Source organism: Phocoena phocoena, chromosome 5 (assembly GCF_963924675.1).
Source record: "Phocoena phocoena chromosome 5, mPhoPho1.1, whole genome shotgun sequence".
NCBI classification, from domain to species: domain Eukaryota; kingdom Metazoa; phylum Chordata; class Mammalia; order Artiodactyla; family Phocoenidae; genus Phocoena; species Phocoena phocoena.
This window is the reverse complement of record NC_089223.1, coordinates 89713458-90001815: the sequence shown is the minus strand read 5'-3', so window position 1 is coordinate 90001815 and position 288358 is coordinate 89713458. Positions and strand designations below refer to the sequence as shown.

General features: G+C 39.3%; 2 pseudogenes; both read left to right on the top strand.

The window, feature by feature from the left end:
* Positions 1 to 47147: 47147 nt before the first annotated feature.
* LOC136123216 (cytosolic beta-glucosidase-like) lies at positions 47148 to 194045 on the top strand (annotated as a pseudogene).
* Positions 85987 to 86103, top strand: LOC136123984 (U4 spliceosomal RNA; annotated as a pseudogene).
* Positions 194046 to 288358: the final 94313 nt, after the last annotated feature.

Here is a 288358-nt window from a genome sequence, read left to right as displayed (position 1 = left end):
TCTGGTTCTTTGATCCCTAATCCCTTTCTGGGGTTTTCTTAGGCAAAGATTCAGAAATTAACAAGCAGGAAGGATTGCGGACACCCATCTTTCTTTTTCTCTTCTTTTCCTTTCGTTTCTTTTTTTTTGGCTGTGTCGTGCAGCTTGTGGGATCTTAGTTCCCTGACCAGAGATTGAACCTGGGCCCTCTGCAGTGAGAGCACGGAGTCCTAACCACTGGGCCGCCAGGGAATTCCCCGACACATCTTTCTGCTCCGCTTTCCTGAGAACTTCCAACACGCTGTCGCCCGGCCAGTCTGCACACACCTCCCCTACCCTCACTCTGACTTGGGTGCCGAGAATTCGAATATCTTGGATTGGGCCTCGGAAACCCTGCTGAAACAGCTCCCTAATTCTGCCAGGATACTGTGGTCTCTGGGTGGACAAGAAGTAGCCTTCTTGCTTTTTGCTTCTCTTTACTGCATCTTAGCCCGGATCACAGGTAGGCGTGTACTTCCTCTGTATCCCCAACTTACAGTCATCAGAGCAGGAGTGGTTGTGTGGGTAGTTTGCAACACAGAGCAGAATTACAACCCTTTGACAGGAGAATAAGGGGGGGAACATGCCTCATATCACAAACCAGAAGAGGCAAAGGGAAAACTTGCTGGGCAAAGCTAATGGCATGTTGTTGCTCATCTAAGCATCTCAGATATTTGGGAGAAAAGAACACATGAATGCAAGCTCCAACGTGCATAAAAGGAGATTCCATTCCTCATTAGTGACGTTTTCTAGCTTTAATCTCTCATTTCACCCTAGATTCCTTTATTCTTATAGTTCTTTCTAGCAACCAATTAATACTTTTTTCTGATAAATGTTCCTTTTTAAGAATAATCTGTCTTTGATGTTTAAGCCCAACATTCTTCTAACTTCTAAAAGAATAGAAACTGTAAGACTAAAGAGCTGGGGAGAAATATACAACGTGTTTCCTACCTGGATCTTGAAATATCAGCTCCAACTAGTTGGATTTAAACACTTCTAATTTTTTCTTTTATTCATGACAGTCCCTCACAAAGTTAATCAGAATTTTAATGTATGTCCATACAGGGTAAAACGGAAAGGACAAAATTTGGAATCCACTTTCATGCATGGTTTTGCCTAGAGAATGATGAACGTTTAGCTATGCTCAGTGTTCTCCAGGAAAATTTAAATAGAAATATAAAAAGAGATCTGAGAGGACACAGAATACATTTTTGTGTTGTGCTGATTAAAATTAGAGCATGTTGCCGGGCAAACAGTGGGCTATAATACGTCTAGAATTTAAACGAACTTATGGTTTTGTTACTTTTTGGAGACAGAGCTTGGTCTCACCATATTTCAGCCTAGAATTCAGAAAAGAATTGTTAAAATCGTTCCCACATTAATTGTGAGATTTTCTGTCCTTTTCATTTTGAAGGAGTATGCATTGCTTTGTTTGGTTTTCTCTGCAGAGCATACACTGGCAGTCACTGAACTAGCCTGTATATTGGAGATGTTGGGTAAGACGCATAACTTCATTCTGTTCTCATTATGAGAATTTTAGTGGGTTTCATCATTAGAGATAATGATGACTCTGCCTAATTCACTATGGTATAGATTACAGAACAAGGTGGCATTCATTGTTTCATTTAATGATATGCTGCAGGAGTTATATCATAACTACTTTGTAAAAACCTGTGCTCCTACTTGCTTTTCATTAATATGCTTCTGGAATTAAATTTTGCAGTTTATACACACAGTCTAGACTTAGAAAACTGGAGTGAGACACGTTTGCTAGGCTGTGAGACAATCAGGATATGTCCCAGTGATCTTGGTACCGATGTGTTTAGTTTTTCCAGGACACTTGATCATTTGCATTTCATCAGAGACTTCGGATACGTACTTACAGGCGTTCTCTATGGACTCAAGAATAAAATCCTCCAATATTGGCTTGTTTAAGGTGAGTCCCCTCTATGATCTGGCAGCTGTGAAGCTATTCACACATTTTAAAAACTTGATGCACATTTTAAAAAATTCACACATTTTAAAAACTTTATATATTTCAGAGCTAAAAAGGAAAAAAAACTAGACCTTACCTTCTCTTTCATTCCTTTGACTTTCCATTCTGTGGGCACAAATTGAATTCTGTTTTTACATCTTTAATGATACAAGCATTCAGGGCACAATGAAAAATAAAGGCCTTATTACTTCATAATATGTTTGGAATTGTGCGTAACTACTTTGAGTTGATTAGATGGCTATAATAATTGCAGGACCATAGAGTAACTGAAATTAGAAATGGAAACTACCCATTGGGTATCACTATCCTTCTTCCTGTTGAGGCAAGACTGTTTTCTGACATGCTGTGTGTGTGTGTGTGTGTGTGCGTGCTTGAAAATTCTCTCTTAGCTACATAAATACACAATTTGATACACTTGTTTAGCAAAATTGTGACAGGAACTGAGCATCAAACCAAATAAGATAGAACTAATAGAGTGTTGAATAAAAGGATAGAAAATAACCACAAAAGTAGCAGTAGCAGCAGGAGGGGTAGTAGTAAATATTTATAGAACACCAACTATAAGCCATCTCTAATATAAATATCAATCATTCCAATCAGATATTATCATTCCCATTTTATACATGAGGAGGTGGTATAGATAATACATGGGAGGGGTGGTGGTGGTGGTGTGATGAACTGGGCGATTGGGATTGACATGTATACACTGATGTGTATAAAATGGATGACTAATAAGAACCTGCTGTATAAAAAAAATAAATAAAATAAAAAGAATTTACTGTATAACACGGGGAACAATATTCGATATTTTGTAATAACATATAGTGGAAAATAACCTGAAAAAAATAATAGATATATATACCTGAATCACTTTACTGTACACCTAAAACTAACACAATATTGCAAATCATCTATACGTCAATAAAAATGTTCTTAAATTTAAAAAAAAAAGAATACATGATTTAAACAAGGTGAGATGATTTGCAAAAGATCCTACAGCTATAGGTAGTGGAGCCCAGATTCAAACTCTGGTCACCCAGCTGCAAGCTCTGTTCCTTGCCCCAACTATGGAAGTGAGGGGACAAGGGATGACTTTGGCAGCAATAGGGCTCCTGGGTAGGTCCACAACCTAACGCAGAACAGAGGGTGAGAAAAGAGTGTTGTCAGATGATGTCACCAAGATGGTGGAGTACGAGACCCCAGCCTCTGCCTTCCCATAAAGAAGAATAATTAGACAGCTACCCATGAATGAAAGAGCTCTAGGAGAACTCTGGAGTCCACTTAAGAAACTTCAGTGTCACAATGGAGCAAAAAACCTGGGAATAGCCACACAAAAAGGGTAGGAAGAACAGTTTCATTGTGCCTGCATCATCCCATCCCCCAGATGGCACTGTCCAGTGCCAAGAGGGAACTTCCTGGACCAGGAGACTTCCCCTCATCAGGGTGAGATCCCCCCTTCCCCAGTGTTTTGGGCACTGCCTGAAGGACCCACTTTTGTTTCACCTTCCTCAAAGACTGGCAGAGTGAGACATCTAGAGATGGATAGGATCAAGGAAGAAGGTCAGAGGTTACCAGTATCAGTCACAGGGTTTGAGAAACTGCAGCTCCCAGTGGACTGCTCTGCAGAGGACTCCAGCAACCTTCACCACTGAGGACCTCAACAGCCCTTGTGGATCCTCTGTATATTTCATCCCTGAGGACTCCATCATGGACTCCAGGGAACTGCTTCACAGAGGACTCCAGCAGCTTTACGCCACCGAGGAGAGCAATGGCCAGCAAAGCCACTGTGGATCCCCTGCAGATTTCATCCCCAAGGGCTCCATGGGTTTTTGCATTTGTGGACTTCAGCTACCTGAGTCCCTCCCTTTCCCCACCTCCTGCCAGAGCCCCCCCGCAGCCAGCGCTGCCAGAGATGCCCTGGGCTCTGGGTCCTTGTATTCGCTCTGCTGCAGACAGCCAGCCTCCGCTCTGTAGCTGTGTGTGTGCACGATGCCAATCCAGGTCCCCACAGCCAACCCTCACTGCCACTCGTGTGCCCGTGGCTAACCCTACAGCCACACAAGTGCACATCAGCAGCTCAGATCCCCACAACTGCTCATGAATCAGACTTGACTCCTGACACAAGCCTTCACTGCCACATGCCTGCAGCCAGAGACTGGCATGCTATTGGCCCTGACTCCTGTCAAGGGTACTCACCACTGTGCATGAGCTCAGATCTTGCCCCAAATCTGCTTCTGAGCCCAGATCTGGCCCTGATTCTAGCCACTGACCTGCACTACCAGTAAAACTGTCTGTTTGCAGATGACATGACAAATGGCCATTAGGTATATGAAAAGATGCTCAACATCACTAATCATCAGGGAGTAAAATACTAATAAACAGAAACTTCAGTTAAATAGAGTTAGAAGACCTGCAATAGGAAGAAGTAGAGCCCAGTAGGAAAAAGAAATTCTCTTCTTTCCTGGCAAGAACTCAGACACTAAAAAGCCATGAACTCTACTTACTATAGAGTAATAGTAAATAGAGTATAGTATGCTATAGACTCCCAACTTCCTTTTCCTTTCTATAAAAGTGTTCTCCTTCCCTTGCCATGTGGGAACTTGCATATGGCTTGCCATTGTTGCAGAACTTGAATTGCCATTCTCTGCTGACCTTGAATAAACTCATCTTTGCTGGAGAAATACCTGGTGGTCTATTTCTTTTAGGTCAACAAGGGACATGCAAATCAGAAGCATACTGAGACATCACCTCATACTTGTTAGGATGGCTATTAACAAAAAGTCAAAAGATAACAAGTGTTGGTGTGGATGTGAAGGAAAGGGACTCCTTGCACATTGCTAGTGGGGGTGTAAATTGGTACAGCCAATGGAAATTAGTATGGAGGTCCTGTAGAAAATTAAAAATAAGACTACCATATGATCCAGCAATCCCATTTCTGGGTGTATATCCAAAGGAAATAAAATCACAAAAAGATACTTGTCCTCCCATGTTCGTTGCGGCATTATTCATGGTAGACAAGAAACAGAAACAACCTAAGTGTCCATCCACAGCTGAATGGATAAAGAAAATATCATGTGTATTATAATATTATTATTAAGACATTATGCTAACTAAAGCAAGTCAGGCACAGAAAGAAAAATATTGCACGATTTCACTTATATGTGGAATCAAAAACATGTTGAACTCACAGTAACAGAGAGTAGAATAGTGGTTATCAGAGGCTGGGTGGGAGGTGAAGGAAATGGGGGGCGGGGATGTTGGTCAAAGGCTACAAACTTTCAGTTATAAGTTAAATAAGTTCTGGAGACCTAATGTACAGCATGGTGATTATAGAGTTAATAATAATGCATAGTATACTTGAATTTGCTAAAAGTAGGTTTCAGGTCTTCACCCCTCACCCCCTGCACACACACACAATGGTAACTATGGGAGGTGATGGATCTATTAATTAGTTTGACTGTGGTCATTATTTCACAATGTATACCTATACCAAACATCACATCGTATACCGTAAATATATATAGATACTTTTTATATGTCAAAAATAAATAAATAGAAATTAAAAAAATAAAGTGTATAGAGTGTAGTCTACTTAACAAAGACTTGTTCCTTGACCAAAGTTGAGTCAGGTTCCTCTGAGTCCTCTTTTGACTTGACTCTGACCTGGGGAATCTGTCCTGGGCCTGCTTAGTCCAGTTTTAGCAAGAATTCTCCTGGGTCAGTTTAGCAAAAGTCCTCCACCTTTGATAACTGATCAAATTTCTTATCCCCCATCCTCAATATCTTATTACCGTGGCTTGCCTTCCCTAAGGATCCTGTCAAGTTGGACTAGCCTTGATGTATCCATCCACTGCCCTCCACCCTGCATATTGGACTCTTTCTGCCTGGTCCTAGGTTGGAAGCAGGGGAAAAAGTAGGGAAGCTGTCAGTTATTATTCGAATCCTGACCACTTGGGGCTGACCATTACAGATTTTTATTTTAGCTTCCTGGATTGTCACTGGAGATAACAATCTGACTTTCTGCAAGTCTGACTTACAGCAGGCTGGCTTCCTGGGCTGTTTATTGTAGATAAGGGGCTTGATCTCCTGGGCAGGTTACTGAAGGGTGTGGGTCAGAGTTCTATTTTTATGCCTGGTCTGGCCATTATCTGTTGGTATATTCAGTCTCTCAGTGTTTAGGATTAAGGGAAAGGGAAGCAAAGGGTGGCTGTGAGGTGTAGACAGAGCTTGAATGTGTGGGCTGTGGAGTCTACACACACTAGCATGAAACCCTCTGGGTCTGGGATGAAGCTAGGGGTGGAAAGAAAATGGGATCACATCACAGCTGGGAACTGGGAGCCAGGGTCGACAATCCCTACGGAACAGAATTCTAAGTCTTAGACTCGCCTTCCAGTAGTTACAAAGGAATATTTTTTTCAAGGTGAGAGGGCAGAACATGTTTTATTTTCTTTAAGACATTGTTAACATTTCTTACAACTTCTAATATTCAGCCATGTCATATGTGGCCCTCCAATTTTACTCTTGTCCTTCACTCTGCAAATATAAGGAGTGGAACTGTGCACAAGTCCCAGGGTCTTTGGTAAAAATCCTGATATTGGGGCAGCCTCCCAGGTTACCAGTATCTGATCTCTCTTGTCATACCAGAGCACCACCGTCTGAATCAAAATGGTACCTTCAGGTCAGGGCCAGGTCTATAATTTGTGGGGGTCAAGTGCAAATGAAAATACAAGGTCTGTTTGAAAAAGCTGGAAAAAAATGTTAAAGGTGATAAAATAGGGAGTTTTTTTCCTTTCTTCCACAGGCTTTCTCTTAAACCTTCATGGTGTTTTTTATTTTCCATATTTCATGTCTTCCTAAGTGAAGAAAAATCGAAAATTTAAATGATTAGCATAGATTTTGCCATTCATCTTTATAGTGTACAATATCAGTTTTAAATGTGACTTTAAGAGCAATTATCTAAGGTGTAGAATCATTAAAATGACATAACTTAAAAATTGAAGTATAGTTGATTTATAATTTTGTGTTGGTTTCAGGTGAACAGCAAAGTGATTCAGTTTTATATATATATATATATATATATATATATATATATATATATATATATACAGATTCTTTTCCGTTGTAGGTTATTACTAGGTTTTGAATACAGTTCCCTGTGCCATACAGTAAATCCTTGTTGTTCATCTATTTCATATGTAATAGTGTGTATTTGTTAATCTCATACTCCTAATTTATCCCTTTCCCTGCCCTTTCCCCTTTGGTAATCATAAGTTTGTTTTCTATGTCTGTGAGTCTGTTTATGTTTTATAAATAAGTTCATTTGTATTATTTTTTTTAGATTTTTTAGTGATAGTATATAATATTTGTCTTTCTTTGTCTGATTTGCTTCACTTAGTATGATAATCTCTAGGTCCATCCATGTTGCTGCAAATGGCAAGATTTCATTCTTTTTTATGGCTGAGTAATATTCCATTGTTTATATATATCACATCTCTTTTTATCCATTCATCTGTTGATGAACACTTAGGTTGCTTCCATGTCTCATAATTTATTTTATAGCTCATACATGGATATTAACAAGGGAGTTGGACAATGAGAGGAAGAATATTGTTGATACCATGAGGTATTGGGTTGGCCAAAAAATTCATTTGGGTTTTTCCATAACAGCTTATGGAAAACCTGAACAAACTTTTTGGCCAACCCAATAATTCAGTTTGAGAGTTCAGTTTATGAGTTCAGTGAGATACTTACATGGACTTTGAGTTAATTATGGAAGACTTTGCAGAAATCAGGGAATCCAGTAGGAACAGATAGTTCTAAGTTTAGAAAATTTGGGCCATCTGTTAGTATGATGTCTTTTTTACCCAGTGGGATATGAACACTAAGGGAATTTTAGTGAAATTAAATGTAAAATGAAAAAGTGGAATAATAATCACTTCTTTATATTTCTTCCTAGATTCATCTCTAAAAACTTCATGCTAGGTATCACAGTTCGTTCTTGCTCACTTATTTAATATGCTTTTTTTTTTTTTTTTTTTTTTTTTTTGTGGTACGTGGGCCTTTCACAGTTGTGGCCTCTCCCGTTGCAGAGCACAGGCTCCGGGCGCGCAGGCTCAGCGGCCATGGCTCACAGGCCCAGCCACTCTGCGCATGTGGGATCTTCCCGGACTGGGGCACGAACCCGTGTCTCCTGCATCAGAAGGCAGATTCTCAACCACTGCGCCACCCGGGAAGCCCTAATATGCTTTTTTTATCTCTCTCTTTATGTTTTAACAGCTTTATCAAAGTATAATTTACATACCATAAAATTCACCCATTATAACTACAATTCACTAATTTTTAATAAATTTACAGAGTTGTGCAACCATCAACACAATCTCACTTTTGAACATTTTCAGCAACACAAAGAGTTCCCCTGTATCTATTTGCACTGTCCAATTCAGTCCCAGGGAGCCATTGGTCTGCTTTCTGTCTCTATGAATTTGCTTTTCTGGAAGTTCGATTGACATCATACAATATTCTAAGTCATTTGTGTCTGACATTTCACTAAGCATAATGTTTTTGAAGATCATTCATGTAGTAGTATGTAAAAGTAATCCATTCCTTTTTGTTAGTGACTAGTGTTCCATTGTATGGCTATACCACATCTTGTTTGTTTATTTACCAGTTGATAGATATTTGGACTCTTTCCAGTTCTGGGCTATTATGAGTAATGCTACTATGGTCATTTACATCTTTGGGTGGACGTAAGCTTTCATTTCTCTCAAGTACGTACCTAGGGATGGAATTACTGGGTTGTATGGTAAGTCTATGTTTAACTTTTTAAAAAACAGCCACGTTGGTTCCCGGAGTTTCCAGACTATTTTTCCACCAGCAAAGCACAGGAGATCCAGTTTTTTTCATATTCTGGCTAATATTTGGTACAGTCTTTTTGATTATAGCCATTCTAGTTGCTATGTAGTAGTAGTTCGTGTAGTTATAATTTCTCTTTCCCTAATGACTGCTGATGTTGAACATCTTTTCATGTGTTTATCAATCATGTGTATATTTTTCTTTGTGTCTATTCAAATCTTTTGTCTATTTTTTTTTAGTTGGGTTACTTGGCACCTTATTGAGTTTCAAGAATCCATTTTACATCCCGAATAAAAGCCCTTTGTCAGTTATGTGTTATGGATATTCTATCCCAGTCTGTGTGCTCCCTTTTCATTATCTAGCTGCATATTTTGAAGACCAAAATGTTTTAATTTTGGTGAAATTTGTGAAAAATATCCAGTTTATCAATTCTTTATTTTATAGATTCTACTTTTGGTGTCATATCTAAGAAATATATGTCTAGTCCAAAATCTCAAAGATTACCTTCTATGATTTCTCTAGAAGTTTTGTAGTTTTAACTCTGACATTTATGTCCATGATCGATTTTGAATTAATTTTTATATATGGTGTGAATATGAACTGAAGTTTATATTCTTGGCATATGAGTATCCAGTTGTCTTGGCACTTTCCTTTCTCCATTGATTTGCCCTGAAATCTTTGCCCCCCAGATCTCTTGACCATTAATGCGAGGGTTCAACTTCTTCTATATTACATTTAATCTCCTTTCTCCTACATTAGGAATGTTAGTTCTCAAGGACACAGAGGATGGCTGAATATCCCACAGTACACTTGTGTGTTACCCCCTATTACACCCAGTAGTTTCATAATAGCAATATTTTTCATTGAAATATAGTTGATGTACAATATTATATGTTACAGGTGTACCATATAGTGATTCACAATTTTTAAATGTTATACTCCATTTATAGTTATTACAAAATTTTGGCTATATTCCCTGTGTTGTACAATATATCCTTGTAGCTTATTTTATACATAATAGATTTTACTTATTACATCCTTACCCCTCTATCGCCCCTACACTCTTCACTCTCCCAACTGGTGACCACTAGTTTGTTCTTTATATCTGTGAGTCTGTTTCCTTCTTGTTATATTCACAAATAAGTTTGTTGTATTTTAGCTTCCACATATAAGCAATATCATACCACATTTATCTTCTCTGTCAGACTTATTTCACTTACCATAATAATATTAATAATAGCAATATTAATACTACCAACACCAGTATGATTTTCCATTCATTTTTTTTCAGATTTTTAAGTTATGTTTTTTTATTTTATTAGCATCTTTATTGGAGTATAATTGCTTTACAATGGTGTGTTAGTTTCTGCTTTATAACAAAGTGAATCAGTTATACATATACATATGTTCCCATATCTCTTCCCTCTTGCGTCTCCCTCCCTCCCACCCTCCCTATCCCACCCCTCCAGGTGGTCACAAAGCACCGAGCTGATCTCCCTGTGCTATGCGGCTGCTTCCCACTAGCTATCTATTTTACATTTGGTAGTGTATATATGTCCATGCCCCTCTCTCACTTCGTCCCAGCTTACCCTTCCCCCTCCCTGTGTCCTCTAGTCCATTCTCTAATAGGTCTGCGTCTTTATTCCCGTCTTGCCCCTAGGTTCTTCATGACCATTTTTTTTAGATTCCACATATATGTGTTAGCATACAGTATTTGTTTTTCTCTTTCAGACTTACTTCACTCTGTATGACCATCTCTGAGTCCATCCACCTCACTACAAATAACTCAATTTCGTTTCTTTTTATGGCTGAGTAATATTCCAGTGAGTATATGTGCCACATCTTCTTTATCCACTCATCTGTTGATGGACACTTAGGTTGCTTCCATTCATTTTCAAAAGTGATGCACTGCAACACTGACTGGAAGCTCTGGAGCAAGGGTGGAGCACTCCAGTTATGGGCTTCACTTTGGTGTGATGTGGCTGCTCTGTTTCATTGAGAAACTCCCCAAATGCCCTGTCTATTGATCTTTCTTCTTGGGTTTCAGTTTGCTCACAAAGGATTCTCCAATCTCCAGCCAAGAGGAAAAAGGGGCTGTACCATAAATACATTTCCACGTAGTCCTTCTTTTCAGTGCTGTGCCTCCTCCCTAATTAAGCCTCAGTTCTCCAAGTCCTATGTCTCTCTGGAATGTTTTCATAGAATAGCTGCAGAAAAAGAAGGATAAATCCTCTACTGCTTAATTGGGTCTAACCGGAGGTGTGCTGGAGCCAGCGTGAATCAGCTCTCTAGAGGTGGTGTGTTCATCCCTTCCCAAGTCTGAGTTCGGTAACATTATATTAGTAGCTTGAAATTACCCATGCTGGGAGTATTTACACCATGAAAATTGGTAAACAGGGCTTTGTGTGTATGTGTGTGGTGGGGGTAGTGAACAGGGGCAAGTAGAGAGCTGGGTACTGCACACTGTTTGTTCTTGCTTCTTATTAGAAAACCTTTCAATACACTCTCCAGTTTTCAGCCCTATCAGTAATGTCATTTTTATATTTTGGAATTCCAAGGACTAAATCAGCTTGCTTCTGGGCTGGCTTCCATGTCTCTTGTTTTGCTAAGTCTGTTACAACTTGTCCATTTGCTTTCTATCTTCTTAAACTTTGTTGCTACTATCTCTTTTTCCATTCTTTTTGACCTTGTGAGTTTATCCCTACATTGTTATTTCATAGGATATTGAAAAGAAGCATGCACTGAGCACAAAGTAAATAAGTATTCACTTCACCATATTTAATTTTAAGTCCCCTTTAGTTTTAAATGTTCTCTTTGACTCTCTACACACATGCAAATACAAACGGGTATTGGGTCCCATCTTTTTTGCTCCCTCGGATCTACTCTGTAGATATTAGAAGTGGGTTTTAAAAAAGTCATTTTGTGTTTTACAGAAGGATACTGTGAAGAAAGATGTAACGAAATGGGCTTCTTATGTTTAAATGAACGAAACATAACACACTAAGGGACAAGATGTATTCCAAGATGTTAAATGTTAACTACCTCCGGGAGTGGGATTTTCTCTTCTTATTTTTGTTTCTCTATTCTTTCTCATGAATCTACAATAATTCTTCATTTATTTTAGAAATAAGAAAAAAACGTTATTTTAAGTTGACTAAAACACACACACACATGCACGTAGACACGCATTCAAAAGAAACTGACAAGTGTTAAGGTAGAATTATTGGGGGGTTTACTGAGCTCAGAAAGGCAGATGTAACATTAGAACATAATGTTATTCTAAGGTCTAATTCCAAGACATGTTGTGTATTTCTGGCCTGACCCCCATTCCTCACGCATACATACTTTTCGAGGTTTCTAAAAGTACAATGTTATTACCTGAGTTGTGGTGGTAAGTGACAAGTTGCAAACTGTTGTCACTTTGAGTTTCACTTTTCTCAGAGTAAATGGAGGAAACCATTATTTCTCTTCCTCATCAGGTGAAAATTCCATAAACATTGAGCACACATGTACTGTAACACAAAACCTTTCCATGTGTCAGTATAAACTCCTAGGGTGGCAATATCATTATCCCTTTTTCTGTAAAAGGGTGGGATTTTGAAACTCAGGACTTTGCTTTTTACTCTGAGGAAAATCTGGAAGAAAAAACCTGAAAGGAACCCTCTAGTTTCCTGCCAATTCCAATTTTCTAGTCTCTGTCCCTCCCAGGGATGCCCAGTGTTTTAATTGTAGTAGAATTTTCTAGGCATTTCCTACTGGCTGCAGCTCTGCTAATGACCAACCTGACAGCTTTATTCTTACTTGTTAATGTTAAAAGCACATTTAGATTACATTTGGACTGACCAAGAATGAATAGCCACAGTCCATTTTGAGTGACAGTTTTCAAATGCTGCCAAAGATATAAAACCCAGACAAGAAAACAGGTAGAATTTGCAGAGGTCTAGGAGTTTGGACCGATATGTCAGCTTTCCACAGAGGACCTGTCTCTGAGATCTCCCCAGGGGATCAGTCATTGACATCCTTTCTTGGCTATACTCCTGAGGCCAGAAACCAGACCATCAGCTACTGGGCAGCACTGGCAGGAGGAAAAGTGTGTTTAGAGGAATCAGGACAGTTGGCCAAGGACTCCACCATCCAGGAGTTTGACATATGGTAGGTTAAGAGTAATAAATCTCTTGTTTAAGTGAGAGATAGTTAGAGTGTCTACTTTGTTCTCAGCAAATCTCTAAGGAGAGAAAAAATTATTTCACAGGATCAAAGGAATGGGACTAGATGCTACAGTTAGGCTCCAAGTCCTGAGTGGGCCATCAAGAGACGAGGTAAGTGGGGAGCCTGTGATTCAAATGAGGACCTCCAGGCTCTGAAGAGGCTCCAAATTTATTAGAATCGGAGCTGATATGGACGTGGTTGGCCTTGGGCAGGCTGACTTGTGTTGTGCTTGCTATGATTAAAGGTGATGTTAGTGTAAAGGCTCTGTGCTCTGTGTCAATGGGCAGCAGCCCTCTGCCATTCTGGTTTCTGAGGGCTCCCTTTAACGGCTCCCAACCTTAATCTTCTCTTTTTCCTCTGAGCTTTTAATTTTTCTCAAAAGTCACTATATATAGTTATTTTATTTTATTTTTTTAATTTATTTTTTGTGGTACATGGACCTCTCACTGCCGTGGCCTCTCCCGTTGCAGAGCACAGGCTCCGGACGCGCAGGCTCAGCGGCCATGGCTTGCAGGCCCAGCCACTCCGCGGCATGTGGGATCTTCCTGGACTGGGGCATGAACCCGTGTCCCCTGCATCGGCAGGCGGACTCTCAACCACTGCGCCACCAGGGAAGCTCCCTATATATATTTTTTAACATCTTTATTGGAGTATAATTGCTTTACAATGCTGTGTTAGTTTCTTCTTTATAACAAAGTGAATCAGCTATACATATACATATATCCTCATATCTCCTCCCTCTTGCGTCTCCCTCCCTCCCACCCTCCCTATCCCACCCCTCTAGGTGGGCACAAAGCACCCAGCTGATCTCCCTGTGCTATGCGGCTGCTTCCTGCTAGCTATCTATTTTACATTTGGTAGTGTATGTATGTCCATGCCACTCTCTCACTTTGTCCCAGCTTACACTTCCCCCTCCCCGTGTACTTAAGTCCATTCTCTACATCTGTGTCTTTATTCCTGTCCTGCCCCCACATTCACCAGAAGCATTTTTTTTTTTAGATTGCATATATATGTGTTAACATATGGCATTTGTTTTTCTCTTTCTGACTTATTTCATGCTGTATGACAGACTCTAGGTCCATTCACCTCACTACAAATAACTCAATTTTGTTTCTTTTTATGGCTGAGTAATATTCCATTGTATATATGTGCTACATCTTCTTTATCCATTCATCTGTCGATGGACACTTAGGTTGCTTCCGTGTCCTGGCTATTGTAAATAGAGCTACAATGAACATTGTGGTACATGACTCTTTTTGAATTATGGTTTTCTCAGGGTATATGCCCAGTAGTGGGATTGCTGGGTCATATGGTAGTTCTATTTTTAGTTTTTTAAGGAAACTTCATACTGTTCTCCATAGTGGCTGTATCAATTTACATTCCCACCAACAGTGCAAGAGGGTTCCCTTTTCTCCACATTCTCTCCAGCATTTACTGTTTGTAGATTTTTTGATGCTGGCCATTCTGACCCATGGCCAGAGTGTGAGTGTGAGGTGATACCTCACAGTAGTATTTGATTTGCATTTATCTAATGATTAGTGATGTTGAGCATCCTTTCATGTGTTTCTTGGCATTCTGTATCTCTTCTTTGGAGAAAAGTATATTTAGGACTTCTGCCCATTTTTGGACTGGGTTGTTTGTTTTTTTGCTATTGAGCTGCATGAGATGCTTATAAATTTGGGAGATTAATCCTTTGTCAGTTGCTTCATTTGCAAATATTTTCTCCCATTCTGAGGGTTGTCTTTTGGTCTTGTTTATGGTTTCCTTTGCTGTGCAAAAGCTTTTAAGTTTCATTAGGTCCCATTTGTTTATTATTGTTTTTATTTCCATTTCTCTAGGAGGTGGGTCAAAAAGGATCTTGCTGTGATTTATGTCATAGAGTGTTCTGCCTATGTTTTCCTCTAAGAGTTTTGTAGTGTCTGGCCTTATATTTAGGTCTTTAATCATTTTGAGTTTATTTCAAAAGTCAATCTTAATCGAACTTCTTAATCAGGCTAGCTTCTCTTCTTTGAAATTACTTCCCTTTGACAATCTCTTAATAGTAACTAAGGCATCTATGCAGAAAATTAGAAATGTATTGCCCATCCACCTCCCATGCTCATCTCCCATTCAGTGAGTGGGCACTGTTGGCTGGACCCCAAGGTTTTGAGAGAAGCAGAGGGATGCCTTCAAGAAAGAAGAAACCATATTATGTCACTATACCATTCTTGGAATCCATGTCTCCCTCCCCCTCCCTCCCACAACCTTTTCTTCTTCTTCTTCTTCTTCTTCTTCTTCTTCTTCTTCTTCTTCTTCTTCTTCTTCTTCTTCTCCTTCTCCTTCTCCTTCTCCTCCTCCTCCTCCCCCTCCCCCTCCCCCTCCTCCTCCTCCTCCTCCTCCTCCTCCTCCTCCTCCTTCTTCTTCTTCTTCTTCTTCTTCCTCCACCTCCTCCTCTTTCTCTTCCCCTCCTTCACCTTCTTCTTCTGAATTTATTAGCTGTTAGGCAAGGGGTTCTGTACTAGGCATTAGAAAGAGATAAAGAAATCAGAGCAATTTATTGTTTCTGTTCTAAAGAAATATTCAACCTGGTAGGAAAGCTGCTAAGATATAGTAATGAAAGATTAAGGATTTGGAGTCAGAGGAGCCGAGTTCCAATCTTGCTCTTCTACTTCCTGGCTATAGGTCCTAGGGCAAATTATGTACCCTTAATAAACCTATGTTTCCTCAGCTGTGGGATGGAGTTAATAATAATAACACCTTTCTTATATGGTTGTTGTGTGAGGATTAAATCATAGAGAGTGGTGTCTGATACATATTAAGCACTTAAAAATGTTGGCTGTTTTTAGGGGAGGTAGGATGAATATACACATCATTTAAATAGTATAAAATTAACATTATATAAGTGAAAAATAATGAAAATGAAATAGCTACAAAGAATCAGTTATTTAAGAACATTTTCAGGAAGGCACCCAGTAGCATACATTTTATGAAATAGGTAATTTACAGTTCAAAAATTCAAGACTAAATTGTGTCCTGAAAGCTCTTCTAGTGAGAGTCAAAAATAATAATATGGTGCTTCATTTGCTTGTTAACACTAAAACTCACTGTTACGTTTAATGCAGCCATATTTGAAGTGAGTGAAGAGACAAGTGTCCAAGATAATGTGGACTGGGAAAGACATTAGAATCTACAGAAAGTGAAACATGTCAGAAGGTGACACCCTCTGTTAGCTGTCAGGACCATAAGCAAGATGCAGTCAGGAGATGACCCCATTGAAAATGTCTTTCCTATAAAACTTGGTGTTGAAATTGACTGTGTGATATTGTAATACATAGAATACTGGGGAATAATGCAAAACAGTGGCTCAGAGTAAGAATACGCCATGTTTTCAGGCTTAAACTGAGAACCAATGGACTCTAATTCTAAAGAGCAGCTCCTCTTTCTTTCCTATTTAATTTAAAAATATAGTTCTGAATATTATGTACTCTTTGAAGGAAAGGAACATGCCTCATACTTTGTCATCTCTCCGTGGAACCCAGCAAGGTGCTGAACACTTTGAAGTCCCAGAGGGACTCCTAGAAAAGAGTTAGGTAAAAAGGTCTTGCTTTACAAATGCCAAACTTGAGACCCTCAACAAATATCTTGGTTGACTGTAGAGACTGAGAAGGGTTTTTAGGGGGAAAAATATCCACAAGAATATATGAGGCAATATTTTTTGTTTTGACTCGTAGGGAGATTGCTGATAGAGAATTTGATAGATTATTTCATTGCATACAAAGAAATTTTGACTATTAGTCCAGATACATTTTTCAGCACATTTCGAAAAAAGATGGAATCTCTTTTATCTGCATCCTGGAGCTCACTTCACAGGGACTGGAGTGAATGATGGAATCAAATTTCCTGCCCAAGCAAGGCTGAGAATAGGCTCTTGCAGCTGAAGTGATCTCATCAGGTCAATAGAATAATTATTAATATCTGTAGAGTATTTTACAGACTACTCCTTTCTTCATTTAAGAAATGTTTATTTAGCATCTTCTATGTTCTATATTTAGCTACTATATACTATATTTATTTGTAACAAAGAAATAATAACTGCATATGTTGAGAAGTCTCTATGTCCTATACTTTTTTTCCCAAGCTTCTTATTTATACTCACTGGATCCTTACAACAACCTTCCCACATAGGTAGTATTACCTGCATATTACAGGTAGTGAAATTGAGGCATAAAGAGATGAGGCATCTTGCTCTGTGACGCACAGCTCATAAGTAACAGAGCTGATATTTAAACCCAGGTGTGTGTTTGTCAGGCTCTAAGACACTTATACTCCGTGATAGCTACCTTCCGGGGCTCATGATACAGAAGGAACACCAATAAAAAAGCAATTGTGATGTATGATAGGAACTAACACAGAGTTATGTGAAAATATGTATGATTTATTTATTCTTTAAATGTGCATGTGCTTTATTCACAATACTGCAAATTCTCATGACTTTGTAAGTTATTGTAGTAGTCGCTTCTGAACATTAATATTCTCTGTTTCAATCTCTTGCTCTATTTTTGGTGGAGGAAATGACTTTAGCGTAGGTTTAACTGACAATTAAAATTATCAGAGTAATAAGTGAGTGAGCTAGGATTCAAACACAGGGTTGTCAAGTGTCAAAAACTACCTTCTAGGGCTTCCCTGGTGGCGCAGTGGTTGAGAGTCCACCTGCCGATGTAGGGGACGCGGGTTCGTGCCCCGGTCCGGGAAGATCCCACATGCCGTGGAGCGGCTGGGCCCGTAAGCCATGGCCGCTGAGCCTGCGTGTCCGGAGCCTGTGCTCCGCAACGGGAGAGGCCACAACAGTGAGAGGCCCATGTACTGCAAAAAAAACAAGCAAAAAAACTACCTTCTACTGCTTTTTGAAGGTCTCGGAGTCTTTGGTGCTATGAGATGATAGGAAGGGTTTACTCAACCCTTCCTGGGGGAGTCCTGGCTGACAAAGTAGCTCTTGGACTAAGGTTTGCAGGATTAGAAGCCCAGTAAGTGAATGAGAGGATGGAGGGCATCTCAGATTGTAGAGTCAGCATGTGCAAACTCTCCCAGGAGAGAAAACTAGAGCTGATTTGGGGAAGAGCCTGTCATTTGCTACAGCTGTTGACATGCAGTAGCTTTGGTTTCCCACAACATCATAAATAAAGCACTGGCACAGTTCAGAGAAGCTAAGAAAGTAATGTTGACTCTAGGAGAATTAGATAAGATCTCATAGGAGTGACATTTGAGCCTTGGAGGATGAGTAAGAATTGGACAGATGGAGATGGAGAGGAAAAAAGCATTCCACATGTCAGGAATAATATTAGAAAGGGAATAAATAAATATTCAGTCTGTGAGCAGAAATCATGACTAATCACTCAGTTTGACCAGACTTGGGGAAATAAGACTGAGAAGGATACTTTGCCAGATCCGGGAAAGCCTTGACTATGGGCACAGGAATTTTATTTTACTTGTAGAAATCACCAGAGGAGAGACATGAACACAACTGCGCTTTACGATGTTGGAAGTTGATATAGAATTAATTTATAACACCCTTTAATAAAAACCATTGTTGGAATAACTTGGTAAAAATTAACACTAAGACAAATAACCGAACTGAATTTTGTATCACCTGTTTTAGTTTATGACTTGTTTCAGCTAAGGATTCATTTGATCCTTAAGCAATTTTGGATGCAGGCAGATGAGGAACCTTGAAAAACAGAGATTTTAGGAGATGTTCCAAAACTCACCCTGTTCTTACAGAGTGCATTCAGATCTTCTGACTCCAAGTTCCCTATCTGCTGAGTATTGTCATGGTAGGCATTGGCATTTTACATTTCTTTCTTTTCTTCTTTAGATCATCTTGTTCTTCCCACAAAGAAATTGATAAAAGTCTGCAATGTCTATTTCAGCATAAATGATAAAAGCTAATATTAATGATTATTTTATATATCAGGCACAATGATAAATGTTCTCTGTGAATGAGATAAATTAATCGTAACAACTATCCAAAGTAGGTAACTTTTCCATTCTATAGTTTGCCCCAAGTACTTGAAGCTATTAAGTGACAGAGTCTGGGTTTGAACCCATGGAGTAGGGCTTCTGTGTGTATTGTATCACTGTGCCTTACTATTTTTCCAAGGGCAAGAGTTTTTTGAGGGTTTGGTTAATATAAATGCAAAATAAGCAACATTTTAAAGACAACAGAATTATTTCCGGGCTTGACAGGATATATATAACAATACTTTGCAATAATGATCATAATATAAATCTATGCAGTGATTTATTTGAAAGTAACAGTTCAGATTTATAGGTTTTCCAGGGGCTGTTGAGATGATCTTTGTAACATTTTGATCCCTTTATGAGTACTTTCTAGCCAACCTAGAGCTGTGCACTGGTGAGAGTGAGAAGAAGGCAATGCTTTATAGGATCTATCCCGATTGGTCTTAGTGGCTGGTAGCAAGTGTCTTAAATTCATTCTTTATAAAATAAAGAAAGCAGAAATAATCTCTAAGAAACTTTCTGATTGTAGATAAAAGCATCCAGTATTCTCTCTTTATCTGCTTTCTCTTTACATCATTATATCAATAGGTACATCCACCCACTGATGTAATACCTGCCACGGGCATCAGACAGCTTGTTGAACTATTTTCCCAGAGTGACTTATATAATCATGAACAGGTCACAAATCATGAGATCTTAGGGTCTGGGCTTGTCTACTAATAGAAAATTAAATTTTGCTGATGGAATAATTTGAGCCACATCTGAGTAATCGTCTATCTAATTTACGGTTTTAAAAAGATAAAAGGAGGCATCAAGATGAGAAAGAGAATAACCAAGATGATTCATGGAAAATGAATTTGAAAATGTGTGGCAGAGCTTAGAAAGCTTGGAAAAGCAGTAGCTTTTTTTCCCCCTTTTCTTTTCTTTTTTTCTTCTTTTTTCCTGCGGTACGCGGGCCTCTCATTGTTGTGGCCTCTCCCGTTGCGGAGCACAGGCTCCGGATGCGCAGGCTCAGCGCCCATGGCTCACGGGCCCAACCGCTCCACGGCACGTGGGATCTTCCCGGACCGGGGCACGAACCCGTGTCCCCTGCATCGGCAGGCGGACTCTCAACCACTGTACCACCAGGGAAGCCCTCTTTTCTTTTTTGTTAGCCAAAACTTGTCTCTTTCCTTCTAATCCTCCCTCCCCTACTTGCCTGCCTTATTCAAGAGAACTATCAACGTGCAAGTTCAGGTCCTTTGTAGATGTCAAGTCAGTGTGGACAGGGCCCAAGTACTCAATGAGCTTAAAATTTACCTTTGGAAAGAGACTGCAAGCCTCTGTTATACATAGGAAGCAGTCTCTGGGAGGTAGAGTTTTTTATTTATTTATTATTTTTTTAGGAGATTTTATTTATATTTATTTATTTATTTTAAGCAGAGGTCTTCTTAGAAGCCCATATGATTTAAATTTATTTATTTATTTATTTATGGCTGTGTTGGGTCTTCGTTTCTGTGCGAGGGTGTTCTCTAGTTGCTGCAAGCAGGGGCCACTCTTCATCGCGGTGCGCGGGCCTCTCACTACCGTGGAGCACAGGCTCAAGAAACGCAGGCTCAGTAGTTGTGGCTCACCCGCCCAGTTGCTCTGCGGCATCTTCCCAGACCAGGGCTCGAACCCATGTCCCCTGCACTGGCAGGCAGATTCTCAACCACTGTGTCACCAGGGAAGCCCTATTTATTTATTTTTATTGGCGTATAGTTGTTTTACAATGTTGTGTTAGTTTCTACTGTTCGTCGAAGTGAAGCAGAGTTCCCTGTGCTATACAGCAGGTTCTCATTATTTATCTATTTTATACATATTAGTGTATACATGTTAGTCCCAATCTCGCAATTCATCCCACCCTGCCTTTCCCCCTTGGTGTCCATATGTTTGTTCTTTACATCTGTGTCTCTATTTCTGCCTTGCAGACCAGTTCATCTGTACCATTTTTCTAGATTCCACAAATATTTGTTAATACGCAGTATTTGTTTTTCCCTTTCTGGCTTACTTCACTTTGTATGACAGTCTGTAGGTCCATCCACATCTCTACAAATGACCTAATTTTGTTCCTTTTTATGGCTGAGTAATAAAAATAATAATTTTTTTGGCTGCGTTGGGTCTTCGTTGCTGTGCGTGGGCTTTCTCTAGTTGCAGCGAGCGGGGGCTACTCTTTGTTGTGGTGCTTGGGCTTCTCATTGTGGTGGCTTCTCTTGTTGCGGAACACGGGCTCTAGGTGCGCAGGCTTCAGTAGTTGCAGCATGCAGGCTCAGTAGTTGTGGTGCACAGGTTTAGTTGCTCTGTGGCATGTGGGACCTTCCTGGACCAGGGATTGAACCCGTGTTCCTTGCATTGGCAGGTGGATTCTTCTTTTTTGGCAAATGATTGGTGTCTATTTCATTTTATTTAACATCTTTATTGGAGTGCAATTGCTTTACAATGATGTGTTAGTTTCTGCTTTATAACAAAGTGAATCAGTTATACATATACATATGTTCCCACATCTCTTCCCTCTTGCGTCTCTCTCCCTCGCACCTTCCCTATCCCACCCCTCTAGGTGGTCACAAAGCACCGAGCTGATCTCCCTGTGCTATGTGGCTGCTTCCTACTAGCTATCTATTTTATGTTTGGTAGTGTATATATGTCCATGCCACTCTCTCACTTTGTCACAGCTTGCCCTTTCCCCTCCCCATATCCTCAAGTCCATTCTCTAGTAGGTCTGCATCTTTATTCCCATCTTGCCCCTATGTTCTTCATGACCTTTTTTTTTCTTAGATTCCATATATATGTGTTAGCATGTGGTATTTGTTTTTCTCTTTCTAACTTACTTCACTCTGTATGACAGACTCTAGGTCTGTCCACCTCACTACAAATAACTCAATTTCATTTATTTTTATGGCTGAGTAATATTCCATTGTATATATGTGCCACATCTTCTTTAACCATTCATCTATTGATGGACACTTAGCTTGCTTCCATGTCCTGGCTATTGTAAATAGAGCTGCAATGAACATTTTGGTACATGACTCTTTTTGAATTATGGTTTCCTCAGGGTATATGCCCAGTAGTGGGATTTCTGGGTCGTATGGTAGTTCTATTTTTAGTTTTTTAAGGAACCTCCATACTGTTCTCCATAGCGACTGTATCAGTTTACATTCCCACCAACAGTGCAAGAGTGTTCCTTTTTCTCCACACCCTCTCCAGGATTTATCTAGATATTTTGATGATAGCCATTCTGACCGGTGTGAGATGATATCTCATTGTAGTTTTGATTTGCATTTCTCTAATGATTAATGATGTTGAGCATTCTTTCACGTGTTTGTTGGCAGTCTGTATATCTTCTTTGGAGAAATGTCTATTTAGGTCTTCTGCCAAGTTTTGGATTGGGTTGTTTGTTTTTTTGATATTGAGCTGCATGTGCTGCTTGTAAATTTTGGAGATTAATCCTTTGTCAGTTGCTTCATTTGCAAATATTTTCTCCCATTCTGAGGGTTGTCTTTTGGTCTTGTTTATGGTTTCCTTTGCTGTGCAAAAGCTTTGAAGTTTCATTAGGTCCCATTTGTTTATTTTTGTTTTTATTTCCATTTCTCTAGGAGGTGGGTCAAAAAGGAACTTGCTGTGATGTATGTCATAGAGTGTTCTGCCTATGTTTTCCTCTAAGAGTTTGATAGGGTCTGGCCTTACATTTAGGTCTTTAATCCATTTTGAGTTTATTTTTGTGTATGGTATTAGGGAGTATTCTAATTTCATACTTTCACATGTAGGCAGGTAGATTCTTAACCACTGCGCCACCAAGGAAGTCCCTGGGAGGTAGAGTTTTTTAAAATGAAGGTGTTAATAGTCCAGGAAGTCCGAAGCTCTAAAGGAAATGACCTCTGCAACAGCTGATATCTAATAAAAAGGGAGGATGGAAAATGTCACTGGAATTTTGATAAGAATTACACTGAATCTGTAGATTGCTTTGGGTAATATGGACATTTTAATGATGTTAATTTTCCCAATCCATGAGCATCAAATATCATCTATTTGTGTCTTCTTCAGTTTCTTTTATTACTGTTGGTGGGCATGTAAATTGGTGCAGCCACTATGGAAAACAGTACGGAGGTTCCTCACAAAGTAAAAAATAGGTCTACCATACGATCCAGCGATTCCTCTCCTGGGTATCAATCTGAAGAAGATAAAAACACTAATTTGAAAAGATATTTGCACTCCTATGTTTATTGCAGCATTATTTACAGTAGTCAAAATATGGAAACAACCTAAGTGTCCATTGATGAGTAAATGGATAAAGAAGATGTGATATTTATAAACAGTAGAATACTACTAGGTTATAAAAAAGACTAAAATCTTGCCAGTTACTTCAACATGGATGGAGCTTGAGGGTATTATGCTCAGTGAAATAAGTCAGACGGAGAAAGACAAATACCACATGATTTTACTTATATGTGGAATCTAAAAATCAAAACAAACAAACAAACAAACAAAACCCAGACTCATAGATACAGAAAACAAATTGGTAGCTGCCAGAAGGAAGGGAATGGGGGTGGGGTGAAATGGGTAAAGGGGGTAGGTACAAGCTTCCAATTATAAAATAAATGTTGTGGGGATGTAAAGTATGGCATGAGGAATATAGTCAATAATATTGTAATCACTTTGTATTGATGACCAGATGGTAGGTAGACTTATTTGGTAATCATTTCACAATATCTACAAGTATTGGATCACTGTGTTGTACACCTGAAACTAATATAATATCGAATGTCAAATATATAAATATATACATACATATATAAGTGTATGTGTGTGTGTATATATATACACATATAGATGTATATATGTATATAGATGGCTTTCTTGGGCTTTTGTCTCAGTGACTACTACACTGGAAATCAGGTAGAGTCCCCCCACTCCACATGGCTCTTTTTTTTCACACATCAATATGAATTCACAATCCCACCCCAGGGGCTAAGCCTACTCCTTCCCAGCCACCATTTGCTTAGAAGAGCCTAGATTTTCCCAAAATGAAAAATACTGATATTTTAAGAATTCAGGTTCACAGAAAGAACAGGTATGGGCCTGAGGCTTGTCCTCTTGCCTAGGGGTGAAGAGCTAAAATCTTCACACATTCTTCACACATTGAAGATTAGCTTTGAGTGTCATGATTTGGGGCAAAGCCAATAGGTCTTACTGTCAAGGAGATCCCCATGCCACTCTTCTTCAACTTCGAACTGAGCAAGTTGGGCAAGTTGCTAAACCTTGATAACCCTCCATTTCTTAATCTTTAGAAAGAGAATAAGACTTCTTGGTCTTCAGGATTGTTGTGAAGAGGAACTAAGTTTGCTTGGCAAAGTAGGTATAAGATGATGCCTGGTCTACACCTGTTGGTTTTCTTTACCCTTCCTCATAAATACCTCATTTCACTGTGAAGAATGGGAAGAGCTTTAAGACAGAGTGAAGTGGTTAACGTTGCCATAGGTCTGGGCATTGTGAACCCAAGTCCCATACATATTGCCAATAGTCATTGAAAGAATATCTCTGTTTTTCCAACCTCTCCTCCTTCCTCCAAACATCCGTAGTTTATTTGTGAACTTCTTGCACTTGTGTTAGGTGTTTGTGGAGAGAGAAACGAGGAGAAAGGTAAATGGCCAGTTCTTGGCTTGGAAAACCTACTGTACTCTTATATCCAAAACTGACCTTGTAGTACAGCTTCTAGAATCAGGCTGTGTTTTGGAACATGAGTCCAAGCTGAAGGGGGAAACTCAAGTGCTAGAACCAATCAGATCTGACTGAGGGAACCATGACTTTTTCCCTCTCTGTCGAAGGCAAGCTATCTGGCTATCTTCAAAAAAGTATTATTCTAGGGACTTCCCTGGTGGCGCAGTGGTTGAGAGTCAGCCTACCGATGCAGGGGACAGGGGTTCGTGCCCCGGTCCGGGAAGATCCCACATGCCGCGGAGCGGCTGGGCCCGTGAGCCATGGCGGCTGAGCCTGGCGTCCAGAGCCTGTTCTCCGCAACGGGAGAGGACATAACAGTGAGAAGCCCGCGTACTGCAAAAAAAAAAAAAAGAAAAAAAAAAGTATTATTCTAATCTGCATAAATTTACCCAAGTATAGATTATTTTTTTTCTCTTTATAGAATCATTTAAATCATGGAAAAAATTTTTTATGCATTATTTTTTTTTAAGCATAATGTTGGTCCAACAAAATGGAGTGCCAGAATTCTGGTTGCATGTTGACCCTGGCAAGAGTTATTTGTCCAAAATGTGCTGATCACTTGAAATCTCCCTCCTGGTTTGGAGACCCAGTTACCCGTTTTCCAGTCAGGGTGCTACCACTTCATTTTGGATGTGCTGAGATCTCATGAGTTTCCTTTATTCAGTGTGTGAAACCCAGTGCCAGGTATATATCAACACATATTTTCAGATTTGTTTCTCCCTTTGCCATTTTTACTTTTATACAAGGGAGAGAGAGGGAAAGAGTAGAGGAGATGATTTATAAAAAAATGCATGGAGTGAAGAAACTTTGGCCAGGAGTGGAGTTTTCATGATCTTTTGGGTTATGGTTAGCTCTATGCCTGTTAGAAAGTGGAAAGACCAAGTAAAAACAAATGCTTGTAAAAAGCTAAAAAAAAAAAAAAATTAAAGAAATTTTGAGAGAAGCTCTTCTAGTACAAGGGCTTTATGGTAGAAATGTGTTGTGCTTTCTAGAATAGTAATAAAACTGTATTTCCAAATGGAATGGAACTGCTGGAATGAGACAGGACTTGGAATGGAAACACCTGGACCCGAGTTCCTGCTTTGCTGATTTATAACAGTGCTTTTCCAGGCAAGTCTCTGGCCATCTTCTTCATTTATAAATGATTGCATCTACCTAAATGACCTTTAATATGATTTCCAACTCAGAAGACTCCATGATCCTAACTGAGGTTTCCTGTCCAAACTCCATGTATAGGGCCTTTTCAGTTCTGTGCTTTATGATTCTGAATGAAGGTCTCACTTCCACTTCACCACTGTGTGGAAAGGGAGGAGAAAGGTCTGGAAAGGGACTCTGGGTTGTTAACTGCCATCTGGCACAAAGAACAGCTGTACTACCAGAATTTCTTATTCCTAAAAAAATACGATGTGTGGAAGCGGACAGAGAAAGACCACGGAGTAGAAGGGCTGGAGCCTCTGGAATGTTTGCTTTATTTAACCCCCAACGATTGACAGCCAGCTGTGACATTATTACTCAGCGCATCTATGTTGCCATTCAAAACATTTGTTGCAAGTGCTCTAAAGAGAACAGTGGGCCTGTGTAGCTCTGTTTTCTCTCTCTCCTAAGGGGTGGGGAGGGATGCTTACACAACTTGCTTTGAAGAATATTAGTGGTTTGAGTCAGGGTCTGGTGATGGTTGGTAGAATTTCTCTAACTCCTCATGTTGTCTCATTTTAAGAAAAATGTTTTCCTCCTTCTGATATATTTATAGCGTATACCTATTGTCCATCAGAATCATAACTTCAACACCAAGACATAACTACATTTTGGAAAAAGATTTCATAAGAAATAGATCAGTAAGAAGCCAAAGGGGGCTGGGAGGTAGGAGACACATACATCCACATAGGAAAACAGACCTGGAAAAGTTAAGCAACCTTTGCGACATGTACAGATTCTTTATACTACACTACACTTCCTCCGGGGCTCAGTTAAATCTTTCAGAAGAGTGAAAGCACTGTTGACACTCAAAAGCTAAAGTCAGGACTTGGGATAAGGCAGTGTTTTTCTCTAGTTCTGAGAGAAGAAAAGATTCACAGTGCACACCAGGAAAATAATTTTGGAAACTTAGTTAATTGTGAAGGTGATGCTGAGCCAGCTTGTGGCTGGAGACAAAGGAAATATTGTTCACTTCCATAAATGATTTCCCATAAGTAAAGTGAGGCTGGTCCTAGCAGGTGACTTCAGAGATGTGGAAACATTTAATCACATATGAATAAATCTTGCAAACACTTAAAAAAATGCAAAATGTAACCTTTAAAATAAAATCATGGCTGTCACATTTTGAGACTGAAAGCTCTAAAAGTAGAGCTTGTTTATAGCAACCAAAAAGGCCAGGGACCTGTGGTTTTATTGGATTTCTCATCCCAAGAAAATATTTACACTTGGAGGAGATGATGTGTTTTTAACTATAAAAGCCATACGTAGAATATTTGTGGAAAATGTTGAAAATAAAAATGTCTTTTCCCTTCAGGCTGGCAAAATTGACAGTTCTGCTTAAGACATTAAAAAGTAGGTAAAATAAAGAATTGTGTTCCTTTTAAATGGGTGAAGTTTTAAAAGTCTTAGTGGGGAGGTGTTTGGTTGATTGCCATGAAGGAAAAAAAGATCTTTTGGGAGCCTCCTGCTTTCTATTGCCACAAAGTTCCAGTCACTAGAGTTATTGGAAGCTCAGATACATGAGAGGGAGAGAAAAGAAAACCACAAGACAGAATGAGAAAAAAATAGCGTAGATATAGCTCAACAGACCATAGGCGAAATGGAATAAATGAAGATTGGAGGGAAATAAAGGCAATTTGGGGGAATTTAACAATGTTTGCCATTCAATCATTGACAATCCAATTAAAAAAAAAATTACGGATTTAGGGATCAATTGGTTTGTGGAAAGAAAAACACCCCAGACAAAATATTTGTCTTTTGTATTAGCCATTATGCCATAAAATAAAGTTTTTATTTTAAGCCGAAGCCTCCAGGCTTCTAAATAACAGAGGCAGAAATAAAACAAAAGCTGCAAGCTGGAAAAAGTGACCCAGAAAAGGATGTGGCAACACATGCTGGTATTTTGTCCTAACAAAAGTAATATCCAAATGCACTAAAATGGAGGGAGCCACACCTCTGCCTTAATACTCCCTATTGCTTCTCTCACTTTTATAGTTTCTGAATGCCTCTCTAAAGAATATAAGGCTAACCCATGACAAAACTATATAAAGAACTTCTCAAACTGTATTGCTGGACTGACATTTAATTGTAGCAAATGTAGCAAATATTGCTTGGAATATAGAAATGAATGATCCCAAGAATTCAGTGTTTTTTTGATTATACTGTTGTGAATTTTAAAAAACCACTGATGTGATTATATATTGCTTCTTTCTCTCCAGTTCCTGACACAGAGCTCCTAAAATCCTTGTAGTTTCCTATTCTAACGGGATGACTCTTGGCGGGCTCCTGGGTGGGGTCTGGTCATAAGAAAGACCAAGCCATGATTAAAAGTTTGGAATTTTCACACACACACATCCCCCAACCCCTGGAGAGGGGAGAGGGCCTGGAAGTGGAGATAATAATCGACCATGCCGGTGTGATGAAGCCTCCATAAAAATCTCTACAGTATGGTGTTTGGAGAGCTTCCAGGTTAGTGAACATGTCCAAGCTGGGATGGTGACACACCCAATTCCTTGGGGACAAAAGGCCCTGCAATCGGAACCCTTCTGGACCTCACTCTATATATCTCTTCGTCTGGCTGTTCATCTCTATCCTTGATCATAGCCTTTATTATAGAGTACATTGATAAACATAAGTATTGTCTCTCTGAGTCTGTGAGCTGTTCTAACAAGCTATAGAACCCAAGAAGGCAGGTGTGGGAACCCCAATTTATAGCTGGTTGGTCAGAAGTACAGGTGACTATCTGGGATTTTTGACTGGCCTCTGAAATGTGGACTGCCTGTGGGACTGAGCATGTAACTCGTGGGGTCTGATGCCAACTCTGGGTAGATTGTGTCAGGACTGGGTCAAATTGCCCTTTACCCAGCTGGCATTAGATAATTGGTGGGTGTGGGAAAACCCTCACATCGATATCAGAAGTCTTGTGAGTGTGAGAGTAAAGGAAAACAGTGAGTTTTTCCTAGACAAATGAGACATTTATTTTCACAGTGTTTGTTGGACCACACTGGGACTTGATTGGAATAACAAATGGCAAAAGGCCACAAGTCCAGCAAAAGAGGCGGCACCTAAAGCTTCACGCTAATTGGAATGAGTTAGCAGGGGACATTTTTCCATATGCCCATGTGACTTCTGTTCTGGCTCAATTCCTTGGCCAGATGTGTGTAAACTAGAGCAGGCACTTGTAAAAGTGGAAGAATCCACTTCAGAGAGGTTGTGCTAATGAGAGAAGACATTCATTTACCTGTGTGAGCTGTGGAAAAATATTGCTCCTCTATACCTCATAATTGTAAATTTTAACACTTTCTTTAAGTCTGGAGATGGGCCCCTCCCACCAGCCCCCCTCCTACTGCCAAGTTAAATGGACTGAGGGAATTAGCTTCCTTTAGCTGTTATATCTAAAAGAATCCCTGCCCAACCCAGTTTATGGCTGTCTTTCTAGCTCTCTGAATGGCAAACTGCTACCTTTTTTTTTTCACATTTTATTTTGAAATAGTTGTAGATCCATAGGCAGTTGCACAGAAATGTACAAGGAGGTCTTGTGCGCCCTTCACCAAGCATCCTGCAATGTTAATGTCTTACATAAGACATTATAGTACAATATTAAAACTAGGAAATTGATATTGTACAATTCCATTATCATCAGTTATACATATCTCATTGTGTGTATGTGTGCGTGTGACTCTATGCAGTAACCACCACCATTATTTGCTACTTTACCATCACCATAAGGGTCCCATCTATCTGCTGTCCCTTTATAGCCAGCATCTATCCCTAATCCCAGGCAGCCCCTAATCGGTTCTTCATTTTATAATTATGTTATTTCACAGAAGTGAACTAAGAGTGGAATTATATGCTATTCAAACTTCTACCTTGAATACATAACAATGTCTTACCCATGACAGTTTTTGATGGAGTGTCAGCTGTGGGCCTAGCACTTTTCTTATTGCTTCGCATATATTGTCTCATTTAATGCTCACAACAGGGTTAAACTAAGAATGCTCACTAGTTTACAGATGGGAAAACTGTGTTCAGAGAGGTAAGTGCATCCAAGCTTACACACCTAGCAAACACTGTGCCATACTCACATGGGGCCCATGGGTTGACACCCAAGCCCACATACCTCTGCTACTCACTGTTTTAGAAAAGAGAGATTACCTGTAGTTTTAAATACTCAATATTCCAATTTCCTTCCCAATAAAAATCATCAAAGGGAAAGATAATCAACATCTTCTTTATTGTCAAAGTACATGTCAGATAGAGGGAAAATTATTGTTTGGGCATGGGTTGAAAATGGATGAAAACAATGGCCTAAGAGCTACACAAATTTCAGACCTTTGGATACCACCTTTAACATTTTTTCTGTAGCTTTGTAATACCTGCATTACTACTTACTTTACATGGACTTTTCTTTTTTTTTAAGTTAAAAATGTAGTTATAAAGAAAAACTTATATCATGGTGCTGTATGGAAAACTAGCATCATGTATTGTAAGTAAAACGTAACAAAAATTATATATAATGAAAACATGGCAACTTTAAGTTTTAGCTCCCTCCATTTTTGGATTTCCTCCCTCAGTTTCTAGCCCCTCTTCTCCCTCAAGCTCCTTTCTCTCTGTCCCACTACACAGGAAGGACAGAGGTTTTCTGTTTGAATTCTCTTAGGAGTATCCTCAGGGTAAACATCTTGAAAAATGAATGGCACTCTGGTTCACTTCCCTTCTTTCATGTTTTGACTCTTTCCCAGTTGCTACCCACTCTTGCATTATCTTCAGTGCCTTTAAAAAGTTGTCTTTGGTGTTAAGAGTTTGCGACTGAAATTTGCAGAAGGATAATTCTGACGCAAGCTACTCTGTCACGATCAGAAGCTAGAACTGTTTTATCATAGTTAGAAATAGATTTCTGTGTTTTTGTTTGTTTGCTGGTTTGTGTGCATAGTATCTATCTCTTCCATGGAACTCTAAGCACAGGAAATGAATGTTATAAAAAGAGGTCCTTAGGAAAAATTCTCATTCGTCACAAGCTCCTTCTTACTGACCTTAACTGTCTTGGCCTATTTTAATGGCTTCACCTTGATTTCAGGAGTAATATTAATAAATTGCTCATTCTTTATATCCATTTTGATTATTATATACGAAGGTTATAATGCAAGAAATCTTTAATCAGAATGCAACAACAGGGACTTCCCTGGTGGTCCAGTGGTAAAGAATCCACCTTCCAATGCACGGGACATGGGTTCTATCCCTCGTCAGGGAACTAAGATCCTACATGCCACAGGGCAACTAAGCTCTCGCACCACAACTACTGAGTTTGCGTGCCTCAAACTAGAGCCCACGCGCCCTAGAGCTCGTGCACCGAAACTAGAGAGGGAAAGCCCACACGCCATGATTCGAGAGAAGCCTGAGCGCCGCAACGAAAAATCCTGCATGCCTCAACAAAGATCCCACATGCTGCAACTAAGACCCGATGCAGCCAAAAATAAATAAATAAATCTTTAAAAAAAAAAGAATGCAACAACATAAAACACCCATGAAATGAGGCTAGAATAATAATCTTTTATAATCACTTAAAGTGAGCAAAGTATATTTTAGCTCTAAATGTTATGAACAGAAACATGAGTTGAAGGCTGGTGTTGTCCAAGGAAAGGGGATCCCAAATAGAAGGACTGTGGTCCAGTATGGTGTTACCTTCTGGAAGACGGGGAGAAGGGCTTCCTGGTCAGAGGCTGAGATGCCCCACACCGTTAGTATTTCACAATGGCCGGGTGGATCTTTGCGCAAGCTACTCTAAGATGCAGAAGTTTCACAGACAACTTTTCAGGTGGAGTTCTCTGAGGAACAGCCTTACTGTCTGCTCCCTGAGCCTAAATCCTAAATCCACTTCAGCCAGTGGTCTCAGAGGGTTCCTTTCTCCCTTGGTGAGCTCACAGGCAAACAGAGCAGAAGTAGTATTGGTTATATTCTTTCTCCCTTCCTAACCATCTCCTTTCTCTACTCTGAATCTATAAGGAATTGAGGGGTGGGAAGGGGTGGCAATAATACGTTTAGGAAAACTACAGGTAACTCTCTACTTACTCTTTGATTCTTCCCTGAGTAACTCAGAGTAAAAATGGGATGCTTTTAAAACAAAGTTGGGGCACTTTAATTAGTAGATTGGAAAATGATTCAAACCCTGACAGTATGTTCAGGGACTGACTTATTGGGTTGGTTCACTTGTTTCCTCATAGGGTTTAGCATGGTGGCTGACTCATTGTAAATGCTGACTATTATTCATTTGGTAAATGAATCAATGAATTTAGGGACAAAATATACCAAATGAGCTTTGGTATATTATCTTAGCTTGCGTGGTTAAGGCAACCCGTGTTCTCAGAAAAGTTATAAATCGATGGGAAAGTCAGACAGCTAATAAAATACCATGAGTGTTATGATAAGAGGTACACAAGGTACAAGGGAACATGGGGCAGGGGGACCTAGCTTGTTTGGGGGAACGTGTCCTTTAAAAAGTAACTTTCAGCTGGCCAATCAAAGAGGAGTAAGAGTTAGCCCAGATAAAATGAGAAAAAGTTCCCAGCAGAGAAGGCACCATTTGCCAAGAATCAGCGTGGAGAAAGAGCTCGAAGCATGGTAGACTTGGAAAGCTGAAAAAGGCTAAAAGAGCTTATGTGAGGAACACTGGTGTGGATGTGCAGGGAAGGGAGGCGGCAACCAGGTCACACAGGCTTTGTATAGATCAACAAGTTTGAACTTCCGGGCAGAGGACAATCTCCGAACAATGTGTATTTTATTTATTTATTTTGCGGTACGCGGGCCTCTCACTGTTGTGACCTCTCCCGTTGCAGAGCACAGGCTCCAGAGGCGCAGGCTCAGCGGCCATGGCTCACGGGCCCAGCCGCTCCGCGGCATGTGGGATCTTCCCGGACCGGGGCACGAACCCGTGTCCCCTGCATCGGCAGGCGGACTCTCAACCACTGCGACACCAGGGAAGCCCCAATGTGTATTTTAGAAAGATGGCTCAGGCTGCAGTAGAATCTGTTGGTTGGGAGTCCATTTGGACGTTTCCAGACTTAAGAGGATTTCCACTGACTTTGCACAGAGAAGAGGCCGCAGGGATGAATGGAAATTGACATATGTAAGACATATCAATGAGTTAGAGTCAACAGTGTTTGGACGTGGGCTGCACATGGCAGGAAGGAGAGGAAGACAAGAGAAAGGCTCAGGATGGTATCTAGGCCGTGCATTGGTCTTGGATTGAGGATCTAAGAGAGAGGTCTGTGCAGGTTCTTCTAGACCGTCCATCCCATGCCACACAGAAGGCTGTGCTTGCTCTCCAATGTAGCTCATCTAAAATAATTTGATGATCACCGAAATTGTTCTCTTTCAATCTGATTTTCCATTTTATTTGGCTCAATTCCACTCTTTGATGCTTCCTTTCCAGATTGTGGGTCTCCAATGCATTGCTTTTTTCACTGTGGGAAGAAAATGCTTCCGAAGTCCCAAACCAATCCCTGAAGCAAGATGAACAATCAAAGACACTCTCAAACGCACAAACCCTCACGGGATTGAGATGGATTAGCTACAGTTTAGTCCTGAGACATATGACACACCTGTGCATTGCCACAAACAGTTTAGAAATAAAACCCATTCGTGACCTGCAGCAAGGCCTTCGAACCTGAATGTTCTCTTTCTGGTATTTAACACCTGGGCCAAAGCTGAGAGCACACACCTCCTTGAATTTTGCATCCTGGGCCCCTCACTTGCTTCATCCTAATTCCAGTTTTGTTTAACACGTCTCCAAATAGTTCATAGGAATGTAAGTGGAGTTTAGATCGTTTTGATGGAGGGGTGTTTTTAGGAGGATGATCTGAGTGGCTAAATCAGTGTTGGTGGGATAACAATTCTGGTGAATTTAAATCATGTCAATGAGGTAGACAGAATCCCTGGCAGCTGCGCTATGACTATTGTCCTGAGAAGCGCTGCTATTAGAATCTGATACCACAGCTGTGAGCGTGAGCTGGAAGGCTCCCAAAAGGCTTTCTAAGGGCTCTGCCTCTACTGAGTGCTTTTTGTTCTTAGTGCTTCTAAACTCAACGGTTGAGCTTTGAGTAGTATTGAGTGGTTCTTGTGATTACTTGTATGCCATTGTTAGTACTGGCCTGTCAGCACCTTGAAGGGCAGAGCATTTTCTGTTTGTTCTGAAAATTACTCAATAATAAATCCTTAATTATATAGCAGTATGGCTTTTTGAAATGTTGAGTGATGCACTGCTGTTGTTTTATGTTGCTTTCATGCTAAATCTTATGGTGTGTATGGCCTTCAATCAATAAATGCAAATGATGTAATGGAATCCCACTTGAGTCTGCCATTAATTATCTCACAGATATCTTCATTGCAGGGCTGGTGATATGGGCCAACATTCAAGACAGCTAGAAAAAAATATCCACTAATGTTTCTTTATTTGGAGGGGATTTATGATCTGTAGAGACACATGAATCATGTATGTATACACACATCCACTTTCATGTACCTAGGTCTATACTCACTCATACATATTTACATAAAACGACATGTGTGGATAAATAGACATAAACATGCAAATATATATTATAGATATGGACACATATGCATATATATGTATCTATGTATATATAGATACAGGTACACACACCTCAAATATATATGTGTACTGTATACGAATCTTTTGGTTGCAAGTAGCAGGAAATTCGACCCAAATAGACCTAAATCATAAAAGGAATTTATTTGTTCTCAAAGTTTTGGTTTCTTCCATCTTTCCTCCAGATCCAAAAGCTAGTCCTCTTCATATTTATGAAATGGTTGCCAAAACCTTCCACATTCGCAGGAAGAGCATGACTTTTTAGACAGTTTCTATGAAAGAGTGAGAAGCTTCTTTCTCAGAAACCCTAACATACATTTTCTCATGTCTCATTGGGTTTCAAGCCCAGCTCTGATCTAATCCCAGTAACTAATGAGATGAGATGTGAAAATGGCCTTAAATTAATCCCTGGAGCTTGTGGGTTATTGGGTGGGGTGCAGTGTCAGCATGTCCAGAAGCACAGAGTCTGTAGAGGGGAGAGGCAGATACCCAAAGGAAAATCAGATTCGGTTACTAAGAGAATCCTGAGAGTTGACTGCATTCTAGATGGCCCAGATTAAGAAATGCCTCAGCCGCTGGCTTCCACACATACATCACAGTTGTCAGAATCTTCACAGTCGAAGATTTGTTTTATAACTGATTTACTTTCTGGACTTCATGTTTTGACAGATTCTATCTGCTAAGAAACTGAGAGCATTGTTATAACTAACTCATTGTTGCATTTTCATGCATGAGAAACTGGTATTATTACCACAATGAGTTTACATAATTCAGCCTAAAGCAATAAAATGGGTGTTTTAGATAGCCTGGGAGACCTGATAGGAAGTAAATATACAATTGCAATTAGGAATACTGAAATATTAAAAATAGCTTGATGAGTCTCAGGAGTCCAGGGCCTTGTTTGGGGTCACTTTTGTAAAACATACATCCTTAGGTCAGGGTTTGAGCAGATCTTTCTTGGCAAAGGTAGAAAATCAAGATGAATACTTCTCTGCACACACAACTGAGGGTAGAATTGCCCTTTGGTGTGCCTCACCCCACCTGGCCCTCCTTCACTTCCTGTTTCACTTCCTTTTTCCTCTAGTGATAGGATATCACCAAGAGGCTCCCCTGCTGGAAAAGAGTATTTGGAAGTCACCAAACTTTTTCCTCTGGCTTTTTTGGTTTAAAACATAGTCATTATTCGGTATTCAGAGAGTGTATTTATCAGCCAGTCCCCGATCTCAGTGATTTAGCAAAGTAAACATTTATTTCTCATTCACACCACAGTGCAAAGTGGGCTGCTTGTGGGGTAGGTACTGGGGTCTGCTCTACACGTTGATATAGGGAACCAGGCCTCTTCTATCTAAGGAGTTCCTAGGACATCGGAGTTCTCCAGTGGCACCTTTAAATCCGATCTGTGGATGAAGGGCAATGATGACATATGGACAAAACACGGATGATTGTGTGGGCAGATTTCAGTGATCTAGCTTGGAAATGGTGCATATTCTTTCTGCCCACATTCCACTAACTGCAAGGGAGGTGACACATGTGGTCTAATTGTGTGCCCAGATGGAAAAGGAACCAGGATTTGGCTAACCCATGGCAATCTTTGCTGCAGATAGAAAAATGCTTATTTAGAACCGTACTTTTCTCCTGATACAGGTACACAGGAACATTGTGAATGCCAGGAGTTTTGAATCTTGGCATTTCAAATTGGGAGGGTCAAAGTCTTGACTGATGGAGCTGAATCCCTATTGAGTAACAGCTTGTATTGCAGTCAACAAAGAGTTTCTGCGAGATATATTTTTACCCCAGAGGGCACTGCATTTATAGTCTCTGTGCACTCCAGGACTTCTAGAGAGAGCACACTAGTAGCCAAACCCATAATGCAAGTAACATATTCATTTCCCTCCAGCTTGGAATGTGGACAGAGTTTGGTGGCTGTCCTGAATAGCAGGATTTGGTGTGCTGTTCTGAGGCAGTACCCTGGGAAGGTGGCAGGATCTCAAAGGGATTACTGTGTGGTTTTGAAAGGGAGTTGAACCTAAGGGCTCAGATTTATACACTTAAAGTATTCCCATGCCTCAAAAGCAGAGAGTCAGTGGACTGGAAGGGACAATGGCACGTGTGGAGACTGGATAGTAGACATGTTGGCATTAACCAGTAGGGACCAAAATTGGGAGGTGAGAGAATGGGGCCACTAGGCATTAAAAAAAAAAATTTGCTCTTCACAAGACCTTAATTATCTTGTATGGCCCTAAAATGGAGTGGAGGGGACTCAGTGACAAATTAAATTACCAGCCAGTTTTGCTAGATGAGGCCATGAAATCAGACTTTTTTTTTTTTTTTTGCGGTACGCGGACCTCTCACTGTTGTGGCCTCTCCCGTTGCGGAGCACAGGCTCCGGACGCACAGGCTCAGTGGCCATGGCTCACGGGCCCAGCCGCTCCGTGGCACGTGGGATCTTCCTGGACCGGGGCACGAACCCGTGTCCCCTGCATCGGCAGGCGGACTCTCAACCACTGTGCCACCAGGGAAGCCCCAGACTTCTTTCTGTATAAAGAAAACAAAGAAATAATTTTTTTTCTTACTCAAGATGGAGGCTGCGAATTCATAGGTCTTACAGTCAGAAGGGCTTTAATGCAGGAGTGTTAGTGGAATGAGCTCTCTGTAAGGTGAGAATACAGAGAGATTGTGGGCAGCAATGGAAGCTACTAGAGAGAGTGTTGGGAGAGCTAAGGTTCCTTAGGGCCCCTCAAGACCCTTTTGGGGGCCCACACTTATACTAAGACAAGATTTGCCTTTTTCACTCTCATCTTTCTTTCCTCTATGTGTATACAGTAGAGTTCTCCAGAGGCAACGAGTCGAATGAGAAGTAGATATAAACATCCAGCTGTCTTCTCTTAAGCCAGGCATAAAAGAGATTTGCAAATATGCAAAACACTCTACTCACTAAATATTCTTTGTTTATGATTATATGATTACTTTTCATAAAATATTTATGCTCACATGCTTTTTATTGCTGTTTTAAATGAAGTCATAAGTAAATATTCTTAAAATTTCAGTTTTAGCTTCAAATAGAGTAAATAGTGATAAATACAACCGACTTTTTAAAAAGCTCTTTAGGGGTTTCAATTCTTTTTAAGAATGTAAAGAGGTCCTGACACCAAAATTCTTGAGAGTGCTAGACTGGAGAATCCCATCAGAGCTGAGAAAAATTAAATTCGGCCATTTGTGGTCTAATAATTTCAGAGAATGTGGAGAACTGAGAAAGTATAGTTTTTCTTTCTAGAGAAAAATCATTAGAAGAGCAGTTAGCTAGGGGTTATGGTGTAGATGGCCATTGGTGGGATAACTAAATTTTAATAACACTTCATCCAGCAATTTGTAAACCTAAAAAATTACAATACTGCCATCTAGTGTATCATAATGAAAATATTTTAATATTTATTTATGTTTCATTCAACATATGATTGCTTCACAACTGAAAGAATATAAGGACTTTAATTTAATACCATGCCCTGTACTTTTTAAAACAGCTTTATTGGAGTATAATTGCTTTACAATGGTGTGTTAGTTTCTGCTTTACAACAAAGTGAATCAGTTATACCTATACATTAGTCTCCATATCTCTTCCCCCTTGCGTCTCTCTCCCTCCCACCCTCCCTATTCCACCCATCTAGGCAGTCACAAAGCATCGAGCTGATCTCCCCGTGCTATGCGGCTGCTTCCCACTAGCTATCTATTTTACATTTGGTAGTGTATATATGTCCATGCCGCTCTCTCACTTTGTCCCAGCTTACCCTTCCCCCTCCCCATGTTCTCTAGTCCATTCTCTAGTAGGTCTGCGTCTTTGTTCCCGTCTTGCCCCTAGGTTCTCCATGACCATTTATTTTTTTTAGATTCCATATATATGTGTTAGCATACGGTATTTGTCTTTCTCTTTCTGACTTACTTCACTCTGGATGACAGTCTCCAGGTCCATCCACCTCACTACAAACAACTCAGTTTTGTGCCTTTTTATGGCTGAGTAATATTCCATTGTATATATGTGCCACATCTTCTTTATCCATTCATCTGTTGAGGGACACTTAGGTTGCTTCCATGTCCTGGCTATTGTAAATAGAGCTGCAATGAAGATTTTGGTACATGACTCTTTTTGAATTATGGTTTTCTCAGGGTATATGTCCAGTAGTGGGATTGCTGGGTCGTATGGTAGTTCTATTTTTAGTTTTTTAAGGAACGTCCATACTGTTCTCCTAGTGGCTGTATCAATTTATATTCCCACCAACAGTGCAAGAGGGTTCCCTTTTCTCCAAACCCTCTCCAGCATTTATTGTTTGTAGATTTTTTGATGATTGCCATTCTGAGCAGTGTGAGATGATATTTCATTGTAGTTTTGATTTGCATTTCTCTAATGATTAATGATGGTGAGCATTCTTTCATGTGTGTGTTGGAAATCTGTATACCTTCCTTGGAGAAATTTCTATTTAGGTCTTCTGCCCATTTTTGGATTGGGTTGTTTGTTTTTTTGATATTGAGCTACATGAGCTGCTTGTATATTTTGTAGATTAATCCTTTGTCAGTTGCTTCATTTGCAAATATTTTTTCCCATTCTGAGGGTTGTCTTTTAGTCTTGTTTATGGTTTCCTTTGCTGTGCAAAAGCTTTTAAATTTCATTAGGTCCCATTTGTTTATTTTTGTTTTTATTTCCATTTCTCTAGGAGGTGGGTCAAAAAGGATCTTGTTGTGACTTATGTCATAGAGTGTTCTGCCTATGTTTTCCTCTAAGAGTTTGCTGGTGTCTGGCCTTACATTTAGGTCTTTAATCCATTTTGAGTTTATTTTTGTGTATGGTGTTAGGGAGTGTTCTAATTTCATTCTTTTACACGTAGCTGTCCTGTTTTCCCAGCACCACTTATTGAAGAGGCTGTCTTTTCTCCACTGTATATTCTTACCACCTTTATCAAAAATAAGGTGACCATATGTGCATGGGTTTACCTCTGGGCTTTCTATCCTGTTCCATTGATCTATATGTCTGTTTCTGTGCCAGTACCATACTGTCTTGATTACTGTAGCACTGTAGTATAGTCTGAAGTCAGGGAGCCTGACTCTTCCTGCTCCGTTTTTCTTTCTCAAGATTGCTTTGGCTATTCGGGGTCTTTTGTGTTTCCATACAGATTATGAAATTTTTTGTTCTAGTTCTGTGAAAAATGCCAGTGGTAGTTTGACAGGGATTGCACTGAATCTGTAGATTGTTTTGGGTTGTAGAGTCACTTTCACAATGTTGATTCTTCCAATCCAAGAACATGGTATATCTCTCCATCTATTTGAATAATTTTTTTTTTTTTTTTTTTTTTTTTGTGTGTGTTACGTGGGCCTCTCACTGCTGTGGCTTCTCATGTTGCGGAGCACAAGCTCCAGACAGGCAGGATCAGTGGCCATGGCTCACGGGTCCAGCCGCTCCGTGGCATGTGGGATCTTCCCGGACCAGGGCACGAACCCGTGTCACCTGCATCAGCAGGCTGACTCTCAACCACTGCGCCATCAGGGAAGCCCTATTTGTATCATCTTTAATTTCTTTAATCAGTGTCATAATTTTCTGCACACAGGTCTTCTGTCTCGTTAGGTAGGTTTATTCCTAGATATTTTATTCTTTTTGTTGCAATGGTAAGTGGGAGTGTTTTCTTAACTTCACTTTCAGATTTTTCTTCATTAGTGTATAGGAATGCAAGAGATTTCTGTGCATTAATTTTGTGTCCTGCTACTTTACCAAATTCATTGATTAGCTCTAGTAAGTTTCTGGTAGCATCTTTAGGATTCTCTGTGTATAGTATCATGTCATCTGCAAACAGTGACAGCTTTACTTTTTTTTTTCCAATTTGGATTCCTGTTATTTCTATTCCTTCTCTGATTGCTCTGGCCAAAACTTCCAAAACTATGTTGAATAATAGTGGTGAGAGTGTGCAACCTTGTCTTATTCCTGATCTTAGAGGAAATGGTTTCAGTTTTTCACCATTGAGCATGATGTTGGCTGTGGGTTTGTCATATATGGCCTTTATTATGATTAGGAAAGTTCCCTCTATGCCTACTTTCTGGAGGGATTTTATCATAAATCGGTGTTGAATTTTGTTGAAAGCTTTTTCTGCATCTATTGAGATGATCATATAGTTTTTCTCCTTCAATTTGTTAATATGGTGTATCACGTCGATTGATTTGCGTATATTGAAGAATCCTTGCATTCCTGGGATAAACCCCACTTGATCATAGTGTATGATCCTTTTAATGTGCTGTTGGATTCTGTTTGCTAGTATTTTGTGGAGGATTTTTGCATCTATGTTCATCAGTGAAATTGGCCTGTAGTTTTCTTTCTTTGGGACATCTTTGTCTGGTTTTGGTATCAGAGTGATGGTGGCCTCATAGAATGTGTTTGGGAGTGTTCCTCCCTCTGTTATATTTTGGAAGAGTTTGAGAAGGATAGGTGTTAGTTCTTCTCTAGATGTTTGATAGAATTCGCCTCTGAAGCCATCTGGTCCTGGGATTTTGTTTGTTGGAAGATTTTTTATCACAGTTTTAATTTCAATGCTTGTGATTGGTCTGTTCATATTTTCTATTTCTTCCTGGTTCAGTCTCAGAAGGTTGTGCATTTCTAAGAATTTGTCCATTTCTTCTAGGTTGTCCATTTTATTGGCATAGAGTTGCTTGTAGTAATCTCTCATGATCCTTTCTATTTCTGGAGTGTCAGTTGTTACTTCTCCTTTTTCATTTCTAATTCTATTGATTTGAGTCTTCTCCCTTTTTTTCTTGATAAGTATGGCTAATGGTTTATCAATTTTGCTTATCTTCTCAAAGAACCAGCTTTTAGTTTTATTGATCTTTGCTATCATTTCCTTCATTTCTTTTTCATTTATTTCTGATCTGATCTTTATGATTTCTTTCCTTCTGCTAACTTTGTGGGTTTTTGGTTCTTCTTTCTCTAATTGCTTTAGGTATAAGGTTAGGTTGTTTATTTGATATGTCTCTTGTTTCTTAAGGTAGGATTGTATTGCTATAAACTTCCTTCTTAGAACTGCTTTTGCTGCATCCCATACGTTTTGGGTGGTCGTGTTTTCATTGTCATTTGTTTCTAGGTGTTTTTTGATTTCCTCTTTGATTTCTTCCGTGATCGCTTGGTTATTAAGCAGTGTGTTGTTTAGCCTCCATGTGTTTGTATTTCTTACAGATTTTTTCCTGTAATTGATATCTAGTCTCATAGCGTTGTGGTCGGAAAAGATACTTGATATGATTTCAGTTTTCTTAAATTTACCAAGGCTTGATTTGTGACCCAAGATATGATCTATCCTGGAGAATGTTCCATGAGCACTTGTGAAGAATGTGTATTCTGTTGCTTTTGGATGGAATGTCCTATAAATATCAATTAAGTCCATCTTGTCTAATGTATCATTTAAAGCTTGTGTTTCCTTATTTATTTTCAGTTTGGATGATCTGTCCATTGGTGACATTGGGGTGTCAAAGTCCCCTACTATGATTGTGTTACTGTCGATTTCCCCTTTTATGGCTGTTAGCATTTGCCTTATGTATTGAGGTACTCCTATGTTGGGTGCATAAACATTTACAATTGTTATATCTTCTTCCTGGATTGATTCCTTGATCATTATGTAGTGTCCTTCTTTGTCTCTTCTAATAGTCTTTATTTTAAAGTCTATTTTGTCTGATATGAGAATTGCTACTCCAGCTTTCTTTTGATTTCCATTTACATGGAATATCTTTTTCCATCCCCTCACTTTCAGTCTGTATGTGTCCCTAGGTCTGAAGTGGGTCTCTTGTAGACAGCATATATGTTGGTCTTGTTTTTGTATCCATTCAGCCAATCTATGTCTTGTTTGGAGCATTTATTCCATTTACATTTAAGGTAATTATTGATCTATGTGTTCCTATTACCATTTTCTTAATTGTTTTGGGTTTGCTATTGGAGGTCTTTTCCTTCTCTTGTGTTTCCTGCCTAGAGAAGTTCCTTTAGCATTTGTTGTAAAGCTGGTTTGGTGGTGCTGAATTCTCTCAGCTTTTGCTTGTCTGTAAAGGTTTTAATCTTTCTGTCAAATCTGAATGAGATCCTTGCTGGGTAGAGTAATCTTGGTTGTAGGTTTTTCTCCTTCATCACTTTAAATATGTCCTGCCAGTCCCTTCTGGCTTGCAGAGTTTCTGCTGAAAGATCAGCTGTTAATCTTATGCGGATTCCCTGATGTGTTATTTGTTGTTTTTCCCTTGCTGCTTTTAGTATTTGTTCTTTGTATTTAATTTTTGATACTTTGATTAATATGTGTCTTGGCATGTTTCTCCTTGGATTTATCCTGTAAGGGATTCTCTGTGCTTCCTGGACTTGATTAACTATTTCCTTTCCCATATTAGGGAAATGTTCAGTTATAACCTCTTCAAGTATTTTCTCAGTCCCTTTCTTTTTCTCTTCTTCTTCTGGGACCCCTATAATTTGAATGTTGGTGCATTTAATGTTGTCCCAGAGGTCTCTGAGACTGTCCTCAATTATTTTGATTCTTTTTTCTTTATTTTGCTCTGCAGTAGTTATTTCCACTATTTTATCTTTCACGTTACCCGTTCTTCTGCCTCAGTTATTCTGCTATTGATCCCTTCTAGAGAATTTTTAATTTCACTTATTGTGTTGTTCATCACTGTTTGTTTGCTCTTTAGTTCTTCTAGGTCTTTGTTAAATGTTTCTTGTATTTTCTCCATTCTTTTTCCAAGATTTTGGATCATTCTTACTATCATTATTCTGAATTCTTTTTCAGGTGGACTGCGTATTTCCTCTTCATTTGTTAGGTCTGGTGGGTTTTTATATTGCTCCTTCATCTGCTGTGTGTTTCTCTGTCTTCTCATTTTGCTTAACTTACTGTGTTTGGGTTCTCCTTTTCATAGGCTGCATGTTCGTAGTTCCTGTTGTTTTTGGTGTTTGTCACCCGTGGCTAAGCTTGGTTCAGTGGGTTGTGTAGGCTTCCTGGTGGAGGGGACTAGTGCCTGTGTTCTGGTGTATGAGGCTGGATCTTGTCTTTCTGGTGGGCCGGTCCACGTCTGGTGGTGTGTTTTGGGGTGTCTGTGGCCTTATTATGATTTTAGGCAGCCTCTGTGCTCATGGATGGGGTTGTGTTCCTGTCTTGCTAGTTGTTTGGCATGGGGTGTCCAGCACTGTAGCTTGCAGGTCATTGAGTGGAGCTGGATCTTGGCTTTGAGATGGAGATCTCTGGGAGATTTTTGCCGTTTGGTATTACTTGGAGCTGGGAGGTCTCTCGTGGACCAGTGTCCTGAACTTTGCTCTCCCACCTCAGTGGTACAGCCTGGATGCCTGGCTGGAGCACCAACAGCCCGTCCTCCATACGGCTCAGAATAAAAGGAAGGAAAAAAAGAAAGAAAGAAAGAGGAAGATAAAGTAAAAAAGTAAAATCAAATAAAGTTATTAAAATAAAAAATAATTATTAAGAAAAAATTGTTTTTAAGTAATAAAAAACAAACAAAAAAACCAGACAGAACCTTAGGACAAATGGTAAAAACAAAGCTATACAGACAAAATCACACACAGATACATACACATACACACTCACAAAAAGAGAAAAAGGGGGAAAAAAATATATATATCATTGCTCCCAAAGTCCACCTCCTCAATTCGGGATGATTCGTTGCCTATTCAGGATTCCGCAGACGCAGGGTACATCAAGTTGATTGCGGAGATTTAATCTGCTGCTTCTGAGGCTGCTGGGACAGATTTCCCTTTCTCTTCTTTGTTCGCACAGCTCCCGGGGTTCAGTTTGGGATTTGGCCCCGCCTCTGCGTGTAGGTTGCCTGAGGGCGTCTGTTCTTCGCTCAGGCAGGACGGGGTTAAAGGAGCCGCTGATTGAGGGCCTCCGGCTCACTCAGGCCTGGGGGAGAGGGCGGGGCACGGAGTGCGGGGCGGGCCTGCGGCTGCAGACGCCGCCGTGACGTTGCACCAGCGTGAGGCGCGCCGTGCGTTCTGCCGGGGAAGTTGTCCCTGGATCCCGGGACCCTGGCAGTGGCGGGCTGCACAGGTTCCCCTGAAGGGCGGTGTGGAGAGTGACCTGTGCTCGCACACAGACTTCTTGGTGGCAGCGGCAGCAGCAGCCTTAGCGTCTCATGCCCGTCTCTGGGGTCCGTGCTTTTAGCCGCGGCTCTCGCCCGTCTCTGGAGCTCCTTTAAGCAGCGTTCTTAATCCCCTCTCCTCGCGCACCAGGAAACAAAGAGGGAAGAAAAAGTCTCTTGCCTCTTCAGCAGCTCCAGACTTTTTCCCTGACTCCCTCCCGGCTAGCCGTGGTGCACTAACCCCTTCAGGCTGTGTTCACGCGCCAACCCCAGTCCGCTCCCTGGGATCCAACTGAAGCCCAAGCCTCAGCTCCCAGCCCCGGCCCACCCCGGCGGATGAGCAGAGAGGCCTCTCCGGCTGGTGAGTGCTGGTCGGCCCTGATCCTCTGTGCGGGAATCTCTCCGCTTTGCCCTCTGCACCCCTGTTGCTGTGCTCTCTTCCATGACTCTGAAGCTTCTCCCCTCTGCCACCTGCAGTCTCCGCCAGTGAAGGGGCTTCCTAGTGTGTGGAAACTTTTCCTCCTTCACAGCTCCCTCCCACTGGTGCAGGTCCTGTCCCTATTCTTTTGTCTCTGTTTTTTCTTTTGCCCTACCCAGGTACGTGGGGAGTTTCTTGCCATTTGGGAGGTCTGAGGTCTTCTGCCAGCGTTCAGTAGGTGTTCTGTAGGAGTTGTTCCACATGTAGATGTATTTCTGATGTATTTGTGGGGAGGAAGGTGATCTCCACGTCTTACTCTTCCGCCATCTTGAAGCTCCTCCGCCCTGTATTTTTAATGTTTATTTCACCAAACACATACCCTTTAAATATCTTCCCTCATTTCCTTTGAGAGTTAACCTCTTCTTTCTTCTTAGGATTAGGATAACTGGAGAGGGTAGGATTTCAACCTAGTTATACCTCATTCCAGTCTTGTGTTTCTGTCATTACACAGTGTAGGATGAATTACTGCTGTCTTAGGGGAACTGAATCAGTAACTCTCCTCACTTTGATTTTTCCTGACTCCTCTTTTCACAGGCATTAAAAAAACAACTTAATTTTGGATCAATTTTAGATGTACAGAAACGTTGCCAAGATAGTACAGAGTATTCCCGTGTATCCCTCTCCCAGCTTCCCCTGTTGTCAACATCCTGCATGACTGCGGTCCACAGGCTGTGTGTCTGGCACAGTGGATGAGAAATTCCACATCAAGCGTGTGACTGTGAAATTTCAGAAACAGAAGCTTGGGGAGCAGGGAGGGTGGGCTGGGGCACAAAACAGGTGACATATGAAAGAATAGGACTTGGATTGTCATCAGACTTCTCAGTTGCCACACTGGAAGCTAGAAAACCGTAAACCGATGCTTTCAAAATTCTGAATGAAAATTATTTCTACCATAAAATCCCATAGTAGCCAAACTACATATCAAGTGTGACATTAGAATAAAGATAATTGCAGAACTACAGGGTTTCAAAAAACGTGCCTCCCATGCCCATTTTATCAGAAAGTTATTCAAGGATTTGTTTCTCTAAAAAGGGAAAGGAAAAAAAGAGGGAGAAAGCCCAGGAGACTGGTGAGGGAAGTTAAAGACTACGTAGCTCTGTGGCTGCCTAAGAAACAAACAGTGCAGAGTGGAGCAAGCAAACAGAGGTGTTTAAACATAGATTCATAGTCCTGTCAGACTGTTTGGGGATAAATTAGTGATAAGAATAGAGGAATTTAAATATAAAATCCAGACAGTTGAACCCTGGAGAAAATGAAAAGTTGCCTGTAAGCATGGTATACTACACAGCTCAGCTTTGAGCCATACGCAGTCAAATTCATGTAAATATCGAATATTTATTTAAACAGAAGAGGTAATCCAACCACATCGGGTCGATGGAGGAAGGGGAGAGAGAGAGAGCACACATGCTCTCTCTTCTTATATCCACCCTTATATCCAGAAGTCAATAGTTATTATCTAAAATTGAAAAACAAATTAAGAGGCACCAATCTCAGCCTATTATTTGACAACAGGGGAATAAATATCAGAAGAAACACTTGAAAATGGTGGCCTGTAGGGAGTGGGGATAAGGAATTGGGAGGAATTGGCCAAGGGAAAGTTCTAGTAGGATTATGTGACTTTTAAAAACAATGTCCATGTGTTTCATTAAAAGGGAAAAGATTAGATGAATGGGTGCCCTGCCAAAGCAGAGACCTGGTCTGTCCCCAGGCTGGCCCAACTCTGTTAAAAATCGGGGAGTGTCTGGAGAAGAACAGTATAAATGGTCCCCCTGAACCAAGTGTCTTGGCTTCAAATCGAGGCTGTCGCCAGTCAAGTGGGATGCTTTAATCAGGTTCCCTTCTTGTTTGCATACTCGTTTGCATTCTGAGACTTCTGTCAGGGTGAGAGTTCACTTACTGTTTGCACAGCTGCTGGGCTCCCCTGCCTGAAGGGTGCAGCTCTGTTGCCTGAGTGTTCCGGTCGGCAGTCTTCTGAAAGCATGGATTTTCCTGCAGGATTTGGTTGGGGGGCAGTCACTTCAGCTTATCAAGTGGAAGGTAGGAGAAGCTTCTTCCCCTTCTCCAGAGCTGGAATGGCTTACTTCTCATGGATTCTGTATGTCTGGGGAAGAAGGTCGGGTGAGGGGGCAAAAAGAAGAGAAGCAAAAGGACTGAAGAGCCCATAACTGCATAAATGAAACTATCCCTTTTCACACAGAAGACACTTGCTTCCCATGTCCCTTTCCTTAGGCACAAGGGTGGTGGTGACGAGGGGCTGAAGACCCCTCTGCGGCTGTAATTTTGGTCCATTCCAGCTCATCTGAGACATCAGTGTACACTGCATTATATTTATATTTAGGTGGGGGAGGGTCACAAACGGGCTACTGAGAATGAATCACTTTAGAACTCCACAGTGAACTTGGCTGAAAGTTTCTTGAACACATTTCCCATAACCTCCCTAAAAATGATAACAATTTCTCCTATTGGTTAGAAAAATATTGACTAAATACCTTCAAGGAGTCCAAGAGACATCACTGAAGGATGTTCTTCAGTTGGGAGAGGTTCCCTGTTCTATTTCAAGGCACCCCCATTTCCTGGGTGGCTGAGAATTAACTGTGAGATGGCAAAGCACACCCAGAGTGGAGTTGGAGGTCTGAGTTCTGGTCTCCATCCTGCCAGGCATGAGCTTGTGAATCTGGTCTCCTCCTCTAGTCTCAGTTTCTTCCTATGAAAAATAGGAAGATTAGATTAGCTTTTTCCTATATATATTTTCCACCTAAGGAATTAGGGATTGTTAATAGCTATCATGGGAAAATATTTATTTGGTCAAATAAATGTGGAAACCCAGGGATAAATAAAGCTAAGAGAATTTCTGGCAGCATTCTCCTAGAACTGCTGTAGCAAATGACCATAAACTGGGAGGCTTAAACACAGAAATGTGTTCTCTCACACTTCGGGGGGCCAGAGCTAGCCATCTGAAGATGTCATTAGCTAAGATAAGGTAAGCTCATACTGGAGTAGAGTGGGGCTTTAATCCAATATGACTGGTGTCCGTATAAGAAGAGGGAAATTTGGACACAGCAACACATGTGGAGAATGTCATGTGACAATAGAGGCAGAGACTCAAGTGATGCAGCTGTAAACCAAAGAACACCAAGGGCCGATGGCCACTCCCGCAAGCTAGAAGAGGCAAGGAAGGGTTCTAGCAAGAGTCTCAGAGGGAATATGACCCCGCTGAAACCTTGATTTTGGACTTCTAGGCTCTAGAAATGAGAGGGAATAAGTTTCTGTTGTTTAGGCCACCTCTTTTGTGGTACATTATTATGGCAGCCCTAGAACACAAATACATCAGCAAAAACAAGTAAATTAATAAAAGATATAATTACTGCTTATGGTAAGTGCTAGGGTGATACCAGGTTTTGATTTAGGAGGATCTCTGTGAATTACTGTCATTTAATCTGAAACTTTAAGGACGAGAAGGAGGGAGCCATTTGAAGCTGGTGAAGGTTTTTCTAGACAGAGTGCAGGTTGATCTTGGCATAATCCATGCCGCTTATGATTCCCAGCTTCAGTTGCCATTTCCCAGACCTCCAGAAATGCGAATGAGGAATCTCTGCTATGATAATTGCAACAACTGCCATGTGGAAGACATCTTCCATGGGGACTATGTATGTTATGACACATATGCTCTGTGATACAAAGCACTTTCAAAAGAATGTCTGAGAATGTACAGGTTAATAGGAATTCCACGTCACTTTTTTCTCTCTCTATGGTATCTTCTACATTTGTTCCCGGGTAATTTTCACTTGGTCAGGGTGGGTGACTTGATGAAGCTGGCCTTCTTGTAGTGAAAACAAGAAACAGGACGTTGGCTAGTTTCTTTCTCAGAAGACAGGTCAGACAGAACTGAGAGGGGGTTGCAGTGCACAGAATCAGGTTCTAGAAGGTGCACAGCATGGAAACTAGGAAGCTGGGTTCTGGAGCCAGACTCGCTAGACTGGGGGTCCATCTCTACCTTTTTCTAACTCTGTATGACTTTGAGCAATTTACTCAACTTCTCTGTGCCTCCTTGTCGGTAAGATGGGGGTGATTATGGTATCTACTTTATAGTGCTGCTGTGAGGTTTAGATAAGATGATGTGTGTTAAATGCTTGATGCTCAGTAAGTGCTGAATGCATTGTATTTATATTTAGGTGGGGGAGGGTCACAAACGGGCTACTGAGAATGAATCACTTTAGAACTCCACAGTGAACTTGGCTGAAGCACACAGTCACTTATACAAGACAACACAGTGGGTTTCAGTTCCCAGCTCCCAGATCCTGCGCACTCAGCCCTGGGGATAAGATTACTAGTCCTTTCTGAGCTCCTCTCATCACAGGGTCTCCGCATTGCTGTACCTCTTCTGTCTGCACTGGGCTTGCTGCTGCCTTATCGTAAGGTCTTTATTTGTTGTCCCTAACCTGCTATTGTGCTGTTAGCTCTCCAACAGCTTTCAGAAGGGAAATTGATCTTCCCTTCTCTTTTTGTCAATGCACAGATGCCTTTTATATGTTTCCTTGGTTTTCTTACCTATCCTTTTGTGCTGGGTTTGAATCCTAGCTCAAGCACTTACTAGCTGAGTGACTTTGGGCGAATAACTTATTTAAGTCTCAGGTTCTTTATCTGTAAAACTAGGAAAACGGTCATGCCCACTCTGTAGGTTTGTTCTGGGGATTAAAGAGGTCAACATATATGACTGGAGCACAAGAGTGCCTGGGTCATAATATCCACGAAATAACAATAACAACAACACTCCTGCTACTACTACTAGTAATAATAATAAGGATGATGATGTTATTCTTTCTCCTGGCTGGATTCTCTCTCACTGTCTGTACTGATAGGAGAGCTACATCATCTGCTCCATTTACTGGGAATGGTCCTTTCTTCTTTGGACCACAAGTAAGAATATACTCCCTTCTTGCTCATTCTTGTCCTGATCTTCCAGCAGCGCCTGGGAGAGTTACTGTTTAGCTACCCCTTCCACCACTGCAAGGATCACATATGCAGGACGTCAGCACGTGGCTTTGTCAAATCAATGTGGCCCGGAATTTAAAAGCTGAAGTCACCTTGTCGCTTTTCGATTTTGAGAATCTTTGCACTTTTGAGCTTCCCTGGCGTTTGAACGTCTACAGAGCCTTTGGAAGTCACGGACACTCAGCAGAACTGAGGATTGAGCGTGAACTGTATTTATACAGAAAAAAATCTATCTCAGTGATTTGTTATAAAACATCACTATGTATCTTTCTCCAGAGATTTTCAAAACACATTGTCTGTGTAGGTATCTTTGTTTTCAGACATCCTCTCCGGAGCCTGGAGATATAGCTATAATACTCCACCCCCTCCCCACTCCCCTACAGACCCATGCCCACTCCCACACAGAAATAGAGATACTTGGGCTCTGTCACTTTTAATCAAAGGCACTCTCAGGGTCTTTTGCAGGTAGAGTGACCAGAAAATACAGGACAGGCCTTCCGGTCACTGGGCCTCCTAATATACTGACTACTTGCTTGCATATTTCACCAGACCCATGGCTCTTCGTTCTTCCTGTGCATGTCTCTTGGGCCTTCATGCTGGCCACTTCCCTGACTATGGTTTATGAAGAGTTTAATGTAATGTTTATTTCATCAGAGTTGGCTGTGTAGTGCCTTTTGGAGGAAAGCGCCATATAAATCTAATAAATAAATAATAAACAAGTGATATAAACAGGAGGAAAATTATGTGTTTTACGTGAGCTGTAAAGAATATTGTAAAACCTGTAAAAATGTATTTGTTAGATGAAGAGGCAGGGAAGAAAATGCAGATGATCATTATTTGTACAGAAGTGAGTTTCATGCAATATTTTAAAGTACAGAAAAATTCCCATGATTTTTAACCCTTTATGAAACTGACTCTGCCTATGCTTTTGGCTGCAGGGAATGTGAGGCCCAAAACAGCAGGTAGCTCAGTGGCGTTTTGTTTACTTCCTCAGTAGGCCACGGAGGGGCTATGAAAATAACATTTAGGACCTGATTCTATAGCTCTTATGAGCTTGTACCTCCCAGTGATTTCACGGAGGATCTCTTAAGGGGTGAATGTGCTCTACAAAATCCCGCGAATCATCAACAAAGTCCAGACTACTCCGTTAAGGCCTCCTGGTGTGATCTGAGTTTGTGGGTTTCTTTTTTTTCTTTGTCTTTTACTTTTTAAATTAAATTAAATTAATTTATTTTTTATACAGCAGGTTCTTATTAGTTATCTATTTTATACATATTAGTGTATATATGTCAATCCGAATGTCCCAATTCATTCCTCCCCGCCTTTGGTGTCCATACATTTGTTCTCTACATCTGTGTCTCTATTCCTGCCTTGCAAACTGGTTCATCTGTACCATTTTTCTAGATTCCACATATATGCGATAATATACTTTGTTTTTCTCTTTCTGACTTACTTCATTCTGTATGACAGTCTCTAGGTCCATCCACATCTCTACAAATTACCCAATTTCGTTCCTTTTTATGGCTGAGTAATACTCCATTGTATATATGTACCACTTCTTCTTTATCCATTCGTCTGTTGATGGGCACTTAGATTGCTATGACCTGGCTATTGTAAATAGAGCTGCAATGAATATTGGGATGTATGTGCCTTTTTTTTTTTTTTTTTTTTTGCAGTACACAGGCTTCTCACTGTTGTGACCTCTCCCGTTGCGGAGCACAGGCTCTGGACACGCAGGCTCAGCGGCCATGGCTCACGGGCCCAGCCTCTCCGCGGCATGTGGGATCTTCCCGGACCGGGGCACAAACCCGTGTCCCCTGCATTGGCAGGCAGACTCTCAACCACTGCGCCACCAGGGAAGCCCCGTATGTGCCTTTTTGAATTATGGTTTTCTCAGGGTATATGCCCAGTAGTGAGATTGCTGGGTCATATGGTAATTCTATTTTTAGTTTTTTTAAGGAACCTTCAGACTGTTCTCCATAGTGGCTGTATCAATTTACATTCCCATCCAGTGCGAGAGGGTTCCTTTTGCTCCACACTCTCTCGGCACTTATTGTTTGTAGATTTTCTGATGATGCCCATTCTAACCTGTGTGAGGTGATTCCTCATTGTAGTTTTGATTTGTGTTTCTCTAATAAGTAGTGATGTTGAGCAGTAGTGATGTTGGCCTCTTGGCCATCTGTATGTCTTCTTTGGAGAAATGTCTGTTTAGATCTTCTGCCCATTTTTTGATTGGGTTGTTTGTTCTTTTAATATTGAGCTGCATGAACTGTTTATATATTTGGGGGATTAATCTTTTGTCTGTTGATTCATTTGCAAATATTTTCTCCCATTCTGGGGGTTGTCTTTTCATCTCGGTTATAGTTTCCTTTGCTATGCAAAAGCTTTTAAGTTTCATTAGATCCCATCTGTTTATTTTTGTTGATATTTCCATTACTCTAGGAGGTGGGTCAAAAAAGATCTTGCTGTGATTTATGTCAGAGTGTTCTTCCTATGTTTTCCTCTAAGAGTTTTATAGTGTCTGGCCTTACATTTAGGTCTTTAATCCATTTTGAGTTTATTTTTGTGTATGGTGTTAGGGAGTGTTGTAATTTCATTCTTTTACATGTAACTGTCCAGTTTTCCCAGCACCACTTATTGAAGAGACTGTCTTTTCTCCATTGTATATCCTTGCCTCCTTTGTCATAGGTTAGTTGACCATAGGTGTGTGAGTTTATCTCTGGGCTTTCTAACCCGTTCCATTGATCAGTATGTTTGTTTTTGTGCCAGTACCATACTGTCTTAATTACTGTACCTTTGTAGTATATTCTGAAGTCAGGGAGTCTGATTCCTCCACCTCCATTTTTTTCCATCAAGGTTGCTTTGGCTATTTGGGGTCTTTTGTGTCTCCATACATATTTTAAGATATTTTGTTCTAGTTCTATAAAAAATGCCATTAGTAATTTGATAGGACTTGCATTGAATCTGTAGATTGCTTTGCGTATAGTCATTTTCAGAATATTGATTCTTCCAATCCTAGAACATGGTATATCTCTGCATCTGTTTGTGTCATCTTTGATTTCTTTCATCAGTGTCTTATAATTTTCTGAGTACAGGTCTTTTACCTCCTTAGGTAGGTTTATTCCTAGGTATTTTATTCTTTTTTTTGCAATGGTGAATGGGATTGTTTCCTTAATTTCTCTTTCTGATCTTTCATTGTTAGTGTATAGGAATGCAAGAGATTTGGGGGCATTAATTTTGTATCCTGTAACTTTACCAACTTCATTGATTAGGTCTAGCTAGTTTTCTGGTGGCGTCTTTAGGATTCTCTATTTATAGTATCATGTCATCTGCAAACAGTGACAGTTTTACTTCTTTTTCAGTTTGGCTTCCTTTTATTTCTTTTTCTTCTCTGATCGCCATGGCTAGGACTTCCAAAACTAGTTTGAATAATAGTGGTGAGAGTGGGCACCCTTGTCTTGTTCCTGATCTTAGAGGAAATGATTTCAGTTTTTCACCATTGAGAATGATGTTTGCTGTGGGTTTGTCATATATGGCCTTTATTATGTTGAGGTAGGTTCCCTGTATGCCCACTTTCTGGAGAGTTTTTATCATAAATGGGTGTTGAATTTTGTCAAAAGCTTTTTCTGCATCTATTGAGATGATCATGTGGTGTTTTGTCTTTTTTTTTTTTTTTTTGCGGTATGCGGGCCTCTCACTGTTGTGGCCTCTCCCTTTGCGGAGCACAGGCTCCAGACGCACAGGCTCATTGGCCATGGCTCACAGCATGTGGGGCCTTCCCAGACCGGGGCACGAACCCGTGTCCCCTGCATCGGCAGGCGGACTCTCAACCACTGTGCCACCAGGGAAGCCCCGATCATGTGGTTTTTATTCTTCAATTTGTTAATATGGTGTATCACATTGATTGATCGGCAGATATTTAAAAATCCTTGCATCCCTGGGATAAATTCAACTTGATCATGGTTTATGATCCTTTTAATGTGTTGTTGGATTCTGTTTGCTGGTATTCTATTGAGGATTTTTGCATCTGTATTCATCAATGACATTCGTTGGTAATTTTCTTTATTTGTAGTATCTCTGTCTGATTTTGGTATCAGGGTGATGGTGGCTTCATAGAATGAGTTTGGGAATGTTCCTCCCTCTGCAATTTTTTGGAGGAGTTTGAGAAGGATGAGTGTTATCTCTTCTCTAAATGTTTGATAGAATTCGCCTGTGAAGCCATCTGGTCCTGGACTTTTGTTTGTTGGAAGATTTTTAATCACAGTTTCAATTTCATTACCTGTAATTTATCTGTTCATATTTTCTGTTCCTTCCTGGTTGAGCCTTGGAAGGTTATACCTTTCTAAAAATTTGTCCATTTCTTCCAGGTTGTCCATTTTATTGGCTTAGAGTTGCTTGTAGTAGTCTCTTAGGATGCTTTTTATTTCTGCAGTGTCCATTGTAACTTCTCCTTTTTCATTTCTCATTTTATTGATTTGAGTCCTCTCCCTCTTTTTCTTGATGAGTCTGGCTAAAGGTTTATCAATTTTGTTTATCTTCTCAAAGAACCAGCTTTTAGTTTTATTGATCTTTGCTACTGTTTTCTTTCTTTCTATTTCATTTATTTCTGCTCTGATCTCTATGATTTCTTTCCTTCTACTAAATTTGGGTTTTGTATGTTCTTCTTTCTCTAGTTCCTTTAGGTGTAAGGTTGGATAGTTTTTTTTTTTAATATCTTTATAGGAGTATAATTGCTTTACATTGTTGTGTTAGTTTCTGCTGTATAACAAAGTGAATCAGCTATACGTATACATATATCCGCATATCCCCTCCCTTTTGTATCTCCCTCTCATCCTCCCTATCCCACCCTTCTAGGTGGTTACAAAGCACTGAGCTGAGCTCCCTGTACTATATGGCTGCTTCCCACTAGCTATTTTACATTTGGTAGTGTATATGTGTCCATGCCACTCTCTCACTTCATCCCAGCTTACCCTGCCCCCTCCTTGTGTCCTCAAATCCATTCTCTACGTCTGTGTCTTTATTCCTGTCCTGCCCCTAGGTTCATAAGAACCTTTTTTTTCCCCTTAGATTCTCTATATATGTCTTAGCATATTGTATTTGTATTTCTCTTTCTGACTTACTTCACTCTGTATGACAGATTCTACGTTCATCTACCTCACTACAAACAACTCAATTTTGTTTCTTTTTATGGCTAATATTCCATTGTATATATGGGCCACATCTTCTTTATCCATTCATCTGTTGATGGACACTTAGGTTGCTTCCGTGTCCTGGTTATTGTAAATAGTGCTGCAATGTGTACATGACTATTTTTGAACTATGGTTTTCTCAGGGTATATGCCCAGTAGTGGGATTGCTGGGTCGTATGGTAGTTCTATTTTTAGGTTTTTAAGGAACCTCCATACTGTTCTCCATAGTGACTCTATCAATTTACATTCCCACCAACAGTGCAAGAGGGCTGCCTTTTCTCCATACTCTCTCCAGCATTTATTGTTTGTAGATTTTTTGATGATGGCCATTCTGACCAGTGTGAGGTGATACCTCATTGTAGTTTTGATTTGCGTTCTCTAATGATTAGTGATGTTGAGCATCCTTTCACGTGTTTGTTGGCAATCTGTATATCTTCTTTGTGTCTGTCTTTCATTCCACAGGCTGCAGGATTATAGTTCTTCTTACTTCTGCTGTCTGTGCTCTGGTGGATGAGGCTATCTAAGAGGCTTGTGCAAGCTTCCTGATGGGAGGGAATTGTGGTGGGTAGAACTGGGTGGTGCTCTCCTGGGCAGAGCTCAGTAAAACTTTAATCTGCTTGTCTGCTGATGAGTGGGGCTGGGTTCCCTCCCTGTTGGTTGTTTGGCCTGAGGCGACCCAGCACTGGAGCCTACCCGGCTCTTTGGTGGGGCTAATGACAGACTGGGAGGGCTCACACCAAGGAGTACTTCCCAGAACTTCTGCCAGTGTCCTTGTCCCCACCATGAGCCACAGCTGCCCCCCGCCTCTGCAGGAGACCCTTCAACACTAGCAGGTAGGTCTGGTTCAGTCTCTCTTGGGTTCACTGCTCCCTCCCCTGCGTCCTGATGTGCACACTACTTTGTGCGTGCCCTCCAAGAGTGGAGTCTCCGCTTCCCCCTGTCCTGTTGAAGTCCCGCAGTCAAACCCCACTGGCCTTCAAAGTCTGATTCTCTAGGAATTCCTCCTCACTTTGCCGGACCCCCAGGTCGGGCAGCCTGACGTGGGGCTCAGAACTTTCACTCCAGTTGGTGGACCTCTGTGGTGTAATTGTTCTGCAGTTTGTGAGTCACACATCCATCGGCCGTGGGATTTGATTTTATTGTGATTGTGTCCCTCCTACTGTCTCACTGCAGCTTCTCCCTCGTCACTGGATGTGGAGCATCTTTTTTGGTGAGTTCCAGTGTCTTCCTGTCAATGATTGTTCAGCAGTTAGTTGTGTTTCCGGTGCTCTCACAAGAGGGAGTGAACACATGTCCTTCTACTCTGCCATTTTGAACCCTGAGTTTGTGGTTTTTAAGGAGACAAAGGCCTCAGTTTTATGAATGCTATTATCACCCCTGCATGCTGAACTTTGATTTAACTTGGACTTTGACTTTATGTTGGCAGATATTGAGGCTGGCCTCAAACTTTAGCCATTTGTTTGTCTTGGTGTGTCAAAGATGGAATGCTATAGTTGAGAAGCTTGGGGTTACTTTTGCACTTACAAAAGTGGGAGAATAAACAAAGCAGCTGAATTCCTTCGTTTTAGGTACGGTTTGTAGTGATTCTATCCAGGCTGTTTCTTCCTGTACCTTTTAAAAACTGAACTGGTCCATTCAAACCTGAGCTAGAGACACTTTTTATCTACCTGCTATAGATGTCAGCACAAGCCCCATATTTCTTTAGATCGCTTCCTGTTTGCTTTCTCTGCTCAACCAATTTTGGCAGTGTGTCTTGGTTCCTAGTTCCTACTAAACTCTTTGGAGGAAACATTCCAGTCTGGGACTTAATCTCTTGGCTGCCCTTGGTAGTTTTCTAGAACGGAGCTCACCAGATTGGTCTGCCCTTTGTGTGGACCACCTAAGAAAGGAGTGGGAGCAGGCTTAAAAGCATGGTCATTTATTTCTTGATGTGTAAGGAAAAAGGAAGAAGAGAGGTGAGACTTTATTCATGAAATTTCTCACAGATTAAAGTTGAGATGACAGAAAGGACCCTTATTTCTTTCCCCCAGTTTCAAATTTGAGATTCACAAAAACTCAAAGTTGCCCCTTTTTTTGAATGTACCATGAAATTATGTAGTCATCATTGAACAAGTATGGGCTTTGGCAGGGATGATATTCAGATATTCATCAGCTGGCACACTGGCCAATCCAATGTTAACTGTAAACAATAGGTGTAGACTGGACTGGCACCTGCCTTAACTGAGAGTAGATGCCAGCCTTAAACAACTGGTATAGAACAGACCAGCATCAGCGTCTTCACTGACCATTAAGAGTAGTGGCCAGCTGTCAACAACTGATTTGACTAGCCTGGCACCCACATTAACTAATCAGAGTGGGTGCCAACTGTAATCAACCACTGGGGACACACTTCCATGAACTGACTGAATTTTAGCTTTAGACTTATGAGTGGGACACAGCTGGAATATATCAGACTCTATTTGTGAACTACTAGAGAGTCAAATCACTTAATTTCTTCTAGCCTCAGTTTTCTCACCTGCAAAATTCCTAATGCTCACCTCTTTTTTTGAAATTTCATTGGATAAGTGTTGGAGAGCTTTTTCTTATGTTTTGTACTTCTTTGGATCTGAGGTGATTTCCTCAACTTTTTCTTCCAGATTATTAATTTGGATGTTAGCTTTGTTCATCTATTTTTCAGTCCCTCTATGGAATATTTAATTATGGTGATCATATTTTTAAGTTTTAGGAACACATTCTTATTCTTTGATGGCCTAATTTCCAGGAAGTCAATTTGTTTTTTCAGATGAAGTCACCCTCAAATCTTTTTAAGAATGCTAGTTAAAAAAAATTAAGTCTTTGTTTTCTTTTTCTTTCTTTCTTTTTATATCAATTTGAACTCTTTGGATTATTTGTTTATTTGGGCCCATATCTTTTATGCTATTTGTTTTTGTCAAATGGCTGGTGATCCTTGAATACCCGTTTATGTTTTTGAATGAAAGAATATGTTGATAGTAGTAACTGAGTTAGACTTCCTTTGAAGTTAAGTAACTCTGTTGAACTGAAACAGTGCTGACCCTATAAGAAGCAGGGTTCTGTGTAAGTGGGTGGGGCCTGTTGACAGGCTTCTCATAATGGACTATGTGTATGAAGGAAGGGAGCCAAGATTTAGATCTCAATAATTGCCAGATAATGGGGTCTTTAAGAAAGAATGTTTTGTTTGCTTTTTATTTATTAATTTTTTAAAAACCTTTGAGAGACTACCACTTGTGTAGTTTAAAAAAAATTTTATTTATTTATTTATACTTATTTTTTTCCATCATTTTACTTAGCATTTCTTTCTTTCTTATTTTTTAAAATTTTTATTGGAGTTTAGTTGCTTTACAATATTGTGTTAGTTTCTACTGCACAGTAAAGTGAATCAGCAGTATGTATATACATATCTCCTCTCTTTTGGATTTCCTTCCCATTTAGGTCACCACAGAGCACTGAGTAGAGTTCCCTGTGCTATACAATAGGTTCTCATTAGTTATCTATTTTATACCTAGTATCAATAGTGAGTGTATATATGTTAATCCCAATCTCCCAATTCGTGCCTGGTCTTAGTTGCAGCATGAGGGATCTTAGTTGTGGCATGTGGACTCTTAGTTGCAGCATGTGGGCTTCTCAGTTGTGGCATGCTGACTCTTTAGTTGTGGCATGTGAACTCTTAGTTGTGGCATGCATGTGGGATCTAGTTCCCTGACCAGGGATCGAACTCAGGCCCCCTGCATTGGGAACATGGAGTCTTATCCACTGGACCACCAGGGAAGTCCCTTGCTGTTTAAAAGTGTTTTTGTTAAGTCTGTTTCTTCAGTTTAATTGAGATATAATTGACATATAGCACCTTATAAGTTTAAAGTGTACAGCATAATGACTTGACACATATATTGTCAGTTGATTACCACAATAAGCTTAGTTAACATCCATTATCTCCTTTAGATACAAAAAGAAAACACTTTTTTACTTTTGATGCAAAATGTTAGGATCTACTCTGTCAGCAACTTTCAAATATAGCATGCAACAGCTTTCGCTGTAGTCATCATGTTTTATATTACATCCTCAGTACTTATTTATCTTATAAACTAAAAGTTTAAACCTTCTGACCACCTTCATTCAATTCCCTCTCCCCCCACCTCCCATCTCTGAAAGGCACAAATCTGATGTCTTTTTCTATGAATTTGGTTTTTCTGTTTTCTTAGATTCCATATGTAAGTGAGATCATACAATATTTGTCTTTCTCTGTCTGTTTGCTTTTGACTTTTGTTTCCCGTCTACACTACCCTTCAAGTTCACGTTTAGTTCTAGAGTTTATTCTACTTTTCTTTACTGTCTCAGTGCCCTTGATAGCAAGGGCTATCTTGTCCCGTCACATCTCTCACTTTTATTAATCATTTCTTGGAACTTCCACCTGGGGTGAAGGCAGCACTAACTGCTCTGTTTATGGGGGAGAGGAACCAGTCAGGCCAATAGTACATTAGATAATCCTTTAATTAATTACCGTGATGACTGCTCTGAGCCTGCTGTGCTCTCTGCAGTGGCTGACCTGCAGATTCTCTAGGGCAACCCCTCTGAATCCTTACCAGCCGTCTTCAGTGTGTGAGTATATGTTGCAATCCTTTGCTTTAGTTTCTCAGGCAATTCAGCCCTAGTTTCTTTCCATTTGCCAGAAATACTTTAGTCAATGTGATATTCTTTGGGGGCTTTTTTGTTTTCAGCTCTGTTGTGGAACTTTTTTTAAAAAAAATTTTTACTGTCATTTCAATGGGGTTGTGAGAGGGAGAGGAATTAAGTATGTCCACTGTACTCCCCATCTTGAACTGGAAGTGCTTATTAATATGTGTTTATAAGTACCTTACAAACCATGCAGTTTTATTCAAAGTTAACAAGTGAATTTCCCTGTCCTCTTCTTACCCTTATCCTCCTCTATCACTAACACATCCAACCTCTGGAAATTTTCTAGTCCTATGCTTTTTAGAAAGACGATGAGATAACATGGAATTGATGGCATTTTAGACAATGTAACAAGAGAAAGTGAAATATTGAGACAGGGTGAGGAAAGCCATAGAGGAGGAGGGGTACTATGACCAAGAAAGGCCATATGTCTAGGTGCCTGCCTCTGGGGTCAGCTGCTCTAAGCCATTTGCACTTTTCATCGTTTCTTACCTCCCTTTATCCTGGACACACAGATTCTCCACGCACCAAGTTTCCGGGTACCTCCACTGGCTTTGTGGGCAGTGCTGAAATGTATCTGCTGCCATCACTGTTGGTACATGTGGATTATTTATTGATAACAGTCTGCCTGCTTGTGTATTCTTTTCTATAGGCGAAGTTCTAGGTACAGAATGGATGCTTATCACATATGTTTAGGAAAAATATTTTTATTTGTACTATGGATGTATTAAAAAATAATTGTAGAATATTTAAAATATACAAACAAGAAAAAAAAAGCAAAATAAAATATCAGCCAGAGAGGTATTTTCAGATTTTGAGTATGTACTTTTTCTATACATTCACAGACTTTCATGCACTTCTGTTCACCCTAATAGGTACGTTCTGTAAATGGTTTTGGTTTCTGTTATACCCTTACAAATATCCTGATAGGCTATAACACATCTGCCTCTTTTCTCCTCTTCTGGTGCCCTTTCTTCCTTCTCTATCTTTCTGTACACATGGATGTTACATAGAAAGCTAAATGTGAGTAAATATATGTATCTTTGAAAAATAAGAGATAATTTGCTGCATTTCAAACATTTGTTTGGAGTAGGGTTCTATATATTGTCCTACAAATCTGTACATAAATTATTTTGTCACCACTAAATTCATCAGTTAGGATGGAACATTTGTTTATTTGGATGAATGTGTGCCAACATTGTACTAAAAAAAGGCATTATTTATGCTGTTCCTTCCTGGGCCTGCCCATCTGGTAGGGGTTGCTTTCCAGGTAAGTTCACTGGTGCAAAGCTTAAGCGATTCTTCAATAATTATTAGGTCATCACACAGTGTCCCAGACAGTATGGGACTCTTGCTAGACCCTTCTTCTTAATCTCTCCTTTATTTAATTAATTATTTTTTGTTCTATCTCCTCTATACCTCTTGGTTACACCCCTCTTCCCCATTACTACTTCCTTTCTTTTAGTTCCAAAACTCACCACCTCTTAAATTCTCCTTCCCTCCCCTCCCCTCTCCTCCAATCTCTTTGGCATACTGCTCCAGCATGGTCTTTTAAAATTCCGACCACACCATTCCATTTCTTGAGAGATAGCATGAGCTCTGAAATCAAACAGACTAGGTTTGAACCCCGACTCCACTGCTTACCAGTTCTGTGACCTTGGGAGATAGCTAAGCTTTGCATACCTTTTTTCATCATTTGTAAAATGGGAACAGTAAGGGTGTCTATCTCAGGGTTGTTGTAAATATTAAATGTGTTTATGAACATCGAATGCTTAGAACGTTTGTACTGGGCACACTGTATGTGTTCAATAAATTTTAACAATTATTTAAATTTTTTAATTTTCCTCTTACCTTCTACAGAAGTATTTCTGAACATCCTGCATGACATAAAAAAAACCTTTTGTAATTTTACCTCTGACTACTTCCCCAGTTTTATCACTTGTTTCTTCTTCATTTGTATCTTATTCTTTGACCAAAATGAAGCACAAATAATTCTTTAAATGTGCCATGACCTTCATGTACCGTTGCACGCACTGTTCCTTCTGCTTGAGTGCATACCTGACTGCTGGCATGAGCAGAGACCAACAGAGGACGCCGATCCAGGCTTCCTAACTTCCAGGCTGGATTTCTTCCTACTGCAGCATACTGCCTCTTTCATTGTCATCCTTTATGCTACTCTTCTAAGTGTGTTATGTGAGCACAGTAGAGATAGTAAGGGGCTGAGAGTGGGGTGTGGCAAAGGAAACCCCCCAAAGAAGTTTTTAGTACCTATGAACAATCTATTCTCTTATTAACTATTTGGAACAACATGGATAATATGTCTTTTACCTGGGGGCATTTGGACATAGCTCCATGCTTTTAAGGATGACTAATATCATGAGAGGTATTGATATGGATTGATATGGTATTAAGATGGATATTATAGCTAAGTGTTTGTATTTCAGATGGCAAGGGAGCAGCTGGGCCCCTGTTATTTTCCTTCGATTCTGCTATGTGGGCCTCTGCCTTGAGGTGCCCTAAACCAGCTGAGCAGATCTGTATTGGCTTTGGGTCTTTCTCAAGGTGCCTGCTCTTCCTTTCATTAGTGTGGATAAGCAGAGTTTGATTGTAAAGTATGCCCGGGCCAAATACAAGGGCTTTTAAAATTGTCTGCTGTTTTAGATTATACAGGCCACTGATCCCCCTTTCTTACCATGGATAATTGAGAATGGACCAAGCTGAAGAGTGCCAAGCAGAACCAATTGACAAAATAAATGAGATTTTAAAAGTCCTTTATGTTTTGATAATAGAAAAAAAAACAAGCTAGATATTCTTCTTTTTTAATCTAAAAGAGCCTATTTTATATTTTGTAACAGTAAATATATTTGGTTTTAAATTGATTCAAAATAGGAAACTATTTCCTAGGATGCACTAGTTTAAAATGTATACTGACCACAGCATGTACTTAATGGAGGTAGGGGAAAAATTGAAAATATAGGCAAGAGGTTGGACAGTTCCAGATTCAATGTCAAATTCTCTTATAATCATGCTTATGTTTCAACTAGGTAGCAAGGAGTGGGTGGGAGTTACTTCAAATTCTGAAAATCTCTCTCTTGAAAGTGGAGGCTATAATTCTTTGTCCCTAGTGAGCAATAACCATGTGGAGAAGGGCATTTCTTGAATGTTTGTGTAAGATTAACAGGATTCTGATTTCTGGGAATATATAATCTCACCTCCTTCTCATTTTCATCCTTTCCTTTTTCCCAGTGCATCCCTGCATACAGGGAGAAATGCATCTACATGTTACTTGACTGGGAATTTAGAGGACATGTTCTCAAAGGAACAATGTTGTAAATAGGGATTGGTGTCACTGAATGACTTTCAGGTGTACAATGAGATAAATAGGTTTTGGGAGTTGGCCTGGGAATTTGGAACATAATGTAAGAGGCAATGGTGAGTTTCTGGGCAGGTGACTCATAAACAAGGTTTTTGAAACATTATCCATTTTTATGTTGGGAATTGCCTAGCTAAGGCTTAAAGTCTCCCACAGCTCCCGTGAATAATCATTTAAATACAGGCTTTGAGACTTGGGGAAAAGAGTGCATTATTTAAAGACAATAATCTTCCTTTGGAGTCATTGTAGTCCTTCATACAGACGCATACTTGGGGATCTTTGAAAGAGCAACATTTTCTCTTGATGGTCCATTCCTTCATATATCTTATAAATTATCATCCAGGTCTAGGTGGCAGGCGCAGGTTAAGGATGCACGACAGCCACTCTGCACCAGAGTGGACTAAGGCTAAGAGACTAAGGCTCTTTCGAAAGGTGAAATATTACAAAGTGGCTTTGGCCATTGCTTATTGTGCTTGTGTGAAGAACAAGACACGGGGATGGAGATGGTAAGGGCTCTAGTGTATCCTCTGGTTCTTTGTAGTGCCAAGAACTTGGCAAACGTAGGCACGTAATACTTTCTTGTTGCCCAGTTGATTTGATGAAGGGAAAATGGAAGAGTTCTCAGCATAGAAACTATATAGCTGGGCCAAACATCCTCCAGGGTCATCTCAATACACTCTCTGTGGCTCAAAGAAAGACCAGGTACAACTATACTAAACCTATGATACAGTTGACTTGTTGTTAGATGATGACTTTTCTCTTGTTAGAGATTTCTTTTTTCCAAGAAATAATTGGAGAGAAATTATGCAAGAACATTCAGAAAAGTTCTGTCTCCATGTTGTACCTGGAGACCTGGGTCCCCTGGCATGAATTAGTAATTAAAGTTAAATTGAATAGACATTTATTTGAATTATTACTATGTAGTTCTTCCCAATTAGATATTTGTTTCCTGTGGGTACTAGAGTCTGGAGGTATAAAAGGTAAATAGAATGATCATTTGAATCTAACATTCTAGTGAGGTCGAGCGTCATATAAATGACTATGATATCATGTGACAACTCTAGCAGTAGAAGAAACAAAATGATGTTGGAGCATAGGTGGGAAGAGTGGGGATACAAGAATAAAACTGGGGAAGATGGTATGCCATCTAAATTGAGCTTTTAAGGGAAAGTTTGTTTTGTTTTGTTTTTCAGGGAAAGACATAAGGAAGGACATATTAGCAGAGAAAACATTTTGAGTCAAGGATCAGAAGTATGAATGCTTATGTTATATTTGGGGAATAATATAGTCACATTTAGCAAAGTAGGTAAGGGGTTTAGAATTCTAATACTTTAGAATGTATTAGAATCACCTGGAGTTCTTGTTTCAGTGTAGCTTTGGGGGCCTAGTAGCAGGTTATATAATAGTGGTATTTACAGATGGGGGCCCAGGAATTTACATTTTTTAGTGAGTTCTCTGTGTGATAATGTTGTGGATGGCTCATGACTTGAGAAATTCTGCCACAGGCTCTGTTTTCTGATAACAGGGTGAATGGTAGGACCTGAAGCCAGAGAGGTAGATAGGTCTATGTCTTGATGCACATAAGGTACCAGGCTAAGGAGTTGGTGTTAGGATCATGTGCTCTAGGTTCTTGGGACCTACAAAATATTCTTAAGCACAGGGAGTATTATGATCAAGTCTGTATATTAGAAGAGTTTTGACTGCAGTGTGGAGGATGAACTGAAGGAAGGAGGCGTGGAAGCAAAGGAACAATTGTTAGGCTATTGCAGTAGATGAGGTAGATGATGATGAAGTCCTGAATTTGGATGGAGGGGACAGAATGGAGAAAAAGCAGAAAGAGACATCACTGAGGGAGAACCAAAAGCATACATTTGTAAGTACGATGTAGGGCATGAAGGAAGTAGGAGGAAGACTAAGGTGACTCTTGTGATAACAGTTTAGGTAACTTTCTGGCTGATGATGCTGTGAATAGAAATAAAATACACTGGAGAAGGAGCAGGTTTGGAATTTGTCTGGAAGATATATAGTAGGTTCAATTTGGATTTGAGAGTCCCTTAGTGTATTTAAAGGGAAATGCCTGGGAAGTCACTGGAGATTCATACTTCCATTTCGGATTCGATTTGCTCTTAGTTATCAGTGTGTAGCTGATAGTTCAAGTCATAAAGGAAGAGAATTCTTGAAATAGGGTTATAGAGGGAAACAGAAAAGGAGCAGGTTGCAAAGTCTGGATTACGTGCTGTAGAAGAATTTAAAAGACTCAGAAGAGCCCAGAAGAATGTGACATTCTTCCAGAATATGAGGATGACTAGAAAGGACTTGAGGAAACTTCCAGTCCAGTGGTGTTAAAACATTTTTTTAATGCAGCAGAACTCGGTTTTCAAGGAAACTCTAGCTCAGGACTTTAATAAAGCAGATACGGATGGAGCATCTCTGGCTGAAGAGAAGAGTGGGAGAACATGTGCCTATCCACCCAGTGTTCGCTTCTTTACTGCTTCTTCCCCTCTTGTCAATTCCTGACTCCTCTCCAGGGAACATGGCTTTTAAAACATAGATGTGCATCCTTTATTTTATAGAGGCTGGATGATGGATTACATGATCAATGTCATGAAACTCATTAGTGACTGAGGGGGAACACAATGTGATAAAACCCACAAGAAACACAGCAACAAAAGGGAACCAGCCCAGTGGTGAAGACAGTGCATTGTTTCAAGGAATGAGGGGTTAGCATTCTGAGTTATAATATTATGGGAAGGAGTTGTAGAGGTGGTAGATTTTAAGAGGCTAAGAAAACATTCAGGGGACCTCCCTGGTGGCACAGTGGTTAAGAATACGCCTGTCAATGCAGGGGACACGGGTTCAAGCCCTGGTCCGGGAAGATCCCACATGCCTTGGAGCAGCTAAGCCCATGTGCCACAACTACTGAGCCTGCGCTCTAGAGCCCACGAGCCACAACCACTGAGCCCGCATACCACAACTACTGAAGCCGGCATGCCTAGAGCCCGTGCTCCACAACAAGAGAAGCCCCTGTTAGCCTCAACTAGAGAAAGCCTGTGTGCAGCAATGAAGACCCAATGCAGCCACAAATAAATAAATAAGTAAATATATTTTTTTAAAAAAGAAAGCATTCAGGGATTCAGTTTCTTTAGCTCTGCCCATTTAAGAGTCAGAGCTAAAGGTTTGTGCTGGGTTGGAGAAAGTTAGAAAATGGGTCTTTCCAACTTCTACAAAACTGAGGAAGTTATCATAGACATTGCACTGCACTTATAGCCCAGACCCCATCCAAATTCCAGTAGAAGTGAAACTTTAATGATGGGATGAGAAGTGAAGGTCAGTAGTAGCTTTCCTTTCATGGAGGAGGGTCTTTGGGAGGACAACCTAGTTGGGAGGCGAAATCTTGATAACTTGCCTTGAAGTTCTATTTGCAAGGCAAGTATGCTTTTCTTATTAGAATGCATGTTTATTTAAGAAGACTTTTTTGGAAGGTTGCTGATGGAACACACCTTTATACTGCCAACTGGCATGTAGTAGAAACTATTTGTAGCAACTACAACCATTCTCTCACATGAAAACTCTAGAATACTCTGTATTCAGGGAGTTGTTTTTCTGTATTCAGGGAGTTGTTTTGCAGTATCAGCTGAAATCTGCCAAGACTGAAGACTGACCCAGTGTTTCCTGGGGGACCTTGAGGAAAGTCAATTTGTTTATGAGTCAAAGGAAGCTCAGATTATTCTAAATGACACTTGCTGCTATCGGAAATTTCTGTTCTGGAATTAGCAAGCTGCTACAAGTTCCAAGCTGCTGTCTTTTCTTAGAAAGACACTTATGGGATATAAATCTTTGTAAGTGCATTTTATTGTACCAGTTGTTTTGTTTAGAAAAAGCCTATTAGTTTGTTATTTAAAGTGATCTATTTAATACTGTTAATAAATTCTAAAATTGGAGACTGAGTATTGTTATTTTGGATGTTTTTATAGTTCTGATTGTGTAAGTTACTTGGCCTTGGCTCATTTGCTTGACCTTTGTTTGTTTTAATGGCTTGGGAAAAATTCCCCACTACACAGAGTTGATATAGTGGCTCTACATATATGTGATACAAATATGGAAAATATTTGAATATGTTAACTAACAGTATTTGAATGACTGGATCAGGTCTATGTAACCAAAGTGAAGCAGACTCACTGAAAATTTTAGAGGAATCAGAAAGTTCAAGTAAAAATACAATTTCTTACAAAAAAAGTTTAACTTATTACATTTATTATTTTGAGTATAATTATAACTGTGTAATAACTATCCAGAAAAAGGACTAGAAGATTGTACTGCAAAATAGTAATACAGAGAAGTGATATAATGTGCTAGTTACTGGCACCAGTGCTTCTACACTTCACTGGCTTAGGAAAAACAAGCATTCAAATTAGACTTTCATGAGCAATGTAGTCTTGTTTTTGTTACTTAACCTTTTAAGGCTTACTTCCCTCAGGTGAGTAATATCTGCCTTTTGGAGGTTATTGGGAAGAGTACATGAAATAATTTAAGCAATCTCTTAGGACAGGGCCTGACTTTTTTTTTTTTTTGCGGTACGCGGGCCTCTAGGTGTTGTGACCTCTCCTGTTGCAGAGCACAGGCTCCGGACACGCAGGCTCAGTGACTTTGGCTCACGGGTCCAGCCGCTCCGCGGCATGTGGGATTTTCCTGGACCGGGGCACGAACCCGTGTCCCCTGCATCGGCAGGCGGACTCTCAACCACTGCGCCACCAGGGAAGCCCAGGGCCTGACATTTTTTAAAGAACTCATTAAATGTTAGTCCTTATCATCGTTAGTCCTTATCATCATTCATCACCATCACCATTACCATCAGATGATGTGTTAGTCTGGGTCCTCCAAGAAGCAGATGCCAGGATGGTATCGAACATGCAAGAAATTTATTAGGGGAAACACCCATGAGAGAAACTGGAGTGGGAGCCAGGAGAGGCTGGGATGCAGGTCTGATGAGTGAAGAAGTAAGGGAAAGAAGATTGAGTGAAGCATTTAGACATAAGTGAAGTTCAAAGAAATTTCACCAGGTCTTTGGGGAGTCCTTGATGCAAAGTCTCCTGTCAGAAGAGTCCCACATCTTCCAGGTCCAGGATTGTCATAACCTTGCCATGCTCATCATTGGCAGGGACCAGCCCTGGGAAGTGGGCCTCAGTGCCAACTCCAGCACACGTGATGGATTTCAGGGCTCAGTAGCTGGGGCCCTCAGTCAATTACACTCCTTGGAGTTGCGGGTTTTCAAAATGTGCTATTATGGCAGTCACAGTTTTGAGTGATTTAAACAGTCTTCCCATTTTGGGCGTATTTTATTAATATTTTATATTTAACCTGCATTACTGTAACATTTGGTAGAAGAGGTAAAATAAAGAATTTAAAATATTTCCTTTTGCTTGGGTAACCTGAACTCTTAGACTTGCCCAAATCTCACAGTAATTCCAAGCTTTGACTTTGCTTGAGTATTTCAGTACAGTTATGTTATTACTTCACCTGGATCTTTCCATGAAAAGTTTTATTTTTCTGCTTCAACTTTAATTTCTATTTAGAAAACTGATTTGATTAAAGAGTGAAAGTTTAAGTGTTTGTAACAGGATTCAATTAAAATAGGTCATTCTTGGGGCTCTGAAAATGGTAACTGGCCTTGAGCAAATTGGAAGAAAAGTTGTAAAATTCAGTTGGATGCGTCACAACATTTAACATCTTTAAGGAGGACGTTTTGCCTAATAGATTCAATTTAGAAATATTTAGTGTAGGTCATCAGCTTAAGCACCTAAAAAAAATGTGTTTGTGTTTTTCTCCCTTTAGTTATAGCTAGACTCAGGACACCTGGACTCTATTAAATAAACAATTTGTGATGGGACCTTGAAGAAAGTCAATTAGTTTCTGTGACTTTACCGGTAGGTTAAAAAGGAGATTGTAATATTGGTGAATAATGTGCTTAGAGATGTTTGCGTAAAAGATGCTTTGTCATTGTAAAGTATTATTGAATATTTATGGTCTACCAGACTGAGCCAAATGGCCCAGAGGAGAAAGCAGTCAGATTTATGTAAACCTTGTTCAGTGTCCCAGATACTCCAGGATGGGTGCTCTATATATGAATGAATAAATAAATGGTATAAACATTATTTTAAATTTTGAAAGTACATCAGTAGTATCTGGGGTGTTAGTCAGTGTGCCTGACCTTTGACATTGAATGAAATGTCTTCCTCCAGGTAACTATTTCAATTTCATAAATATTTTTAAAGCCAGAGGAATTGATGCAAGTAACGTTTTCTCAGAATTTTGTGTCTGCAAATAAAGGTAAATTAAATCTTTACCTAAAACCTACAAGCAATGATTGTCTCTCACCCACAGGGTTGCCCTGAGAATTCACAGACTGAAATTGCATATCTTATACTTCTTTTCTTTCCTTTCTTTTAAAAAGGGTTTGACTCACTGTCTGCACAGTATTGTCACTTTATTGTGATAAATCTGAGCCTTAAAGAAAAAAAAAAATTAGCCATAAACCCTGCCCAAGGACTTAATGGATCTTACTGAGCCACGCAATGCAGATGTATTGGGACATAAATAGGTAATAGGAGATAAGAGGCACAGAAGCAATTTATTTGGATTGGGTCACTGCTTAATCCAAATGGGTTCAGCACAAGAATTCATGAAACGTGGCAGTGGGCCAAGAGGAACTTGCTGTGACATTTCAGACTCCCCTACCTCTTTTAATTAACCATTTCCAGTATAACAAAACTTAGATTACGTAAAGATTCAGTAAGACCCGTCAGTACCAAGCGTTGACCTGTCTGTGGGGGATGGATGGTTCTGCTCGCCTAAGGCAACGGACTATGACTCAATTTTACCTCAAGTGGGCTTTTAATTTCTATGATACATTGATTCTGAACCGCAGTTTTCTAAAAGACAAAAACCACACAGAGTTACCTTATGACACAGCCTGTCATTAAATGCACTTGGAAATATTACATGGATCTAAATATACGTTTGCAAGTTTAATGAGATATTTGAAGACATAAAAATCACATAGAAAGAGCTTGCTATCATGGGAATGACGGGAATAATAGCAATAGCAATAATAACGTGCCTTTTTAAAACAAATACTGTTTTGCCACCATGCCAGACGTTTAACACGTTTCCTATATAATCTTTCCCTTTTAAAAAATAAGGATGGAGTACAGCCCCAGCGGGCTTGGCCCCGGGCCGGGAGACCAGAGACCCGAGACCCGGCTTGAGCCAGGAACAAGCCATGCTGGTAGGAAAGAAGTCCGCAACTCCTCAGGCAGCTGGACCCCATCTTGAGAGGATACACCTGTGACCTGAGGCTTCCTGCCAAAACTACTAGCCAAGACCGGGGTCTGGAGGAGGAAGTGGTTCTGGAGCTGCTGGGGCTGTGGACGTTCCTCAGCAAGGCTCGGCTTTGCCCCCTTAACTCCTTGACCTTGCTGAGGAAGAAGAGATGACCAGTTCCCAGGAACCTGTTACGTTCAAGGATGTGGCCGTGGACTTCACCAAGGAGGAGTGGGGGTGGCTGGACCCCGCACAAAGGGCCCTGTACAAAGAGGTGATGCTGGAGATCTATGGCAACCTGGTCTTAGTGGGAAAGAAACTTTATGACTGTGCCGAGTGTGGCAAGAGCTTCAGTCAGAGCACAGACCTTCACATCCACCAGAGTCCACACGAGAAAGAAACCTTTTGTGTACGATACATGCGGCAAAGGCTTCAGTTATAACACGAATCTTTGCGTGCATCAGAGGGTCCACAGAGGAGAGAAACCTTTTAAGTGCGAGGAGTGTGGCAAGGGCTTCCATCAGAGCCCCAACCTTCGCCTCCACTGGAGAGTCCACACTGGAGCAAAACCGTACAAATGTGAGGAGTGTTGTGAGAGCTTCAGACAGAACGTAGACCTCCAAGAGCATCAGAGAGTCCACACAAGAGAAACCATTTCAATGTGAAACCCTTAAAGTACAAGCTTCCATGCTCATCAGAAAGTCCACACAGGAGAGAAACCTGTAGGTGTGAGGAGTGTGGGAAGGATTTCGATCACAGTGAATCTTCACGTTCTCCAGAGAATGAAACTGCAAACGTGATGGGTGTGTGATAAGGGTTTCTTCAGTTAGAGCTTAGATCTTCGAGTTTATCTAAGAATTAATACAGGAGAAAACCCATTTATATGTGCTAAGTGTAGTAAGGGCTTTGGAAAGAGCACTAACCTTGAGTTCCATAAGTCCCCACAGGAGAGCAATGTTACAAATGTGCAAGTGTGGTAAAGGGTTTCTTTAGAACACAGAGCTTCTCTGCAGAGCGTCTGTGCAGGGGAGAAACCATTGCTTTCAGTGTCTGTGGTTGGGGCTTCCGTCACAGCACAAACCTTCATGCACATCACAGTCCATGCGCGGTAGAGACCCTGTGCGTGTGAGAAGCGAGTCAGGCCTTCACATCCATCTGACTCCACGTGGGAGAAAACCATGCAGGTGTAGGTGTGTGCATATCTCCCCCTTCCCCGGAGAGCCTGTTTCTACCATGATTCTGGCAGCTCCAAGAGAGGGCAGCTGCGTGTGCTTTGCTCGCCATTGTGTCCCCAGCTCCTGGCACAGTGCCTGGCAGGAGTAGCCACCTAGTAAATATTTGTTGAATGAGAATCCATGTGGGAGAGAACCCCTGTTTGTGTGATAGTGGGGTAAGGACTTCAAGGTCAACATGTTGAAGCCTTTTTAGAAAGTGTGTTCGCAGTCAGATCATGGGTTTTGTCATGAGTTAATCCCCGCAGGAGAGAAATCCTGTGAGCCTGATGATTATACTAATGGACTTAGAGATAAATGATGAAATTATTAAATCGGTGTAGTAAATTTAAAAATACATGTCTTCAGCATAAGAATCCACACCCCCAAAACTGTATCAGCTGTGAAAATACTTTAGTCAAAACTCATACATTAAAATGTGTATCTATTTGGGGAAAAAAAATCCTGTGTATACCCTAATGAAGTTTTGTGTCAGGCTCTGGACTGACCACCTCTGCATAAGGTGGACTCCACCAGAATCTGGTAGCAGTAGCTCTTCTTTTGTTTTATATTTCATCTCAGAGAGGTTTATGTTAGACATAACCAATGAGTTATCCAGGGCCAAGGATTAACAAGGTCTTCCTTTTGGGAGAGACGCCCCTTACCTGGCAAAGTGCCCTTCTAGGCTGGAAGCCTCCTGACTGAGTATCTCCCTGCCCATCATATCATCAGGCTGCTGGGAGCTTTGCACCATGGATTGTAGAAATTCCCAGGTGAGGCATCTTCAGGGTAAGTGTCTGTAGAAGAGATAGCTTAATAAAAAGGGGGCTGGGTCAGGGTTTACAGAGGGGAGTTAGAGGAGAGGAAAGCAAGTCTGAAACGGTAGGGAATGGTTAGAAGAAAAAGGAAAAGAACAGTGCCTGGGAGGTAGTTGGGGGGGTTCATGGGGGTAGGAAGCCCCAAGGCTTCTCCTAAGTCTCCAGCAAGTGTCTCGACCTCCAGTACAGGGCTCTCCTTGGAGATCTATGCTAACCAGAGTGTGGTCTGTAGTGGGTAGAGATGGACCCCAGTGGCATCAGGGCCAGTTGGGGCCAGAGGTGGAAGAGCTGCTGTGAGGGGCCTTGGAAGGCAACTCTATGCCCCATCATTTCCCCACGTGGCCCAAGTCAGGCAGGACCATTATCCCTCCAATAGAAGGAAGGATCATATATGCAGGCAATAATAAGCTTGACCCCCTTCAGGAGGCATAAATTAACTAGAGAACAGCCTGGGGGTCTGGCAATGAAAAGGGAAGACCTGGACCAGTGGAGGTTATGAAAAGGTCAGTGACCCAGTGTCATCTCTAAATCTGGGTAGGGAACAGAGAAAGTTGGTCAACATTTCCACTGAGTCCTTCACCTAAGAGCAATGTGTTTTTCTGCATCCCCGCTAAACAGCCAAATATTTGGGGGTTAGAAAGGCTTTGGGGCTCTTTAGGAGGACTGCCAGTTGAGCTGTCCAGGGACCACTGGCCTAAGCTGTGAAAGGGGATTGGTATCCCTGAGGACTGTGATGGCACCCAAATACCACTGAATGAAGGTATTAATAAAATTCTCATAACACTGAGGTTTTATATTAGTTTCTTTTCCTCCTTCCTCTTTCTTTTTCCTCTCTGTCTCTTCCCTTTTATTTTCTTTCTCTGTGTTTTTAGATTTAAAAAATATTTTAAGTACAAAATATTTCAGACATACAGAAAAGTTCAGAAAATGTAACAGCTATTTTCTCAACTGAGATTAAGTAGATGTTAAATTTTTTGCCATAAGAGCTTCAGGGTTTTTTTTTTTGGTATGGAAAAAAAAATGCAACAGATACAACTAAAGCCTCATGCTCTATTCTCTCAACTCTGCTCAGAGGTAACCATTATGCTTTAGTTACTATGTGTTGTTTCTCTGTATGTTTTTGGTTTTTTTATTACCTGTATGTCCATGGTATCTTAAATTTTTACATAGGTAACATCATCTTGTATATTATCTTTTTGCAATTTGCTTGATTCGCCAAACATTACAGTTTTGATATTTTTTTATGCTGATGTTTTAGAACAAAGTCATGGATTTTAACTTCTATCATGTTCTAAGCTATCAGACAGGTATTCTTTTCAATAGATTATTTGTGCCAGTAACACATTTTTGAGTAATATAGCTTTATAGTAACTGTCTTAGCTATTTAAAACCCTTTGTTCTTTCATATAAATTGTAGGATCAGCTTGCTAAAAGTTTTGAAAAAATCTGTTGGATTGGGATTTGGGGAGTTTTGTTTCTTTTTCTCTCATTTCGTTCTTTCCATTGGATTATGTTTTCTTTATTCTCCCTTTATTTTCCTCTACAAGACTAGTATTTGTGTTTTATCTCCTTTTGTTTTATGTTAACTTGCATAACTGTTAAATTAAGCCCCTCCTTAACAAGATAGAACAGAACACTAACTCTACTCCTCCTCTCATGTTACATGTTATTGTTGTATCAATACATGGTTTTAATTTCATCATGTTTTTAACACACCCCAGATTTATCACTATTATTATATGTTGTAAATAGCCAACACAAGTTTGGATTAACTGAGACATTTACCAGTTTCTTACCACTGGTTCTTGCGTTTCCTCCTTCCTTCTGAGTTCCATTTCCTCAGCCTCCCAGAGCAGTTGCAGCTTGTATCATGGTTAAAAGCACCAGCTCTGCAGTCAGCCTCCTGGGTTTGATATCTGGCTCTGTAGATCTCTAGCTATGTGACCCTGGGCAGAGTACTTAATTTCTCTGTGCTTCAATTTCTCCATCTGTAAAAGAGAGATGATAGTATTATTTACTTCATGGGGTTGTTATTAGGATCAAATGAATTAATATTTGTAGAATGATTAAAATAGTGCCAGGCACATATTCAGCCTTATAAAAGTATTTCTTATGTAAATAAAATAAATGAATCCTTCAGTAGTTTTTCAGCCAAAAAAAAAATAAATAAATAAGGACAGAGATTCAAAGAAGTTAAGTTGTCCAGGGTGAACTAGTATGTAGGAGTTCTAGAATTTTTTTTTAATTAGAGACAAAAAAATAAACCCACATTCCTGCTTAGGCAGATTGTAAGGAATTCTTGCCCATTAACTTGTGGGTTTGACATTCTATAGGTGCTAATATCTGGATATGACCCACCTCTCTTCAGGTCTAGCTCTCTAAGTCTACCTACCCCCAGCTCTTCTCTCTTCTCCTGGGAAATGGGAACTAAGAAAGAAAGCCCAGAGTCATGCCTCATTATCTGAAGCATTGTATGATTCATAAATATTCGCTGATATGGTCAAAAAAAGATCCAGCTGACTCTGAAGTTTGTGATTTTTTTACTCATTACAAAATGATGCCAAGAGAGACCTTCAAGATGGTGGAGGAGTAAGACATGGAGATCACCTTCCTCCCCACAAATACATCAGAAATACATCTACATGTGGAACAGGAATGCAAGGATTCTTCAATATCCGCAAATCAATCAATGTGATACACCATTTTAACATATTGAAGGAGTAAAACCATATGATCATCTCAATAGATGCAGAAAAAGCTTTCGACAAAATTCAACACCCATTTATGATAAAAACCCTCCATGGGAGCACATGTATATGTATAGCTGATTCACTTTGTTATAAATCAGAAACTAACACACCATTGTAAAGCAATTATACCCCAATAAAGATGTTTAAAAAAAAAAAAAAAAAAAAAAACCCTCCAGAAAGTAGGCATAGAGGGAGTTTACCTCAACATAATAAAGGCCATATATGACAAACCCACAGCCAACATTGTTCTCAATGGTGAAAAACAGAAACCATTTCCTCTAAGATCAGAAACAAGACAAGGTTGCCACTCTCACCACTATTATTCAACATAGTTTTGGAAGTTTTAGCCATAGCAATCAAAGAACAAGAAATAAAAGGAATCCAAATTGGAAAAGAAGAAGTCAGGCTGTCATTGTTTGTAGATGACGTGATACTATACATAGGATATCCTAAAGATGCTACCAGAAAAGTACTCGAGCTAATCAATGAATTTGGTAAAGTAGTGAGATACAAAATTAATGCACAGAAATCTCTTGCATTCCTATACACTAATGATGAAAAATCTGAAACAGAAATTAAGGAAACAATCCCATTTACCATTGCAACAAAAAGAATAAAATACCAAGAAATAAACCTACCTAAGGAGACAAAAGTCGTGTATGCAGAAAATTATAAGACACTGGTGAAAGAAATTAAAGATGATACAAACAGATGGAGAGATATACCATGTTCTTCGATTGGAAGAATCAACATTGTGAAAATGATTATACTACCCAAAGCAATCTACAGATTCATTGCAATCCCGATCAAACTACCAATGGCGTTTTTCACAGAACTAGAACAAAAAAATTTCATAATTTGTATGGAAGCACAAAAGACCCCAAATAGCCAAAGCAATCTTGAGAATGAAAAACGGAGCTGGAGGAATCAGGCTCCCTGACTTCAGACTATACTAAAAAGCTACAGTAATCAAGACAGTATGTTACTGGCACAAAAACAGAGGTATAGGTCAATGGAGCAGGATAGAAAACCCAGAGATAAACCCACACACATATGGTGCCCTTATTTTTGATAAAGGAGGCAAGAATATACAGTGGAGAAAAGGCAGCCTCTTCAATAAGTGGTGCTGGGAAAACTAGACAGCTACATGTAAAAGGATGAAATTAGAACACTCCCTAACACCATACACAAATATAAACTCAAAATGGATTAAGGACCTAAATGTAAGACCAGACACTATAAAACTCTTAGAGGTAAACATAGGCAGAACACTCTGTGACATAAATCACAGCAAGATCCTTTTTGACCCACGTCCTAGAGAAATGGAAGTAAAAACAAAAGTAAACAAATGGGACCTAATGAGTCTTAAAAGCTTTTGTGCAGCAAAGGAAACCATAAACAAGACGAAAAGCCAACCATCAGATTGGGAGAAAATATTTGCAAATGAAGCAACTGACAAAGAATTAATCTCCAAAATTTACAAGCAGCTCATGCAGCTCAATATCAAAAAAACAAACAGCCCAATCCAAAAATGGGCAGAAGACCTAAATAGACATTTCTCCATAGAAGATATACAGATTGCCAACAAACACAAGAAAGGATGCTCAACATCACTAATCATTAGAGAAATGCAAATCAAAACTACAGTGGGGTATCACCTCACACTGGTCAGAATGGCCATCATCAAAAAATCTACAAACAATAAATGCTGGAGAGGGTGTGGAGAAAAGGGAACCCTCTTGCATTGTTGGTGGGAATGTAAATTATATAGCCACTATGGAGAATAGTATGGAGGTTCTTTAAAAACCTAAATATAGAACTACCATATGATCCAGCCATCCCTCTATTGGGCATATACCCTGAGGAAACTATAATTCAAAAAGAGTCATGTACCACAATGTTCATTGCAGCACTATTTACAATCGCCAGGATGTGGAAGCAACCTAAGTGTTCATCGACAGATGAATGGCTAAAGAAGATGTGGCACATATATAGAATAGAATATTACTCCACCATAAAAAGAAGCGAAACTGAGTTATTTCCAGTGAGGTGGATGGACCTAGAGTCTGTCATACAGAGTGAAGTAAGTCAGAAAGAGAAAAACAAATACCATATGCTAACATATATATATGGAATCTAAAAAAAAAAAAAGCTTCTGAAGAAGCTAGGGCAGGACAGGAATAAAGACGCAGACATAGAGAATGCACTTGAGGACATGTGGAGTGGGAAGGGTGAGCTGGGACAAAGTGAGAGAGTGGCATTGACGTATATACACTACCAAATGTAAAATAGATAGCTAGTGGGAAGCAGCCGCATAGCACAGGGAGATCAGCTCGGTGCTTTGTGACCACCTAGAGGGGTGGGATAGGGAGGGTGGGAGGGAGGGAGATGCAAGAGGGAAGAGATATGGGGATATGTGTATATGTATAGCTGATTCACTTTGTTGTAAAGTAGATACTAACACACCATTGTAAAGGAATTATACTCCAATAAAATTTAAAAAAGAAATATATATTTATATATATGTATAACCGAATCATTTTGCTGTATACCTGAAACTTACACAACGTCATAAATCAACTATATTTCATGAAAAATTAAAAAAAAAAAGATGCCATTAGCCCATTTTCATGAGTGCCAGGTTTAAATAGGTATTTAAAAGCATATATCAAAATGGAATTAATTAAAATAAGACATTTGAATTTAACTGACAGAATTGATTTACTAGGTCTAATTCTCGGAATATATTTAGGGAGCCCATTATTTTGCTTAGTTATGTTGGGCAATGAAAATCTGTAATTTGTGTTTGATAAGAAAATAATGAAAATCAAATGAGTGTTTATAAAATTCTTGGGTTGATTTGTTTTTAGAATTAGGCCAGAATTCCAGGAGTTGGGGTATTTTGCTTATCACATGATGTCGCTGGGAAATAACAGATAAAGGCATGGTGCTCTTTGTAATTTTCATGCATCAGAGGCAGGTAAGAGTTAAAGGGTTTATTTAAGTCTTGCAAAGGGTGTTTCTTCTGGGCAACAGCAGTTGGAATGTAGGGCACTTTTTGCATTTTAAGCACTGTTTGATCCCTTGTCCCATAGTTATGTAATAAGAGAACTTTATTATTATTATTTTTAAAAGGGAAACAGAAAAAAGGCTGCTGGAAAAAAATGCTTGCCTCTAGGGGAAGAGCTTTCATAGTGCATTTTGTCCAGGAGCCATTGCCCCCTGCCCCAAAGTTCTGGAACAGGATGAATGTCCTTGTTACGGTACTGAGAGGCTAGATGATGCTGAAATGCATCTCCAGAAAAGAGAACCAGCCCTGTAGTCATCAAGGAGGGCAGGGAGTCAAGGTGGTTTCCTAAAAGGACTATTTACTTTGAGATCTCTTCTTAGGAGAGAGTGTAGCCTGGAGTCGTAGGTACAAATACTGTTTATCAACAACAACAATGAAACACTGCCTCCCAGCAAGTCAGTTTTAAATGCCTCAACTCCCATAAACATCCAAGAAATTTTCTCAACAACACTGCCAAAGAGGAAGACCCAGGTTTATTATCATCTTCATTTTGCAGATAAGGAAACTGAGGCACAGAAAGGTTGAGTGAATTCTCTAAGGTCACAAAGGTAGCGAGGTGTAGAGATAAATTAACATAAAGAAAATATGAATTGAGAGACCATTGAGCGTAGTCAGAGCACAGTCTTGGATCAGTTACACCAGCTTACAATTTTAGGTTCACTACTTACCAGCTCTGTGATCTTCTTAAACTCAAGGAAACCTCAGATTCTTCATGGCTAAAAGGGGGAGAATCAGAAGGCAGAAAGCATGTGATGGGGTTCAGGACAAGTTCTCGCTCTCCCAAAACATGGCACTTTGGAAACTGAAGGAGTTTGAGAAAGTGGCAGAAACAGGAAGGTCTCTCTGATCCTCAGCCCCTGAAACAGGTCATAAAACATTCATGTGAGAGGTGTTCTCCCTATACCTGGAGGAGAGGCGCATTCTTATCTCAGAAGACAGAGGGACATTGAGAAGAATCTGAATAAGCAGGCCTTGCTAAGTTTCCCCCAAGTTAGCACATACTCCTTGACCTATCATATTCCTCCACAACTGTCTACTCTTCATCAAACCCAGCATAAAAGTACTCAGGTTTAACTATTTTGTCTGGTCTTCATTTCCTTACGAAGTCTCCCATGTCATGTAAAACTTATATCACATAAATTTGCATGCTTTTCTCTTGTTAATCTGTCTTTGTCAGTTTAATTTTCAGGCCCAGCCAGGGACCCTTAGAGGGTCAAGGAAAATGTTTTACCCTACACATGTACAGTGCTTAGCGAAGTGCCTACCCCCTGCTGAGGGCTTAATACATAATAGCTGTTATCATCATCATGATGCTTTTCCCAGTATACCATTCCGTCCTCCCAAATGGGGCTCAGATTAGCATAGTGACAATCAGAGGCTGAAGCCAGCCTAGATGAATGCAATGCTCTGATGGACGAAAAGAAGAGGAGAGGTTTACTTTCAAAGGCGAGAAAAGTGTCTTTCAGTAGATGGAGGAATTCTGTGCATAAATGCCTGAATGCAAAGAGACTTAACTGAAAGGTAAAAGAATAATTGCAGTAGAATAGCAGAAGCAAAAGCAGTTAAGACAAAAAGGACAAGTGTTAAACAGGACTACAGTAAATGAAGAGGGAGTCAGGAGTCTTTGTAGCTGAAGACTTTATGATTATCAGAAAACAAACAACACAAGTACAGCGTTGGATCCCAGAAAGTCAAGTCCCAGAACCAGGATTAAATTTCCTTTCACTACTTATTCCTAGAAGAATTTATCACTTCCCTGAATTATTAAGTCAGTAATTAACTTATAATCATGTTCTGTTATACATTATATTTGTACAGTCCACGACTACAATACTCAGGGCACGCTCATAAAAGTAACTTCTTAATTTTCCCCACTGTACCTTTACATTTACCTAGTGGGGGTAGTTTTTCCCTTCTCTTTAGAAGAAAACACAGGTGGGCTCTGTTTGTCTGGTGGCCTTAAGTCTTATTGTGTACTGGATATATTCTTTTTTAAATTGAAGTACAGTTAATTTACAATGTTGTGTTAGTTTCTGGTGTACAGTGAAGTGATTCAGTTCTACATATATATATATATACATACATTCTTTTTCATATTCTTTTCCATTACAGTTTACTACAAGATATTGAATATAGTTCCCTGTGCTCTACAGCAGGACCTTGTTGCTTATCTATTGTACTGGATATTTTCTATGTGTCCATTGGGATCCACTCTCCACCTTTCCCTGCTCTTGGCCCTGGGAGAAGACCTATATGGATATGGCATTGTCCTTTGGCTTCAGTTTGGACTTGATCATCAGGAAGCATTAGCAGGAGATGGTAGAGTCTGGGTAGGAGGAGGGAGAAGACAAAGTATTTATTCTTCCTGTTCCCCCATCTACTGGGTTGCAGTGGGCTGGCTCTGCTAAAGAACTCCTCTCCTGCCAGGCAGCCCTCAGCAAGCCACTTCTCTCTGCAGGCTTTGGAAGCCCCTTCTGCCCCAGCACCTTCTGTGGTGCTGTTGACTTCCTGCTGCTGCAGGCCCGGAGGTTCTGTGCCACCCTTGTTGCTTTCCTCAGACCCTGCTCACACCATAGTAAAATGTCCCTGTATAAAACTCCTCAATTACCCAGTTTGAGTGCCATCTGTTTCCTGCTGGGACCCCAGCTGATACATATGGCCACTTCAGTTGCAACACATAGTCTCATTTTGGTATTTAGAATAATTAATCTATGAAATAGTTAAAACTCCAAATCGGATTTAAGGTTAAGTTCCTTTCTTAGCTCTGTTGGAGGAGAGGGTGTGTTCATCATCTTTTTTTCCCTGCTTCTCTGATTTCCGATTGTTCATCACAGCTTCTGACCTAGTTAAACCTGGTTGACCTGGTTGAAGGCAAGGTAATGAAAAGGAAAGTTCTTAGGTTGACTTCACAACATCCGATTTTGACAGATATTTCGATGATTCTTTTTCTCATGGACACATCTGTGGCCTCCAGAGACCTCCCCAGTATCTGTGAGTACCGGGCAGTATCTGAGTACCACAAATGCATGTCTCCCCCAGCCCATCACTTTCTCTATTCAGCCTCAGCTCCCATCTGTTGAGGAAAAGTCTGTTCTATAGAAGCATTTAGCTGCATTAAAGATGTTTGTTTTCAGGTTTTTTCCATTTCTTAAGATAATTTTAATAACACATTTTTCCTCAAAAACCATTCTGCTTTATTTTCTGTTTACTCCAAGATTTAGTTAGAATTTTAAGTAAAATCCAAGTGGATAGATTGGCTTATTCTTTGGTTGTTAAAAATCTTCCTCCCTTCCTCCCTTTCTCCTTCCTTCCCTCCCTCCCTTCCTTCCTTCTTTTCTTCTTCAGTTTAATTGTTAGAGAATGTAGCCTGCATGTGTTCTAATATTTGTGAATACTTCAAGCGTGTTTGAAAATAATTTTCTATTGCTGATTACCAATCTCTGTTTCTCTCGTTCACGTGTATGTTTCATATGTATATATACACACACATACATACTTACCTATATGTGTAAAGTCATACATAGACTTCTATCTATAAGAGAATAAGCTTATAAACTATATTAACCAAATTCTTTCTTTCTTTTTCAATTTCTGAGAGAGTTTCTCACTGTCTTAATTAAGTTCTCAGTATATCCCAGCATTTGTAGCAGATTTTTTTCTTGTATATTTCAAAACTCTGTTGTTAGATGCACAAAAGTTCATGATTACTCTATAGTTTTGGTGGGCTATAAGCTTTATTAATATGAGCTTACTATTCTTTGTCTTATTTGATGCTTTTTCCTTGTATTCATTTTTATATCATATTAATATTACTAAAAAATCTACTTTATTTTTTATCAGTACTTACATGTAAATATTTTTTTCCTCTTAATCTTTACCTTTGGTGAAACAGGACTGTTTAATGGATTTATAATTTTTATGGTTACCAATATGGTTCAACTTTTTTCTGCCATTTTATTATTTTATATCTTCTAATGTGATAGTTTCCTTTTGCTTTGTCCTCCCTCTCTTCTGTCCATTTCCCCTTCTCATTGTATGTTTCTTTACTCTTTTTCCCATCTCCTGCAGTGTTTTCCAGTGGAGGTGCCACTGGCAGTTGTTCTGGCCATTCCTTGGTGTGTGTGGCTGCTCTGTACTTAGCAGGACCTCTTATTGGCCCTGTCACTAAATAGCAGCATCCCAGTCACTGGCACAGTCAAAAGCACACGTGCATGTTTCCACATGCCTCCTTCCGTGGCATGCCCTCCTACCTGCAAACAGGAGCTGACTAGTTTGGGACCTAGGTCTACCATTTTCCTTCTCTTTATTATCTTTATTTTTCTAACTTAACTTTTAGTTTTATCTTAGTAACATATGTGCATAGTTTAAAAACTCAGATAGTACTGTGAGAGTTATAATACCCAACAACAATATGTCACTCCTCTCTGCTTCTTATTTATTTTCCTCAAAGCCGATGCTTTTGAGTCTTTTCACTTTTTCTAGGATTTACTTTATGTTTCTAAAGAGCATGCATGTACAGCTATTATTTGATGTTCTAGTTGAAAATATAACATATTGACTTCCTATTATGTCAGATTAGATTTTTTTTTTAGGCCTGCTTACCGTATCTGCTCACAAAGCAAACTTTCTCTTCTCCATTTTCTAATGTATTTGGGAATTAAACAAATTTTGTTTAAATTATCATTAGTTTTTGCATCACAGTTTTATGTAAATATTGTGTGCAAGTGAGCCTAACATCCTATGACTTTCTTTTCTTGTACGGTTTTTATTTTGGCCTGAGAGTTAATACTTTGTTGTTGTTGGCTTCCTATTCTGTGATTCTTTCACTAATTCACCCCCACACTGTCTGCCAGAAATGTAAATTACTTCTTGACATGTTCAAACACATCACATACTTCATCCGTTTCTTTTGTTTTTATTTTCTTGGAGACATCCTTCTGGAACCCTCCATCCTCCTGTGTTGTGATAGTGAAATGCGTTTCTACTTGGTATGGTGGTTTTTCTTATCACTTTTGGGGCCCTCATCCCTTCTGAATTAGCTTCAGGTACAGGGCACTGTTTCTAGATCAGGGAATCTTTGCTTTCCACAACCTCAAAGTTTCACATAGAATAGTTACGTCTAATATTCTTAATGAATGTTAGTTGCAAAAATATATATATGTTTTCATTTGAAAGTACATCAGGTCACAATTTTTGAATGGCAATTACTTGAATTTTTAACTGTCTCCTGTTTTTAAAAAAAATTAATTTATTTTCAGCTGCGTTGGGTCTTTGCTGCTGTGCGCAGACGTTCTGTAGTTGCGGCGAGCGGGGGCTACTCTTCGTTGCCGTGCGTGGGCTTCTCATTGCGGTGGCTTCTCTTGTTGTGGAACACGGGCTCTATGAGCGCGGACTTCAGTAGTTGTGGCACGTGGGCTCAGTAGTTGTGGCTTGCAGGCTCTGGAGCACAGGCCCAGTAGTTGTGGCTCCCGGGCTTAGTTGCTCTGCGGCATGTGGGATCTTCCCGGACCAGGGCTAGAACCCATGTCCCCTGCACTGACAGGTGGATTCTTAACCACTGTGCCAGCAGGGAAGTCCTATATTTCCTCTTTCAAGTAAAGAATTTGCAATCACTTACAAACACGGAGACAGCTTTTCCACATTTCTGTGAAGCAATGACATAGCAAACATCCATATTCCTATTTTATGTTAAGCATGCCACACAAAAAGCATTTTCCTAAACACACACTGTTCCCATATGCCATTCTTGCTACTGGAGAAACAAAAATAAGTGAGTGACACCTGGACCCTGCCTTGACAGAGCTCAAAGTGCAAAGGAGGCAAAAGATGTTTTTAATGTTGACTCGACACCATGTGTTATTTGTCCAGTGTGTACCCTGAGGAAGGTGTGATCGTGAAGAGTTATAGAATGCTCTTGAGAAGAGGTTGTAAAGTAATGTCATTTTGGGGTTTTGAAGGAAAATATATATACACACATACACACGTCAGACACGTATTTAGTTTTTGCTTGACGTGATTTCCTTTGTGCAGAGGACTGAGGTCTGTATAGATCTATGTCCTCACAAACGGCATTGTCATGGAAAAAGTGAAAGTGACATGGCACCATTTGTAATGACGGCTTCTAAACCAGGTAGCCGAGGACCCCGCAGACCCAATCATGCAGGTCCAGACACTGAATCTTCATCACAAGCAAGTTTGCAAATATGAGTTACAGTGCTTCCTACATGTGTACTCTGGCATCAAGAGCTGTGGCCACAGAAAGAAGAAAAAAGAGCAAATGGTCACTTTCTGTGTAAATTTTTAGTTAGTATTTATTGCATTGAGTCTAGAAGACTAGAAAACTAACACTTGCTGGACACATACTATCTGCCACACGCCCTGTAGACACTTTGGCTTTGGCTCAGTTGATCTTTATGAGAACCCAACAAAGTGGATATTATCCTCTCACTTCATATACAGAGAAGACAAGTAGAGATGGAGCTGAAACTCCTCTATGCCAGCTTTAGAGCCTGTGCTCTTTCCATAATCCTTTGCAGCCTTGGAAGTTTTTGATATCTAGGTAATGTCAATAGTTTACATTTTTTTGTGGGAATCCTTTCTATGTCCTCATACGGTAAGAATTTCAGAGACAATTTTATTTTCTTCCAAATTACTAAAAAAGCAAAATACAGGAATTTGTCATTTTTTGCCAAAAATATTGCAACAACCCGCTAACTGGTCTTTGGGCTTCTAGTGCCTTCTTTCTGCAATTCACCCCCACCGTTGCCACCGAATTACACGTTTGCTTTTCCCTTATCAGAGCCACTGTTATAACTCCTACTCATCTTTCAGCACCTGCCCTAAAATATTTTCTCGTGGGCAAGTCTACCTGCCTCCCAATGACGGAAGTAACTCGTGAGTGCTTGCTTCTTGGTTCTCCCGTAGTGCTTTTACATGATTTTAATATAGCTCTTATCTTAATGTAGTCTAAGACTTTATTTGGCTGATATCAACTAGACTGTGAGATCCTCAAAGGAAGGTAGATATTGCAGTTATTATTTGGGAAATGTGTAGAGGTAGAACGAAACATTAATTCACAAAGAAAGATTTCATTTTGTCTAAGACTCACCTAAGTTGTAAGTAATGCAGGAGTTTAAACTGTTGATGTCAGTAAGGGTAGGACTGGGGTATCATGTTTTGATAGTCACAGTTATTAGCTATATGATATTGGAAAGTTACTCAATCTTTATACTTTTGTTCTTATTAGTAATAGTAGTACATCTTCTAAGGGTTGTCATGGGGGAAGAATGAGATGGCCGATGTAAGTTTTTGATATAGGAGTGATAGAAAGCTAAGGCTCAGTAAATGGCCCTTATTATGAACAATGAAATGTATTATAAGATTTGTTTGTTCAAAAAACAATAGCAGGCTTTGTGCAGTGGCAGTATCGTAGCCAATGATGTTTATCCGAGGCACGATTATTGCTAATTGAAAACTTTTCCCAAAAAACAATGGCAAAAAACATTTATAATTTCTGTGTAGAGAATCAAAAATAAAACTGATATCCACATACTTACCATATTTCTAGGACTCCCTCTTCAGTACTTTCTCCTACCTCTTTTCCCAGAGGTACCCACTAAGATGAGTTTTGCATTTATTCATTCCTTGCTTTTCTTTATGATTTTATCATGGGAGACTATATAGCTGAACAATTTCTTGTTTCGCTTTACATGTTTTGGACATTGTATAAATGGAAATACCTTGTGTGTATTTTTTGCTTCTTCCCTCTCAATATTATATTTGGGAAATTTATGCATGGTGATACAGATGTGGTTCATTCATTCTTACCCCTGTATAGTCTTTCATTGTATGACTATTCCATAGTTTATTCATTCATTCATTGATTTGTTGTCCTGACAAAGGAAATTTGGGCTGTTTCCAGTGATGGTTTTTGTTGCTGCTTTGCAGTCATGGTTATATATGTCTCCTGGTCTACATTTGTAGAAACAGGATATATGGTGGTATGTGAATTATGGGGTTTTGATATATGTGCTTCTTCAACTCTACTAGGTATTTCTGTATTGTTCTCCTACCAGCATTGTATAAACATTCTTGCTTTGCAACAATCTCTCTAATGCTTGATATTGCCCAACTTTTAAATTTGTGCCAACTGTGTGGTTGTAGAATAGTATCTCATTGTGGTTTTCATTTGCATTTCCCTGTTTTTTAATGATCTCCTATGTGTTTTTAAATGTTTACTAGCCATGTGTTTCTCATTCTGTGAAGGAACTATTCACATCTCTTGTCCATTTTTTTAATAATCTTATTGGTCTTTTTAATTGAACTATCCAAATACAAATGTGGATCTGTCTTTGCAGTTCAGTCAGTATTTGCTTCATGTATTCTGAATCTCTGTTATTAGGTGAATAAACATTTAGGATTGTAAATCCCCTGAATATATTGACCCCTTTTAATATTATTAAATGGCTTTCCTTATACCTGGTAATATTCTTGCTCTGAAATCTACCCTGGTATTAATATAGCTACTCCAGTTTTCTTTGATTAGTGTTAGCGTGGTATATCTTTTTAATCCTGTCACTTTTAACCTTCTTTTGTCTTTATGTTTAAAGTGGGTTTCTTATAGGCAGTATATAGCTGAGTCTGGTGTTTTAACCGATCTGATAATCTCTGCCTTTCAATTGGGTTGTTTAGATTCATTCATCTTCAGTGATATTATTTATATGGTTAGGTTTAAATCTACCATCTTGCTATTTGCTATCTATTTGTTTCATCTGTCTTTATTCTCTTTCCCCTCTTTTTATCTCTTTTTCAGATTATTTTTTATAATTCCATTATATATTCTTTTGGCTTTTAGCTATAACTCTTTTAATAATTTTTTAGCTATAAGTCTTGTTTGTTTTCTAATGCATGCATTAACTAGATATCACAATGTCTTACTATTGTTTGTGATTTAGTTTTTTCTGTTGACCACTATTATGCCTTCTTTACTTTTTAATTAATTTTTTATTATTTTAGCCCTAGCATTTTTTTACATTTTATTTATTTATTTTAACATCTTTATTGGAGTATAATTGCTTTACAATGTTGTGTTAGCTTCTGCTGTATAACAAAGTGAATCAGCTATAAGTATACATATATCCCCATGTCCCCTCCCTCTTGCGTCTCCCTCCCACCCTCCCTATCCCACCCCTCTAGGTGGTCACAAAGCACCGAGCTGATCTCCCTGTGCTATGCAGCTGCTTCCCACTAGCTATCTATTTCACATTTGGTAGTGTATATATGTCAGTGCTACTCTCTCACTTCGTCCCAGCTTACCTTTCCCCCTCCCCGTGTCCTCAAGTCCATTCTCTATGTCTGCGTCTTTATTCCTGTCCTGCCCCTAGGTTCATCAGAACCATTTCTTTTTGTTTTTAGATTTCATATACGTGTGTTAGCATGCCCTAGCATTTAAGAAAAAAATTTTTTTGGCTTTGCCACACAGCACGCGGGATCTTAGTTCCTGGACCAGGGATTGAATACATGCCCCTTGCAGTGGAAGTGTGAAGTCTTAACCACTGGACCACCAGGGAAGTCCCTATTATGCCATCTTTGCTTTTAAGCTATTCTGATGTTCCTTTTCAGATTTTTGAAAGAAAAAGCTAATGTTCTTTAGTTATTGAATTCTAACATTATTGGTCAGAGATTGCCATCTGTATTTCTCCAGCTTTTTGAAATTTATGGCGACTTTATTTATGGACCAATTTGTGCTCAGCTTTCATGATGTTTTTGTTTGAATGAAAACAACGTATATTTTTCAATTGTAGCATTCATTATTGTGCAATGTCATATATATCAATTAGGTCAAGTTTGTTAATAAATGCTATACTTATTCTCTCTTGTTTCAGCTGCTGAGAGAGGTTTTAGTATCAAGGTTATTCTAACCATGTGAAATGAGTTGAGGAATTCTTTCTTTCTTATTTTTTGGAATAATTCATGAAAGAGTAGAGTTTATTGGTTTTGTTCTTTAAATGTTTGCTAGAACGTTGGTTGATTAAAACCCAAGGTGGAGTTTTGGGTTATGGAGGTGGATTTGTCAACTTTACATTTCAGTTGTGTCAATTTTGCTTCACATGTTTTGAAACCAGATTCTTAGATGCATACATATTTAAAACAGCATTGTTACTATGTGGTGACCCACCTTATCTCTAGTGCTTTTTTTGCCCTCCTTGAAGTCCTTTGCTTTTTTGGGGGGTGGATATCTTTCTCTATATTTTGACTTTCAATGTTTTTGTATTCTTATGTCTTAGGTGTGTTGGTTAACAGTATATCACTGAATTTAAAAAATACATATAGTCTGACAATCTCTGTCTTCTATCTGGGGAGTATAGCCCATTGACATATTGTTATAAGTGATTATATATCTTGTCATACCATCTTATTTTATGCTTTTATTTTTCTTATTTCTTTGTTTACTTTTTATTATTTTCCTGCACTCTTTTAAATGTATTTAGTTTTCCTCATTTAGCATAATGGTTAAGAGCATGGGCTCTGGAATTCAACTGTCTGAGTTAGAATCTCAGCTTTAGTACAAACTGATCTAGGCAAATTAATTTAACCTCTTCATTTCTCAGTTTCCTTACCCAAAAATGGGGATCATAATTGCAGTTACTCATAATATTGTTGCAAAGCATCAATATAAAATGCTTAGAACAGAGCCTGGCACAGACTTGCTATATATGTGTTGGACTTGTCTTTAAAAAGAAATTACATTTTTTTCTTTAAGTGCTTACCCTAGAAATTTTAACCTGAGTATAAAATATAACAAAGTAAAATGTTAATCAATATCGTTAGTCCCCTTCTAGACAGTATATGAATCTGAGAACACTTTAACTCTGATTTCTTACCTTGGTGCTTATATATATATATATATATATATATTTATTTATTTTGGGGGGGCAGCATTTTAGTTCTATCTAGTTATTCTTTTTAATTCTCACAAAACACATTTTATTATTGTTTTATACTTTAACAGCTTGTTTAGATTATCCACATATTTAATGTCTGTTTTCTATGCCATCTTTTCTATGGTTTAATATAATTTCTTAAGTTCATCTTCATGCTAACTAAAGTTAATATAGCAAACTAGTTTAAAGAGTCAAAACAAGACTTTCAGAAACCATCAATCCCTTTTTCTCTTCCATGTTCCTCTCTCTAGAGGAAATCCCTTTTAATTCTTTTGGTTAATCCTTTTGGCATTGACTTCTATATCTTAAATATCATGCTTATATTACTAGTTTTTGAGTTTTTTTTCCTGTTGTAGGCATAATCTATTGACTTCTGCCTGTGAAAGATGAAGATTTACCCATTTGTCCATTTTTTTCTCCCTCTCCCTTCCCACTTTCACCACCCCCGTGCACAATTAGAATGGGAATAATTGCTAAGTTGTTACAAAGTTTCAGTTTTGCACAATGAAAAGAGTTCTGGAGATAGATGGTGATGATCGCCCAACAATGTGAATGCACTTAATGCCACATAACTGTGCCCTTAAACATGGTTGAGGTGGTAAGCTTTGTGTGACGTGTATTTTACCCCAATTAGAAATATTCTTGTCAGCTAGAGGGTCTACTGAAATGTGTGTAGCTTAAATGAAGAAGCGTGGGTGGGATAAAGATGAAACAAGGTTGGCAAAAGTTGGAAACTGCTGAAGCTGAACCAGGGGTACATGGGGCTTCACTGTAGTATTGTGCATGTTGACAATTCTCTAGTAAATTTTTAAAATTTGAAAAAAAATCAAACTAAATATTCTAGTAGTATAATATTCTTGAAGAAATATTTCCCATAGCTATGGGAAATAGGCTGGTTTCCCAGGGACTGGTTACTCCTTGGGTTTGCTGCACAGCTACATCATTCCACAGACTTCTTCTGCTAGATTCCTCATTTCCTGGATCCTGGATCTTTCTCTTTCTTGTTGTACATCATTGTTTTGGAGAAATTTATCCTCCAGTAATATCCAATGAGAGGAAAAAGTTTTCCCAGTATCCTGTGAGAGCTCGTATGTCTGCTAAAATCTTTTTCCATTCTCACACTTAATTAATGGTTTGAGAGCTGAGTTGTGGTTACAAATATCGAGGAGTAATTTCTCACCCACAGGCTAGCTGCTTTGTTGTCTCTTTCTTAGGCAGAGCTTGTTGTTTATTCTGGCACTGTATGTGAAGTCCTTGCATCATCAGACTTATGTGAGCATCTTACCACAGGCTTCCCATTTTGGTGAGCTTTAGACTTTGTCTCTTTTCTCCTTTGTCCCACAGGCCATTAAAATGCAAGCTCACATCATCTGGGCTTCTCAGATGCTCTCAGGACAAAAGCCTATATCGCTACTCACTTATGCTTCTGAATTACCTCTCACTTTGATTTTGGGTTCCCTAACATCCTGCCAGATCGATGGCACATTTAACAATACATTTCCCATATTCCATCCGGCAATCGTAGTTGTTTGAAGGATAGCTCAGGGTATGTAGTCTGCCTGGAAACGGTAGTCTTGTTCCTCATAAAGAACAATGAACTTTTAATATGTGGACATAATTACATCTTGAGAAGATCCCTAATGAGCAAATGAGTCATTAATATCATTCATTCAGGAAAATTTACATTCAAGTACTAATGAGTACTGGCCACTATATACAATTTTTATTTTTTTAAAGGCCACTGTATATTTTTAAATCAAAATTTCACTTATAATGGTTACTTTGCAATTCATATTCTAGTTCTCATAGAAACAATGTTGTTTACGTATGCTTCATCTAGTATACATCTAGAATGTATACTACTACTACTCTATATAAGTACGTTTTCCTGCTAAATGACATTTACCTCTTGAAATTGTCAAAACTTGTTTTAAGCACTTCAGATGGACTGTTTTCCAAAATGTGTAGGTCATGTTATGCATTTCTTAGGCTTCATAAATTGAGTAGCACGGGCATCAGTTGACTCTTCCTTCATTAGTCAGTCATTATTACTAAAAGCAGTGTGGTCCAGTGGAAGGATTTGGACTTCAACATCAGACAGATCTGGAGACACATCTTGGTTCTACGTCTTACTAAGAGTGTGATCTTAGGCAAGTCACAGTCAGTGATGTGGCGAAGCCAGCTTGTACTGGCTCACCAGTGCCTACTGTTAAGCTTTCAGCAATTTTATGAGCTGATTCTTAAACACAGCCAGCATTAAAAATTCAATTACATAAACTTATAAGTAAATAATTTATATTAAAAAGGGGTAATAAATACTCAAAATCCTTACTTCCTCAATATTTTACTACGTTTATTATTAGCTATGCCCTTGAAGCTGTTTAGATTTCTTGTATCTGTGTAGAAGAAATACTATATAATGATGTGCCACTGCTCATCTCTTTGCAACTCTGCCTTCAGTGCTGTCACATTGGTTGCTTGAAATTGGGCATGTGTAAGTATTTATACCGCAGATATTGGCAAGTGCTACAAGTCAATATTTGATGTTTTGTTGGTTGTCTGGACCTAAGAAAGTTACAGAAAAAATATTAATAATACAGAGTAAATGTGTGTCATGTCTGTGACTGTTACATTGTGAGTAGGACAAAAAATTCAAGGAAATAGTCTTCTGCTGTTTGAAAACTATTACCCAGTTCAGCAAAGAAGCTGCTCATGTCACTAATGAACAAGTGAAATTCTGGTACATCTTTGTTATTTTCCTTTCATTGTGCTTGTTAATTTAAGCAAAGATATCAGTCAACAGTCTGATACAGGACTACTCACACTTGTCAGATTGTACGTTGCAGTTTGGCTCCCGATATAAGAGGTTGGCAAAAATCTAAACAAGCATAGTATGAGAATCAATTGGCTATAAGGAATTTACAGTAAAAAGCATTGCATATTATTGCTTGGAGATGGTGTATTACACATCCTTTATGTCAGTAAAATTTATAATAAACATATATACATATAGGTACATACATTTTTAACATATAGCCACTTGTTAATATTTACCAATACACTATGCCTAAACTCTCTGAGATTAAGCTTCTTCATTTATTGTAAATCTATTAACCCAAACTATAAGCACCATGCTTGGCCAAAATTGCATTTTAATATTCATACCTATTTCATTCTAAGATTGAATACTAGTATTCTTTTTCTTCCTCCCTCTAAACCTTATATACAGACATAACTTGAGAGCCATTGGGATGTATAAAACTTTTTGCCTCTATTTGACATGGCTCCAGAGTACAATTTATTTATTTATTTATTTATTTATTTATTTATTTATTTATTTATTTGAGGTACACGGGCCTCTCACTGCTGTGGTCGCTCCCGTTGCAGAGCACAGGCTCCAGACGCGCAGCCTCAGGGGCCATGGCTCACGGGCCCAGCCGCTCCGTGGCATGTGGGATCCTCCCTGACCAGGGCACGAACCTGCGTCCTCTGCATCGGCAGGCGGACTCTCAACCACTGCGCCACCAGGGAAGCCCCCAGAGTACAATTTTTTTTTTTTTTTTTTTTTTTTGCGGTACGCGGGCCTCTCATTGTTGTGGCCTCTCCCGTTGTGGAGCACAGGCTCCGGACGCGCAGGCTCAGCGGCCATGGCTCACGGGCCCAGCCGCTCCACGGCATGTGGGATCTTCCTGGACCGGGGCACGAACCCGTGTCCCCTGCATCGGCAGGCGGACTCTCAACCACTGCGCCACCAGGGAAGCCCCAGAGTACAATTTTTAATATTCATGATTTCTGTGTATAGATCTTTAGTACCCTACCTTGATGTCAACTGTCATTTTTGCTTTTGTCAGAGCTCCTTCTTTTAGCAGCCTCTCCTGTCTCCTCATGGTTCTCTCCCATAAATTATAGCCCAGGTTGTCTTTTTGTTGGTCTGGAGACTACATCTAATCCTATTAGAATCGTGCAAAAAATATGAGTAAGTAAATGCTAAATGAGGATCTAAAAAACTTTTCTATAATTGCTTTAGTCTATTTACTCTAGCTGTGACTTCCTTTCTTACATGAAAGTCATTACGAAATATTTTAGGTATATAAAAAGGATTGTGGATAATGTAATCAACAGCCTCTCATATACCTGTTAGCCAGCTTAAGGAGTGAAACATAAGAGACGCAAAGGGCCCTCAGGCTCCTCCTTGTTTCCGTTTCCCTCCATTTTCTACCCAAAGGCAGCCACCAGCCTGAACTGATCATCCCCAGGCATGCTGTTGTATGTTCACCTCATATGTATATGTTCAGAAAATCCATGATTTGTTTTACATATTTTGCATAAAACATGATAAAAGTACTGCATATATTCTTTTTAAAATTAATAACCTTTATATTTTAGAGCAATTTTAGATTTATAGAAAAATTGAGCAGAAAGTACAGAGTTCTCATATATCCCATTCCTCCAATTTCCCCTACCGTTAACATCTAGCATCAGTGTGGGATGTTGGTTACAAATGATGGGCGAATATTGATACATTAGTATTAAATAAAGTTCATAGTTTATGGGTTTTGACAAATGTATAATGTCATGTATCCACTATTACAGTATCATACAGAATACAGTCCACCCATGAACAAGTCAGGGTTAGGGGAGCAGACCCACAGCACAGTGGAAAATCCATATACAGTTTTAGTAGTTTCACTTCCTTAAAAATCTCCTGTGCTCCCTGTATTCATTCCTGTATACATTCTTTTGAATCTTGATTTGTTGTTGTTGTTGTTTAATATTATAGTTTTGAGGATGTCTTAGTCCATTTGGACTGATCTAACAAAATACCATAAACTAGGGGCTTTATAAGAAACAAACATTTATTCTTCACAGTTCTGGATGTTGGGGATTAGGGTGCCAGCATGGCCAGGTGAGGGCCCTCTTCCACATTACAGACTTCTTGTATCCTCACGGGGCAGAAGGAGCTAGGGAACATGGTGGGGTCTCCTTTTAGGAGCACTAATCTCATTGAGGAGGGCTCCACTCTCATGACTTAAGCACCTCCCAGAGGCCGCACTTCCTAATACCATCACATTGGGTGTTAGGATTTCAGCCTCTGGATTTGAGGGGACACAGACATTCAGACCAGAGAAGAGGGGTATCTATCCTCTGATTCATTCACTTTAATAGCTGATTAGTGTTTCCTCTCTATGGATATACCAAAAATTAATGATCTGTTCTACTGTTGGTAGGAAATAGGTTGTTTCCAGGATTTTGTTATTACAGAAAACTCTGCCTCCATAATCTCATATAATCTCTTTGTGAAAATACATGAGCGTTCCTCTAAGGTATGTCCTTAGAAGTAGAATTAGGGAGTCATGAGATTTTTAACATTACCCCTTTATACCATAAAATGGATTCTAACTACCATTTTAAACAAAATTTCTATGTGAATAGGGATTTCAAATCTAATGTAATTTTTTACCTTCTGTCCCTTTAATGTGTGACACTCTTTCTTACCTCTGGGCTTATTCTGACCCTGGCTCCTCCTTTTTTAAATTTTCCCCCCACTCCCACCTCTGAGAAATTCACCTTGATGAGTCAACATTTCCTTTAGATTTCAGCCTAGAAGCCATTTCTCTAAGAGACTTCGGACTCCTGCCCACATCTGGATAAACGCCCCTCCCTGGCTTTCATGCAATGGTCCTTACGTTAGCTGTTTTATAATTGCGTGTAAGTTCTCCAAGGATGCGGAGCACAGCAGAGTTCACCATGATAGCCACTGTGCTTAGCGTAGAGCCTGACACATTGCATTTGCTGAATTAAGGGAGGTATGAAGGAATGAATGTAGTATACCAATATCATCCCAACAATGGCAAAAACTAACCTCCTCTCCACAATAGTTGACTAGACCATCTCAGGCTCCATGGTCAGATGACAGGAGGATAGGGTTCAGGTGTCAGGGGTCAAAGATAAGGTCCCGAGACTGCTTTGTGCACAACAAGGACAAGGCATGTCAGTCATGGCCAGGAGAAATGTTCACAAGGAGGAGATGTTTTCAATTCAGACACTCATAAGCTGAGCCTTGCCTCTGTCTACCAGCTGGGAGATCTTCAGATAATGAACCGTGAAAGCCTGCTATGCCACAGCATTATGCAACAATTTTTCATTTGCCACCAGTCAGCTTCAGGGATCAAGGACAGCTGAACACATAACCCACTCATGCATGTTATTTTAAAGGCATGTTTTAAAGTTACCAATATGATACATTGAGTTAATGAGGGATGTTCTTTGGGTGACAAATATTTACATTCCACATATGCCTCTTGATGTCAAGAGTGTAACTGTTTCATTTTCTTCTTTTTCTCAGGAGGCTGGGATACAGATGGAAAAGGCCCTTGTGTCTGGGACACATTCACCCATCAGGGAAGAGACAGAGTTTTCAAGAACCAGACTGGCGATGTAGCTTGTGGCAGCTACACTCTGTGGGAGGAAGATTTGAAATGTATCAAACAGCTTGGATTGACTCATTACTGCTTCTCTCTTTCCTGGTCACGTCTGTTACCTGATGGGACGACAGGTTTCATCAACCAGAAAGGCAAGTGTTTCTTAAAAATAGAAGGTTGCAGCTTTAATTCAAGGTTATTGCTACAGCCTGGCATAATTAATCCAGGATTCTGTTCTGCAGTGTTGCTTTGAAATTGCAAGTTTTTAGAGTGATTATAGGATAAATTTTTTGAAATGGGTTTGCATTAGCTTTCTCAGGACTATTATGGCTTCCCTCAACTGGAGATCTTTGTTAGGAGGGGTGGAAATAGATGGGCAGGAAGGGGGTTGGAATAAGTGTTTTATTTATGCAAGAGGTTATTTGACTGTTGACCTGAAGGTGAATTTCCAGAAGTTGTGTATAAACGATTTTCAGTTGTGTTATGCTGGGATGAGTCATGAAGAGCCCTGCGGAACTTGAGAAGATTCTGAGCATTTCAATTGAAGCTGAATTAGTGGAGCTAATTAACTAACACAGAGGTTAGCACCAGAGCCCCTGGAATCTGTTTACTTGGGATTAAGTGCCAGCAACGTCACACTATCTATGTAAGCATCTCCTGGGCATGGCTTGGTGCCTCAGTTTCCCCATGAGTAGAAAGGGATACTGTAATAGCTCCTACTTCAGAGTGTTGTTGGAAGATTAAATGAAATAATCTTTTAACGTGCTTTACACAGTTGTAGCTGGTATAGCGTAAAAGCATTCAGTGTTAGTTATTATTCGTATTATGCCTTGTAATGAAAAAGACTACTGTCCTTATTTATAAGGCATTTTACATACATTTTCTCTAAACCCCACAAATCAATGAGGAAGATATAAGTATCACATTTTACAGAGGTGCATGTTCAAATCCAGATATTTTGTAAATTTGTATTTTTTGGTGGATCTGGAATTTAAGCCTAAGGTCTGGCTAGCTCCTTCCACACAACAGGGTTGGCAGACTATGACCTGAGGCCAAACTTGGCCTGATTCCTATTTTGTTTAAATAAAGTTTTATTGCAATACAACCGTGCCCGTTCATTACGTATAGTTGGTTGCTTTCCCAATGTAATGGTAGAATTGAATAGTTGGGGCAAAGACCGTACAGCATGCAAAGCCTGAAATGTTTACTCTGTGGTCCTTTATAGGAAAAGCTTTGTAACCCCTGCATCACAATTTAAAGACTTCTTAGTAAAGAACCGTTATGGCTTCTTTGTTCTGGAAAAGATTTCACATTACTCCCAGGGTTGGGACTAGGTGAGGCAAGGAGGGACCTAACGTGGAAAATTTGAGAGGCATGTACTTTCAGCATCTCACAACTGCAAGGTTGTGCATGAAGTCACCTGCTTGCCTTGGTACACCTCCGGCCCAAAGGGCCGGCATAGATATTGAGGGGTTCTTTTTGAGTAAGTTATCTGATTTCCTACGTAGTAAGAACAACCTGTGGTAACAGTTCCTAGGTGGACTTGTGCACTTGCACAGTAAGGTGGGGAAATCTCTGCATTGTGAAATGGAACCACAATTTATACACTCACCCGTAGCACATGGCCTTAAAGTAGCCTCCCCCAGATAAGGACGATGCAAGATTAGCAGGTTCATGACTTGATTCTAAAGACATTAGCCTCTTTTTTTAACCACTCTTCGTTGAAGGTCTACTTTCTTGGCATCACCTGCCAGTTTTATTTTTTGACTTTGAACAGTAGGTAATTTGTTATTCAGTTTAAAAGTTAACTCTTAATTTCCCACCATTCTAATCCATCATCTGTACCCTCTCTTTTCTCTGGCACCATCATAACCCTCAAGGATTAAAAACTAAGAGTAATCTCTGAATCTTCTCGTTTCTTTGCTTCTTACATCTGATTGGTTGCCAAATATGATCCATTCTTCTTATGCCTTTTTAACTTCTCCCCTTCTAGCCTTCTTCTCTGTCCCTGCCCTGGTTTAGATGTTTTTGATATACCCTTGATGGTTATACCTACTTTCGCTCTCTTTCTTTGTCCTTTAATCCTTCATACAAAATGCCACCACAGCAATTTTCTGAAAGTTTGGCCCAAGTTATGGTGGCTTGCATCATCTCCTGCTAAAGCAAAGCAAGATAAAAAATTCTTTTTTGTCATTTAAACTCCTTCATATATCATTCCAGTTTTTGACTTAGTCTTAATTCACCCCTGAAGCATTCTAGGCTGAATCAGCCATGCATGTGGTCCATGCAATTCCTCCACGCAAGGCCCTAAGCACATAACCCATTACTTACTAAACATGCTATGCGATTTTCCACCTTTGTAGAAATTTTCCCAAGCTCTTCCTCCTGCCTGGATTGGCCTTTTACAAAAACTCCCAACTATACCCGCTGAATGTTTATTCTACTGTTAAGGGCTAGCACAAATGTTTCCTCTTCTTTAGAGCCTTTCCCTATTCCAAGACAAAAGAAATCTTAAAAAAAAAATTCCCATAGCACATTGAAAAACTCTTAGGGTCTTTCTTATACTCTTTGCTCTTGGCATTATTAATTCCCCTGCTAGACTGTGAGCACTTTGAGTTTAATTCAACCCAACAAACATATATTAAGTGTCTACTGTGTGTCAGGGACTCTGTCTACATACTCATAATGAAGATAAGAGAATCCCTGGAATTTTTTACAGGATAAAAAGGAGATGATTCTGCCTTGTTCACCCCTGTGGCCTAGAACAGTGTCTTGCAGGGATGAATTCAGTAAACACTTAACTGAATTTAATTGAATTAGGTCAATAATAACCATACAGATCACTCTAAGGGCAGTAATGGTTGCCTTTTATTGAGCATGTAGTATGTGCAACTTACTATGCCAAGCACTGCACCTGCTTTTGCAAATTTAATGCTCCGAACAGCTCTGTGAAAGAGGGCCCTCCCTAAACAGAGGGAATCATGGTAATCTGGGGTGTAAGGCTGGGCATAAATTTGCCAAGATGACAAATTTAGTTAGAGCTGAGTTCAACCTAGGTCTGTCTGATGTCAAAAAGTAGGATCCAGACATTTACAACCTTAGCAAACCACCAGTATTCTTTGTGCTACAATTTCCCCGTTGGTAACATGAGGTGGAAGCACCGAATTACTAAAACTCTTTCCACTGTTCTAGCGTATGATTCTAGCAGTTTGGAGTTTTTAACTGAGCTTCCATTGGATGGTAAACAACATAAAAATTAAAAACGAAAACCCTACCAACTTGTAATATAGGTCCATAATCCCTTATGTGAAGTTCTAAAATCCAAAAGGTTCTGAATATTGAATCCTTTTTAGTAAGTTTAGGTTTAGTAAGTTAGTAAGCTTTCTAAAACAGATTTAGCAGCAAAAGCTGACCTGAGTTGATGGGAAAGTTTTTTATCATCTCAGTTCATTTTGCTTGGTGAGATTATTTATCTATTTTACTGCAGAAATATTAAGGGATACTGACCCACACCCACTGGGGGTGTTAAACTTAATACATAATATGTACTCTTGTTTCTTTTCTAAAAATCCTCAAATTCTGAACACATGGCTGCCAAGATTTTCATATAAAGGATTGTGGACCCGTACCAATACGCCAACATATCCAGTTATTTAACACCAACTTAAGATACACGGGAGTTCATGGAGCTCACTGTAGATCAGGAATGCAAGAGCAGGGCAGCAGAAAAGCTAGAGGGTAGTGGTGGTGGTGGCTGGAGTCACTGGGGCCACCTGGACAACGTGAAGGATTCACTTGTGCAATTCTCACGTGGGGATCACGTGCTCCCAGCACTAAGCTTTTCATGTTTGGCACCAGCTTTTGTGAAGCCCATAGCTGATTAACATTACAGACTTTTCTATGAACAAAAGGGCAGTGGAAGTGCTTCCAGGAGGCAGAATTTCAATAAGTAGTTGCTCATTCTTGTGCAGTGATCTGTTGAAGCAATTGGAACTGTTTTAGATCAGAAAGGCCATCATTTGTTTTCTCTGTTTAAACATTTTCTCAAAGAGCATGTAAAGAATTAGAGAACCCTTGTCACTATCTTTTCCAAGAAACTCCTGTTTTTGTATTTGACTCCCTATTTTAAAGCTTGATGAGAGGACATTTAGAAACTTGTAAGTAAAATCCTGTGTTCCCAAGCTGGAAGAATATTTTACAAAATGTCACTGTTACACAGTCTTTCTCTTTCAAATGTCAAGTTTTTGAGGTTTAACAAGAAGAGATTGAGCTGGCAACTGAAATCACATTTTTCTGTATTTCTCAACTGTTCAAGTGCATTTTCATATCTGCCGCAAATGTAAGTTTCCGGTGATTAGCAAAAGACCCAAGTATTGGAAATAAAAAGGAAAAGGAATGGTTATGCAGAATTCCTTTTGCACTTTAAGATTTAAAACATGAGCACAGTTAGCAGGAATGGTAGTTAAGTAAATAACTAAAGAAACATTTATTAATCTCCTACTCTAAGTTGGGCAGTGAGGTAGGCTGAATAATAGCCCCTCAAAGTGTCCATGTCTTAATTCTTAGAAACTGTGAATATATTATCTTACATGGTAAAAGGGACTTTACAGATGTGATTAAGTTAAGGATCTTTAGATGGGAAGATTATCCTGGATTATCTGGATGGTACCACTGTAATCACACAGATCCTTAAAAAAGGGAGGAAAGAGGATCAGAGCCAGAGAGAGAAGATATAAGGACTGAAGCAGAGGTCAGACAGGAGACAAGGTGTTTCAGTGCTGGCTTTGATGATGGAAGAAGGGGCCACGAGCCTCTAGAAGCTGGAAAAGGCAAGGAAATGGATTCTTCTTGAGAGCCTTCAGGAGGAATACAGCTCTGCTGACATCTTGATTTTAGCTCAGTGAGAACCATTTTGGACATCTGATGCCCAGAACTGTAAGATAATAACTCGGTGTTGGTTTAGGCCATTACATTTGTGGTAATTTATTACCACAGCAATAGGAAACTAACACAGTCAGTTTGTCAAGAGAAGATAGGTCAGTGAGAGAAATGGGTGGTGTGGGTCTAGCAAGGAGTGAACCTAGAGAGTTATGTGTTTGACACATGGTGGGCACTTGGTCCAAATTAATTCTATGTTAAGACATTTACAGTTTGACTAGGAGAGTTCCAGTGTAGTTATTTTATGGACTGAGACACCATCTTTGCAAGTTTCAGCCACATCCCCTTCTAAGCAAATGTCCCCATTTCTTTGTTCTACAGAATCCTGCTCTGCTCTTGGCCGCAGCTGACTGGATGAGGGAAAGACTTATTTTCCTGTGACATATAATTTGTTTAACTTCATTAAAAAAGATAATCCTGCTCAACTGCCTTCCTCTCTCAGGGATGTTTGGAATTGAGGAGCTGAGAGGCTGAGTTGGTGGGTGGTAGGCACTAGGGTTATGAGGTGGCATTGGCAGATGGGATGGCCATTTTGAGACCATAGCAAATTGGATGCACAAAGGAAGCTGGTTCTTTGAGCAGGAGAGGAATGGAGTAGATGTGTTGAGAGAAGTTGGGATGGGAGACATCAGTCTTTCCTGAGAGGCAAGATTTTCTCAGCTCCCAGCTTTAATTCCTTGAAGTTCCAGTGTGATTTTTTTCCTGTCATTGGGTATCTGACATCACTCATTTCAAATAATGTCCACTGCATCACATACTAACCAACCTTCTACCTCTAATGTCACCTTTACATTTGAGTTAATGTGAGTGGGCTTCTTTTCCCTATTTCCAAAAGACCTTTAACTTAAATATGCTTCATATTTTCAAAGATCAAATAAGAAGTGGGTTTAATTAAAACAGAGATGATGTAGTAACTATGAAAGAAGGCTGTGGAGATTTTAATACTGAAAATAACCCGGCCCTAAATATCCAGATGCAGAACAGGGTCCAAATGACCTCTCAGGGTTTCATGCTCCCTAGATTAGTAACAGATGATCATTTAAAAATACATGTTCATGCATAGAATTAGTTACCCTGAATTGTATGAGTCTGATAAAGCTAAAGCACTCTCTGTTCTCATTCAAAGCTTAAACACTCCTGAGGTGGCACTATTAATATTCCTCTTTTACAGATGAGGAAACGTGGGTGTAGGGAGGCCACGTGATTTGTCCACAGTCCCTTGACTGAATTGTCTGACTCCAGAGCTCTGCTCTTAAAAGCCTCACTCCACTGCCTCATGGGAAAGTTTCATTACAACACGGAATAAACTGTACAAACCAGAAGTAAAGTGCTCAGTTCTGGGATGATAAATATTAAGTATGCAATGCTTTGTTGCTCTGCCATGTTGACGAGTAAAACAAAGTTTTACTTAAAAACTTTTGACTTCAATTCAATTGCAGATCATCATGTTGTTTGAATTACATTGATTGCCGTCATTAATGATAGTGCCGTATCTAATGATGCTTATAAATCATTGATTATTCCAGAAATTAAAAATAAAAAACCCTGATATTATGAATCAGCTCCAAAGTGGTGATTATTAAGGCTAGGGAAGCAGTATCACCATGTTTCTGGATCTGAAACATTTGCGTGAGAAGGGGAATGTTGTAGTGGGAACAGCTCAGTCTTTGTAGTGAGACAGACTGGCTTCAAATGTTGGCTGTGCCATCTGACAACATTGTCGCTTTATGTCCGGTACTCACTCTCTGAATCTCAGTTTTTTCACATGTTTATTGAGACTAAAAATGCCCACCTCTTGTGCTTAGTGCGGGGATTAAACAAAATGTGTGATGTTATGTACATATAGTATGAATGCAAAACATTAAAGCTGATATTATTTTTATATTCAAAGCCAATGGAAGGCGTTGGCTATAAAAACCTTAACACAGTCTAGTATCAAGATGATCCCATCATACAAATCTTTGGATATTCCATTTTACAAGTGAGGAAATGTGGGCTTGCAGAGGCCCAGAGATGGGATGGCAGAGTGCTCTTTTAGTGAGAGAGGAAAGAAAAGCTTTATAAACTTTGGTGGGTATACTAGTTTTCCTTGGCTGCTGCAACAAATTATTACAAGCTTACTTGCTTAAAACAATACAAATTTATCACCTTAGAGTTATGTAGGTCAGAAGTCTGACACAGGTCTCTCCTGGATGAAACCACAGTGCTTACCAGGGCTGCAATTCTTTTTCAAAGATCTAAAGGAGAGTCTGCTTCTTGGCTCATTTAGTTTGTTGGTAGAATTCAGTTTCTTGTGGTTGTAGGACTGAAGTCTCCATTTCCTTGATGACTGTGAGCTGAGGATCATTTTCAGCTTCTAGAGGCTACCTGCATTCTTGGCTGGTAGCTCCCTTCTTCCATCTTCAAAGCCAGCAATAGTAGGTTGAGTCCCTCTCATGCTGCCATCTCTTGTGCCTCTTCTTCTGTTGCTGCATCTCTTCGATCCACTCTTCTGCCATCCTCTTTCACTTCTAAGGACTCATGCAGCTAGATTGGGCCCACTTGAACAATCTAGAGAAATCTTCCCATCTCAAGATCCTTAACCTGAATTACATCTGCAAAGTCCCTTTGCAGTAACATAAAAAGTAAAGTAACATATTCACATATTCTATGGATTACTGCACGGACATCTTGTGGGGCTGGGGTGGGGGTGGTAGCTTATTATGTCCACCCAGAGAGTAATGGCATACAAAAGGGCCTTCCAAGTATGGAGTTGTAATGCACGATTCACATTATGTTCATGCTTGCAAAATAAGTGAGCTGTTGTTAAAAATTACCCGCTCTTACAGACAGATAGGCAGACAACACGTGCCCTTGCATAATTTGGCTTCTGCTTACCCTGCTTACCTCTCACTATTCTTATTGCTCTTCTGCTGAGCTGTACACCCTCCTTCTGGTGAACTTGCAGTTCCCAGGAGAGAATGAATACACAAACAAACAAAAGCCAGGCCATACATGACAACAGAACTCTGATCCACAAGAGAAGCTCAGGAAGCCAGACGACACCCACTGCAGCAGTTGGCCTAGAATAGTCAGAATGTGGTCAACAACTGCCAGCTTCTCTAGTTTTTGCTCCTTTGTCCCCTACTTTGAACTTAGAACCAACCGGAAAAAGCCAAATATGCTTCCCAAACCGATTGCCTGGGATGCCCTTGTTCTAGTTAGCCTACCTCCAGCCTCCCTGTGCCAACAACCTTCAATCAAAAGTACCTGAATCCTCCCCCATTTTTTTTTTAATAATAAAGCTTTCCTGCTTCCCTGATAGCCTTTAATTATCTGCCAAATGCAAGTGATAATGGCTGACTCCTTGCTACAACAAACTTGGAATAAGTAAGCTGCTCACATTTGGGTGGGCTTTGTTTATTTCCATTCCTCCTTTAGACTTTTGCACATTTGTTTCCCTTTCTTCTCTTCCTGGATCACTCCTCCTTGCCTTATGTGGGTCATTTATTTTCATCTTTTGAAAATCAGCTCAGATGTCACTCATGACAATAATAATCATTATTAGGATGATAGCTAACTATGCCAAGAACTGTTCTAAGCATATTCAGTTTATCAGCTCATTAAATTCTCACAACAATTATTGAAATACATTTCTATTATTGTCCACATTTTACAGGCAAGGAAAGATAATTCAGAGAGATAAAGTAACTTGCCCGAGGTCACCAAACTAGTGGGTGAAGGCTTTGGGATAGAACTTAGGTAGCCTGTCACCATAGTTCACTTTTTAAACCATTATGCTACATTGCTTTCCGAATGTATTTCCAGATGCCCTCAGTTTGGGATAAGGACTCCTTATCATATGTTTAAATAGCATTCTGTACTTTATTTTTAATAATAACATTGTATGATAATTGCTTATGAATTTGTCTGTAGTCCCAACTAAAATTTAAGTTTTCTTTGGACAAGGACAATGTTTATCTTACGTTTGTAAGTCCAGCATATAGTAGTTTCTCTATAAATATGTATTTGAGGAATGAATAAATTAATGATTGAATGAATGAAACACATGCAAAAATCTAAATTATTATATTTAAAATTGGTAGATAATAAGTTAAAAAAAAGAGAGATAAAGGGACCCTGCTTCTATGCAAACTTTGAATGCAATACAATTCTACATATGAATTTAGTTATATTCACAACCTCTCAAAACAGGACAGCTTCTCTTCTTTGCTTAGTTTCCCTCCATACTCTTAGACATACAATCAAATGAAGAACTAATATCAGCCTTTCCTCAGAAAGTCTCTTGCAAGTTGACAGTCATTGTTAGGTTAGACCCAGCATCTTCTTGGCGTTGGTTTCTAAGGCAGAACATGTCCGACTTGATAACATTCTTCTGAACTCTGCCACATCCAAAAACTCTCTCTCTCACACAGGCAGTGCTGGGAGAATCAGCTGAGAGCCAAGGGTAGCTGTGTATTCCCATGGACTATGTCAGAAATTTAGAGCAAACTCCCCAACTGAGCATTCCTTAATGTGCCACGCCCCTGGCTCACTGCCCTTGTAACCCACACTCTGGGACCGATGCTGAGCCCTTGTGCATGATCAGTGGGTCTCTCTTCCTAGACTTGTGAGACTGATGGGTCTGGAGAAGCACTAAGGCAGCCATTGGGTCCAATTTCTTTACTTATATTGAATACTTTTGAAATCTGTTCATTCATTCAACAGCTATTTATTGAGTCTCTACTAAATTTCTGGGATTGTCCCAGGATTTGGGGGATCCAGAGATAAATTAGATAGATAAGGCCCTTATTATCAGGGGGCTTGTATTCAAGTGGAGTTGATCTACATACAAGCAAATAAAATAAATTCTTTTTTTTAATATGAACATATAAATTTATAATTTTTAATTGAAGTAGATTTACAGTGTTGTGTTAGTTACACAGCAAAGTGATTCAGTTATACATATGTATCTATTTTTTCAGAATAATTTCCCTTATAGGTTAGGATAAAATATTGAGTATAGTTCTCTGTGCTTCACAGTAGGTCTTTGTTGGTTATCTGTTTTATATATAGTAGTGTGTATATGTTAATCCCAAACTCCTAATTTATCCTTCCCCCCTACAAATAAAATAATATCAATAAGCATGCCAATAACACAAAGTTAAGTGCTACCGACTTGCCCAAGTGAATCCCTTTCAGAACATACATCTTCCACAATCGTGTTGCCCCATCACATTTCCCTCTCTGATCAGCCAGTCTTCCTTGGACTTCTTCATGTTTCCTCCCAGCCTTTAATTGATTATAGGTAGAAAGTAATGAACCTTATTTTGGTTTAAAGTTATTTAGGATATTATTATTCCTGATCCTCTCCCAATCCTTATTTACTGTCAATGTACTAAAAATAACTTTTCTTATGCTTTCTTTTATTTTTCTCCTAGGAATTGACTATTACAACAAGATCATTGATGATTTGTTAACAAATGGGGTCACGCCCATAGTGACCCTCTATTACTTTGATTTGCCTCAGGCCTTGGAAGACCAAGGAGGTTGGTTGTCAGAGGCAATCGTTGAACCCTTCGACAAATATGCTGAGTTTTGCTTCAGTACATGTGGGGATCGAGTCAAGCAGTGGATCACTGTAAATGAGCCTAATATTTTTGCCCTGCTGGCATGTGAGTTTGGTGCATTTCCTCTTAGTGTGCCTTACGTTGGAACTAAAGTTTTATCAGGCAGCTCATAATTTGATTAAAGCTCATGCCAGATCCTGGCACAGCTATGAATCCTTATTCTGATAAGAGCAGAAAGGTATGGTGTCTCTCTCAATTTTTGCTGGCTGGGTGGAACCAGCAGATCCCAACTCAGTGTCTGACCAGGAAGCAGCTAAAAGAGCCGTGGCTTTCCAATTGGATTTCTTTGCTAAGCCCATATTTATTGACGGCGATTATCCTGAAATTGTCAAGTCACAGGTTGCCCTCACGAGTAAAAAGCAAGTTTATCCATCGTCCAGGCTTCCAGAATTTACAGAAGAGAATAAAGTGATCAAAGGCACTGCTGATTTCTTTGCTGTGCAGAATTATACGACTTGCTGAGTCAAGTACCAGGAGAATAAGAAAGGAGAACTGGGTTTACTCCAGGATGCGGAAGTTGAAGTTTTTCCAGACCCATCTTGTATAAGTTTGGATTGGGTCTATGTGTGCCACGGGGAATACGTCAACTACTGAAATACATTAAGGTAAATGCACCTTTTGTTTGCGTCCATGTGTATTCAAACATGGGAAGATGGGAAGACGGGCATGTTTCTGTGTGTATAAGAACCCGAACAAAGAATGATTTAGGCAATAGCATATACATTTGTTGGCCTGGGAAGAGATGATTAGGATTTAAGTCGATGGAGGTTAACTAGCTGATAAAGGGCTTCAAAGCTATTATTAAACTTAGGATTAAATTAAATCCTAAATTAAATTAAATTCAGTTGTGGCTACAGTAGCTTGGACATATTTTTCAGGCTGGGGTCACAACTGGAATTACTAAAAGGGATAATAATGGTTGAAGTAGCTGGATCCTTTTTGGGTCTCTGTTACACTGGATGGCATCCAGGTAGCTGAAATTAAAAAATTTAAGTTATCAGTTTTTAGGATCCCTGCTGTGTGGGGGGATAGAGGCTGTAGCTGCTGGGAGGGACCAAGGGGTTAAGGAGATATGACAATCAGCAGATGCTGATGGAAGAAAGATACTTCTGTCTTCTCATTATAACAAAAGTCATTTGACTGTCTTCATGGATATTTGCACAGTTTTTCTTTTCCATTGTTAGTTATAAAAGGTCAGCACGCAGAACATTAAGTTAATAGGGTCAGTGCAATTTGATGAAAACTAGTTTTGGGGTTGTAGAGAAGGTAGAGGGGAATGCACCTGATATAATGAGCTTTTTTTTTTTTAAACATCTGTTTGGAATAAAACTTCTGCTTTCTTGTTCCAGGATATGTATAATAACCCTGTAATTTACATCACAGAGAATGGGTTTCCCCAGGGTGACCCGACATCTTTTGATGATGCTCAACGCTAGGAGTGTTTCAGACAGACGTTTCAGGAACTGTTCAAAGGTACCATTTGAAATGATGAAAGATCAATTGTGCAAGCTTAATATAATTTTCCCATGTGCCTATTTGCATTCAGGAAAGACCAATGATTTTGAAAGCTGAAATTCATGTAAATCAGTGTAAAACCATGTAATTAAGAGAGAGGGGAGGAAAAAAAAAGTATTTAGGAAAGAGGAAGGTGAGGATTTTGGTCTAGCTTCAACCTGCTGAAATTTAAGCAAGTAAAAAGCGACTGTCTTCAGCATTTTGTGACTCCTGGGTGAAGGTGACATGAATAGAAGGAGTGGTGGCTGTTGGGAGAGAACCTTAGTTATTACAAAAAGATCAGCTGTGACCAACTAGAGCATGTTTATTTGCATATTTTAGTATCCTAACTACCAAGAAATGAATTGACAGAATTCTTAAAGGACCAAAATTAAGTATTTGTTCAATAAACTTTAAAGTGGTATGCATCTTCTATCAATGCATGTTTCATTTAAACTGTTACCAAGCAGCAGAAACAGTTTTTTTTTGTCATATAGAATCTGTGAATTTTGTTTCAAGACAATATTATTATTCTGGTATCTCCTTTTCCCTGATGGGATTCCTTTCATATTTGAAAACAAATGTGAAGGAATAATCTTTAACTGGTAGCACACATTTCTACCCCAGTTAATTTCTCCCTTTTAGCTACCACTTGGAACACTGTTGCTTCGTAAATTTAATTTCTCCTCCCTATAAAGGAATAATATCATAGCAACAAAATTCAATGCAAAATTAGATTTTCAATTTCCTTTTTTTAACTATGATAGGCACAGTTATTTCTCATCATTCTGTTTGAGAGGTCCTGGAATGATTCTTTCCAAAATAAATCAGTAACATACTGGATCAGCCAGAAGGAATTCTGGAAAGTGACATAAAGTGGTTTCTTTCCCAAACCTAAAATATATTGACTCAGTTCCTCACCTGGGCCTGGAGTTTATTGACAGAGGGCAGTTGGGCTCCTACAGATTGATCCAAGCAAAATCATTCTTTTGTGTTACAGACAAAACAGATTCATCCTCTGTGTGGGAATTCCCCATCTGATAAGAAAAGGAAATCTCTAGGTTTCTGAGATTCTCCCCACTTCTCCCTATAAATGACCCTATTCATAGTTGATTCACTGATGTTCCCAGTTTCACCCCAAGAGACAAGTAGGCTAGTTACCATCATCAGATTTATGGATGCCATAGGGAACACAAACGACTTGTCCAAGATTGTTCTGTGCATGTTAGGGAAAAGAGAGAAAATATTGAAATTGGCTTTCTTCATTCCCAGCTCTGTTTAGTGCTAACATAAGGACATTTCATTGCTCTCTGAAATTGTTTCAAGTACTTTATACAGTCCCTTAGATCTTTAAGACCCTCAAACTAAGATAACTTAAAGATAGAAAAGTTACTGAAGGCAAGAGTAGAAAATGTGAGAAGATTTGGTTTGTGAGCGACAGGAGAGAATAATAGGTTTAGGAACAAAATCCTGTTTTTGAACTTGTTGAATTTCTATTGTACTTTTGAATTGATGTAAAAAGTATCACGTACTTAAACCATTAATTTTTCACAGCATCTACGATCTCTTCAGATTCTTAACATTAGATAATTTATATTCATTGTAATTAACACAAAATATTGTATTTATTTTGATTTTTAAAAAATATGTAGCCTTTCAAAATGTGCAGAAATGTACACATTGACCAAAAACCCTATATTAAGTGTATATTCTGGACTGGGTATAGTGATAGCTATTTTTCATATGTTGTTGTAGTGGACAACAATTTTTTCATCTGCAGTGAAACTCTCTTTTCTAGTAACGAATCCGTTTTTTTCTATGAAATACCCACCTCCCCCCATCCTTAGACTCACCATTACCGAGGGCCATGTAAGTAGAATAAAATACTGCTGTTTGTGAATAGATAACTGATTGGTCTAGATATAGGCACATGACATGAGCTGGGCCAATCCCAGTTCTGCCCTAGGATTTAAAACTTGGACCAATCAGTTTGTCTGTTTCATAGCTTGGATTGACCTTGGCAGGCCATTGGTGGCTATGCCTTGCCATGTAAAGCTTAGGGGTAGTGAGAAGGTGAGCTGCAGGTGCCCCAAGGGAAACAGAGACAAGAAACGGGGAGAGATTCAGGAGGGCACTTGCACCTCTAATTCCACTTTTTCTTCAGAGCCAGTTGCATGCGTGTTCTTGAGAAACATTACTTTTACTTACAACTAAGTGCTCTTTCTGCTTCATCTGCTTCTGACTGGATTTCTATCACTTGGAACAAAGAAAGTCTTAATTGATGCCATCATCTCATTTTATTTTCAAAACAGTGAGATGAGGTCATTGCTCCTAATTTACAGATGAGCAAACTGAGTTTCAAAGAAGCTAAGTCATTTGCTCAAGATCACAAAGTTACTAAGTAGTATTTACTAGAACAAGGCAGAATGTGTATATTATTATTACTACTACTGTTGGTATTGGGCTTTCTGACTCAGAGTGCTTGCTTGTCCCACCACACTTCTCCAAACTTTTCCTCACCTTTGGTGCCCTGGGCTTGCACATATTCTTTGAAAGTGCTTCACGCTGCTTCTGCAACAGCCGACAGGTCCTACGACCTTGGACAAAACTCAGACACCCTGTATCCTGCCTGTTGTCAGAGGCACAGAGCTGAAGTTACTGATCGATTTCCTGAGACTCTTCCAAGGTAGCGCTGATGATCTTGGTTGGTGAGAACCTTACTAGTAATAAGCACCTTGTGTGCAATTAAAAATAATAACAGACCGAGGAAGACATTTGTGGGAAGCGCTGCAGGTGGGAGCCCTCCAGAACCCAGGGAGCCCATAGATGGACTATGGCTTTGTGATTCCCATGAAAAAAGCCCTCCCTCCAACATCACGCACCCGGACAGGCACATAATGACACCATAGTTGGATCAATGGTGGCGTCTGCCTGGAGGTCTTACTAATCTCTTCAGGTAAAATCCCACAATTAATTGAGCAGTAAAAAGAAAGCTAATGTTTCTGTTTCCTTTTGGGAAAGAAAAAAAAAAAAAAAGAGGAAAAATGTCATTTCAAGAAAAAAAATCAGCTAACACCTTTTTAACCATTGCATTATTTAAATGCCTTTAAATAGATTGTGTTTTAATTAATGCAGATATAGATGAGAGAAAAGCAACACAGTGGAGACAAAAACACTGTAAATAACATAGAACTAGGCTTGCATTCCAGTTCCAGTTATTCAAGGATGGGCAAAAGGTTCAAACTCCCAAACTCTCAGTTTGTTCAGCAATAAAAATGGGATAACACTTTCCCTGGCAGAGTTGTTGAAAAGATTTTGCTTAATAAGCTATTGTGTTAAACACCCCAAGCAATTGTCTGGCACATGGTAGGCCCTCAACAGATGGTATAATTATTATTATTACAAAATGTGCATTTTTAAGAACATATTTATCACCCCAAGTTATTTTCCTTATTATTTAAAAAATAGAATACCAAGACATTAAAAAAAAATTCCATCCTCCCTCAAGTCTCTAAGTTATGGCAGAACATTCCCCCATGTCTGCAATTTTCTCCATCATTCTTTTTGGGAAACCTCTGAATGAGTGTTGTAACATTGGCCCTCTGGCTACCTATGATTGAACCCTGTGGAGGACAAAGCAGCCAGGACCTCCCTCCATTCGTTATTCCTTTGGAGAGGTTGCCAGATTAGGTGAAAAATCAAACCATTGCAGCAGAAACAACTGTCAATCAACTGGGTACCTGGAATTGTTCTGCCACAGGAAGTTTTGGAAAAGCTCAGGGAGCAGTGATCTTCAAAGAGTTAGGCTTTTCTCACATGATATGAATCTTTATTATATACATAAAATTTACACCAGTCCTTGCTGCTCTGGAGCCAGCAGGCAAGTTTAAGTTCATATGTAATCACACACAAAGGGATACCTCAATAATCTGAATGTTGGTGAGCAGGTGAGAAAGTGTGAGAAATCAGGGGAAGTTATTCTCAGTGGGTGATACTTGACCCATGACCTAAACTCTCCTAAAAGGGGATTCCAGTTAGGTTCAACCTGCTCCTCACACCTACTGAATATATGCCCGTCCTTGGCTTGGTTCCCAATCTTTCCTCAACTGGAATGTCATGGTCTTTGCCTTCTTCCTGGCCCAGTCCTGTTTGGGGTAGATCGACTAGCTTGAAGTCAGGCAAGACATGGGTTTGAAATTTAGTTCTTCCACTTAACAAGTTCAATAATTTGGGGAAAAGTCTTAAGCAAACAACACTTCAGCCATCTAATTTTTAAAACGGGGATAATAAGAACATCTATCTTCTAAAACATGGTGAAAAATGAAAAAGATAATGCATATCAAGCCTACATACAGAGTCTGGTACATTAAGAAAGATTCCATAATGATGGTTAATTTTGGGGGGCATCTCTGAGCCCTCTGAGAGTTGGAGCTGTGTCTTTTTTATAGTTATATCTTCAGCCCAGAGCACCATTTCTGTCATGTAGTAGCTTTCTACACGTGTTTGTTGAATTTGGTTGTGTCTATCAGAGAAGAGTTAGTCAATGGATAATGAGAAATAAATGATGAAATGATTGGGAACTGTATTTTCTTTCCCTAAAGAAATATACCCCACACAGGAAAAAAAATGCAGCCTTCTGGAAAGTTCCTGAGCCAGACCAACTTTCCAGTGAGATCCATGCCTGAGTTAGCACAGTAGTAGATGATTGCAGAGAAGATTTGTTAATGACCAGCTTTAGGCTTTTAATGACAAAACCCCTCAGCAAGATGTCATCAAATTTATTGAAGACTTCACTGAAAGTGTTGAAGCTGATGCATTGTAACAAGAAGGTTATAAATCTTGCAGCTTGGGTATACCACCAAGACAGGATGCTGAGCGCAGAATCACCCTGCTGTTGTCTGTCAGCATTCTCCCTCCCTCACTTCCCATGGAGAACCAGGAAAGGATAAATACATCCATTTACAAAAGTGGTGCAGACCTGGCAGCCACCTGCCTATGTCAGTTTCAGACCACAGAGACCCATTTAACTGGACAAAACATGTTAAGCACCTGTGTTTTTCTAAATGTGCATTAAAAAAATCCTAAGAATTAGGGGAAGATCTCAAAGTTTGACACATTGACCTTTTGGAAAAATGAACCTATTAAAAATCCATTGCAAGCTCAGAATAGAGACTCAGTTACCTGAATATAGAGTATCACTCCATGTCTATTGTTTTATTGCTTCTCAAAGTAAACCTTTGTCAACCTAGCCCTATGGAGCAGTTCATCTCATAGCTCACGGAGAACTCACAGCTTTGGGAACGTGTTGGGTGGAATGTTGGATGCACTTAATACTGTTGCTCCTGGCTGGACTGGATGGAGCTAGCGAAGAGGAGTCAAGATCGGAATAGAGAAGGAAGAACGAGATTCGAAGGCCGTGCACAAGAATCGTTTGTGTGTGCTAGTTTACGGACTTGTAGCACTTGAAAAGTCATAAAGGAAACAATTTCCAATATATCTGTATCCCACCAACCTACATACTCAGACCACACATAAACTCAGGCAGCCAAAGATTACAGAGTAAACCTTAAGCAGAGATATGCCAGATGACCTTCCCCTATTGCTTCTCCCCTACTTCTCCCCAAAGTTCAGTAGCATACTTACCTTTGTTTTCCATTTCCCCGTATGAAGGGTGGCAGAGTAGAAAGTCTGAAGGGTCTGAAGAGTGAAGACTAAGTCCTGGGTTCTGGTGGTGTGCACTTGGGGAAGTTCTCATTGGGACTCTGAATGTCAACCTCCTCACCTGTTAAATGGGACAGATGCTAATTGCCATCCTGCCTAACCCAAAGTCAGTTGTGAAAATAAAGTAATTTATGTGTATGTATGTCCTGAGCACCTTAAAATGTTAGATATTATTCTCATATTTGATATAGTTACTTTACACCTTTAAGGACATCATCACTCTGGCCAAAAATACATAATCTCGACCTTAGTGTTCTCCACTGCAAAGGGAAGTGTTTGGTGCCCATTATCCAGATCCTGTCAACATTTACAATTCTAATATTCTATGGTTTTTATTTTCCTGCACGTTTCTGAAGGGCTATGACAGTGGGATCAGATTAGGGGTTTGAGAGAACGTGTTCTATGACCAAGTGACTGGTGTGTTGCTTGGCAAAGCTCAGAATCAAACACACACACACACACACACACACACACACACACACACACACTGCTGTTGTTGAACTACTTCACCAGACTTATCCAGGTGAGGCCCATACTGATGTGATCAGGAACATACACCATTTATCGGGCACACCCTCTTAGAAACACAGAAACACAGAACCTGGTGCATCTGCTTCCTGGGAACAGGTTTCATGGAGTTGCCCATTTGACAAGCAGCTCAATCACACATCTGCCCTTGTGCTTCCTGATTAGAAACCATTCTTTATCTTCTATTTCCATAGCATTCTAATACATATGCTCTGCCCCCACAGATGGACATTCCCTTGGGCTTCTTTTTAATTCAGTTCCAACTGTTTTGAGGGGATAATTACTTAAGGTTCTCCACCACATCAGACCCAGTGAATTTTAATACTACTATACAGCCTTTAAAAAATTTATTTAGATGATTCCAAACTCATCCTCCATTTTTAGAACAATCTGTCCAGTAGTTTTTGTATTGATGTAGCAGCAAACAGAAGTGCAGTTGTATTTTTATAACTGTAAAAGAGACCTGTAAAATAATCAAAGTATAATTTATCTGAAGAAAATCTATTTTTCCAGTATAAAGAGTAGACTCAATAGAATCTTGAAAAAGGGGCAAAAATAAGGATTTGATAATGCTTTTAAAAATGAAGTATAATTGAGATATAACATTGTATAAGTTTAAGGTGTACAACATGTTGATTTGATACATTTATATATTATGATATATATTATATCACCATCTTAGTGTTAGCTAAAACCTCTAATATGTTACAGAGTTATTATTTCCTTTTTTTTTTTTTGGCAGTAGGGACAATTAAGATCTAGTCTCTTACAACTTTGCAGTTTATAATACAGTATTGCTGACTATAATCACTATACTGTGCATTAGCTCTCCAGAACTTACCTATTTATCTATTAGTTCATAGTTTGTACCCTTTAACAACGTGTCCCTGCACCCCCAGCCTCTGGTAACCACCATTATACTCTCTGTTTTTACAAGTTTGGCTTTTTTAGATTCCACATATAAGTGATTTTATACAATATTTGTATTTTTCTGTCTGACTTTTCACTTTGCATAATGCCCTCAAGTTCCATCCATGTTGTTGCAAATGGCAGGATTACTTTTTCCTTCTTCTCATGGCAGAATAATAGTCCACTGTGTGTTTGTGTGTGTGTGTGTGTGTGTGTGTGTGTGTGTATGTACGTATATATCAAAACTTCATTATTATACATTCATCTGTAGATCTGTTGATCATTTGTTGATGGACACTTAGGTTGTTTCCATATCTTGGTTATTGTCAATAATGCTGCAATAAACATAGGAGTTCATATATCTCTTGACTATCATCAAGAAGACTAGAGATAATTATCGGCGAGGATGTGGGGATAAAAGAACTCTTGTACACTGTTGGTAGGAATGTAAATTGATTCAGCCACCATGGAAAACAGTATGGAGGTTCCTGAAAAAATTAAAAATAGAACTACTATATGATACAGCAAAATCCACTTCTGGGTATATATCCAAAGGAAATGGAAACAGGAGTTTGAAGAGTTGATGACTTTTTTCACCTGTTTGGGGAGAGAGCAATACTGGAATATTCAGGTGTTGAGAGGGTTATTGGAATTGAGAGAAGGTGAACATCTCAGGTTTTCCCCAGGTGAAGTTGTCCTCAATTGTCTGTCTACATAAGCTATTATTTTCTGATCTCCAAAATAACCTGATTACCACCTGGCCTCTCAGTTATCTAAGAACCTGCTTTGGAACAAGGCTAGTAGAATTTCTCTTAGTGTGATTGGCAGGGATTGCCTGGATAACTGTGTTAAGATGGATTCTGTTGGACAGCTGTGGGCTCTTGGAAAGAAGAGGGAGAAGTGGATGGCCAGGTGTTAGCCATTCCTACTCAGGAAACTTTTGGAGTTTTCCAAATCTTGGAAAAGGATATTCCCCACTATAAATTATTACATTGACATTATGTCTTATAAATCAAAGTCTTGTGAGTTCATCAGTGGAGATTAGCTCTGGGTGCACTAAGAAAATGAGTGTCTGGATTTGCAGTGTTGCTAATTAGACCTTAAGCAGTGTTAATCTCACCAGTTCTATGGCCTTCCCCTCTGTGGTCTTACCTTACCTATTTATAACTTTGATATTACTTATGCTGGACAATTGCTCTACAGTGACATAAATATTGTTTCTGCCAGCTCTCCCGAGCTTTTCATTGAGTAAATTCCTGGTTAACTACACCCTATATTGTTTTTTCAATATTGAGCCTGACACTGTATACAAGAAAATCAACACTATTATGAATAAAACATTAAACATTGGTGCCATAAACTGATTCATGAGACCCTCGTACAACTGCAGCCCTGTCACAATTGAATACTTGTTGAATAAGCCAACTGAATAGATGTAACTTGGGAAACACTTTGGTTTTTGAAGACAATGCCCATTATAATCCTTGAAAGGAAGGGAAAAAAACATTTTTAGGAGAAAATGGAAGTTATTAAAAGGTGTAAGCATTCACAGACAAGAGCAGTGTGTAGTAAGATTTTATGCACCATTTTTTTACAGACAAAATTCTAACCAGAATACAGTTTTGGGGTTTTTAGTTCTATACTCAGCATTCAGTAAGTGCTGAGTAAATGTTTAACGAGTGACTAGGAGATTGAATCTACATTAGTAGGAAAACTGAATTACTCTCCAGAATTTCAATGAATATTAGATTTATACCATCATTTTGCTTTTTAAAAGAATTTAAATAAATGGTAGATTGTTTTTACTATTATGAGAACAACTTTCATGCATCAAGATTAGGCATGAGTGCTAATTGTACCCTTTTGACATTAAACTTGAGTGTGTTGTGACAATAATTGCAATCTATGCTAAAGTTTTTTAACCTTTCTATAAATGCACTTAACCTCTCTGTGCCTCAGTTTCTTCATTTGAAGAATAAAAGGCTTAAACTAGCTATTCTTTTGGGATCCTTCCAGTTTAAGAATTATGTGACCCTCTAGATATTCTTTCTCGGCAGGTATGTCAAGGATCATATTTTATTAGAACTCTTAGTAATTTCTTAGGCTATTTAAAAAAAAATTAAGTCTAAGGAATTATAATTAATAGTCTTTTTAAAAGAACTTTCTTCATTCTTCTCATCCAGCTACTTAATTTGAAATGTGAACACTTTTTTTATCTGGGCATAAAATTAGACCTTGCTCTCCAATGAACTGATTCTATTGATATTGATTCAGTTTCCAGGTAACATTTTCTTGACCTTCAATCTGGGTGTTTCCTCCTTTATTCATTTGTATTGAAAATGAACCTCACTTTTCTTCCCCTGAGAAAGTTATCCCTCAGAAGGGTCACCTCAGCTTCAAGTTTTACAAAGTTACTGTGGAGAGTGTAAAATCTCAGAGAGGAAATTGAATGAACAAATCAGTTCAAAGCATTAGAGGAAAATTCTCAATTGAACAGCTCCATGGCAGTTACAATCATGAGCAGTGAAATCACCTTTCAAAACAGGATCATGGCAAGCACCACCTAATGTATCAAGTTTTAAGACAGTTAAGTATGATTTTCAAGCTTTGCCATAAATGCATAATTTAATTCAGTTAGGCAGTGCAGTAATTTTAACTTTCTTTAAATTTAACTTGAACATGAAACTTTTGTCTCTGGGCAAGATCCTGAATTAGAAGGGAGGATCAGATTTCAGAATTACCTTCCCGCAATAATTCTGGGGAGAGACTTCATATGTGGGAAGTCTGTTTTTTTATTCTGAATTTTTGAGCAGAGAGATAACTCTAATCAGGGCTCCTTTGACTCCAAGTTCCTGTTTAGGTAGCATTTTCTTCAATACAATGAAAATATCAGCATGGTGCTAGAGATGAAAATAGTTCCTTTTAAGGCTTCTTAAGGCTTATCTGGAAATGCTACATGCAGCAGGAAGGCCAGTCTCTTTGATGAGGGTCATCTCAGAAGTGCAGCGTCTTCTTGGTGTGAATGAGATTAGTTAATGAAACAGTATCATGGCTGGAGATGATTCCATGCCCTTCTAAAGTTTAGCCACTTTCCCTCCTTGTTTGTGATATTCCATTATAGGAATCACTGTCTGCTTTGAGATAAGTGAAACCATTATGTGTGGAGGAAGAAGAGGCATTGGAGCCTTGAAGAATGTTAATTGGTGCTTGTGAATACAGGTGAACAAGAAGCCATAAATGTCTCAGGTGAAATTGTGACTGAGCTTGGGACTAAAAAGTAGATGATGGGAGAAGGAATGTACCACACCTGTTTATGAAATAACTTTTTTTCTCCCCTAACAAGTTGCATTCATTTCTTTTATAGATATAAATCCAGCCTAAAGTCTTAAATAATTTTAAATGACCATGTTCTTTTACGAGGCAATTCAAATATTGGGTTGGCCAAAAAGCTCGTTTGTGTTTTTTTGTAAGATGTTATGGAAAAACCTAACAAATTTTTTGGCCAACCCAATCTATTTTATAGTTAAAGATAAGTGTATTAACACAAAAATTAGATCACTGAATAAAATATGAGTAAATGAATGTATATTAAGTATATACATTTATTGGTAAATCATTTTGTTATGTGGCTGAGGCTGTGCTAATTTAGTCTCTTAAAATATTTTCTTCCGAAGATGTTCAGGCTATATTCTTCATCCTTTGAATGAGCAGTTGGCCTTTTATTAAAAAAAAAAACAAAAAAAAAAACTTGCAAAAATATTTCATGCCCAGAGTTTGCTGCCCTCGTGAATACATGGTAGCAATCTCAAGAATGGCTGAGAAAAATTCTTCAGCGTGTCTGGAAAAACAAAGAGTATGGGGCTTCCCTGGTGGCACAGTGGTTGAGAGTCTGCCTGCCGATGCAGGGGACACGGGTTCGTGCCCCGGTCCAAGGAGGATACCACATGCTGTGGAGCGGCTGGGCCCGTGAGCCATGGCCGCTGAGCCTGCGCGTCCGGAGCCTGTGCTCCGCAACAGGAGAGGCTACAACAGTGAGAGACCCGTGTACCGCAAAAAAGAAAAGAAAAGAAAAAAAAACAAAAAGAGTATGACCCACTGATTGTGCTTAAGTTTTATACAGACAGGCAGAAAATTTTATGAATATTTTTATATAACAAGAATTTTCTTTTTTGACGTAGTGAAAGAACATATTCCTTAAAGACACAGTTCTGCCCTCAAAATCTGGCTCTGACACCCTGTCTTGTTTTGTAACCTTGGACAAGTTATCCTAACTTTATGAGTCTCAGTTCATCATCTGTGAAATGTTATTTTTGGTGGGGATTAATGATATACTTCATATCCTAGAAAAATGCTTGGCACATAAGTCCCCCAAATGATAACAAATGCAGTGAATTCTTTGTTACCCAGCATCTATTATCCAGCATTTTAGAAAAACTGTGACTTCCTGCACAGTCATCAAGAACTGATAATTTATATTTCTCTTGATGACCCTGAAATTCATTCTGAATAATTAGAGAAAGATTAAATTATAATCAGTTTAGTTTCAGTGTTAAGTGTATCTTAATATTCTCATTCTTTCAAAATTTGTAATCCTTCTGCATGTGGTAACAATTAACAGAAAATATTTGATTAGCTGGAGCACTCCATTTCCTGACTATCTGACTAATAAAGAGTTTATTGTGTATTACTGGAACCCAAACTCTGCCCTGTGGATCAACTGGGCATTTGCTGTGTGGGTTCACTTCACACAGCCTTATATCCATTCTCAGAGTCAACACATTGACTTTATTGCCTGGTGGAAATTGTAGAATTAACCATTAAATATTCTCAAACAATAGTCTGAGTCTACACAAGGCCTTTTGCGTATTTTTGATCACAAGGTCATAATACTGGTCATCCAGTCTGATTTTGTGCAGATGAGTAACTAAATCTTCTAGCCCTGATCCTTGTCCGTTCTTTTCCTATGGATTTCTAGAGATGGACATCTCAACCGACATTAGTACTCAATCTATCTTGGTGTTTCATCAACCTTTAGTTTTATCCAATCGTGTTTTAGACATTTTCACTGGGCTTTTTAGGCTACATAACCTTCCAGATGAAAACTTCACTGTGTACTTAATCATTTTTGTGGTTCTTCTTTGAATTATCCACGTTTCTCCCATTTGTCTGGTCCCCCACATAGTGTCACATGCTGCTTTAAAAGATGGCTTAACAACTGACTTGTGTTAGAAACAGTCTTTAAAAATGTATCGATGTATAGTTTCTTTGTGATCTCAGTAAGACGGATTTTCAGGCAAGCAGATTGATTTTGGAAGTTTATTGATCACTGTAAGACATAGTATTCATCCGTACTTCTCTGTCTGGCCTCATGCTGCCTTCCTTTAACTCTCTGCCTTGCCCTGAAATCCCCCTTCCAACCAACAGTCTTCTCTTCCATAATATCCGTTACGTCCCAGCTGACATTCCCAGTACTTAGGGAATACAGTGGTGGCTGCAGAAGGAGGGTGATGGTTTCCTTTAAATGGGGAGCAAGGACAGGTAGCTGGTGAAGAGTTAATTTTGCTTTCCAAGATCAGGCGACTGTTGGTCCTGGTACAAAGCCAGGATTTGTGAGGATACTCCTGTCAAAATACGGGGTCTTCCTTGGCAATGTCTGGGTGAGTGCTAGGTGAAGACAGGGAGCCTGGGTGACTAGCCAGAAAGCAATAGTTAGCACTCTAACCCTGTGCTGTCTCTGAGACTAAACACACTAGGTAACCATAGATCAGTTGATAAGGTAAGCTACCTATTACTACTACTGTGTGTAATTTCACCCCAAAGTGATTTTTTCCCTCCTTATATAGACATATATTAAAACCAATAACTCAATGGTAATGTTATCACTGTTTTTTTAGGCACAACAAACCTATATTTGTTTGACTATTGCAAACATGTTTCATGTTTGACAAACCATACTTACATTATAGGCCTATGCTGAATCTTCTGAGAACCATGATTTTGAACTTTGGTATATTAGAATCGTCAATTGCAATCAATTGACCATTGACCAAAAAAATGGTCAATTTTTACTGAGGAGGCTTCTTTAAGAAAATGTGACATTTTCCTAGTTATGGAATCAGAACTCCTTGGCAGAACAAATGAATTTATGTTAACATAAAATGTTAAAACTTAAGAATGTTCATAAAATTGAAGTTAAAATCTCTTCACTGTTTTTTTGTACCAATACATGCCAGAAATGTCATATTGAATATTTGTATTGGCCAGTCGTTGAGGAAAGTTTATATGAAGTTTCTTATTCTTTAACTTAAATTTTTTTGTTGTTGAGATATAATTGACATATAACATTATATTAGTTTCAAGTGCACAATATAATAATTCAATATTTGTATATATGTTGTGAAATGATTCCCCAAATAAGTCTAAGTTGTGTTTTAACTCTTGATATTCCTAATGCTGGATTCTCTTATAAATTTGGGTAATTGCATTCAATGTAAGTCATTTATTGCTTTCCTTTTGTTTAAGAGAGATCTGCTTCTTTGAAAAATCATCTTCTTTTTGTATTTCTAGTTTTAAAAATATTTTTTGAATAATACAAACACTGTTAAATCTCTCTTATTCAGAATAATGGTAGGGAGAACAGTTAAATGCCAGTTTAACTTGTTGAGAGGTATTAATTTTTGTCAGTTATCGAAGATGGGCCATTTTATTATATATTCAGGTTCCTGATGAAAAGAAATACAAGCTAGTAAGCCAGAACCAGGAGGGAAAGGGAGAATACAAATGTTCTGACCATAGATGTTGACAGAAAGCTTGAAAACTGGCACATAGCTTCCTGGCAAAGGGATTCATCATTCATTACAGCAGTAGTATTCAGACTGTGTGCTGTGGAGCCTTGGGTTCCATGGAGATATCTCTGGGGACTCTGTTAGATTGTATTGAGAGAAAGTGAGAAATTAGGGCTCTGGGGCACATCAGTTTTCATTGGTTGTATATATCAGAAATCCATAAAAATGTTCATTTGAAAAGAAGACTCTGTTGCTAAAAAAGGAAAAATTGGATACCCACTGACTAATAGGGAACTAATTATCAGAGGGGAAAAAACATAGTAGCAGATTGGTTAAAGATGGTGGAGTAGAAGGTCATGTGCTCACTCCCTCCTATGAGAGCACCGGAATCACAGCTACCTGCTTAGCAATCACCTATAGGAAGACACTGGAACTCACTAGAAAAGATACCCCACATCTAAAGACAAAGGAGAAGCTGCAATGAGATGGTAGGAGGGGCGCAATCACAATAAAATCAAATCCCATAACCACTGGGTGGGTGACTCACAAACTAGAGGACAATTATACCACAGAAGTCCACCCACTGGAATGAAGGTTCTGAGCCCCACATAAGGCTTCCCAACCTGGGGGTCTGGCAATGGGAGGAGGAATTCCCAGAGAATCAGACCTTGAAGGATAGCAGGATTTGATTGCAGGACTTTGACAGGACTGGTGGAAACAGAGATGCCACTCTTGGAGGGCACACACAAAGTAGTGTGCGCATCGGGACCCAGGGGAAGGAGCAGTGACCCCATGGGAAATTGAACCAGACCTACCTGCTAGTGTTGGAGGGTCTCCTGCAGAGGCAGGGGGTGGCTGTGGCCCACCGTGGGGACAAGGACACTGGCAGCAGGAGATCTGGGAAGTACTCCTTGGCATGAGCCCTCCCAGAAGCTGCCATTATCCCACGAAAGACCCTGCAGCCTCCAGTGCTGGCTCGCCTCAGGCCAAACAACCAACAGGGAGGGAACTCAGACCCATCCATTAGCAGACAAGTGGATTAAAGTTTTACTGAGCTCTGCCCACCAGAGCAACACCCAGCTCTACCCACCACCAGTCCCTCCCATCAGGACGCTTGCACAAGCCTCTTAGATAGCCTCACCCACCAGAGGAAAGACAGCAGAAGCAAGAAGAACTACAATCCTGCAGCTGGTGGAACGAAGACCATATTCACAGAAAGACAGACAAAATGAAAAGGCAGAGGACTATGTACATGATGAAGGAACAGCATAAAACCGCTGAAAAACAATTAAATGAAGTGGAGACAGGCAACCTTTCAGGAAAAGGATTCAGAATAATGATAGTGAAGATGATCCAGGACCTTGGAAAAGAATGGAGGCAAAGATCAAGAAGACGCAAGAAATGTTTAACAAAGACCTAGAAGAATTAAAGAACAAACACCAAGAAGATTTAAAGAACAAGCAAACAGAGATGAACAATACAATGACTGAAATGAAAAATACACTAGAAGGAATCAGTAGCAGAATAACTGAGGCAGAAGAATGGATAAGTGACCTGGAAGGCAGAATGGTGGAATTCACTGCTGCAGAACAGAATAAAGAAAAAAGAATGAAAAGAAATGAAGACAGCCTAAGAGACCTCTGGGACAACATTGAATGCAACAACATTCGCATTATAGGGGTCCCAGAAGGAGACAAGAGAAAGGACCCAAGAAAATATTTGAAGAGATTATAGTTGAAAACTTCCCTAACATGGGAAAGGAAACAGCCACCCAAGTCCAGGAAGTGCAGAGAGTCCCAGGCAGGATAAACCCAAGGAGAAACACGCTGAGACAGATAGTAATCAAATTGACAAAAATTAAAGACAAAGAAAAATTATTAAAAGCAACAAGGGAAAAATGACAACATACAAGGGAACTCCCATAAGGTTCTCAGCAGAAACTCTACAAGCCAGAAGAGAGTGGCATGATATATTTAAAGTGATGAAAGAAAAGAACCTACAACCAAGATTACCTGACAAGAATCTCATTCAGATTCAATGGAGAAATCAAAAGCTTTACAGACAAGCAAAAGCTAAGAGAATTCACCACCACCAAACCAGCTCTACAACAAATGCTAAAGGAACTTCTCTAAATGGAAAACACAAGAGAGGAAAAGGAGCTACAAAAACAAACCCAAAACAATTAACAAAATGGTAATAGGAACATACATATCAATAATTACCTTATGTGTGAATGGACTAAATGCTCCGAGCAAAAGACACAGGCTCACTGAATGGATACAAAACAAGAACTATATATATGCTGTGTACAAGAGACCAACTTCAGACCAAGGGACACATACAGACTGAAAATTAGGGGATGGAAAAAGATATTCCATGCAAATGGAAATAAAAAGAAAGCTGGAGTAGCAATACTCATATCAAATAAAATAGACTTTAAAATAAAAACATTACAAGAGACAAGGAAGGACACTACATAATAACCAAGAAGAAGATATAACAATTATGAATATATATGTACCCAACATAGTTGCACTTCAATACATAAGGCAAATGCTAACAGCTATAAAAAAGGAAATCAACAGTAACACAGTAATAGTGGGGGACTTTAACACCTCAGTTACACCAATGAACAGATCATCCAGACACAAAATGAATAAGGAAATACAAGCCTTAAATGACACAATAGACCAGATAGATTTAATTGACATTTATAGGACATTCCATCTGAAAACAGCAGATTACACTTTCTTCTTAAGTGTGCATGAAGCATTCTCCAGAATAGATCACATCTGGGGTCACAAATCAAGCCTCAGTAAATTTAAGAAAACTGAAATTGTATCAAGCATCTTTTCCAACCACAAAGCTATGAGATTAGAAATCAATTACAGGGCAAAAATGTAAACAGCACAAACACATGGAGGCTTAACAATACGTTACTAAATAACCAAGAGATCCCTGAAAGAAATCAAAGAGGAAATCAGAAAATACCTAGAGACAAATGACAATGAAAACAGGATGATCCAAAACCTATGGGATGCAGCAAAAGCAGTTCTATAAAGGAAGTTTATAGCAGTACAATCCTACCTCAAGAAACAAGAAAAATCCCAAATAAACAATCTGACCTTACACCTAAGGGAACTAGAGAAAGAAGAACAAACAAACCCCAAAATTAGTAGAAGGAAGGAAATCATAGAGATCAGAGCAGAAATAAATGAAATAGAAACACAGAAAACAATAGCAAAGATCAATAAAACTAAAAGCTGGTTCTTTGAGAAGATAAACAAAATTGATAAACCTTTAGCCAGACTCATCAAGAAAAAGAGGGAGAGGACTCAAATCAATAAAATGAGAAATGAAAAAGGAGAAGTTACAATGGACACTGCAGAAATAAAAAGCATCCTAAGAGACTACTACAAGCAACTCTATGCCAATAAAATGGACAACCTGGAAGAAATGGACAAATTCTTAGAAAGGTATAATCTTCCAAGACTGAACCAGGAAGAAATAGAAAATATGAAATGACAAATCACAAGTCATGGAATTGAAACTGTGATTAAAAATCTTCCAACAAACAAAATTCCAGGACCAGATGGCTTCACAGGTGAATTCTATCAAACATTTAGAGAAGAGCTAACAACCATCCTTCTCTTCCAAAAACTGCAGAGGAAGGAACACTCCCAAACTCATTCTACAAGGCCACCATCACCCTGAGACCAAAACCAGACAGAGATAATACAAAAAAAACTACAGGCCAATAACACTGATGAATATAGATGCAAAAATCCTCAACAAAATGCTAGCAAACAGAATCCAACAACACATTAAAAGCATCATACACTATGATCAAGTGAGATTTATCCCAGGCATGCAAGGATTCTTCAATATATGCAAATCAATCAGTGTGATACACCATGTTTACAAACTGAAGAATACAAACCATATGATAATCTCAATAGATGCAGAAAAAGCTTTTGACAAAATTCAACACCAATTTATGACAACAACTCTCCAGAAAGTGGGCATAGAGGTAACCTATCTCAACGTAATAAAGGCCATATATGACCAACCCACAGCAAACATCATTCTCAGTGGTGAAAAACTGAAAGCATTTTCTCTAAGATCAGGAACAAGACAAGGATGTCCACTCTTACCACTATTATTCAACATAGTTTTGGAAGTCCTAGCCACGGTAATCAGAGAAGAAAAAGAAATAAAATTAATACAAATTGGAAAGGAAGAAGTAAAACTGTCACTGTTTGCAGATGACATGATACTATACATAGGGAATCCTAAAGATGCCACCAGAAAACCACTAGAGTTAATCAATGAATTTGGTAAAGTTACAGGATACCAAATTAATGCACAGAAACCTCTTGCATTCCTATACACTAGCAATCAAAGATCAGAAATAGAAACAATCCCATTCACCACTGCAACAAAAAGACTAAAATACCTAGGAATAAACCTACCTAAGGAGGTAAAAGACCTGTACTCAGAAAACTATAAGACACTGATGAAAGAAATCAAAGATGACAAAAACAGATGGAGAGATATACCATGTTCTTGGATTGGAATAATCAATACTCTGAAAATGACTATACTACCCAAAGTAATCTACAGATTGAATGCAACCCCTATTAAATTACCAATGGCATTTTTTTACAGGCACAAAGGAGCCCAAATAGCCAAAGCAATCTTGAGGGGAAATAATGGGGGTGGAGGAATCAGAGTCCCTGCTTTCAGATTATAGTACAAAGCTACAGTAATCAAGACAGTATGGTACTGGCACAAAAACAGAAATATAGATCAATGGAACAGGATAGAAAGCCCAGAGATAAACCCACGCACCTATGCTCAACTAATCTATGACATAGGAGGCAAGAATATACAATGGAGAAAAGACAGCCTCTTCAATAAGTGGTGCTGGGAAAACTGGATAGCCACTTGTAAAAGAATGAAATTAGAACAGTCCCTAACACCATACACAAAAATAAACTCCAAATGAATTAAAGATTTAAATGTAAGACCAGACACTATAAAACTCTTAGAGGAAAACATAGGAAGAACACTCTTTGACATAAATCACAAACAGATCTTTTTTGACCCACCTCCTAGGGTAATGGAATGAAACAAAAATGGGACCTAATGAAACTTAAAACCTTTTGCACAGCAAAGAGACCTATAACCAAGATGAAAAGACAACCCTCACAATATGAGAAAATACTTGCAAATGAATCAACAAAGGATTAATCTCCAAAATATATAAACAACTTATGCAGCTCAATATTAAAAAAAACAAACAACCCATTCCAAAAATGGGCAGAAGACCTAAATAGACATTTCTCCAAAGAGATACAGATGGCCAAGAGGCACATGAAAAGCTGCTCAACGTCACTACTTATTAGAGCAATGCAATCAAAACTACAATGAGGTATCACCTCACACCATTTAGGATGGGCATCATCAGAAAATCTACAAACAACAAATGCTGGAGAGGGTGTGCATAAAAGGGAACCCTCTTGAACTGTTGGTGGGAATGTAAATTGGTACAGTCGCTATGGAGAACAGTATAGAGGTTCCTTAAAAAACTAAAAATAGACTTGGAGCTTCAAGAGGGCGGAAGACTAAGGTGCGGAGATCACCTTCCTCCCCACAAATACATCAGAAATACATCTACATGTGGAACAACTCCAACAGAACACCTGCTGAACGCTGGCAGAAGACCTCAGACCTCCCAAAAGGCAAGAAACTCCCCACGTACCTGGGTAGGGCAAAAGAAAAAAGAAAAAACAGAGACAAAAGAATAGGGACGGGACCTGCACCTCTGGGAGAGAGCTGAGAAGAAGGAAAGGTTTCCACACACTAGGAAGCTGCTTCACTGGCAGAGACAGGGGGTGGGCAGGGAGGAAGCTTCAGAGGCACAGAGGAGAGCGCAGCAACAGGGGTGGAGAGGGCAAAGCAGAGAGGTTCCCACATAGAGGATCAGTGCCAACCAGCACTCACCAACTTGAGAGGCTTGTCTGCTCACCTGGCGGGACAGGCTGGGGCTGGGAGCTGAGGCTCGGGCTTCGGTCAGATCGCAGGGAGAGGACTGATGGCATGAACACAGCCTGAAGGGGTTAGTGCACCACGGCTAGCCGGGAGGAAGTCCAGGAAAAGTCTGGAGCTGCCGAAAAGGCAAGAGACTTTTTCTTGCCTCTTTGCTTCCTGGTGCGTGAGGAGAGGGGATTAAGAGCACTGCTTAAAGGAGCTCCAGAGACTAGTGTGAGCCGCAGTTGTCAGCGCGGACCCCAGAGACGGGCATGGGACGCTAAAGCTGCTGCTGCAGCCACAAAGAAGCCTGTGTGCAAGCACAGGTCACTATCCACACCTGCCCACCGGAAGCCTGTGCGGTCTGCCACTGCCAAGGTCCCATGATCCAGGGACAACTTCCCCAGGAGAACGCACAGTGTGCCTCAGGCTGGTGCAACGTCATGTGGGCCTCTGCCGCCGCAAGCTCGCCCCGCATCCATACCCCTCCCTCCCCCTGGTCTAAGTGAGCAAGAGCCCCCAAATCAGCTGCTCCTTTACCCCGTCCTGTCTGAGCAAAGAACAGATGCCCTCAGGCGACCTACATGCAGAGGTAGGTCCAAATCCAAAGCTGAACCCTGGGAGCTGTGCAAACAAAGAGAAAAGGAAATCTCTCCCAGCAGCCTCAGGAGTGGTGGTTTAAATCTCCACAGTCAACTTGATGTACCCTGCATCTGTGGAATAACTGAATAGACAATGAGTCATTCCAAATTGAGGAAGTGGACTTTGGGAGCAGCGATATATATATATTTTTCCCTTTATCTCTTTTTGTGAGTGTGTATGCATATGCTTCTGTGTGTGATTTTTGTCTGTATAGCTTTGCCTTTACCATTTGTCCTAGGGTTCTGTCTGTTTTTTTTTTCTACTTAAATATATATTTTTCTTAATAATTATTATTTTTTATTTTAATGACTTTATTTTATTTTACTTTATTTTATCTTCTTCTTTCTTTCTTCCTTTTTTTTCTCCCTTTTATTCTGAGCTGTGTGGAAGACAGGCTCTTGGTGCTCCAGCCAGGCATCAGGGCTGTACCACTGAGGTGGGAGAGCAAAGTTCAGGACCCTGGTCCACAAGAGACCTCCTAGCTCCATGTAATATCAAACGGCGAAAATCTCCCAGAGATCTCCATCTCAACGCCAAAACCCAGCTCCACTCAATGACCAGCAAGCTACAGTGCTGGACACCCTATGCCAAACAACTAGCAAGACAGGAACACAACCCTACCCGTTAGCAGAGAGACTGCCTAAAACCATAATAAGGCCACAGACATCCCAAAACACACCACCAGACGTGGACCTGCCCACCAGCAAGACAAGATCCAGCCTCATCCACCAGAACACAGGCACTACTCCACTCCACCAGGAAGCCTAAACAGCCCACTAAACCAATGTTAGCCACTGGGGACAGACACCAAAACAACGGAAACTACAAATCTGCAGCCTGCAAAAAGGAGACCCCAAACACAGTAAGTTAAGCAAAATGAAAAGACAGAGAAACACACAGCAGATGAAGGAGCAAGGCAAAAACCCACCAGACCTAACAAATGAAGAGGAAATACGCAGTGTACCTGAAAAAGAATTCAGAATAATGATAGTAAAGATGATCCAAAATCTTGGAAAAAGAATAGGGAAAATACAAGAAACGTTTAACAAGGACCTAGAAGAACTAAACAGCAAACAAACAGTGATGAACAACACAATAAATGAAATTAAAAATTCTCTAGAAGGGAAAAATAGCAGAATAACTGAGGCAGAAGAACAGATAAGCGACCTGGAAGATAAAATAGAGGAAATAACTACTGCAGAGCAGAATAAAGAAAAAAGAATGAAAAGAATTGAGGACAGTCTCAGAGACCTCTGGGACAACATTAAATGCACGAACATTCATCTTATAGGGGTCCCAGAAGAAGAACAGAAAAAGAAAGGGACTGAGAAAATATTTGAAGAGATTATAGTTGAAAATTTCCCTAATATGGGAAACGAGATAGTTAATCAAGTCCTGGAAGGAGAGAGAGTCCCATACAGGATAAACCCAAGGGGAAACATGCCAAGACACATATTAATCAAACTATCAGAAATTAAATACAAAGAACAAATATTAAAAGCAGCAAGGGAAAAACAACAAATAACACATAAGGGAATCCCGATAAGGTTAACAGCTGATCTTTTAGCAGAAACTCTGCAAGCCAGAAGGGAGTGACAGGACATATTTAAAGTGATGAAGAGGAAAAACCTACAACCAGGATTACTGTACCCAGCAAGGATCTCATTCAGATTTGACGGATAAATTAAAAGTTTACAGACAAGGAAAAGCTAAGAGAATTCAGCACCACCAAACCAGCTTTACAACAAATGCTAAAGGAACTTCTCTAGGCTGGAAACACAAGAGAAGGAAAAGACCTACAATAATAAACCCAAAACAATTAAGAAAATGGTAATAGGAATATACATAGTGATAATTACCTTAAATGTAAATGCATTAAATGCTCCAACCAAAAGACATAGACTGGCTGAATGGATACAAAAATCAAGACACGTATATAGGCTGTCCACAAGACACCCACTTTAGACCTAGGGACACATACAGACTGAAAGTGAGGGGATGGAAAAAGATATTCCACACAAAAGGAAATCAAAAGAAAGCTGGAGTAGGAATTCTCATATCAGACAAAATAGACTTTAAAACAAAGACTATTACAAGAGACAAAGCAGGACACTACATAATGATCAAGGGATCAATCCAAGAAGAAGATATAACAATTGTAAATATTTATGCACCCAACATAGGAGCATCTCAATACATAAGGCAAATACTAACAGCCATAAAACGACAGTAACACAATCATAGTAGGTGACTTTAACAACCCACTTTCACCAATGGACAGATATCCAAAATGAAAATAAATAAGGAAACACAAGCTTTAAATGATACATTTAAAAAGATGGACTTAATTGATATTTAAGGGCATTCCATCCAAAACCAACAGAATACACATTCTTCTCAAGTGTTCATGGAACATTCTCCAGGGTAGATCATATCTTGGGTCACAAATCAAGCCTTGGTGAATTTAAGAAAATTGAAATCGTATCAAGTATCTTTTATGACCACAACGCTATGAGACTAGATATCAATTACAGGAAAAAATGTGTAAGAAATATAAACACATGGAGGCTAAACAGCACACTACTTAGTAACCAAGAGATTACTGAAGAAATCAAAGAGGAAATCAAAAAATACCTAGTAACAAATGACAATGAACACACAACGACCCAAAACCTATGGGATGCAGCAAAAGCAGTTCTAAGAGGGAAGTTTATAGCTTTACAAGCCTACCTTAAGAAACAAGAAACATCTCAAATAATCTAAACTTACACCTAAAGCAATTAGAGAAAGAAGAACAAAAAACCTCCCAAATTTAGCAGGAGGAAAGAAATCATAAAGATCAGATCAGAAATAAATGAAAAAGAAATGAAGGAATCGATAGCAAAGATCAGTAAAACTAAAAGCTGGTTCTTTCAGAAGATAAACAAAATTGATATACCATTAGCCAGACTTATCAAGAAAAAAAGGGAGAAGACTCAATAGAATTAGAAATGAAAAAGGAGAAGTAACAACTGAAACTGCGGAAATAAATAAGTGTCATGAGAGATTACAAGAAACTATATGCCAATAAAATGGACAACCTGGAAGAAATGGACAAATTCTTAGAAATGCACAACCTTCCGAGACTGAACCAGGAAGAAATAGAAAATATGAACAGACCAATCACAAGCACTGACATTGAAACTGTGATTAAAAATCTTCCAACAAACAAAAGCCCAGGGTCAGATGGCTTCACGGGTGAACTCTATCAAACATTTGGAGAAGAGCTAACAGCTATCCATCTCAAACTATTCCAAAATGTAGCAGAGGGAGGAACACTCCCAAACTCATTCTACAAGGCCACCATCACTCTGATACCAAAACCGGACAAAGATGTCCCAAAGAAAGAAACCTACAGGCCAGTATCACTGATGAACATAGATGCAAAAATCCTCAACAAAATACTGGCAAACAGAATCCAACAGCACATTAAAAGGATCATACATCATGATCAAGTGGGGTTTATCCTCAGAATACAAGGATTCTTCAATATACTCAAATTAATCAACGTGATATACCATTTTAACAAATTGAAGGAGAAAAACCATATGATCATCTCAATAGATGCAGAGAAAGCTTTTGACAAAATTCAACACCCATTTATGATAAATACCCTGCAGAAAGTAGACATAGAGGGAACTTTCCTCAACATAATAAAGGCCATATATGACAAACCCACACCGAACATCGTCCTCAATGGTGAAACACTGAAACCATTTCCAGGAATAAGACAAGGTTGCCCACTCTCACCACTATTATTCAACAGAGTTTTGGAAGTTTTAGCCACAGCAGTCAGAGAAGAAAAAAAATAAAAGGAATCCAAATTGGAAAAGAAGAAGTAAAGCTGTCACTGTTTGCAGATGACATGATACTATACATAGAGAATCCTAAAGATGCTCCCAGAAAACTACTACAGCTAATTAAGGAATTTGGTAAAGTACCAGGAGACAAAATTAATGCACAGAAATCTCTTGCATTCCTATACACTAATGATGAAAAATCTGAAAGTGAAATTAAGAAAACACTCCCATTTACCATTGCAACAAAAAGAATAAAATATCTAGGAATAAACCTACCTAAGGAGACAAAAGACCTGTATTCAGAAAATTTTAAGACACTGATGAAAGAAATTAAAGATGATACAGATAGATGGAGGGATATACCAAGCTTTTTGATTGGAAGAATCAACATTGTGAAAATGACTCTACTACCCAAAGCAATCTACAGATTCAATGCAGTCTCTAACAAACTACCACCAGCGTTTTTCACAGTACTAGAACAAAAAACTTCACAATTTGTATGGAAACGTAAAAGACCCCGAATAGCCAAAGCAATCTTGAGAAAGAAAAATGGGACTGGTGGAATCAGGTTCCCGGTCTTCAGACTATACTACAAAGGTACAGTAATCAAGACAGTATAGTACTGGCAGAAAAACAGAAATATAGATCAATGGAACAGGATAGAAAGCCCAGAGATAAACCCATGCATATATGGTCACTTTATCTTTGATAATGGAGACAAGAATATACAGTGGAGAAAGGACAGCCTCTTTAATAAGTGGTGCTGGGAAAACTGGACAGGTACATGTAAAAGTATGAGATTAGATCACTCCCTAACACCATACACAAAAATAAACTCCAAATGGATTAAAGAACTAAATGTAAGGCCAGACACCAACAAACTCTTAGAGGAATACCTAGGCAGAACACTCTAGAACATAAATCACAGCAATATCCTTTCTGACCCACCTCCTAGAGAAATGGAAATAAAAATAAACAAATGGGATCTAATGAAACTTCAAAGCTTTTGCACAGCAAGGAAACCATAAACAAGATGAAAAGACAACCGTCAGAATGGGAGGAAATATTTGCAAAGGAAGCAACTGACAAAGGTTTAATCTCCAAAACATACAAGCAACTCATGCAGCTCAATATCAAAAAACAAACAACCCAATTCAAAAATGAGCAGAAGACCTAAATAGACATTTCTCCAAAGAAGATACACAGATTGCCAACAAACACATGAAAGCATGCTCAACATCATTAATCATTAGAGAAATGCAAATCAAAACTACAATGAGATATCATCTAACACCAATCAGAATGGCCATCATCAAAAAATCTACAAACAGTGAATGCTGGAGAGGGTGTGGAGAAAAGGGAACCCTCTTGCACTGTTGGTGGGAATGTAAATTGATACAGCCACTGTGGAGAACAGTATGGAGGTTCCTTAAAAAACTTAAAGTAGAACTAACATATGACACAGCAATCCCACTACTGGGCATATACCCTGAGAAAACCTTAATTCAAAAGAGTCATGTAAGAAAATGTTCATTGCAGCTCTATTTACAATAGCCAGGATGTGGAAGCAACCTACTGTCCATCAACAGATGAATGGATAAAGAAGTTGTGGCACGTATATACAATGGAATATTACTCAGCCATAAAAAGGAACGCCTCTGAGTTATTTGTAGTGAGGTTGATGGACCTAGAGGCTGTCATACAGAGTGAAGTAAGTCTGAAAGAGAAAAACAAATACTGTATGCTAACACATATATATGTAATCCAAAAAAAGATAAAATAAATGGTCAGAAGAACCTAGGGGCAAGATGGGAATAAAGATGCAGACCTACTAGAGGATGGACTTGAGGATATGGGGAGGGGGAAGTGTAAGCTGGCACAAAGTGAGAGAGGGGCATGGACTTACGTACACTACCATACGTAAAATAGATAGCTAGTGGGAAGCAGCCGCATAGCACGGGGAGATCAGCTCGGTGCTTTGTGATTACCTAGAAGGGTGGGATAGGGAGCATGGGAGGGAGGGAGATGCAAGAAGGAAGAGATACGGGGACATATGTATATGTATAACGGATTCACTTTGTTATAAAGCAAAATGTAACACACCGATTAGAAACTAACACAGAAACTAACACACAGCAGTCATACTCTAATCAAGATGTTTTTAAAAAAAAAACAACTAAAAATAGTATTACCATATGACTCAGCAGTTCACTCTTGGGCATACCCAGAGAAAACCATAATTCGAAAAGACACATGCACCCAGTGTTCATTGCAGCACTGTTTACAATAGCCAGGTCATGGAGGCAACCTAAATGCCCATGGACAGACAAATGAATAAAGAAGTTGTGGTACATATATACAGTGGAATATTACTCAGCCATAAAAGGGAATGAAATTGGGTCATTTGTAGAGATGTGGATGGAGCTAGAGACTGTTATACAGAGTGAAGTAATTCAGAAAGAGGAAAACAAATATTGTATATTAATGCATATATGTGGAATCTAGAAAAATGATGCAGATGAACTGGTTTGCAAGGCAGAAATAGAGACACAGATGTCGAGAACAAATGTATGGACACCAAGCATGGAAAGCAGTGGGGACGGTGGTGGTGGGGGAATGAATTGGGAGATTGGGATTGACATATATACACTAATATGCATAAAATAGATAACTAATAATAACTTGCTGTATAAAAATAAGATAAAATAAAAATTCGACACCCTCCCAGAAAAAACCCCAAAACAACAGGAAAAACAACAACAACAAAAAATAGTAGCTCCTTTGCGGAAATGAGGCTTCACTTCTTTTCTCTTTCACTTAAAAAAATATTTCACATATACAGATAAAACACAAATATAGATATAACTATGACCCAGATTTAACAAGTGTTAATATTTTGCCCCATATATTCTACTTTAAAAAAGAAATAAAATGTGATTGACCCAGGCGAAACCGCTTTGTGCCCTTCCCAAATCTCCTGTCTTCCATCCCTTACCTGGGATAACCCTGCTTCTGAAGATGATGGGTATCAACTTGTGCACTAGATGTACATTTTGCTACAAAATGCATGGACCTATTTGTACATTGTTTTGTGCATCTTAGTATTTATATAAATGGTGTCACACTAGACATAGCTGTTTTCAACATTACATTGTTTAATATTTATCCATGTCAATACTTTTAGCTTGAATTCATTTTTTAAAATGGCCCTATGATAGTCTGATGTGTAACCAGACAACATTTATGTATCCATTTGCTTGCTGACAGACCTTTGGGGTCCAAATGATGGATATTTTTTTTCACTTTTACAAACAGTGCTGCAGTGAATGTCCTTGAGTAGCTCATATGTTTAAAAGACATTTCCTACATGGGAGTTTAGGAAGCAGCCCCATGGTTAGCCCACATGGTATCTTTGTACCATTTAGAATAAGGCTCCCTTTCCTCAAAACGTTTTCTGGAAAATGGTCACAAAGACTAAACAAATCTACAATGGCTTTATGTCAAGGGTGTTCTCTAGAGTTGTGCAAAGTACAACGTGTGTAAACATAAGCAGCAGTCCTTTATGTAGGGGACGCTATAGGTGTGAACATCTGTAGGATGTGTAGAGTTTGGGTGAGTTAGTGTGCTTAAGGGTTTACAGCTGGAATCTAAATAGAAGATTTGTGCTTTGTATTTCCTCAAGGTCTTTCTAGCTAAAGGTGGGGACTGGGGAAAATTGCACCTTCTTTGGAGATACTGTGTTGCAAATGGAGAACACAAGGAAGATGTCCGAGCCTTTCGCTTTTTCCAGGTCACAGAGGACTGGTGGCCGGGACAAGTGATAATGTGTGGCGGCGTTATGCGTATCTCCCCCTTTCTAGAATATTGCCCTCAAGCCTCTTCAGTGTAAACACATATACAGTGCAGGCTTTTACCAGGCTTCAGCTGCTAACTCAGCAGTGTGCTACTAAGGCAGGCAAGTTGTGCAGGAAAGGCGTATCTGCCTTTGCTCTGGGAAAGGAAGTTTGAAGTGTATCAGGCTGAGGTACCAAGCTGTGAACCTCCCACTGCGGCTGGTGCTACAAGTATCAGTACCTTGAAATGCGTTAATCTAAAGTTCCTTTGGTTCTCACTAGGTGGCTTTGCCTGGGGAGGGAAACAACCCCACAACAGGCAGTACGATGTTCTCTATTATTGATGGGAGTTTAGTAGGGGAGGAATTCCACCCAGCTTTGGATATCCTGAAAGCGTATTATTTGCTTTACAAAGTCCTTGTAATTAGATGTTGCTACAAAACAGTCTAACAGGAAACTTCGAGGTGCCTAAAGCTTCTCTCTTCTTCTTTTTTTCTTTTAGCAATAAAGTATTTTAAAATTAAATGTATGTACATTGTTTTACAGACATAATACTATTGCATGCTTATTAGACTACACTATAGTATGAACATATTTTTTTCCCACAACTTTATTGGAGTATAAATGCTTTACAGTGTTGTGTTTCTGCTGTACAACAAAGTGAATCAGCTATACGTATACATATATCCCCATGACCTCTCCCTCTTGAGCCTCCCTTCCACACTTCCTATCCCATCCCTCTAGGTCGTCACAAAGCATCGAGTTGATCTCCCTGTGCTATGCAGCAGCTTCCCGCTAGCCATCCATTTTATATTTGGTAGTGTGTGTATGTCAATGCTACTTTCTCACTTCATCCCAGCTTCCCCTTCCCACCCTGTGCCCTCAAGTCCGTTCTCTACATCTGCATCTTTATTCCTGCCCTGCCACTGGGTTGATCAGTACCGCTTTTTTAAAATTCCATATATATGTGTTAGCATACGGTATTTGTTTTTCTCTTTCTGACTTACTTCACTCTGTACGACAGATTCTAGGTCCATCCACCTCACTTCCTGACCCTGCCCCATGCAACATTTTAACCAACGATTTGGGTAAAGAGTTGAGGGAATGCGTTTCAAATTTGCGGATGACAAAAATCTCATTAGGAGTGAGCAAAAACACGCTTGCTGCTCCTTTTATGATGGTTTGTTCCTATTCATCAAATAGGTCTTGGCTTAAATATCACCTTCTCACAAAGGTTTTCCCTGTGCATCTGACTAATATATGGTCTCCATTTCCAATCAATTTTTACCTGTTTTCTTTACCTGAAATTGTACTTCTTAGTTGTTTACTAGTTTCCTAACACATCTTCATAGACTATAAGCTTGATGAGAGAAGGGACAAGGCTTCCCTGCTCATTTCTGGCTAGTTAGGACATAGAATAGTTCCTGGCACATAATAGGAAGTTAATAAATTTCTGTTGATTGAAAGAAAGTTGGGGGAGCCATCAAAGAATGTTAGGCAACAAAATGACATGATCACATTCCTGGTTTAGAAATGAAACTTGGTAGGAGTCAATCTAGAAGCTTGATAGAAATTGTTGAATATACTCCATGTATACTAAACGTACATGTTTTAGTCATTTAAAATTTTCATTCACAGTGTCAAATCTCCTGATTATAAGATGTAATAGCCTCACTCTCAGTTTATATCTGGAATATTATCTTCTATCTGTGGCACCATTAAGCATTAATGTTAATATTAACAATCTAAATCATACCCAGAAGAGAATGCCCAGGATAATCTCATATAGGGAGAGGCCTGTTAATTTTTGTTAAAATTGTGTAAGAGCTATCACATAAAAGACTAAAAAGACCCATTTTGTGCTGTTGGAGAGGGCAGAGGTCAGGCCAGCGGGGGCCCATTACATGAAAGCAAGTTTCGATTCAACATAAGACAGGGCTTTCTAACAATTAGTGGGACTGAGTAAGGAACGGATGTCCTCAGGAGTTCATTAGATACCTGTCAATAGATGGCATGAAAACAGATGCCAGATGCCTATCTGTCAAAGATGTTCAGAGGATGTCTGCCCCGTGTGGGATGGTCATTCCACAAGTGTGTGTAATCACCTAATATTTATTGAGTCCCCGTGGTGTGCCTGTTTCTGTGGGGAATGCAGAAATATATAAAGCACAGCTGTCTAGATGTGATCACCTTCCAATCCTGAATTCTGTGAATCTCAGGGAGTTTTAGCCAAGGCCCTGATGTCATTCTTACAAATTCCACATTAGAGCAGTCCAAAGTTTTGAGGTCTCAAAACACCACCAACCTACCAGTAATACTTAAACTTATGCCCAACAGGGAAGAACACGGTTCGGAGAACCACTTCATATAGCCAAGTCCTACTATTGTCCCTGAATTTAAGCTCTCACTTTGCTGGTTTTTCTTTTTAAATAATTGACGTCTGTGTTGCATATAACATCATGTAAATTTAATGTGTACAACACATTGATTTGAAACATTTATATATTGTACTACAGTTGCCAGGGTAGCAATAATTAGCACCCTCTATCAACTCACATAACTATTTCTTCTTAGTTTTTGGAAAAATTAAGATCTAGTACCTTTTCTTTCATGACATGGAAGCTTACAGCATATGAAAAGTGAGTTTCTTTCCTTTGGTTCACATCTCTTCTGGTCTTTAAAGTTAATATGAATCCCAAGCTCAGAATGACTTGTGTTGGTTTTATTTAATCAAACTCTGTCAGGATAGATATTTTTGCATTAGAATTGGATCTCAGGAATTCTCATTGGTGGTAAAAACATGAATTATAAAGCAGAGAGTTCATGGAATTATAAGTAAGCACACTTAATTCTGTAAAGTCAAGTCTGCCTCAATCAATCACAACGTGTTTGACTTGGAAACCTCCTTCAGGGCACTAGAGAACATTAATAAATAAATGTCTGGATGGAACAGTTTTGGGGGGTTATGTTTGGATATCACATTAACAACCTAACATTTTGGTCTGAATTCTCTGTGCTGTGCCAAAGACCTGACCTTGGCTGTTGCATGGATCTGGCCTTTCTGTCTTTCACACACTTCAGAAAGGAGTGTTAGAATCTGATTAACATATTTCCTGCAGTGACTGGTCCACATGCTATCACAGTGACCTAAGAGATGAACATACTTCCTTAGGCTACTTATAACGTTGGGAGCCACTTTGACACTGAGTAGATTACAGCCTCAGATCTTTAATGTTTGCTTACCTTACTGTATTAGTAAATATGCAAGATACTTGGGAAGGCTTTAAAAATATTCCTTTGCCATATAGTCTGGGGACCTAGTTATTTCCTCTACTGGAGAGTGTCCCTTTGTGTGTGTCTCTTTTCCATTTTCTGACCTTGAAATTAATCCAGTTTAAAATTATGTTTTCCCAGTGTAGTTTAGATTAATGTGCTGTGAGTAATGGATATAGTACAGAGGGAGTGTGTGATGGAGACAGCTTTCCCAAGCCTTTGCTTTGGAGTGGCTAAGAATGATCAGCCGGGCTTCCCTGGTGGCGCAGTGGTTGAGAGTCCGCCTGCCGATGCAGGGGACGCGGGTTCGTGCCCCGGTCCGGGAAGATCCCACATGCCGCGGAGCGGCTGGGCCCGTGAGCCATGGCCGCTGAGCCTGCGCGTCCGGAGCCTGTGCTCCACAACGGGAGAGGCCGCAACAGTGAGAGGCCCGCGTACCACCAAAAAAAAAAAAAAAAAAAAAAAGATCAGCCAATGGGGCCTAAAGCTTCCACTTAGGATGATATGCAAGTATTTTTAAAGGATCTTAGCTGGAAAAGTAAAAAATTTGGGAAATTAAAAATATTAAAATAGAAGTTTGCATATTCTGCCATTACTTTCTTTTTATTACTCTGTTTTTTGCTACATACAGAGCAAACATTTGGAGCACTGCTTCTGAATCTCAGCTGTACCCTGGAATAGCCTGGGGAGATTTCAAAAACAGTGAGTTCTACCTGGTTCCCTCCCACCACCCCAGTGACTCTATTTTTTTCCCATTTTTTGAGATATAATTGACTTATAACATTGTGTAATTTTAAGGTGTACAAGGTGATGTTTAGATACATATGTATATCGTAAAATGATTACCGCAACAGAGTTACTTAACACTTCAATCACCTCATATAATTGCCTTTTTTTGGTGTTTTGGTGAGAACATTTAAGATCTACTGTCCTAGCAACTTTCAAATATACAATACAGTGTTATTAACTATAGTCACCATGCTGTACATTAAATCCCCAGAACTTATTCATCTTATAACTGGAAGTTTGTGCCCTTTGACCAAACTTCCATCCCCTCCCTCCCTGCCCCTGGCCACTATCATTCTATTTCTGTTTCTGTGAGTTAGGCTTTTTTTAGATTCCACATATAAGTGAGATCTTGACAATATTTGTCTTTCTCCCTCTGACTTATTTCACTTAGCATAATGCCTTCAAGGTCCATCCATGTTGTTGCAAATGGCAGGATTTTCTTCTTTCTCATGGCTGAATAATATTATAATATATATTATATGTATATATATATGTATATTTATATAATAGTGTGTGTATATATATATATATTCTTTTTATATATATAGTGTATTGTATACACATGCACATATATATGAGATCTATATCTATATCACATCTTTATCCATTCATTTGTAGACAGACGCTTAGGTTGTTTGAATTTCTAGGCTATTGTGAATAGTGCTGCAATACACAGCAGAAACAGAGAGTCTAATTTAAATGCAGGGGGTGTGGCCTGGACATTAGGGATTTTACCAATTCCCCGGAGATTCTAATGTGCAGATAATGCTAAGAATCACTGATTTAGGGGCTTTGATCTCCTTATATTAAAGAGAAATCTAAAAATTTCCATGGTATTATTTGTGGAGCATCATTTGCATAGAACATAGACTCTCTGTGGATCTGAGAATTGAAAAAGACCTCGTTTCTAAGAGATACTTCAGACCAGTGTTCTCATTTATGCTGAGCTATTGTGAAGTGGTAGGATCTTTCTGAAAATTACTCAGGAATGTTTTATACAGGTGTCATGTTTTCAGAGCATTTCCGACATCTGTTTGAGAGTTGCATTTCCGTTGCACTTGCACACGAGTAGCAATGTGTGTGCCTCTAAAACTCTCCTTCTGCTCTTTCTTTTTCAAATTAAAAGTTTGATCCATTTTCTTCTGGATGTTACTGTTGTGGAAGCGAAGTTTGTAAATTGATTTGTGTTTCGTTGTAGATGATTAAGCATCTGCATGGATGCTGATGAGAATAGCTGTTTTTTCTTGAGGTATGTAACCCATGATTCCTGTCTTTTCATTAATGTAGCCTGCCGATAAGCCATTTGCAATAAAAGTTTCAGGTTTTTTTTAAGCTCTCAAAAATTTTATGCTATTGTATCTTTGAGAGTTAGGTCTGTCTTATCTGTACCATAGCCTCTAATTGAGATTCTAATTTTTACAGATAGAGTGTCAGCATTTCTGAATCTGTTCTCCATGTCTTTTATTTTTTCCCTTATAGTTAAATCTTCTTGCCCTTCAGTGAGATTTGGGCAGATTTCCAGTTGTGTCTTCCACCATACTAATTCAATTTTTGACTATGCCTGGTTATCTGATTTCCACCACCCTGGTGATTTTTGATTGAGTAGTTTATTTTCTCCATGTGTCCTTCAGTAATTTAGTTTTTCCATGTGTTCTTTCCTGATCTCATGACTACTTACTTTAGTTTCATAGATGCAATAAACCCTCATATAATTTTGAGACAAAAGGACAGAAATGTTTTAAACATGTGTACTTTTCTTGCAATAAGTCTCTTTTAGAGTAAAGCATTTTCTATAGTTTTTAGGGGTAGTTCTTTTCTTATGAAAGGCAATAACTTTTCAAAGGTCTAATTGTTTTCCTCCTCATTTAGGTGGAATTCAGGCTGTGGTCTTCCTGCTGGGGTGTTATCTTCCACAAGGGTGTTCTGTATTTACTTCTTGTTCACATCCATCTACCCTCTGTTCTTCCTTCAGTCTGGTGCCATCTGCCCTCTCTCTCCAGCAGACAAGCCAGAAAACTTACATTTTTTATTTTGGCAAATGGAGCAAATCCTGTATGATTTCCAGAATTAATGCAGGTTTTACCTATTGTGTATTTTAGAATGTTTATAGGAATATGGAAATTGGGAGAATTAGGTGCTCATACTGACAGCTTATATAAAATCATGATAAATCATCGGAAAATATTTTTTTGATCCAGCTTCTGTTTATGTCCTTAAAATATAATTCTAGATGGAAAATTACTGTCAAAAAGTATGAACTTTTAAAAATGTTTAAATATATATTTTCAAATTGATTTGCAGAAATTAAATTTTTTCTTAATACTTACTAGGATACCCATTTTGCCACATCTTCACCAATAGTAGATATTGTCTTTAAAATGCACACATACACACAACATACAATTTGATAATTTGAAATGATGTTTACATTTGCATGTATGTTTCTCTTGTTTTCATTTATATTTATTTAATATTAGAGGAGATAATGTTTTATTTATTTATTAGTTATCTGAAATTCTTCTGTAAGGCTTCTGTTCAAGTCCTCTAAACATTCTATTGTGGTTTTCATGTTTAGCATATGTTTCAAGAAAATACCAGCCATTATAATAGCTGATTGTCATTTCCCCTAGCAGTCTCCAGAAAGTATGTAGAGAATGATGATTTTAAAATATGTGGTAAAGTCTTCAATTTTCTTTATATTTTTTTTAACATTGAATCCATTCTTTATAGTCTTAGATGCAGTTTTACACATATTTTAAAGCTCAAAATGAGATTTTAAGATGTAATTATATTAATGACATCATATGAAAGTGTCCAAAAGAGGATAAAGTGAGGGAGAGACAGGAGGAGAGGGAGAGTTTCCCCTGTGGGATATGACACTCTAGTTCCATGAAGTATAGTTTAAAAACCAAAGTTTAGAACTTTTCCTTTTCTGTTTATGCTAATCAGACACTTTGGTATCATTTTACTGTAACTTCATTTGCCTTCACTGTCAGCAAATCAAGTGACATGTCCCCCTAGCTGCTTACTGCTACAGGGATACCTACATTATGGATGCCTATCATAAATTTAGTGATGATGATGATGGAGAAAAACATGCTGCTTGTTACATCCTGATTAAACCCAAAGTTAATTTTATGATTCCTTAAATCTAGGCCACATTTTAGTTTAATCTCACAGACATATCTCATACTGAAGGCAGACAGATATATTGCATTATCTTTTTCCGGCTGTTTATGATTTACGCCCTTTCTGGGTGAAAATATGTTCATATGATTTTGCTATTGTGATACATTGAAGGTGTGATATTACAAACTAGGATTTGGAGCAAAAAAGACTATGAAAATTAAAGTTTCTGTTAACATGCAAGATGCTTTTTTAGTTGTTACTGAACTTTTTAGTCCACAGTCAAGATCTCTGTATAAAAGTTGAAAAAGTCCTTCAGTTTTCTGGAAAATGACAATTTTCCAAACCTCATTTTTATATCCCTTGCTTATTTTATGACAAGGCCTTTATTTCCTTGATGTGCCTTGTTCTTTACCCTTCTGTGTTTACTGCTATTCTTTCACCATTAATAGTCTTTCTACTTCAAAATGGGCAAACTGTAAGGTTTGAGGCTCAATTCAGCCCGGCTTGAAATAGCTTTGTGTAAATAAGAGAACTGTGTTATATGCTGTTCAATCTTAAGGAATAAAAATGACTTTCACTTGACTGAAAAGAAGCATCACCATGTTTTAAAATTACAGGCTTTGAGAGCTGAGAGGAACCATGGAAATCGTCGAGTCCATCCTTCTTGTTTCATGGATTAAAAGCGATCGTGCTAGGGCTTCCCTGGTGGGGCAGTGGTTGAGAGTCCGCCTGCCGATGCAGGGGACGCCAGTTCGTGCCCCGGTCCAGGAAGATCCCCCGTGCCGCGGAGCGGCTGGGCCCGTGAGCCATGGCCGCTGAGCCTGCGCGTCCGGAGCCTGTGCTCCGCAACGGGAGAGGCTGCAACAGTGAGAGGCCCGCGTACCGCAAAAAAAAAAAAAGCAATCGTGCAATCATTCTATCATGGGTAAACTGCTCTCTGTCCTCACGGGCCTGCCTCTCATTTCCTCAGATTAGGACAAGCCAGAGTTAGGCTCAAGCACAGTACCTAAGAGCATAAGTTTGAGGTTAAGCAGATATGGGTTCAAACCAATTCTCTATCTTTCAGCTCTCAGACCTTTGACAAGTCATTTTACTCTGCTGAGTTTCAGTTTTCTCATCTATAAAATAGGGTGAATTGTATTAACCACATGAAGTCATTATGAGGACTGAATTATGTCGTATTTGTAGAATATTTAGTTCAGTGTCTGGTACAAAGTAAGTGTTTAAGAAATGGAATTACTTTTACTGACATGTGTTTTCTTGTCCATCTCCCCATCTAGACTGTGGGTTCTCAAAGCCACTGTGTCTTGTTCATCTCTGTGTGCCTGATGCCTTGACACAGCGTCTCATTTAGCAGCAACTCCCAGCTTCCAATGACTTGAGCTCAAAATCATGGAGTCATTTTTGTCTCCTCTCTTTTTTTTGTGCCCTCTCAACCAATAAGTCTGCAGACACCTAGGTTTAAGCTACCATCATCTTTGCCTGGACTAATGGACCAGGCTCTTACCTGGTTTCTCATTTCTCCATCTTACAGAAGCCAGAATTATCCTTTTAAAGTGTAAGTCAGATCATATAAATACTCTGCTTAGAGCTCCTCAATGGCTTTCCACATCACACAGAGTAATAGTGAAAATGCTTAACTAATTGACAGGGTCCTACACAGTCCCCTTCTTATTCAGACTCTTGGACCTCATCTCCCATTACTCTCTCTGCTTCATTCCACTCCAGCCACACTTGCCTTCTTTCTATTTCTCAACACTCAGACACATGACTGCCCAGAGTTAGGATCAGAGTCATATTTTAAAAGAAAGATGGTTGCTAACCCATCCACATATAGTTTGTGCATTACCAGTTAGCTCCTGCAATCATCAGAGATTTTATTTTGTTTTTTTGTGTCTTTTTGCGGCACGCGGGTCTCTCACTGTTGTGGCCTCTCCCGTTGCGGAGCACAGGCTCCGGACGCGCAGGCTCAGCGGCCATGGCTCACGGGCCCAGCTGCTCCGCAGTATGTGGGATCTTCCCGGACCGGGGCAGGAACCCGTGTCCCCTGCATCGGCGGGCGGACTCTCAACCACTGCGCCACCAGGGAAGCCCCATCAGAGATTTAAAAAATAGCTAATTTAGGGCTTCCCTGGTGGCGCAGTGGTTGAGAGTCCCCCTGCCGATGCAGGGGGCACGGGTTCGTGCCCCGGTCCGGGAAGATCCCACATGCCGCGGAGCGGCTGGGCCTGTGAGCCATGGCCTCTGAGCCTGCGCGTCCGGAGCCTGTGCTCCGCAACGGGAGAGGCCACAACAGTGAGAGGCCCGTACCGCAAAAAAAAAAAAAAAATAGCTAATTTACTTTGGCTACTTGCTTTCATATAGGAATAGACAGGGCTTAAAACAAAATTAACATATACAATTAGATTAGTAACAAAAGTGAAAAGCTGAAGGAAGGTAACTCTTTAGGAATCTAAGCTGGGCTAGGAAACCAATCAATATAATCACAAGGAAGATGGCAGAGCACTTGTGCTGAATTCACAGGAGTTTTGCCCTGATCAGTTCCTTTCTTTTCTAGATTTCATGATCTCTAGGCACCATATGTTTTACTTCTATTTTATTGTCTGTAGTTTCTCTCTCTAGTCTGATACACTATTCTAATTCCCTGGCTTTTCATTTTGCTAAATTTTTAGTTAGTTAGCTCATCCTATAATATAGGTGACCTATCACTAAACTCTCCACTTTTCATGACCGCTATGTAGTTTCTTCTTGGGCAGCTCTGCCTGAATGTGGCTTGAGCCCAGCATGGCTGGCTTAGAGTGAAAGGCATGAATATACCAAAACATTGGTCTAGCAAAGCTCCTGTGATTGAGCATTATGTTTACTGCTGAGTCACCTATCAGCCAGGATGAAAAGAAAAATACCGTGGGCGGCATTGTTTTCTTCACCCAGTGGAAGGGTGCATGTGAGTTCTTCAAGAGGCTAAATAGTATTATCTCCTGATAACAAAATAAATAACACTTGACAGTCTGTGACTTTATCAGTAACTTACTGTGTGGTATGTAAGAATTAGAACTCACGTTTAATTGACAATGTATTGAGATTTCACTTGATCTATGTTGAAATTTTATATGAAATCTTAGGATCATTGTAGTAAGGAAATGGAGGACATAAGAGCAGTTATAATTTGGTTACAAACTAATCAGAGTATTTCACCTTTGAAATGTAATCAAATTTCTACACTGAGGACATAGACTGGGATTGGCTATATTTTCAAATTTAATTCACACAAGAATAACTATGAATTCAAATGATGTTGTAGAAACACGGTTTTTGGTGGATATGGTGATAACCTTGATGGTCTTTGGGGACCGTTGTGCTGCAATGGAAAAAACCCTAGACTTAAACCAAGAATCTTCAGTTTTGTTTTTGCCAAAAATGTGTGGCCAAATACAAGTCATTTGATTTCTTTGAGATTCTTTGTGAAATGAGGACTCATTACAGCTCTTAAATTCTGTAGGGTGTTTTGCCTTTTGGCTGCTTTGTATAAGGTGGCCACAAAAAACCAACCTACAAAACTGTCTCATATTTCTAATTAGAGCAGAGGCTAATCCTTTGCGATGAAGTCGACCTTGCTGATGACCCTGCATTGCTACTGTAGCTTAAAAGGCATGAACAAAAGGAAGGAGACCCACAGAATCCAGCCAGATAGTTGGACAAGGCCCTTTGGAGGACAGCCATAGCCATGCTCTTCAGCTTTGCTTGTTCAGAAACTAAAGTGTCAGCATTTCCAGAGTATAGCAGTTTCTCATGGAATAGACTTGTAGCTAACAACTTGCAAGACACTGATATATAAACCAAAGTGTCGATTTATTAATTTATGACTTGAAGTACAACTGTTGAGGACATAAGGTATTTGTGTCAATTAGTTAACACATTCTCTTTCTGGAAAAAAGCTATAAGTGAAACATAGGAAGAGTTTAAAATGTAGCTAGATGGTCATGTCAGGGCAAGGACTAACAGCCTCATCATCTTTTAGCCTGATGCATTCACCTCTATTATAATAATATTCCTACATAGGGGCACAAAAATTGTACTTGTTGCCCAGGGCACCAGTCCCTGGATGTGCTGGACACATATTGATAAATTCTGCCCAGCTTCCTATGTTTTTATGGCTAAACTTCTCTTTTCTCTTGCTTCATTCTGTCTTTAGATGTAGCCACACCTTCATTATGGCTTTGATCAGCCCTGTTCTGTTCCAGCATGGGGGCAAGGGGGAACTGTGTTGCTCAAGAGAACTTCTGCAGCTGTCTTTGCTCATCCATGTTTACCCAGTGGTGCTCTTCTAACTCACTGAGCACTGGGTACACTTTTTGTTCCCCCTGTGTTCTGCCAACATCATACTGTGTGCTTCTCCCTACTATATATTTTGGCAGTAACAAGAGGAATTCTCTCCAGGATCTGCATTCCCATGGCATGAGATATCTTCAGGCCTAAATGCTAGGGGAGAGGACAGGAAAATGAGATGGGAGGGGGTGATGGGAAGGATGAGGGGAGGGGCTACTGCCAAAGCCAGAAAATTTGGCTTTGCTTTGCCCTTGCTGGGCTCTAGCCCTGGAGGACGAACGCTTGGTACTTAGCAACACTCATAGTCATATCGGACTCTCTTTTTGCAGTCCTTGAATATTTTCCCCCCTCAGGGAAAACTGGATTCTCAAGAGTAAAATGAATTATCTACTTGGCTAATTAGCTAGGATGTAACAGAATTCTCGGGAGGATCATCCCATCTGAGAATTTCTATAATGTATGCTTGTTTTTGCAGAGTCGATCTCTTCTTGTTTGGTAGCCTTCCTGTCCGATAGATAGCTCATGCCTCACAGAGAAGGCAAAATTGTCATGTAGGCAAAACCTCTTTCTCTTTCCTTCACCTTTCTGCCTTCCTGTTCTTGCTCTGCCTTGTAAATTCTGATGCTCACGGCTGACCTAAGGCACTGGGTCCTCTCGGTCTGACCTGGTTCTTGCATTTGCTTGCTCTACCAATTTCCTGTTGTAGGAGATGAAATGCACCCCCTTTATCCCACAACCCCCCAAACTCCCACACAGACTACCCCCCCCCCCGCACACTCTTCTTCTTTCCTTGTACCAGGCTTGTACTGACAATCAGTGAAAGCACCAATACCCTGCTTAAGTATTAAAAACTTGAAATGGTTTTACACCTTACCCTTTCCCAGTGGACATATGTTACTTCTTCTGACATTGTCCCACATTTCCCCTGAGCAATTCCTTTGGTCCCCATTTCAACCCCCTAATTTTGGCAAGAATGGTTCCACCCTAGCTTCAGAGACGAGCCCTAGTTAGTTTAAGTCAGTAAGAGAATCCTTTTCCTGAGACACTCTTGATTGGAGTATGGAAAGGGATGTTACCCAAACAGAGTTAAAGGGATGCAGGAAGATATTGGTTGGCGTTTCTACAAAGGTGGTTCCTATCGCTTCCATTGGAGCAGTTAAAGGAGACGCTTGGTCTTTCTCATGTGGTGTGAGAAAGGGAAGTCTGAAATTCTGGCTGTTGTGTTACATTCACAAGAGGAGAGCCTGGAGCTTTGGGGGCACTGAGAGAATCCTGAAACCGAAGCAGACATCATGGATGTCAGAATAGACAGATGGAGAGAACCCGGATCCTTGGAGCATGCAGGTAAATATTTTGGAGAGTAGATTGGAATTCTCTCATTTGCTGTTACCCAGTCTCTCCTAAAAAGCCACGCCCACATTTGTATGAAGGGAACCATACTGACTTCACAGAATTGTTTGGCAGTTAAATGAGACAATGTACTAAGGGTGTGCACTGGCGTGGGGCTGTGAGCTGTGCCTAATGCATGGCTAATTCAGAAAGCAGCATTTTCTGTGGTCATCATATCATAATATACACATATATAAAATCATTACACTGTACATCTTAAAATTACATAATGTTCTATGTCAATTATATCTTAGTAAAGCTGGGAAAAAATGGCAGTTCCTTCTCTCCTCACAAACAGCTAGAGACAGTCTAATTGAGTGATTAAAGTTTGGAATTAGAGTAAGACAGCCTGGCTTCAAATTCTGGTCTCTTCTGGCCTCTTCAGACTTCAGGGATTCATGGGCAAAGGCATGGTAATGAAACCGTCTGTTCCTCAGTTTCTTCATCTGTAAAATGGGGGTAATAATAGCATGTACTTCATGGGGTTCCTGAGAGGACTGATGAGGTAAAGCAGGGGCAGGGGGACCAGAGATCCTGGGAGCAGAGGGTAGGGGTGGAGGTCAAGGGCTGGTTGCAGCATACATCTCATTGAGTAGGGGTCTTGTGAGGGTTGGCTTGGAGATGAGAGTGGAAACAGTCCTTCCATTTGGGAAGAAGCTCCCATGCAGAGGGAAGATCCAGCATAGAATTTCTGAGCTGGGATCTGGCCTGGCATGGCCCAGGGATAGCAAGGGGGCCAATGACATGGCCAGCAAGGGCTGGAACGACATGGCTGAGGGGAAGGAAGTCACTGAGGGAGAGAGGAAACCTCTGTGAACAGATCCTGTAGGACAGGGTAGGCCTTTAATGGCATTGGCTTCTTCTTTGATACTTTGATGGAAATAGGAGTACTTGTAAGGTTCTGGGCAAAGGATGGAGAGATTTAATGTGTGTTCTCAGTGAGTCCCTGACTACTCTATCAGGGAGAGATTTGGGTAGAGTATTAGTCTGCTAGGGCTGCCATAGTAAAATACCACTGGGTGGCTGAAACAATAGAATTTTATTTTCTTACATTTCTAGAGGCTAGAAGTCCAAGATCAAGGTGCCAACAGGTTGGTTTCTGGTCAGGCCTCTCACCTTGGCTTACATAGCTGCCTTCTTGCTGTGTCCTCACATGGCCTTTCTTCTGTGTAGATGGGGAAGAAAGAGAGAGATCTCTGCTGTCTCTTCCTCTTTTTATAAGGACACTAGTTTGATTAGATTAGGGCCCCACCCTTATGACTTCATTTAACCTTAATTACCTCCTTAAAGCCCATTCTCCAAATACAGTCACATTGGAAGTTAAAGCTTCAACATATGAATTTGGGGGGGGTGGGGTGGGGATGTGGTTCAAAATCTAGTTCATAACTAATATGATTGTTAATTTTATGTGTCAACTTGTCTAGGCTATAGTGGCCGGATGTTTGATAAAACACCAGTCTAGATGTTGAAGTGAAGGTATTTTTTCAGTAGTTATTAACATTTAAATCAGTAAACTTTGAGTGAAGCAGATTACCCTCTATAATGTATGGATGGGCTTCATTCAATCAGTTGAGGAAATTAAAAGAAAAAGGCTGAGGTTCCCTGAAGAAGAAGGAATTCTGTGTCCAGACTGCCTTTGGACTCAAGCTGCAACATCAGCTCTAGCCTGCCCTGAAGACTTTGTACTTGTCAGTCCCCACAAGAAAGTGAGCCAGTTCCTCAAAATCTGCCTCTCTACAACCAACTCCCCCCCAACCCCCACCACTCCATCCTACAGGATCTGTTTATCTGGAGTGCTCTAATACAGGTAGCAGGGCTGTGATTAGGGCACAAGTCAGACAGCTGTTGTAATGGTTCATCTAGACCAGGGTCCAGTGAGATATCTTACAACACTATACTGAGTTAATATGTATGATTTCTTATGTATAATAATATTGTATCTAGATTTGGATTAAATTATCATAATATGTAATATTATATAAGTATAATATTGCAGTATGCATATCATATTATAGTCTGAGATATTTACATCTGCTATATAAGATATTTTATAATATTCACACTATATTCTACAAAAGAACTAGGATCCCAACATGAGAAAAACAATGGCCCATTTTAAGGAGGATGGCATGTACAGGATTACAGATATTTTGTTTTGAACCTTGTCCCTTCTGAGAGGTTTTAAAGTAGACTATGCTTATAGCTGAAACTTATGCACTGAGCTCATGGTAGGTGCTAAATACATATCACATAATACATAAATGATGGGAGCAGATGCTTGTTAGAAATGAACCTCTGGGGGCCTTCATGGTGCTGAGAGCTGCTGGTGATGTCTCTTTGGCCCATTGCCTGTGGCGTCTTAGGGGTGGGTGGGGGACCTGGTCTATTTTATAGTTATTAGTTCCCCATGGTGCACCATTCAACCACTCTCTAATCCCTGTATTCATGGCAAGTTTATTCTTCAAGTAAATGTGTTTCAAAAGCCTCATAGCTTAATCGTTTTAAGGCAGGGGACAGAATCTCAGCTCTACTATTCTTACCAGTGAGAATTTGGACAAGTAGCTTCTCCTCTTTAAGACTGAATTTCCTCATTTTTAAAGTGGGGATGACATAGAGACAGAATGCAGATTGGTGATTTCCAGGGGCTGGGAGGAGGGACAGAGGGGGAGAAACTGCTTAATGGATATGGAGCTTCCCTTTAGGGTGATGAAAATATTTTGAGACTAGACAGAGGTGGTGGTTGTACAACATTGTAAATGTACTAAATGCTTTTTCACTTTAAAATGGTTAATTTTTGTGCCATTTGCAGAGACATGGATGGACCTAGGGACTGTCATACAGAGTGAAGTAAGTCAGAAAGAGAAAAACAAATATTGTATAATATTGCTCATATGTGGAATCTAGAAAAAATGGTACAGATGAACTCATTTGCAAAGCAGAAATAGAGACACAGATATAGAGAACAAACTTATGGCTACCAAGTGGAGAAGGGGGGTGGAATGAATTGGGAGATTGGGATTGACATATATACACTACTATGTCTAAAATAGATAAATAATGAGAACCTACTGTATAGCACAGGGAACTCTACTCAATGCTCTGTGGTGACCTAAATGGGAAGGAAATCCAAAAAGGAGGGGATATATGTATACGTATGGCTGATTCACTTTTCTGTACAGCAGAAATTAACACAACATTGTAAAGCAACTATACTCCAATAAAAAGTAATAAAAAAATTTAAAAATTGTTAATTTTGTGTTATGTGAATCTCACTTCAATAGAAAAAAATGGACATGAAAATAGTACACCCCTCATAGGGTTATAATGAAACTATGGACATTAAATACTTAGCGCAACAGCTAATACTCAGTATGTGGTAACCAATCGAAGAATGTCAGTCTCCTTCCTCCTCCTTTTCTTCTCCATCATCATTGTTGTCTTCATTGTCATAGCCATTCTAGAACCAGTTCCTTCTCAGATAAAAATACTAATTTGTGTCAGGTCATCCAAAGGGGAATGCTGGGAGATAAGGCTAAAAGTTTAGGATATCTAATCTTGTGCCAACCTGAGATATCCAGAATGTATTTAATAGGCAGTGGGGAGCCACAGAAGATGCTTGAGCTGGACAGTGAAATGAGTCAGACTGTGCTTTGAATCAGTCAGCCTGGGAGCCACATGTATAGTGGTTTAGAAGGATGAGGCTGAAAGAGGGGACACAGCAGGTTACTCTCAACAGGGTCCTTAGATTTCACACCCTTATTTCCTCCTCAGCCACCTTGGATTTGGCTGGCTACGTAGCAAACACTTAATAAATACTTGTAGATTAGTTATTTTATACTTGTTTAATGCCTTCCTTTGAAGTGCTTCCACTGGAGATTACTTCTACAAATCACATAATGCAAGATAAAATACCCCATATATCTGTCAGTTTTCTCTAAGACTGTTGTCTAAGTATTATATGTGCACGGTTCATGGACTGGGTGTTCAGTTGCTGGAAAAATAGAAATCACCCCATTAGTCATGCCTCTGCAAATTTCACATTTTATATTCCAGGTTTTGTGGTGGGTGATATTTAAAGCCTTATTTTTTGCTGGCTATTGTATCAGTACAACTGTATATAGCTTGTGGACACTTTGTGATCTCAGATCTAAGGAAAATGATGATGTTCCATATGTTGTCACTTTGAGGGAAGCACAAAAAGACCTTAAAGTGAGAAACACAGCTTAATTAGCATGTTGGTGATTTATATTACCCAGAGTGAAATCTCCACCGGCACAAAAAGAAAGATCAAAACAAGAGGCATCTTTTGGATTTTAAAATTTTTTGGTCTTACTCAGAATCCACAACCTTATTTCCATGACCCTAATCAGCAAAACCCACAATGTAACATCATTGTCTCAAAGTTATCACATTTCACAATACCGGGCAAATGTACACAGCTGCTTATTGATTAAACTCAGAGGGCTAATGTCCCTATATCATTTATGAGCAAGTTTATACCTTGATGCATGTAATGCAAAGACTTTTAAACATCATAGAGTTTTAGAACCTAAGGGATGGCCAAAATTTTATTTCTTTTTCTTTTTTTAATTAATTTTTATTGGAGTATAGTTGCTTTACAATGTTGTGTTAGTTTCTGCTGTACAGAAAAGTGAATCAGCCATACGTATACATATATCCCCTCCTTTTTGGATTTCCTTCCCATTTAGGTCACCACAGAGCATTGAGTAGAGTTCCCTGTGCTATACAGTAGGTTCTCATTATTTATCTATTTTAGACATAGTAGTGTATATATGTCAATCCCAATCTCCCAATTCATTCCACCCCCCTTCTCCACTTGGTAGCCATAAGTTTGTTCTCTATATCTGTGTCTCTATTTCTGCTTTGCAAATGAGTTCATCTGTACTATTTTTTCTAGATTCCACATATGAGCGATATTATACAATATTTGTTTTTCTCTTTCTGACTTACTTCACTCTGTATGATTCTCTAGGTCCATCCACGACTCTGCAAAATTTTCTAATGGTACCTTTACTATATATTGGTTGAGAAAATCCTACTAAAAATGTAGAAAATTATTTTTATGCTGATTTATATTTGATTTGGCTCATTATCTACATATATTATAAAAATATTTGTATATCACTGAATTAGACTGGATAAATAATTCAACGTATAGACTATGTCCATCAGATACATCTCTTTCAGTTACAAAAAACTTAACAGAAACTGGTTTCAGTTACAAAAAACTTAATAGAAATAAGGGAGTTTATTTGCTCAAGTGGCTGAAATGTCCAAGGATAGTTTTTAAAATTAATTGGACTTAGAGGCTTAACCTTCTCCATCTCTTGGTTCTACTTTTTTCTGGTGAATTTTCTTCAACTCCCAGTCTCTCTCCTTGTGGTGGGTGCTAGCAGATCCAGGCTTGCATCAGTGGATACATGTGTATGTATGGTTGAGTCCCTTTGCTGTGCACCTGAAATCATTGCAACATTGTTAATTGGCTATACACCAATACAAAATAAAAAGTAAAGAAAAAATAAAGATCAAAGGGAAGATTCCTGATTTGATTCTTTCCTTGGACTCGGGTGTTTTCTTTACATGCATGTTATGACCAAGGCAAAACTGAAGCCTGAAGTTTCAAGGAAAACCAGCCCTATTTGTATCACCAGAAAAACCATTGCCATTGAGAAGTTACACAGGACAGAAGCCTTGTGGCTGACAGGGTCTTGGTGCTCTGGCCAGGGTCAGGCCTGAGCCTCTGAGGTGGGAGAGCCGAGTTCAGGACATTGGACCACCAGAGACCTCCTGGTCCCATATAATATCAATCAGTGAGAGCTCTCCCAGATATCTCTATCTCAATGCTAAGACCCAGCTCCACTCAACGAACAGCAAGCTCCAGTACTAGACACTGCATGCCAAACAACTAGCAAGACAGTAACACAAACCCACCCGTTAGCAGAGAGACTTCCTAAAATCATAATAAGTTCACAGACACCCCAAAACACACCACCGGATGCTCTCCTGTCCACCAGAAAGACAAGATCCAGCCTCATCCACCAGAACATAAGCACCAGTCCCAGGAAGCCTACACAAGCCACTGAACCAACCTTACCCACTGGGGGCAGACCCCCAAAACAATGGGAACTACAAAACTGCAGCCTGCAAAAGGAGACCCCAAACACAGTAAGTTAAGCAAAATGAGAAGACAGAGAAATATGCAGCAGATGAAGGAGCAAAGTAAAAACCCACAAGACCAAATAAATGAAGAGGAAATAGGCAGTCTACCTGAAAAAGAATTCAGAGTAATGATAGTAAAGATGATTCAAAATCTGGGAAATAGAATGGAGAAAATACAAGAAATGTTTAACAAGAACCTACAAGAACTAAAGAGCAAACAAACAGTGATGAACAACACAATAAATGAAATAAAAAATTCTCTAGAAGGAATCAATAGCAGAATAACTGAAGCAGAAGAACGGATTAGTGACCTGGAAGATAAAATAGTGGAAATAACTACCACAGAGCAGAATAAAGAAAAAAGAATGAAAAGAATTGAGGACAGTCTCGGAGACCTCTGGGACAACATTAAATGCACCAACGTTCGAATTATAGGGGTCCCAGAAGAAGACAAAAAGAAAGGGACTGAGAAAATATTTGAAGAGATTATAGTTGAAAACTTCCATAATATGGGAAAGGAAATAGTCAAGTCCAGGAAGTGCAGAGAGCCCCATACAGGATAAATCCAAGCAGAGACACACCAAGACACATAAAAATCAAACTATCAGATATTAAATACAAAGAAAAAATATTAAAAGCAGCAAGAGAAAAGCAACGAATAACATATTAGGGAATCCCCATAAGGTTAACAGCTGATCTTCCAGCAGAAACTCTGCAAGCAAGAAGGGAGTGGCAGGACATATTTAAAGTGATGAAAAGGGAAAAACTACAAACAAGATTACTCTACCCAACAAGGACCTCATTCAGATTTGATGGAGAAATTAAAACCTTTACAGACAAACAAAAGCTAAGAGAATTTAGCACCACCAAACCAGCTTTACAACAAATGCTAAAGAAACTTCTCCAGGCGGAAACACAAGAGAAGGAAAAGACCTATAATAACAAACACAAAACAATTAAGAAAATGGTAATAGGAACATACATATCAATAGCTACCTTAAATGTAAATGCATTAAATACTCCAACCAAAAGACATAGACTGGCTGAATGGATACAAAAATAAGACCTGTATATATATTCTGTATACAAGAGTCCCACTTCAGACCTAGGGACACATACAGACTGAAAGTGAGGGGATGAGAAAAGATATTCCATGCAAATGGAAATCAAAAGAAAGCTGGAGTAGCAATTCTCATATCAGACAAAATAGACTTTGAAATAAAGACTATTAAAAGTGACATAGAAGGACACTACATAATGATCAAAGGATCAATCCAAGAAGAAGATATAATAATTATAAATATTTATGCACCCAACATAGAAGCACCTCAATACATAGGGCAAATGCTAACAGCCATAAAAGGGGAAATTGACAGAAACACAATCATAGTAGGTGACTTTAACCCCCCACTTTCAGCAATGGACAGATCATCCAAAATGAAAATAAATAAGGAAACACAAGTATTAAATGATACATTAGAAAAGATGGACTTAATTGATATTTATAGGACATTCCATCCCAAAACAACAGAATTCACTTTCTTCTGAAGTGCTCATGGTATATTCTCAAGGATAGATCATATCTTGGGTCATAAATCAAGCCTTGGTTAATTTAAGAAATTGAAATCATATCAAGTATCCTTTCCTACCACAACACTATGAGACTAGATATCAGTTACAGGAAAAAGACTGTAAAAAATACAAGCACATGGAGGCTAAATAGTACACTAATAAATAACCAAGAGATCACTGAAGAAATCAAAGAGGATATCAAAAGATACCTACAAACAAATGACTGAAAACACGATGACCCAAAACCTATGGGATGCAGCAAAGGCAGTTCCAAGAAGGAAAGTTATAGCAGTACAATCCTATCTCAAGAAACAAAAAAAAAAAAACTCAAAGAAATAATCTAACCTTACACCTAAAGCAATCAGAGAAAGAAGAACAAGAAACCCCCCAAAGTTAGCAGAAGTAAAGAAATCATAAAAATTAGATCAGAAGTAAATGAAAAAGAAATGAAGAAAACAATAGCAAAGATCAATAAAACTACAAGCTGATTCTTTGAGAAGATAAACAGAATTCATAAACCTTTAGCCAGACTCATCAAGAAAGAAAGGGAAAAGACTCAAATCAACAGAATTGGAAATGAAAAAGGAGAAGTAACAACTGACACTGCAGAAATACAAGGATCATGAGAGATTACTACAAGCAACTATATGGCAATAAAATGGACAACCTGGAAGAAATGGACCAATTCTTAGAAAAGCACAACCTTCCAAGAATGAACCAGGAAGAAATAGAAAATATGAACAGACCTATGACAAGCACTGAAATTGAAACTGTGATTAAAAATCTTCCAACAAACAAAAGCCTGGAAACAGATGGATTCACAGGTGACTTCTATCAAACGTTCAGAGAAGAGCTAACACCTATCCTTCTCAACTCTTCCAAAATATAGCAGAGGGAGGAATACTCCCAAATTCATTCTACACGGTCACAATCACCCTGATACAAAAACCAGACAAAGATGTCACACAAAAAGAAAACTATAAGCCAATATCACTAATGAACATAGATGCAAAAATCCTCCACAAAATACCAGCAAACAGAATCTGACAGCACATTAAAGGGATCATACACCATGATTAAGTGGGGTTTAACCCAGGAATGCAAGGATTCTTCAATATATGCAAATCAATCAATGTGATACACCATATTAATAAATTGAAGGAGAGAACCATATGATAATCTCAATAGATGCAGAAAAAGCTTTTGACAAAATTCAGCACCCATTTATGATAAAAACTCTCCAGAAAGTAGGCATAGAGGGAACCTACCTCAACATAATGAAGGCCATATCTGACAAACCCACAGCCAACATCGTTCTCCGTGGTGAAAAAATGAAACCATTTCCACTAAGATCCGGAACAAGACAAGGTTGCCCACTCTCACCACTCTTATTCAACATAGTTTTGGAAGTTTTAGCCACAGCAGTCAGAGAAGGAAAAGAAATAAAAGGAATCCAAATTGGAAAAGAAGAAGTAAAACTGTCACTGTTTGCAGATGACATGGTCCTATACACAGAGAATCTTAAAGATGCTACCAGAAAACTACTAGAGCTAATCAGTAAAGTAGCAGGATACAAAGTTAATGTGCAGAAATCTCTTGCATTCCTATACACTAATGATGAAAAATCTGAAAGAGAAATTAAGGAAACAATCCCATTTACCATTGCAGCACAAAGAATAAAATACCTAGGAATACACCTACCTATGGAGAGAAAAGACCTGTATGTAGGAAACTCTAAGACACCAATGAAATAAATTAAAAATAATACAAACAGATGGAGAGATATACCATGTTCTTGGATTGGAAAAATCAACATTGTGAAAATGACTATACTACCCAAAGCAATCTACAGCTTCAGTGCAATCCCTATCAAACTACCAATGGCAGGTTTCACAAAACTAGAACAAAAAATTTCACAATTTGTATGGAAACACAAAGATCCCGAATAGCTGAAGCAAACTTGTGAAAGAAAAAACGGAGCTGGAGGAATCATGTGCCCTGACTTCAGACTATACTAGAAAGCTACAGTAATCAAGACAGTATGGTACTGGCACAAAACCAGAAATATAGGTCAATGGAATGTATAGAAAGCCCAGAGATAAACCCACACACATATGGTCACCTTATCTTTGATAAAGGAGGCTAGAATATACAATGGGGAAAAGACAGCCTCTTCAATAAGTGGTGCTGGGAAAACTGGACAGCTACATGTAAAAGAATGAAATTAGAACACTCCCTAACACCATACGCAAAAATAAGCTCAAAATGGATTAAAGACCTAAATGTAAGGCCAGACACTATCAAACTCTTAGGGGAAAACATAGGCAGAACACTCTATGAGATAAATCACAACAAGATCCTTTTTGAGCCAACTCCTAGAGAAATGGAAATAATAACAAAAATAAACAAATGGGACCTAATGAAACTTAAAATCTTTTGTGCAGCAAAGGAAACCATAAACAAGTCAAAAAGACAACCCTCAGAATGGGAGAAAATATTTGCAAAAGGAGCAACTGACAAAGGATTTATCTCCAGAACATACAAGCAGCTCATGTAGCACAATATCAAAAAACAAAAAACTCAATCCAAGAATGGTCAGAAGACCCAAATAGACATTTCTCCAGAGAAGATATACAGATTGCCAAGAAACACGTGAAAGGATGCTCAACATCAGTAATCATTAGAGAAATGCAAATCAAAACTAAATGAGGTATCACCTCACACTGGTCAGATTGCCTGTCATCAAAAAACCTGCAAACAATAAGTTCTGGAGAGGGTGTGGAGGAAAAGGAACACTCCTGCACTATTGGTGGGAATGTAAATTGATACCGCTACTGTGGGGAACGGTATGGAGGTTCCTTAAAAAACTAAGAATAGAACTGTCATAGGACCCAGCAATCCCAGTCTTGGGCATATACCTGGTGAAAACCATAATTCAAAAAGAGTCATGTACCACAGTGTTCACTGCAGCACTATTTATAATAGCCAGGATATGGAAGCAACCTAAGTGTCCATCAACAGATGAATGGAGAAAGAAGGTGTGGCACAAATATACAATGGAATGTTACTCAGTGATAAAAAGAAATGAAATTGAATTATTTGTTGTGATGGATGGACCTAGAGTGTGTCATACAGAGTGAAGTAAGTCAGAAAGAGAAAAACAAGTACTGTATGCTGACAGATATATATGGATTCTAAAAAAAAAAAAAAAAAAAAAAGGTTCTGAAGAACTTAGGGGCAGGACAGGAATAAAGATGCAGACGTAGAGAATGGACTTGAGGACACGGGGAGGGGGAAGGGTAAGCTGGAATGAAGTGAGAGAGTGGCATGTACATATATACACTACCAAATGTAAAATAGATAGCTAGTGGGAAGCAGCCACATAGCACAGGGAGATCAGCTCGGTAAGCTTTGTGACCACCTAGAGGTGTGGGATAGGGAGGGTGGCAGGGAGATGCAAGAGGGAGGGGATATGGGGATATATGTATATGTATAGCTGATTCACTCTGTTATAAAGCAGAAACTTACACACCATTGTAAAGCAGTTATACTCCATTAAAGACATTAAAAAAAATATGTAGGCTAGAAGAACTAAGCTAGCTTAGTCTAGGATACTCATCTGCAGGTAGAAATGTTGTATATAGTAGAAATAGTCATACAATTTTAATACCTGCTACGACAGTGTCAGCATTCTAAATGTAAGTAATTTTTGGATTTTGTCTTATTTTCATAGCTATCATTAAAAAGGAAAATACTATATAAATCATATTTTAAATATAAATTTCGTATTCTATTATATCCTGTAATAGACACATCAACTTATTCTAATTAAAACCTTTTGGAGAAAAAAAAGATCAAATAGAAGAGAATGACATCCTCCCATTTCTCTAACCAATGCTTGGCTTAGCTCTGATTATGCAACTTGAATCAGGAGTTCATCTTTGGGCCAACATCATTATGACTTCAGTTTGGTTAAAGGTTGATTGACCAGAAATAAATCTTGTGTCCAGACCTGGATCTAGGGGATGGAGCCAGTCCCATCCCAACATGTGCACTGAGTATGGAGAGTATGATTTTTCCAGAAAAACTGAGGTGTTCTTACTAGTGGTTGGTGGGAGGTAGATGCAAGGTAGGCAAAACTAACCAATGCCTATGAGACATTCACAGTGGATTCCAGGCTACCTTGCAGTAAAAACAGGATGGGAGGTAAGAAGTATTAGGAGGAACTCTCCCCAAAGGACTGTAAATGCACAGATTAGGAACTGTGTATTTCTATACGCAAACTCTTTAATGAGGATATCATCTCTGCAAAAGGAAGTGACTTGTCCATAGAATCACAGTTCAAACGGTAGAGGCAGGGTCACATCATTCTAATGCTCTACTTACAGACCAGGCTATTTCTTAAGTTAATCATACACATGATTAAAAAAATAGTCAATTTTTGAAAGTGATATTTTTGCCTAATTTCAAAACTTTGGAAAATCCAAGAGCAAGTGAATATGACTTCATGAGAAAACTATTAAACTTTTCTGTGTTGAATTGTTTTGAATTTAATTCTGTAAAAGGAGAATATATGTATAAGCTCTATTTAATCAGTCTCTTGTTATGGAATTTTTAAAGCAGAAAATTTTCACTGGGTGTTTTCACAATTTAAACCATATGTGTTTGCAAATTCCTCAATGAATTATCACCAGAATTACATTATTATCACATAAATGGCAACAGTTTTAGGTAAGGAGCTTTTTAGGCTTTCTTAGAGCCTTTTAATCTACTTTCCTTTATCAATTAGTTTTCACTCTTTGTGGCAGTTTCCCCAAGAGTTACCTCTTATGGGTGCTCACGGGAGAGCTGTTGTCATACTTGCCCTACACAGTCACCTGGCCCAGGAGACCTGGCCCAGTCTTGATGTCTTCTTGCCAGCTTCAGTACAGACCATGGGCAGGCCACTCACCCCATGAACTCTTGCTGCAGGGTCCCCTCATTTAACGAATAGCCCTTATGGAAGTGCTTAAATGCCTCTATCTTCTGGCATCTGGTCGACCCATAAGAACTTTCTATATCTTTGCCTTGGTAAACTGTGGCAGATGCAGGATGCTCTCCAACCATTGCCCATCTTACCTCTGCCATCCTACTCTTGCCTATAGTCCTGAGCAAAGGGATGCTCACCAGTCCCTGACTTAGAAGGGGTCGGGGAGGACATTTGGATCCCATCAGTATTACAGAAGGGGATGATGGAGAGGTCCCAGAAGAAAGGATGTTTGCTGCTCTATGACCTGTAATAAGATGACCTCTTTCCCTTCCTGGTTCTACTCATATCTCCTGGGTTGGGTGGAGTGTTGGGAATGATTGTGGTGGTGGGTGATGAACTGAGGTCTTGAATGAAGCAAGCTCTGTGGGGAAGGGGCTGCCACTCCTTACAGGCGTTCTTTAAACTGCTCTGCCCTTGCTTCCTAGTGGTCACTTCTTTGCTCAAAACACTCTGATGACTTTCCATCTCACTTGGAATTAGATCCAAATTCCTTGCTGTGGCCTCCAAGACCCTACCTGATGGTCCTCATTTCCTGTCTCCCTCTTGCTCTACCACTTTTCGTCTGATCATTCAAATCTAGTCTGGCCTTCTTGTTCCTTGTACATGTCAAAAATGTTTTCACCTGAGAGCCCTGAACTTGCTGTTTCCTTAGCCTGGAATGCTCATATTGTATACTCTCAGATTTGCTCCCTTTCTTTTGTAAATCTTGTCTCAAATATCATTTTATCAGTGAGGATTTCCTTGACCATTCTATATAAAATAGCATCTTCTGCCAGTCTCAGCTCTTACCTGATTTCTTTTTTTTGTATCACCTATCACCAGCTCATGTATACATGCCTGCACTTGTTTATTGACAGCCCTTTCCCAGGGACTTTTTCTGCTAGGTCCATTTTTCTCCCCCTTCAGTCAGGGCAGTACCTGATACTTGGTAGCTCTCAGTAAATATTTGTTGACTTAATAAGTGAATGCCTGATGAATTAATTAAAATATATAAAGTAAAACTGAGACAAAACAAAGAAACTTACTTTGATGTTTCAGCTTACTGGTTTTAACTAAATGCAAATTTCAAATCCCCAGCTAGAAAGCCAACTCTCTCTCTTAATTTTGACACAATAGTTTTGACTGTTTCCATTTTCGTGAAGAATAACTAGGTACCTGCACAAATGCTGAGAAGTCCTGTGGGCATTTGGCACTGTAGGTTCATTTCTTCTTTGCCAGTGGGGAAAGTTTTTGCATTCCATATTTTCACTCCCACACTCTGATGTAATGGAAGCTACAAGACCAGACTAGGTAATCAGTAAGGTCTCTTTCTGCTTTAAAATGTACACCTTATGCCTTTCTTTCCTTTCTGTATGCACTTTTGAGCGGCCATTGTTACTTCGCTCATGACTTACAGGTGAGGTTATTGTCGTCCATGATTTGGATGACTGGTCCTGACTCTGTCTTTCAAATGTGAGCTAATGGTGGCTGCGGAGGATGCTAATTTAGGAAGGTGATTCAGGTAGTGTGGATGATGCAGTTATTGTTCAGAGTAGGGCTCTGCTTGGGGCTGTCAGTTTCTATCTGTAGAGCTATGTGGAGTGTAGGGTTTTGAAGGCCATTAAAAATGGCTTCTTTCCCTTTAGCCAAATAGATTTGCTGAAGTGATTTTACAGTTCCTGAAGCTGTTGACAAGAAACAAGGGGAAAGCTTTTTCTATAAACATTTCTCACCAGAATATTCAACTCTCATTCTTGGTATAGGATTTTAGTCCCACTTTTGCCTAAAATCAATACAGTTAAATTTTTCTGGGTCTAGTAGGATATTGTGTGTGTGTGTGTTGTTTTTTTTTTTCTCCTTTTAATTCACGTAGCTGGGAGAAAAAGGATTTTGTGGCTAGACTGACAGAATGTTTGTATTGTGCACATTCCCAGCAAAGAAAAGAAAAGAATGTAAAACAAAGGCCGCAACTTGGAAAGAGAAAGTTTGTTTAGAATGGGAATTAACCTGTCTTGAACATGATGAATGCCATACTTTTCAAAGGTTTGTTACAGAATTGATTTCTTTCTCTATGTTTCTGGTGGTTTAATTTGATTGGTATAGCAAAATACTGCTATTTGATGTGAGAGAAGTTATTTTTAATGCACAGGACTGTAGGTGTAAATTTTATTTGTGTTAATAATGTTAAATAAACTGCATTCATGTGTTGGGTTTATTTCTGGCTACTGAGCTACTACATAATTTGATTGTCCAGTGTTCAGACATGGATTTAAATCTTTACACAGCTGGGAATTAGCAGGTCACATTGTATTTGCTTCTGCTTGTGGAATCAGGAAAATGACCACACTGAAGAAAGGAAGCTATTTCAGGGTTTTCTTCTCTTTTTTAAAGCACAAAATTATTTCCATAGAAACTTGATAATTTAACTCTTTACCTAAGTCTGTTTGAATGACAGGTCTGCAGGTATCCAGTTCTGACTTTTCCATTCAGCAGCTACCTATGTTTATCAAAAGATGTGACATGTTTTTTCTTATTTTTCCTTTAAACAAATCAATATATTATTTTTATGCTTTTAAGGAGATTAAATTAAAATCAGAAAAGAGATTGAATAGCAATAATTGGCTTTTACAACATTATGAGGTTATTATGTTCAATACTTACCTTGACAATTATAATTTTCAATAAGTAATCATCAAGTACTCAAACCCATAAAATGTTTACTGGGTTAATGTTGTTTCAATAATACGATACATACTGTTTTCATCTATACTAAAATAGACTTCAGATTTTGCAGACAATAAAATTATTTGATCAGGCTTGCACAGCTTCAATGACAATTACAGTTAATTCATGCAGAACTTCAATTTGCTTTTTATTTTATTTTAATTTTCGGTTGCACGGAGCAGCTTGCAGGATCTTAGTTTTCCAACCAGGGATCAAACCCGGGCCCACAGCAGTGAAAGAGTGGAGTCCTAACCACTGGACCACGAGGGAATTTCCTCAATTTGCTTTTTAGAGTCTCTTCTACTTCTTAGGCTAAACTGTTGACCAACTCCAGTGGCATTAAGATCATGAAGGCTTTTGCATTCATCTACTTTAACTTTTGTATGATATCCTCAGAAAATAAACTACCTGTGGCTCAGGAGAAGTATAAATTCTTGCCTTGGCTTACTTTATTACCATTTCATTCTATGGGTCTGATTATATGTATATCTAATTTGACAGCACAACATGAATAGAGGTTAAATTGATTGGAACCTTTCAATCTTAAAGAATTAAATATTCTTGGTAATAAAGCAAACAAACCAATATTCACTCTAGCTGATTTTCATCAGGAATGACAGAAATTTACTCAAGAACATCAGTCAGCAAACAAATATCTGTTGAGTGTTTGGAAGGTATGGGCGGACATGAAGGTACATGGGACCTGTCTTCAAGGAGCATAAAATCAGATTGATAAGATAATTAATGCTTAGGTATAAGAAAAGTCACTTAGCAACACAGTGATACAAACTAATAATAAAGTATATCTTAATTGCCAAATGAGGGTTGTAGCAGACATCACAAATGTCCTTAGTAAGTTTACTTACTCAAACCTGAGTAATCAGGGAATTCCCTGGAGGTCCAGTGGTTAGGACTTTATGCTTCTCCTGCAGGGGGCCCAAGTTGGATCCTTGGTCAGGGAGCTAAGATCCTGCAAGCCACACGGTGTGCTCCCACTTCCCAAAGACTTAAAAAAAACAACTGAGTAATCAAACTGGAGTAAGTTTATTCTCCCTCCTCTCACTTTTAATATTGTATTCTTTGGAGTAAGGTGGGTTTTTCCACACAAATAATCAAGGGCAGTAAATAAAACCAGCTGACATTTACTGAATTGTTCTTATGTGCCGAGCACAGGGACATTACCACATTTGAGAGCTCCAAATCCACTGAAATAGGTCCTATGATCCTCATTTTACAGATGGGAAAACTGAGGCCAGAATAACTTGCTGAAGTCTGCACAGCTGGGCCAGAGCTGGGACTTAAATCCAGGCAGCCCAGGCTGAGAGCTTGTGGCTGCACCACTACACCATCTGCCTCTCCAGGACACCTGATTCCGGGTGCACCAAAGGAGGAATCTGGCTACAGAGAACTAGCTTCTCGCTGCAAGTTTACTTTCATAGCACTCCAGTTAATCCACAGAAAGTTCACTTACTAAATGGGCTCTGAGTAGTTAGCTAACAAGCTTTTGGTGAGCAGTGTTCTCCAGAGGGCTGTTTCCATAGCCTGTCGCTTTGGGCAATCAAGCCTGTGGTTGTTAATCCCACTCCAGGATAGCCCAGGCCTGCACACCAAAGTAGCTGGAAAATGGTTCCATATTGAAAACACAAACTGGATCCACAGTGCCTGGCTCTAGCTTTCAGAAGGCAACAGCCCAGCAAGGAGGGCCTGGATATCTGTGCTGGTAAACTCAAGAAACTGAGGATTGAGTGGGGGAAATGGCTCTCAACTTTCATATATGGGTTAAAACAATGAGGGCTTGTATTTGGATTTTTCCCTAGTTCACAGGCTTTGAAAGAACCATGGCTTCTGTTGAGGAACACAAAGATGTGTCAAGGCACTGACTTACGGCAGTGTGGTTCTGTTTGCTGTGGCACTAGACCCTCCCCATAGGGAAGATGGCAACAGGTAGATTCTTTGCCCCAACGGTACCACTTATTGCTGGCACCTCTTTGATCCTCATTTGCTTCAGCTATAAAATGGAGCCAACAATAATACCTATTGGGTAGAATTGTCATGGGGATTAAATGAATTGATAAATGTGAAGTTCTCAGAAGAGGGCTGGGTATTCAACACACACTTGCTATCGTCATTATTATTTTACTACTATTTTTACATGTATTTTGTAGTGGAAAGAAAATGAGATTTAGAAAGGGTTCAAGTTCTGATTCTTCCCTCTGCTATTTTGTGGGAGCTTGGACAAGTCACTTGATCTCTCTATTCAGGACTCTTGTCTGAGATGAGGATAACACCAGCCTCATAGAGTCGTTTAAAGAAATAATAAAACATTATCTATCAATTTCATTTGTATACTGTAAAGCCTCATGTGTATTATCATTTTAAATTCTCCAAACCTGATTATTCTCTTGAATTCTCTTTCTTATTAACCCAGTTGACACAGCTATAAAACTGGGAGTCATATTAAACCCTTCCTTTCAATGAGTTGGCTGTAAGATTTGATTCTTCTCTTAATATCTTTAGTATCTGGCCCCTCCCTCCTATCCACTGCAATTTCCTCAAATATAAGGTTTTAGCATCCTCCTAACTGGCCTCCCAGACTCCATTCTTTGGTCTGTTACCAGAATGATTGTCCTAAACTGCAAATTCATTCTTCCCATTTTCCTACTTAAAACTCCCTAGTGGTTTCTCATTGCCTTCAGCATAAAATTCCAATTTATTAGCATGGTGAGCAAGCTCTCTCATGACATGGCTTTTTACACACTTTTTACACATTCCCCCAAGATCACTCTTGCCCTTTTGCCTTTATTGATGCCTTGTGTCACATCAAATTAGGTATAGTTCCCCAGAACATGTCTTTTTCTTGTGCTTTCTGGCCTTTTCCTTCCCATTATCTTCTTACCTGCCCTTCAAGATTATTCATTCTAGCATCAGCTACTTTAAAGAGCCTTTTCTGACATCGCTTTTCCCCGATGCCCTGAGTTAACAGTTCCTCTTCTGTGCCCCCATGATGCCCAGTGTTTGAGCTGATTGCTTGTATCCCAACTACTCCTTTATGTATCTCTCTTCCTTATAAGAAAGATGAACGCTTGAGGATTAGGATCTCATCCAAGTGGTTTTTGTATTCCCAGTGGCTTGGGAAAAAAAACAATAAATGTTGATTAAATGGAAGAATAAATATTTTGCTCAATGAGAATAAGATGATGAGGTTACCCTTCAAGAATCATCTCCAAGTTGCAAATCCACTCCACTCTACAAGAGATTTACAAAGGAGATCATCTTTGACATGTATTGTCAGATGCATGATCTTGGGCAAATGACACAGCATCCCTAAGTCATTTTTCTCATCTTGTAAAGGGGGAATAATGAGTATCTACCTTACAGTACTGTTGGAAAGAGCAAATTAAATATGCATATAAAACTCTTAAAAGGTGCTTGGTATCCAGTAAACACACAGTAAACATTAATTGCTACTATCTTATTAGTTCCAAATGGAAGTGAATTCACCCCATCCTTCATTCAAGAAAGTTGCTCTTGGAGGTGGTCAATGAAAGTTTGGGTGGGAGAGGTGGTCTGTAGGTTTTCTTGACCTCAGTGAAGTAGCTCATAAAAGAGTGGATTTATTATCATCCAAATAAAGAAAAAAATCATCAAGAAAAACAATGGAGTTCAAAGACTTGTAGAGTTCTGGCATAAGCAAGAGAAAAACAAAACTCTATTGACCCCATTCTCTCCTGGTTTGATAATTTTCTTTGCCATACAGTTCACAGTAAAATAAAAGGGTTTCTATTCCCATGCATATTCTCTACACTTTCTGTGATTCTGCTGATGCCGCTTAGGAATATTTTTGTTTTTTTTTAATACTCAAAACCAGAAAAGCTTAACTGATACATGAGAGACAGAGAGGTCAAATGAAGAGACATTGGTTGGACTGGCCCAAGCCAGTCGCACGCACAGTGTCAGGCACCTGTCCAGAATGCCTTTGATACTTCGTCTGCTATGGTCACCTACATGGCTGTGATCAGCAGTCTTTCAAAGTGTGAAGTAAAATAGAGAAAAAAATGGCTATTTTCTACTTCCTAAGCAGGGGCGTGAATGTTCATGAAGATGAATCAGGAAGAAGACAAGAGAGAATCTTGGGAAGAACATGGATTTTGGAGGCAGAGAGCTGGGTTTTAATCTTTTCTCTGTTACCTGTTCTCTTATCACCTTGCACACGTCTACTTTCTCTGCAATTCATTTTCTGTGTTCATATAATGGACAGAATAGCATCAGTCTTTAAGAATTGTTGTGAACAGCATGGTTTTTAGCAATAAATCATAGCTGTTCCTCTTCCTTTGTGCCTGGACAGTGTCAGGTGTCATCTTTGATAATCCTCTGTTCTTCTCCTTGAGTCTGAAAAGGCTTGAAACCTAATGCCCTGGCTATATATTTGTGAATCATTGCTGAGAGCCTGGAGGTAACAACAGTTTAGGGATACTGTTAATTGTTGGTCCTTCCTCTTTCCCTCTTTCCCTCCTTTCCTCTTGCCTCTTCTCTTCCTCTTTGCCTCCTCTCTCCTTTATTCCCCTCCTCTCTCCCTTCTTCCCTCCATCTTTCTCTCTTTTTGCCCTCTATCCACTTGTCAAATATCAACCCCTCGTTAAAGAAGCTCATCTTCTTGCAGTTACTGATGGCATCATCATACCTCTAGGAAGCTAGTTACTTTTTTCATATGACTCCAGTTCTACCATGTAATCCCAGAGTCAAAATGTTTATATCATCTACCATCGTTAGCTTTACATTCATTATTTTAAATTCTGTATGATATAATCCTTCTAGGATACAAATCCATAGGCCCCATGTGTTCAAATGGAATAAGATATGATCTTAGCAGTCAAGACTCACTCACTCTAACACTCTGCATAATGATTAGACTAAGCGCCTTACATAAAATCCATTCCTAAAATCCCAAAATATCTCACTGTGTACTGTTTTAGGGTAGACTATTAGTTTCATGTAGACTTTTAGTTTGGAAAGAACCCTAGAGAGAGTCTAATGCCATATAGACCTATGAAGATCACCCATTCCAAATCCATCATTAGACCATATGAGCAATCTCAGACACACACGTCTTAGTCATGCGTAGGTTAATTAGAGGCAGAGATAGAAACAGGACTCTGGGCCTCAAGCTGTTATCACCTTGCTGGTGGCCTTGGGAGAGGCCATTAAAATTGACACATGGACAAAGTTCCAGTCTTCACTTACTTGGTAGCTAGTGAACTCATAGTTATCTTTCAAGTTTTGATTCAAATGCCTGTTCCTCTGGAAAGCTGTTTGTGAACTTCCCAGGAGAGCTAAGTCACCTCCTCTTTGTGCCACCAGTGTCTCTTCGTATTCTCCAACCAGTTCTCTTTGGACCTGTCTTCCCAATGAGACCATCACCTCCTGAGGGCAGAAACTATATGCTATCCATCTCTGAATCACCACATCCTGCCTGGAGTCTGGCACATAATAGCTGTTCCGTGGGTATTTGTTGAGTGAATAATGAACAAATTTGACTTTTCAAATATTTGGATCAGTTGCGGAGTCACAGGGCTCACTTGTGAAGGGAAACTGTTCCTGCCCCCTCTGCTCTGGCCATTGCTGATGAATGAAGCCCTACCTCAATTCATGTCAAATGCTCTCCTGTCTTTGAGGGGCTGCGTGATTAAACTGCTGCTTTTATTTTCGGGCAGACTGGAGGGTTCGATAGGCAATAATGTTGGAGTCCCTAGAATTTAGGAAGAGATATATGTCATGGCCCTCACTCTGAGGTCTATAAGAAGTTTTATTTTCTGAATAAGTATTGATTGCAGCTTAAAAAATACTGCAAACCTATTTAATTAAAAGAATGAGAGAAGTCATTGGTGGGTAGTGCATGGGTGGGTGTAAGAGAAGACAAACTCTTCAGGTTCCTGGATTTTATAATTGTACTTGCTTAGGAAGCTTATTAAAGCCTTGCAGGTGCAGTGTTTCATCACAGAGTAGTGAACCTTTGAAAGATATGCATAATAAACAGAGTTTGAAATATGCTTTTATTCCAGGCCATATGGTCCTGTCTGGAGCTTTCCTGGATCTTTGGGTCAGTTCATTGTTGAAAGATGGGCTTGCAAGCACCTACCTCTCGGAGCAGCTGTCAGAGGCCTATCAGAACGAATATGCTTTTGCATGATTATTTATTTTATGTGGCTCTCTGAAACAAGACCAGCCTTGCTCAGGAGCTGAAATGTGCTGAGCAAAGTCTCCTCCCCGAACAGCTTGTGGCCACATCACCAAGCAGCGTCCTTCTTTGTCCTTAAAAAACAGACGAGCGAGACTTATACAATAGGCCAGGACAGGCAGTCTGGGTGAGGTGTACCCACCTGGGCTTGAACTTGGTGCCAGCAGTATGAAACCGTACACGGTAGCATTTTAAAGACATGCCACTGCTCTTTCTTCCCAACTCTCTGTTGCTCACTTTCCTGGATCCCTCGACTCTGGGCAATTACAGTGGCCGAACGCAAGCACTTGTGTTTTTGTGGTATTATTGTGGTGTGGAGAATGCTAACACTTGCTTTCTCTCCCTTTGTCATTAACAAAAGGAGGCTTTAACTCCTCTGAGAATGGCTTTTTAAGGGGTATTTAATGTAATTTATTCAACATTTATCATATAGGTATGGAAATACTAGTAACTGACAAGAGACGTGGTCCTGAAGACAAGTGACCACAGAAAAATATCCCAGCAACCAAAATGTGCAGTGAGTTGATCATATTGGAAGGAGATATTTCTTTCTCTTTATTTGGACAAGGTGAATTTGGAGTTGAATTTTGTCATCTTGGCCAAGTAAATAATCTTGCCTTCTTGAGAATGACCTTTTCTCTACTCTCATCTTGCTAACATTATGTTTGGTATTCTGTATCTATTTGTAGTTATTCACTCATTTAAGCAGTATTTATTGACAGTTATCCTTCACCAGCCACTGTGCTAAGTTTTGGGAATATAAGATGCATGTGCTTCCTGCCCTCATGGAGCTTAGAGTCTGGGGAAGAGGACAGACACTGAACAAATAGTTAATTCTATGTCTTATTCATGTTACAAAAGGGAAGATAACAGTGTTGAGTGAATGCATATAACAGAGAAACTGTATGGGGTCTTTGCTCTTCTGTTTCATCTTGAGGGCAAGGTCTGCATTAGGTTCCATACCACCTCACCCCCCGAAATGAGAATCACTATGCCTAAAACAACAACTTGTATATAGTAGATGCTATGTAGTATAAAGTATTTTGTGGATATAAGGGAGGAATTAAAGAAAAAAACTAAGAATGAAGTACTAACACTAGTCCATTTATTCAGAATACAGTTGGACAAATTACAATTCTAGAGCCTTAAATTAGTTTTAGAGCAAAACTACACATTTTTCTCTCACGTGCAGCTATACCATTTTTTATTTACCCATGGTGCCTATTTTTCCACCTCTAGAGCCCTAGAATATAGAACTTAGCCTTTCACCTGTGTATAGAAATACAGGACTCTGATATTTCTATCTGGGAACCAGCTACTTTTTTTGAGGGCTGTTCTTAGGTCACTGTAGTTATTAGAGATAAGCTAGTTCTATATACAAGTAGATCAACATTCTTATGATCTAAAAAATAATAGCTATTCCGAAGTGTGTACCTCAGGCCTAGGGATAAGATCGTTTGATGAGAGATGTTTTCTTCTGAAGCTCTACTATGATACCCTAGGGGCTACTGGGACCAAGGAGCCACCACTCAAGCTTAGTCTGTGTCCAGGAGAGTGTAGTGACATTGCCCAAGAGCACTGAGCCCTTACAGTGATAATTCTTAAGAAGGGGAAAACACTCAAGAAGACCACCCCAGAAATACAGCCAAGGGCCAAATAAAGGGTTCCTTGAGAGATATTGGTAATCAGAGGTGAAGTGTGGTAGCAGCAGCTGAGACAGCAGAGAAGCTTTTGGGAAATGTCAGAGAAGGGAGGCCAGTGGAAAATGATGGGGAATCTTAGGTCTGAATGGGTAGAGAGTTGGAATAGCCAGGTTGCGAATGGAAGCAGAGGCTGGTTTCCCGTGGGACAGGAACATCCAGCAGTGCAGTAGCAGGGATTCAGGTGCTGGATGGGGACTTGGAATCAATGGCATTGACATCTTGGCTGTTCAGCCTGAAGATAATATGATTCTGATACCCAGATGGGAATAGTGAGACCAGAGTCCTATTAAGATTATATTAAGATGACTCCCTTCCTCCCTTTTTCCCTTCCTCCCTCCCTCCCTCCCTCCCTCCCTCCCTCCCTCCCTCCCTCCCTCCCTCCCTTCCTTCCTTCCTTCCTTCCTTCCTTCCTTCCTTCCTTCCTTCCTTTCTTCCTTCCTTCCTCTCTCTTCCTCCTATATCTTTTTCCCTTCCTCATTTCCCTTTCTCCTTCATTCCTTCAACAAGTACTTATTTAGCATCTTCTATGTGTTAAGTACTATTCTCAGGGTTAGGAATATTGAAAAGAATAGACAGACAAGGTCCCTTTTTTTCTCATAGGATTTTCAGTCTTCCAGGTAGGATCAATAATAAAAGCTAAGTACATGAACAAGGCAATTTCACTTAATAATAGGGCCACAAAGGAAAGAGTACAGGATGAGACAGAATGAGGTAGTTGGGAATATAAATGGAGGCATCAAAAAAGACCTCTTATGGAGGTAAACTTGAATCAAGACCTGAATGGAAATAAGCAGCCATGAGGTAAAGACATAGAGGAGTGATTCAAGCAGAAGGGAAGTCTGTGTAAAGGCTGTAAAATGGAAAACAGCTCAGTACATTTTAGGAAGCGAAAGAAGCCCAGCGTGCCTAGAGAATGGCCAGTGGAGAGCAGGAAGGAGAGGAGGGGGGAGAGCTGTGCAGAAGGCTGATCATGTAGGGCCTTAATGGTCAAATAAGGATTTAAAATTTTGCACTAAGTGATATAGGAAACCATTAAGTGGGGGAGTTAGAAAAAGACATAAGGCAAATTGGTTTTTCGAAGATTTATACTTTCTGGCTACATTGTTTGCAAGAGTTGTGGCAGGAAGACTAGTCGGGAAGCTATTGTGGTGGTGTAGAGGGATCAAGAGCTGGGTGTGGGGAGAGCCTGTTACAGATGGGCAGATGAAGAGGATATGGAAAAGGGAGAAGCAGGCATGACGTCTAGGCATTTGGTATGAAGAACTGAGTGATGCCATTTTTTGAGATTCGAAAATAGAGTGGGGGCAGGTTTGAGGAATGGGTTATACATCAAGAGTTCTATTTTATATACGTTAAATTTTATTTATTTATTTTAAAGTTTTAAAATAAATTTAAATTTACAGTTCACCTTGTTGTGCAAGCATGATCTCCATCTATCTCCAGAACTTTTTCATATTCCCGTTGTACCTATTAAACTCCCCATCACTCCTCCCCACCATCCCTTGTAACTATTATTCTACTTTGTGCCTTTGTGAATTTGACATTCTAAGTGCTTTATATAAGTGAAATCATACAGTATGTGTCTTCTAAGTTTGGCTTGTTTTACTTAGCCTGTCTTCAACATTCATCCATGTTGTAGAATGTATCAAAATTTTATTTTTTAAAAATATTGAATAATATTCCATTGTAGGTATACACCACATCTTGTTTATCCATTCATCCAGTGAGGGACATTTGCATTGTTTCCATCATTTGACTAATGCTGCTTTGAACATCAGTGTACAAATACACCCGTTAAATTTTAAATGTCATTTAGATCACAAGAGCAGAAGTAAAGTCGTGAATTATATATAGATTTTGCAGGTAAGAGAGATGCTAGAGCTAGAGATATAAATTTTGGTGTCATCATATAGTCTTTGACCAGAGGATCCATGAACCAAATTAGGTTGTGGCCCCGATTCTTTTCAGATGTCTAATGAGCTAAGCTGAGCCACATGACATAGTTTTTGCCTAAGTAGAGGTGGGGTAGAGTTAGTCTAAAACCCAGTGTTAAAATAGGCTGGAAAGGCCGTAATTTCCCCTAAATTCGTCTGAGCATCTCTGAACTTATCCTTCTAATAGGATAAAAATAAGAACACACCGCTGTTCCACGCCCTTGGAAATGGAAGCAGTGCAACAGACAGCAGGAGAGAGTGCGTCCCCAGTGCTCCCTGCCCCCTCTCCCCGCCCCACAAGCCTGCCTCTGTCCTGGGCCTAAGCAAGTCCAGAAGCTCTGTTTTCAAGTAGCGAAAAGAGAGACTTTGAACAAAATCTGAACATTGGCCAGGTGTGCTCCAGTATGCCATCTGACCACTCTGACTTTAAGGTGCATGAAGGAGAGACCCCTACTCATGCAGGCTATAACTCCATAAGGTGATCCCCTTTAAAACTCTCACCCCAGGGCTTCCCTGGTGGCGCAGTGGTTGAGAATCTGCCTGCTAATGCAGGGGACACGGGTTCGAGCCCTGGTCTGGGAGGATCCCACGTGCCGCGGAGCAACTAGGCCTGTGAGCCACAAGTACTGAGCCTGCGCGTCTGGAGCCTGTGCTCCACAAGAGAGGCCGCGACAGTGAGAGGCCCGCGCACTGCAATGAAGAGCAGCCCCCGCTTGCCACAACTAGAGAAAGCCCTCGCAGAGAAACGAAGACTCAACACAGCCAAAAATAAAAATAAATAAATTAAAAGAAGGCTCAACATTAAAACAGAAAACAAAAAACTCTCACAGCAGAAAAACTTGGACCAATTACTGAGTACTCCTCTTTCTCAATGGTGCTAGTTGTTTGGTTTTGATCTTGAATTTTCCCTGGAGAGATGTAAGAGGATTATAAAAGGGGTGGAAGAGACTTGAGAATTTTCCCTACACTACAAGCACTAGATTTTTGCTCTTAAGGAGTCAGTGCTACAGGTGTCACCCCCAGCTTTATGCTCTCCACATGCTTTTTATGCTCTGGCCATTTGATTCCCATAGTGGCTTTGACCCCTTACATGTCACCCACAGTCCTAGATGTGCAGTCTTTCTTGATTTGCAGTGTTTCCATGGTATTCTTATAAAAGGATCATGGACTTTGGAGTCAGACAGTTTTAGTATTCATTTCCAAATTCTCCCTTTTTAGTTGTGTGACTTTGGTCAAATTACATCCACAGAGAGTGTCACCTGTGGTTGTATCAGGTCAAGGACATGGGGCATTTCTGGCCCTCCTCATCAATCTCTCTTTCCAGCTTATCTTTAAATGTTGGGATAACACGAGGCTTGTACCAAGTCTTGTTTTCTTATTCTCTAAATTCTATTCAACAGCCATGATTTCAATTACCATCTTTACACGATGACTCCAAAATTTACATTTCCATGTCAGACCCTACTTTGAGCTCTTTAATTTGTCTGTCCAACTACCTGTTGAACTTTTCATTTAGAGGTCAAAAAAGCACCTTAATGTCATCATAACCAAAGCTTGATTCATTATCTTCCCTGCCTTTTCTCCAAAAGTTGTCTATGCCCAATATTTCCTAACTTAGAGACTAACAATACTATCCATTAAATTGTGCTAACTTTATCACCTTAGCTCCTTCACCACTAATCTCCAATAAATTGTTCAGTCCTGTTGATTTTATCTGAGTATCTGTTGAATCCATCTGATTCTTTGTCTTCACTTATGCCAACCCAGACCAAGCTCCTATCATCTCCCTCATGGTTTAACTGCAATCACTCCTAAATGCTCTCTTGGATTCCACTCAAGTCTATTCTCCACAGAGGTCACAGTTCTCTTCTAAAAATGCAAATTAGCTAAACTCACTCCCTTGCTTAACTCCTTCCATGACTTTTCATTGCTGTTGAGATAAAGATTAAAATCTTTATAAGGCCCTGCATGTCTCAGTCCCTGCCTCCTGGAGTGCATGTTCTCTCTCTCTCTCATTATTTTTTCCCTACAGCTTTTTTGAGATACAATGACATACAACATTGTATAACTTTAACGTATACAACATGTTGATTTGACACACTTATGTACTGTGATATAATTCCCACTGTAGCATCAGCTAAACCCTCCATCACCTTACATAATTATTATTTCTTTTTTGTGACAAGAACGTTTAAGATCTACTCTCTTAGCAACTTTCAATCTCATAAGACAGTATTGTTAACTGACATGACCATACTGTACGTTGGATCCTGCAAACTTATTCATTTTATAACTGAAATTTTGTACCCTTTGAGCAATGTCTCCCTATTTCCCCCACTCCCCAGCCCTTGGTAACCACCATTCCAGTCTCCGTTTCAATGAGTTCCTGATAATTCTTTATGATCCATTGAACTATATTTTGTAATTCCTTAAATGTGCTGTGAGCTTTCCCATGCCTGATCTTTGACATATGTTATTTATTTTTCTCGGATTTTCTTATTCTTCTTCATTTAGTGAAGTGGACATCTGTCAGGTTTTCTGACTGCTTAGCACTTGTTGAATACACTTGCTACATTTGAGGAATAGCCAGTCTTAAGGGCTGTGTCTAGTCAAGGTAGAGAATGACATTCCCCAGGTTTCTTTGGAGCAAAGGCATGCACATGTGATCTAGTCTCCACCAATCAGACTGACTCATGTGAGAATTTAATCTGAAAGTAAACAGCTTGAAGAAGGCAGAGCCTATCACGTGCTGGTGAGGATAGCAACAGAGGCATCCATCTCTTGAGAATGACAGTGGTTATAAAGTCTAGTTTCTGGTGCAGAAGTAGTTGAGATGCCTGTGGCTGCATGGCTGCAAGAAAGTTGGGTTTTGACAGCAACACGAACTATGGGACTTAGTGCCCATTAGGTCATTAGCAGTTAAGGAAGTTTCTTCCACCCACCAGTTCCATGGTATGCTTTTGGGCACTATTTCTGAAAGCTTCGTTTGAGCCAAGTTTTCCACCTTGACACGTTTTTTGCTTCATCTGTCAAGGTCAGCTTCTGTTACTTACAAGTAAGAAAGAACCCTGGCTGGTAGCATTCAATAACTCCAACTAATCCTTGAGCTCTGAGCTCTAGTTCACTCTAGGAGACTGTTCCATTTTCCCTGTTCTCCAACCCTTGCTGACTTAGATAGATCTTCCACTACAACATGTTGTCAAGACTCAATATAGTAGTTCTATTTTTAGTTTTCTGAGAAATCTCTGTATTGTTTTCTGCAGTGGCTGCACTAATTTACATTCCCGCCAGCAGAGTAAAAGGGTTCCCTTTTCTCCACAGTCTTGCTACCATATGACCCAGCAATTCTACTCCTGGGTATATATCCGAAAAAGACAAAAACACTAATTTGAAAAGATACATGCACCCCAATGTTCATAGAAGCATTATTTACAATTGCCAAAGAACTGCCAAAGTATGGAAGCAACCTAAGTGTCCATCAACAGATGAATGGATAAAGAAGATGTGGTGTGTGTGTGTGTGTGTGTGTGTGTATATATATATATATATATATATATATATATATATATATACATATATACACATACACAAGGGAATACTACTAAGTCAATAAAAAAGAACAAAATTTTGCCATTTGCAGCAACATGGATAGACTTGGAGGGCGTATGCTAAGTGAAATAAGACAAAGACAAATTTTGTATGATATCACTTACATGTGGAATCTAAAAATTACAACAAACTAGTGAATATAACAGAAAAAGAAGCAGACTCATAGATATAGAGAACAAACTTGTGGTTACCAATGGAGGGAGGGGCAATATAGGGGTGGAAGAGTGGGAGGTACAAATTATTGGGTATAAGACAGGCTACAAGGATGTATTGTACAACATGGGGAATATAGCCAATATTTTGTAATAACTGTAAATGGAAAGTAACCTTTAAAAAGTGTATAAAATTTTTTAAAAATTAAAACAAATTGGAGTTGAATGTAACCTTTAAAAAGTGTGTAAAAATTTTTAAAAATTAAAAAAAAAACCTTGGAGTTGTAAACAAAACAAACAAGCAGACAAACAAACAAATGACTCAGTATAGTGTCCTGGCTTGGCGTGCAGGCTCTGCTGGTATTCTGCCTGAGTTCCAGTCTCAACCCTCCTACCGACCTGATATTTGCTCTCTGTGATCCCTTCCCTTCTCTGTAAAATGGAGACAATGGTAATATCCATCTAACTCACAGGTTTACTGTAAAGATTAAATGAATTAGTGCATACATGAAACGCTTAAAGTGGTACCTGAGTGCTCAATAAATGTTAGCTAATATGCTGTTCTTACCCACAGTTCCCATGTCTTTCTTTTCATAATGTTTTTCACGGATTGTAATTAAAGGCTCACAGGGTGGTAATTTGATTAAGATATGTCTTCCACATAAGCTGTTAAGCTCTTCAAAAAGAGAGGCCACTTATTTTGCTCACCCTTATAGTTCCAATTCCTAGCACAATATATATTTATTGAATAAGTGTAGGATGGATGTAGGATCCCAGAAACCTTAAGTTATGCCATTCCCAGCTCCGAGTGCCCCAGGGCAGGAAGGCTTCAGCAACACTTGGTGTTCCTGGCAGCCTCACCCTAAGATCCTTGTCTTTAGTAATTTATTTTTCATGACCCACAACTGACCCTTTCTGACTGAGCACAAACCCTGCCCCAGATGCTGCACTTTCCCTTGATGCCCTGATTTCTCTGGTTCTCAGCACTGAGCACTTTGTGCTGACTCTACACCCTCTGAAAGCTGTTTGGAGCCAGATGGGAGGAAGAGAAAAAACAGATTTCATTCATTGCCCTTCCAGACTCTGAGAGAAATAACAAGAACAACAGTACCAACAAGCAGTGTATACTGAGTGTTTACTATAAACTAGGCATTATTCATAGAGCTTTATATGTATTAATTTATATAATACCCCCAACAATCCTAGGAAGAAGATTGCCCCCATTTTATAGAAGGAAAAAGTAAATCTCGGAAGGAAAGAAAGGAAGGAAGGAAGAGAGAAAAGGAGGGAATGGGGCAAGGAAGGAAGATTTTCTGGTAGAAGACAGATTTATTTGCTGAGAACTTTGGTTCTAATAAGAACTTCCCACTGTAGCAGAAGTAACCATAAAAATAATATTGATGTAGAAATTATAGAAGATGACAATGAATGTGTACCTATCCTCCAATCAGCTTTATAATTAAATAAAAATATGATTTTATATGATATCTTTCATCTGCTATTTACAGCTTCCACCCCCCTTCCCCCAATCTAATATAAGTAATAGGAATGCTGCAGATAATTAAGAAAACTTTACAGCTCATTTCTGGTTAATTGTCATTTTCCTATAAAATATTTATACATTAGCCTTTGCTTTTCAAAGACTCTCTTTTCAGAGAGTCATAGTTTTTGCTTCTGGGTGTTCCCATGTGCCGGTGGGGCCTCCTGCTTTGGGATTATTTGGGCATTTTCGCAGATGCTGTCCAGCCACTGATATTCACCTGGAGTTGTTAGGAGGGTAGGCTTATTGTGCATTTTCTATGTTTAGATCTTCCTGATGTTGTTTTATTTTATTTTTTTGAAAGAAAGGGGAAACAGCAGGCGTGCCAGTTGTCTTTTAGGAACCCTTATACAGCTGAAGCTGTCCTCCAGTTGTAGTGTTCTCGTGCACTTGCACCAGACTCAAAGAGACACAATTTCTCAGTTTGTATTTGGGGCAATGGCCAGAACATCGACTTCAAACTGTGTCCCGGGAAGGCTTTCTCTCTCCAGCTTTGCAGGCCTTGAGAGAGATTTGTATAAGCACTCAGCCTATTCGGGTGGGTGGTTTGGGACTTGGAGCCCGGTTGGTGTCCACACCAGAGGATCTGGTGGGTCTCTTTCCTGTGGCTACTGTAACAAATTACCACAAACTTGGTGGCTTAAACAGCAGAAATTGACTCTCTCAGAGTTCTGGAGACCAGAAGTCTGAAACGAAGGCTTATCAGTAGGATTGGTTCCTTTTGGAGGCTCCGAGGGAGAATCTGTTCCATGCCCCCCTACCAGCTTCTGGTGGCTGCCTTGGCATTCCTTGGCTTGTAGGCAGATCACTCCAGTCTCTACCTCTGTCCTCACATTGCCTTCTTCCTTGTATATCTTCTCCCCTTCTCTTATCTGGTAAGGACACTTGTCATTGGATTTAGGACTCACCATTATGCAGGATGATCTCATCTTGAGCTCCTTCACTTACATTTGCAAAGGCCCTTTTTCCAAATAAGGACACATTCACAGGTTTTGGATGGACAAATCTTTTAGAGGAGCCTCCAATCAAGCCATTACACATGGTGAACTGAGAGGATTTCTCATGATCCACTGGGATAAGGGTGGGCTTCGACTAAGCAGTGGGATGAAAAGGCATTTTGACACTCCTGAGCATGCAGCATCTTTCCCTTAGTGTCTTGTGGTCCTCATGCCTGAAAGTTGCTGTGACTTGGCCTGCACATAGCTGTGTCTCTGCACAGAGCTCCTCTAGCTATGACTATTGAGGAAAGGGGCTGATGGTGATTCTCTAACACTTATAAGCCTCCAGAGGGATGCCTCTGGGGTTGCAAGCTGTGCTCAAAAAATCGTAGTTGACCATCAGAATTTATCCTAGGCTTATCAGCCTCAAACTTGATTAAGTATAAAAAATCACTCAGGGATTTTATTGAAAATAGAAATTCTCAGTTCTCAACCTGTATTAGTTTGCTAAGCACTGCCGTAACACAATGCCGTAGACTGGGTGGCTTGAACAACAGAAAGGTATTTTCTCACAGTTCTGGAAGCTGGAAGTCCAAGATTGAGTTATCAGCAGGTTTGACTTCTCCTGAGGTCTCTGGCTTTCAGACAAGCACTTTCTCACCGTGTCCTCACTGGTTTTTCCTCTGTGCCCATGCACCCCTAGTGACTCTCTTCTTATGAAGACACCAGTCATATTGGATTAGGGCCCACCCTAATGACCTCATTTTAACTTAATCACCTCTTTAAAGACTTTATGTCCAAATAAGGTCATGTGCTGAGGTACTAGGGGTTGGGACTTCAACATGGTGGATTTATGGGGGACATAATTTAGCCCATAACCCACAACCCAAGAGACTCTGATTTTAGTGGGTTTGGGATGAGGCTAACAAACTTTTTTAAAGCCATGCCCCAAGATCTAACTGGTTTAGGTGGTCAGAGTCAACATTTTGAGAAAATTCCTTGGTGGACTGGTAATCATTTTGACATTTATTTTGGCTCCATGTCTTTATATTGTCTTGCTTTTTTCCATATGCAGCAACAAATTAATGCAAATAGAAGATACTCCATGACCCTCTGTGAACACTCCCCAAGACCTCTCCCCAACTCTCGTGTCTTTCTGAGACCTGTTCCCATTCTAGTTCAATAACCTTGAATCTGAGGTGGTTTTGCATCCTGTCTTTTGGACTTGTTATGACATTGACTTAGCCACATAGTATTTAAGGTTTCGACTCAGACCCACTCTACTAGTTTTTTCCACATCTTGGAAAGGATTTGCTGCTCGAGAAGTAAATCTCAGGATGCACCTGCTCAACTAACATCACACGAGTTTGAGAGCTTGGACATCAGAAACTCAGTGCTTTACGGGGGTCTTAGAACTGCTTCTCAGGGCTCAGGGAGGAAGGAAGCCAGGCAATGACTTGGAGATGTCACCCTGGAGCAAAGAAAGGAGTCTGTCAACTGATGTAAAAAGCCCTGCCTTCAGATTTATAGTCTGTAGCTGTCACTTTGTCTTTACAGTCACCTTTCTCAGACTGAATATTGTCCCTGTGACTCCCTTTTCCCTTTTACACTGTTGCAGATGTTCATTAAACCCAATTTCTACTTTATAAAAATGTTTGGGATGGGGGAGAGGGCACATCAAAGTGTATTTTTACTTTGGCTTCTATATTCTTCTAAGGGGTGGCCAGAGGAAAGGAACAGAAACTCACCATGGGCTAAGTATTGTGCTGGGGTCCACACTATCCTGTTTCGTCTTTACAACAGTCCTAGGAGTAAGTATTAGTGTCTCCACGGTACTCAGGAGAAATGAGAGGCCCCTTCAGCTAGTGACTGCTGGACCTGGGGTGCAAACCCAATCTTGCAGAGGTTTCTTTTTCAAAAGATATTCCAAGTTGGTCTCTATGATTTAAACATAATGAACATGGTTATCTTATAGTCTGTCTGACAATTCTAATAACTGAGATCATTCTGGGTTTGTTTCTTATTGTCTGTTGATTCTGGTGATTTTTTTTGTGTCATTATTTTCCAGCAGTCTGTATGGTCATACATGTGCTGATGATTATACTTTAAAATGTTTTTAATAATAATTTGAGGTTTAGAATATAGGTATCTTCCTTTAGAAAGAATTTGAATGTGTATCTTCCCAGTATCTGGGTACTGTTAGTCTGGGGTCACCTCAATCCAAGATCCAGACTTAACATTTTCTGAACCACCATGTGACTTAAGACTTTACAGTGACTGGTTTGCTTCTGGCTCACACTTACACTCAGGGTTTAGTCTTTTGGGATCTTAGTTTTCTGAGTGTGGGGTCTCATAGTAGATTTCTTTGACACTTATTCTCACCCCAGAAAATAGAAAAAGTTTCTGATTTCCTAAGACTGGAAAATTCCATCAGGCAAAAGTAGCTGCCATGCCCACAAATCTCAGTTCCCACTTCCTGCTTTGGCCTGTTAATTCCCTATGAAATTAACAGCTTTCCATTGTTTTGAAAATATGTTTAAAAAATTTTAGTCAGCATGTTTACTTATTTTCATTACTTGATTGAATAGTGTAATCTGCCATTACCTGAACACAGAAATCTAGGGGCTTATAATTTCCTTTTTTTAACATCTTTATTGGAGTATAATTGCTTGGCAAGGTTGTGTTAGTTTCTGCTGTATAACAAAGTGAATCAGCTGTATGTATATATATATATCCCCATATCCCCTCCCTCTTGTGTCTCCCTCCCACCCTCCCTATCCCACCCCTCTAGGTGATCACAAAGCACCGAGCTGATCTCCCTGTGCTATGCAGCTGCTTCCCACTAGCTATCTATTTTACATTTGGTAGTGTATATATGTACATGCCACTCTCTCACCTCGTCCAGCTTACCTTTCCCCCTCCCCGTGTCCTCAAGTCCATTCTCTACATCTGCCTCTTTATTTCTGTCCTACCCCTAGGTTCATCAGAACCATTTTTTTCTTTTAGATTCCATATATATATGTTGGCGTACGGTATTTGTTTTTCTCTTTCTGACTTACTTCACTCTATATGACAGATTCTAGGTCCATCCACCTCACCACAAAAAACTCAATTTCGTTTCTTTTTATGGCTGAGTAATATTCCATTGTATATATGTGCCACATCTTCTTTATCCATTCATCTGTCGATGGACACTTAGGTTGCTTCAGTGTCCTGGCTATTGTAAATAGTGCTGCAATGAACATTGTGGTACATGACTCTTTTTGAATTATGGTTTTCTTTGGGTATATGTCCAGTAGTGGGATTGCTGGGTCCTATGGTAGTTCTACTTTTAGTTTTTTAAGGAACCTACATACTGTTCTCCATAGTGGCTGTATCAATTTACATTCCCACCAACAGTGCAGGAGGTTACCCTATTGTCCACACCCTCTCCAGCATTTATTCTTTGTAGATTTTTTGATGATGGACATTTTGACCAGTGTGAGGTGATACCTCATTGTAGTTTTGATTTGCATTTCTCTAATGATTAGTGATGCTGAGCATCCTTTCATGTGTCTGTTGGCAATCTGTATATCTTCTTTGGGGAAATGTCTACTTAGGTCCTCGGCCCACTTTTGGATTGGTTGTTTGTTTTTTTTGATATTGAGCTGCATGAGCTGCTTGTATATTTTGGAGATTAATCATTTGTCAGTTGCTTCATTTGCAAATATTTTCTCCCATTACGAGGGTTGTCTTTTCATCTTGTTTATGGTTTCCTTTGCTGGGCAAAAGCTTTTAAGTTTCATTAGGTCCCATTTGTTTATTTTTATTTCCATTTCTCTAGGAGGTGGGTCAAAAAGGATCTTGCTGTGATTTATGTCACAGAGTCTTCTGCCTATGTTTTCCTCTAAGAGTTTTATACTGTCCGGTGTTACATTTAGGTCTTTAATCCATTTTGAGTTTATTTTTGTATATGGTGTTAGGGAGTGTTTTAATTTCATTCTTTTACATGTAGCTGTCCAGTTTTCCCAGCACCACTTATCGAAGAGTCTGTCTTTTCTTCATTGTATATTCTTGCCTCCTTTAACAAAGATAAGGTGACCATATGTGTGTGGGTTTATCTCTGGGCTTTCTATCCTGTTCCATTGATCTATATTTCTGTTTTTGTGTCAGTACCATACTGTATTGATTACTGTAGCTTTGTAGTAAAGTCTGAAGTCAGGGTGCCTAATTCCTCCAGCTCTGTTTTTCTTTCTCAAGATTGCTTTAGCTATTTGGGGTCTTTTGTGTTTCCACAAATTGTGAAATGTTTTGTTCTAGTTTTGTGAAAACTGCCATTGGTAGTTTGATAGGGATTGCATTGAATCTGTAGATTTCTTTGGGTAGTATAGTCATTTTCACAGTGTTGATTCTTCCAATCCAAGAACGTTGTATACCACTTCATCTGTTTGTATCATCTTTAATTTCCTTCATCAATATCTTATAGTTTTCTGCAAACAGGTCTTTTTTCTCCTTAGGTAGGTTTATTCCTAGATATTTTATTCTTTTTTGTTTCAATGGTAAATGGGATTGTTTCCTTAATTTCTCTTTCAGATTTTTCATCATTAGTGTATAGGAATGCAAGAGATTTCTGTGCATTAGTTTTGTGTCCTGCTACTCTGCTAATTTCATTGATTAGCTCTAGTAGTTTTCTGGTAGCATCCTTAGGATTCTCTATGTATAGTATCACGTCATCTGCAAACAGTGACAGCTTTACTTCTTCTTTTCCAATTTGGATTCCTTTTATTTCTTTTTCTTCTCTGATTGCTGTGGCTAAAACTTCCAAAACAATGTTGAATAATAGTGGTGTTGAAAAATGTTGAAAAAGTGGTAAATCCTTGTCTTGTTCCTGATCTTAGCAGAAATGCTTTCAGTTTTTCACCTTTGAGAATGATGTTGGCTGTGGGTTTGTCATATATGGCCTTTATTATGGTGAGTTAGTTTCTCTCTCTGCCCACTTTCTGGAGAGTTTTTAGCATAAATGGGTGTTGAATTTTGTCAAAAGGTTTTACTGCATCTATTGAGATGATCATATGGTTTTTCTCCTTCAATTCGTTAATATGTATCATATTGATTTGCATGTATTGAAGAATCCTTGCATTCCTGGGGTAAACCACTGGATCATGGTGTGTGATGGTTTTAATGTGCTGTTGGATTCTGTTTGCTCACATTTTGTTCAGGATTTTTGCATGTATGTTCATCAGTGATATTGCACTGTAACTTTTTTTTTGTGGTATCTTTGTCTGGTTTTGGTATCAGGGTGATGGTAGCCTTGTAGAATGAGTTTGGGAGTGTTCCTCTGTCTACTATATTTTGGAAGAGTTTGAGAAGGATAGGTGTTAGCTCTTCTCTAAATGTTTGACAGAATTCACCTGTGAAGCCATCTGGTCCTGGGCTTTTGTTTGTTAGAAGATTTTTTTTTTTTCGTTACGCAGGCCTCTCACTGTTGTGGCCTCTCCCATTGCTGAGCACAGGCTCCGGACGAGCAGGCTCAGTAGCCATGGCTCACGGGCCCAGCCACTCCACAGCATGTGGGATCCTCCCGGACTGGGGCATGAACCCGTGTCCCCTGCATCGGCAGGCGGACTCTCCACCACTGTGCCACCAGGAAAGCCCTGTTGGAAGATTTTTTTGTTTTTTTTTTTTTTTTTTGCGGTATGCAGGCCTCTCACTATTGTGGCCTTTCCCGTTTCGGAGCACAGGCTCTGGACACACAGGCTCAGCGACCATGGCTCACGGGCCCAGCCGCTCCGCGGCATGTGGGATCTTCCCAGATGGGGGCACGAACCCGCGTCCCCCGCATCGGCAGGCAGACTCTCAACCACTGCGCCACCAGGGAAGCCCCTGTTGGAAGATTTTTAATCACAGTTTCATTTTCAGTGATTGGTCTGTTAATATTTTCTATTTCTTCCTGGTTCAGTTTCAGAAGGTTGTGCTTTTCTATGAATTTGTCCATTTCTTCCAGGTTGTCCAATTTATTGGCATATAATTGCTTGTAGTAGTCTCTCATGATCCTTTGTATTTCTGCAGTGTCAGTTGTTACTTCTCCTTTTTCATTTCTAATTCTGTTGATTTGAGTCTTCTCCCTTTTTTTCTTGATGAGTCTGGCTAATGGTTTATCAAGTTTGTTTATCTTCTTAAAGAACCAGCTTGTAATTTTATTGATCTTTGTTATTGTTTTCTTCATTTGTTTTTCATTTATTTCTCATCTGATTTTTATGACTTCTTTCCTTCTGCTAACTTTGGGATGTTTTTGTTCTTCTTTCTCTAATTGCTTAAGATGTAAGGTTAGGTTGTTTATTTGAGATTTGCTTGTTTTTTGAGGTAGAATTGTATTGCTATAAACTTCCCTCTTAGAACTGCCTTTGCTGCATCCCATAGGTTTTGGGTCATTGTGTTTTCATTCTCATTTGTTTCTAGGTATTTTTTGATTTCCTCTTTGATTTCTTCAGTGATCTCTTAGTTATTTAGTTGTGTATTGTTTACTCCCCATATGTTTGTATTTTTTACAGTTGTTTTCCTGTATTTGATATCTCATCTCATATTGTTGTGGTCAGAAAAAATACTTGATACAATTTCAAATTTCTTAAATTTGCCAAGGTTTGATTTGTGACCCAAATCAAATATTTGATTTGGAGAATTTGATCTGGAGAATATTCCATGAGCACTTAAGAAGAATGTGTATTCTGTTGTTTTTGGATGGAATGTCCTATAGATATCAATTAAGTCCATCTTGTTTAATGTGTCATTTAAATCTTATTATAATTTTATTAAAATAATAAAATTATTTTAATTTTGGATGATCTGTCCATTAGTGAAAATGGGGTGTTAAAATCCCCTACTATTATTGTGTTACTGTCGATTTCCCCTTTCATGGCTGTTAGCATTTGCCTTATGTATTGAGGTGCTCCTATGTTGGGTGCAAAAATATTTATAATTGTTATATCTTCTTCTTGGATTGATCACTTGGTCATTATGTAGTGTCCTCTTTGTCTCTTGTAATAGTCTTTATTTTGAAATTTATCTTGTCTCATATGAGAATTGCTAATCCAGCTTTCTTTTAATTTCCATTTACACGGAATATCTTTTTCCATCCCCTCACTTTCAGTCTGTATGTGTCCCTAGGTCTGAATTGGGTCTCCTGTAGACAGCATATGTACAGGTCTTTTTTGTAACCATTTGGCCAGTCTTATGTCTTTTGGTTGGAGCGTTTAATGCATTTACATTTAAGGTAGCTATCTATATGTATTTTCCTATTACCATTTCTTAATTGTTTTGGGTTTGTTATTGTAGGTCTTTTCCTTCTCTTGTGTTTCCTGCCTGGAGAAATTTCTTTAGCATTTATTGTAAAGCTGGTTTGGTGGTTCTTAATTCTCTTAAGTTTTGCTTGTCTGTAAAGGTTTTAGTTTGTCTGCCAAATCTGAATGAGATCCTTGGTGGGTGGAGTAATCTTGGTGGTAGGTTTTTCCCTTTTATCACTTTAAATATGTCCTGCCACTCCTTTCTGGCTTGCAGAGTTTCTGCTGAAAGATTAGCTGTTAACCTTATGCTGATTCCGTTGTATGTTATTTGTTGCTTTTCCCTTGCTGCTTTTAATATTTATTCTTTGTATTCAATTTTTGAAAGTTTGATTAATATATATTTTGGCATGTTTCTCCTTGGATTTATCCTTTATGGGACTCTCTGCACTTCCTGGACTTGATTGCCTATTTCTTTTCCCATGTTAGGGAAGCTTTTGACTATAACCTCTTCAAATATTTTCTCAGACCCTTTCTTTTTCTCTTCCTCTTCTGGGACCCTTATAATTTGAATGTTGGTGTGTTTAATGTTGTCCCAGAGGTCTCTGAGACTGTCCTCAATTCTTTTCATTATTTTTTCTTTATTCTGCTCTGTGGTAGTTATTTCCACTATTTTATCTTCCAGGTCACTTATCCATTCTGCTGCCTCAGATATTCTACTATTGAGTCCTTCTAGAGAATTTTTAGTTTCAGTAATTGTGTTCTTCATCATTGTTTGTTTGCTCTTTAGTTCTTCTAGGTCCTTGTTAACCATTTCTTTATTTTCTTCATTGTGTTTCTGAGATTTTGAATCATCTTTATTATCATTACTCTGAATTCTTTTTCAGGTAGACTGCCTATTTCCTCATTTGTTTGGTGTGGTGGGTTTTTACCTTGTTCCTTCATCTGCTACATATTTCTTTGTCTTCTCATTTTGTTAAACTTATTGTGTTTGGGGTCTCCTTTTTCCAGGTTGCACATTCATAGTTCCCATTTTTTTTTTTTTTTGTCTGCCCCCTGTGGATGAAGTTGGTTCACTGGTTGTGTAGCCTTCCTGGTGGAGAGGACTGTTGCTTGTGTTCTGGTGGTTGGGGCCTGGATCTTGTGTTTCTGGTGGGTAGGGCCATGTCCAGTGGTGTGTTTTGGGGGTGTCTGTAAACTTAGTATGATTTTAGGCAGTCTCTCTGCTAATGAGTGGGATTGTGTTCCTGTCTTGCTAGTTGTTTGGCATGGGGCATCCAGCACTGGAGCTTCTTGTTGGTTGGGTGGATCTGGGTCTTACCGTTGAGATGGAGATCTCTGGCAGAGCTCTTGCTGATTGATATTACTTGGGGCCAGGAGGTCTCTGGTACAAAGTCTGGAATTTGGCTCTCCCACCTCAGAGGCTCAGGCCTGATACCAGGCCAGAGCACGAAGACCTTGTCAGCCACACAGCTCTTATGCTGTAACCTCAGAGCCCGGACAGTACCCAGCACATAGGAGATAGTTAATGAACATTTGTTCAATGAATAAGTGAACTGTCTCGGTAAATATCTGCAGTGACCTGAACTTGAAGGCCTGACTGTTGCCTTTCTCTGGATGAGAAGTTTAGATTTATTCTCTTGGGCACTAAACAGTTGAACCTAAAATGGTCTGCTGGAAACATGTTTCTACTCAACCAAGAAATGCCTTTAAAAGGAGCAGCACAGAGATGTCTCAGGAGGAAAGTAGTCTCGCAGTCAGGTCACTCCCAGGCCCTGCCTGGTATCCAACTCACCCCCAGGGTCATGACTTAAGGGCCTATAATTTTTCTTCTTATCCATTCTTGGTGCTTTATCTCTCTCTCTCTCTCTCTCTCTCTCTTTTTTTTTTTTTTTTTTTTTGTGAGGTGCTGCCTTTTACACTGTCCTGGACCTTTCCACTGTTTCGTGTCCTGGCAGCTTGGGTCTGTTTTATAGCTTCATAGTTATGTCACATTCATGGATGTCTTATATACGTTCTAGGCAATCTTGAAAACACAGATTATCTATGTTTATAAACTGTGTGGAAATAAATCCCACTGATGCTGAGTGCTCGATTTCTAGCCCTTTCTAACATGATAGAGGCATAATCACGATACCTCGTTAAGTCAGTAAATTGAGAGGAATTTGCCCAATACCATGAAATAAGGTGTTTCTAAAATGTGTGTGTTCGTATGTGTGTGTGTAGTAAAGAGTTTGGTTTTGCCCAAAGCATGGATTGGCCTTTGCCCTTAGCTTCTGGGAGAAAAAAATCTATTACAACCTGATGAATGTCCTTGTTTAGGGTGAGTGCTAGTCACATTAGGAAGACCAGTCATGTGACTGAGTGAGGGACTCTGGGTCACACGGTGTCACTTGACCTGGGGATTGAGACATCCACATGGGCAATCAACCAATCATGCTAATGTAACAAAGTCCCTATAAAAACTGGACACCGAAGCTCAGGTGACCTTCTCTGGTTGGCAGTACTCTGTGTGTGTTGTCACATGTCAACACCAGGAGGACAACTTGTCTTGACTCCTAGGGAAAAAGACAATGTAAACTTTATGTTTGAAGACATCAATTTCTGACCTATGTATCTTTTCCTTTGGCTTATATTATTATGTATCCTTTGCTGTAATACACCATAACTGTGACTATAAGAGGTTTCTGTGAGTTCTGAGAGTTCTTCTAGCAAATTATTGAAACTGAGCATGGTTTTGGGAACCCCTTGAACTTGAAGTTGGTGTCAGCAGTGAGAACAGTCTGGTGAAGGACTGTTTCCTCAACCTTTTCAGTTTGGCCAACACAGGGCAGTAAGTGTATGTGTACATGCATAAGTGTGTGTGTGTGTATGTGTGTGTGTATAGTACAACACTGGCATAGATTTCTTATAATGAGAACAGCTGAAGGCTATAATATATTAATAAGTCTTAGATATTTTTCTCCTTGCATCTTTAAATTCAACCTGCTGACTGTGAGATCTTTCCTACTGGCCTTTTATTCCAAAACCAAACTCTGACCCCGGTATGGGTATCATATTCATCCCCGTGTACTTTGTACCCATCTGCAGTTCCTGTCAGTCTGGGTTTACTTTGCCTGCAACTCTGCTTAAAGAAAGAGAGTGAATTCACAGAAATGTTTTTTCCCAACTAAGATTTGGGACCCCATAAGTCATGGTGACAGGAAATGTGATGATGGTCTCTTTCTGTTCTTGAGAAGGTAGGAACAGGAGAAGCATGCAGGTTCCGATACGGTTTTGTAATTTTTACCAGTGGTAGCACCATCAGAAGGATTCCAGCAGGCTAGCTATTCAGCCCTAACCAGGTAATTCTCTACTTGAGTGTTCCTGCAATGAAAATGCAGAGACATCCACCAGTGTCACTCAGGCCGTTTAGTACCTGCTGCGGAACTCCTGGCAGTTAACAATGAAATTGTCAAGATTACCTTTTTGCTCCCTTCCAAGCAGGCAGGGCATTGTTTTTATCTCCTGGTTTAGCACATGAATCAATCATTTTGTACATGATTTGTGGCACTGTGCATGTTTTCAGAAACTGTCTGGCTTTATACCTGGCAGACTGCCTTGTTGAGAAGTAGTTCTGCAAATGAGAAAGAAGATATGCAGATTTTCACATGTTCCCACATTGAATTATAAGGCAGTCAAAAGAGATTGCCATTTTATGGCCTGGTATTTGGTTTTAGTCATTTTCATTCTTAGATATATTCCTTCCAGAAATTAAATTTTAAAAGATTATTTAAAAATATTTGTATTTTGCAGATTGTGGTTGACAAGAGAGGGGAGGAGACATGTGACAAGGTGGTCAAGTGGGAGGAGAAGGCATACCTAGTAAGTGTTTTAACTCCTATAAAGCTTGATGTGCTTGAATGGTATATATTTCATTTTCCAATAATACTTTATTTAAAAAGAGTCAATCCAGTGTGGTTTAATTCCTGCCTTGAGGCCATTCACAGGGCATTCTCTAAGTAAAGCACTTTGTATGCCTCCATGCACAAAGGTAGAGGGGTTATGCATCAATTAACCTGTCAGAAAACCTTTGTCAATGGACTATCCATAGTAAAAAAAAATAATAATAATTCCATTTTTCTATAGAATATCCATACTAATAAAAAACATTCCATTTGTCTACAGAATATTCATAGTAAAAAAAAAATTCCATTTGTCTATCCATAGTTAAAAAAATTCTAAGATTTGGCAATCAACACATGTGTAATAGTATATGGGTATAGTAATTTGGAGACACCTGAAAAATACAGATTTATAACAGAAAAAATTAAAAAGTGGATCTTGGTTTGCTGAAGCTAGAAGAGTCATTTACGTTAAAAGAAAGCCCCAGTAAAATTAAAATTTGATTTATTATATAAATGTTCATTTTCACCTAACTTATTTAGGATTATGTCTACCTTATAAAGAAAACTTGCCTTTGAATTTAATTTCTGCACTATGAAACAGATTTAAGTACATTCCATAGATAAGGTTTACTTGCTATGGTTTTAAAAAAAGAAAATGCTCAATGCAAAGATTCACACAACCTAAAGGTTTTGCCAAACTTAAAATGCTAATTAAAAAATGAGCTCAATTCCCTGACTGAAAGAAAGAAATCAGTGTAAAACTACTTAAAGAATTCTCCACACTTTGGCGTCTTAATATGGAGTCCACGGATGGTGTCTGGGGCATCCACAGATGAAATTATATAGAATATTGTGTTTGTGCATATGTGCATTTGGAGGGGAGGTGGTCTAGTGCTTTGTCTTTTAGGGCTCAAGCACTACTCTGAGTTTAGATGTGGGGCAGAGAAGATGCTGTGGCATTTCTGTGCCTACTCAGTCTAGGATAAAGGCACAGCCAGAACCCTGTGCTGATCCTTTTCATTTCGGAGATTCTATTTCCAGAATTATAAGACATACCTCAGTTTGGTCACAAGGTAAGTACTGGGTCTTCCTCAGCTGTGCTGCTATCACTTTTTTCCAATTTACTAATGGGCTTTCTAGATTATCTTGAAGTTGTATTTAGAATCTGGGTAGTATTTTTACTGAATACATTTCTAAGGTATTAGGGAGAAACTCTGTGTGTGTGTGTGTGTCTTCGTGTCTGAAGAATAGTAGGTGTTGAAAAGATGTGTACTGAGTAAAAGACAATGAATAAAATGAATGTCAAAATGAATGAATAACCAAATATTTAGAATTATGTAATTTAACTTCTTTTTTTTAGTGTCATAATTTATTTATTCATTTATTTACAATTTTAATAAAAATTAATTGGGGCCTATTATATTCTTGGACCTTGGATGAAATTCAGAGATTAAAGAGCTCCTCAATCTAAAGAAGGGGGGGGACAACAAATAAAAAGGCATGTAAATTAACTTCGTGAATGAAGCCCTTGCTTGGTTAAAACAGGAAATTTAAAAAGGGGATTGAGGGGCTTCCCTGGTGGCGTAGTGTTTGAGAGTCCGCCTGCCGATGCAGGCGACACGGGTTCGTGCCCCGGTCCGGGAAGATCCCACATGCCGTGGAGCGGCTAGGCCAGTGAGCCATGGCCGCTGAGCCTGCGCGTCCGGAGCCTGTGCTCCGCCACGGGAGAGGCCACAACAGTGAGAGGCCCGCATACCGCAAAATAAAATAAAATAAAATAAAAAGGGGATTGAGACAAGCCTTTTTCTGTTCCCACTGTGATCCTCTGCAGGAGAAAGACACCCATCCACACTGGTCATCAATGATTTTGTGTTCTCATAAAACCTTTGGGGAAATGGTAATTTTTTGTTTTTGTAATTTTAGCTATCCAACTTGATAAAGTCAGTCTTCAAATATATTGTGCTTGGTCTTTTCTGGATAACTTGAGTGGACGCATGGGTACAGCAGCCGGTTTGGTCTCTTCCACGTTGATTTTGAAGATCCAGCAAGACTCCGAGTGCCTCACATGTCAGCCAAGGAGTATGCTAAGATTATCTGAAACAATGGCCTGGAGGGACCTCTATAGGAAGGGTGGCTGGGCAATTTCACCTGGAGAAGGGGCCTCTGCTCTCGGAAAGGAAATCTGCTTTGGTAGATCCTTCAGACATCCTCAAGTTGCCTTTGTAATAAATAGGTCCTACCAGCTGATCTGTGATCATGAAGTCTGAATATATAATGTCTGGGGATGTATTTAATGATGACTTTTACTCTATTTGTATTTGATCAATGAAGCTTTTTAAAAAAATAGAATAGAAAACCACTGCAATTGATTTTTATATTAAGAAATCAGATGGACTTGGAAACTTCGATTTAAATCCTTAGAATTTTTCTAGAAAAAATAATGCAAAATTTATAAGCACAGTGTGCTCGTGATTTGCAACTCTAACGGCAGAACACTTATTATAAAAATACTTGTTTATGAGCCTATTTTTTTCTATCTACATAAGCTATTCTTTGCTTTTGTAGGTCCATTGACATGTGTTCCATAACTTTCTACTACTTAATCTAGTATAAAAATCAAAATTAAAAGTTAGTCCCACTGTATCGTTATGAATTCTGTTCACCAAAGGGATTAACTGATAACCTAGTTAATAAAATGGATTGGTTGATATATTTGGCACATAGTTTACCTATGCATGAACAAGTACATCTTTCTCTTGCCTGATAAACTTTTGGAAAATAAGAAAGTAATAAAACAAACCAGAATGTGAATGGCAAAAAAGAGTATTTGAGCACTGATGTTTAACAGAAATTGGATTACTACTCTATAACCACACCAGATTAAAAGCAAAACAATGAGCAGGGCATGGTGTCTACTTTTGGATATTTTTAAAAATTAAGGATCCGGGGCTTCCCTGGTGGCGCAGTGGTTAAGAATCTGCCTGCCAATGCAGGGGACATGGGTTCAAGCCCTGGTCCAGGAAGATCTCACATGCCGCAGAGCAACTAAGCCCATGTGCCACAACTACTGAGCCTGCGTTCTAGAGCCCACAAGCCACAACTACTGAAGCCCGTGTGCCACAACTACTGAAGCCCACGTGCCTAGAGCCTGTGCTCCACAGTAAGAGAAGCCACCGCAATGAGAAGCCCGCGCACCGCAGCAAAGAGTAGCCCCTGCTCTCAGCAACTAGAGAAAACCCGTGTGCAGCAGCGAAGACCCAATGCAGCCAAAAATTAAATAAAAGAATAAATAAATAAATTTATATTAAAAAAATTAAGGATCCGTCAGAACATTGATGACAGCCAATACATAAATACATGAGTTAATTGACTTACATGAGTGTAAGCAAAGGAGGGGAGGATTTCTTACCTCGGTGGTTGAAATGCCTGAGGTGTATGTGAGGTTGCTTGGACTTGGACATTTTACTCAGCTTCCTCAGTGGGGGTCAGTAAGATATAGGGCTCCCTCTGGACTTCCTGTCTTCACTCCATCACATCTTCCACATATGTGGACTTTGTGCCCTCACATCCATATTTAAGTAATATTTACTAAACTTCTATGTGTCTATCCGGCTTGAAGAGAAGAGGTAAGTATTATCACCCCATTTTTCAGACTGAGAAACTGAGGCTGCACTGATGTGCATCTTCCTCAAGTCACATCAATGCTTGTTTACTGGACCTGGCACCTCCTTGGCATCAGCTCTGTTATGGACAGCACAGTGTAGATTGTGGTGTCATCGAAGTCTTCTCTGCATTTTTTAAAAAGTAAAAAAAAAACAAGTGTGTCGAGTTACTTTATGCAGGAAGACATAGGGAAGGTGGTTTTCTATATTCTCCTTCTGCTTGCCTGAGGAAATGGAACATACTTTGCCATTCTCTTAAGGCTTTGGCGCCTAGCAGATGCTCTGCCATTTTTAAAAAACACTGTGGTCAGTTTCTGGATTGTTTTCATGTTCATTATCAGGGAATTCTTTACAGCAAAGTACATTCCCTCAGTAACTTTGGACAGGGTGAGAAAGAAACTGTCATAGTAGTTCAATAAACGTGGATGCACTGGGGAAAATTATATTAAAATTAAAATGGTATACATAGGAATTTCTATTACATCTTTGCCACTCGTCTGTTATTTTTATTGTTTAATGAAACATTATCTCACAATTTGTGTTCATTTTAAAAGCACATTTCCAAATCTTATTTCATTCTTCTCCTATCCAGCCTGTCTTTTTCATTTTTACCATGCATCTTATTTACAGTTTATGTGCCCTCCTTATATTATCTTGCAAAACAACTGAGTTTTCCTTTTAATTAGGATGTTGCTTTGAATACTACTTATCCTGCAGCGCATATTTACAAGTTTTACAACAATACAAATGAGCATTGTATTTTTGTTACCAAAACTAGAAAATTAATATTCTTGCTGTAAATAAAACGATCTGTCACAACTGGTCTACCAAGTGAAACAAACAATCTAGCATCAGCGGCTTGGCTGCCTCACAGTGCTGTGGCCTCTGCAGATCTCTGCTGCATTTGAAAGGCCAGCTCTTTGTCCCAAGAGATAGATCAAACCAAAGGTGCTTCTCTAATTAGCCCTGTAAATTAAAATTGCTGTAGGTGGGGGACCTTCAAGATGGCAGAGGAGTAAGACGTGGAGATCACCTTCCTCCCCACAAATACATCAGAAATACATCTACATGTGGAACAACTCCTACAGAACACCTACTGAATGCTGGCAGAAGACCTCAGACTTCCCAAAAGGCAAGAAAATACCCACATACCTGGGTAGCGGAAAAGAAAAAAGGAAAAACAGAGACAAAAGAATAGGGACAGAATCTGCACCTCTCGGAGGGAGCTGTGAAGGAGGAAAAGTTTCCACGCACTAGGAAGACCTTTCACTGGCAGAGACGGAGGGTAGGAGGGGGGGAAGCTTTGGAGCCATGGAAGAGAGCACAGCAATAGGGGTGCAGAGGGCAAAGCGGAGAGATTCCTGCACAGAGCATTGGTGCCAACTAGCACTCACCAGCCTGAGAGGCTTGTCTGCTCACCCACCGGGGCAGGTGGGGGCTGAGAGCTGAGGCTCAGGCTTCAGAGTACGAATCCCAGGGAGAGGACAGGGGTTGGCTGCATGAACACAGCCTGAAGGGGGCTAGTGCACCACAGCTAGCCCAGAGGGAGTCCAGGAAAATGTCTGGACCTGCCTAAGAGGCAAGAGACTGTTGTTTCAAGGTGCACAAGGAGAGGGGATTCCTTCCCTGTCTGCCCACAGAAGACAGAGCACCACCTAAATGAGCTCCAGAGACGGGCGTGAGCCACAGCTATCAGCTTGGACACCAGAGACAGTCATGAAACGTTAACGCAGCTACTGCAGCCACCAAGAATCCTGTGTGCAAGCATAGGTCACTATCCACACCCCCACCACCCGCCGCCAAATGGAGCCGGTGTAGCCCGCCACTGCCAGGGTCCTGTGATCCAGGGACTACTTCCCTCGGAGAACACATGGCGTGCCTCAGGCTGTTGCAATGTTATGTTGGTCTCTGCTGCTGTAGGCTCGCCCCACATTCCAGTTAGGACTACCGTACCCCTCCCTCCCCTGGGCATGAGTGAGCAAGAGCCCCCTAATCAGCCGCTGCTTTAACCCCCTATTTTCTGGGTGGGGAACAGATGCCTAAGGGTGACCTACATGCAGAGGTGGGGCCAAAACCAAAGCCAAACCCCAGGAGCTCTAAGAACAAAGAAGAGAAAGGGAAATTTCTCCCAGCAGCCTCAGGAGCAGTGGATTAAATTCCCACAATCAACTTGATGTCCCCTGCATCTGAACAGACAACGAATCATCCCAAAATTGAGGCGGTGGACTTTAGGAGCAGCTGTAGAATAGGGTTTGCTGTCTGTGAATGATTTGTTTCTGATTTTTATGTTTATCTTAGTATAGCTTTTAGCGCTTCTTATCACTGCTGGATTTGTTTATTGGTTTAGTTGCTCTCTTTTATTTTTTATTATTATTAATTAAAAATTGTTTTATTTAAATAAATTTTTATTTATTATTTTTCATTCTTTTTTTCTCGCTCTTCTTCTGAGCCATGTGGCTGACAGGGTTTTGGTGCTCTGGCCTGGTGTCAGGCCTGAGCTTCTGAGGTGGGAGAGCTGAGTTCAGGACATTGGACCACCAGAGACCTCACGGCACAAAGTAATATCAATTGGCGGAGCTCTGCCAGAGATCTCCATCTCAATGCTAAGACCCAGATCCACCCAACCAACAGCAAGCTCCAGTGCTGGATGCCCCATGCCAAACAACTAGCAAGACAGAGACATGACCCCACCCATTAGCAGAGAGGCTGCCTAAAATCATACTAAGTTCACAGACACCCCCAAAACACAAAACTGGACACAGTCCTGCCCACCCCAAAGACAAGATCCAGCACCTACCCACCAGAACACAGGCACTAGTCCCCTCCACCAGGAAGGCTACACAAGTCACTGAATCAACCTTATCCACTGGGGGCAGACACCAAAAACAATGGGAACCACGAACTGCTAGCATGTATAAAGGAGACCCCAAACACAGTAAGTTTAACAAAATGAGAATACAGAGAAATATGCAGCAGATGAAGGAACAAGGTAAAAACCCACCAGAACAAACAAATGAAGAGGAAATAGGCAGTCTACCTGAAAAAGAATTCAGAGTAATGATAGTAAAGATGATCCAAAATCTCAGAAATACAATGGAGAAAATACAAGAAATGTTTAACAAGGACCTAAAAGAACTGAAGAGCAAACAAACAGTGATGAAGAGCACAATAAATTAAATTTAAAATTCTCCAGAAGGACTCAATAGCAGAATAACTGTGGCAGAAGACTGGATAAGTGACCTGGAAGATAAAGTAGTGGAAATAACTACCACAGAGCAGAATAAAGGAAAAATAATGAAAAGAATTGAGGACAGTCTCAGAAACCTCTGGAACAACATTAAACACACCAACATTCAAATTATAGGGGTCCCAGAAGAAGAAGAGAAAAAGAAAGGGACTGAAAAAATATTTGAAGAGATTATAGTCAAAAGCTTCCCTAACATGGAAAAGGAAATAATCAAGTCCAGGAAGTGCAGAGAGTCCCATAAAGGATAAATCCAAGGAGAAACACACCAAGACACATATTAATAAAACTATCAAAAATTGAATACAAAGAATAAATATTAAAAGCAGCAAGGGAAAAGCAACAAATAACATAGAAGGGAATCCCCATAAGGTTAACAGCTGATCTTTCAGCAGAAACTCTGCAAACCAGAAAGGAGTGGCAGGACATATTTAAAGTGATGAAAGGGCAAAAACTACAACCAAGATTATTCTACCCAGCAAGGAGCTAATTCAGATTTGATGGAGAAATTAAAATATTTACAGACAAGTAAAAGTTAAGAGAATTAAGCACCAGCAAACCAGCTTTACAACAAATGCTAAAGAAACTTCTCTAGACAGGAAACACAAGAGAAGGAAAAGACCTACAATAACAAACTCAAAACAATTAAGAAAATGGTAATAGGAACATACATATCGATAATTACCTTAAGTAATTACCTTAAGTAAATGGATTAAGTGCTCCAACCAAGAGACACAGACTGGCTGAATGGATACAAAAACAAGACCCATACATATGGTGTCTACAAGAGACCCACATCAGACCTAGCAACACATAAAGACTGAAAGTGAGGCGATGGAAAAAGATATTTCATGCAGATGGAAATCAAAAGAAAGCTAGAGTAGCAATTCTCATATCAGACAAAATAGACTTTAAAATAAAGACTATTACAAGAGACAAAGAAGGACAGTACATAATGATCAAGGGATCAATCCAGGAAGAAGATATAACAATTATAAATATTTTTGCATCCAACATAGGAGCACCTCAATACATAAGGCAAATGCTAACAGCCATAAACAGGGAAAGCAACAGTAACACAATCATATAGGGGACTTTAACAGTCCACTTTCACCAGTGGACAGATCATCCAAAATGAAAATAAATAAGGAAACACATGCTTTAAAAGACACAATGGAACAGATAGATTTTATTGATATTTATAGGACATTCCATCCCAAAACAACAGAATACATTGTCTTCTCAAGTGCTCATGGACCATTCTCCAGGATAGATTATATCTTGGGTCACAAATCAAGACTTGGTAAATTTAAGAAGTTGAAATTGTATCAAGTATCTTTTCCAACCACAGCGCTATGAGACAAGATATCAATTAAGGGAAAAAAACTGTAAAAAATACAAACACATGGAGGCTAAACAGTACACTACTAAATAACCAAGAGATCACTGGAGAAATCAAAGAGGAAATAAAAAAATACCTAGAAACAAATGACAATGAAAACACGTTGACCCAAAACCTATGGGATACAGCAAAAGCAGTTCTAAGAAGGAAGTTTATAGAAATACAATCCAACCTTAAGAAACAAGAAAAGTCTCAAATAAACAAACTGATCTTACACCTAAAGCAACCAGAGAAAGAGGAACAACCCCCCCCCACCAATTAGCAAAAGGAAAGAAATCACAAAGATCAGATCAGAAATAAGTGAAAAAGAAATGAACAAAATGATAGCAAAGATCAATAAAACTAAAAGCTGGTTCTTTGAGAAGATAAATAAAATTGATAAACCATTAGCCAAACTCATCAAGAAAAAGAGGGAGAGGACTCTAATCAATAAAATTAGAAATGATAAAGAACAAGTTACAACGGACACCACAGAAATACAAAGCATACTAAGAGACTACTACAAGCAACTCTATGCTAATAAAATGGACAACCTGGAAGAAATGGACAAATTCTTAGAAAAGCACAACCTTCCAAGACTGAACCAGGAAGAAATAGAAAGTATGAACAGACCAATCACAAGTACTGAAATTGAAACTGTGATTAAAAATCTTCCAACAAACAAAAGCCCAGGACCAGATGGCTTCACAGGCGAATTCTATCAAACATTTAGAGAAGAGCTAACACCTATCCTTCTTAAACTCTTCCAAAACATGGCAGATGGAGGAACACTCCCAAACTCATTCTACAAGGCCATCATCACCCTGATACCAACACCAGACAAAGATGCCACAAAGAAAGAAAACTACAGGCCAATATCACTGATGAATAGAGATGCAAATGTCCTGAACAATATACTAGCAAACAGAATCCAACAGCACATTAAAAGGATCACACACCATGATCAAGTGGAGTTTTTCCCAGGAATGCAAGGATTCTTCAGTATATGCAAATCAATCAATGTTATAAACCATATTAACAAATTGAAGGAGAAAAACCATATGATCATCTCTATAGATGCAGAAAAAGCATGCAACAAAATTCAACACTTACTTATGATAAACAGTCTCCAAAACTAGGCATAGAGGGAACCTACCTCAACATAATAAAGGGCATATATGACAAAACCCACAGCCAACATCATTCTCAATGGTAAAAAATTGAAACCATTTCCTCTAAGATCAGGAACAAGACAAGGTTGCCCACTCTCACCACTATTATTCAACATAGTTTTGGAAGTTTTAGCCACAGCAATCAGAGAAGAAAAAGAATTAAAATGAATCAGAATTGGAAAAGAAGTAAAACTGTCACCATTTGCAGATGACATGATACTATACATACAGAATCCTAAAGATGCTACCAGAAAACTACTAGAGCTAATTAATGAATTTGGTAGAGTAGCAGGATACAAAATTAATGCCCAGAAATCTCTTGCATTCCTATACACTAATGATGAAAAATCTGAAAGAGAAATGAAGGGAACAATCCTATTTACCATTGCAACAAAAAGAAAATATGTAGGAATAAACCTACCTGAGGAGACAAAAAACCTGTATGCAGGAAACTATAAGACATCAATGAAAGAAATTAAAGATGGTACAAACAGGTGGAGAGATATACCATGTTCTTGGATTGGAAGAATCAACATTGTGAAAATGACTCTATTGCCCAAAGCAATCTACAGATTCAGTGTAATCCATGTCAAACTACCAATGGCATTTTTCACAGAACTAGAGCAAAAAGTTTCACAATTTGTATGGATACACCAAAGACCCTGAATGGCGAAAACAAACTTGAGAAAGAAAAACAAAGCTGGAAGAATCAGGTGCCCTGATTTCAGACTATACTACAAACCTACAGTAATCAAGACAGTATGGTACTGACACAAAAACAGAAATATAGATCAATGGAACAGGATAGAAATCCCAGAGATAAACCCACACACATATGGTCACCTTATCTTTGATAAAGGAGGGAATAATATACAGTGGAGAAAAGACAGCCTCTTCAATAATTGGTGCTGGGAAAACTGGACAACTACATGTAAAAGAATGAAATTAGAACACTCCCTAACACCATATACAAAAATAAACTCAAAATGGATTAAAGACCTAAATGTAAGACCAGACACTATAAAACTCTTAGAGGAAAATATAGGCAGATCACTCTATGACATAAATCACAGCAAGATCCTTTTTGACCCACCTCCTAGAGAAATGGAAATAAAACCAAAAATAAATAAACGGGACTTAATGAAACTTAAAAGCTTTTGCCCAGCAAAGGAAACCATAAACAAGATTAAAAGGCAACCATCATAATGGGAGAAAATAGCTGCAAACGAAGTAACTGACAAACAATTAATCTCCAAAATATACAAGCAGCTCATGCAGCTCAATATCAAATAAACAAACAACCCAATCCAAAAATGGGCAGATCTAAATAGACATTTCTCCAAAGAAGATATACAGACTGCCGGCAAACACATGAAAGAATGCTCAACATCACTAATTATTAGAGAAATGCAAATCAAAACTAAAATGGGGTATCACCTCACACCAGTCAGAATGGCCATCATCAAAAAATCTAGAAACAGTAAATGCTGGAGAGGGTGTGGAGAAAAGGAAACCCTCCTGCACTGTTGGTGGGAATGTAAATTGATACAGCCACTGTGGACAACAGTATTGAGGTTCCTTAAAAAACTTAAAGTAGAACTAACATATGACACAGCAATCCCACTACTGGGCATATACCCTGAGAAAACCATAATTTAAAAAGAGTCATGTACCACAATATTCATTGCAGCTCTATTTACAATAGCCAGGACATGGAAGCAACCTAAGTGTCCATTGACAGATGAATGGATAAAGAAGATGTGGCACATGTATACAATGGATTACTCAGGCATAAAAACAAATTAAATGGAGTTATTTGTAGTGAGGTGGATGGACCTGTAGTGTCATACAGAGTGAAGTAAGTCAGAAAGAGAAAAACAAATACTGTATGCTAACAAATATGGAATCTAAAAAAAAAGAAATTGTTCTGATGAACCTATGGGCAAGACAGTAATAAAGACGCAGATGTAGAGAATGGATTTGAGGACACAGGGAGTGGGAAGGTTAAGCTGGACGGGGTGAGAGAGTGGCATGGACATATATACACTACCAAATGTAAAATAGATAGCTAGTGGGTAGCCTCTGCATAGCAGAGGGAGACCAGCTTGGTGCTTTGTGACCACCTAGAGGGGTGGGATAAGGAGGGTGGGAGGGAGAAGCAAGAGGGAGGGGAAATGGGGATATATGTATGCATATAGCAGATTCACTTTTTTATAGAGCTGAAAGTAACACAACAGTTTAAAGCAATTATACTCCAATAATGATGTTAAAAAATAAATTAATTTAAAAAGTGTCAAAACAAAATTGCCGTAAGTTAAGGTGAGGAAAAAAAAAGTCCACCAGCCAAAACCCTATGAGCCCTTGTAGTATTTTAATTCATCTTATTTTTAATTGCTTTTTTTAGCATTTGAGAACAGAATTGATTTGCTATTGCCTGTCCAAAGAAACAGAACTTGTATTCTTTAAATGGAAAAACAGGAGTTGTTAATTATACTTAAAAATCCATATACACTGTACTTAGATGTCTTGAAGGTCATCTGAGGCTTGTATAGCACATGTTTTATGTCTGTTTTATCTAAGAAGAAACTTGATATCACAATGATGGATTGGATCTACTTGTATTTCTCTCTACCTTCCTTCCTTGATTTTTTTTAACAAATGGCATTGTGTACACATGTTATTAACATCCTGGGGATCACTTTTAAAGAATTTTTTTTGATAGTTTTCATTTTAGGGTAAGTCATTTCTGAATTGCTAAAAACATGCAGAAAGTAATAGTAGTCCCTTTTCAGTTTGATGTGTAGGACTTTCATAACTCCTGCAAACAACACCAGGAAGTGTCCCCTTAAGTCCTTCATTGAATGAGCAGTACAATTTCTCATTAAGAAACCCGTAAACTAAGACACTGGCAACCCTGGTATTTGGCAGTGGAGTGCCAGTCAGGCTTTTGTGGTCTGGGAATTTTTATTCGGCCTGTAGTTTTTAATTATTTTTATGAACGAGAGAGTAATGAATACATTTGTAATATATTGAAAAAATTCCCCAGCACTGGCTGACCAAAAAGTAGATTTATATGATAATCCCCAAACATCAATTCTATTGCTTGGAGCAAGGCAGAAAGAAAATAGAAGATTGAGCTTCATTATTGAAATAGCAGAATAAATCAAAACTGATAGAATTAATACTGTTTAATTACTAGCAATACTCCTTACCTGGAGAACACATATTCATCACTGATCATGGTATTTTAGGCTCCAGTTGTCCTGGGAGGGATATAGTACAGAGCACAAAGCATGATGAGCCTTAAAGAATGAAATCAGAAGACATTTTGACATGGAGACACTTTATGGTGGGCTTTAGAATTATGGGTTACAGCAGCAGGAAGGGAGAAGAAACCTTATAGACTGTGGCAGTAGGTGAGATGGGGACATGGTGGAAGCACTGGGTTAGATTCCCAATGGTGAGAGTTAATGAGTGTCTCTTGTGGAGAGTAAATGGAGCCCATTGTCCCAGGATTTCCCAGGGTCTCTAAGTGTCACCTGACCCACGACTGTCTTATGTGATTTTGCCTGAGTGATGGTATTGGTACCTGTTTTGAGGCCCATATAGTGTAATCATTAAGAGCCAATTCACCCGCATTTAAATCCTGACTCTGACATGTACTAGCCAAGTGACATTAAGTACCTTACTGGGTGTCCCCGAGCCTCAGTTTCCCTATCTGTAACACGGGCTCCTCATAAGGCTGTTGTGAAAGTTAAACAAGCCAATCGATGTCACATGTTCAGAGAGGTTGGGCACAATGAGTGTGAGCCATTATGTCTAACTTTCATACTTGTTCACTCCCTCTGGTTCCTGCAGAGTTTTCTGCTCTGGGAACTTGTGATTCACCGTCTCTCCAATGTTTTGTGGCAACACTTTCCCCTGTTACCTCAATTGTCTGATGGATCTAAGAAGAATTGTTAATTTTCAGTTTGTTTGACTTTCTTCTTGTCCTTAGGATGGGAGCAATGACTTGCAAGCTCCTTACATATTGGACTGGAAACCAGTCAACATATTGGAATGGCAAACCAGTTGCCATTATTTTTATAATTATTAGAAGTGAAGGTTTCTAGCAGCCTAATCAGTACATATTTATTAAACTAAACTGTGCAGTACATTGTAGAGATGCAGTACTGCAGACAAGACAGTTCTTCTCTAAAAGAAGCTCATAGTCTGGTTTGGGAGCTAGGAGAGGGACATGAAATGATAAATGATGCTGGGTGAATTTCCCAGATGCTAAGAGCAGAGAGAGTTCTCTGCTAGATGGCATGGTCGGATATGACTCCATGGGCAAGGAAAATAATGTAATATAAAAATAATATAATATAAATATTACATGTAAAAATACAGAGGTGGAAAGCATAAAGCTTGTTGGAGGTGGGAGGCAGGGTCTACTGCAGCTCTCCTTAGGGGAGAGGATGGGCAGGTTGGGACCAGAATGTGGAGAGTCTCTGATGTTCTTTAAAGACTTTCTGGTTTCATCTTAGAGCAAGGCTAAAGATTTCTGGACAGGATAGTGATGATTTAAAAGCAACATGTTGAAAGATGGCACAGAACTGGGGATGTAGGAACCAGATAGAAAGCTTCTTTTCAGAAGAATACAGTTGATGTGTTAAGGGCCCTGGTTAAGGTAGGAAGTGCATAAATGAACAGTTAATGTATAAATATAATTAATGTATCAAAAGTACTCAGGAACTGAAATGCAACATGGTCCCTTGGATTGAGTCCTGGAACAGAAAAAAGGACATTAGTGGAAAAACCTGGAAATCCAAATAAAGTCTTCAGTTTAATTAATAGTACTTTACCATTGTTAACTTCTTAGTTTTGATAAATATTCCATGGTTATGTAAGAAGTTAACATTAGGGGAAGCTGGGTGAAGAATATAAAATTCTCTGGACTCTCTTTGCAACTCTTTTGTAAATCTAAAATTATTCCCTCACCCCCACCCCCGCTAAAAGTTTTAAAATTGTACGTGGGAAGAGTTAATATATTCAGAGTATATATTAGCTATAGAAATATAAGCAACGTATATGGAGCTGATGGAGATAAAAGATAAGAAAGAAATAACCACTGTTAATGTCTTGATATTTCCTTTTATCTCTCTCTCTGGTTGTGGTATGAAAATTTTTTCCTTCTTTATAATTTGTTCCTAAATTTTCTTCCTTAGCTTCTGTTTTCTTTTATTATTAGAACTTTTTTTTTTTTTTTTTGTGGTATGCGGCCCTCTCACTGTTGTGGCCTCCCGTGCTGCGGAGCACAGGCTCGGGATGCACAGGCTCAGCGGCCACAGCTTACAGGCCCAGCCGCTCCGCGGCATGCGGGATCCTCCAGGACCAGGGCACGAACCCATGTCCCCTGCATCGGCAGGCAGACTCTCAACCACTGCGCCACCAGGGAAGCCCTATTAGAACATATTTTTAAAGACAAATGTCAGCGGTCAGATGATTCACTGGGTGTTCGAGTAATGGACATAGATAAGCCAGTGATGGCTCTGTAAGGAAACAATGATACAAGTGACAGAAATTGCCAAGTATACACTTCACTCCTTCTAGGTGATACTTTAAACACATCATGGCAACAACTGTTCTTTAAGTACTTGTCACACTTTCTAGATACCTATAAACCAATTGTTACCACTAGTCTATACTCATCAATTTATTATATCTCTGTCACACATAATGTTTTTTGTTTGCCCTTCTCGATGGCAAACAACTTTGAGGTCTTATCTTAATATTTCTAGTACCGAGCATGATATCTGGCATAGCTAAGCAACTTATAAATGTGTATTAAATCAGTGATGTAATGGATGTTAGGCAAATTCTTATTTGCAATGGAAACTTAAGATGTATATTAACTCCTTTAATCCTTTACTATGATGCAAATTCTACAACTGTTATCCTCATTTTGCAGATGAATAAACTGAGGCAGAAAAAGGGTAAGTAACTTGCCTGAACCATAGAGCTAGTAAGTAGTGGAGCCAGTGTTGCAACCAGACAGTCTGTTTCCAAACATCAAAATGCTACTTCATATTTTTAATGATAAAGTTGTGGCAGAATCAAGCCTGGCACTGGGGCTTTTGGCTCCCAGTTATTTTCAATGACACACGATTTAGCCAAACCACAACATTTCAGTATAAGATCTTCTGTGTCTCTGAAGGTTTAGTTGATTTTCCATATTTCACAAAGTAGTAGATGTGTAGCTTCTTTCTTTCCTAAGACTTCCATTGTTTATATAAACATTATGTTCTTTGTTTCTGCACTCATGCAGGCTGTTTTGTTTTTGAATCTCTTTTAATAAATTAGTTACTCTTCCCAGCAATGGCACTGACCAAACCAAAATTATTCCCACGATAAAACTGTTGCATTTCCAGTTGCCAGTTGAGCAGATGTGTTAAGCGCATGGATAACACCAGCTAACCCAGTGTTTGATCACAGCCCTAGCGTTTATGGAACACACGCCCTCAAGTGACTATCCGACCTCTGATTTTTCTTTCCCTCATCTGTAAAGTGAGAATTAAAATAAAACTACCTACTTTATAGGACTGTAGTGAGAATTTAAATGAGGTGGTACACATAAGATAACTTAGGACACCCTCCACTAAGTGGCAATTACAATGTCCATTAAGTGGTAGCTATTATTATTTTTTTCTATTAATATTAGTGCAAAGACTCGAAAGTTAGGGAAATAATTTCAGGCAGTCACCTCTTGCTACATGCCTACTTTGCTTCCTTATCCCTTCCATGTGTACTAGAGCAGTGATTCAGTGAAGGGCATCCATTGGCAGCTCCAAGAAAGCAAAAGCTCATCCTTCTGGCAGAGGAGGGTTATCCTTCCCTGGGCTAGAGTTCCAATCCAGTGCTCAATTCCTCCATTACTTTACCAGGTCCATCCTGCCCAGGGGATGGAGGGCTGCCTTCCAGAAGAGTAAATTGCCTTCCTAAAGCTGCTGGCTGCTGAGTGATGATTTGGAAACTGTCCTGCTTCAAATATAATTCTGTGTTGGGCTCCAGGGGCCTCTTGTGGGTTCAGGTCACACATCAGGCAGAACCGAAAACATTTGATTTACCACTTGCATAGCAACAAAGAAGACTGGTGTAGAAATCACACTTGTTTTTTTTTTCTCTCTCTCTTCTTTTCCTCCCCGTAAATGACAATACACGGTTCTTACTATTTTAATAGACTGTGAATTGATTTGTGTGCAAGACGGAACTAGTGAAAGGGTTTGGCTGAGAATAAATTTTTTTTCTCTTCTCTGTGTTTCATTTTTACAGTAGAATGGGCTCTGAAAACCTTCCAGATTCTCTTACTTCTGATCACACTGTCTATTATAATTCTGCCCGATGGCAAACTTCTTACTGACTCTAAATTACCTTTAATCCTGTTAAGATCACTTTTTATTGAAAGGCATGCATTGTGTTGACATTGACGGGAGTCCAGAAGCCAAGATGCCCAGCCAGAGGAAAATAAACTCGAAGTTTTCTAATGCTTGTCATTTTCATGCTGGGCCCAGCTGTGTAGCCTCTTGGAGGATGTAGCGGGTTGGGGTGTTTCGTGCAGATAATGGTGGGCTCCTGGGTGGTGTGGAAAACTTTCCAGCACAAGGAAATGATCTTTTGAACCCAGTGGACTGAAAAACCAAAGGCCATCCTGAGCTAAGATAGTATAGTTCTATTAGTGAAAAGCCCTTGCATGGGGAAATTGCCTGTGCTAAAATCTGTGCACAAATTAAAATAACAGGGCTAAGGGGGAAACTATCTCTATAAAAGGCTTTTTGACTAGTGGATAATAATATCCTTGTCACATTAGGACCTGGGGACCTAAAGATATAGGAGCTTATTTATACAGCATATGGGCCTTCCCTACTAAACTTTAGACTGTGCAATACAGCCATTCTTGGGTGCTTATCTGATGAGTTTGAACGCTGTGCCAAAGCATACTTTTGTTCTTATCAAGAAAAAGGAGAAAAACAAGGTCTGAATATCATTGCTGTGTGTTTACACCTTATAAGGTTGATGTCATCTAAAAGCCCCATTTTGGCTAAATGTTTTGCATGTGTAAGTTCCCTGTAATTTGCATGGGGTTTTTTTTTGGCAACAAGGACTGTTAACATTGCTGTTTTGATATGGCTTGTAAATTTTATTTAAATGCACACCTCGGTTTGGAATAGCTTCATTAGTAAGGGATGAATTGGGAAAAAAAAAAAAAGCTGTCAGCACAAATGCTGTTCATTTTCTAGGGTGACAGAAATCAAAAGTGCCAAGGACTGTAACAGCTGAATAGCTAACTTCATGTATCACAGCACTATCTGCACGGTGGGCCCTCCTCACTGATTGGACGGCAGCTGCAAATTTAATTCCATGACAAAGACAGTGTGAGCAACGAACGGGCTGTCACGTATTTGAAAATTGTGCCATGCAAGTAAATACCCAGTTCATAATTCTATAAAAGGATGAGGGCAACATTTATTCTGGAATTAAGCAATAGTGAACCAGATAATTCTTTGAGCTCTAACAATGGACTAGAGTGTCTAGTACCAGTACACCTTTTCTGTAAACTATAGCAGAATTAAGATAGTAACCAACTGGTTTTATTTCCTGCCTCTCTTCTGCCTTCTTTCTCTCTCTTCTGCCCCCTTACCCCCCTCTTTTCCTTTCCTCCTCCTTTTCTCCCTGTCACTTTATTTTTTCTACCTCATTCTCATCCTACTGCTCTGTCCTACTCACTCATTCACTCACCCACTTGCTCACTCACTCATTCTTGTATCCTTTCATCAGATATTTATTAAGAACCTATTTTACCTCAGGCGTTGTAGGACTACATTGTGACCAAGACAGATACAGCTTTGGTCCTCATGAAACTTACAATTTATGTGGAAATGGTGTGGGATTTTCCAAAGGAAGACCAACACATGCTTAGGGCACCAGCCAAGGAGCTGCCTTCTGGCACTCTTTTAAAAATTAAGCTTGGCATATGATATTTGGAGCAAAGCAGTCATGATGGGAAGTAAAACCTTGCTGGACATCTTAAACTTATTTGAAAGTTTTGATTTTTTTTTTCTTAATTCAAAATCCATATGGTGTTGGAGTAGACACCATTATCCTGTCAGAGCTTCGGGCCTCTAAAAGTCTTAATTGAGAACATGTGGGGAACAAGTAATTAGACAGTGACATTGAACAAGTAATTAGAAGTGTGAGGAGGGCTGTAAAGGAGAAGCACAGAGTCCTATGGAGCATGTGACAGGGGGGCCTAACCTCCCTTCATTTTTCTTGATGAAATCCAAGGCATGCACATTTCAAACTACAGTGGAATAAAGCCCTTGAAAGAGTTTATGTTTACAGTGCCCCTGAAGTGGGCAAGGGGTGGGGAGAAGTAATTTCTCTTTCTGACTGCCTATGAATTGGATAAAAACACAGTTCTGGGCAGACTGAGAAAGAATTGAAGACCCTTGAAAAACAATTTGCATAGCTAGGATAAATATTTTTTTACTTTGACAAAATTGAATAGTTGGACGATCTTGACCTCAAGAGATAAAAATAATTTTCTTTATCTCCAAATGGTAGGGAATAAGGGGAAGGGAAGCTACAAATAATGGCCATGTCACCTGCATTGTGTGGATAAGCTTTAAACATTCTTCTCCTCGTGGCTTTGAGGTTTTCTAGAGGCTTAATATAAAAACTATTGATATAGGGACTATTTCCTGGGATGGCTTTCTGATTACTGTAAGTATGAGCATATTGCTTGATCCTTAAGAAGTTTGATGGAAAATTATACAGCAATCATAGTAATATGTGGGCTACAATGTTTAGCAAATGCCAGTGGTTCTCAAACATGAGTGGGCCTTAGTATCACCTACAGGTCTTGTTAAAACATGGATTGCTGTACCCATTCCTGAATTTCTGATTCAGCATGTCTAGAGAAAGCCCTGAGAATGTGTATTTCTCAAGAGATGCCAGATGCTGACCACTTTGAGAGGCCTTAGTATATGCCAGTGAGTCAACTAACATTAAGGGTGGCAAGGTAGGTGGCAAGAGCACTGGCCTGAGAATCAGAAGATGCAAGTAGAGCTTCCAGTGCTACTGTTTAAATGCCTTGATCATCTTAGTCTTGCCATTGAACTGCTCGAAGTTTCTTCCCTCATTATAGAATGCGTGTTCTTATAACAAGGTTGTTACAAATCAAATTATATATCTGAAAGCATTTTGTAAACTGAACAAAACCCTCTGAGATTTAAAACTTTTTCTCAGATCTCATCATGATCGTCCATCTCTAGCTAGTGTGTCCGATGAACAGATGCCCAAAGATTGGGGAAGGCTTCCCAGAGGGAGGAGAGACCAAATCTCTGACCTCCAGTAATCTTGGTGACATGAAGCACGCAGTGCAGACTATTGATAGGCCACAAATCAGACTTTACAGAAAAACTGGGGGAGAACAATTCTATGGTGTTTTGGCACTCTGTCATTTTTAGGGGGGAATCAGAGCTGCCATTTTTCTCAGTTGGTTCCAATTCTGGGTGGATGGATGAAGCCTTTTGGCCAAGAGGGGCTATACCTACTTCAAGAGTAATAGAGTGTCATCAAAGAATGCTATAGTTTAAAGACTTACTGCTGTAAAAAAAGAAACAAGCAAACAAAAAAGCCAGAAAACAGGCAACATGATATCTTGGCTGCATGAAGCAACTCATTCCTATTAGTTGAGGAACGCTACATGTCATTTTTATTTTCTGGTGTATTTCCCCACTGTACAGTTCCTATTATTCAAATTTATTAAGGCTTAAAAAATTTAGACCTTAAACGAAAAAGCTTTCTGTCCCCATAAGCTAAAACTGAGGCCCTGTATTATATTGATTGTCAGCTTCCTAAGATTCTTTATCTCTAGTCTCAGCTGAGCTCTACCAGTGCGAGCTGTTCTAGGAGAAATAGATGACTCTGAGCCCTGGTGAAAATTTGAACATCGACGTGTCCTCAAAGCATACCTATGAGATGTACTGGGAGCACAGCAAAATTGAGAATCCCTTCCATGGGGTATCCAGAAATCCTTTATTTGGCCGTTAAACTGTTCATAGAACTTATCACTTTCAAGTGGTGACAGCAAATCATTGAGAAAGGTCTTTCCTGTCCAGCAATGACAAAGAAAACATCCCTGAGTATCAGTTGTCCTAGTGGTGGTTGTTCTGAGCCCTGGGCACATGCAAAGCAGCTTGTCAGGCAGTCCTGAAGGTTTTACTTGAAATATGGTTTTTCCCTCAAGTGTTGGGGGTACACGTTTACTTGTGTTTTAATAATTATGGGTGGAAGATTTCCTGTAGGAGGCTGAATAGTCTTACTATAACATTTCTAAAGGAGAATAATAGAGAAGGGAAGAAATCATACTAAAAATAGGCCAGGACTGAAGGACTACTAGCAGGAGATCATTGAGGGTACTTCTTAGTTCTCATAAGAGTGAAACATCAGCAGCTGAAAGATGCAAGTCCAAGTTAACAGTCTGGACTCCAGAGACAGACAGGGTTGAATTCCTTGCTCCACACTTTCTAGCTCTCTGAACTTGGTTGGACAAATTAGCTTTTCAGAACCCCTGTTTCCCCAAGTACAAAATTAGCTTAAAAATATTTCCTTCCTTACAGAAGTATGGTGAACGTTAGATGAGAGAATGTCTATTCATCTCACCTAGATTGCATGTTTCTTTAGGGAAAAGAATAAGAACTTTATACATTTATTTTAAAAATATTGTATTGAGCAACTACTATATGCTGGGCCATGGAGACATCTTTCTCCAGTATGTTACCGCATCCCATTGTGATTAATTTCATGCTCACAATGCAGTTAACACTTAAGTATACTTCCTGAAATAACTGAATGAAAGTTTCCTATTTTGCTCTTTTAAAATATGACCTAGTGTGGGTCAACTCTTTATTCACCTCTCACATCCTCCTTAAAATACGTGGGACTTTTAATTTGGACACCCTATTATGGAAAAGATGGAATGGTAAAATGTCTTCCCAGGTCTCCCATGTCACAGTTTTTCCTGTGGACATGCTTGACTAAAACTTAACACAAGGGAAGTTTTATTTTATATGGGATAAAATATATGCAAAAAACCATGACTATGTTACTATCATAGTTTGCATTCTTGAAGTTTGGATCTAATATTTGATTTAGGCATTTTGCCCCCAATGAAATATTGTATGTTATAATGTAGCAGCTAATAAGATCTGATACAGTGACTTTAGATTGAGTTTCATTAAAAAAATAAGAGCATAAAATGTCTTCCTAATAGTCTTAATTAGGGAAAATGGAAGATCATAGTATTTCTATATTAATGCACCAACTTAGATAATTGGGATAATATGAAACGTGTAGCGAGAAAAATAGGAAGTTTGGAAGCCAAGGGAAAAATAACCCACTACTTTCCAGTTTCTACTATTTTTGGTTTGGGACCAAGGAAGCTCACCAGATGTCGAACACAACGTCTTAAAGTAATTATTCTCTTTCATGTGTACAAGTCAGTATCCTCCTACTGCAGCCCTGTTTTGTAGTGACTACTTCCCTGGTAAAGGCATTGTTCCCAACTCGCTGCTTCATAACAACTACCACTCATCTCCTGATTAGGGCATTGTATGAAAACAGTACATTCATCACAGGGTTCTCACTAATCTCTCTCCTTTCATCCAGAGCCTTCCAGTTTTTCAGAGAACTCTGCCTTTGCATTTTTAGTTGAATGCTCCTAAAAGTTGATATTCATGAATTCTGCTTGCCTGAAATCTCTGTTCCTACCTCACTATGAAGGTCTTATCTGTCTCTTTTATATTTCAATCTGGTTGGGGAGTGAAATTAGTGTTGGTTTCCTAATTGGAAGCTACATGGGGCATCCACATGATGATAACTGTATACAGAACTCAGTCTACCCAGCACTCTGAAACAGAAGGTCGCCATTTTGTAAAACCATAGAAAATGCTACCAGGCATTTTACAGAATTGTGAATCAGGATAGAATGGACACTAATTGCTTCTTCTACAGCTGTTAATATTCCTCTTCAGTGGCCAAGTAACCCTTAAGACAGAACAAACTCTCTTAGACGTCTGAAAATTTCCTACAAACTGAAGTACAGGTTTCCAAGGTGACATCTGTGATGAGTTGTCCATCGATTAACATGAATGAAGAGCTAACATTTCTGAACAAATAAAATATTTTAGACAGAATGAACTGATTCTACTGAAAGGATAAAGTGATCAAATAAAATTCTTTGTCTATAATTTTAGGGAGTGTTTGTGTTATTATGTTACTTTATGCAGTGTTCTGCAAAGCAGGCATGAAAAGTTAGCATATCAAGGGATGGATAAACCAATCCAACAGAGTCCATACCCATAACGAGTTATTAAAACTTCCTTCTATATTTATTTTTATCTAATAATTAAGAAAAAATGTAAGCCTAACTAGTATTTAAAGTAAAAATTTGCAGTAGGAGATGTTTATAATTCATAGGTAAATATACATATATTGGGACTACATGCCCTGAAAATTTTTACTAATGGGAGTATATGTTACTTATCTATTGCTGGATAACAATCATCCCAGAACATAACATCTTAAAACAGCAAACATTTATTATCTCAGTTTTTATGGGTCAGGAATCTGGATGTAATTTAGCTGGCTGCCTCTAGCTCAAGGTCTCTTTATGAATTTGAAATAGAGCTGTTGACCAGGGCTGTGGTCACATGTGAAGGCTGAACTAGAGGAGATTGTTTTAAGTTCACTCACCTGATTATTGGTAAAATTCAGTCCCTCTCAGACCGTTGGCCTGAAGGCCTTAGTCCTTCGCTGGCTGTTAGCTGGAGACCTTTCTACTTTCCGTGCCTTTTTATAAAGTAGCTAATCAATATGGCAGCTGGCTTTCCTTAGAGCAGTTGAATGAGAGAGGGAGAGATAGTATCCAAGTCAGAAGCCAAAGTCTTTTACAACTTAATCTTAAAAGTGGCATTCCATCAATTTTGCCATATTCTATTCAGGGAAATAGAATAGAAACAAGTCTGTTCAATAGAACAGAATAGAATAGAATAGAATAGAAGTGAGTTGCTAAATCTAGCTTATTCTCAAAGGGAGGGGATTATACAAGGACTTAAATACAAGGAGATAGGGATTTTTGGAAACTACCTTAGAGACTGCTTGCCACAGAGGGCATGATCAAAAATTCTGGAGACAATTTTTTTTAGAGCACAGGTCTGTAGACTCTTTTGTAAAAGTCAAGATTGTAAATATTTTAGGTTGGGTGGGCCATATATGCTTACTACTGCATATTCTTCTTTTTAGTCTTTAAAAAATTTAAAAAGTATTCTTAGCTTGAGGACCATACAAAAATAGGCCACAGGGCAGATTTTTCCTTCCAACCATTGTTTGCTAACACGTGCTCTAGTAGACTGTGAGGTAGATTTCAGCTCAAAATTCTAAAGATTTCCAACGATTAAGGCTAACCAATAACAGAACGTTTGCTCAAAAAATTGGATGAATCACTTATTGAATTGTTTAGGCAGAGTTACAAAGTTGTCTCTCACTGGTTTAAGAGTGGTGAGGTTGGGGGGTAAAGCAAGGAAAATGGACCAGTTGAGCCCTTACCAAAGTCAGACATTAGTTTCACAATAAAAAATCCCCTGGATGAATAAGGTTGGAAATGCTATGTGCTCTATCTAATTTTGAGAGAAATACAAAATTTTAACTCATCAAAGTCTCTGGGAAGTAAAGAAACTTGTTTGATTCTGTTTCCTTTGAAATTATTTGACCAAGGAATCTCCCACCCCCGTTAATTTTAATAACACCTAATACTTTTATTCCATGGAACAAACCTAGATTTGTTCCATAAGATTCAATGACATATATGATCTCTTCCAATTTTTAACGTTTAATTTTTATTTTTTCTTTATTTTTTATTGAAGTATAGTTGATACACAATGTTACGTAAGTTACAGGAATGCAATATAGTGATTCACAATCTTTATAGGTTATATTCAATTTATAGTTCTTATAAAATATTGGCTATTATAAATAAACATTGTATGATATATCCTTATAGTTTATTTTATACCTAATAGTTTGTACTTCTTGATCCCCAACCCTCACATAGCTCCTCCCCGCTTCCCTCTCCCCACTGGCAACCACTAGCTTGTTCTCTAGATCTATGAGTCTGCTTTTTTTTTATATTTACTATTTTTTTGTATTTTTTAGATTCTACACACAAGTGATATCACACAATGTTAGTCTTTATCTGTCTGACTTATGTCACTTAGCATAATGCTGTCCAAGTCCATCCATGTTGCTGCAAGTGGCAAAATTTCATTCTTTTTTTTTGTAGCTGTGTAGTATTCCATTGAATATATATACCACAGCTTCTTTATCCATTCATCTGTTGATGGACACTTAGGTTGCTTCTGTATATTCCTCCAACTTTTTTAGTTCATGATTCTATACATTGTAAGATAATATTTGGTTCTCTTAGCTTATAGTTTTATGTATATCTGCTTCCCTAAAAGGTTTAGTTCAAGTTAACATTTATCAACTACTTATATCAGGCCAGGCCCTCTTGGCAGGCATGGAAAGGTAAAGGTAATATAGCTCTTGTCCTCAAAAACACGTTAATTTATTCTAACCTCTGAACTTTACCACAATGCTTTTCACACGGACGGTACTTAGGAGAGGTTTGTTGAATGAATGAAGATTGAAAAACAGTGCCTTTTGAGTCATTTGGGATTATGGACAGATAGAAGAACTCAGTAAATGTATATAAAATGAATCAATGAATTCTGGACGAAAAGTAACAATGCATTCAGTCATCCTGAAGTTGCCATACATCTGCCAAATATGTTCCTGAGCAATCAAACTAAGCTTATCACCATTATAAATTAAGAAGCTTAAACTAAACTTGTACCTCAGAAATTTGGATTCATATTAGAATCTGCCACTTTAAAAATAACCCTTGCAGATTCAGTTGATGTCTTTCCACTAGATGGTTTGATACGACTGTGGCTTTCATCTTTGTATAATAGAGTATTATCTGGTTACAACACATGATTCAATTAACATTATCCTTTAAATTTCTCCATCCTTTGTTGAAATGCTTAAATTTATTCCTCTTTTATCCTTGCCTCTCCTTTCTCAATCTTAGAAACTACTGTCATTAATCTATATCTTTTGAGGTTATCATTTCACTTTAGCTAAGAACCATTTCATTCTTATCATCCACAGTGCATCATCTGGGCTGTTCTTCTCTATCCTGCATATTGCCATCAATATTCCATCCTTATATATTTTTAATCTCAGCCAAGAATGTTGCATCATCTTCAATTCTGGTCAGATAAAATGAATGTTCCATTGGATATGTAAACGATCCTCTAAGCCAGATGAATTAGGTGGTTTTGCTTTTAGTGCTGAAAAAAGATCTTTATCTTTAAATCAGACATTAGGGAAACAAACGAAATGTTACTTGCTTGCATATTTTTAAATGCTAATTTTTTTCACTTCCCCATGAAGAAAAAAATGGCATTTGCGACTCAGGATTTGCTCTGGAAAATGAAGTCTTTTCATTTATTTACAAAAAAGGAGGAACAGGAACACTTAGGGAAACTTTTATTCCTCGTCTATCTCTCCAGCTGTCAGGTTGTAACAGCACTGGCCTCTGTTTACCAGGGCTGGAAGCAAATGGATGTCCCCCAAATTAGCCTGGGAAATCAAATTCCAGAATGTTTTAACTGGAAAGAATCTAAAATGATACCTGGTCCAACTTTCTGTTTTTATAGTTGAGGACACTGGGGCTAAAGGAAATTAAATGAATTATTAGAGGCCACACAGCTCTCAAGACTAGACTGGAGACTAGGATTTCTGGCTCCCAACTCAGGGCTCTTCCTACCTGTCAAAAACCAAGCTCTGCACACTGAATAAAACAAAGGAAAAAGATGAGTTTATTGCAAAGTTTCCATCAGCGAGCCAGGAAACTCAAGACGATGGGAGCAATGAGTTCCAAGTTGCTCACAGACTAGGGGATTTTTATGCAGTAAATGTAGAAGTCATTTAGTTTTTGGGGTTTTTTTTCAGATTATTGGTTGCCTAGAGGTCTTCTTCCCTATTGGATTAGGGACTCTTGAGTTGGGAGAACAAGGAAGTCTGGAGATAGCATGAACACACATGGCATTTGGGGAGTGGCTGTCTTGCTCTGCTGATTGCTGAGAAGAGTTATAAGTTCCTGTATGGTTAGGTTAAGGTTCCATTATGCTCCTGCACTGACCATCTCCATTCTGTCTCTGACATAAGTGACTCCACTAATTTGGCTCTACATACTTCATCATATCATGGTACATTCTCTTCATCAGCTTTGCTGAATATTTAAGTGAAGACTTCATGAGCAAATCAGAGTCGTTAACAACAGATGCTCACTGGGACCCCCAAGTGGAATAGCAAAGCAAAATAAGCCTTAAAATAATATAATAAATGGAATTTTGACTTACAACTAGGTAATCTATGGTGGAGGAAGAAATATGAGCATGGGAGTTATTAGTGGGTGGGTCTCCCTTAGTGTTGAAATGACGAGTTGCATCAAGACAGAATAAAGTCCACAGAGAGGGAAAGCATACATGAGAGGTGAAATGTTTGGGAGGTTTAGATCCTCTGATGCTCCTCTCCAGAGGCCTAATCTGTATTTCATTTTCGTCGCATTTTACAAAGAGATTTAAGATGTTCTGAATGTTTAAAGAAACAAAACAAGTGGTTTGGATGTTGATATATCTGAAGGGTACCTTCCTTTGTTATCTTTAAATTTATTTATTAAAGATTCAAAAGAAACTTCAGACAATTAATGGGATACAAAACAAAATCTATGATGATCAGCAATAAAAAATCAATAGAAATCATTCTGATATCAAAAGGTAAATTGTAACTAAAAATTCAGATGATAACCAAAGCAATAACTTCCATTATGATTAGGTGTCCATCAAATCTACATCCTCTGTTTATGATTTTGGACAATGGACTAGCTCCTGGTATCTTTTTTTTTTTTTTTTTTTTTTAGCTCCTGGTATCTTATATTTCAAACTTTGTTTCTTCCTCCAAACCTACATAATTCCAGTTATGGGAGCCTGAGTTCATATTGTGATTTGGCCCCTTTCCCTGCATCTTTATGTCAGGAGGCAGGTTAACTCCAATTCCCGGTGGTAGAAGTTCCTTAAAGCCATCCCTACATCCCTGTGGATATCAATAACTTAGCTATACATGAAAGTGACTGTGAATACAACTATGTAAACCCATCCTCCTAAACTCAGACAAAGTGTGTCCCAAAGCAACTTTCCCATTTACCAAGAAAAGAAGAGACCCGGGGAGCCAAATGACATGACTTTGCTCACTCGCTGGTCTGTATGCTACTAGGGTTAGAACCCATGTCTCTGGCTCCCAGTCTGGTAGCATATTCCCTACTTCATTCTTGGATGCCTGGGTTTTCCTGAGCTTCTCACTACACTTCCCCCTGGGAGCTGGGGAAAGGAGGACCTTAGGAATCTCCCCAGTTTTCCAAGGGGATGATTGTCAACGTTTCCTAAAAACAAATATTTCATTAGACTCTTCAAATGGAGGATTTTCAATGTATTCCCATAACTTGATGGTACAGGGCTCTCACTGTTGTGGCCTCTCCCGTTGCGGAGCACAGGCTCCGGACGCGCAGGCTCAGCGGCCATGGCCCACGGGCCCAGCCGCTCCGCGGCATGTGGGATCTTCCCAGACCGGGGCACGAACCCGTGTCCCCTACATCAGCAGGCGGACTCTCAACCACTGCGCCACCAGGGAAGCCCGGAAACACATTTTTTTACAGTCTGGTCCCTGCCTAGCTCACCAGTGTTCTTTCTGGCCCTTCTCCTAGGTGCACTACAAGTTTTCTTTGTTTAGGAATTTTTGCTGTCCTCTGTTTTTTTTTTCTTTCTGTTTTTCTCCTTGCTTTTATTACTGTGTGTCTCTGTGTGAAATGCCCTTCTGATTTTTTTTCCTGCCTGGCTAATTATTTCTAGGTTCAGCTTGGGATATAGAGGAAAAAGTCATATATCTCTCACCAATTTTTCAGTTTCCACCAGTCCCTGAAACAAATTGTATGCAGCACCATGTACCTAAAAATTACCTTCAAATACGGCAAATGGTTGCGTTAAAATATCACCTCTTAGCCCTAAGTGGGGACTATACAAATATTTCACAGACAATGTCTGTAGTTAGTAGGCAATACAGTGCAAGCCAGCTCTTGTTTTTAAATATTATGCCCAGAAGAGATGAAATTTTATAAACAGATGGATTCTTTTTGCTTGATTCACTAACGTTTTACAATTAACTAATTAACAGGTTTATTGCCAAAATTAGCAACAAAAAGTGTTCAGGAGCTTTGACCAAAGCAGTACTTTGCAATTATATAGATACCAAAACAATCTGCATGATAGTTTGAGGCTAAATGTTGCTCAAATCAGGATTTCACCTGCTGTTTTCAAATAAAAGTTGACAAATACAAAAATGAACCCTGCAGATTTCCACACTCCTTTCATATACACCAGTCTCTGCCTTAATTAATAATAATTACAGGTAACACAAACTATAGTTGTAAGGCCTAAATGTACCCAGATTGCTTTCAAGTGTGCAAAACTGCTTAACAAACACAGTTCTGCAGAACGATTAGAAACCTTTTTTATGCGACATCCATCTGCTCTCCTCTAGCTGGCAGGACCTTATTTGACCTATTCAACTTTATCTCCTCCTGTTCCTTAACCACCAGCTGGGTCAGTCTCCTGTCCTGTGAGTCATCACCGCACTGCTCCTCAGATTCTACCCCTCAACCCTCTCCAGCACATCCCAAGTTTCAGCTATGTTTAAATCCTTGTGTTTCCTTGAATATGCCACACTCCGTATTTTGCTTTGGCGTGAGCTATTTTCCTGCCTTGCCTACCTTCTGGGCTCCTTTGTGATTTAGTTTGGGCATCACCTCTTTTGGGATGTATTCCCTGATCAACTCCCTATTTATGACTCCAGAAGATGGCATTAGATTTAGGAGGGGAAGGAGGGTCAGTTATGTTCTCTTTTCTTGGTGTCCCTTCACGGAACTGTAAGCAATCTGCAGAAAGGGAATACGTTTTTGATTTTAAAAATAATTTTAGGTTCAATAAATATCTATGGAAGAAGGAAAGAAAGAAAAGAGGAAAGAGAGAGGGAGGGAGGCCAGAAGAAAGGGCAGGAGGAAGGGAAGTTAGGAAGGAAGGAAGGAAGGAAGGAAAAAGACAATGCCATGTTTTTGCTTATTCCTAGGCACTGTTTTCAGAGTATTCCCTCTGTCTGGAATTTCCCAGTTTATCTCTCATAATCGCCATGGAAGTTTCTGTTTGTATCATACCACTCATTCTTACATTTTTATAAGCCTTGTTTTATACCTTTATTTTTTCTGGCATGAAAAAAATCTGCTTCATCTATTAGGTTATAAGCTTCTTAATGGTGGAGAAATGGAACCTCAGTATTCAAAGGGACATAGTGGAATATGACCTATTCTAAGTCCTTTCCCATTGTGAGAATCCCATTGGTCATAGTTCTGGTACTTCTGAAAATTCCCCTGAAGCTTTTCTGGTGCCTAGTCCTTGATAAACACGCTCTGTGCATGATTGATCAATGAAACATTCTTTGTGCTTAATAAGATTAAATACTGCTCTTATTATTTTATTGATTTATTAAATTAATTGCTTTTATATTTATACCCTGCCATGTTTCCCAAAACACATGTGATTGGATAAGAATCAGTTATGATCTCTTAACCTTATGGTGTGACTTGAGCAGTGATTAAAGTATAGCATATGTGCCTTTATGGCCTGATTTTCTAGGCTCAGTTCAGCTGACACTTCCTCCTAGAAGCCTTCCCTGACTTCTCCACCATGAGGTAAGTAGTCCTCCTGTGTACTTCCAAAGCACCACTGTGTATAAATTCATCACAGCACTTAGCCTTTTCTATTACCTGTCTCCTGATTTTACCTGCCTCCCTCACTAGGTGTCCACCGCCTGGAAGGCAGTGACAGCATCTTCTTTATCTTTGTGTGGCCACTAACACAGGGCCTAAGACATGGCATTCCTCTCTCAATCCAGCAACTGTTATGCTACAGGAGATCTCCTCTTTATAGAAACAAGCCTGCATACATACTCCCCTACAGAAAAACCTCTGAGGACTCATTTTCTGTAGGAGCAACTACAAGCTCTTTAGTTTGGAATAGACATCTTTTATTATATGGCCCATTCTACCTCCCAGTCTCATCTCTACCCTCATCCTCTGAACTTTTCAGGGCTTACGTGTCCATTTACCCCTGCATTACCTTACATGTTAAATGGAAATAAACAATCTTTCTTTCCATTGATCTCTTCCAACTGAATATTTCTCTTCTTGGAAACGCCCTGTCCTTCCTTAAAGATTCAACTCAAACATCACCAACTCCTTGGTATTCTGAAAGCACTTTGACCCAACATACCACATAGCCATCATTTAAATAACATTTCAATAAGCACCTACTAAGAGAGAACAGGAAACCAGGGACTCACTATGTGAGCGTGGAGTCTCTTGACTTGTTTACTTCACTCACCTGACTAGGCAGGAATCCTGATTGTTTTGTCTTTGTACTTCTAACAAAACAATGTTTGTCTAATGATGACAGTTTGGATGAATTCACTTTTGGGCATTTCTTGGTCGTTGATTCATTATCTACCTAAAGTCAATATTGCGTTTTAACAACTAGTCATGCTACAGATCATTTATGAAAATGTAAATGACTACAGGTAGTACTTCCATGAATGATTTTTGTTTTCAGAGCACTACATTAAAAAACTCTCTGTATTTATTCTAGAAACTGAAGACGTCTTAATGCTACCATCTCTCTAATCTGTTCATTTGGAATTCCATTCTTTCACTTTTGTGCATTCCTGTAGTTAATTTTTGCCTTAATGTTGTCTTTGACCTTGTATTAGATATAATGCTTTAATTTTTTAGTACAATGTATGGAGAATTAGGTATACAACTTCTCTACTGATAATGGTAATACTGATAACAGCAGTTTTAGTGTTCAAACTCCTTGCATATTTTATTAAAATGTATACTATTATTTCATCCCAGTTTCTTCAGGGAGCTGAGCAGACACTATTCAAGCAACTTTATAAGGAACACAAACCTTATAAACTATCATCGTTTTTTGTTGAACAGTAACCTATTGCTGTGCTTTTCATGGAGGAGAAAATGCACTATAGAAAGATACAGCCCATTAAGAAGTGAAATTCAGTAGGCACACAGTATGCAGTTAATGCATACAGAGTCCTACTGAAACAAGCATCACAGTCAGTTAAATCCACATCCAAGATCCAGAGCAGTCTCCAAGAAACCAAACCAAGAGCACTGAGTTCTACTAGGTTTTCTCTCCTCTTCTCTCCTCCCCTGGGAGAGCACATTTAAATAGTTGTATTTACCCAGAGTGAAATCACTCTTATCTGATCTCTACTTAATCAAATTGCTGGATTAATGCTTTTCTGGATTGATTTATTGCTTTAATTGACACTCTCCATTCCTTCTCTAAAATATATGTGCTGACAATTCCTACCGACTAACACTCCTGGCACTTTGAATACTCAGTTAGCAGTCCACATTTTTTTTAAGTATATTTTTTTGATGAAATATATCACACATGCAAAAGAGTATTTAAAACATTTATGATTCCTTTAAAAGAGAATAATAAGGTAAATACCTGAGTGCCCACCCTCTAGCTTAAAAATAGAAACGTTTATGCCCCTCCCTCATGGCACCCTGTCACTGTTCTCCCCGCTCCTGAACTCTCCGCATGGTAAGCACTGCCTTGAATTTTCTCTAAATTACTCTCTAAATTTCCTTTATGATTTTATATGTAAATATATGAAATATATTTTCTTATTTTTATCTATCTGTAAGTAAAATAATATGATGTGTCTATGTCTGTGTCTGTCTTCTGTGACATACTTATTTGGCTAAGTCTTATTTTCTTTTCTTTGTTTTATTTTTTCCCTTTATATGGTTGATGTTATGTGCTCAGTGTATTATTTTTTGTTACTCAAACACTTTTAACAGGTTTATTTAACCACCACCACCAATCACCACCACTTCATTGTCCTATGAGATATTCAAGGACCTTAAATACTTTAACCTTGATCACCCCTCTTTCCAATTTAAGTCTTAATATTATGTATTTTAATTCTCCTTTATTTTCCACAACAACTAAAATTTCTTATAGTTATTTTGAACAGTCAATGTTGATTTAAATTCACCCACACTTCCTATTTTTTTCTTATCATTCTATCTCAGATACTCTATGATTGTTTTCCTTCCGTTTAAAGTCATCCCATAGACTTTACTCTAGGGAGAAGCTGGGTTGAGCTTCTCATATATTATCTGTCTAAATATGTCTTTACCCTTTTTCTTGAACAATAGTTAAACTTTTTTCTCATAACATTGAGAGTATTATTCCATTACTATCTGGCTTTCATTGTTGTTATTGAAAAGTCATAAATTGGTCTAATATCCATTTCTTTGTGGGCAATTTGTCTTTTAAGATCTTCTCTTTTTTGGTGATCTTCAGTATTACGATGATGATTAAGGTGTCTATTTCTTTTAATTTAATCTTCTTGGGATTTATTGTAATACCTAGACCTGAATATTGGTGTCTTTAAATAGTTCTGGAAAATTCTCAACAATTTTTGAACATTACCTTTTCTGTATTCTCTATTATCTCTGTGGCAGAGGCAAAGCTTTGAACATTCAGGCATAGAATAATATTAGCTTGTCTAGCTGTCTGTCAGTTAGAGTTGAAAGAGCTGGAGTTATGGCCAGTGGAATGTGGGTGGAAGGGATGCTGGTTCCACTCAAGTTTGGCAGATATACAAGTGGTGCACCTGGTTATCATTTTGTGCGACCAGAGGAGGGACAACCTCAGGATAAAATATATATGGATTCATGGGAAGATGTGAATGTCCTGAACAGGTGATCAGACATCTGAAAGGAGAAAAAACAGAAGTCTCATGACAAGGTGATCTGGCATAGAGGCATGTAGGTGAATACACGGGAATAGATGCTAAGTGTGAAAATCTTTATAAGACGTAAATGTCCATAAGAGAGCATCTTCCATGAAAGAGGTACTGACTTGGCTGGTTGTCATTGGCCACCATCTGTCCTTGGCCACCCATTGCTGGTGTGATGGGCACGTGAATGAGATATCCATGGTGACAGAGATGGAGGCCGTGAATGGCCTCAACAACATGGGCTTACACTCATCAAGGCTGATAGTGCTGTTGCCACTGCTGAATGATCGATTGATTGATAATAGATATCAATGATGAGACCCTGATACAGCACCACTCTTTGAATAAACCAATAGCCAAGTGATGGCAAGTTGACTGCATTGGGTTCCTTCTACCATTGAAGGTCTAGTGATTGAGTCTCACAGGAATAAATACATATTCCATGTATGTGTTCTCTTTTTCCTGCCTTCAGGGGCTCAACAAAATAGCTAGTGGGAAGCAGCCGCATAGCACAGGGAGATCAGCTCGGTACTTTGTGACCAGCTAGAGGGGTGGGATGGGGTGGATGGGAGGGAGGTTCAAGAGGGAGAGGATATATATATATGTATAACTGATTCACTTTGTTGTACAGCAGAAACTAACACAACATTGTAAGGCAATTATAATCCAATAAAGATGAAAAAAAACCTATCAACAGATAAAATGATCCAGGATGACATCACGTTATAGGTTTGGCCACTTCATTCATTCTTCCAAATAGCCTTAAAATATCTGCCATTAAATTGAGAGAGAGAGGTATGTGGGACAAAAAAACAAAGAAATAAATCATATCTGAAAATGATGTCTCTCAGGGTACATCTGATATCATTATGGGCATGTGTAACTGACTGAAAGCAGATAGATCAGAAACTTAATTTTTTAGAAAACCTATATTGACAAAGAAACTATTAGTCTGGATTTTTTTTTTTTTTTTTTTTGTGGTACACGGGCCTCTCACTGTTGTGGCCTCTCTCGTTGCGGAGCACAGGCTCCGGACGCACAGGCTCAGCGGCCATGGCTCACGGGCCCAGCCGCTCTGCGGTATGTGGGATCTTCCCGGACCGGGGCACAAACCCGCGTCCCCTGCATCGGCAGGTGGACTCTCAACCACTGTGCCACCAGGGAAGTCCAGCCTGGATTTTTAAAAAGCATATGACTTTTACAATTTAAACCAACTTTTGGGTTCCAACTTTTCATAAACAGAAAATCAGTTGTGAAATCTGTGCAGACCACAAGAGTGATTGACTCCCAAAGCCCACTTTAGATGTGGCAAGTGATAGTAAGTAAAAAGGAATAATTTACAGTGTGACACCACAGGGCATAAGACCAATGGAAAAAGATTTTAAAATAGGAAAATTAGGGCTTAATCAAGGAAAGTCTCCTTTGAATAAGGAGCATGCACTATGTCTGCCCAGTGGATTTTAGTGAAATATTATATTATGTTATATTATATCTTTCATTCATTTCCTTTCAGAATGGAAATATTTATTGCAATTTTTTTCCCTTTCATCATTGTTGATTTGATAGGATGGAGCATAATGATGACTTTTTTTTTTTTTTTTTGCGTTACATGGGCCTCTCACTGTTGTGACCTCTCCCGTTGCGGAGCACAGGGTCCAGACGCGCAGGCTCAGCGGCCATGGCTCACGGGCCCTGCTGCTCCGCGGCATATGGGATCTTCCTGGACCGGGGCACGAACCCGTGTCCCCTGCATCGGCAGGCAGACTCTCAACCACTGCGCCACCAGGGAAGCCCAATGATGACTTTTTAATTCACAGATCTCATGAAAAGAGAGCCCATGTTTGAAGAGACTAATATGATTATTAAAATCTTTGGATTTTGAGCTGAGAGCAGTAACTAGATGGGACTTTGGGTTGGGATTGAGTGTGTTCTATGTGTGGGTGGAAGAATGGAATGGTTTCATGACTGAAGGGCAAACAGAGGCAGAGCTAATGCTATGCAATCACCTTATCATTTTTGATTATTCTTTGACCCTCCAGCCTTCTCTTCTCCTTTGGCAGAAACTGTGGGGACCACTCATTGAGATGGAAAATCCACAGTATCTCTGGGGCTCTTCAGGGGAGAATATTTCCCTGAACAGTTGACTGATTCATACTGGACTTTAAGTGAGTGAGAAATACACTAGTTTTGTTAAGCCACTAAAACTTGGGGCTTACTTTGTTGCTATGTCATAGACTAGCCTATTTTGACTAATACCTTCTCTTTCTGGACCACCAATTAGGTTTATGCTGGACATTTTCCCTCTATTCTTTATGACTCTCACCCCCTTTTATGTTCCCAATCAGTTTTCTCTCTGGGATGCATTCTAGATAATTTATTTGGGTCTTTCAGCTCATTAGCACTCTTGTCTGTTATCTCCAATTTGCTGTTTAATTTACCCATTCTATGTTTAATTTTAATTAATTCATTTTTCACGTCTAGGAGTGTAATTTAGGTCTTTCCAAATCTATTTAGTTGCTCTTTAGAGTCTCTTTCCTCTGTTTTACTTTCAAGCTTCTCTTTTATTTCTTTAAACATATTGAATTTGTATATTTTATACTCTGCATCTGATATTGCAGTTACTGAGGACTTTCAGTTCGGATTTGCCATCTCATTGTTTCTTCTGGCTATCACTTTTGTGTTCTGTGATTTTTGGCTGTGGTCTGCTCATTTTCCTTGGCACTTTATGACAATTTATTGAGGCAGAGCCTGTAGTTGGATTCCTCCAAACTACATTTGTGTTTGTTTAGGATATTTGGTAGCATTACTAACACAGGATCACTCTACTTGTTTGGAATTTTTTAAATTATTATTCAGATGGTAGCATGGATTTGGATTGTAAACTTCTATGATGATTGCCTATTGGTAACAAATTCTCAAATGAGATATTTTCTCTCTCGACTCAGCATAGAATCAATAAATGCAATGAACTGATAAATGAAATTTTCCTTGTGTCTCTTTTTACCTTGAGTAAGCAGTCCTTGGAAGCTGAGCCTAGTGAAGTTTGTCTTCACAGGTCCCATCCTTGGGCAAATCCTAGATTTTCACTCCAGTCCCCTTACCTTTTACAGCATCAAAGCAGAGCTCAGGAACTCCAGAGTTTACTAGAAACCTCTACATATAATTTGATTTTAGTATCTTTTATCTTTCAAGGTTCCTGTTTCTACTTTTCTTTGACCTCTGTGAAGGACTTCCTTTTACGCTGACTCAGCAGTTCTTTTTAGAAGATTGAATATATATGTTTTATCCAACAATTTAGCTGTGCCAGTCAAGAAGGTTGTTCAGAAAGATCTAGTTTGCCATACTGCTAGAAACAGAAGTCATTGTAGGCCACCCTCTAGAACTACACTCATGCACATGCACCTCTGCCAGTCAGGTTGTATGCTTAGCAAAATTAGAGATGTCTGTTACCAAACTGCCTTACTACATATGTGTTTTAGTATAAGTAATTAATTTATAGAAATATTATCCTGATTAAATAATTGAGTAAGAAAACTTTTGTCTATTATGGAATAATAATAGCAAGTCTCCATAAAGATGAGTTGTTTAAAAACAGCATTAAATTAAAACTGGGAAAAATAACAGTAATAGATTTGGAAAAATTTAGAAGACTCTAGAAGGATTCTGTACTCATATTATTTTGCAAGTGTCTTTAAGTTCTTGTTCCACTTTAGCAAAACCAAAATGGAAATTAATGCTGTATTATAGGTATGCAAGAAAGATGGCTGGGAAGCCAACTGAGAGAATTTTACTTGAGTAGAAGTTACTAGATTCACAGGCAAAAATTAGCAGATAAAAATATTTTAGGTAGGTATGCATCATTTTTTGTAATTCCTATATCTAACACGTTTTTTCAACAAACCGGTCCTGACTGTGGAAGGAAAAGAGCTGCTAGTAATCTTAAACCCACATATGTGTATTAGTTAACACACTTGATACTAGACTATGTGTACAGCAAAGATTTTTGGAGGTTTTTGTTTTTGTTCTCTAACTTTATTGAGGTATAATTGACAAATAAAATTGTAATATACTTAAAGTATACAATGTGATTCTTGATATATGTATACCTTGTGAAAAGATTACCTCAATCAAATTAATTAACACATTCATCACAGAGGTATTTGTTTTCTTGTAGTTCTAGAAATAGAAGGATGGGTTACATCTCAGCATTGCCCAGCAAATAACTTTTTTTTCAAGAGAATATTTTTACTATTTCAATGTGGGGGAAGTCTTCAACCCCATTAATAATAAAATATGCAGCTTAAAACAATTATTAAATAAAAACAATTCACAAATCTTATTGTCAAAATTGAAGATGATAACACCCAATTTTGGTGAGCAGAACAGTCACTTTTTTTTTCCAGCTCTGTTGAGGTAAATTGATAATATTCATATATTTAAGGTGAATGATGTAATTATTTGATATACATATACATTGTGTGATGATGCCACAATCATTTTAATTAACATGTCCATCACCTCACATAGTTACCTTTTACATGTTTGAGTGTTGAGAACACAAAAGACTCTCAGCAAATTTCATTACACTCTTAGCAAATTTCAGGTATCATTTTTTTAAAAAAATTTTATTTATTTATTTTTGGCTGTGTTGGGTCTTCGTTTCTGTGTGAGGGCTTTCTCCAGTTGCGGCGAGTGGGGGCCACTCTTCACTGCGGTACGCGGACATCTCACTATCACGGCCTCTCGTTGCGGAGCACAGGCTCCAGACATGCAGGCTCAGTAGTTGTGGCTGACGGGCCCAGCTGCTCTGTGGCATGTGGGATCCTCCCAGACCAGGGCTTGAACCCACGTCCCCTGCAGTGGCAGGCAGATTCTCAACCACTGTGCCACCAGGGAAGCCCTCAGGTATCATTAACTTTGGTCACCATGCAACAAACAACTTTTAAGTGGATGTTTCATATCCTTCATTCTTGAAAAAGTTGTTGGAACAGTTTCTCTTTAATCAGCACTTTTTTTTTGGTTACTACTTTTTACCTTCTTCATAGTTCCTATCTTCTAGAGTCTTTCCTTCATTTTCAGACTCTGGTCTTGGGTCTCTCTTTTCACAGTGAAATGTGACACTGATCTATTTTATGTAACAAAATACAATTCTCATTCTCAGAGGAATTTTGCCTTTGACTTTAAAAAAGCATTAACTTTTTTTCTTTATGATTTTTATTGGTTTTCTACTTTGTGCCATTGAATTTGTTAGGCTCTTCCATACATGATCTTATTTGAAGTCACATAACAACTCTGTCAGGAAGGTATTATAATTTTCATTTCACAGATAAGAAATAGAGATCCAGAGAAGCTAACTTGCCCAAGGCCATAAACTAGAAGTGGTAGAATTCAGTTTTAAAACCAGGGTTGCCTGATTCTTATGCTCAGGTTTTCTTATTATAGTATCACATTACCATCTACCCCCTTTGATATCACTTGAGCTTAATCCAGTATGTCTAGCTCTAAACCATGAGCATTGTTTACTTTCTTTCATAGCCAAACTAAATGCAGTCCAAACAATCTATTTGTCTTAATCTAAAATGAGAGGATTTTGAACTAGTTTTTCCCCTTTCCAGTCAAACTATCCTCTGGGATGACTTTATTTCAGACATTTAGTTTCCTCCTCAGCATGATCACTAGACTATTAGCTCCAAGATGACATTTTCTATCTTTTTCATCTTTGGATCTTCAATATTTTCTAATGCACCCAGCATGTAGTAGGCACCATATTTATTCAATTTGAGAGTTCCCTCTTGTTCCAACTCAAATCTTCCCTCTGAATTGCTTTCCAACCTCATTACCCAAATGGCCATCTTGTAGGGGGATTTGGCTTATGCTGTAGGGTATGTCTAACCCAGAGCTTCACAAAATTCTGAAAAGTATTGCTCTTCCATAAGAGACAGTTTCCAAAAGAGGAAATACTATAAATAAAAGAAATGCAAATTAGAGTACAAAATCTATTCAACTCCCAAATTATCAAAAATACAAGTAAAGATAATATCCAGTATTGGCAATGTTGCAATGAAAGAACAAGTTCATATATTGTTAGTGGGACTATAAAATGGTACAGTCTTTTCCAGAAAGAAATTGGCCAATATGATCTAAAACTGAAAAAAAAAAAAAAGATTCTTAGCTTTGACTCACTAATTCCATTTCTTAAATGAGGAAAAAGCTTTACATGTGAAGATGTTCTACATAGCTTTATTTGTAAGATTAAAAGCAATGAACCACCTAAACATTCAGAAATATTAAAATTATTACCTAGCTATAGTAATTTATATTAGTAGAATACTATACAGCCATTAAATTTGTCTTCAATAATTTATAATAATGTATAAAAATTCTATTTTTATTAGGCTGATTTCCTGTGAAGCAGAATCTGAGATGAAGGCTTTGTGCCAGTAGGATCTTTAGGATGGGATTCCATGGAACAGGCTTATAGAGCACAGGAGAGGGAAACAGGGAGAAACAAAATGAGGATGTTTTCATGTTGTCCATGGCTGATGAACTCAAACCCATCAGGATCTTCAGAGAGGTTTACGAAATATATCTCAGAACCATCTTCCTCAGGGATGAAAAGAGGATTTATCCACTGGCTCCTGGCTGTCATTGGTCAAGCATGGCTTATGGGCACACCTCCAGGTTATGCATAGGGTTCCCATGAGTCTCCCTGTCTGGGGAATGAGAGATGCCTTCAGGCTGGAAGCAAAAGTCTGTGGGAGGCATTGTCTAGCTGCATCAGGGCCTGCAGGGATCTGCCACTCCTGTAGTACTTGGATAAGTGGAGAGATTGGAGGGATTGTGTAGTGACGTACAAGATGTGCTTATTACACTGTTGCAGTGTTGGGAGAGAAATATGAGACCTAAAGTTACATGCTCAATAGGATCTCAATGAATTGGTGCATTCACTAATCTATTGGGTACCCAAGAGGTCCCAGGTTCTGTGAAAGGAAAGAATAGGACACAACTTTCCCTTTCGGAAGCGTACTTTCCAGGGCAGAAGGAGCATTTGGGGACGGGGGTGTGGTGCCAGACAATAAACAAATAAATAAGCAAAGTCATTAAAGGTTGTGATTAGGTAGAGGTTAGAAATGAAGAGGTATAAAACAAATAGACAATGCAATTGTGCTTATAAAAAGAACTCAGTAAAAATTTACATCAAAATCTTATCAGTGATGGTCCCTGAGTAGTAGAACTTATTCCGTGACATCTCTGTATTTTCCAAATTTTCTATAACAGGCATAGATTTCTCTTGATAAGCAGAAAAACCACAGTAAAGTTATTATTAAAAATTATTAAAAGAGAATGAAGTCATTCCCCGTTACCTGGCTGGCACCTGGAAGCGACTCCGTCTCCCAGTCTGTACTTGGTCTCTCTTCTGCATGGCTTTGGGCTTTGGATTCCCTTTCTACTTATTTTTCGCAGGCTTTCTGAACTTTCACATAGGGGAAACAGATGTATGGGTCTGTGAGGGTGGGTATGTGTGTAAATGAAAAGAAAATCCCTGAAAACAAGGACATTTCCAAAATTACCATACCCTTAACAAGAACTTGGTGAGGCAGTGCTCCTGAAATATACCCCAGTCGCTACTTGTTAACACGGCCAGCCATCCATGAAGTTGATTCTTTTTTTGGGTTTTAGCGTCTGAGCATTTAAATGAATGGTTTGGGAGCAAAGTCTATTACTGTATGCAGGATAGCCAGCGATTGTTTAAATTCAGGATAAACTATGGGTAGACTTAGGTTTTCAATTTTCAAGGTGCCCACTTAGCACTGCAATGGGCAACTCAGAATTGCTTTCCTGCTCCCCATTACAAGGTGTTGCCAGAAACACAAATCTATAAGGGGCTGTGCCGCTTACCATCTGCTTGATACTCAGGGTCTCCAAATGGCCTCAAAAGGTGGTGGCTGTTTGCAGCGCTCAGACTTTTGAATTGCATTAAGTACCCGTCTGAATTTTCTCTTTGGCTGACCTCTAAAGAATGGCAGAGGAGACCGATGCAGACGTCAAGTGCCCAGCAAAGGCACCTTCTGGGACAATCTTGCTCCCGTCCCGGATGCCAGTGTGACCAATTCAGCAATTGTGTCTTTCCCCAGGATAAAATGAATATTGTGTCAGTGAAGCTAGAATCAAAGAGTGATGATCTGAGAATCAGTGAGAAGGAAGATGCTGACCTTGGAGAGGTTTAAGAATGCCTTACGAATAGCTATCTGGAACATAATTAAAGGCATTTTTAACATCATAAGCCTTGAAGAATGCGAACCATCACGACTGCACACTGGGGAGTAAAAGATATTGCTTTTATAGCTGCAGAGCTTATGGTCAGAAGTGATAGGAAATATTAGAAATGTGACAGTTTTATAATAATTTTATTCTTGCTCATTGTGATAATTTTCATTTGAAGCTTTTTACCTTTGAATATCTTGAATTACATTAAGCCTTCCTCACTCCGTCCTTGTCCTGTAATATTAGAAGCTGAGGTTTTCATCTGAGGAATTACAGTAAATGTTACAGGCACAAGCAAACATATAATGGTGTTTATGATGCCTGTTATTTGAAGAATTAAAAGTTCTGAGTGAATTTGTCTCCCAGTTAATAAAAGCAATAGAGCCCTGAGTGAAATATTGCCTCTTCTTTCTTTTTATAGTGTCACTATCTCTTCTTGTATCCTGCTCCTTCTCTTAGCTGCTTTTTATTTTGGGTGTGAGAGGGGAAGGCAGGATGCTTTCTTTCAAATAATTTACTCTGCTCGATTTCTTTTTTCTTTGTCTATATTTTTCTTTCAAATACCATATGCATTTTCTTTACTGAATAAATAATATGAATATGAAAAACTCGGGTTAGAATTAGTGCTAGAGGTCATCTGGTTTAAATATTTCCATTTCTTAGACAAGGAAACAGAATCAAAAGGCTCAGTAGCAGCAGAGCTAGGACTACCATCTAGGTCTCCTGACACCACAAAAACAATGACTAGCATTCACTGAATGTTGGCTAGAGGGCAGGAAGGCTCTAAGCATTCACATGCATTAACTCTTTTGTGTGTGTGTTCCAATAAAACTTTATTTATAAAAAAACAGGTAGTGAGCCAGATTTCAGCTGTGGGTGGTAGTTTGACAACCCCTAATTCTTTTAAGCCTCAGAGTGTCTGTATGAGATAGGTCCTGCTATTATTGTCACCTCCATTTTATAGAAGAGTAAACTGAGGCACAGAATGACTAGGCAACTTACCCAAAGCTGGATACTTAATGAGTGCCTCCATCTGAAGAAACCAAGCTGTTTGACCTGAACTTACATCTCTGCTGCATACAGTGTCTGAAAATCTTCTCCATATTCTTTCCCTTCCCTTCTTTTCCTGGGATACTTTCTTGGAGGGAAAGTATATGGGTTAGCATGTAGAATCTCACACACAAGTATGTACTATGGACTTATCTGGATGATGATTTTTAAAAATTTGTTCTCTTTCTATGGTGGGCAATGCTGTTCAGCACTGTGCTTCCTCTTTTGTGGGGAATTCAAAAGAAGCAGCTGATAAGGCTCTTGCCTTTGAGAAGGTTAAAATTTAGTTCTGAAGTCAAAGAAATTAAAATCAGATATAAATTTACTGAGCACTTACTACATGCCAGTCCAAAATCATCTTTAACTTATGATCAAGTCAAAATTCAAAAGGCTGTTCATTAGCTTATTTGTTCAGAACTCCCAGGATACCCGACAAGCAATCTCTCAGCATATTTCTGTCAAGTTTTGTAGAAGAACTGTGATTATTTGACAGCTCTGATTTTTAAAACCCTCTTAAACATTTTCTCCAAATATGCTTGCATTTTCATTTTTTATCAAAAATAAGTTGATAACATGATAACTGCTTCAGACATGCCATTAATTAATGAAAGACTTGATCCCCACATCTCAGGGGACCGTGTCCAACCATCTATTGATGGCCAGCAGATTGCTTCACTTTTGCCTGAGTGAAAATCTTTGCTACTATGAAAATTTGTAAATTGACTGTTTGTAAATGAGGGGATTTCTGGATTATACATTACAGGTGGTACAAAGATTACAAAAATATTTGAAACAGAAGTTCTGTGTTTGAGGAATAGAGAATCCAGTTGAGATGAGGCATGATTGCATTTCTGAGATCTCTCCTGATTATTCTATGAATTCATACAAGGGTTAGCTTACTTTCTCATAAGTGTAGTCATTCACGATCTGTCAGTAGGTGAGCGGGCAAATATTGGATGGTATGGCTGTGAGCCATGTGATCGCAGGGGAAGAATTGCCTGCCTAGGTGTCAGGCAGAAGAACGTGTTTGAACTGAATCCTGAAAGTTGGTTAAGATTTAGAAATGTGGGCAGGAGTGAAGAAACAGATTGACAATTCCATTTTGACATCAGAACCAATTATGGAGTGAATCACAGCCGGAATGAACTTGGTCTCCCCTTCCGCTGCCCCTGCCCTATCCCTCTGTTCTGGCTGCGAGGAAGCAGTTTTTAATATGATTGGTCAAGTGAAAGCGTTCCTTAGGGCCATACTATTGTTACAGGCAGGCTTCCAGTTCTTACAGGTGGGAATGGCTTAGTTCCTTCTCCCTTGCGATATCTCTTCATTATAATAAGCAGATCTAGGCAGAGCCTGCCATTCTAGAGAACCATGGTTAATTATTTTTCAGTCTCTCTCAGCGTATGATGTGGTAGGTGACTCAGGCCAGTGCCCACCCTCTGTATTTACTCCTCATTCACTGACTCTTTCTCTCTTCTCTGTATCCTGGCGCCTGTCTTCCATTCCCCTCCACACAGATTTGACTTTGTATAATTGCCTCAGAAGTTAGATTTGCAGGAAGAGGGAGGGAATCTTAGGCCCTTCTTAGGTCTCTAGACAAAAACAAACTTGCTCCAATTCTGCCACGTAACAGAGTAAAATGGTAGGAGGCTCTTAGTGGTTCTTTTATTCTAAATGTCCTGCTTCTGTATTTTGCATAGATGTCTCTTGGGAACCTTATGGGGAGATAAGGATATTTGTTAGGGTAAGATTTGAGGTGTCTTAAGTTCTTGGCTATCAAATCTTTACTCTTATTCCCTAACATTAATATAAGTGTTTATCCTGGAAGAGGACACCTCAAGTTGATCTTTGTTGTACCAATAGATATAAAACTATCAGATGACTTGATTATAGCAGTTTGTGGTAGTCTTAAAATAATTATCATGTTCTTTACATTCTATTTCTTATAGATTTGATAGTTTATTTGCTAAGTGATGGAGATCGGATGCTTTAATAGCTCTGATTCTGTCAGTCACTGGACTGGTGTGTGTGTGTGTGTGTGTGTGTGTGTGTGTGTGTGTGTGTGTGTGTGTGTACACACATATACAAACCTCATGCTGGTCCACATGGTAATGCCATGTTGATTTTTCTGATGTCTAATCATTGGCCTACGTGATTTCAGTTTTAAAGGAATCCACTTTAGGCCAACTTCATAATTATTTACAAAGACTAAAATTGTATAACTCAACTTTGGAATAGTAGATGCCAACCAAGGAGCATCTAGATCATGTTTCTCAAATTATGGTCTGTGGTCTAGTCTACCTGCATAGGAACCACCTGGGACTCATGTCAAATATGCAGATTCATTGACTTTAGCCCAGATCTACACAATACACAGTTTGGGATAAGATACAAGAATATATATTTTTAATATGCCCCTTAATGTGATTATTATGACTACATGGGTTTGAGAACCAATGATTCTAGGCTATGTTTGTGTTGAGCCTATACATATAGAAGTCTAGATGTAGCCAAGGCATGAGATTCTGCACAGCTGGCTAAACCACAGACCTGGCTCCACCCTCGAGCCATGCTCCGTGATGAGGAATCTGTCTAGTCTCATTGGACAATTCTTTCTACAAGTTTCTTCATCACATGTATAGTAGCTTCTACCATATCTGCAATCTGACCATTTGTTTGAGGGTGATGGGATGTAAGAGTGACAGTTTTAATAAAGTCTCCAAGCATTAATTCCTTAAACTCAGCAGATTTAAAGGCAAGCTCACAATCTGCAGGAGAATGTGTAGCAATTTATGCATTGCAAGTAACTGGCAGAGTGCAAAACTGCAGCAAATATTTAAGCAAATTAGAAGAACTTTGAGACTTTTTGATAAGTCCCAGAATGGCCCTGGTAAGTCAATCTAAATTCTTGACCAATGTCTCATTTCCCAAGGAGTGGTTGGTATGTTTGACAGGAAAATTCCAGATATGTTTTAGTTTTTCACTGTGTTTTCTGTCACCATTATCAGAATTGATTTGAAGCCATAGCTAAAAGCTAAGCCAACACTTTATGTAGTTTGGCCAAGGTAATAAGATGTCTGTTTTCTGCAATGTTGATTCTTGAGCATATTGAAAATTGATTCACAGTGCCTTATTTCATCCAGCTTTATTTTTATTCATACTCAAATGCAGTGCTTTGGAAGGTAACACGCAGATGACCAGCAATTTTCAGAAAGCATGCTTTATTAAATGATATAATGTGTATCAAGCATTCAATGCAGAGCCTGATACATGGTAGAATTGAATGAAAAAATAGTTACAGAAATTTTTTTTAAAGTAATTAACCCTACTCTATTTCCTCTACAATACAAGGGGACAACTCAGCAAGAAGGTAGGGTATAAATAAGCACATTTGGAGAAGAATTTCAGCAGTAACCTGCCCATGTGAAAATTACAGAAAGCAAAGAAGCATTCCTATAAAGATTGATGCCTAACAGTACTGCTACCCTACTTCTTCCTTTCCTGCGGAGCCCACCTTCCAAAGCTTATAAAGCCTAAAGTATCAGTTCCTTGCTTGCCTGGCCTCCCTTGCTGCTAGGGCATTGGCATGTGTCCCAATCCTGACCAATGGGACCTGAGACCAAACCTGATAAGGACACTTGTCGAAGACTTTCCCTCCTGATGAAAGAGAAAGACAAACAGGGAGTACATCTTTCCCCATTTTTCTTGCTTTACATATTTTTGTGTGTGAGGATATGATGTTGGTGGTGTGGCCGCTATCTTTACACCATGAGGACAGGTGCAAGAGCACCACAGAGAAGATGACACAGAGTCCTGTTATTGCTGAGCTACTGAATGAACTCCAGAACCACTCGAATTCTTTTTTATGTGAGAGAAACAAACCTTTATTTCACAACATTTTAGTTTCTGGTTATTTTGTTTGCTGAAACTAAAAGTATCTTCTCTGATACAACTTTATAACAGCTACACTTTCCTTTTAGAATGCAAGCCCCATGAAGACAGGGACCAGGTCTATTTCACTCCAAATTACAGTGACTTTAACCCAATGGAAGTTTATTTCTCTCTTACACAAAGTCTCACCTGCTGTGACGGCTGCGTTATGTTGTCACGTGGGTTCCTTTTATGTTGTTGCTCTGCCATCCCGAAGGTGCTGCCTTCATCCATAAAGTTGAAGATGGCTCCCCGTGACATCTACATTCCAGCCAGGAGAAGGGAGAAAGGGAAGAGGAGAGGGTGCCCTGTTCTTTTAAAGGCACTAGCTGGAAATTGCTCCGTCACTTGACTTATTATCCTATTTGTCAGAACTTAGTCTACTGGGTACAGATATAAGACACATGAGAGATGAACTCAATACTCTGCATAGCCCTGTGCCCAGCTAAAAATTATCATACTGAAAGAAAAGTGGATATTGGGACACAAATAACAGTTTCTTCCATAGCATCACTAAAGAGAATAACAAATGTAAATAGATTCGAAATATGTTAACAAAACAAAACAATGAGACCTTGGTTTATGCCATTCACTCCATTAAGCTCTTTTGCAAAATTATCTCATTCACCCTTCACAATAACCTTATGACATAGATAGTGTTATCATCCGCACTTTGCAGGTGTAGACAAAGAAACTCAAAGAGTTTGAGCAAGTTGCCCAGTGTCCTACATTGAATAATTGATGGAACTTGTATTTAAATCAAAGTTCATGCCTCTGATGTTAAGATCTGTCTCACTGCCACCTGTCCCCGCCCCAATGGCCTCACCCTAATCCTACATTCTGTGTTATGTTTACTCTCTCTTCAGATTTTGCTTGTGAAATCCAAAGGCTTACATTTTTTACCAATTACCTCTTGTTCCACTTTTTTGCTTCTCCTGAGTCTTATTCTCTACCCTCTGTCTTTATAGCACCGCCCCCCAAATGGTACATATCTCTTTCTCTCCTTGGTTATTTCCGAGGGCCAGTTATTAAGGAATTGTCTCCCCACTCCAAACTGACCCTTCTCTTTTCCTCTTTGTCACGCTGGCACTGGGGCTCTGCAACCACATTTCTGCTTTGCTCTCTCCTCTCTGTTGTTTTGCCAAAAGGAGACACTAGAGGGAGACTGTGAGCAAGGCTGGAGGGGTGAAGGGACCTGCTACTTCCTGTTTTTTCCTGCTTGCTTTATTCACCTTCCGGTTCCTGTCCGTATCACTCAGGGGATGCTTCTTCACCCCAGCAGCTGAAAGCATGTTGAAAATTTTCAAACCCTTGTAGGACCAATCCCATCATGTACCCTCAGAGACACCAGCTCTAGCCGCACAGCACTCCCTCTTCGAAAGTCTGAGTTGAGTTTCAGCCTTATTGGGTCTTTGTTCTGTTTTAATGATGCTAATCTGTTCCCTTAGTTTTCCCATCCCTATGGGTGGTAGTTATTTGGTGCAACTGCTACCTCCACAATACTTCACAGTTTTTAAGTTATGCTAAGTCAGTTCTGGTTTAACTTTTTTCCTTCTCAATAAATCATTGGCTACATTTTATTTTTTTGGTTAGATCTATATTTCCATTTTCAGAAAAATCAAGAAACTGCAGAGACAATCCTTGATTGAGGACAGGATTCCATTCCTATGTCTCTGTCTACTCCATGTAGAGCTAACCACAGTCTGGGGAACACAGCAGATGAACACAGCAGATGAATGGTTTCCCTTGTGTACGCTCCTCCTAGCCCAGAAGCAAACGCGGTTCTCATTGACTGAGTTACTGTCCTGCTTGTGCTCTGGTAAACTCGGAAGTACTTCAAGCCTGAAAGCACCTTTGTTTTCAAGTATCTCTCCGAGGAATAAAAATCTGAGTGACTCTGCCCACTCAACAGACAGGAAAATTGAGGGGGAGCAAGGAAGTTGGCCAAGCTTTCAAATTAGACTGAAACAGGGACAAGACACCATCTGATTTTTTGGACTGTTTTCTCCTAAACTCCCTAGACAAGGGTGGGTGGGGAGCAGGCAAAATTGACCATTGACAGCAAGGTTGTTCCTCTTCTTTGACCTTTCTCATTGGCAAGTATAGTCCTTCATTTTCCTGGCCTGTTAGTCTGGCACTTTCCACAAGCAAAAATGTTCACTTCAGAGAAGGAAAATAAAGTAAGATCAAAGGCTCGCATAATTTCACTTCTCATGGAGGAGATAAAACCTCATCTAGCAGCCTGCTCCTTAGGAGTTATCCAAAGCACCCTGTCTCTGTGGTTCACAGTGACATGGAAGCAGCGGAGTGGACTTGGCACTACTTTCTGCAGTCACCAATGATACAAGCAGTGGCTTAGGCAGCCAAGGGAAATAACCCCTTGGAGGTTCCGGGAGGTGAGAGTAAGTCATGGGACTCCCACCAGGACCATGGGAGCTGCACATCTAAGTTCTTTCATGTTGTGGCGAATCGGAGCCTTGTGTTTATTTGGCACAAAGTACTAGTTTGGATATTCGTGGCCAAATGGCTATATCTGAGCCTTTCACCAGGTGACGTTTCTTTGATGATGTCCAGCACTATGGCTACCATGGCTCGGCAATTGTCTGATTGCATCTCCAAGCCTAGTATTTTTTCTTTTTCTTTTATTTTTTGATAGTAGGAGATCTTGCCAGAGGAGAGGCTGGATGATACGATAAGTTGCTTTGAAGATGGAGTGATATTTAATATTTTGAGTGACTGCTTCTTGTTGAAGCAATTGGGTTTTTCAAGGACATGTTATACATGTTTAAAATGGGATGTCTGGGGCTGCCACAGCATAATCGACTGTGAAATAAGCCCGTTGGAAAGGACAATTACTCCTGGGGCCTCAAATGCAAGTCAGACCTCCTGAGGCAGTAAGGGGAGGGTCCTGTTCAGTTCTAGTCAGGAGTAAATTTGACTGTTACTTCTGTGCTTAGCATGGGCTGGAACCTGCATTATAAGCTCACTACCCAGCATTACAGAGATATAGGTACAGCCCGGACAATCAACCAACAGTGGCTCATGGTATAAGCGGCTGCTGTGAACAACCCACCTGTCCATTCTAACGTTAACTAATCCAAAAACCAGTTATCAAGAACCTACTATATGCCACGTATATATGTAGGTACTAGGAACAGGGGGACACACAGTATGCTCTTTAAGCGTATAGTTAAGTAGAAAAGGAGAGAGAGAGAGAAGGCATGCATTAACATTTACTGAAACTATATATAGTATAAACTATGTACTATATGCCAGAAATTATATATCGTATTAATCCCCTCAGCCATCTTATAAAATAAGTGTCATGTTCATTTTACAGAAGATGAAACTGAGGTTTGGAGTAGTTAAATAACTAGCTGGTACGGAGCAGCTTTGGGATTCAGTCCAGGCTGAATACAAGTGTCCCCACTGCCCGATGGTGCATTGGAGAGGAGCTTACTTGGAAAGTAGCTGTGAGGTGATGGAAACTTTGTTCTTTCACAACTACAGATCTTGAAAGCCTCGTGACTAATGTGGCCATTTTTATTTCTTTCTTTTAATGGAGAAACATTTTTCTTTTCCTAAACCAATCAGGGATTCTAAAAGCTGCTCAGGAGATTTTAGTGAAAGGTACATACTGAAGTCACATCAAATTAGATGCACAATTACAATGACAGTTCGCCAATACCCAAACCCGAGACACCACATTGAACAAACCCCATAGAAATTTAAGCCAACGCTTGACCTAAAACTGCAGCTGATATTTGAAGTGCCAGATGAATTCAAGAAATCCCGTGGATGGCTCCAGGATCCAGTGAGCTACAGTGTAAGATGACAACAGTAGGCAGTCCCTCTGAGCTGAGGGACGCTTTTTCCTTATCAGCATTTCATTGTTCCCTACTGATAAATGCCCTTATCAGTCATAAAACAATTTCCTTAAAACACACACACACACACACTCCAAAGCAGGAAAGATATTCTTTTAAAAAAGATTTTTGTCATCAATAAAATCTCTGATTAATATTTAGTTCACATTGTAAAATAAGTCTTTTCATTTGTTTATGTTGGTTTCTCTGCTTTCAGACTCTGTTTAATTCATCCTGGAAAAATTTCTCAAACCATCATTTTTATCATCAGCGCTTTAATCCTGTAATAGATTTTCTGAATACTGTGGTTTCCATCACTCAAACCACCAGCTTCCTTCTAGTTGAAGAGGTTAAAAAGCTGAAAACTACATTTCTGAGAATTCTTTATGGATAGGGCTCTGGGTTTGAATTAGGTGCTACCAATGAGTGATTTTGTGCAATATTTGGAAGGTGCTATCTTCCTGCCCTTCTTGGACAAGGGCCTGGATAGGTGGGTGTTTCTGCAGAAACTTTCCACTGACCACCATCAGCTTCCTGGGCATTTGGAGGAAATCACAGTCAAGCGTGAGAGGCAGTTCCAGCTTCCTGATTCTGGCATAGCTTCAGGGGCCTCAGATATACAAGCTTTCCTGGTGGCTAATTCTATATAGATCAGCAGATGTTCCTGGAGGTACAGTCCAGCAGCTCCAAAAATCCTATAAACTCCTAATTTCCTATGTTAAATCCCTCCCCGACTAAAACACCTGGGGTGTTTTCTGTTTGTAGATGGAACCCCAACTGATACTGAAGCCTGGAAGACAGTCTGGGATCACTTGCATGGGGCCACTCTATGTCTCCAGCTAATTTTTGGGTCTTAACATCAAATTTACATTCTTCTAATCATCACATCATGATTTCCTCCTTCCATGCCTTTGCTCATTTCATTTTCTCTGCTTAGAATGTCCTTTTATTCTTCCTTCAAACCGCAATTTGGATGTTATCTTCCCCGAGAGAGCTTTCTCTCCTAGAGTTAGGGGGATGTGAGATATTTGTATGCCAGGTAAATTCATTCTTTGTGTTTTGATTAAACAGTGGCCCAGGGGTATGGAAATGAAAGACAGCCCCTACTTTTAGGGGGCTTTCAGTCTACGGTGGGAGATAGGTGAGTAAATATATAACACATATATTTATTTATGTTATATATAACAGTGCCATACAACGACACTAGCTTATTGAATCTCAGAGGTTGGTAGTGTTGGTGCTTCTAAATGTCTGCTAATGTGGTTTGATATGACATATGTGGGTGAAATTATATATAGTGAAATTCACATGGCAGTACTTGATGCCGTGAAAGAAACATTGTCAGTCCCACTTTATGGATTCAAAGTGCACGCTTCATTTCAGGAGCACTAGGATAATGATTTGCCTACTGTTTGATCCCTGAAAGCCACTATGATTTCTTGTGGAAAGAGAATATTCCAGTTCTTTCTTTTCTACATAAACTTTGACATTCCTTGAATTAATTTCTTTCAGAAGACATTACATGAAGCTCCATCGGAATATTTTTTTAATGTACCTAGTTAATTCCAGGATTAGAGGCCCTCCCCCAGCTGAGAAAGGGAAAATGTTAATACGTTGGGGTTATTGCTTACTATCTCTGTTTAGTGAAATTAAGCATATATTCATGAAAGGTTTAAACTGAAGTTTTAGTAAAACAAAAACCAAAAAGGAAACCAACAAAGGACAAATTTTTTTTTTTAATTCTCCATTTTGTCTGCCTAGGAACAGGGCTACCTGCCAGACTGAGCCACCATCTAACACACATACAATTCAGAGTAACTTACAGTCTAATTTCTTTAGGGCTTCCACCTGTGCTCAATTAATGAACTGCAGAACTTGAAACCTGCTTTCCTTGAATCGTTTTGCTTCTTATTGGGTAACATACGCTTTGCCTGACAAATGGAATGCCTTGGCAGTGTCCATTGTGTGTGGCAACTGCCCCCAGACCCCAGTTGTACCAGTTCAACTCTTCCTTTCCTCATAACAATGCTGGCTTGTTCTCTGGTCCCTCTTTTCCTTTCTTCCAACTTGACAACCCTCCTTAGGGCCACCAGATGGCTCCAGCTTAATTTTTAACCTTAACATCAAACTTATCCCATTTATCCCATCTACCGATGGCCCTATACCCTGGATTCTTGATTTTGCCTTCTTGCCAAGCTATCTCCCGCAACTCAAAACTGGGCATTGCTCTCTTGTTTAGCAAGATACCAAGATAGTCCAAATCTGCATATTTCCTTTTCTGTGTCCCTTTGAGTGATAGGTTGAAGTCCTACTCCCTGGTACCTGGTACTCTTTGAAAATAGGGTCTTTGCAGAAGTAATCAAGTTAAGATGAAGTCATACCAGTATGGTACTGGCACAAAAACAGAAAGATAGATCAATGGAACAGGATAGAAAGCCCAGAGATAAACCCACACACATATGGACACCTTATCTTTGATAAAGGTGGCAGGAAAGTACAGTGGAGAAAGGACAGCCTCTTCAATAAATGGTGCTGGGAAAACTGGACAGGTACATGTAAAAGTATGAGATTAGATCACTCCCTAACACCATACACAAAAATAAGCTCAAAATGGATTAAAGACCTAAATGTAAGGCCAGAAACTATCAAACTCTTAGAGGAAAACATAGGAAGAACACTCTATGACATAAATCACAGCAAGATCCTTTCTGACCCACCTCCTAGAGAAATGGAAATAAAAACAAAAATAAACAAATGGGACCTAATGAAACTTTAAAGCTTTTGCACAGCAAAGGAAACCATAAACAAGACCAAAAGACAACCCTCAGAATGGGAGAAAATAATTGCAACTGACAAAAGATTAATCTCCAAAATTTACAAGCAGCTCATGCAGCTCAATAACAAAAAAACAAACAACCCAATCCAAAAACGGGCAGAAGACCTAAATAGACATTTCTCCAAAGAAGATATACAGAATGCCAACAAACACATGAAAGAATGCTCAACATCATTAATCATTAGAGAAATGCAAATCAAAACTACAATGAGATATCATCTCACACCAGTCAGAATGGCCATCATCAAAAAATCTAGAAACAATAAATGCTGGAGAGGGTGTGGAGAAAAGGGAACACTCTTGCACTGCTGGTGGGAATGTGAATTGGTTCAGCCACTATGGAGAACAGTATGGAGGTTCCTTAAAAAACTACAAATAGAATTACCATATGACCCAGCAATCCCACTACTGGGCATATACCCTGAGAAAACCAAAATTCAAAAAGAGTCATGTACCAAAATGTTCATTGCAGCTCTATTTACAATAGCCCGGAGATGGAAGCAACCTAAGTGCTCATCATCAGATGAATGGATAAAGAAGATGTGGCACATATATACAATGGAATATTACTCAGCCTTAAAAAGAAACAAAATTGAGCTATTTGTAATGAGGTGGATAGACCTAGAGTCTGTCATACAGAGTGAAGTAAGTCAGAAAGAAAAAGACAAATACCGTATGCTAACACATATATATGGAATTTAAGAAAAAAAAATGTCATGAAGAACCTAGGGGTAAGACAGTAATAAAGATGCAGACCTACTGGAGAACGGACTTGAAGATATGGGGAGGGGGAAGGGTGAGCTTTGACAGGGCAACAGGGCGAGAGAGAGTCATGGACATATACACACTAACAAACGTAGTAAGGTAGATAGCTAATGGGAAGCAACCGCATGGCACAGGGATATTAGCCCGGTGCTTTGTGACAGCCTGGAGGGGTGGGATAGGGAGAGTGGGAGGGAGGGAGACGCAAGAGGGAAGACATATGGGAACATATGTATATGTATAACTGATTCACTTTGTTATAAAGCAGAAACTAACACACCATTGTAAAGCAATTATACCCCAATAAAGATGTTAAAAAAAAAAGATGAGGTCATACTCGGTTAAGGTGGGCCCTAATCTGACTGTGTCCTTATAAGAAGAGAAAACAGAAACACAAGGAGGACACCTTGTGAAGACGGAGATACACAGACATCGAGGAGAGAGGGCCATGTGAAGATGGAGGCAAAGATTGGAGTAATGTTGCTCCAAGCTACCAGCATTAGTTGGTGTTCTACCAGTGTAGAACGCCTGAGCTACCAGAAGTTTAAAGAGGCAAGGAAGGACCCTTCCCTAGAGTCTTTTGAGAGAGCATGGCACTGCTAGCACCTTGTTTTTGGACTTCTAGCTTCTGGAACTGTGAGAGAATAAATTTCTCTTATCTTTAGCCACCCAGTTTGTGTTAATTTGTTACTGCAGGCGTAGGAAACACATATAGAAACTCAAACAAGATGGGGGCCCAGTTGGCCCTACACTTGGGCACCGAACATCAAGAAAAGCAGAAACCATCTGTTCCAGCTTTCTGTTTGGAAATACTTTCTTATATTTTAATACCACATTAAAGTTCACAGAACAGTTTCCACATACATTATCATCCACAATTCCATGAGTTTGGTTTGACCCTCTCATATTACAGATGATGTAACAGCTGAGGCTGGACGCTGACTGTCTTGATCAAAGTGACACAGCTGGTAGGTGGTGGAGTCCAGCTCACTCATTCTTGGTTCTTTTGACTAAAAGCCCAGGGTATTTTCTTCTACCCTATGGTGCCTACTTGGCATAGTAAAAAGAAGTCCCTTGAATATACCTCTTTTCAACCCTCTCTGTGTCTGTGTGAATGCTGCTGGACAGGTGATCTCATGACTGAAATTCAGAACCTGAGTTTAATCAGATCAGGGAAAGTAAGCACGTGCCAGGTTGATAGAGATTGCTGTTCTAGAATATGGCTTGAATGCTGTCTACCTCTCTCCATCTTGCTGCTTCCACCTGGTCCAAGTACCCATCATGTCCCAACAAGGTCACAGCACCAGCCTCCTATTGGTGTGCTCCTGTTCTTGTCCATGACCTGTTCTCAAAGCAGCCAAGTGAAACATGAAACATGACAAAAAGCAGCCAAGTGAAACATGAAACATGAAAAATCACAAAACACCAGTTCCTCCCAGAGCCTTCCACAGTTTACAAAAGAACACTTTCCTTGAACTACAAGGTCCTGCCAAATCCTCTGATTTCATCTCATGTCTCTCATCCCTTGTTCACTATGTTCCAGCCTCACTGGTCTACCTTTTTCCCCTTGAACATGTCAAGGTCATTCCCACTACTGACCTTCACCGTAACTCTTTCCTATGCCTAAGCATTCAAGTTGCAATTCGGATATTTCCTTTTTAGGGAGGCCTTTTCCTAAATATTCTATGTAAGCTAGTAGTCCCTGTCTCCCTGTCTTAGTCTTTCTCTACTCTTCTACTTTGTTTTCTTTTCTTTTTCTGAAGTATAGCTGGTTTACAATGTTGTGTTAGTTTCAGGTGTACAGCAAAGTGATTCAGTTATATATACTCTTTTTCAGATTCTGTTCCCTATAGGTTATTACAAAAGATTGAGTATAGTTCCCTGTGCTATAACAGTAGGTCCTCATTGGTTATCTATTTTATATATAGTAGTGTGTATATATTCATCCCAAACTCCTAATTTATTCCTCCCTCATCTTTTCCCCTTTGGTAAACATAGGTTTGTTTTCTGTGTCTATGGATCTATTTCTGTTTTGTATGTAAGCTCATTGTATAATTTTTTTAGATTCCACGTATAAGTGATATCATATAATATTTGCCTTTGGCTGGTCTATTTCACTTACTGTGATAATCTCTAGATCCATCCATTGCTGCAAATGGCATTATTTCATTTTTTTTTATGGCTGAGTAATATTCCATTGTGTGTGTGTACATCACATTTTCTCTATCCATTTATCTGTCAATGGACATTTAGGTGGTTTTATTTTCATCATAGAAATTGTTACTATTTCAAACAATCTTGTTTACTAATTTATTTCCTTGCTTTATTGCCTGCCTCCCTTCCAAGTCTCTAAGATTCATGATTGCCAACCCTTGTCTATCTTTTTCTATGTTGTATTTCCAGAACATAAAGGAGTGCCTGATAGATAGGAAATGCTCAGTACAGGTTTGTTGAATGAACACCAAATGTAATAAGCAGTAATAGCCCAGTGTTACAGAGCTTACTATGCGTCAGAGACTGATGTAATCCTTACATGAACGGTCCCATTCACAGCAACCCAGTGAGTTTGAAATGATTCTTCACCCCCATGTCAGAGTTGAGACCCTGAGGCTGAGATTAAAGGACATGCTCAAGGTCACACAGCTGGTGAGTGTCAGGACTCAAACCCAGGTTCGTGAATGACAAGTTTATTCTCTTGTACTCTCCGCTTGGACTATGCACAGACTTGAGAGGCTTATTTCACGGCATCAAGGACTACTTCAGAAAGCAAATGTTAGGTATTAAGGCAATGACTTTTTTTTTTTTTTTTTAATGGAAGTTGACTGACTCAGTACTTATATCCAGGGCCACAGTTTAGGACGTGGAGTCAGGAAAAGAGCCCTATTCTTGGCAGTGCCATTGTTTTTAGGGCTCCGTTCTGATGTCATTTACTTTGGTGCTTTATGGATTGGGGTTGGAGGCGGGGCATGTTCCAGACAAATCAACGGATCCCCTGACAGTTGAGAATTCTTAGAAACAAAGAGATCATGGTAGGATATCGCTCAATGCTCTCCCTCCTCTTTATATGCCTCCCATTAATTTCTTCTCCTGCGTTAGCAAAGCTGGCTGGGACACAGGCTCCATTTAGCAAAACGATGAAACACAAACGTTTATGGAGACTGTGCTTTGAATCAACGGGGTTTTCCTCAGATTGAGTTGCCGCCAATTATCCTCCATGCAATTATGGCGATCCCAGAAGCAAGCAGATGGGGAAGAGTTTTGTTTTCAAATGGAGGAGAAACCAATATGTAGGAAGAAAAGGCAGCTTGTTCATTTGAACAGACTCCAGGTGGCTGGTTGCCAAAAGCCAGAGAGCTGGGGAGCCAGGTCTGGCCCTGGATCAGTCCGGCTGCACACAGACCAGAGGAGCCAGCGAGGCGACAGGCTCTGCCCTCACTCATCCCACTGGTCTGCCGGCAGCCAGCGTGGCAGGGAGAGTGGAGGCCAAGGCAGAGGTCCTCGCAGTTCAGGCTTCCGACCTTGACGCGGCTGGAACATCAAGTCCTGCTATTTTGTTGTCGTTCAACAGCAACATGTTGGTGTGTTTTATTCAAGAAGAAAATTCAAGAAAAGACATGCAAAAGCCCAAGCCATATGGCAGACCTCCTGGGAAACCTTTGGTCATTTGGAGTTTCACAAAACCAAGAAGATATTTCCCCTTTCTTAAGGATCACATTGTCATAAACTTCTTGCTGGACTCTGCCTCTTGAGGATACCATTCATAAGAAAACCAAGGATACTATTGAGTGACTACTGTAATTATTTCTCTCTGGGTTTTTATTTACAATTATACAGGGCACCTAGGGCTGCATCAAAAATAGTCAATATTGTCAGTTCCAGAATCATCAATGCTTGGAGGGGATTTTTTTCCCCCTTTGACAAGAAGGGACCGTGCTCAAATTGAAACAAATCTGAGGCACATGACATGGAGTGTGAGAATGATTTACTCAATATATTAATTAAGGTGAAAAAAGTATAATTAAATGAGGGATATTTCCATGCAAAAATTAGCCCACCCTACCAGCCAAATAAAGGTGGTTTGAATTTCAGTTATCACCCACATAGCAAATAAGGATTTGTGGTCCTGTTTCAAAAGAGTAGCCAGGGCTTCCCTGGTGGCGCAGTGGTTGAGAGTCCGCCTGCCGATGCAGGGGACACGGGTTCGTGCCCCGGTCCGGGAGGATCCCACATGCCGCGGAGCGGCTGGACCCGTCAGCCACGGCCGCTGAGCCTGTGCGTCCGGAGCCTGCGCTCCGCAACGGGAGAGGCCACAACAGTGAGAGGCCCGCGTACCGCAAAAAAAAAAAAAAAAAAAAAAAGAGTAGCCAATTTTCCTAGATTAAATAGGCAAAAATCATTTTATATGACCTCAGTTTTAGTCCCTGTTCAGCCACATATAGCTGTGTAGCTCTGGTCAAATCATTTATACTGTCAGGGACATGGTTTCTTCCTCTAGATGAACGTAGCACTCTCAAATTCCGGGGTGAATTTCTCTCATGGATTCTGAAATGTGCATTTTTGGTTAGAGGAGAAAAAAATACCCTGATAAATTTTGAGCTTTTTAAGGGGTGGATTCACTCGGTAAGCACCTAAATAATATTACCAGAGAGCATGTTAATAGTTTCACAAATGATCCCAACAATTGCCCATCTTTTACCTGACTGAATATCATGGGGATATACGGGGGTATGCAAAACAGATTCTGGCCATAAAACAACATTTACAAGATAGATGGTGTCTATTTTGAGGGTAAGGGGAAAAAAGCCCAGGAAATCTCTTAGAGGCGGGAAGCAGTTTTGGAAGTGCTACAAAAGACTGATATTGTTCTTGGTTTAACAGGTGATCTGCCCCATGAAATAAAGCTGCAGGGCCAGGTTTGTCTTGGTTAATAATGTCAGTGGAATGAGGAGGGTTAGCTGTAATAACAGTAATAACTGTGTCGATGTAACTGCTGGGGCTGAATTTCCATCTGCAGCCTCATAATATACGACCTTTGTTATACCCGTACCTGTTGATTTTTTTAAGGCGAAATTGGCTTGTCTGTTCTGCTCAGGGAATGGAGGCTGAAATAGTCCATTTTCCCTGGATAAATCAAGGTCTTGTGGGTGGTGATTTAATCTCACAAGTGTCTTTTAGGACTTGATTAAAATTGCAGAGGAAAGAAGTCGGACATTAATAAATACATTGTTACTCTGATACTGAATCAGGTGGGTTTAAAGCTGGACGTTTTTATTTACTTCTTGTCTTTTCTTTCATCACCTTCCTTTTTTTTTTTTTTCCCGTAAAACAAATACTGATGCCTGTGTTTTCTTCTATGATGTTTTCCCTGCCATCCTCTGATAGAGTTAACCATTCCCTACTCTTGGAATGTGTTTTCTTATTACACCTGTCATAATGTTTTGTAATACACTTGTTAATCCATCTTGTCTCCATCCCTGGCTTGTGGGTCCTTTGAAGGTGGAGATGAGGTCTTGCCCATCTCTGGATCTCTAACATTCAGCATGGAGCATGGCTGATGTACATTACTTTCTAGAAGTGCAATGGAATATTCTGCCGAATGCATTTTTTCCCCAAAAAATGTTTTCACACAACGTTTCATACATTGCGTAATTCCATTTGGGTCTTCCAGTCGTCTAATGCAGTGGTCAGGAGAGGTAATGGAGTAGAAGAGACTGAGATTAAGTGAGATAGGTTGATTGGAAATTGGTTGAATCGCTAAAGATTTTCTAACTAATTAGTAGTGAATGAAGGGTCAGAGCTCTTGTTTTCTAATGACTAGCCTTGAGCTTGGGCCAGCCCATGTGAGTTGGTAACCCATGGGATATGCATGGCAGCAGACACCTTTCTTATTCTTGTTTTCACTCTAACACACCCAGGCTAATACACTACTTGTATTTATTTTTCTTTCTATCCCATCTTCCTTTCCCTCTATTAGATTTTTTAAATCTTTTTATTTTGTTCCTCTCACCACCACTTTCTTTTGCCCTCTTTTATCTTGTTCCCCCACATTGGAGGCCTTCAGGCTGTGACACATGCTGAAGCTTACTGCTTAGCTCAGACAATGTTAAGACTTTCCCTGGCAGGCCTAGTCATGTAGCTCTGTCCTTCTCAAACTTGAGGTCTTGGGATTGGGAGTTCTAGAGGCCCTGGAGTAGGCAGGTTGACATAAAAATGTGAACGACAATATACCTAATACCATAAGGGGTATATGATTACAGAAGGGGATGGATGATAAATGCAGTGATTTCAGAGGACACTGAGCTCAGTACATGGGATGTGGAGAGATCCGTGGAGGGGGAGAAACTTTGCTTGGGCCTTGAAGGATCCACCTGAGCTCTGGAGTGAGCCAGCTTGGGTTTCAATCTTGTCTCCAGCACTGATTGGCTGAGTGTGCTTGGGTAAAGTAAGTATTCTTTCCAAGCCTTCGTTTCTCCACCTGTAAAAGGAGGATGATGACAATAATAATCATGCTGTTTCATACTGTGAGGATTAAAATAGACAATGAAAGTAAAGGGCATAGATCAGAGCCTGGCTCATGGTCAGTGTTGCATACAGATTAACTATTAAAATGTTAATTTTATGTTATTTTTTTTGTTGCACTCATAGGCACAGGTCCATTATAGAGTGTAACACAAAATTCACCCGAGTCTCTGAATTTCCGTGATAAAACATAAACCCACAAAGAAGCTTTGAACCTTGATGCTAGGCAGCTTCAGGCAATCTCCAGGCCTAGACATTCCTTTGACTTGATGGGCAGTGGCTCCATGGGATGGTTTAGAAGCAGAGACCGGGATGGGCAAATCCCAGCCGAAGATATTGAAGAGGAGACAGCAGAGTTTGTACGCCCAAAATGGAGAGTTAACTAGGCTTTCAGGGAGAGGGCGGTCACATTGCATAATTCCTACTGACTTCAATGGCCACTTCCCAGACAGCTATGTACAGTGGTCCTTCTTTCAAAGACAAAATAGTGAGAAGTGGAAGCTTGTGCTCACTGGTCCCCTCCTTGCTTCCTTTTAGAGTGTCTCACACTCAGAATCTCACACACCCGACTATCTAGCTGCTCCACCTGACGCCATCTCCCTCACTATTGTGCTAACCCATCTGTGCTTGTCCATCTAGTTCAGAACACTGTCTGTCCAACCCATTCTTCACCTCTGTCCCTGCCTCCAACTTCAATTTCATTCCCAAGAGCAGTTAGCAAATCCAATAAATGAATTTGTGATATGTAACCATATCTGGATGTATTATAAGAACTGGATTAATTTGCCAGTTATATGTTGCCCCTACCTTTGGTCATCTTTTCTTCAATAGCTAGCTAAACCTGATCTGTCCTTCAAAGCTCAGCTGAAGTTTCTCTTCCATAATTTCACTCCAGAATCCTTCTGGAGGGCTCAGTATCCTCTAAAATTATAGCACTGACTGTTCATACCCCTTACTAATCATATGCCACCTTATAGAATCAGTTATATTATCATTTACATTCTTGTCTATTTTTGCCCTGTTTTCTCTGTTACATGTGCATAAAACACATTTGAATATCTACAATGTGCAACACTCCATGCAATGCTCTTTGGTATCTCCGACCTCAAACAGCTCATGACCTTGGAGTCATTTCCGATTATTTTCATATTTGCTTAGTGCTTTCTCATGGCTTTCTTACGCATCTTTGCCTCATTTATTTATCCACATTTATGTCTCTTTACAAGGTGGGCAGGGCCATGTTCAGCATCTGCATTTTATAGATGAGTGGGCTGATCTCAGAGAAGTGAAATAAGTTCTAGGTCACATGGCAACCCAAGTGCAGTGTTGATGATGATGGTGATGATGTCTCCACATTACTTGCAGGGAGACACCTGGTGGTGGTGTGGTGGTGCCTTGATGTTTGTGTGAATCCTTTTAATCAGTGAACTCCAATTTCCCTGAGAAAGGCCTTGAAAAATTCTTCTCTGTTCCAGGTTAGCCACCAGCTTATATGTTGGTTCCATTTTATCATTACCACCCTGATATGACAGTGAACACTCCAGCAGGGAGATCTGCCAAAAGATGCCAACCAGACTCTGACAGTAACTCTTTGAAATTCCAGTTCTAATGCTGATTTTCGCCATAAAAAACAACTCCAACGTCATGGGCCATTGCACAGAAAGAAAGAAGGAGGCTGGAGAAAGAGCTGACAGAAGGAAACAGTTATGATGTAAAATATTTGTATCCGATGCCGCTGGTCATACATTTTTGAGCTCATATTGATAGGGCTTCCTCTGTCTCTGCATTCAGAGTTTTGTACTCTTCTAATAGCAGACATTAAACCTTTGTTTCAAATTAGGTCAGAATCACTCAGGCAGAACCCCGAGTTAATGTGTAAATTTCTCCCTAGGGTATCCCTCATTTTGGAATGAAAGGCTTAGTCCTGTCTTAAAAGAATTTCAGGCATTAGTGAGCAGGCTTGGGAGTGGGGATTAGCAAGGAGAATTTTCCAAGTATTATTCCAAGAAAATATCACACGTATCAATAGACTATACTCTGCTTTGTTATTTTTGCATCTCAAAGTTTGTAATAATCTCTGTTAGTCAACCATCTTTCCCTCAGTCTGTCATTTGTAAAGAAGGTAAGTGGGAAAAGACTGTTCTCCTGGGTCTCTTTTAGTCCTGATGTAACCGAAAGTGGGGTCCGGCTGCTTGCTGCCCAAGCCATTAAAGAGGCAAGTTGGTGGAAAGGAAAGTTTGCTTTATATTGGATGCCGACCACAGTGGGTGGGATGAGGGCAGAATCCTGTCCAAAGGCTCACTCCCCCCCACTGACAACCGGTGGGCAAGAGCTTTTACAGATGGAGGGAGGGGGCTACATGCAGAAACAGCACAGTCAGCTCTGACAGCCATCTTGAAATTGGTCACGCTGTGGTCTGATCAGCGTCACCTTGGTTGTTGTAAGTACAGTTAATCTTCAGTGCCAGGGTCGGTTTGTTCCCATTTCCTTGAGGCCAGTTCTCGGAATTGTGGCAGCTTAGGTCATAGCTACAGTCTGATGATCATGTAGTTAACTTCTTCCACTTGATGGGGGTTTCAGTATCTATTAGTTCACAAGTTAATAGGATATGGCTCAGAATATTATCTACAGCCCTTGAGAAGGAACTAAATGTCCTTGACTTTGCTTACTGACTAAACTATTATTATTTTGTCCTGTTTGACTGCTTTGTTTTGCTTCTGCATTTTCTCACTTCTCTGATTAAACTTATTCTTTGGCTAAAGTTTTTCCACAGACAAAAGGCAGGCAGAGGACGTGGAGGGTGAGGACCAAAAGGTCCTGCTTTCTTTCACTCACATTCTAGGATTCCAGGTTTCCTCTTCCCTTCATATCTCACTGTTCTTTCCAAACTCTTAACACCTTTGTGGTCATGTTATTATTAATTTTACGTTATTACATAGAAAGGTTAAATAAAAGAGAGAAAATTCTCTCTTCTTGTCCCGTCACTCCATTCCCTATGTCCACTCCTTGTATCCATTGTTGACCAAAGTCTTGAACTACCAATATTGAGCAAAATCTATTGAAACCCCCTTTCCAACACCTTTAGAAAGGTAAGACATTGGTTTATTATCCATTCCCTCTGTATTTCTCTTCCCTGTTTTTAATTAGTAAGATATTAATCTTCAGTTTGTCTATTGGTTACCTCTGTAAATTTAAGTAATGTGCTTCAACATTTATTTCCTGGTCCATCCACTCTAGTGAGACAGGGACTTTTGTTTTTGTTTTAGATGCCATTAGAAGAAACTTGTCCCTGCTGGAGTCATTTTGGTAAAAGACCAAGCCTGGTTTTTGCACTGTAAGAGCAGCACATCCAGGAAAACTACCTGTCATTAGGTTGGAGATAAAAACTTTGGGACCAAGACACATTGGAAACCAATATCATAGAAGGTTTAGTAAAGTCAAAACTGATAAACTCAGGGTAAAAAACAAAAAGTCAACATGATAAACAATAATTGGGAAAATCACTCACTTAAAAAAGGAACACTGTCCAACAATTAGCCGAATTACCACCTCTATTGATTCTTTAAAGTATTTTCTCCCATTTAAGGTACTCAATTAATCACTTAGTTTGGCATCTGCCTCCAACTTCATATATCAGTATAACTGTTTTCTCCCCAGCCTAACTACTACTTAGGAGATAATGGGAGAGGTAGCCCATTTTACAAGACAATAACATGGTTCCCGGAGAAAGAAATCGAGAGGCTGAAGGAATCAGATTTATTTCCAAAGAAAGTGGTACATCCCTCCCTTGGTGCCTAACACATCAGTGGTTAAACAATTAGGTTTATTTTTGGATACAAAGTTAATTACTTTGAAAAGTCAGTGTGACTACCACTGACAAATACTACCCTTAAAACCCTTAGAAATAACAAGGCAGTCACTCAGAACTGCTAAAATGGCAGAATTTGGCATTTGTTATTGCAGGAATTATGGTCTTCCTGTGAAGTTACCTGATCATTCTCACCTTAACTGAACCTCAGCAGGGCAGGCTTTCGAAGTTATCTGGAAGTGGAGACTGAGAACCCCACCAGTTTTCTTGTTAGACCCCAAATGCCTCCACTAGCTGTCATTTGGAAATATTCCCCAAATGTCACTAGCATTTGGAATATTCCCCAAATGCCTCCACTAGCTGTCAAGCACCTTTCTCTCAGCTCTTAAGTCCCTTGATTTTAAATTCTGTTTAGGATTGAGGCTGGCCCCTAAATGTCAGAGAACACCATCACAGTGGCCAATGAGTGGATTGAAACTTGGTTTGCTTTCTGCAAAGTGTAGCTCCCTGCTAGAAGCCAAGGATCACAATAGGGAAGAAGATGAACCCATGTGCTATACAATATAAGATTTATATGGCCATTAAAAAAAAATCTCTACAAATAATATTTAATGATAATGAAAATGCTGAAATATATAGTTAGGTGCAAAAAGGCAGAAAACCAACTACCCTGTTTCTTTAAAACAGCTGCATATGGAACACCTGAAAAAAAACGGCTGGAAAGAAATAAGCTATGTTTATTTTAGGAAAGTAGGATTATGAATTTTTAAAATTTTACTTCTTTATATTTTCCCACATTTTTCAAATATTTATTTGACATCCATATCTCTATTAGCTGAAGAAATAGGCTATTTTTAAATAATTAAAGGGATACAAGGTTTAGAAATTCAAGGGCTTCATACTCTTCTGCCCTCACCCTTTTCTACCTACTATTTCTTGACCTACCACAGGCAAGGAGCTGGATATCTCTACATTTCTCTTCCCTTTGCAGTTAAAAAAGGCTGATATCTACTTTTCTTTGCCATAGTGGGACACAATGAAGGATGATCAAATGATGTCTATTGAAACATTCACAACTTTAGAGAACAAAAGTTTATATATTCTTTTCACTTTAAAAAAAATTGAAATATAGTTGATTTACAATATTGTGTTAGTGTCAGGTGTACAAAAAAGTGATTCAGATATATATATATATGTTTCAGATTCTTTTCTATTATAGGTTATTACAAGATATTGAATATAGCTCCCTGTGCTATATAGTAGGTCCTTGTTTATCTCTTTTATATATAGTAATGTGTATATGTTCATCTCAAACTGCTAATTTATCCCTTCCCCATGCCTTCCCCTTTGGTAACCATAAGATTTTTTTCTATGTTTGTGACTCTGTTTCTTATTTGTAAATAAGTTCATTTGTATCACTTTTTTTTGGATTCCACATATAAGTGATATCATGATATTTGTCTTTCTCTGACTTCACTTTGTATGATAATCTCTAGGTCCATCCATGTTGCTATAAATGACATTATTTCATTCGTTTTATGGCTGATTAATATTCCTTTGTGTATATGTACCACGTTGTCTCTATCCATTCACCTGTTGAGGGACACTTAATGTTGCTTCCATGTCTTGGCTATTGTAAACAGTGCTGCTATGAACGTTGTATACGCTCTTTTCATATTGTGTTTCCTACGTGATGGTGGGTCAATTAGAGGCCCAGCAGGAGACAGAGGGCATAGTCACAAGGGATCATTGACAAGAATTTCATAAAGTGGCTCTTTAAAAAGATGGCAGAAGACTTAAGGGAAACCAAAAAGGGTGGTGGAACCAGGGAAAATACCAGTTGTAGGAGAACCTATATGAAAGTAGCCAGTGTCGGTCTTTGTCGTGATGGGCCTGAAATGGAATACTACAACGCAATAACCTGTAATGAACTACTGATAGACTCAACAGCGTAGATAAATCTCAAAATAATTATATTGAACAAAAGAGTTTGTACTCTGTGTTTCCATTTCCATTAAATTCTAATCAAGGTAAAACTAATCTATACTGACAGAAATCAGATCCATGGTCACCAGCACCCGGGAAGGCAGGGACTGACTGCGAGGGGAGACTACATAACATTTTGTGGTGATGGAAGCCTTTCTTTCTTGATTGCGGTGGTGGTTACACAGGTGGTGGTTACACATTTGTTAAGGTGCATTGAACAGTACAAGTGAAAGGGGTTTCATAACAGGCAAATAAAGTTGATAAAAAGAAAGAGAGAGACAGGGAGAGACAGAGAGAGAAAAAAGTGAGAGGAGAGAGAGTGAGAAAGGAAGGAAGGATTGAAGGAAGGAAGAAAGGAAGCCACATTTAATGATAGGTCCAGCAGAAAGGAAACTGGGAGGATAAAATACAGTCTTCCTCCCCTCCCATCATCTCTCATAGGTAGAGTAGCTACCCAGAAGCCAGGGGACCAGGAGTTCTGTGGGGCAGGGCTTAGAGGGCAAATTGATTGAAGGACCCTGTCTATACCAGGAAAGTACAGTGTGATATTGTAAAAGAGTCATCCATGGTGTGCCTCCGTATTTCCCATCACTGCACATAGAAAGAAAAATCCAGGCACCATAGTTTGAAACTTCTTTCTCACCTGCAGAACCCTCTGTCTGATAGTCCCAAGGGACATGTGAAACATAGATGTGCCCATCTTTCTGGATGTCAAAATCAAACATTAGGGGCTACTTCATGCAGCCTAGCGTCCCTCAGTGATTCATTAGATGTCTGAGATCTTTTTTTTTTTAATTTTTATTTATTTATTTTGTGGTATGCGGGCCTCTCATTGTTGTGGGCTCTCCCGTTGTGGAGCACAGGCTCCGGACGTGCAGGCTCAGTGGCCATGGCTCACGGGCCCAGCCGCTCTGCGGCATGTGGGATCCTCCCGGACCGGGGCACGAACCCGCGTCTCTCGCATCGGCAGGTGGACTCTCAACCACTGCGCCACCAGGAAGCCCTGAGATCTTTTTTTTAATGCATATATTTAATATCTTATTTACCTGCTGTCACAAAGTTAGGGGGATTTATATTTGAATTCAATGGATGGTGACTGAAATGCGACATTGTATATAATTTTTAATGAAAAATAACAATAAAAAATTTTTTAAAGTTATGGCACACTTTCACGTTTAGAGAGAGGAAATGCAAAACATAAGTTTTTTCATCTTTGGAAAGATTCAGTTTAATCAGAATACTTACGTACTTCTATAAAATAGGGATGCACTGATGTTATGTGTTAAGTAGGACTTCCTTCCTCTTCATTAAATGGCCTCGGAGTGCTCTTATTATTGTTTTTCAGGTTTTGTCTGATTTTTTGTCATTTGTCTTCTTTCTGTCAGACTAGTGCTTCCCAGTGCTTCCAGCTTGTTTGACTATGCAACTGAGCCTAATCTAGAGAGGACTGAAAAATTACATTTCCATATTTGTTAGGATTGTGTGTAAACAAAAGCTAAACAGGCACCAAGAAACTAAAAGTGACAAATTTTCATGAATAAACATTGTGACACTTATTCTGTCTTTTACTGGACTTTTCTTCTCTTTTTCTAAGATTTTCAGATAAGCTCTGGGTTTTCAAATCCCCTTTCAGTTCTATATTTCTACATTTCCATTTCATCCCATACCATTTCTCAGGTTTCCTGGTTTCTTATGTTTATTACCTATTTTACACAGTCATTTTTAAAGTTTATTTTTCTCAAAATAAGTGACTCCTGCTTCCATATGGGCTTGGAGGATGTGGAGAAAAGTCTGAGATCTAAGTGTACCCCAGTTCGTTTTAAAGGTTTAGTTATAGTCATGCTTGGTCAGAAATTCCTGCCTATAGGTTTTCGATCTCCCAACATGAGTCACTCGCTTTTCTATGGGATCCTCGTAGTTGACCCTCTCTGTATTTTTCCTACTTGACGATACTGTTTTTATTTATGGCAAATGAGGCCATAAATCTTTTTTGTTTTGTTTTGTTTCTTTGGATTAGAAATTCTGAACCTGGGGTTTGGACCATATAAACCTTTAACAAGGTAGATATCATGATACCTATTTTACAATGAAAGAAATAAAGAAGTTGAGGCCTTGGAGAGATTTATTCACTTCCTCCAGACATCTTTGTTAGTCAGTGGAGAGTCAAGACTTATATACAGGCTTGTCTGGTTCAATATTCTTTTAAAATTATTATCAGATTTAGTAAGTTCTCATTTGCTCACAATTCTATAAAGGGTGCCACTATATGGAGTGATAAAAAGACTGTTGTGTTCCTTCTAGTTTGGAAGGTCCATTTTGGAGTCAGAGAATGTATCGTATTCACTTTCTGACACTTAGTGCCTTCAAAAATTTTGTTAATTGAATAAGAATCTCTGATTTCTATACTTATATTTGTGTAGTTTCGGACTGCAGAGTAAAGTAAAAAAAGTTGCTTTTATAAATCTCTGAATTCATATGTCTTAATTGTCAATCAAGAGTCAGAAGATATTCATTTGGTTACTTGAAGAACATTGATTGAGCAACTACCAAGTGCCCTACATCAGTGTATTAGTTATCTATTGCTGTGTAATAGGTAATCCCCAAGCTTAATTGCTTAAAACAACACGTATTCATTATCTCAGAGTTTCTGTGGGTTAGGAATCTAGGAGTGGATTAGCTGGATGCCCTAGATTCAGGGTTTCCCACAAGACTGAAATGAAGGTATCTGTGGGGGCTGCAGTCATCTCAGGCTCAGCTGGAGAAGGATCCACTTCCAGGTTCATTCACATGGCTGTTGACAGGTTCAAGAATGTCCACTGCCAAGCTCACTCATGTGGCCATGAGGAGGCCTCAGGTCCTGGATGTTGATGGGAGACATCAGTTCCATGCCATGTGGGCCTCTCCTTAGGGCTACCCAAAAGATAAGGAGGTTTTGTGTGGCAGTGATGAGTGGGCTCTAAGGCAGCCAAAAGATGGGTGTGAATCATTTCCATTTCCCAAGAGAATTGCAGTGGAGTTGAAGAGGTAGCCTATAACCAACAGGAATTGTCAATTAATACAAGGCTGTGTGTAATTCTTTGTAAAAATAAGTGGCGTTGCTTATTACAGATGAAGCATGTATCTGAATACCTGTGGTTTAAACTAAAAAATCACAAGTTCTGCAAGAAAGAGATTGTATAGGAGTAAAAAGAAAGGTAAGATGACTGCAGAGTTAAGGTACTAGTAAAATCTAAAAATTTACCTGGGAACCCAGTCATAATTTTTAGGTTTCAAAGAAAGGCTCCTAATTACTTTCATAAATTTTAATTCATTAAGTATTTACTGTGCATGCCCTGTGTATGAGACACTGCAAAATATTACAAACCAGAATCTTCTTTAATGCACATAACCCTGAAGGTAGTTATCATCACTCCCATCTTTACAGGTGAGTTCACTGAGACTCAGTTATGCAAATTGGCATGCTCAATGATAGAGTTGGGATTTAAGTTTGCAATGCCATGTTGCAAGTACTGTATCATTCATTCTTTTTTTTTCCCTTTTATTTGTTCAATACTTTTGTCTAAATAAAAATGTTCCAGGATCTTTTCAAGGCCTTGGAGATACAGAGATGAACAAGGTAGAAGAGTGCCCTGATGTCTTATGGTTTACATTCTAGTGGGAGGAGCAGTGGGCTGGGCAGACAGTTAAGAAATGAATAAACCAGAAAAACTTCAGGTAGGGATAAGTCACTTATCTGTCTTTCCCCATTGGAAGGTAAACTTGAGAACAAAGACTTTATCAGTCCACGACAGTATTCCATAGTACCTGGAAGAGTTCTCAGCACAGAGTAAGAGTTCAATCAATATTCTCAATTCATCAAAAATAAATTACCAAGTAATAGAATATAACAAGTAGAGAACAAAGTCAAGATGTGATCGAGGGGGACTGAGGGATTATTTCAGATTAGCTAGTCAGGGAGTACTTCACTGAAGAGTTCAACATTAGATCTGAGGTCTGAAAGGCAAGAGGAAGTCAGCCATGCAAATACCTGGTTCAAGAACGTTCCATTCAGAAATGAACAGCTAGTGCAAAGGTCCTGAAATGGGAGTAGGCTTTGTGATTTTTTAACAACAGAAAAAGGTGAGTGTGCTGAAGCATGGGGTATAAGGTGGGTAAGAGAGGAGGCCAGAGAGATGGGCAGGGCAAGGTCATGTGAGGCTCAGGAGGCCCCTGGGTAGAGTTTGGATTTTACTTGAAATGCAATAGAAGCCACTGGAAGGTTTTAAATAGAAAAATAAGACAATCTTTTGTAACAGGCCAGACAAGAAATAATGGAAGGTTAGATTAGCAGATAGCAGTGAAAATGGAGGGAAGGGGGCGATGTTACTCACTGACAGACCGCTTATTGATTGGTGGTTGGAATACAGGGAGTTGTTGAAGAAAATGAACAAATCAAGGATGACTCTTAACTTTGTGACCTTGGTTTCTTGGGAAATACGGGTGATGTTTCCTCAGACATGGAAGACTGAGACAAAAATCCGTATGAGTTTGCTAGAGCTGTCTTAACAAAGTACTATAAACCAGGTGCCTTAAACAGCAGAAATGTATTGTCTCACAGTTTTGGAGACTAGAAGTTCGAGATCAAGGTCTGGTACGGATGGACCCTTCTGAGAACTGTGAGGGAGAATCTGGTCCATGCCTCTCCCCTAGCTTCTGGTGGTTCGTTGACAATCCTTGGTGTTCCTTGGCTTGTAGATGCATCTCCCCATCTCTGCATTTGTCTCCATATCGCATTAGCAGGCTGGGGGCAGGGAGGAGATCTCACAGCTTCTCTTTTGACTATGCTAACAGAGGTTTGACTATTCGATTCCAAGGAGTGATGCCAGTTACTACAGGAGAGCAGAGAAGAAAGAGGCAGATCATAGCCGGAAAGGTTTCATGGAAAAGTGCCTCGAGGATGGGTAGAGTTTTGGCAATATCAAATTCCAGGCTTCTCTGGGACTCCCTTGTCATTTGGATAAGGAAACGGATAAGCAAATGTATTATAACCACAGAGAAGCATTTATATTGAACAGTTTTTCCTTTCACAGAGGGGAAGATTGCCAAGGAATTATTACACTTGTTATTCCAACAAATAAGTTTAGCCATTTCCAGATGGAGCTGACATCTGCCCAGGAGGGAACGCTGACTTATAAATATCCCTTGCTTCCCAGTGACAGCATCTCTCCTACAGTCTGGGTTCAGCGAGCAGGTCTCAACTGCTATTGGTTTAGTCTCGCCCATGTCAAGGAATATGAAATGAAGATAATGGAGATAACAGAATCACTGGATTGGGAAAGACTCCCAGCTCTAACATGGCATAGATATGATGTAAGGGACTGGCTAAAAATTCTAGTCTGATCATGCCCCTTCCTTGATTAAAGACTTTTAATTGCTTCCCATTGCTTTTAGACAAAACCCCCCAATCCTAAACTTTGCCTAGAAGAGCCTGCATGTTCTGGCCCTGCTAATTTTCTCTCTTCTGTGAATTCCAGCCTCTCTGGCCTTCCTTTATTCCCTCCTCCCGCCCACACATAGCTTACTCCCTTTTGCTTCAGGGACCTTCACCATAAGGGTCTCCCCTGTAAATTTGAGTTTTCTTACCCTCCTCCAACTCCAACTTATGAATTCCACTTAGCCTCCAGATGACTGAAGTACCTATGTTTTTAGGGCACCTCAGAAACCTGTTTCATCCTCATTTGACATTCCACACTCGTCTGCTGCTTCTTTTTGTGATATCTTTCAAAGAAGTAGGTGGGTTTTAACAAAACAACTCATTTGTAACGCAGGCAAATTTAGGATATTCCCTGCATCACCACTAGGGGGAGGGCTGCACTGCCCAAGTTTTCTGCTTCAGAACTTTGGTTATAGGTTATTTGATGGAATAAAGTGCGAAAGAGAAAAGTTCAGGGCAGATGCCCAGCTGCAGTGGAGAAGTGGGGGAGTGAAGGCAGTGTTGGTACTGGAGGATAACAAAACAGGACAACGCAAGACAAAAATCAGAGAGGAATGGTTGGCGATTGCTGGTGTTGAAGGGATGTGGCACCAGGCGTTAAAGATGTAATACTGACTGCATTTGAGAGGAAAAGACATCTTTGCAGAGGGCACTGCTAGGGTATTTGGTGCTTGGGGGCTCTTTGCTTACTATTCCTTGTTGGCACCACTGTGCAAAAACTGGAGATAATCAAGCAGAAGGGCTAAAATGGGGATTTTACAAAACGCTTGCTAGGTAATCTGCAGATTTGAATTTTGTTGCACACAACAGGTCCAGAAGGTGGGGTTAAAAGCTTGGGCTGTGGTTCTGGAATCTCTGACTTTGAGTCCCAGGTCTGTCACCTACTTGTTGGGTTACCCTGGACAAGTGACATTACTTCTCTGGGCCTTGGTTTCCTCATCTGCAAGTTAGGAATAACGTGAGTCCTAGGAGGGTTATTGTGAGAATAATTAACAGTTAAAAACAACATCCTGCTTATTATGCGTCAGATGTTATTCTAAGTCTTTTATGTCTGAGTCCTTTGGTTCTCAGGGCAACCTATGACAAAGGTATTGTTGTTATTATGGTTATTATCCTTATTTTACAGCTGAGGAGTCTGAGGCATAGAGGAGTTTAGAAATTGGCCTGAAGTCGCACAGTCAGAAGTGGCAGAGTCAGGATTTGAACCCACCAGGTGCTTGGAACAATGCCTGGCTTACATTAGGTGCTCAGAAGGGGTGAGATGTTCTTCTGCTATTTCCTGAGAATCCCCTGCCTGGCTCTATTTGGGTTCAGGAGCTAGACATCTAGTTTTCATAATTTGATTTTGTGTGGGAGGGGAGGTCTGGCCGGAGTGAAGGGAAGCCGGGGAAAACCTCGGATGCCTGGGAGGTTCAGCTTCTTGGACTACTTTCTGTCGACTTTGAGAGGATTCTAGATGCCGGGGTCTCAGCATCACTTGCGTGGATAGCCTGGGAGGGGAATCCTTCTCTTCGTTTCTGTGTGAAACGTGGCTTGGTGCCTCTACCTCTGCGAGGCCTGAGAGGGTGGCAGTGCTGTTTTGGGACCCCTCAGCTCGCAATGTGGGGAGGAGGGACATTCTGACTCTGACCCCCAGGTGGACATCCTTGATCCCACTGAGGACCCTGGATGAAGTGAAAATGGGAGAAGCTTCTAGAAGAATAGGGTGTCAACTGATGGGCTGGAGTGAAGCAAGAAAACGCTTCAGAGGGTACGTTACACACCTGGGAGACCTCAACAAATAACCAAGAGAGAATTTAGAAGAGGGAAATCGAAATACCTTTTGCATGCACATCAGGTCATCAGGCATCCAAGAACGATAGCTCTCAAAGGGAACATATTCACACTTAGTCTGTTATGTTTGGGGTTATGGGAGAAACAGGGATCTATTTCCTTTTAATTCTCTCTATATTATAGAAACAATGGAACAATTCTCTCTATATTATAGAAAGGATATTCCTGTTGTATTGTATGGTATTTATTCCCTGGGACATCCACCCCACATCGCTCAGAAATCTGCATCTTTGCACCAGAGTTTGATTGACGTGAAAGGAAGAGGCTGTAGACGGCACCGAGTTATGATTCAGGTTCAATTTATGGCTCAGTCTTGAAGCAAAATGATAGTCAACACAAGTTTTAAGAACATACTCTCTTAGGAAAGCACTTAATACACTTCTACAGAATTTGCTATGAATAGAGACCACAGTAATAAGTGCTGTTGAAACCCAATATTTTTATCTTATATAACTGAGTGCTGTGTCCATCACATAGGAGCTAGAAGTGCACGCTTGAAGCCTATGTGTATCCACAGACTTGGTATGTGTTTAAGCTCCTAGAGGGCAGGATGGCCTCTACTTATCTGGTTTTATATTATGCCCAGAGCTCTGCTGGGAGTAGATGGATACTCCATTGACGCTATTTAAAGCTACTGGTGCTGGTGACTTGTTTCTGTTCACTCACCGGAAAGCACAATTGGAAAATATATCTAACTCTCCTAAGAACTAATGACCCCATGAGATATGAAAGATTTAGATTCCCCTGCTAGAGATATGGATCAAAAGGACTGGTAACCAGCCTCAGAGATTAGAGGGATGTCAACGAGTACTATGGTCACTACAAATTATTTCCATCAAATTTATTACAGTCTGGTCAAGGTTAATAAACTTGTAGTTCATTTCTCATCAGCGTATTAAAGATGTAGAACAATAAACGATCATTTCTGCCACCTTCCTTAGAAAATATAATCACAATAACTGACTGTGGAAGGTGACAAGACATGGAGGTGGTGGGGGGGATTGTCTGAAACACAGAGGGAGTAAGCTGCCACCACGACGAGTTTGTAAATATTCTCTCAGATTGAGACAACTCTACTTGTGAAGGCGTTTTCAAATAATCACCCCTCCCCACAGTATTGCACAATGGCTCACTGTTACTGAGAGTAGATAAACAGGAAGTGATGCTCCCAAGTTTGAAAAGCTTTATTGGAGGTGTACAGAGAAATGGTTAGTAAAGTTGGATCAGAAATGATTAGAGGAAAAAAAAAAAAAAAAAAAAAAGAAATGATTAGAGGGTTTCACTCAGCTTTGCATGTTTTCCCAGAGTAGTTTTTTTTTTAACATCTTTATTGGAGTATAATTGCTTTACAATAGTGTGTTAGTTTCTGCTTTATAACAAAGTGAATCAGCTATACATATACGTATATCCCCATATCTCCTCCAGAGTAGTTTTTGAAATGGTAAAACTCCAGTCCTAAGTATAACAATAATACCTAACATGTACTGAGGGTTTAGATCTGTGAAAGGAGACAGGTGCAAATGAGACATTAGCCAAACTTGATACCTTTGTTGTTTTGATTTGTACACTAGGCAGGTGTGGATTTGCAGCTCTGAAACCAAGCGACCGGTTTTCCATTGGATACTAGAAGGTCAAGCATTGGGGAAAAGACAGGTTGCTTGCTCTTTTCTGCACTGAAGTTTGGAGCCGAGGAAAGCTTGGCTATGGGACAGGTACAGTTTAAAACAGGGTCAAGAGATATAGATAAACAGTAATATAGATAATTATGTAGTAATAAAGATAATATAGTAATAGAGCAATATAGGTAAAAAAGTAATACTGGGATTCAGCCACAAAAATTTTAATACTGCTTTGCTTTCCCTGAATTTTCTTTTCTGAAATGGAGATTTGTATCTAAAAGTACAATTTTAGCTATTTTTTAAAAGATAAATAAGCTTGGAGATAGACTAGTATAATACAAAGAACACAGGATTAGCTCTAGACCTTAATGACTAAATAGCTATGTGAAAAATAAAATCAAGTCAAACTCTGGGGTAGAATTGCCTTATTTGTAAAATATAGAAATGATGATGATGATGATGGTGATGTAAAATGGAGAAACTAGATGACATCCAGGATGCTGATTAGTACTAAATTCTATGATTTATACTATGAGATCATATATATTCTTGACAGTTTGGAACCCAGCAGCAGTGCTATGTGACTGGCTTGCCAGGACATCTGACAGTCCTCAACTGCAACTCCAAGAGGCTGCATGAATCCACTGTTAATATGTTAGAGAAGCAGTAACCAGATCTTAATTTACAACTAAAAGCACAAACCCATCATCGCAGGCAGAGACAGTTTTGGCAGAGATGCTTAAAAAAGTTGAAGAACAGTTATTTGATGCACTGAACTACACGTTAGTGGGAGAGAAAAAATGGTATTTACATGTAAACTGACATCTTAAAAGTGGTTGTAGAGAAGAGAATAAAAGAAAATGAGACATAAAGGAAGGAAGAATAGGATGGGAAGGAGAAAGGAAAAGACAGGAAAGGGAAGGAGGCAGAAGGGAACAAAGTCGAGAAGGGAGAGAGGATGCTGGCAGACTCAGTGCTGTGGTGATTAAGAGAATGGCTTAAAACCAATGTACTGGAATCTCAACTCTGTCTCCTACTAATTGTGTGACTTTGGGTGGTTACTTAGCCTCTCCGAACCTCAATTTCCTCATCCAGAAAATGTGTCTAATAATGCTTGGTGTCTGCACTTTCCTTACCAGAGTGCACACTCCATTGTGATGCTATAAGGTGACACAGATGAGCTGCTTTGCTTAGGATCTGTCAAATCTCTACAAACTTTGGCTGTTACTGTATTATTATTGTGGTGGTGGTGGTGAGGATTAAATGGTAAAAATGTATCTGAATTCTTGAAAACAATGCCTGGCACCTGCTAAGCCGTAAATGGTAGAAAGAAAAAGGAATATAATTGTGTTTATAGAGACTATTGATAATGGTCTGTACTTGTTGAGAGCTTCATTGTCACCACCATGACATGGCAAGGCTGTGTCATCCCCTTCCTTTGTGCGTGAAAAAAACTGATGCTTGGAGGTTACCTGACCTACAACCATGATGCTGGGAGAGACATGTACTCAAAGACATTCCAAGCCTTTTCTTCTACAGCATTGCCAGGCATCATCTTTGACTCTTTAATAGTTTATTCATTTATTGTTTACAATAACTCTGAGACATAGGCATTCTGCTTTTCATTTATAGAAAATCCCAGAAAGAGGATCTAAAGCCATAATTCTGATTCCAAAGCCTACTCTCTTTCCATACTGAGAACATACAGATGCAGGGATTTCCCTGCTGGCACAGTGGTTAAGAATCCACCTGCCAGTTCAGGCCCTGGTCTGGGAGGATCCCACAGGCCACAGAGCAGCTGAGCCCATGCGCCACGACTACTGAAGCCCGTGCGCCTAGAGCCCGTGCTCCGCAACAAAGAGAAGCCACCGCAATGAGAAGCCCACGCACCGCAACGAAGAGTATCCCCTGCTCGCCACAACTAGAGAAAGCCCGCGTACAGCAACGAAAACCGAAAGCAGCCAAAAATAAATAAATAAATTTATTTATTTTAAAAAAAGAACATACAGATGTGTATTCTGTAAAATGTTGAGTGTATAGCCCTTTGCACACCACTATTGTCCAATGGAAACAGAATGTGAGCCCCCAAAACAGGATACAGATGTGATTTAAAATTGCCTAGTAGTCACCTTAAAACAAGTTAAAAAGAGAGAGGTGAAATTAATTTTAATATATTTTCTTGAACTCAATATATCTGAAATATTTTTACACGTAATCATGTAATCAATATGGAGATGACTGAGGTGTTTGCATTCTGTTTTTCCCGCTTTTGCTTAGTCTTTGATATCCATTATGTATTTTATAGTTACAGCACATCTCAGTGGTGGCTAGCCACATTTCAAATAGTAATTGAAATCCTCAAGTGGCTCGTGGCTACCGCATTGGATAGGGTAGCTTTAGACAGCAGCTCTGTAAATTTGGATGATTCTCCAAGCTATGGAAGAGATTGAACTTGGTAGCCACAGCAAGATTGTCACCATATGACTAGTAAAACTAACAGAAAGGAAAATGTGATCAAAGATTTTATGAATCAATCCTATCAGTGAAATTTTGGACTACACTCGCTAAATCTACAAAGAAAAGAAGAGTCTCACTTATTTTGCTCTTAAGAAAAAGAACTGATTTGTTCATTCAGAATAGGAACTTGGTTGCTTTTACTTTTTTAAAAGCAAACTTTAAAAAGGTAGTGAGGATTTTATGTGGAACAGGAGGAAATACTTAGAGTTCATTTACCGGATATTTAGGCAATATGAAACAGGGAGATGGGAGAATGAAAACTGAGGATGCCATCAAAGTCTTTTATCAGCAAAGCTGTCACTTTATAGAGACATAATCTGACAGGCCCTACACTGAGTTTGCTTTGGTTGAAAGCATCCACTTGTAAGGTAATTTTATGAACTATACTCAGAAATTCATGGGAAAAGGCAAGAGGCAATATCACATGCTTCTGCCTCTTTTATTTACTTATGTCACATGAACCAGACATCAGAACTCTTAAATTTGGAGATTTTAAGTCCCAGTGAACTAGATAATAAAGTTGTCAGGGCCAAGGAGTTTCAATAAAATGCTAAACTTCTGACATTCAGAAGCCACAGTTACATAATACTTCACTGGGGTAGTTAATAGTTCCAGAGAGCTACAATGGTGTTCTCAGAGCTTTCTCTCCAAACCTAGACCATAATCAGCTCCATTTTTATGTCTATAGTTCACCCAACCAAAATACCTGTTTGTGCCTGGGTTGTATGTAATAATTTTAGGTGCATCCTCGTTTAAATGTTGTTTCTTCATTTCCTATCCCTTGCTTGATTTTTTTCATCTACACCATTGCTTTATCAAACTCTCCTTATTTTTATTATAATTCTAGAACAACTAGCAATACTAGTAATTAAATTGCTGAAATCTGCCTGGGTAGAGTAAGAACATTTCAATTCTATCCGGATGGGTGTTAATTATTTTAGGCAAGCTGTCATTTAGGATTTCTAAAGTGGATTTTGTTCTTGCAGTCAAGAACATTGCTTAACGCAGAATTAATTAATCATTATAAATATAAAACCTGCAGTATCAGCTCCTGTTTTCAGAAAGGTTTCAAGAGGCAAGGTTGAAAGAGTCAATAGTCTGCTGAAGGGAATCTTATCAGGCACACCCACCCCCAATCTGATAAAAGGACAATTAAACTATGCACTTCATTTTTATACAGGCTCATTCCAGAAACTGGAATCATTCCAGAGGATCATTCCAGAAACTGAAAATGTGCTTTTCTAACACAAATTTTTTTTTCTAAATATCTTCTTTTAAAAAGATTTTTGAAGGCAAGATTGACAAGGCAGTGACTGAAAATTAGAATTTACTTTGGTTGAAAGAAGATTCCTCCCACACTGCCTTCCACAAAAACCATTTTTGTAGCACTATGCTATATTGAACACACATCTTCTGTGGGCTCTGAATTTTCTCAGATACTCAGTGGCTACTTAAATGTACTCTACGATGACCACAATAATTGTATTCCTCACATTAAGGCTCACAGTCATCTGCTACAAGAGAAAAAGTTCACATTTCCATTGCCTTTCCCACTGGTTTTTAAAATAATGATTCTACAATATTGTGTCATATCTCTGCTTTAAAATGGAAGCAAAATTCAGCCAAGTTATACTGGAATACATTGACCAAAACAGGGAGATCCTGCCTGTATGGGTAAAGAAACCAACTGGTTTAATAGTCTAGATAATGATGTTATTAACTAACATTTAATAAGCTCAATGATAGGCACTCTAAGTGCTTTAAATCTAATTGCCTTGTATAAGCACATTATATGTAATTGTCTCACTTAATTCTTACCACTCAGAAGCAAAGGATGCCCTCAATATAGAAAAAAAATGGGCTCAATTTTTAAATGTAATTTTGCTAATACATCAAAATTTAAAAACAATTTATTTAAAATTGTACATTGAGAATTAGTTCTTTCCAAGGCAGTCTCCTAAGAACAAGGCAAAGTGTACTGCCTCTCGAACTTGAATGTCTAGGCAAACCACCCGAACATCTAGTCACACTACTGATTCTGATTCAGCAGGTCTGAGTGGGTCCTGAGCCTCTGCATTTCTAACAGATTCCCAGGCGATGCTAATGCTGCTGGTTTGAAGACCACCCTTTGAGAACAAGGACAGAGTCTATACTGGAAGCAATTTTGAAGTGATAAATGCCAAAGGACTGTGTTATGGTTGTTCTAAGAAGCCAACTAGTAACTGCAGCTGATAGAAGCGGGCTTAGCTTTGTCAAAAGAACAACATTTGAGTTGGATCTCGAATAAAGTAAGTAGAAGGGGGTGTTGCTTAGTATGTTCTAACTGGTTAATTAGTTGATAGAAAAGATGTAGAATGTGTCTGGAACCATGATGGGATATACATAAGGCTTTTGGCTCTCAGAAGAGAACCAGTGGGAATCTATACGTTTTATTGGTGTCCACACCTGCATTTGACACGCTCTTCCAATTGTTCCTTCTTCAGTAAAGGAAGCATCTACCTGCATCTGAGCAGGTGGTGACTGAAAAGTACAATGCTGTCTATGTGGTACCTAACCTTAATTATGCCAGCATCCCCCATTTTTTAGTTTATTTTAAAAGATATGATTTTATGATTTGTATCACTACAATTATGTTCCTAATGGGATTTTAATTGATTTTGAATCCAATTAAAGAAAAGCTATTTTTAAAGCACATCTTAGCTGCTGCCACTCGGAAGTCAGGCCAGGCTGGCACAGTGTAAGTCATCAGAGTGTAATTTGAATGCATTCGGTGTGATCGGCCAGGGAGATTTGTGAGTGACCTATATTTAATATTCTTTAAAAAAGTGTCTTGATGCGTTTTGTATTTCTCAAGGCTATGTTTATGCCTTAATGATATAAATAACTATTTTTACTAGAGAGAGTTCTATGGTCTTTTCAGTAAAAGTTACTGGTTCAGGTTTTGGGAAAAGGACATTTTCTAGGATGCAGTGCCCCTTTGTCCATATAATGTGTCTGTAAATTATTTTTTTCCCCAAAGTCACATCTATTCTGAGCTCCTACAGAGGACTGTTTCAGATCATTAAGTTTTTTCTCCCAGATTTGGTTTAGTTATATTGCTCACAAACCTAAACGTTTTAGTGGTTCCTCCTTGTCTATTGAATAAACTCTGTAATCATGGCTCTTAACAGTATGGTCTAAACCTAAACTGAAGTCAAACTCTAGTTCTTGCTGTCCCTTCCTTCCACCCCACTACTGTTTACTCAGTGTTGTCACTTTTATTCTTCCTGCCTAGAGTAAGCCCTTTAATAGTCTGACTTGAAGATATTTTGAAAGACCAGTCAGAGCCAACTTGAAGCCATGTGGTGATTGGGAACAAGGAAGGGGGTAGATTGATGGCATGGAAAGAGCAGGTAGCCCCTCCACAGTCCTTTCATTGGCCCTGTATACAGGTGGTTCAAAAGAGATGGAAAGTTCCAGAACTTCAGGTAGCAAACTTAACACCACTTCTTTATCCCCAAAAATATCAGTTAAAGGCTCAAACCTCATAGAAATAAAGCAAAAGTAAACAAATGGGAGCTAATCAAACTTATAAGCTTTTGCACAGCAAAGGAAACTATAAACGAAACAAAAAGACAACCTATGGGCTGGGAGAAAATATTTGCAAATCATGCGGCTAACAAGGGCTTAATTTCCAAAATACACAAACAGCTCATACAACTCAATAATAAAAAAACAAGCAATCCAATCAAAAAATGAGCAGAAAGACCTAAATAGACATTTCTCCAAAGAAGACATACAGATGGCCACGAGGCACATGAGAAAATGCTCAAAATCGCTAATTATTAGAGAAATGCAAATCAAAATTGCAATGAGGTGCCACCTCACAACAGTCAGAATGCTATCATTAAAAAGTCCACAGATAATAAATGCTGGAGAGGGTGTGGAGAAAAGGGAATCCTCCTACATGGTTGGCGGGAATGTAAATTGGTGCAGCCACGGGGGTTCTTAACAAAACTGAAAATAGAGTTGCCATATGACCTAGCAATCCCACTCCTGGGCATATAGCTGGACGTAACTATAATTTGAAAAGATACATGCACCCCTACGTTCATAGCAGTGCTATTTACAGTAGCCAAGACATGGAAACAACCTATATGTCCATTGACAGATGAATGGATAAAGGAGATGTGGTACATGTGTACAATGGAATACCACTCAGCCATAAAGAAAGAATGAAATAATGCCATCTGCAGTAACATGAATTGACTAGAGATTATCATACTAAGGGAAGTAAGTCAGAAAGAGAAAGACAAATACCATATGATATCCCTTATATGTGGAATCTAAAATATGACACAAATGAACTTATCTACGAAACAAAAACAGACTCACAGACATAGAGAACAGACTTGTGGTTGCCAAGGGGGATGGGGGTGTGAGGGAGGGATAGACTGGGAGTTTGGGTTTAGCAGATGCAGACTATTATATATAGAATGAATAAAGAACAAGGTTCTACTGTATAGCACAGGGAACTATATTCAATATTCTGTAATAAACCCAAATGGAAAAGAATATAAAAAAGGAAAGTACTTAATATTACATATTTGTATCCTTGAAATAAGGCTCAAACCTCAAAGGCCAGTAGTTTGTAGCCCAGTGGCACTTTCTACCCTTTGCATCTTAAAGTAGGGGCCTCAAGTAATGTTTAAGAAACATAATAAAAGTGGCATTCGAAAAAAAAAAAAAAAGAAAACAGTGTTTCAAAAGCTAACATACAGCAGCTCTGCCCATTTTGAGAGGAGCCTTAACTGGAATGAAAAAGTCCCTTACAATGAGTCCTTGCCTCAGCTGAGCCTGTTAGGCAGGCATCCACGGAAGCCCACACAATTCCAAGTTTCCTAACCCCTGTACAGCCCCAAGCAGCCAGACAACTATAATTCTCCTGGTCTACCTTGCCACCAATGAGGCTCAGCATTTGCAGGAGCCTGGCTGTACTGAGAGAAAGTGATTTTCCTCTCTATTACCAAAGATGGGTTTTACGTATGAAGAGGCAAGCCTGTCTCTCAGAGGTCATCAAGGCTACACCTTGTAGAGGAGGCAGGCTATCACCTCCAGTTGTCTCTTAATATCCCTGGGGGATTGGTTCCAGTTTCCCCTGCCAACATCAAAATCCTGGGACGTTCAAGCTCCTTATATAAAATGGCATAGCATTTGCATATAACCTAGCACATCTTCGCATCTACTTTAAATCATCTCTAGATTACTTACAATACTTAATAAAAGGTAAATGCTATGTAAATAGTTTCCAGCACATGGCAAAATCAAAGTTTGCTTTTTGGTTGTAGAGAAACGTGGAGAAGACTGGTTGAGTGGGAGGGGCTTGAGGTGCGGATGAGGATGGACGCTCTGAGTGTAGGCCACAAAGGAGACCACGGACCACAGTGGTGGTGTTAGTGCCATTTCAAAAGGATTCAGGTGTATCCAGCTACACCTCAGTGGATTCTGGGGCAGGACATCACATGGCCTGGTGGAACAGTTGGACCACGTGAGAGTGTGTGGATGAAAACAGACCCAACAACTGCTCCTTCTGGTAATACCATGAGGGTTGGGCTTTCTAGGATTTTAGATCAAGTCCAAGGGGAAAAAGAAAGTAAAACGGTGGGCAGAGATCCTGAAAACAAAAGAAAACAACAAAACAGACCATCCTTGAAATTTGTTCAAACCAAAAGAAAGTGTTAAACTGGAAGAAATTGTTTCAATAAAAACTGATGGAACAACCTTGAAATGGTATGATTGAGTCTTTTGGCACCAAAACAGTAGGAATTAGGGCTCATGAGCAAATTAAGTTGAGCTATAGATAGTTACATGCATCAAAGAGTATAAACCTCTATCCACCCTGTCCTATTTCTAATGTCTCCTTCTCCCTGATACCTTGTCCATTCCTTCAGTTGAATATTTTCTCTTACTCATAAAGAAGTTTCCAATATAACCTACTTTTAATGGTCTGGGTTCATAGAAATTGGTAACCCTAAAAATCATAGATTCTCAGAATAAAAAAGGGTCATCATTTAGAACTATTCTTTCCACAAGATAATTCTTGAAGGAATAAAAGTCTTTCATTTGTTCTTGTATAGCTCAAGGTACGAGTGTAGATCTTTGCTCATCCTCAGTATAATCAATGTGTGTTCAGCTTGTGATACAAAAGCTTGTGATTTTCTTGCCTGTAAAACCATGAGAGGGCTTCCCTGGTGGCGCAGTGGTTGAGAGTCTGCCTGCCGATGCAGGGGACACGGGTTCGTGCCCTGGTCCAGGAAGATCCCACATGCCACGGAATGGCTGGGCCCATGAGCCATAGCCACTGAGCCTGCGCGTCCGGAGCCTGTGCTCCACAATGGGAGAGGCCACAACGGTGAGAGGCCTGCATACCACAAAAAAAAAAAAAAAAAAAAACATGAAAGACAATGTTATCTTGAAAGTGGACAAGGTTAACTCTTCCTTCAACCTATCTTAATTCCTTTGGAAGGAATTGACCCTTTTTTTGTGATAGTAAGGACCAGAGAGAAGAACAAGCAAATTTTTAAAATTGTGTATCCTTGTTGTTGTTTTTGCTGTTGAAACTCACTTGGGCTGTGCTGAGCCTAGTCAACTGGGGATTGAATGAACTGACTTTTAAAGCTGACTTTGACCTTTCAGGCTTAACTGAGACAGTGATTAGATTATAAGGAAAAGGCTATTTTTATTTTTTGTTAAAGCTTACTTCAAATGAGTAGATCTGCAACATGCTGACTTTTAGTCTATCAGTATTTGTCACAATATCTTTATTGTTGTTGCTTTTATTGTGTTCTCACCTAGAACTTCAGAACAGGACTTGTTCTGTAGCTAAGTTCCACTGGAACAGAAAAAACTATATTTTATATTTGAGCCTTTAAATTGTTTTTGCTAGGTATAAAGGGCAATAAATTAGCTGCCCCAATTCTGTTTCTTTTCTCTCCCTCTCACTCTCTTTCCCCTTTTCTGTGAACTACCAATAAAGAGGGTCAATGATAGGACTCTGGAAGGACCAACGTCTTGGTTGCATGTGGATTGTTTACAGAGTCCTAGAGTCATTAATTCTCTCACCCCCCACGCCCCCCCATCACGTTGTTCCACTTTGGTTCTAGACTTTTCAATTATAGAAGTTCTGACAATGGTTTTTATTCCAGAAGCCTGGACACTGGCTTCAATCATGGAAGAGTTGTGTGTTTTATTGATAAACAGATTGAGATTAGTGGTGCTCTTGATCCACTGGAAAGGTTTCTATGAACAAAGGAGGAAAAAAAGTTGCATGAGATCATCACAAACTCAAAGGCCACAAATTTACCAAAGATAGCTTTTATCTGGAATGTCTTCTTTCAGGAATCAGGTGAACATGGGAAGAGTACAAAGACCTGGGAGAGCAGATAAACCGAATTGAAGATATTTTAGATGAACTTAGAACCAGAACTCAGGCAAAGTGTCTAGCTCTGGAAACTGCAGAGAAACTGAGGTAGAACCAAAAAGTTTAAAAAAAAAATAGAGGAAGCTGCTGAGAAGAGCTCTGTGGTCACATGGTACAGGAGAAAAGGGGGGATGCCACAGGGTCTAATTGCTCTTAAAAGTGTTATTAGAAGAAGAACACAGAAGAGTTTGAGAATTCTGAATTCTAATTCAGACTCATTTGACTTCCAGGTTGTGTTTTTATCTAAGTAGGAGGATAGAACATATTGTATTTCATAGTTTGTTAACTTGATCTGTAACTTTTGAATGTTTAGACAATGGTATGAGGGCTTCCATTTGTATATATTCTTGCTCTGGGCCCCATAGTTATTAGGAGTGGACCTGCTGGAAAGCATAAAACATAGTAGTAACCATATTACCACTAACATTCCTCTTTCACTTGGATGTCTTCACTTATTTGGATATTTCCTCCTTTACTAGGATTATACCCACTGCTGGATTAGAAGAATGTAACTTTTCCTTTGGTACTGGGGATTGTCTTGTTCTCTAAATTGTGTGGACATGAGGGGTATTGTGATTATCTGTGTGTCCTATTGACTCTTCAGACTTTTGAGAGAAAAAAAGCACACACACAAATAACTGTATTGAACTAATTCTTTGTATTGAACTAATTCATGGATGAATCACCTCCATTCCAGGTAGTACTATAGGACTCCTGGATAAATTTGGGACCTGAATTCCAGATTTTTTGGACTGTAATATCATTGGACATTAACTTGAAAGGCAAGAACATTTAATCTTGAAGCCTTAATTTTTCTCTAGGAATGGAAAGATTTGTTTAAATCTGGAGCTCTTTTGGGTAGGTTGTTGATGTTGTATCATCTTAGTACCTTTATGTATTTACGTGATAACTTTGTGTTACGGGTTGAATTGTGTTCTTCCAAAATATGTGTTGAAGTTCTCTCAGTACTCAGAATGTGAACTTATTTGGAAGAGTCATTGCAGATGTGATTAGTTGAGTTAAGAAGAGGACATCCTGCAGTAGGGTAGGCACTTAATACGACTGGTGTTCTTATAATGAGAAGAAAGGGACTACAGAAAAGAGATCACCATATGAAGACACAAACACGCAAATGGAGAAGACAGCCATTTAATGATGGGGAGAGAGGTTGAAGTGGTGCGTCTATAAGCCAAGGAACTTAAAGGATTACCAGCAACACCAGAAGCTGGAAGAAGAATAAGGATTCCCTGTACAGGTTTCAGAGGGAGCATGGCTCTAACTGATTTCAGACTCCTATCCTTCAAAACTTTGAGAAAAGAAATTTCTGTTGTTTTAAGTCACCCAGTCTGCGGTAATTTGTTTTGGCAGCCTTAGGAAACTAATACACTTTGTATAGCTCTGGGAAGCCGTGTAGAATAATTTACTGGGCAAAATTTTGGATGATAAATAGACTAAGAAATGAATTTGCAACCGTGGGTGGGACTTGGCTTTGGTGTTTAATCCATTAAAAAAGAAATATTTCAGAGCCTTCTCTGAGGAAAAACTCAGCTGTCCTCCTGCTCTTCCAAAGAAGCAGTGGTGAGGGGAACCATCTCATGAAAGTGGAGTAAGTTTGTTCCAAATAAGATACTAATCTTCCACTCCTCCTTTATCTGCAGCCAGAAAGGTAGCTACATTCCGATTGACATTGTTGAAAGGTATTAGAAAGGGCCTCAATTCTCACTCCTTAAATTTCTGTGACTAGCAGGGTGAGGAATGCTGGTGGAGTGGGGTTCCACTACACTTGCCAGAGGGAAAATTTTAGAAGGTATGCTTCTGATATTTCTCCATCACTCACTCACTCCTCTCCCTTGGAGAAGTGTGACTCTTTTGACTGCTGAGATTGGAAAGAGGGTAAACATGCATAGGTGAATCCATTTCTGGTTTCTCCCTTTGGATCTGCCTGCCTACAGCATGGCTGTTTTCTGCCTTGGTTTTCCATATGACTAGTACATGTGAATCAGGGCTAAGCCTGGTTTCTAAAGGGTAAGCTGGAGTTCTGACTCTTCCTACTAGTAAGAAAAAAGGCATGTGGTCCAAAGTTTCTGAGTAACAGTTTATGATCTGCATGTCTACATTCTCCCTCAGGTGGGTCTTCCCAAGGTCCAGATTTGGGGGGTCAGTGTTGGGAAGCCCTCATGTGGAGGCCCATTTAAGCTGGCTTCTCTCTTCCACTTTTACCTGTAATAAAGGGGATACGTATTCTCCATCTACCTAATGTTTCTTCTCCTTTCTTAAGAAATGGATGTGGGAAATAGGTGTGATTATTTATGAACCCTAACCCAAACACATATTAAAGAGTTTGTCCAGTAAAAAGTGTGATAAAATGCAAGGGAAACATTTATGTAATGAAAAGAGCATCAACCTTGAAGTCAGCCTTGAATTCAAACCTTACCTCTTTGACTAACCATTTATCTACCCAATTATTCAACCTATCTGAGCCTCATCTGTGAAGTATCACAAACAAACCTATCTTACAGGATTGTAAAGATTAAATGATGTAAAATGTATAACTTCATTATCTCTCAATATCACCAAGGCTGGCATATAGTAGAACTCTACTTTGAATTATTTTCCTCATTTCTCTTCTCTTGAACAAGTAACATTTATTTATCTTCCACCCCCTCACATACACATTTTCTGTACATTCATAAGCCCATTTCACTTTATCATAATCACTTGACCTATTGTTGAGGGAGGACATGTTTGCTGGGAATGCAGGTGACCCAGGGCAACATCTAGCATATACACATTCAATGAAAATTATGCTGTTTTTCTTTTCTTACCAACACAGCCCCATTGAAACTCTGGGTTGTTTTCCTTATGATACACCTGCATTTTAGAGTGTGATAAAAATGATTTAAAAGAAATTTATCTTAGTTACAAACATGGAATTTTATCATACGACTGGAAAGAAACCTTTCTGTTACAAAAGTATATAGTTATATAAAATGCCACTGTGTTATTACCCTTGAAACTATTTTGTTGTGCTTGTTCCATATAATTTCCCTAAAAATTAGCCAATGCTTGTGTTTATAGTGCTTTTATATTTTTCTTTCATTCCATAGAAGGATAGAGAAAAACAAAATTATTTTCCTTTATCAGCAAAACCGGAAAAAATATGACCACAGTGGGTTATTTTAAAACCACACAGAGGCACAGAAAAGCCTATTTAAATGTGCCTTTGCCATGGGTTCAGCCTATGTTGATTAATTATTTCATTCAATGTACATTTACTAAGCTAGAGTCTGCCAAGTCCCATAGGTACTGGGATCACCAACTTGAATGAGATTTGCTCCTTGCCCTTCAAAGTCTCTTGATCAAAAAAGGCAAAATAAAGTGTAAGGTGGTGGCCACAGAAGACATATTACCTTGGTATCAATTAGTGCTTAGTCAGAGAAGTAGAACTGGCAGGAGATACATATTAAAAGATTTATGGCAAAGAATTGACTTATGAAGCTGTGGAGACTGTCTAGGCAAGTCTCAAATGCATAGGATGGGCCATCAGGAAGGGCCTGCTGGAATCCATGGGATCAAGTGAAGCTGATGACACAAGTAGACTGGTACTTCATCAGGGAGGCCCCAGCTGCAATTAAGACCTTTAAATGGATTAAATCAGGTCCACCCAGATTATCTAAAACAAAGTCTTTTACTTGAAGTCAACTGATTATAGACTTTTACCCCGTCTACAAAATAGTCTCAGAGCAACACCTAGATTAGTGTTTGACTGAATAACCCTGGGTTAGAGCCAGCCAAACTGACACATAAAATTGACTATCACAATCATCATTTGCAAAATCCTCATGAGTCAGAGATCTAATGTAAAGCTCTTCCAAAATCACAGTGACTGGTAAGCATATATGAGAATCTGTTACATAAATTGCTAACAATTTTACCTCAAAATTATAATCACTAGTTTTACCTTGGCTTCAGAAGTTCAGGACTCTTGCTGGTATGTCTCTAGGGAGGAATTAGGTGGAGAAATGAGTTTTATATTACTCCCTTAATTCCATGTGTGTGTAGAGTGGGAGAAAAATACAAGCATATGATATTAAAAAAGAAATATAAATGGGTATTTCTAATAAGACATACTATTTTGTTATTAGAGTCAATGAATGTTACAGGGCCCACCTTTCCTAAAGTTGGTTCCCCAGAACACTAGTTTCTTTTTTTTTTTTAATTTTTCAAATTTTATTTATTTATTTTTATACAGCAGATTCTTTTTTTTTTTTTTTTTTTTTTTTTTTTAAACATCTTTATTGGGGTATAATTGCTTTACAATGGTGTGTTAGTTTCTGATTTATAACAAAGTGAATCAGCTATACATATACATGTGCTCCCATGTGTCTTCCCTCCTGCATCTCCCTCCCTCCCACTCTCCCCCTCCCACCCCTCCAGGCTGTCCCAAAGCCCCGAGCTAATATCCCTGTGCCTTGCGGCTGCTTCCCCCCAGCTATCCACCCCACCACGTTTGTTAGTGTGTATATGTCCATGACTCTCTCTCGCCCTGTCAAAACTCACCCTTCCCCCTCCCCATATCCCCAAGTCCGCTCTCCAGTAGGTCTGCGCCTCCATTCCTGTCTTATCCCTAGGTTCTTCATGACATTTTTTCCCCTCAAATTCCATATATATGTGTTAGCATACGGTATCTGTCTTTGTCTTTCTGACTTACTTCACTCTGTATGACAGACTCTAGGTCTATCCATCTCATTACAAATATCTCAATTTCATTTCTTTTTAAGGCTGAGTAATATTCCATTGTGTATATGTGCCACATCTTCTTTATCCATTCGTCCGATGATGGGCGCTTAGGTTCTTTCCATCTCTGGGCTATTGTAAATAGAGCTGCAATGAACATTTTGGTACATGACTCCTTTTGAATTTTGGTTTTCTCAGGGTATATGCCCAGTAGTGGGATTGCTGGGTCATATGGTAGTTCTATTTGTAGTTTTTTAAGGAACCTCCATACTGTTCTCCATAGCGGCTGAACCAATTCACATTCCCACCAGCAGTGCAAGAGTGTCCCCTTTTCTCCACACCCTCTCCAGCATTTATTGTTTCTAGATTTTTTGATGATGGCCATTCTGACTGGTGTGAGATGATATCTCATTGTAGTTTTGATTTGCATTTCTCTAATGATTAATGAGGTTGAGCATTCTTTCATGTGTTTGTTGGCATTCTGTATATCTTCTTTGGAGAAATGTCTGTTTAGGTCTTCTGCCCATTTTTGGATGGGGTTGTTTGTTTTTTTGTTATTGAGCTGCATGAGCTGCTTGTAAATTTTGGAGATTAATCCTTTGTCAGTTGCTTCATTTGCAAATGTTTTCTCCCATTCTGAGGGTTGTCTTTTGGTCTTGATTATGGTTTCCTTTGCTGTGCAAAAGCTTTGAAGTTTCATTAGGTCCCATTTGTTTATTTTTGTTTTTATTTCCATTACTCTAGGAGGTGGGTCAGAAAGGATCTTGCTGTGATTTATGTCATAGAGTGTTCTTCCTATGTTTTCCTCTAAGAGTTTGATAGTTTCTGGCCTTACATTTAGGTCTTTAATCCATTTTGAGCTTATTTTTGTGTATGGTGTTAGGGAGTGATCTAATCTCATACTTTTACATGTACCTGTCCAGTTTTCCCAGCACCATTTATTGAAGAGGCTGTCCTTTCTCCACTGCACATTCCTGCCTCCTTTATCAAAGATAAGGTGTCCATATGTGCATGGGTTTATCTCTGGGCTTTCTATCCTGTTCCACTGATCTATCTTTCTGTTTTTGTGCCAGTACCATACTGTCTTGATTACTGTTGCTTTGTAGTATAGTCTGAAGTCAGGGAGCCTGATTCCTCCAGCTCCTTTTTTCGTTCTCAAAATTGCTTTGGCTATTCGGGGTCTTTTGTGTTTCCATACAAATTGCGAAATTTTTTGTTCTAGTTCTGTGAAAAATGCCAGTGGTAGTTTAATAGGGATTGCATTGAATCTGTAGATTGCTTTGGGTAGTAGAGTCATTTTCACAATGTTGATTCTTCCCATCCAAGAACATGGTATATCTCTCCATCTATTTGTATCATCTTTAATTTCTTTCATCAGTGTCTTATAATTTTCTGCATACAGGTCTTTCGTATCCTTAGGTAGGTTTATTCCTAGATATTTTATTCGTTTTGTTGCAATGGTAAATGGGAGTGTTTTCTTGATTTCACTTTCAGATTTTTCATCATTAGTATATAGGAATGCCAGAGATTTCTGTGCATTAATTTTGTATCCTGCTACTTTACCAAATTCATTGATTAGCTCTAGTAGTTTTCTGGTAGCATCTTTAGGATTCTCTATGTATAGTATCATGTCATCTGCAAACAGTGACAGCTTTACTTCTTCTTTTCCGATGTGGATTCCTTTTATTTCCTTTTCTTCTCTGATTGCTGTGGCTAAAACTTCCAAAACTATGTTGAATAAGAGTGGTGAGAGTGGGCAACCTTGTCTTGTTCCTGATCTTAGTGGAAATGCTTTCAGTTTTTCACCATTGAGGATGATGTTTGCTGTGGGCTTGTCATATATGGCCTTTATTATGTTGAGGAAAGTTCCCTCTATGCCCACTTTCTGGAGGGTTTTTATCATAAATGGGTGTTGAATTTTGTCAAAAGCTTTCTCTGCATCTATTGAGATGATCATATGGTTTTTCTCCTTCAATTTGTTAATATGGTTTATCACATTGATAGATTTGCGTATATTGAAGAATCCTTGCATTCCTGGAATAAACCCCACTTGATCATGGTGTATGATCCTTTTAATGTGCTGTTGGATTCTGTTTGCTAGTATTTTGTTGAGGATTTTTGCATCTATGTTCATCAGTGATATCGGCCTGTAGTTTTCTTTCTTTGTGACATCCTTGTCTGGTTTTGGTATCAAGGTGATGGTGGCCTCGTAGAAGGAATTTGGGAGTGTTCCTCCCTCTGCTATATTTTGGAAGAGTTCGAGAAGGATAGGTGTTAGCTCTTCTCTAAACGTTTGATAGAATTCACCTGTGAAGCCATCTGGTCCTGGGCTTTTGTTTGTTGGAAGATTTTTAATCACACTTTCAATTTCAGTGCTTGTGATTGGTCTGTTCATATTTTCTATTTCTTCCTGATTCAGTCTTGGCAGGTTGTGCATTTCTAAGAATTTGTCCATTTCTTCCAGATTGTCCATTTTATTGGCATAGAGTTGCTTGTAGTAATCTCTCATGATTTTTTTTATTTCTGCAGTGTCAGTTGTTATTTCTCCTTTCTCATTTCTAATTCTATTGATTTGAGTCTTCTCCCTTTTTTTCTTGATGAGTCTAGCTAGTGGTTTATCTATTTTGTTTATCTTCTCAAAGAACCAGCTTTTAGTTTTATTGATCTTTGCTATCGTTTCCTTCATTTCTTTTTCATTTATTTCTGATCTGATTTTTATGATTTCTTTCCTTCTGCTAGCTTTGGGGTTTTTTTGTTCTTCTTTCTCTAATTGCTTGAGGTGCAAGGTTAGGTTGTTTATTCGAGATGTTTCCTGCTTCTTAAGGTGGGCTTGTATTGCTATAAACTTCCCCCTTAGAACTGCTTTTGCTGCATCCCATAGGTTTTGGGTCGTTGTGTCTCCATTGTCATTTGTTTCTAGGTATTTTTTTATTTCCTCTTTAATTTCTTCAGTGATCACTTCATTATTAAGTAGTGTATTGTTTAGCCTCCATGTGCTTGTATATTTTACAGATCTTTTCCTGTAATTGATATCTAGTCTCATGGCGTTGTGGTCAGAAAAGATACTTGATACAATTTCAATTTTCTTAAATTTACCAAGGCTTGATTTGTGACCCAAGATATGATCTATCCTGGAGAATGTTCCATGAGCACTTGAGAAAAATGTGTAATCTGTTGTTTTTGGATGGAGTGTCCTATAAATATCAATTAAGTCCATCTTGTTTAATGTATCATTTAAAGCTTGTGTTTCCTTATTTATTTTCATTTTGGATGATCTGTCCATGGGTGAAAGTGGGGTGTTAAAGTCCCCTACTATGAATGTGTTACTGTCTATTTCCCCTTTTATGGCTGTTAGTATTTGCCTTACGTATTGAGGTGCTCCTATGTTGGGTGCATAAATATTTACAATTGTTATATCTTCTTCTTGGATCGATCCCTTGATCATTATGTAGTGTCCTTCTTTATCCCTTTTAATAGTCCTTATTTTAAAGTCTATTTTGTCTGATATGAGAATTGCTACTCCAGCTTTCTTTTGGTTTCCATTTGCATGGAATATCTTTTTCCATCCCCTTACTTTCAGTCTGTATGTGTCTCTAGGTCTGAGGTGGGTCTCTTGTAGACAGCATATATAAGGGTCTTGTTTTTGTATCCATTCAGCCAATCTGTGTCTTTTGGTGGGAGCATTTAGTCCATTTACATTTAAGGTAATTATCGATATGTATGTTCCTATTCCCATTTTCTATATTGTTTTGGGTTCGTTATTATAGGTCGTTTCCTTCTTTTGCATTTCTTATCTAGAGGAGTTCCTTTAGCATTTGTTGTAAAGCTGGTTTGGTGGTGCTGAACTCTCTCAGCTTTTGCTTGTCTGTAAAGGTTTTAATTTCTCCATCAAATCTGAATGAGATCCTTGCTGGGTAGAGTAGTCTTGGTTGCAGGTTTTTCTCCTTCATCACTTTCAGTATGTCCTGCCACTCCCTTCTGGCTTGTAGGGTTTCTGCTGAGAGATCAGCTGTTAACCTTATGGGGGATTCCCTTGTGTGTTATTTGTTGTTTTTCCCTTGCTGCTTTTAATATGCTTTCTTTGTATTTAATTTTTGATAGTTTGATTAATATGTGTCTTGGCGTATTTCTCCTTGTATTTATCCTGTATGGGACTCTCTGTGCTTCCTGGACTTGATTAACTATTTCCTTTCCCATATTAGGGAAGTTTTCAACTATAATCTCTTCAAATATTTTCTCAGTCCCTTTCTTTTTTTCTTCTTCTTCTGGAACCCCTATAATTCGAATGTTGGTGCGTTTAATGTTGTCCCAGAGCTCTCTGAGACTGTCCTCAGTTCTTTTCATTCTTTTTTCTTTATTCTGCTCTGCAGTAGTTATTTCCACTACTTTATCTTCCAGGTCACTTATCCGTTCTTCTGCCTCAGTTATTCTGCTATTGATCCTATCTAGAGTACTTTTAATTTCATTTATTGCGTTGTTCATCGTTGCTTGTTTCATCTTTATGTCTTCTAGGTCCTTGTTAACTGTTTCTTGCATTTTGTCTATTCTACTTCCAAGATTTCGGATCATCCTTACTATCATTATTCTGAATTCTTTTTCAGGTAGATTGCCTATTTCCTCTTCATTTGTTAGGTCTGGTGGGTTTTTATCTTGCTCCTTCATCTGCTGTGTGTTTTTCTGTCTTCTCATTTTGCTTATCTTACTGTGTTTGGGGTCTCCTTTTTGCAGGCTGCACGCTCGTAGTTCCCGTTGTTTTTGATGTCTGTCTCCAGTGGCTAAGGTTGTTTCAGCGGGTTGTGTAGGCTTCCTGGTGGAGGGGACTAGTGCCTGTGTTGTGCTGGATGAGGCTCGGTCTTGTCTCTCTAGTGGGTAGATTCACGTCTGGTGGTGTGTTTTGGGGTGTCTGTGGCCTTGTTATGATTTTAGGCAGCCTCTCTGCTAATGGGTGGGGTTGTGTTCCTGTTTTGCTAGTTGTTTGGCATAGGTTGTCCAGCACTGTGGCTTGCTGGTCGTTGAGTGAAGCTGGGTGCTGGTGTTAAGATGGAGGTCTCTGGGAGATGTCCACCGTTTAATATTATGTGGAGCTGGGAGGTCTCTTGTTGATCAGTTTCCTGAAGTTGGCTCTCCTACCTCAGAGGCAGAGCCCTGCCTCCTGGGCTGGAGCACCAAGAGCCTTTCATCCACACGGCTCAGAATAAAAGGGAGGAAAAGTAGAGAGAATTATTAGAAGTATGAGGAAAGAAAGAAGGAAAGGAGGAAAGGAAGGAAGGAAGAAAGAAGCAAAGAAGGAAAGAAAGGAGGGAGGGAGGGAGGAAGGAAGGAAGGAAGGAGGGAAAGAAGGGGAAAATGTAGAGAGAATTATTAGAAGTTTGAGGAAAGAAAGAGGGAAAGGAGGAAAGGAAGGAAGGAAGAAAGAAGCAAAGAAGGAAAGAAAGGAGGGAGGGAGGGAGGGAGGAAGGAAGGAAAGAAGGAGGGAAAGAAGGAGAAAATGTAGAGAGAATTAGTAGAAGTTTGAGGAAAGAGAGAAGGAAAGGAGGAAAGGAAGGAAGGAAGAAAGAAGCAAAGAAGGAAAGAAAGGAGGGAGGGAGGGAGGAAGGAAGGAAGGTAGGAGGGAAAGAAGGAGAAAATGTAGAGAGAATTAGTAGAAGTTTGAGGAAAGAAAGAAGGAAAGGAGGAAAGGAGGAAAGGAAGGAAGGAAGAAAGAAGCAAAGAAGGAAAGAAAGGAGGGAGGGAGGGAGGAAGGGAGGAAGGAAGGAAGGAAAGAAGGAAAAAAGACAGAAAGAAAGAAGATACAGTAAAAATAAAATAAAGTATAATATAGTTATTGTACTAAAAAATATTTAGAACAAAAAAAAAAAAAAGAAAAAGAAAAAAAAAAAAAAAAAAAGAACAGATAGAACCCTAGGACAAATGCTGGAAACAAAGCTATACAGAGAAAATCTTACACAGAAGCATACACATACGTGTTCACAAAGAGAGGCAAAGTGGGAAAAATCATAAATCCTGCTCCCAGAGACCACCTCCTCAACCTGGGGTGATTCGCTGTCTAAAGGAGGGAAGGAAGGAAGGAAAGAAAGAAAGAACGAAGGTAAAGTACAATAAAGTTATTACAATTAAAATTAATTATTAAGAAAAAAAAATTTTTTTTTTTTTTAAAAAAAAAAACATGGACGGATAGAGCCCTAGGACAAATGTTGGAAGCAAAGCTATACAGAGA